The sequence below is a fragment of the Bradysia coprophila genome, assembly GCF_014529535.1.
Source record: "Bradysia coprophila strain Holo2 chromosome IV unlocalized genomic scaffold, BU_Bcop_v1 contig_5, whole genome shotgun sequence".
Lineage (NCBI taxonomy): Eukaryota > Metazoa > Arthropoda > Insecta > Diptera > Sciaridae > Bradysia > Bradysia coprophila.
In genome coordinates this window covers 6895885-7184242 of record NW_023503374.1, presented here as the reverse complement: position 1 = coordinate 7184242, position 288358 = coordinate 6895885, and the positions used below count along the sequence as shown (strand labels likewise).

The 288358-nt window shown below is 35.2% G+C and overlaps 14 protein-coding genes and 2 long non-coding RNA genes across 35 annotated transcripts in view; 9 read left to right on the top strand and 7 right to left on the bottom strand.

Moving 5' to 3' along the window:
• Window positions 1–16077: 16077 nt before the first annotated feature.
• Window positions 16078–17688, bottom strand: LOC119071917 (flavin-dependent monooxygenase-like). Of its 2 annotated transcripts, none has more exons than XM_037177039.1 (2): window positions 17587–17688; window positions 16078–17519 (listed from the first exon to the last, which is right to left on the bottom strand). In XM_037177039.1, exon 2 carries the CDS (start codon window positions 17504–17506, stop codon window positions 16094–16096), a length of 1413 nt encoding a protein of 470 aa, XP_037032934.1. In that variant the 5' UTR covers window positions 17507–17519; window positions 17587–17688; the 3' UTR covers window positions 16078–16093. The 2 variants fall into 2 exon arrangements, with proteins under 2 accessions (XP_037032934.1, XP_037032935.1); XM_037177040.1 differs by having other exon boundaries at window positions 17581–17625.
• Window positions 17689–70793: 53105 nt separating this feature from the next.
• Window positions 70794–89885, bottom strand: LOC119071984. Its single transcript, XR_005086760.1, has 3 exons — window positions 89875–89885; window positions 74774–74779; window positions 70794–70967 (listed from the first exon to the last, which is right to left on the bottom strand). It is a non-coding gene; the product is annotated as an uncharacterized LOC119071984 (long non-coding RNA).
• On the top strand, window positions 75505–81198 carry LOC119071916 (atlastin-like). 2 transcript variants are annotated; one of them, XM_037177038.1, is made up of 5 exons: window positions 75505–75728; window positions 79598–80135; window positions 80210–80439; window positions 80503–80655; window positions 80711–81198. In XM_037177038.1, the coding sequence occupies exons 1-5, from the start codon at window positions 75525–75527 to the stop codon at window positions 80993–80995; spliced, it is 1410 nt and encodes a 469-aa protein (XP_037032933.1). In that variant the 5' UTR covers window positions 75505–75524; the 3' UTR covers window positions 80996–81198. The 2 variants fall into 2 exon arrangements, with proteins under 2 accessions (XP_037032933.1, XP_037032932.1); XM_037177037.1 differs by lacking the exon at window positions 75505–75728 and adding an exon at window positions 79073–79515 and having other exon boundaries at window positions 80711–81197.
• On the top strand, window positions 75652–76956 carry LOC119071957 (atlastin-like). The gene is made up of 5 exons (XM_037177089.1): window positions 75652–75740; window positions 75834–76379; window positions 76453–76676; window positions 76736–76891; window positions 76945–76956. Exons 2-4 carry the CDS (start codon window positions 76061–76063, stop codon window positions 76802–76804), a joined length of 612 nt encoding a protein of 203 aa, XP_037032984.1. The 5' UTR covers window positions 75652–75740; window positions 75834–76060; the 3' UTR covers window positions 76805–76891; window positions 76945–76956.
• An 8873-nt stretch (window positions 89886–98758) lies between the features above and the next one.
• LOC119071931 (RYamide receptor-like) lies at window positions 98759–104242 on the bottom strand. Its single transcript, XM_037177054.1, has 3 exons — window positions 103495–104242; window positions 103209–103437; window positions 98759–98983 (listed from the first exon to the last, which is right to left on the bottom strand). Exons 1-3 carry the CDS (start codon window positions 104195–104197, stop codon window positions 98818–98820), a joined length of 1098 nt encoding a protein of 365 aa, XP_037032949.1. The 5' UTR covers window positions 104198–104242; the 3' UTR covers window positions 98759–98817.
• An 11558-nt stretch (window positions 104243–115800) lies between these two features.
• LOC119071901 (transcription factor collier) lies at window positions 115801–149829 on the top strand. 6 transcript variants are annotated; one of them, XM_037177010.1, is made up of 13 exons: window positions 115801–116558; window positions 123017–123185; window positions 123262–123325; window positions 124246–124301; window positions 130099–130172; window positions 132653–132721; window positions 144214–144295; window positions 144834–144951; window positions 147580–147734; window positions 147803–147929; window positions 148005–148232; window positions 148289–148456; window positions 148921–149829. In XM_037177010.1, the coding sequence occupies exons 1-13, from the start codon at window positions 116440–116442 to the stop codon at window positions 149016–149018; spliced, it is 1527 nt and encodes a 508-aa protein (XP_037032905.1). In that variant the 5' UTR covers window positions 115801–116439; the 3' UTR covers window positions 149019–149829. The 6 variants fall into 6 exon arrangements, with proteins under 6 accessions (XP_037032905.1, XP_037032903.1, XP_037032904.1 ...); XM_037177008.1 differs by having other exon boundaries at window positions 115802–116558; window positions 144834–145014; XM_037177009.1 differs by lacking the exon at window positions 148921–149829 and adding an exon at window positions 148572–148697 and having other exon boundaries at window positions 115804–116558.
• A 14334-nt stretch (window positions 149830–164163) lies between these two features.
• Window positions 164164–165743, bottom strand: LOC119071930 (SET and MYND domain-containing protein DDB_G0292454-like). Its single transcript, XM_037177053.1, has 3 exons — window positions 165306–165743; window positions 164945–165239; window positions 164164–164873 (listed from the first exon to the last, which is right to left on the bottom strand). The coding sequence occupies exons 1-3, from the start codon at window positions 165641–165643 to the stop codon at window positions 164385–164387; spliced, it is 1122 nt and encodes a 373-aa protein (XP_037032948.1). The 5' UTR covers window positions 165644–165743; the 3' UTR covers window positions 164164–164384.
• A 2599-nt stretch (window positions 165744–168342) lies between these two features.
• Window positions 168343–221510, top strand: LOC119071871 (patronin). Of its 9 annotated transcripts, XM_037176934.1 has the most exons (27): window positions 168343–168891; window positions 192072–192383; window positions 192476–192564; window positions 192661–192793; window positions 192857–193006; window positions 193067–193167; window positions 194349–194452; window positions 196241–196384; window positions 204887–204967; window positions 205482–205604; window positions 206349–206411; window positions 206588–206867; window positions 206927–207138; window positions 207207–207373; window positions 208586–208618; window positions 208918–209016; window positions 209199–209291; window positions 209352–210377; window positions 210435–210624; window positions 210695–210957; window positions 211026–211464; window positions 211629–211706; window positions 211880–211951; window positions 214852–214956; window positions 216302–216493; window positions 216714–216996; window positions 219078–221510. In XM_037176934.1, exons 1-27 carry the CDS (start codon window positions 168763–168765, stop codon window positions 219220–219222), a joined length of 5106 nt encoding a protein of 1701 aa, XP_037032829.1. In that variant the 5' UTR covers window positions 168343–168762; the 3' UTR covers window positions 219223–221510. The 9 variants fall into 9 exon arrangements, with proteins under 9 accessions (XP_037032829.1, XP_037032830.1, XP_037032833.1 ...); XM_037176935.1 differs by lacking the exon at window positions 196241–196384; XM_037176938.1 differs by lacking the exon at window positions 206349–206411.
• A 3074-nt stretch (window positions 221511–224584) lies between these two features.
• On the top strand, window positions 224585–232376 carry LOC119071874 (alsin homolog). Its single transcript, XM_037176949.1, has 8 exons — window positions 224585–224715; window positions 226876–228001; window positions 228278–230097; window positions 230205–230338; window positions 230405–231250; window positions 231316–231495; window positions 231555–231703; window positions 231916–232376. Exons 2-8 carry the CDS (start codon window positions 226879–226881, stop codon window positions 232131–232133), a joined length of 4470 nt encoding a protein of 1489 aa, XP_037032844.1. The 5' UTR covers window positions 224585–224715; window positions 226876–226878; the 3' UTR covers window positions 232134–232376.
• Window positions 232377–233633: 1257 nt separating this feature from the next.
• On the bottom strand, window positions 233634–234504 carry LOC119071978. The gene is made up of 2 exons (XR_005086754.1): window positions 234464–234504; window positions 233634–233729 (listed from the first exon to the last, which is right to left on the bottom strand). It is a non-coding gene; the product is annotated as an uncharacterized LOC119071978 (long non-coding RNA).
• A 1428-nt stretch (window positions 234505–235932) lies between these two features.
• LOC119071919 (zinc finger protein 37 homolog) lies at window positions 235933–237622 on the top strand. The gene is made up of 4 exons (XM_037177042.1): window positions 235933–236173; window positions 236244–236903; window positions 236965–237285; window positions 237345–237622. The coding sequence occupies exons 1-4, from the start codon at window positions 236033–236035 to the stop codon at window positions 237585–237587; spliced, it is 1365 nt and encodes a 454-aa protein (XP_037032937.1). The 5' UTR covers window positions 235933–236032; the 3' UTR covers window positions 237588–237622.
• Window positions 237623–239844: 2222 nt separating this feature from the next.
• Window positions 239845–241543, bottom strand: LOC119071928 (dynactin subunit 2). Its single transcript, XM_037177051.1, has 4 exons — window positions 241359–241543; window positions 241077–241288; window positions 240289–241007; window positions 239845–240213 (listed from the first exon to the last, which is right to left on the bottom strand). Exons 1-4 carry the CDS (start codon window positions 241392–241394, stop codon window positions 240029–240031), a joined length of 1152 nt encoding a protein of 383 aa, XP_037032946.1. The 5' UTR covers window positions 241395–241543; the 3' UTR covers window positions 239845–240028.
• Window positions 241544–242487: 944 nt separating this feature from the next.
• On the top strand, window positions 242488–264801 carry LOC119071873 (serine/threonine-protein kinase 10). 5 transcript variants are annotated; one of them, XM_037176943.1, is made up of 14 exons: window positions 242506–243131; window positions 255641–256469; window positions 256697–257206; window positions 257272–257415; window positions 257543–257584; window positions 258177–258252; window positions 258319–258491; window positions 258571–260367; window positions 260439–260684; window positions 260746–261069; window positions 261138–261244; window positions 261307–261439; window positions 261927–262967; window positions 264484–264801. In XM_037176943.1, the coding sequence occupies exons 2-13, from the start codon at window positions 256146–256148 to the stop codon at window positions 262782–262784; spliced, it is 4734 nt and encodes a 1577-aa protein (XP_037032838.1). In that variant the 5' UTR covers window positions 242506–243131; window positions 255641–256145; the 3' UTR covers window positions 262785–262967; window positions 264484–264801. The 5 variants fall into 5 exon arrangements, with proteins under 5 accessions (XP_037032839.1, XP_037032843.1, XP_037032838.1 ...); XM_037176944.1 differs by lacking the exon at window positions 257543–257584 and having other exon boundaries at window positions 242488–243131; XM_037176946.1 differs by lacking the exon at window positions 261927–262967 and having other exon boundaries at window positions 242507–243131.
• A 4565-nt stretch (window positions 264802–269366) lies between these two features.
• LOC119071952 (coagulation factor X-like) lies at window positions 269367–270588 on the bottom strand. Its single transcript, XM_037177081.1, has 5 exons — window positions 270399–270588; window positions 270181–270338; window positions 269962–270119; window positions 269609–269901; window positions 269367–269544 (listed from the first exon to the last, which is right to left on the bottom strand). The coding sequence occupies exons 1-5, from the start codon at window positions 270450–270452 to the stop codon at window positions 269431–269433; spliced, it is 777 nt and encodes a 258-aa protein (XP_037032976.1). The 5' UTR covers window positions 270453–270588; the 3' UTR covers window positions 269367–269430.
• A 6489-nt stretch (window positions 270589–277077) lies between these two features.
• Window positions 277078–279329, top strand: LOC119071902 (caspase-3-like). Its single transcript, XM_037177012.1, has 5 exons — window positions 277078–278220; window positions 278287–278489; window positions 278557–278862; window positions 278953–279094; window positions 279159–279329. Exons 1-5 carry the CDS (start codon window positions 277397–277399, stop codon window positions 279229–279231), a joined length of 1548 nt encoding a protein of 515 aa, XP_037032907.1. The 5' UTR covers window positions 277078–277396; the 3' UTR covers window positions 279232–279329.
• Window positions 279330–281215: 1886 nt separating this feature from the next.
• Window positions 281216–288358, top strand: part of LOC119071944 — a 12370-nt gene continuing 5227 nt past the window's right edge. Inside the window, exon 1 of the mRNA XM_037177068.1 lies at window positions 281216–281416. Coding sequence (XP_037032963.1) covers window positions 281273–281416 — 144 coding nt within the window. The 5' untranslated portion in view covers window positions 281216–281272. The remainder of the gene's footprint in view (window positions 281417–288358) is intronic.

The window sequence follows — 288358 nt, the reverse complement described above, 5'->3', positions numbered from 1 at the left end:
CATATGACAAAAGTTATAATGAAACTACACCTTTTTGCGAGTTGCACCTTTTTACCATATCAATAGTGAACTGCCCAAATTCACCGTGTTACATTTCTTATGAAGTCAATTTTGACGCTAATCATAAGTGTCTAAAAATTGGGAAATTGTAATGCCTTTCCTTCAAACTACTTACTACCACCGCCCATCGATTTTCTTTACTGTATATGAAAAGATTTGAATGGCGCCATCTATGTCCTCTTTCTCACATTTCCAAATTCAACGAAATATTTCATTTGGAAAACGTAACCATATAAAAAGCACTTCTACTTTAGCTAGTTATTAACAGATGGCGGTTGTTTAAATTGCATTTGGTCAGGATATGAAAATTCAAAATTTAACCGACAACATTGTATGTTGGATAAACACATTTAATGCTACAACTATATAAAGTCTCACAGGCGTACATATTGTAATAAATTATTCAAAAATTTTGGAATTTATTTTGAAAGAACAAATTTGTACGGCATAGATGAACTGAAACATAAAAAAATAGATTTATAGTCGATGAAATTGAATTTGCGAAGTATGTTTTTTTTGCATGTGAATTCATACGGTGTAAGAGTAACCCACAATTTTTTTTTGCGGAAAGACAAACGACGTGGTTATATTTAAGGCGACAGTTTTGTACATTTAATATTCATAGCATTTTGGATATAAATGTAAAGAAAGTCGCAATAGTAGACCGAAAAGCAATTTTTATCGTATCTAATAGCGCACATAGTCTGCTTCAATAATGCCTAGCATTTATTCGGTTACTTTATGGCTTTTATTGAACTGAATGTTTCTTGTAAATTGTGATATTATTGCTGCAGAACCATTTTTGAAATTTGATATGGAAGCAAAATAGTGGGACGTTAAGATAAGACATTCATTCAATGAATTTCTTAAACTAATAAAACTAACTAAAAATAAGGCGAGTAGTTGATAAAATCACGAAACACTGCAAGCACTGTACGATCATCTCTACAGAAGAAATCAGTTCATCGACCCTATCTGTTCTTGTGACTTGGCACCTGAGACTGATATGCATATCATTAGGAATTGACCGCTAAACAGATCTCAGGTCTCAATGGCAGAAGCCTCCCAAAACTCTTATCTAAACTAATCTAAGACATCCATCGTTCACCACATAACTTTATTTCTTTTCGTTCGTTAATTTTCTCTGGTCCTCATCTCTTCCTTATTATTGTCGTTCCTCGAAATTATATATTTACTTCTCGTTACTTTTCATCGGTTTCCGTGTAATGTCTGTTGACTTTATGCATATGATTTTTCCCTACTTCTCCAAGAATTACGTTGATGAAATATATCGTTCATGAATAATAAAATCAAATTTAAATTGTCTATTCCGCATAAAAAGATTCCCCTTGCGGGATGTGTAATACACACAAATTTCTACTTTTAACGGAACAGCATGGTTACATTTCAGCGAGTTTGATCAATTCGTAAGCTCAACCGTAGAAGTATATTAATTCTAAAGTTTGGATTATAAATCTGAAAATTATTGTTATTATAGGTGACCTTGAAAGGAAAATTCGGTAAGCCAATATATTATGGACAGCCATGATAAAAATAAGGGATAATGTACATTGCAACAAACGAAGTAATAGATTTTGTGTCAAAGTTTGACAGTCACACACTGTGGCCCAGTGACCGGCAAAACTTTTAACAAGAGAAGTAACAGATTAAATGAAAAATGTTTTTCAAACGTTTAATTGGTTTACATAAGGCTTTATGTTACAGTGTCTATCTAGAAGATTAGACCATCGTCGTAGAGGCATTGTGCTTTTTCTTCGTCTCAATTCTCTATTGTTCCTAGTAAGTCGTGTGACGGTGAGTTCTTTGAATTTTGCAACCAATTTATTAAAATCTGTTGGTTGGGCGGAACTTAGTTTAGAGTGCAGTACAATGACCAACAAGGTCGTTTACAAGGAAACAGACCATTACAATTGTTTTGCTTCTGTTCAAATTAATGAGCGTTAAATGATCTGGGAATGCTTTGGTTATTCTGTTATCGACAGTATAATAGATGAGCTTTAGTTAGTGTCCTTTTAAAAATATGAAATAAGCGTAATGTATGGTAAGACTACTGACGTTAGTGATTTCGTAGCTATGCTTTAAACAAATAAACGGTCTTTTTTGACGCCAAAAATAAATAAATTAATTAAACAATTGAATTCATAGATTTCAAGAGTATACCGTGATTCGTGATATGTCTGCTGTTTGTATAAAAGTTTGACAATTAATGTTGATAAATGATTTGTTTCAATTTTCAATAAAGATGGATTTAAAGGGTGGACGAAAGATTTCGCCAGATTGGTCTGTTAAAGTTACACCGACAGAATTAGCTCTCATATAACATAATCGATATCATCGACCAGTGAATCTATTTGAAATACAATTTCCGAAAATGTATCATTTTAATGCAGTGCAGTATAATGTTGTCGGGAATTCTTTTTTCAACATAAATTTCAATTCTGACTGTTATTTGTGAATATGTTTTTTATTTTCAATTTTCCATCGGAACACAAATAAAAGTAGCACGGATAAGGGTTCATGCAAGGTTTTTCAAGGCACGGTGTTCTATGTTATATACACAAAACAAAAGAGTGTGGATAATCATCTGGGAATACACTAATGTATGTGAATGTGATAGGAAAAATATATATTCAACTGAAGAGGATTATAAAAGATCCAGTGTAAAACGAACGATGATTACCACGTCGTAAATCATGCATAGTGTTTTTTCTTTGTCTCTTGCATACCAGCAATGATAATATTGGAGATTTGTGGTCGGTTGTCACTTTTTAAAGTTCAACATTATTTTCAAGTCTGAAGCTGGAATTTTTTTTAATCTTTTGTGTGTAAGAATGTGGAAGCTTTTTTTCCATTTTCACATAAACATGGAAGTAACTGAACTAACTGACTAACTCGGTCCCAATGGAGACGAATTTGTGTGTACTGCGGCGTAGAAGAATGTAAGTAGATGTGTGCGAGATAAAAAAAAAAACGTAAATTTAAGAAGCAAAAACATTCATAGAAACTGGTGTAAATTGAATTTTATGGTAATTCACTCAAAAGTAACAGAAAAATAAAATAAAATGAGAACATATGTATACTCTTGGTGAGTGGAATATGTTGTGTCTTATGGGCTGTATTATATTGTTGTTGCGAATTTAATATTCAGAGTTTTTTTCCTCATGTTTGCCAATGCCTAGAACTAACTTGTTTACATATATTGTGCAAATGGTCTTACTAGGCACGTCAAGGGTGGATAGAATTTCTTTATTTTATTTATATATCACACCTACTTCCGTATGAATGAAATTATTAAATTTGCAGCATGCGGTAAGCACGGTGTATAACAAGTGAATTTGTAAACTTAAAAATTCAAATTCAATACAGTGAATGAGTATGGTTCTGGTTCTGCATTTTATTGACGAAACACTGTTTTTTGTCTTTATGGTCAATCGCAAGCAGAAAGTTTAAAATTTAAAGGTTACATACGTTCCAATCGCATATTTTTCAAAGTTCGATTTTGTCGCATTCATTTGTCGTCTAACATATTTTTTTATAAATAAAATTGAACGTACTCGTCACCATATTATAGACGACGGCCGTTCTAACGGTAGCATGTATTGATCGGCATCACCATCATCATCAGTATCATTGTTAATGGTGTGATTTCTTAACAGTCGTCCATCGATTGCAATGTTTTCAAGCGCATGGAATCCTGCAAAGAAATGGCAAAATGAGAGAGACCGAAAATTACGTAGTGTCTAGCTTACCTTTATAGTCGATCAAACAGCATGCCGAAATATCCCAATGCCAGTTGGTTGGTAGACGGGGTGAGTGCTGTTTTGATGTATCGCCTAGTTTTGTCTCCGACATTGCCCGATTTACGCTGACGTTGGTAGACACGCTTTGGTGTCGTAATAATGACTGGTGCCTGTGGTATGGCCAGCTCAGCAGTCGGGCAGTTTTCACACCGTTTGTAACGCGCCTTTTTTGTCCAAGTTGGAAACCGAGATAGACGCAACCCACAGTGCTGAGAAGTATTATATTCATCGACGAACAGGTAATCGCAATTGTCGTACTTTATCAGAGCCTGTGTGAATTTGCGAATCCCAGGACAACGGACATGTCCCTTGATGGGAGAATTTGGACTGAATTCAGCTCCACCAATCAGAAATAGTGATGGTTGTTTGTTGGTGAGGAGTGTCACGATCGAATCAATTTTCTTTTGAGAATACACGTATTTGTCGAACGCCATCCTAGCGTAAGGTGCTCTTGTGTAGACGCGTATACTCTCAGTCCAAAACTGCAAGCAATGTCTCACGTAAATGCAATAGGATGGTCCGGTCGGAGTCGGCATAACTGCATAGGATTCACGATCAGTAGCTGCTCTTCGTTCATAATCGCCTACTAATCTCTGAAATTTCTTCTTCCGGTTGTTATTCCTTGTGCCACGATGGTAGTGCTTAGATTTCAGCTTCAAATTTACTTCTTTACCAGTTTCGATTGTGAGACGTTTCGCGGCAATGTAGGTATTGAAACCAACGTCGATGCTCGTTCGATATTTGTACTTGTCTTGTGCATAGTTTTTCTTGATTTTCCGAATTTTATTTTCGACATTCAGCACCGGTTTCAGTTCACTTTCATACAGAATCGTAACGGACTCACCATCACTGTGCAATTGTTGCGCAAATTTTCTTTTCTTTTTCGACTTCGAGGTACGTTTGGCCACTGTTTCGATCTGTGAGAAACTTAAATATGTCTTTCGACATGTTGCATTAATATGCATTAAGTGTCAATTCCACTCAGCAAAAAGTACTCAGTGAGAGAGCCGTGAGAGAGCAAACTGTCAAATAAATAAAGAAAAAATTGAAAAAATTCAATTTTGTCTCTCACACGGAGTACTTTTTTGGTAAGAGGAAACTAAGCATTAATATATATGTCGAAAGACATATTTAAGTTTCTCACAGATCGAAACAGCGGCCAAACGTACCTCGATTCCGTACGACATTATGCCTGTCTAATGGCATGGATTCGTTATTGATGTGTTGAATGCATTTAGCATTCTATGTTAACCAATTTAATGATGATCGGTTCATCTTTTGGTTTAAAAAATTCAACAAATGCATACACATTGCACATCGTGTCTGTGGAAGAATCAAACTACTCATGCATGAGCATTTGACTTGTTTACAGGTCTGTTGTGTATATGTTTACACATCGTTCTGATGTGCTTTTTCTTTCGCAGTATTTTTCGACTTGTTACAAATACCATCAATTTTGTCCATGTTGAAATAGGCCGGCCAGAAATCGTTTTGTCGACGACGAGATTCGTTACCGTCGATGTCTCTGCTTGTGTTATCGACTTGTTTTGGTAGTTCTCCTAAATTAGCTACGAGACGGTATAGTCCATCTGTATCAATGCGAATATGCTGTCGACGGTATTTACATAAGGGCACAATATTCATAGGGTTTAAATAGCCTCAATACAAACAACACACACTCTACGGATAATAGCGGCAGAGTCGAAATTTTGCTTGATTTTTGCAAGTGGTTCCAGGTGGTTCCGGGTGGTTCCCACAGTCCAATCGAAAAGTGATGTATGGAAGGTGCCCCTTATTTTTGATACTGAACAAATCGTCCATACATCATTTTGTCCAAAAACTTCAAATTTAGCCGATATAATTTTTGGTCATTTTGACTCTGCCGCTATTATCCGTAGAGTGTGTGTTGTTCGTATTGAGGCTATTTAATAGGGTTGACTTTTGGATGCTTTCGTTTTTGCCATTGTTTTTTCTTCAACTCTTTATTTTCTTCGTCTTCAGCGAGCCATTCTGCTGAATTTTGCATGTTGTAAGCGTAAACATGACGTTGTATCGCCACAAACAACGGGACGTACCAAAACCAGTCGTCTTCAAAGTTTTGCAAACAGCCAACAACGTCCCAATTTCCATATCGTGCATCCAAATTTGTGAGATCTGCTACCAAGGAAACGGTTGGACGACGATTTGATTCCATGGGTACAGATATTGGTCTTGAAATTTGCAGCATACTGTTGGCATAGGTACTTGTACATGTTGCTTATTCTACGGTTGTCCGGTCTAACGATATTCGCGGCGTCCAGTTCATTGGAAAATCGTTGAGATCGAAATTGTGGTATCGGCGATATGAATCTTCGTCCTCTTCCTTTGTCGGGACTTTGTACTTCGAAAAAGCAGTCGGTGATGACGACATTGGGATCCAGCTCGAAAAACGCGTTATTTGCCAGATTATCATTTACTTTTGTGTTTAACAGCAGACTCGCTAGTGATGCTGTCTTCGTAGCTGATATGTAAAGATCCGAAATTACTTCCCGTATACGATCGTCCGTGATTATTGCAATTTTCAATTTTACCGATGAAAAATTTCTTTGCGATTTTTGGTCAGCTGGTGCCACACCCTTTATCTGTTTGAATCGTGTAGTTATACCTCAAGGCTTCTTTCGATGCGCTTTATTTGATGCTGGTTTGGTTGGTTGTGCCTTTCTCTTTCGCTTCTTTCTCGGCTCGCCGGAATCGGAATCACTGTCCGACAACTGGTTTGGTCGGCTTCTTCTTTTTTTTCCGTTTCATCTGTGGTGGTTCGTCGGATTCACTGTTGCTGCTTACGGTAACTGATGAAGTGTGAAGAGCTTGAGTTTGCTGCATTGCCTGCGCACTCGTACAAGGTTCATTAGAATTAGCCGACGTAGATCTCTTGTTGCGCTTCCTTCTAACATCGAATCTATCACCAGATGATGATTCTGAATCATCATTCATTGTTCGCCCTAACGCTTGGAGGTTGCTAGTTACCTGTCGCTGCAAAAGCTCTACGTCTGTTTTCGTAGTCGGATAAATGTGATTCTGAGGACGAAGCAGTGGACCCTCGATAGGGTTAAGTGATAAAACAGAAGTGATCTTACCGCTTTCATTATCAGTTGGTGCCTTTCTTTTTCGTGTATTATTAACAACATTCTGTACACTCATCTGCAACTGACTACGTCGATCGGTGGCGTCGATCGGTGGCGTCGATCTAGGACCGAGTGGTGGCCAAGATGATGCGGGTAGCCATTCAGATATATCCGATTGTATGCTCTCAGATTCCAATTTATCTCGATATCTGAGCTGTTGTTTCTGAGGACGTTCTTGTTTCACCTCGGACTGAACGAATGGCGGCGATTGTTTATGTTGATGAGGTACAATAATTGACACTTCAGTGTGAATTTCTGATGGTCCCGCCGTTGCATTAAACACTGTACTTCGGGTGTTCGAAGCAGTGCAACCTGTGTGTAAAATTTCATTATTTGTTATCAAAAACTACGATTTCTACGCAATACTTACTTACCAGCTTCTTCTGGATTATCCGGATCGCGTGTGTCATTACTTATTATTGACGTGGCTTAGTACGTCGGGCAACGCACTTCTCACATGGACAGTTTGTGTTAGTCTGTTGTGTTTCATGCCTGTTGTGTTTCATCACCTAATAGAAACGAAACAATTATATTTTATTAGTTATATTTTAGTTTTATTATTAACATTGAACAAAAATTAAAGCTTTGGAAATTCTCCTACCGGGAAATTTCTTTCACATACATTGTCTCTAATTGATAAGTTATGCAAATAAATGTTTAAGAGTCAATTTGCCAAAACTTCGAACAACTTAAAAACGGCGATTTTTAAAAGCTATGCGTTAAATGATTCAGTGGACCTTCCTGAGTCATTTGCAACAAGAAAAAATCCTCGAAGAAATTATGTTTTCACGCTAGAAATCATGAAAAAATGGTCTACAGTAGGGTAGCCAAAATAGTTTTTGTTGCATATCACCGACAATACGTAACGCATTTATCTGAAATTATGGTCATTGGTAGGGCTGTTGAGGACGCATATGTTGGCCTTTTAAACATTTCGAAATTTTTCGTGTATGTGGTGCAGTAGCTATTTTAGGGGGAAAAAAATTCCAACTCATAGAGAGTGTTTAAAAAAAACTACAATGATAGACTTGGTCGATATGGGTGTCGTTGGGTAGGTAGTGACCTCTACTATCCATGACACCATACACCTACCGCGGCACGACTTTCGTTGAGCTTGATTGAAGTGTACTAACACAAAAATTTTCCAGAATTCCCCTTTTCTTCGCGTCTATTTTAATTTTTCTGACGTATGAGATAATTTTAAGTCAGGGCTGGAGTCACTGCCACCTTACGCGCTCCGTTTAAGGCCTATAATATTTGAAAAAAACCAACTAATTCAATTTTGTCATATAAAAATGTATACGTCCATCGGGTGTCTCCCGACTTCCCAGTATGGTCAGTGCGGCACTATATCAAGTGTGGCAGTACAGCAGAACGAATGACGGTATTGAGTTTCAAACATCGTTTAAATGAGTTTGAAATCTCATGTTAACATCGACGAACTAGATTATATTTTCATTCGTTACTTACATCTACCTTTTCAATTCAGTTCAACATCACATACAATTTTCGTTTGAGTGCAAGTTTCATTGCAAATATCATCATCTATTTCATCACATGCAATAGTAACACATACACAAGCTTATATGTTTGTTCCAAATCTAAATAAAAACGAAAAAAAATCAATGTTCGTGACATTTGGAACGTAAACAGTCTCGATTCTAGTGTACGTCTGGCTGAAGTGTGGTCAGACGATTATGCCAAGTATTATTACCAAAGAGTTGGCAATGAAAAGGGTGATTTTGGTGATATATCTAGTCGTGTCAATTTAATGAACAGTACCGACCATTCGTATGTTGTGAATGTCGCGATTTAATCATCAAAAAACTGGAAAACAGTGGAGTGCTACTGAAGATGAAAGTAAGTAAACCGTCCCTTTATCACCGAAGAACGATGACGAATTAAAATTCAGTTTCGAATAGGCTGCACTTCGGGCCCAAATATAACCACTGGACAAGGAGAACGCCAGCGATGACTCACAAGCCAGTTCGATTACCAACAACGACTAGAATAGAGCCCCTCGACAATACACTGAATGTTGCTCTTAGTTTGGTCCAAGATTTATTGGACTGTTTAAAACTCGATGTCACAAAATCCATTTTCAAGGCAGAGAGTGGCGAACATGCGAAATACACATTCCAGACGCGGACGAATCTGATGGAAACTTTACAGTTGAACGATGCCAGTGGTGATGAAAGCGATTAAAGGTTACATAATATAACTCACATACAGAACTCCCTTCATTTCATATCCCAGTTAAGTCTACTATCTGAGAGCAGACAGTCTGTGTAGGAACTTACCTCTTGTCTTTTTTATTTGACTGACTAAACAATCTACACAGTATGCCAACACAGTCAATTATTCAGTGAACTTTATCGAACTTTATGCAACTTTTACATGGTTAATGGTTCAATTACCACCGTCGATGCAAATCTGCTAGTGATTGCAAATTTAGTGGCATCTGAAATTGATTCCCGAATTGTGCATGTGAATATGAAAATTAATTAAAATTCAAATAAATTCATGATTGAGAAGATCAACACTCTATCAGTTTAACACCATACCAGTTTATCTGTACACTATTGGAATTAAATAAATTGTTGCACTGCTTGGATCGATTTAATTCTTAAGGGTGAACCATAAATCAACTGAAGACCTACAAACAGATATAATAACAGATTACTCAAAGATTGTAGTGACTCTTGTACAAGTTATTGAGTGATACGTATCGTCAGTAAAAGGACTGAATTTTCTAATCTATGCTCCATTTCACTGGGAAGTATATCAGAATTGTACAAATGTAATTTTGTATTTATCACATTTCCAGAAAAAAGTGGAAAAGTTGACTTGCCAAGGATACTAAATAAATGCACAGATAAAACAATTACAAAGTCCCACAGCAATTGTCGATGTTAAAATCAAATTTTCCATTTTCTTATAATAAAATCTGCATATCTGAAGCTAGCCGACTGGAGGGCAAAACATTTATAATAAATTTTCTGCCCAACGACATCATTATGTTGTGCAATTGTGTATATAATATACGTTTAAAACGTTGTTCGGCTACATCAAACATAATGGACTGCAAAGGTGTTTTGTATATATTTTCAAATATTACCACACTCGTTTTGCCTATAATATGCAAATTGGTAAAACCTCCACTGGGACTAAATTAATTACGGAATATTACATTTGCATACACCTGTGGGCCTATTATTTGTTTGTTGTCATTTTTAATGAAAATTGTGTCCTGTAAAATGATTTAGTTGTTTTCGTGTTTTGTTAATGTGTGGCATAAAATTATGAATTTTTGAAATTATTTGTCTCTTACTAGAGGTTCCCCATCTCTTCACTACGAAAGATGCAACTTGATTCATGAACAATTGGATAGTAAATGGAGGGCGATGTCCTGAAAGTATTAAACTGATGGAAGCCTTAAGTATGAGCTATACGGACATCATTTTGTAATAAACAAGTTTCTACCATTTAAAACATAGCTAACGCCGACCCGTACGAAACACCTATTCGTATCAAAAGCCTTTAATGTGAAACTCTTCATTTCTCTTACTTCATTTTCTTCTCTGCTGAAAAACTATTCTCCCTTTAAAATCACTTACATTATCCACTCTTTGCCTTGTTATCATATACAACTAAATTGCCGAAGGCAATATAGACAGCCCCGTACGAAGACAAATTTCATAAATTCCTATTTAAACAGCTATATACCGCTATATTTAACTATATTTCACTATAAATAAACATTTCACAGATAAGTATATGCTATTATATAGCTCTATATGCCTGTATATAGCTCAATATAGCTGTATATAGGTATATATAGATGTCCGTATATGGAATCCCTGAAACCCCACACACATAACAAATTATTTCCATGTTAACAGAAACTCTCTAAGTATCATTTTTCCCAAGATATTTCTATTTTACTAAAATCCAATATGGCCGCCGGCAGCCATTTTGTTAGGAGACCGGAAATAGTACCGACGCTTTACATTCGTTAATACCTTTCAAACAAAAAAAAATTCATGAAATTCGGTCAAAATTTACTCGAGATATTGTCAAAATACACCACGTTCACTGTACTTCCGAGTAGCCAGATAAGAGCTCACTCCAAGAGACCTAGCTCACGCTCCGGAGAACATAATTTCATAAACAAATTTTTCCCTGATTGGTACGGTCAATACCTATCTAATAAAGCTAAAACAGACGCAATATGTTCAAATGTGGCCGACCTACAAGCAAAAACTGCTTGCCGCCCTGTGCCTGTTCCACACCAAGGGGTCTAACTCACGAGTCGGTCATCCGATTTCCATAAACTTTTTTTTTGTCGATCGGTATTGTAAATACCTTTTATTTGACGTATCACTTACAAGTTTAACGTTTAAATGTCCGGAGATATCTTCGAAAAACCGTAAAGCACTTATTGGGCCACAGCTCGGGAGGGGTCGATCCAAAATCACTCATCTTCGAACTTAGCCTGTCTTTTGACATTACCAAACGGGAAAAAAAAGAATTTTCAAAATCGGATGCGTTTTACTCAAGTTATCGTGCAGACAGACGGACAGACGGACATTTTTTTTTTCGCGGATTTGGCATCTCTAGACAACCACAATAGGTTTCCCCTTACTCAGGGAGTCCAATTCGACGTGTCACAAACGTATGCGTAAACCCATAAGACCCCAGTACTTCGTACGGGTCTAAAAATGTCTTTACACATGGTTATTGCATGGTTATTATGTATTTTAAAACTCATTTTATAATCCGAAAGTCTCTTAGAACAATTTGCAAACGTGTGATAATCATCCATATAACGCCATATTACTCATACTTAAGGCTTCCATAAGTTTAATACTTCTACGACATCTATCTTTACTTTAACTTCTCTAACTTTACTGTTACCAAATTTTTGATACAAAATCTATTACTTCACACGTTGTGCTATAAAATGACTCCTTAAAGAAGACTATAATTTTACGTTGCTGCCGATAACTGATGATATAGCCCTATCTACCAATGTCCACTCTAATTCCACAATCAATATTTAAATGTAAATGGTGATGTCATCGAAATAATTCTGCTTGTTTAAACACATGCAACCTTATTCTATCATTATTGAGCTCGCTCTACTCATACAAAATTACAGTTGAAAAATCACTTTAAGCCCAAGTCATGAAGTGAAACTATTTATAACTGACTTAAAGAAATGACTACAGTCAAAGGCAGTCAATTTTCAGAATAAATTTGCTTCAGCTGTTTTTCAGCTGATCCACACATACAATCAAAACTGGTTTTCCTTGTTCATACGGTTGAAGCTGCTACACGCACACGCATGATAGTGGTAAAACCGTATAAAGACGTATAAACGGTTGTGATTGTTTGTATGGATCAGCTGAAGCTAATTTATGCTGAAAATTGACTGCCTTTGACTGTAACCGATTTAGTGACGTGCAAATCATTTTAAACTAATTAACGTTAGTCGAATGTATTTTAAGCTTTCGCAGTCATCAAGAAAATCACTAGAATAGATGTCGCTTTGAATTAAAATCGTTTACTTCATTTGTTTAAACATGTCTTTGGTTTTTAACACAATCTTGGGCAGATCTCTACGCTTAAATCTGTTACTGTTGTCGACAACAGATGGTTCTTCGTAAAATATAGATCCGTAAAATATAGATACGTTCATTACGGTCCTTTAGAGTTCCAGTAAAAATCTCGTAGAGCGCACATTTACCGAAAAAGTATATGGTATTTTGGTGATGCTGTCAGAGGGAGGTGCTTATAAGAAAAATAAGTTTCCTCGTTGTTAACATTAAAAGAAAACGTTTGCCATGTTTGTAAACATTCTTTATTTTGAACATAGTTGCGACGTAATTTTACTTGTATCTTCATACGATCGTATCGAGTTTATTCAAAGTGCCCAGCAAAAGTGGTCTAAAACATTCACCGCTAATTAGAAAGCAATTCATTAAGCGACAGCCCAAAACTTTCTGCCGCATGCAAACAGATTAATCAAAATGACATAAAATTTATCCGACATAATTAAATATATTCTAACTAACCACCAGGAAGGACGACTGGAACATATGTAAAGTGGAGATAATTACACAATTTAGTTCAACTTTACCTTTTGTTATGTGGAATATATATTTCATTTCGAATTAATTCCTTTCGATAAGGATCAACATTATCAACAGAAGCGGATAATGTGGTCATGTTATTAAGTCATTAATTTTCGGGCTTTCCAGTATCGTTAAGTTGAAAATTAGTTGCTGTATTGTTGTTTTACACATTTTCTCAATGATAAATTTTTATCTACATTTTTTTTATGTCGAGACTTGATGACTGTGTAACTGTAATGACCATTGTATTAATTATTGTAATATAACAAGCACAGTGTGTACATATGTACGCGTAGGAGGAGAAACGTATGCTAATTACGTATTTATTGTGATCGAAGGTAAATAGCTAATTCGGTTTTAATTGCACTTAACGTATTGAAAAACATCGCTAAGGAGTCGCTGATATATCAGTAAATGCTAAGTTCATTGGGATGATAAATAGAATTTTTCGAATCTAATACTAACAATGAAGTAGATAAATAAAGATGCACAAAGAAATTATTTAGTCACTGTAAGCACATTGACTCTAGCAATTTCTGCACAAACAATCAAAACTGTTTATACGTCTTTATACGGTTTTACCTCTTCCACGCGCGTTCGTCACTCCCTCTGACTGTATTCGTTATAGTTTTTGCCGGCTTCGAAGCTTCTGATGCATGTCGTTAACATCGCTGAACTTTTATGCTTAAGTGTGTGATAACCATTAATTGTGTCAAATTTCTCCATTTAGCTTTACTGACCTCATCGCATTCCTCTTCAAATTCCTTTAAGACTCTCAGACTTTCAGACCAAGAGAAGATTTATTAAGAAGCGTCAATACAGGATTTTCAACAGAAACGTGAAGGGTGCAGTCAGAGCTGCTAGGAATCTCGTGCCGGAGTGAATCACAATGATACACAAAATGACATATTTTGTATAAGAAAAATGTCACGCGGGAGATTCCTTATTACCGCAGTGTACTACTACACCATCGTGAAGTAGCCTTTTTAGATGCATTTTACACCAAGAATCCAATGGTATTTTATGATGTGTTTGTATTTCGATGGTGACCACACAATATTACACATTATACTTGCGCGTACTCGTCTGTTGGTGATGGAGTGATGACAAAATTAGCAACAAATTCTTGTTGGTGTTCTATTAGATAGCAAAATGTATTTTACAACAAATGAAGTACAAGATTTTGTACGAAACACCTATTAATATTCTGAACAATAAAAGGACCACATGTAACGATTTTACCGAATTATAGTGCTTGATGTTTGTTAAAGGCTTGAAACTATTATGTAAGTTGCAGTTGCTTCAAGTAATGAAAAGCGTTTTACTTTGCATTTCATCCTACGGATTATTGCACTGCAAGATAATTTTTTATCACTTCAAGGAGGTTGTCAGCTTCACAATGAAGGGGAGGTGTTTAAGAGCCTTTTGTTTCACCTCGACCCTTTAAAAAATTATTTTCGGGCCATATTTACAGAAAGTTCTCAATAATAATAAGAAGAAGCAGATGAAATGATTACAAATTATAATTGGGCCATTTGTATTCAAACGATACCTCGCCATAAAAAATTCAAATTTTCTTCCTACCGGAAAAGAAATTGTGAAGTCAACTAATAAAATCCAATCTGACGATTTTTCCTCACATGTATAAAATGCGATGCGATAAGATTTTACGATGATGCCGACTCATTCTTCTAAATTCTGCCAAATATTTTTGTGTGTAAACCACCATCAGGCAACATTATCTTCGTGATATTGTATCTCTAACCTCCAACCAAGGTATGTGTGTAATTGCAAATGTTTGCACCCATGAGACCAATGAACGAAAATGTAAAAGTTGTAAAAATCACTCCGTTGATAATTGCAATAAAAAAAAAAGAAACGTCGAGGAAGAACAATATTGTGTGTGAGCGAAAATTCTACACTTTGTTTAACCTGTGGTAAATATCGAGAAGAAAAAAAAACTGCTTTGTTATTTTCCATGAAACGCTTAGGGAGTGATTTCAAATAAAACTAATTGAGAGGAAAAATGCGTGGTGTAGAGCTGATGAAAATTATTTTCCAAAATATTTATTACCTTCAACGATATCGTTCCACAAATTCCATCATAAATCTTTGAGTTAATTTTACAGACGAAGAGAAGAAAAAAAAATAATTAACTCGAGATAACCCATCTCAAGTCAACCAAATAAAAAAAAACTTTTTTTTCTTGACAAATTCTTTCTTAATTGTAAATAACTTCAACTGCAATGCTCAATTTCAGATTAAGCCCATGGGCATTGCAGCAATAACGAGGTGAGAAAATTACTTTTTTATGGTTGAAAGGGGGAAATTACATGATGTGATTTTCCTCGTCTATATACGCATTTTTATCGGTAAAGGAGTAGGATAGTCTTCTTACATACTAATAAACATGAGAATTGAGTTGATATACTTTTGCTTATTTTATTGGAAGTCAGGGGTCTAGACGTAAATCTAGAGTAAGAAAGTTTCGATGATAATAACAAGATTCATTCATCTTAAAAATTAAATTCCACGTTCGTACAATGTAGAAGTTGCAATTAGATAAAATAAAAGGAATCTGGCATTCAACATCACCAAGGACTTTGAGAATATTCACCTAAAATACTCACTAAGAGACTGTGAGACTTTGAACCGATAAATCAGCTTATCTAACAGTGAACCGAGTTCAAAAGAATCCAAGATGCTCTAAAAGCCTAATAGATTGACAGTCTATTTTGGATTTAAATTTCGTTAGTCATTACAGGTCGTAAATTGCTTCATGCACACCATATAAAAATGAGATTTTTACAGGTCATAGCTACTGATAGCTACTGGAATGTGGCGATGATAAACCCAATACACAAAAATCACTCACAGGAGACCTATTGAAACAACAATCGAAGTTTTTTTCTTATTTATTGTTATTCCACAAAACAAGTCCAGTGATAAGACCAACTGGCACCAAAACGACAGTACACGCAACAGCGATGGAAGTTTTGGGACGGACCAGGAAGTTTCCAAGCAATTTGAATAATGTTATCATGCACCTGTGGTTCAATCCCTTGGAATGTAAGACTGAAATATTGAAGTGGCTCATGCCTCTCGTTCGATTACAACGCGCAATGGAATGTTTGTCGTACATTTTCACGGCAGCCACTAAATCTTTGCCATGTTTTACGCTCAACAATTGCTCGGCAAGTTCAAATCCATCCATTATTGCCATATTGGCACCGTTTCCCGCAAAAGGACTGACTGCATGTGCTGCATCACCAATTAAAATGATTTGTGGATTTGTTGTACTATTAGTGTGTGGTTTCATATCTTGAGCATTGATGACGCGAATAGTTTTTGGATCTGCGTTCGCTATAAATGACTTCAATTCTGATTGATATCCATACCCTTGTGTATGTTTGAGTGCTACGGTTCGGAAATGTTCCAATTCTTCATCAGTCAGTGGCTTCCTATCACCTCGAAATTCATTCTCGATTTTCTTCTCGCTTCTATAGCTCACACTGAACGACATTTTTGTCTCATCAACTGGTGCTACTAAGACTGCATGTCCTTCACCACTCATACCGAAAACCACTCCATCGGCAAAAGGTTTCGGAAGACCATCTGGATGAACTGTTGATGCAATATAGGCTACACAGCCTGCAAACTCAAGTCGTTCATGTGGAAATAAATAGCGACGAATCGAACTGTTTGCACCGTCAGCAACAATCAACAGATCACTTTCGAGCACCTCGCCACTGGCTAGAGTTACACTAACTTGTTCTTTTCCATTTTCATTCGAAAAAACGTTTGCCTCGATTGCATGAGCTCCCCATTGAACTGTACACCTGTCTGCTGGCAGCGAATCGAGTAGAGTATTTCTTAAAAATTTCCGAGCCACGCGAATATTGATTGGAAGTGGTGATTTGTTGGGATCATTTGATGGCACCGTACTACCCGGAGGTATTTCTAAATATGGAACAAACTGTTTGTTGGCCATTACAAATCGATGTCCTGGTGCAGCTCCTTTCCTAATGTCATCGAGTAAACCGATGCGTTCCAATGCCTGTATTCCACCACCGATTTTATCAGCACGAAGAGATAGAGAGTAGCCTTGAGCTTCTCTTTCGACACTGCTCGCATCGCGCTCTAATATTGTAATTGAAATTTCGGGCAATGATTGACCAGCTGACACCTGAGCATCACGTAGGAAGAACAACGAGCGCGCAAATGTTAGACCGCCTAATCCACCACCACAAACGATAATTTTTACGACGGAATTAGCATCGTTTGCATTCGATGCTAATGCGTGCAATGGAGTTAACGAATTCATTATGCTGTTAGTTCTGGAAAGACAAATTTTCGCTATGTAACGCCAGGCGAAATGGGAAGATAAATATTAAATACTCATACCGAACAGACCAACACACCAGACAGAGTCACGACTTAAACTAAAAACAAATTAATTCGTATCAAACAACTAGCCTCGGTGTATGATGAAATATTAGTTATCTTTTGAACAATTCTGCAACATTGAATCATTCAGGTTTATAATATCACAATCAATTGGACGATAAGATTAAGCAGATGATTTTCGTGCTTTAGATAGGTAATTTCGTCATTGTCATTGTTTTTGTAGTATTTTTTGCAGTACACTCACGGCATTTTGAAAACCGACACGTTTTCTGTTTTGTGGTTTACTAGTTTTTTTGATTTTGGCATGTATTTTTATATGAGAAATCAGAAACTCAAGTAAAACTCAGAAACAGAGAAATTCCGTGCTTGTGAGCCTGAAAATTTAAAGGTAAGTGCTTTTCACACATTGTATTGAGGGATTCTTTTGAAAAACAGCCTACCGAAATCGGGCGTGCTTTCTAGTGGAACTTTTTATAGGTACCTAGAAAGGACTTCGACCCTAGAAGCCAAAACCACTCTCAAAGAAATTCTTCGAAGCTTTTATGGCTGGTGAAAGGTGATTGAAAGCCGAAAATTTGCACTTTTCTTACCAACATTTCTCCAGGTACACGAGCCGTACAGGGTCGTGTGGGGTGTCATTAGAAAGGTAATCACATGTACTATTGAGCCGAATAGAGACTCATTGGTTTTAAAATTAATCCGCACTGAAATATGTGCAGGTGAAGTTTTCAACAGAAAACTTGCACTTTTCTTACCAATATTTCTCTAGTTACACGAGCCGTACATGGTGGTGTGGGGTATCATTTGAAAGGTAATTTTATGTGCTTTTGGGCCAAATATGGTCTTATGGGGTTTGGATGCATATGCGATGAAATATGGGCACTTAAACATTTCAACTTCTGCGAAAGCTCTACACTCAACTTTACTTGACTTAAGCAGATTCAAGCAGCTTTGTTTTGTTTATAGATCTGACAATCGATTGATATCTGTTTTAAGTTTGGAACTCTCACACTGGCAACCACTAAGATATTGAATTGCTAACCATATTGCCATATAATCATTAAGTTTTCTACTTCTTTTGTTCAACGTATCGTCGCCTTGTTGTTGATACGAAATCTTTTATCTCATTCGTTTTAACAGAAGTTTTGCTATTATAAAAGAATTATTTTTATCGCTTATATTTGTTGCTGTTGATAACAAATGGTTAGTCGCTTCTGAAAGGTCGTGTTATAGTGACAATTATGTCCTCTTGTAGTTGATGTTTCCTCACCTCATACAATGCACAACATCTCTATGAATGTGAACTAAATGTCGGTAAATATTTCTAGTAGATAAGCGTTTTCATCTAGCTCTCTATACATTCCATTGCAAGAAATTCAATTTTTGAAAATACACAGTCCGCATCCGATATTATATCAAACGGAATATCTATTAATCTACATCGTCATGTTATACAAAATGTACCAACCACTCCATATATAGTCGCACCATTACCCCAAGTAGTAATTGGTACGAAATGTAACAAATTGAATATATTGGATCATAACTCATATTGCATACATGAATATCGTTATTTGTTCAAATAAATATGTAAATGGGGTGGCTTTGGTTAACACACATAATATAATACGGCTTTCCTCGAACACATTGCATTGCAAAAGAGCATTTTGGCTACAAGTTCGGGTTAGTTCAATCGACTGTCAAAATTTAACGATATCAAATTATTGGCCAATTGCCGCCCCTCAAAAATATAATTCATTTGGATATGGACCGACGGAAAATACTATTACCCCGAGCATCATAATTTTCCGGAGAAAATTTTCCAACAAAATGTTCCAAATATGCATTTGTATCATTTTCGTTATATAATTGGGATGAAAATCGCTGTTTCAATTTGCTTAGCTTGATTTATGGGTACGCGGAATATTGTTAGCGTCTGCAAAAGTGGAAATAATTTGATCAAATGTCGTAATTAAATTGAATCAACGGCATAACACTGTGGTTTTGTAATTTGCGGTTGATTACCGATTGCCATCACGGGGTAAGAAAGAAATTTGGGATTGTGTGTAGGGCTGTCGGTGTAGCTAATATTTTTTACTTTTAGAAAAGTCTTTAATCATCCTTTAAAAATTACAAACGTGAAATTAATCAAATTGTTATAATCAATTACTTCTTTCGGTCTAATTATTTGTATAACAGATCTACTGCAAAATCTTTTACTTCATTAGTTCTAACACGCATTTTTGTATATAATAGAAACTTAAGAGGTTCCGAGCCTACGCTGAAATTGTAGCCTACATTTCTGCGTTTCGAAAATTTTGATCGCAGATATCTTTTTACGAGAGCCCTTTTTGAAAAGTGTACGACCACATTTTCGAGTAAAAATATGTCAGCTTTGAATAAAAAATAAAATTGTCTGTGAAAGTTTCATGTGCTTTGAGAAAACTGTACCGATGCCCCAAATTGGCAAAGAGTGGATAATGTAAGTGATTTTAAAGGGCGTATAGCTTCTCAGTAGAGAAGAGTATCAAGTAAGAGATATAAAGAGTTTCACGCTAAAGGCTTTTGATACGAATAGGTGTTAGCTATGTTTTTTGGTAACGTTTGTTCTTATGCTTTCATGTAATTAGAGAAAGGAATAAATAGATAATAAGAAATTTTTGTATAGATGCAATATGCAATAGATTTTCAGCATACACCATTTCTACACCACAGAAACAATATTAAAAGCGAATCAGCCGCGGAATCCGTTACTAAATAAAAACATTAAATTTCCATTTCCAATTCCAACCAACATCTTATTGTGTGTACCATTTCGCATTCCTTATTCGCATCAGATCCCATGACATCTAAACTCATTCATATTGTAATGAAATCATTTAAAATCCAAAGTGAATATGTAAATCACACACAGTCATATAATATAAAGCGAATCTCACTGTTTTTATCCGTTCGTTTTAGCATTTCCACCAATAAATCTTGAATACAACAGCCAAATATTTGTTAAATTTGCTTTTTAAGCAGAGCATAACAAGTGTTTCTTTTACATCGTTTTTTTCGCCCTTTTTTTAATATGGATGTGCGGTAAATTTAACGTACCCTGAAAGTATCTGTATGTGTGGAATATATTCTTCTACGTTTTTTTTTGTGATTCGTGAGGTGAGAGGTGGGTTAATATCAACGGAAGAGAAGTGTGTTGTGAATTGGATGGTTGTATATATAGATAGATACGTGATAATATATCGAGAGTTGTGTCTATTCATTGTTGTTCAATACAAGATGATGCTTTAACGAGAATTGACTTTGAAAACATTTTTTATTGTTCTTCTGGGAAATGATAGGTTAAGCAAAGGAAACATTTTTTTTCCTATCTATATGTTAAATAAATATCCAAAACAGCAAACACATCAATGGACGCGCCAAAGTAATTTTACATTTTATTTATTTAAGTGTATCGCACTTCGGGAAACATTATCCATATTCTAATCTGCTAGGCTTTATTCTGAATTGCTAAAATATGCAGCGAAAGTGTCTCACTCTAATATGTATACAAAGGAGGAAAACTTCTTCTTATTTTTTTTATCAAAAACAATGAACCATTCATTTTGATGACATTCTCTCACAAGGATCTTCGCTACTTCCGAGTTTTTATGCTTTTTCTGTATATATAGACATAAGAAGTCACCTTACATATGTACGTAAAACGCCAAAACGACTCCGTAAAAAAAGTGACATTAAATTTTACAGCCCAGCTAAAAGAAGTGCAAAAGAGCTATTCTTATTTAATAATTGAAACAAATGTTCGCTTTTATAGAGCTGTTATATCTTTAAGGGACGACAATTTGTCTCATTTACTTCATGTTTTCAAATACGATAAAATGTCTTGCACTTTGTTTGAATATTTAATTTTTATTGGACGAAAGTTTTGTGTTTGAATGGCTACGATATGATTTTTTGCTTCGTTTTACACGTTCGCGATTTTTTTTTCTCGGTTTAATTTGCAAATCTTTTGAAAGTAAATTAATTTTAATAATTCTCGATTGGAAAACTTTGATTTTTGTAAATAGCAATACAATCATTGCTTAGCCTAAATGACCTCTTTCATTAACCATTAATTCTGCTATTAACTTTCTGTTTCCACCATGCACAAAGTGCATGTTAAATTTAAGGAAGGACTAGATTATGTATAACAATAAAAGTAACAGATTTATTGTTGTATCGGGATACGTTTGCCATGCTTATAAAAGATAAATAAAATTAAAGTAAAATGTAAATTGGTATACCGTCACATTCCATTCAATGGAAATTAAAATGAGTTTCAAATCGTAACTCACATAAAACAGTCGCATAAATTCAATTAAAAGAATTGATATTCTCAACAAAACAATTCAACAATAGTTATGCTATTGCATCTCGTACAATACTCATAATCAATTTGCAATTCAACAAAATGTGACTTGGAGCGACTGTAAAGAAAATCTTATTATTAATAGACGCGTGGTTACATTTGGTCTTATAAGTTCAATCGAAAAAAAAAATCGTTCTGTGCCCATTGATACATTTTATTGAAAACGAGTGACTCTTTGGTGTTCTCTATCAACAAATGATTGGAAAGGCGATGACTAATCAATGTTTATACAAAAGTCGGTGCGACTGTGCTACCAAATTCGAAATGTTTTTGTTTTCAGCATCGATTGGTTTGTGTGTATGTGAGTGAAGCATACGTGCCAAGCATGATAAATCTTTACAAAATTTCTCGAATTATTTTGTAAGTATTAACGTATGCGACATATAGTAAGTATATAATGACAAATGCAATGTTCAGTTTTTGCGGTTATTTTTTAAATTATCAGCTGCTCCAGTTGGGCAAGTATCTTTGAAAACTATGGATATTGGTATACCAACGAAACAGATAGAGTTCATGATAATCTTTAACTTGGATCGACTCAATATTGTGGATCTAAGAATATTTACTGACACAATAGTCAAGATCTACAACAGTTCTAGGTCAAAATATTTGTACCCTTTAGCGTGATCTTGAACATGCAGAATAAGTTTAATGTTCCGCAATAATATAGCAATATAGGCTTGTAGTTTGTACTACAAGCGTACATTGCTATATTAATAAAATCTGCTACTTCTTTTGTTTAACATATAAAATCTTTTACTTCATTCGTTTTAACATACATTTTGCTATAATAATGGAACATGAATCAGAGCCCATCGCTTAATTGTGTTGTTGTTCTTGTCAATAACAAATGTTGATGTGTTTTCTTGTTTAAGTCGTGCTGAGACACGCTTTTCCAAGAAGATCTAGTCAGCCTATACTGACTATGAGACTACATGAAAATCGCGTTGGCGATTTTTAATTTTATTGTTTATTGTAATAGATCTTTGTTATCGACATCTTCAGTTTGTTCTGGTTTGATATGGAATTCAATATTCAATCTCTAATGTAATACCACAAAAATATGTCAGTATACTGAAACAACTGACCGAAGAATTTTTTTTGCGAAACAAGTGGTCAACGTTGGAGGTCCACATGTTTTATTTCTGTCAACTGAACTCCATTTTAATTGTATTTGTATTTTTGCTACATTTTATTAAGTTCGCTTCTCTCTTCAATTCTGTCATGTTTATTTCATGATACAAGCGAATGTGTTAATTTTAATGTTTCATCGGTTTAATTTGGTATTGTAAATGAAACGCAGACTATATACGCCGGGTAAACATCAGCCTGGTTATATATAAATGGTGATGCATGCAACCAGTTTTTCACCTTATTGTTGAAACAGTCATTAAACGTACGTTCAATTAAGGTAAAATGAATGAAGAAATATTAATTAAACGATAAACAAACTACGCAAAAAGTTGTCTCGCAAAGTAAGTGAATTCAGTCGAAGTTAATGAACCGCATCGACAAAATAGTCATTTGTAAATTGAGCTATCAATGCAGTTGGTTTAGCAATCAATTTCCATGCCAACTGTTTTTCCTTATCAATCCAATAAAATCAATTAAACACAAATACTGACAATGGATTTATCAATAAGTCAATCCATAAACATATGCACATAATCCCAATTTATTTCAGTAAAATTGATCCGCCTTTAATTCAGATACAACACAAAAATACTTCCTCAATGATCCATATCGGGACTGTATTTATCATCAGTCTCGCACACAGTCTGTGATATCATTAGATGTACGCCCTCATTTATTTGTGGGATTATTTGATTTTCCTTGTTGACAAAACGTTTAGAGGAATCGATGTCGTTTGTGCGACCGAAATAAAAAGAAACACAGGAAATTGCACATAAAGTCGCATGAGTTGGACACGTGTCTCTCGGGTGATAATGATCCGGGCAATAATTTTGTGTTTGAGACATTGTTCATTGTTCTATATTGCATTGTGTTGTTCGTAACGTACCGCAACTTAGTACGAGAGATGTCTTTATTGTTGGTGATAAATTAAAAGTCAAAATTTAAAAAAAATCGTCGAAAATGTTGAACATCACAAATCAAAATCGTTTAAATTGTCCACAAGAGTACAATATAACAGAACATATAAAAAAGCCGATGTATCGTTTGATTTTATAGATTGTAAAGCCATGTACCTTCTGTCACGTACGATCCAATTAGCCACAAAAGTGTCGTAAAATGTTTTATGTTACTAGGTAGAAAGGAACATATTACATTTTCAAGGACGGCAAAAGGTGTTTGAAGTATTTAAATCAAATCTATTATTTCTTTGGAACGATGCATTTTCGAGAGATTGATATAAGATCTATAACTTCATTAGTTTTAACATAATGTTAAAGTCACAGTTCCTCAATTTTTTGGTATTGCTGTCAATAACAGAACAGATGTCGTGAAAATAATTCGTTTATCTCTCTGTTTTCATCTTCATTTTTCTTTAATTTTGACCAATTGACTTCTAATCTTTTCAAAGTGACGTCTCCGAGGACGTCTCGCTGACCAATTTACTTATTAACGAATTACGATTCGTCTGCAAAGTAGTGTCCAAATCATCAGCATAACTTTTCACCAACACCTTGAGATGTATCGTCTGAGACTTTCGTACTATTACAGAAGTAGAAATTCCCGAAAGGCTACACGGACTAGCATAGACTAAGCCCAAGATACCAACCAAACAGGACCGATTCTTGGAAAACGAATGTAGTGAACGTTTAGTTATTTCGCAAAATTTTTGAAAAGGTGTCTGATCAACAACCCAAAACCTCTATCTCCTTTCTCCTTCAATTAGACATATTTCTGCATAGACTATGCAGCATAGTACAACAATTTTTCATATTTCTTGCACGCTGAAATTAAATTAATCGAACATCAGCAAAAGCTTTTACTTTTCGACTGTGGCATTTCACTCAGATAATGAAATGCCGATAAATCCAATCAATCAATTTGCACTCATCAAGAATTTGTCAATAATTCAATTTCAATGCATAAAAACACAATATCAATACGAACCAGCAGAACAGCAACAACATCCGTATACATTCTCTTCCACTCATTCTGGGTATATCAAACGGATCATTTTCCGATGTTGCTTTGCCTTGCCAGTCCAAATCTTATTTCCGAATTAATTTTTAAATGTATATTCCGAGTCAGCCACCCCCTTCGGTTTTTAACACACATTCGACGAGCACAAAAAAAGACGAGTTAGATTTAAACAAAAAAAATGTTTTTGCTTCTTCAAATGAAGGGGTAGATTACGATCTAAATGCATGAATAAATACCTATCCCAATTTCCATTTTGTGCCAACATAAAATGTATTATTCGAAAGTGCTCTTGACTTTTCTTGAAAATTATAATGTATTTTCCGTATAGCGAAAAAGATGAAAAGTATATTTCTGTGTTACAGTGTGTAAAAAAAGACATATACCGAGACACCAGACAACATTAAAATGAAACAAAAAAAAATGAAAGGAAAAAATGCATTAGAATATTGAATGTCAGCAGTATGCACGATATATGAGGCTTTGAATATATGGAAACTCGTTCGTGACTGGAATAATGAGTGAGTAACAAGTGGGTTATGTTATAACTTGGAATATTATAGTTACAGTTAGCTACGATCCGATAAATTGGATGGACGGACATGCAAATTATATACAACAGCCGGGGATGCAATATGTGTTTATAAATTGAATTATTAGTATTTTTGTTTCATGTAATTACTTTCTGTGTTTTTATGACTGATTATTATGTGTATTGAAAATGCCATAAACTTGATTAAAAATTGCTTTACGGTGATATTTAGATTGGCAGACAATTTTTTATCTTTTTACGAAATCATTTAATAGTTTAAATGGTCAAGCCCTTATTTCTACAGACACTTTGGTTTTTGCAGACTGTTACGGTGAAATAATGCACGACCTTTTAGAGAAGCAGGGCCGTAGCCAGACTTCAAAATCTGAGTGCGCTAGGGAAGCGCAAGGTCCAAAAAAAAAATTTTGTATGTGAAAAATTAAAAAAAATTGAAAAAATGACTTCGCTAGGAGGGGCGCTGCGCCGCCGCGCCCCCCCCCCCCCTGCGCCCCATCTAGATACGGCCCTGTAGAGAAGGCAAGCGATATACACTATAATCTTTAAATCTGTCACTGGTTTTGTTTAAATTATCGCCTAAGAGTATCATACAAATCTATTACTTCTTTAGTTTTACATTTTGCTATAAAAGGAGACGCAGGCATTGTTGGCGTATTCTCGTCGCTGTCGTCGAAAACAGATGATCTATTTTCCTGATAGGTTTGTGAATCGATCGGTTAATTTTTTAAAGTGTAGGCATCCTGTACGTTGTATTAACATTGTCTGCGATGAGAATGTAAATGAAACTTACATGTTAGGTTTTTCGATGATTTACATGCTATGCGCGATCATTTACATGCGCTGGTCGGAAATTTTTCGATGATTTTGTTTATGTTTTTAATGTGTAGGCATCCTGTACGTTGTATCTACATTGTCTGCGATGAGAATGTAAATGAAATTTACATGTTAGGTTTTTCGATGATTTACATGCTATGCGCGATCATTTACATTGTTTTGTTTATGTTTTTCTCACAAACCACGATATAAATTGGAATTTACGCAGGCAAAACTATTTTTTGATACACATGCCATTGATACAAATAAGAAAACACTAAAATCAGAACTGAATTTATAATTTGAAACAACAAAATCAAAAAAAATTCACTGAAACTGAGAATGACAACAATAAAGAAGTCAAATAAATATCGTCGAAATGGCAGGCACGACCGATGCCTACTAAATGAAAATGCAATTTTAGTGCAAAATGTTTAGAAGTGAAAAGGTTCCAAAAGCTGCTTTTATGCAAAATTGTTTCGTAGTTTTCATCTTAGACAATGTAAATACAACGCACAGGATGCCTACACATTAAAGAACAGTATAGAAGAGCCTATGTGAATGAGTAATACAAGTGTGCGAAATTGGGCGGTTCGCCTTCGGCTCACACGCCACAAACATCGCACACATGTATTACTCATTTACATAGGCGCTGCTGTAATCTACTATTAAAACAAATAACCACTTTTACGTGTTACGGCATGTTTCATTTTCATTTACATTGCCTAATCACGTAAAGCATTGTACTTACGAGGTTCCGAGTTGTTATTTGACAAGTGGGGAATATAGCCCTCCCCTTCGGGTCGGGCTGTAACACCCCACTTATCAAATACACAACTTGAAACCTCGGAAGTAATATACTATTACCACGAAGCCTTGATGTCTTTAATGAACAATCGTATGCAATGGTTAAAATTTTGTTGAGACTTTTACTTAATAATATTCGCTTCTAAATTTAGCTTAAAGTTAGGGCCTACCTCGCGCGTCATACAGAAATTTATTGAAATAATAAGTAATTATCGAAAGTTATGCGTCTAATTTCTGATATTGATATTCTTCAAGAGTCGTTCAATTTAATTTAAGTAAAAAAGTAATCCTCATTAATAGTGCAATGAAATTAGAACTTCAATGACATGAATTTCCACACACAGACAACGTTTCATTACATTTATATCTTCACCAAATAAAAAAAAAACTAATAAAATTACAGTCACGTATAACAATTTTGTTTTTTAATTTAAAAGAAAGAAATGGACTTTTGCGAGGGCAGTTTATTCCCTCGACAGTCGGGTCATATTTTATCTTACAGAATTATGGAAAAAAAATTTGTGCGGTTCAACTTTTTTTACAATTCATCGTGTGTATAACCGAACCCATAGAATGAAAGCGCAAGGGAATTTATAGTTTCATTTTGCACAACTTTTTTTTCAAATTTATTGTGTCGAAGAATAAAATTTTTGTGGACAGCGGTCGACAGTGAAAGACAAGTTGTTAACAAAAGTTTGTTCAATAACTCAAAATTACGTAAATGTGAACGTTTCAAAATTTATTGCATTGAAATATCCAATATATGGGTTTTTCTGGAGGGGTGGTGGTCTAGCATTTCAAAATTCTTTTTAATTCCTTTCCAATAAAAAATACTGTTGTCCTGCCATATCTTTTAAGAAAATCTGAGCTCTCATTTGTTTAAAATATCACCTAACGTTTGGCACGAAGTCTTTTACTTCATTTGTTTGAACACATGTTTTGTTATATAATTGTAGCACCAATCTGATCTATTCGCTTGTCGACGTTATCGATAACAAATGAGGTCGTAAACAGAAGTAAATTTGATGTGAAATCATTTCACAAATTTAAGTTACCTTTAGAACCTTCTCATAATTTCTCTTTCAATTCTAATCGTTCAAATCCAAGCAAGAAATGGTGCGTCACAATCTATCTGTGTAGATATAGAGTTACATAAAGACGCAATTGGGTCTCGAGCCGAAATAAAGAATACACTTGACTTGAGGTATTTAATTCCAAGTCCCCAAAACAATTTCGAAACAATTCATTTCACCTGTCACATAGGGCTATTCATCTGTTATCGATAACGACAACAAACATAATGCAAGCTCTGGGTAACATGGTCATTTACATAGTAAAATGCATGTTAAAAAAATTAAAGTACAAGATTTGAAATCAACAGATTTAAAATACTTTGAACGATTGAAGTAATAGAACCAATAATAATACTGCCCGTATGCTTGTCGCCTGTAACAGGTTAAAAGCACTTTCACCGTCCAAAACTATTTATTTATTTATTTAGCGTATAGTGTTTACTCTTGCAATTGCACAAGAAATAGAAGCGAAGTCAATAAGGTAAGTTCTAAAAATCAAATTAAGAGAAGAAAAAAAAAATAAAAAACACCAAAGAAAATGTACATCACAGATCCAGGTTAGCTAACCAAAGTAAAACTTGGTCGTTCAATGGATGAAAGTCTGTCACAGTGCCACCATATTTATGTATCGGACAATCCATTAATAAGTGTAACACTGTTTGTCGTTATTGACCAATTATATTATAGATTTCCACTTGTATAACATGTCGTTGCATCGACCATGCCCAGCTCTCAGTCAGTTTAGGTTACTCCACAACTTACGAGGAAGTATGAATTCTTTGGACTCGGCAAAGTGGATTCCGAAGTCAAACAAGATGCTATTGCCACCAGTATCGTGCCAAATTTCTTTCGATTGGTAGTCGATTGCGTTGAGTGATTTGGCTGTACTGACCGCTGGGTTACGGGATTTCAGTATCGTGGCCATAGGCATTTCTAAGTCCAAAACTAATATAATTTAGATGGCGTTGCGTGTCGTGCTACGTATTTCTACTAAAAATTTAACTAGATTTTTTTCATTTAAAAGAAATGACCGAAGCCCACGGATACTTTTACTCATTACTTCACTTATATATAGTAGTGTACTATTATTTTCTGAATTCAAGATTTCACTAACTCAACATTTGAGACATAAAACATTCAATCTCTGAACTTTTTCTATTATTTTTTAAGTTGCCTGTAAATTACATGCTATGTACAATTGTACAAGTTCGAAACAATCAAAATGATCGAGTTATCTCTATTCATAATGCATATCCCAATACGAAATTTTCCCTTTGAAACTAACTGAAATTTCCGAATTATCTGAATTATCCACTTTCATATCTCAGCATCTACCGAAATCTACCATTTGAATGAATTAAACCCTGTTGTAAACACGTTCTGCGAACTCTGTTTCAATGTTCCCATCACAAGGCGGAAGAGGTGAATGCAATGTCGAGCAATTAACAATATTATACAATACACAGAATATTCCGAGGGTAAGCAAATTAGATGAAAATTCAATAATGGATTCAGTGATTGTCAGTTGACTGGCGGTTTTTGGTATAATGTAACGAAGTTAGTTATGCGCTTCAATAATATTTTGTTACAGATTATAAATGGAGCTGAGTAAGTTGTAAAAGGCAGTCACTGGATGTAACTTTTTTTTTGTTCGCTTAACATTTTAATACGTATGTGCATTGGGTATGTAAGCTGTGGAGGATATTTGTAAATCATCAATTTTTTCGTAATTGTGAACAGTGTTAAATTTTTGCTAATGAAGGTTGATGTTTCAGTGATACCGAATCGAATTTAGAATGTGCTATCAGTGTCGAAGCAGCGAGTCATGAGTTTTTAGAGAGATCATAACAGATGGCGTTGATTCCGCCTCGCTGGGTAGAGTGAACATCTACATAGGTGGAAACTTAAAAAAATTGAACGATGTGCGACCAGTAGAAACTAATATAACCACACATTCGGAAAAGATCTCATTGCTTTCATTTCGAGCGATTTTAACAAAACAAACTGCCATCTGTTATCACATCTCTGTAAGTTATAAAACAGTTTTTATTGATTCTCAGACAATTTTTAAACTATAAATGGTATAACCGTCTTACTGATGTTACTGTCTAATAAGCTATACAGGTGTTATGTTGGCACGAAGTATTCTATCTTGAATAGACCTGGACGAATTGAAAGTCCAGCTGGTTAATTTTTGTCCTGCTTGCGCATTGCATCTCTTTTACGGATGATTATTGTGTCGCAAACGATAAACTTTTTTGGAAACGGAAAGTCATCTGTTAGCGACGACGACTGAAGTGAGCAATGCGTTTGGCTAGTTTTGTCTTATGTAATAAAATGTATGTTAAACTAATGAAGTAAAAGATTTTGTTGCACTAAAATAGTTTATGTTTAACATATGAAATACCAGATTTCCTAATTATTCTGTGATACGTTTGACGTTGTAAAAAATTACAATTCACCCTACGTTTTGTTGAATGGTTAGTTAGAATATCGAAATTAGTCGAAATCACAAAAAATATTTTTAATGGACTGTAACAATCATCAACCATTAAATCGTTTCAGTTAAACAAAAATGCTACGCACGCCTCGGTAATATTCAATTTTCATAAAGAAAAATTGTTATTAAGTTATATGCTGTGTAAGTATATACAAACCCCACAAATAAAAATCTACAAACGATTACACCAAGCACGAGCCACTTAATTCTCAGTAAAGAGGTGATGTTATATTGTAACAACGAACACTGACTTTGAAAATACATTTTATGTCACTCTTGGGAAATTTTTTGATTAAATAATAAATTAGTGGAAGTTCTTCTAACACGGTTGTTTGTTATTTTGTAGTATAAAGCGTATAACAAAAACATAAGGCGAGGGACGGAGTGAAGAAAAAAGAGTGACAAATTTGGCTAAGGTTTTGAAGGGCATGTCAAGACTATATTGTTTTATGACTGTCGAGCCGAACATATAAATGTAAAAAAATAAAACTAGCAACATGTTCATCTATTAAATCGAAATCAAATTTTCCTTTCAAATTCTGAACGAATTTCACTGTAAGCCAGGACGATTTTGCATATTTTCATTTACAAATCACAGCAAAATACCATTTTCAATAATATAACAATATTCATGCTGATCGAAATATAAAATCAAGGGACTGATGTTTCTTGTTCCGTCACAATCGGCATCGGCATCCCGTGGGACACCACATTCAAACCATCAGATATTGGACTTTTGCTACAATACGACTTTCAAACAAATTTTCTTTCTTATTCGGAAAAAATGTTCGCCCGACCATGCGGGCCCCCGGATAAAGGATTGTGGTCACGTAAATATTTTGTGATGGGGAATTGATTTGTATGGTCATTTTTCTGATTATTTGTGTGTACTTTTGTGAATGATTATTGGTATCGTAAAGAAACACCGTATACACACCCGTCTGTCTCTTAGGAATGCTTCGAGTTCAATCAAACTGAACTCTTGTCATAAATAATAAAATTGCGTTACACATTCGACACGTGTTTTTGTTATGGGATATTTTTGTGGGTGTTTCTGAGTCACTTTTTGCAGAGACATTTTTCGTTGGTGTTTCTTGTACACGAAATTCAGAAGGGTGAAGCGAAATCCTTATGAAAAATTAATATTTTAAATCGTTGAATTATTCAACATTACTGTTGGTCGAGTTGGTCTGAACGAAATTTATGCACGAATGTAATTTAAGGAGGTAAAGTTTAATAATTTCTTTTTAAATTGCTTAATTACTGTTTAACGGCTTAACAAGGGTTTAATTATAAGCGACAGATTTAAGACGAAAGAAGAAGAAAAAAATGTTGACACAACAAATCTGGCACCGTTTCGAGTTGATGGGGTGATCAAACAATAAAAACTTTTCGGTGGCGGCTAATTGCTGGATTGTTTTATAAATAAATTAGAAAGAAAAGATTGCAGGCAGGGACATTCCTGGTTTTATTTTGTAATTTATGTACTACATAAATGTACTCTGTGTGTATCCATGTTCTTCGTAATCATGATACCGAAAATGTTAAATAAGAAATGAAAATATTCATTCAACTCACTAGCTTCCCTCTAAAATTAAGACTGAGAATGTCAGTACAGGCCATATATTACATCCACTTAATTCAAACTGGCTGTAAGATAATGTAAACACATACTTATCAGAAGCCATCAGGGACACATTGTGTTGCTTAAAACGATGTGAATGACATAGCATATAGAGAGAAGAATATGTATGAGAGCATTTTGAAGAAATGTTATTACAAAACAGACGAGATTTTCCATTCAAAATAGGAGCTTTCACATTGCATACTATGAAATCTGATGTTACATTGCAATCTACTCAACCTCAAAATTAGACATTCTGGTGATGTACTTGTTATGTGTATATACATACTTACTGCTCTCTTATTGTGTGTAATTATCCACTGTAATTAACTTAATTATTCATATGAATGGAGAACATTAAATTTAAAAGCTTTTGTGTAGCATGGAGTCGAATGTGTTATGACATTCATACAATTACTTAATAACGAGCTAGCAGCAAAGTTGTGTATTTTAGAACCGCGTTACTCAGCATTTAAAGAAAATATGTTGCAGGGAAATTTAAGTGATCATTAAGGTCAGGATAATTTTCCATATAGGACGAAAAGAGTCAACTCCAGATCTTGGTGAGCATGTAAGATTGAGTAAATTATGTTTGCGGATTTCATTTATTTACTAACATTGACTTGCTCACAGTTTTCATTTAATCAAATTTGTTCAACTTGTTACAGACGAAAAGCGTATGACCAAGATTATTATCAGGTCTATTACTTCTCTATCGATCAAAGTATTTTTAATTTGTTGATTTCAAATCTTGTACTTCAATTTTTTAAACATGTATTTTACTATATAAAAGACCATATTACTCAGAGCTTGTCATTATTTGTGTCGTCGTTATTAATAACAAATGAATAGCCGTATGTGACAAGGCTAACTTGTCGCTTTTAATGTATGGCTGCCATTTTCTTGTTCGTTATGCAGCAGCAATCTTAATATGCTGTAACTAGATTTTGAGAGAATGTGTAGAATGAGCGAAATTTCAGACACAAGGTAGGAACAGGTTATGGACAGGAGTGGATTCCTCATTTTTACACACACAAAAAATAGCACGAGTGCGTAGAGAGTGAAACATTTATTTAATATTAATGCAAAACATAAGTTGCTTAAATTACACAGCATATTGATCGATCCAATGGACATCGTCGTTACAAGTAGAATTCAATTAATCTTTTTACAAAACTCAAAGATGGCTACGTCATGAGCCATAAACATGAATATTAATTAAATGGATAGTCTTTGCCAAAACACTGCTTGAGAAACGAATTGTCTAATTTCATTTCACGGAAAAATTCAATAACGATGTAACGAAAATGCATTTTTTTTTAAATTTATTTATTTTATCAACGGCTTTGGAGCTAACTGATAACACAAGAAAAAGAACATAGAAGGTATTGTTCAGTTCAAATCGTTAAATACAATCCTATCGAAGCCCATGGTCACGTGGCCAACACATTCACATTGTAGAACGATAGGAATTGTGGCGGAAGTTGCAATGAGCGCACCATCAGCAATAGCTTCATTTGGTACAATATTTGATTTTAGATTTCACTCTCTAAACTAAATTTGACTTAAATCATACAAATCTCTAGCACTTGCTTCTTTTGTGTCCTTTTTATTTAATATCCAAAGAGGCTTAAATCGGAGACCGGACCTTTATCTATATGTAAACTGAATGAGAACAACATATTAACCGAATAGAAACGGCATCACGGCTCGAAAGCTAAATCTATAAGCATCTCCTGATGAAATCTTCTACTTCTTTAATTTTAACATACATTTTGCTATTTAAAAAAGCATTATCAGCCTTAACTTTTGCCGTTGTTGTCGATAACAGATGAACTTGCGAGTATTAGTATTGAGGGATTTTTTTGAAAGTGGACCAGGCTCCGTCGGAGCTATTTTTTTGCGACGGTTTGTTCTTATGCCCAGATAGCCCTTGGTCCCAATAGTCCAAAACCGCAGTCGTTTAATTTTCATGTTTGCGTCTTGGCTGGTGGTGAAGGTACAAAAGTCGAAAAAGGGTGTTTTTTATACGTGATTTACTGCCGCTGCAGACGATGGACACCCATGTGTGGCGGCTCGTTGGATAGGTACTGTCCAGGAGACCCGGGGCAAAGACAGATATCAAATGTGTACTCAAGCACTATTCAAAAATAACAAAAAGTAAGTATCAGTCAAAGGCCGGGAATTTTGATGAGCTTTATTAGGTGATATTTTCTACCTGGTGACTGTTGTTATACAGATCAGTGGTTGCCCTGATAGAGGCTTAACCCAGCTCTACAATTATACCTCAATTGCCATAGAAGTGAAAGGTTTCAGGATACTTTGTTCGGTATAAAGCAAATGTCTTCCTTCACTCGAAAGCAAAACATTGATTTTAGAAAAATACACGAATTATGCTGTTTTTGATGTCTGCATCCAATGATCTAACCATAAACATTCTCCAGGTGCGAGATATCACCTTTTGAAGTTCATCAAAATTTACGGCTTTTGACTGACACAATATTTTTGTTATTTTCGAACAATGGCACAGAACATGTAAGATATCTATGCTTGCCCCGGTTCTCCTGGCCAGTACCTATCCAACGAGCCGCCACACATGTGTGACCATTGTCTGTAGCGGCAGTAAATCACGTATAAAAACACCCTTTTTTCGACTTTTGCACCTTCACCACCAGCCAAGACGCAAATATGAAAATTAAACGACAGCGGTTTTGGACTATTGGGGCCAAGGGCTATCTGGGCATATGAATAAACCGCCGTGAAAAAATAGCTCCGACGGAGCCTGGTCCACTTTCAAAAAAATCCCTCATTGCTAGTTAGTATGAATGAATGTTTCAAGGTTACCTAGTCTGTCATCCATAGAGCCATAACCACAAAAATTTGTTGAAAAATTGTTTGCAAAAGCGTTGAGATTATGGCTCTGTGGATGCTCTCGTTCGTTTTAACCTTGTCAAATTTCGTTTTTACCTTATGTAGCCATATCTCTTGATTTTCAGTAAGTAATAGACAGTTTGGACCAGTGGCGTATAAATTATAAGTCACATCAGTTTAGATATATATGTTTTGCATGAAAACCTTTCTGAAAACTCTGATGGAGCTGCCTCTGATCCAAAGATATCAAAGTTTGATTTAAAATAATGTAACGTGGATAGCAAACAGTTCACTCTACACTACCGTTAACAAAGACATGTAGACCTGTAAAACACTGTCATTATAAAACTCCAACTCATGTTCAAATCTCTCTTAATTTTTAATTTAAAAAAACCTTTTCAATTTGAAGGCAACAATGACAGAAATAGAAGAGCGATCAGAACAGTGTGGGCCTAGCTCAAATTATCCTATCGATTCCATAGATGGATCCTTTGATTATTATTGTTGACTTGAGGGGATAAAATTTTTGGAAAAGAATTGGATTTACATTAACAAAGAATTTTTATATGTTTCGTAAGACCAACCGAAGCACCACAGTTACCTCAAATCCGAGACGCTTATAAAGCTGGCCAAAGAGAAGAAAAAAAAACATTTTTCATGTTTTACAAAAAAGAAAAACAGCAACAAAAGTAAACGGAAAATCATTCGTTATGGTTGGAGCAAAACTTTTCTTTACAATATACCTCTCATCTCTCATGTCCTTAGGAAGGCGGAGCGTCATGCGCGCAAATATCAGGCAAAATGTTGATAAAAATATATATGAAAAAATAAATTCAAGCTAAGATATTAATAATACAAACGTACAATGGTAAACTTATGCACTACACCGTCGATGTATTATAATTCCAAAGTTATAGCATAGCAGCGTGCTGGAACTCAAATCAGGTTACTCCCACAGACACATCACAGCATGATATCCATGAAGGAATACAATTCAACCACAATCTATATATTCATATAGATACACGTCCATATAATATATACTATACATCCGTACCATTGTCCTGCAATGGTGTAGCGGACGTCAACTCTGACATCTTTAGCCACTAAATTATGCAAAGTTCACTAACTTCCAATTGTGTATTTATATGCAAATCGACAGATGACAGAAATATCGTTTATCAAAATGGCCATTCAATGCAATTTAGAAATGGATTGTAAATTTTGCATTGAAAATTCATAAGGGAACGATGTTGTTCAGTTACATACATATTGTGTCATTGCAAATGGTGAAGAAATTATGGGCTTTTAGAATGAAATTTCTTTACAATATTGTGACGACTGCATTGAACACAAATATTGGGTTGCTAACCAGGACCAGGAAAGTGTCACTAAAAACGTACTTTTTCATAAAATTACAGTCATTCATCATAGCTATAATATAAAACCGAAGCAGTAGCAACCGTTGGTTCACTTAGATCTGTAAAAAGTTTTTTTTTTTAAATTTTGCGCAGCGAAATTGAAGCCTGATAACGATTTTCTAAAGACTCATGATTTTTTTTCAAGTTCGAAGTGACTATTTGCCACCGGATGGAAATAAACTATTTTTTCCACGGGTGCAAATAGCATAGCCGCCGGATGCGAATTTCTTTTTAAAAAATTTTTTTGGGATGCAAAATCGTGTGAAAGATGCCTACAGGATGCAGCAAAGATGCAAAGGGATGCAAGCTGGGATAACAGGTATCCCAGTCGGTCTCATCGGACTGTTTGCAAATGGTATATTTCAGGCTATTAACACCTTTGCAACAGGTAGATAAGATGATTTTTCCTTCTCCTCATTGACTAAACATCGGTCTTACAATTAGAAGTTCCATCAGAGGCAATTGTTGTTTCGTTCTACAAATCGGTATAAGAATTAGATCATTCGTCGGCAAGTTGATTTTTCCTTCTACAAGTGGGGGTGTTGCATCAGAGTAAAGTATTGGAGACTATTTACCCCAGGGCTATTTGGAGACTATTTGCATTCGAGAGCAGACTATTCGCATCCGGTAGTAAATATTGAATTGGAGACTATTTGCACCCGGGAACAAAATTTAATAGTCCACGGTGTGGCTGAACAACTTTATTTTGCGAAGTTCGTGAACATGGGATTTCTCAACGGAAAATGAGCGATATAAAAAAAAACTAAAGAGGCGCACCGTAGAAGCATTTTTTGCTTAGAAAGATGGGACTTATCGATAAAAAACAAGAAAGTATATATCGGCCAATAGGCCTTATAACGTTTTCTCTTTGTCTTACCAAGCCGTCACAACGAAAAACAAATTTCTGATTTGTGTAAGCAAAAAATCCATTTTATGCAGTGGAGTGTGATTGATATCAAATTGGTTTTTGTTGGTGGGGGGCTCTGCCCCCTCGCCCCCGCGCCTGCGGCGGGCTTCTTTTTATTGCACTGCAGGCAGCCGTCACTTGCTTTATTTGACAATATTAACGATAGTTTATATATCGGCCAATAGGCCATATACGTTTTCTCATTGTCGTACCAAGCCGTCACAACGAAAAACAAACTTCTGATTTGTGTAAGCAAAAAATCCATTTTATACAGTGGAGTGTGATTGATATCTAATTGGCTTTTGTTGGTGGGGGGCTCTGCCCCCTCGCCCCCGCGCCTGCGGCGGGCTTTTCTTTAACACCTGCAAGCGGCCGTTACTTTCATGGGGCTCTGCCCCTTAGACCCCGCAAGGGGGGCTTTACCTCCCTCGACCCCCCACTGCGGGGGCTGCCGCCACTCGACCCCGCTTTTTTTTATTTCCACGGCCTGCGGCGCACACGTTGCAAATTCTCATAACGAAAAACAAACTTCTGATAGGGCGCCACTCGTGTCAACTTTTATGCGCTGACTGTATGACTCAATAGGTCGTACTTTTCGCTGATAGAAATTTTTTATATTTTAATTTTATTGCCGTGCAATTGTAATGGAAAGAATGGTCTGAATATATATTTAAAATAGCGAAAATGTTGTACTCTGAAGGAAGCATTTATAATAAAAGAATGGTTTTGAAGAGAGAAGGAGAAAGAGAAAATATTTGTAAAAGATTCGGAAAATCGTAAATAAAGTTTGTTGTTGTTTAAGGTTCCGGTAGTGTGTCATTGAATATAGTTCATTTATGGTCATGAAAAGTTGTACAAACGAAATCTGTTATGTACAAAATGAGTCCCTCACGTACAATATGGATTTTTTGTGTACAAATTCATGCAAAGAAATTCGATTTTCTTTGTACAAAATTGCAGTATGTACAAAGTAGTTTTTTGTGTACAAAGTCAATGGTGAAAGTGTTTTTTTTTTGTGTACAAAGTAAACTTTTTGTGTACAAAGTAAACTTTTTGTGTACAAAATAAACTTATTGTGTACAATATGGAAACGAATTGTACAAAAAGAAATTAACCGCTATTTGCACCCAGAAGCAAATATAGTTAGTTGTAGACAATTTGGTATTTTCCCTCGGGACAAGTATCATCTACCTCTAAAAAAGGCATCCTTTCGTTTAAGAGTCATATCAGCAAAAAAGTTTTAAAACAATCCATAGTCTGTTCCAAGGCTATACGAATTGTCAAATTACTGTCAAATTTCATCAAAATTTATATGAAAACCGATCTCTGTGGATGAAGTGTTCTCTGTTCGTTCGTCCAGTGAAATTCGTGTTTACAGTTACTTGGAATAAACCTATGCTATTTGTTCGAAGTTACTATACACAAACGTTCGTGTTGTAAGGTTGTTCTCTAGTGATAACACATGTGGAAATACATAATGAGCACAAATAATTTGACTGAAATTGGAGTTTCTTATAATTCTCTCACTGTAATTTCTTATCACTCAAATTCCATCAACAATGCCCGCAAAAATAATCATAATTGATTTAATTCGGCCCACCTTCGAAGAAATAACAATCATTTTTATGGGCTCCAATACAACAAAAAAATTCACTTTTAATATTTGGAATTTCCTCTACTTTAAAAAGAATTTGTGAAACTTTTTTTTCGTTAATTTTTTCTCTGCCATTTCCAGCACCATAACCATATCCTTTGGAATGGCACTCGATGGCAGTGGTGTTTACAATATTATAAAAAAAGATTGTAAGGCATTACCACATAAAACAACCCAAAAGACTCCATAGCAATTTGATAAGTTACACTGGTGGGATTAATGACAGGAAGCACAAGCTATACAACGATGGTACAGAATTTTCATTTCACCGACTTTTTTTCTATTTTTATTATTATTCCGTTTTTTCCGGAAGGCATGGAAAATATAAAATAATAAACTTTGCTCTCACACTTGATGGTTGACTTATGTTGTATACGATACGGAATAGGGGTGGAGAGTTGGAGGTGAACACAAAACAATGTGCCTGTCGTTGCGATATATATATTCAAAAAAAAAACTGTGGTTAATCCCAAACGTACTAAATGTATACTCGAGACGGGGCAAAGTTTTTTTTTTTATTGCACAGAGAAAATAATTTAATTTAGGTCTATGGTTTAACTAAGCCCAGACTTCATATTTTTTCTCATTATCAATGTTATTCATCAGGGAGAAATAAATGAATTATACATTACACTCCTGGTGGAAAAAATTTCATTTTTATTCGAAAGCATAATGTATGACGAAGGTGTGGTGTGTATGCATGGTTCCGTTTCGGAATTTTCTATTCTATGTCCTTAATAAATGGGGCACAGAGAGAAAAAAAAAGTTTACGAGAAACAAATATTCGGAAAAATTCCACGGATATTTCTGTGCGAAACAAATCAAAATAAATTGAATTAGTGATGTATAAAGTGGTTGGAACACTTCTAAATGGTTCGTTATACAGTCGATACACACCAACAAAAAAAAATTCGTGTTATGCAATGCAATCCGCCTTAATGTGAGGAACATATTCAACCCACATGTTAGACAATAAATGATTCAAATCATTTTCACATATCGAAACGAAAATGTTACCCCTACATATTACCTGACACGTATGTCAAATTCAGCTCACATACTTTCAGTAACTTTGATCCCTTAGCGAATTATCGTGCTAGTATGTAAGACAGAACTGTGGAAATCCGAAATCTGCACTGCAGGTGCGAATTTTTCGTTTCAATGTTTTTCTTTTCACGACATTCTGTATCAAAAATTGATATGCAAATAAGAATAAGTTTATATGTTGCGGCTTGTGTAGGCTTTTCGAATGTGTCGTCTGCGAATTTATTGATGATTGATTGAAAAATAGAAATTTGGATTACCGACGACAAACATTTCTGGCAAACATTTTCACTTTGTGAATATTGCGCTCCATGAATAAACTTCACATGCATATACAACCACAGAAACTAGGAAGCGGTACCGTCACGTAAACAGTCATTATGGGGTTGGCATCATTTTTCATTTTGAATTGACGTGAAACATGTTATGCAATTTAGAGCGACAACGACCTAGCCTTTGTACCGAAATTACTTTTTACACCTTAATAAGGTGTTAACATCGGGAATTAAATATTGTCGATAAACACGTAACTGTGGTATAGTATTTGCATAAAAATTCCATTTAATTTCAGTCACAAGTGGACGGTTTCTAGTTGTTGAAGAGTATTTGTTGGTGCGGGGACTTATTTCACTTTTTTCGAATGATTTTTAACTATTTTTATAACGACTAGAAAATGGGAAAATGGTTTGAAATAGCAGAGACTGGAGTAATTGGTTTCGAGGAACTAATACTCTCTGATAACTTCTGAATTGATTGAAATTTTGAGAGATATGTTTATAATATTAATCAGTGTCCAGTCCATTCACATTGTTTGATGTAAAAAAAATCTCTTGACACCATAGGTGTTGTAATGCCGATCGAAGTTTGCCATTGTGAAAGCAAGGCATCAAGTTTTCTTAGGAAAACCAGAATATAGAAAAATCATGGCAGAATAAATACGAACGTTGGAAGGGCAACGCGCCCGAATTGCGTGTTTATTTTATACCAACCCCAAATTTGCAATTCGCAGGCTAACTGGTAGTTAGTCAATGTTGAAGACTCAACAGGTTTTTAACACATAAATATAATAGATTAAGATTAAGGCTTGATTTCCACTTACCAAAGTACTTACAAAAGTACTCCGTGGGAGAGAAAATTAATTTTTGTAATTCTTCTTCTCACACGGAGTACTTTTTGTTGAGTAGACACTATACTTAAGAGATTTGAGTTTATCACGTCCCCTCTGCTTCTTTTAACATAGAGACACTCACAGCCACATTAATTCTTGCTTATGTCATCTGTTATCGATATCAACGCCAAACAATTCTGAATTCTGGATATTTCGTCCTTTATAACAAAATTAATGGTTAAACTACGGAAGTAGCAGATTTTAATGATGAAAATATGTAGATCGAAAGAAGTAAGAGATTCGATATGCAAACCATCTGTGAAATGTTATAAATACTTAATTTTCATTTCTGAGCTTAATTAACTGGGCAAAATTGTAGTTTAGGGGACAAGAACCAATGGGGGCGTGTGGGGGTGGGATCGATAGGGGGAGGTCACCTGATGACAAAACAGGAAGAATTGGGGCGTGGCAACCCCTCCCTGGGCTGCCAGGTCCCTCCAAAGTGTTTACCCTTTTTTGCGATTTTCGTATTTTTTCTTAATGGGATCGAGAGGGGGAGGTCACCTAATGACAAAACAACAGGAATCGGCGCGCTAAACACCTCCCTGGAGCGCCAGGGCCCTCCAAGTTTTTTTTGATTTTATATATTTTTGAACTTTTTTGATAACAAGCTTCAAATTGAATATAAACATTCAAACAATAATGCTTTCATTCTATCGAAAGGAAATCTAATGTTTCGATGTTTTGCCCACTTTCATTTTTATGTCAGTCAATACCAAACAAGAAAAAACATTTTTCGAAATCTACGTACTCTCGTGTAATTTGACCAAAAACAGAATAAACACGAAAAGAAATTGCTTCAGATTTTAACAACAACAAGTTGAATCGTCGTAACTTCGATTTTAATAACAATGCATTTGTCACATATTTGGATCCTATCCAACTCCTATCAAACAATTAAAATACATCTTGAAATAATTGCGCTACGGGAGGTGCGGGAATCGTGGTTTTACAGAAAATGAAAAGCATTTCTCTAAAACAATATATAATTGAGATAAAAAATGTCTTGCAGATTGTTCACATATTTCGAAACATGGTTTCTATTCGAACGAAAACATAACATCACTGCACTCACGAAACATTTATTCAGAAATGATCACATCAACGTTGATTTTTTAATACAAATCCTAGAAGTTGAAATCATGTGTGCATTGACTTTTCATACACACGAAATTATTCTGTGAGATCTTTTATTGTAAGCTGCCAACATTGCTTCGAAAAAGTGAAACAAAACAAAACAAATCAAAACAAAACATGTTTCGGCCACTTGGCAACAAATTACAAGATCTGTTTTAAGGATTAATATTTGGATTTCGTTAATTATTCTTTTATGGTAGCTTAATTATGATTGGACTTAGAGGTAAACAAAGTGAAACATAAAAATATTGTAAGTATTAGGTCGCGAAACAGCACAAATTAAATTTGTTTTCCGTAGATTTCCCACGGAAAAACAATTTGTTTTTAGCTGTTTCGAAGCAATTTAAATTAAAAAATTTAAAATTTTACTTTGTTTACCTCTAAGTTCAATCTCAATGATGCTACCTGGAAAGAGTGATAATCGAAATCCATGTATTAATCTTTAAAACAGATCTTGTAATTTGTTGCCAAGTGGCCGAAACATGATTTGTTTTGTTTTGTTTTGATTTGTTTCGTTTTGATTTGTTTTGTTTTATTTTGATTTGGTTCGTTTTGTTTCTGTTTTTGAAACAAGCATGGTTTACAAAAAAGTCATAGAACAATTCCATGTAATGTTTGCACAGTGTACTCTTGCGAACTCAAATGAAAATAAATCAATGTGATTGTTTTTGAATGAATAATTGGTATGGTAAGTGCAATATAGTGTACGTTTTTGATTCAAATAGAAATTCTTCTTCGAAAAGATTAATCGAATTGCGAAGACTTTTTTATCTCAAATTATTTTGTTACACAGAAATGCGTTTCATTTCGCTATCAAACCATGATTACCGCACCTCCCTTGATAATCGAGTTTAATTTTGTTGGAATTAACCTCTGTGACAGAAACAAAAATCGTATACAAATCCGATGTGAGCCTTGTAAACCATGCGAAATTCGACGACTATTTCATTTTGTTTTGTTTTGTTTCACTGCCAGGTCGACAGGCTGCAAATTGAGTTTTCAAGTTAAATACGAAGTGTTTCGAAATATGGTGAAAGATATCGATAGACGGTGGAATGGTGCCTCGCTTTGCCTACAAAAATTACCGGCTTTATGTCAGAAAAAATATTTAAAAAATGTTTGCAGACTAGTCGTTACCGCCGAGAAAAGCACTATAATGTTTGAGCGTAGCAAGGTGTCACTCTTTCTTTCAATGGTAAACGGCCCATTCCCAACCTTGATAAACCGCTTCCACTTGTTAAAAGTTAGATTTTTACTGAATTCCCGCACCTCCCCGTTAGAGCTACTTGTTTTAAACAAAGAAATGAATTTCATAAGTTACGTTAATCACACGAAAATATCACGAAAAATTAGCTTGTTTTGAGCTTAATTAAAACATTACCCGTTAAAAACCAAACCAAACAAAGATAACATTCTGTTGCTTAAATTTAGCTATAAATTAGGCCTGAACCTGCACCAATTTGACCTGAAACGTTTTTCAATCAGCTGACCCAGACCTGATGTCAATTTGAACATTTCGTCTTTTACTTGATACCCGTGTTATGGTCTAGGAATATATTTTCTTTTGGCCATAAACACATAGGGAACAAGAACACTTATTAGAGAGTTAGAAACTTGATTTCACCACGCGTGGTTCAGCTTCGTTCCAGATTCACGTGCCGTTGAATCTCTACAAGATAAAAAGCCACCAAAAGTTGCCAGAATTTATTCTGTCCTTATACAGGTTTTCGTTGACAGTATCTCGTTCTAAGTTTCGAATTATTGATTGAAGAATCCAGTGTAGATTCAAGTCGTTGCGTTCTTAACCAGAACGTTTTTTGACAAGTGGATCACAATGGTTGCCCAAAACTCATGGATTAACATATTAGAAACCCACCACCAACTAACGAGATGGCGAAGGCAATGGTGCCAGAGCACCGCATGACATTTCAGTCAATCAATAAACATTCAATATTCCGAAGGTAGAAAACTTTATTTTACCTGGAAAACACACTAATTCCAGGGGTGGCGTTATCTAATACGCAGAAAAAATCAAGTTCAAACGAATACACCAGAACAAACAAACAGCATAATTGCTCTTCCCTTTCCCATGGATCGCGTGAAGCGAAAGTGGAGATGAAATGCTGTTTCGACCTCCGGATACAGTGGCGGTCAAAGGTTAGCGTGGTCTAACCATCTTCAGTTGTTTCCACTGGTCCGTTACACGAGACAGCAGTAAATCAGGATAAATATACTCAATCTTCGTCGAAAAGTATGGCCTTACATAAACTTTCAAATAATTCAATTGTATTCATATTTAATCATACGTGGTTAACGCAACCATACTGACCGTGCAACCACAATATAATCTATTTTTCATGTTTATCTAATGGAATGTTAAACTTTCCATATAAGACTACAGAGTCAGACCGAAGCAATAACTGTACTTACACAAAGAGAACGAAATTCGGCTACCATATCTTTTATGAATAAGTCAGAGTGCAATGTATGAAAATTAATAATTTATCTGGATGTTCACATCGTGTATAACGTTAATATGTGAGTACATGGATATACACTTTCAACTTCTAACAGAGAAGAAAACTTATGCCTAACCTAATTTAATAAACTTATTAAGAAAACATAACTTGCTTATTCCGAAACTTATAACTTTACAGGCAAATATAGACGAAGAAGACGACTATAAGTAAGTGCACATCACTACGTATATCGTTATATATATATACAGCACAACACACAGATTCGAGAATATCCTTATGGTGATGGTTGGTAACCTATTTTACCGCATAGTGTTTTTGCAGTGTGTGTATAACTTTGTGGCTTACCCTCATAACTTCTGATGGAATTAATAATTGAAGGTACATTGAGTATAATCCCTTTGGTTATTTATCCCAGAAATATATCCTATTCCCTACTGAGCAATGGAAATTATTTTCAATATCAAAAGTCGGTGAAAAATTATCAAAATGTGATTAATTTCTGCCAACTTGTTTAATGAAAGTTTTGTATATTTATTCATTCAATTTATTATTTAGCTACTGAAATCAAATCCGTATTCCAAATGGAACCGCAAAAAAGTTTTGCACTTTTTTCGTCTTTACTTTTTTTTCGTTCTCTTTATTTCAAACGAAATTTCGTGTAAAAAAGAAATGAAAATTCAGACATGAATAAGTGAAGAAGTTTTGCTGCATAAAAAACTTGTTTTTATGACAAGTTGTAATGTTCTAAACGAGCAATTTTTCGTCAGTTTTAAGGTTGTTTCATAGCATAGTTGTTCGTATATATCTGTTGATGAATAAGTAAACACGTGAGATTGCATTAAAATTTAAATAACTTTTTATATCGTCCTTTTTTGGTGGTGTCTCCTCATGTTTCGCTTACATACATACAACCTACATTTACATATGTTAGTGCAAAAATGAGAATAAAGAAAGAAAAGAATGAGAAAAACCTTTCAACGACTCATAAATTACTTTAAATTTTCGGTTAATTAACCTTTCACGTATGGGAAAGCTCATCATAAGTATAATTCGTATCGAATCTACTACTTCATTTGTGTGACATATTTTTTAAAGGAACCGAAGTCTTTCACTTCATTGTTATTAGCATGCATTTTGTTATATAATATAAGACCATACTACACTAACCGAAACTCTATGTCTCTGTTGATAACAGATGAGATAGCCGTCATGAAAATATGTCATTGGAAACGACTTGTCGATACTCGCAAACTCAATGGTGCGTTTTTGAGCAACTTGATTCGGAAACTGTTCTTCGACAAGTGTAGTCCTATACCTCGCTTTGCTTTCGGCTTGATGGATATACAAATTCTACACTTGTCCAAAATTATCTGATCATTGCCTCAATCGTGAGCGTTGATTGACTTACTGAAACAAATGATGATATTTTTCAGTGAACATGCCTAGTCGCTTTCAAAGTTGTCCAGGAATGTGCAGACTTTGTAAAGTTTTTTGACACAAAAGCGACGACGCAGCCAGACCAAGCAAAAAGTTTATGAAACTCGATTCAGTGGATCGGAAGATATGGTCTTGAGTGAGCAATAGGTGGCCTAGACGTTAGTAAATCCGCGTTCAGTCTACCAGTGATTTTTTAGCATCAGGAAAGACACGGTTCTATACTTGTTACCTTTGAAGACATCGTTCCAACAACTTTAAACAATTTTCAGTTTTGCCATTGTCTTGTCTTGTGGCTATGACTAGTAAATAGTATTCTCTTAGTTCAGCTTTCAGAAACAGTTGTATAATCATCAAATCTGTTACATCCCTTAGTGTTTGATGAGAAATCCTTTATGAGAATTATGAGTTCATGTGAACTCTGGTAAAACCAACAAATTTTAATTTTTATTTAGCGAAACATACTAGACATCAAGTGAAAGCATTTTTGCTCATAATGTCCACAGCTGGGCTTGAACTAGCAACCTCTGGTTTATAAATCCAGCGCCTATCCAACTCGACCAACGAGATTTTTGCTCGTCTCGTTGGTCGAGTTGGATAGTCGCTGGATATTTCGCTCGAAATTTAATGATGGCGCAATAATATTTGCACTCCTTTAGAGCGAATGCACAATAAGTATAAAATAGCTTACATTAGAACCAATTAAGAAAAACATAATAGGGCTCTTCCTTTCATTTTTAAATATGCTGAGTATATCGAGTATATCGCGTATATTCTGAGTATGTCCAGTAGAATGTCCGAGGATATAGCATATTCCGTATATCGAGTATAAGTCGCATGAGTTTGATAACCGCCACATTCAGAAAAATGAAATTTTTTAAGCGATGGATTTCGATCAAACAAAATGCCGTCGTGTAGCTTGTGATCTCAGGAGTCTGGCAAGGTAATTAGTTTTTCAATAGGACCAATATCGGCTGAGCGAATCACATACAAAAACAAACATTTTCTAAAGTCAGCCGATATTGGTCCGATCGGAAAACTAATTACCTTGTTAGACTCCTGAGATCACAGGCTACACACTGGCATTTTGTTTGATTAAAATCCATCGTGTAAAAAATTTCATTTTTCTGAATGTGGCGGTTGTCAAACTAATACGACTTATACTCGATATACGAAGATATACTCGATATACTGGATATACTCAGAATATACGCGATATACTGTATCAAGAATAGTTTAAATAACATATGTAGCGTGTGTAATAGTAGGTGCAAAAGTGTTCATTATACATGAGGTCCAAATTTTTTTTAAATAAAAACAGACTCTCAAGCGTATTTTTGTGCAACAATCTGCGTTACTGAAGCAAATTGTTCGAAGATACATGAGGGGGTTTGCGAGCCACACAAAATTGGCTCCGAATTACTGAATTGCGTAGCAGCGTCCAACGTATTCTGTTTTATTACCTACACACGACAAAGTAGAATTTCACGAAAAATTAGAAATATTCCACATTTAATTGATCATTTTCGCAGGGGCAAATTGTTATGTAATGTTCAACTTTCGCACGGGTAGGCAGTAAATATTTTACCGTAATGCTTTTGATGTTTGTTAGGGTGGATTTAAAAATTGCATCGTACATCCGTTTGGAGCATGCACATATCCAAAATAAGAGCAACAAATATGAATCGAGTTCTACGTTTGTTAAATGAAATGTGTGGATTGGACATACAAACAACTATAAGTCTCAAATCATTAACAATTTTTAAAATTAAATTTTCCTCCACTGTAGAACTAACGAAGTTAAGATTCCAAAATTATATTGGTAGATCTTTGCAGTCTAAAAATGGGTATGAATTGGTAACATGACCTCTCTTAAGTTTGAAGTGGTCTCTGAAATCTTATTCGTCGACCAATTTTCCTTTTCTAGAATCAAGCAAAATTTTCATTCCTTTTCACCTCTATTCATTTTATTTACACATTGCCTAAGAAATCCTTTTTCAGGGGAAGACCAAATTTTCCTCGAAATGATGTCAATGTGGGCGTTCAATTTCACATGCTGTTAATGGCCTCACTTCTCCCCTTCAATACGGAGAGAAATTGCCAGAGTAAAAACGAGAAACTTTTTTGTTGCTATACCGTTGGAGATGAAGCCTACGTGATGTGTTCAGTGTGCTGAAAGCGTTTTTTTGAGAATGTGAGTGACGCTTTTTGTATTTTCATAGAGTTGTTTACATTTGGAATTCCTTGTTTGAAATGAGGTTTTTTACGTACTTAGTGTAAGTGATTTAGTGAAATATTTGATGGTTTCAAAAAGGTTTTATTGAAAATATCGGACCTATACTAACGTATTAAACGATATTTGGTAAAAAAAATGACTTGTGATTAATATTTAATTGATATAATTCTATGGTAGAAGACGCAAGAGTATGCTCTGAAAAACCGTTAAATTCTAGTTAAATATTGAGCCAATAACGTGTTTGAAAGTCGATTTTTTTAATTATGACTTTCCTTATAAATTTAATTCTTTCCTTGTAATCCAACTTTTTAGGAACCATACGTGTATTGAGATATAATGTTCCAATCTGCTACTTCATTAGTTTAAAATATTGCTTAGTGTTTGACATAACTTCTGTTACTTCATTAACTAACATCTATTTTCTAAAATGCTTGAGCCGAAGTATATTTGCTAGAACACCAGATCTCAAGACATATTTTTTGTCGTCTTTACTTGATACTTGAAGTTTAAGTAGAAAATATAAGTACGAACAGTAGACAGTCAGAATATTCTGTCACTGCTTCTTTGGTCATATATAATTTATGATTTAAGATGACTTACATTACATCAACACAGAGTTTTCCTAGGGAGATAAATAGGACATTATTTCATGTTGTCAAAATTTATTTTGTTTTGTTGAAATTATAATGGAAAGTTGATTTACTCGGGAAATTGAGAACCTCGCCCAATGTCACTGTTACACAATAACCCTCACATCCATTTTACATCCTTTTTACCATAGACACATAATCTACTATTACAGTCCTAGCAGCGTAAATAGTATTTACTGTGTTTAATTCATTATTTTACTGAATTTTGTTTACGTTTGCATATCGCATATAAAGCTAAACACTCATCATCCGGTGGGAAGGTTTATATCATCTGACTACATATATAAAGGTATATATGAAAAGTGTCATCATAAATTTGAAAATGAATCGTTTAATCGCATGAAAAAACATTAAAATAAAACTAAATTTAGTTTACGGATAAGAAAAATGGCACAGTCATTTCCATATATCAGACAAAATATGAATTTCACAATTCACATATTATAAATCCTTCACATCAAGCAAAGTTGCATAATCCAATAAAAATGAAATAAACCCGAAAAAAGAAAACGAAAATAAAAAAACGAAAAAAATTTCAAATTTTCCAAATGAAAAACGACACAACATCAAAATTTAGCAGGAACACAAAAAAAACCCGTAGACGAAAAGTTTGCAAAACAAACCGTTTTTTTCTGCTCTCATTCATGCAAAAAAATGCATTTTTCAAAGCAAAATACTTTTAATCTCTAGAGAGGAAATAAAAAATGGCATTCGTTTAATTGTTAACGAGGTGTCCGTTATGAATAATCCGCTAATTTGTGTCTATTTGCGAGTTGCATTTTTTTGTTTTTATTTTCTTTCGTGCTCTTTTTTTCGATTTCGGATATTTTATTCTTTTTACGATTTATTGTTTTCCGCTTTTAGGAAGTTCGCGTTTTTTATTCATTTTGTTTTTGTAGTTCCTGCTGTATATAGATGATCGTTTGTAGAAATTCCGCTAACAATGCAGAAGCACGAATTGTGTCGGTGTATTATAGGTATCATTTTTGATGTTACCGTGTGTTAAAATGAAATGGACGGATGGATGTAACACATCCCCGATATTTCCCAATAATCCCGAACCGTAAAAACAGACTATTTCACTTTCAAATAAATAAAAGAAGCGTCCGTATCAAAGAGTTGGAAATCATAACATTTTATCTTTTTATCTGTTATCCGATTTAGTGGAACAGGATATTTATTTGCGACGAAATAAAATGAACAGTCTGAAATGGGTGAGAAAGAAATAAATTTTGTGTCGAAATGTGTGTAGCTCAAACATATAAGTGTATACATATGCGAACATGCGTTCCATCTATCAGAACCTGATACCCATTCATTTTATTATTTCCACCAATTCGTTGGGTTGTTATACAGCGACGACCCTATACTATTATATCCCTTACACCCGTAATATAAAAAGCAACATGCATTTTATACCCACTATAAAACATTGAAATTTTCTTTCCAATTTTGATGTTCTACACATGAAGTGGAAATTGGAAGGGATCACATTGAAATCTAATCCGACTAGCAACTGTTCTTTTGTATTTAATTGGACTTAACTAGATTTTAATCGTAAATACAAAATGAATAAATGTTATTTCGAGATTAAATTCAAAGGTTGCATTATATCGATGATGAATTTTTGATGGGTGTCTGTATGGTTGGCCAGGGTTTTTGTCTGTGGGGTTGTAGATACAGTAGGTTTATTTTTACGTTGAGGTGGATCAGTGCGTTTTAGAATAATAATTACTCAAACTTGTATGTTCTTGGGTCAGAATAACTAAAAAGGCTGTTCGATTTCTCTATTTCAGATTCATCGCATGGGCGCAGTGCGTACATATGCGTCGAATGAAGTACGATTTATTTCTAATGATTTTCTTGATAGGTAGGTAGCCGCTATATGGACTGGAAACACAACATTCAGAATCTGTCTAGGGACTTTTTTCGCAATACTGTATTGCACACGTAAAAATCCCATTTTCGAGCTAATCTTCTTGATTCATCAGATGTCTTTTTTGTCATTTGAAACTAAATGAGAGAAACGGATAAGAGCAACAGTAACAGCTTAGATACACAAGTGGGGTTTCTACGTGGACAAAGCGGTATGTAAACGTATCTCAAATATAACGTGCATGTACTCCATTCCAAAGCTATACCAAAAATATTGCTTTTGGTGCATAATTTATTAATTTATAGAAATTCAACACAAAATATTCGAACATAAAATGTATACACCTTCAGCAGATCACATAAATTAATGGAACCTACTTTCTAGTTACTTCAAGTGCACCCTACTTTCTAGTGACTTCCACTGCAATGCTTCCATCCATCAGTTAAGCGCACGATTTCAATAGAATCAATGGAATGTGGAAAATACGAGGGGCACGTGTGGAAATTCACGCTATCCGCGGTATCCTGGATACCGGGAAGTTTTCAGAAAAATTCTTTAGATACCGGGAAATTGAAAAAATCTTGAAAAATATGTGCCGAAAAATTTAATTTACCATTTTAGATACCGGGAAATTTGACTCGGATACCGGGAAGAAAACAAAATTTCCACACGTTGACTCACTTCTAGATTAAATGGATTAAATGGTATTAAAGTGATTTAATGGATTAAATGGATTAAATGGATTTAATGGATTAAATGGATTAAATGGATTAAATGGATTAAATGGATTTAATGGATTAAATGGATTTAATGGATTAAATGGATTTAATGGATTAAATGGAATAAAAATAGAATTAAATGGATTAAATAGGAAAAAACTTAATTTTACCAAATACTTTAAAAGTCTTAAAAATGGTTGATTTTGATTGAACGACGTACTACAACTCATACTACAACGTTAAAAAGCGTAAAATTCCACTTTTAGAAGTTTTTGGTGTAAAGTGGAATAAATGGATTAAATGGATTAAATAAATTTAATACCATTTTTACCAAAAAAAAATTCTATACCTCACGAGTACTTAAACGCCCTGGAGATCGTGCAGATCTAATTTTCGTAATTATTTAACAAATTTTTTAGGTTGGTAGCCTAATTATTTCGGTAAAACTAAAAAAAATTGTTTGGAATAAATGGATTAAATGGAAGTGAGTCACCCCTCGGGAAAACATGACATCATGAACATTTCAGCACTGAGCGAATTCATATAGCAATCAAAAGCGCTATAACGCTATCTAGATACTAAAGAGAACATGTCTCTGCACACTTTACTCTCACCTTTCTGAGACGGTTCTATAATCATCCTGTTATCGATAACTTCTACAAACAAAACTTCAGAGCTCTGTGTGTTACTGAATCTACAATCGCTAAACCGAACTAGTGTGCATACGTTATTTTGCACCAGCTGGTCCCATTTGGAATTGTATGTGACCAGCTGGTGCAAAATAACGTATGCACACCAGTTCAGTTTAGCGATTGTATGCTAAAAGTAATGATGTCATAGATTTCGTATGAACGAAAGAAATGAGATTCTCGATATAATAGTACTGGCCTACCGTCAGTGAGAGGTTAACGCAAAGATTCTCAAAAAAATATTTCGACATCTTATCGAGCATTTCTACAAATATTCACTCGTACACTAAGATCCTGTATGTTAGAGCTAGTAATCTGTTATAGGAATAGAACGACAAGTAATGAACTCTGTCTATTGTTCTCTTATTCTAACGAAGCGAATGCTAAATTTAATGAAGTAAAAGATTTTGTTTCGATTTGAATTCAAAATATTGTTATTGTTAACGGGTTAGATGATAGAATGCGCTAATAAGACGTAAAAAACACTAAAGTCCCCTGTCATTGATCATATTATTTCCCTTCCAAAAGGTATCCCAATCCAAGGTATCCTACTCACCCTTTATCCATTTCGGTATATCAATCAAACTGCTTGAGTTTGATTCACGTAATTAAGCGTTCAATTATCCATGTTATCCATATTTTAAACGAATGTGAAACTCTCAAAAGTCACAATGTATAACTTCTAGTTCATCTTTCATTTTCTTCACTTTTCTCAATGAAAATCGAATGCCTTCTCCACCGAATCTATATAGCACAGCTATGCATTACTCTCCTTCCATACACACTCCAAAAAACGGAACGCACACATCCAAAACTTACATACATCTCATAACCATGGTAACAATGCTCAGAAACCCCCTTTTGACTTTTATATATACATATACAGCATGGAGGCATTGGGATTTACGCCATGCTGTTGGGATCTAGGGAAAGCTATCGTCATGTTTACAGCACATGAAATATGTATGCGTTAAAACGATTCATGTACCAGAAAGTCTTATGCGAGAACATTGTATCTATGCTTGTAAATAGAGGGAATCGAATCGTGGTACAGTCAAAGATGTCAATTAATTGAAGGATTATTTCAGCTAATATTCGAAGTGAACGTTTGTCACAATAGCAACACAATTTGATTGTGGGTTACAGCAAAATTGTTTCTGTCATATTATTGACCGTTGAAGTAGTTGTATTTAGATTAGCTGCCTTTTGAAGCGCTTTTTTATTTGACTGTACATGGATGGATAGCTTGTGCCCACCACATACACACAAAAAACGAAGATCTTTAGTCTTGTAGCAATCGCTACATAAATTGTTGGTTACGATTTTATATATTTCGTATGAATGTTAAAACACTATTGTACCGTTATGTACGTAAATATAACTCGTAACCGTACATAAGACAACATATATAAAAGTCGTAAAGTCACGAGAGAGGGTAGCCAATCATTCCAATGTCTCTGGGGATTTTACCCTCTTGAGAAAAGGCCCAACTCATGGGGATATTGACGTTTTGTAAGTAAGCTCGCTCATATTATATTTATAGGACGTAGTTATATTCATATAGGACAATGTACCAATATTGCTCTTCGTGTAGACTCGAAGAAATTATAAGCGGATTCTGTTTGGGTATATTATACGTTGTTTTTGCATGTATCAACAATCGTAGAATTGTGTACGATATTTATATTGGTTGGTTATCTATGTATCCATGAGCGGTGTGCTCTTTTTTATCAATTTTTTTCTTTCTTTCTTGTATTTAGTGTAATTAATACCTAATCGTCTTTGAGTTCAGCCATGTAATGCCGTAATTCATGGAAACCGAGCGAACAGAAGGAAGCATTGTGATGTTATAAACTTTCGTTACATATAGACTCAATTACATTGCAGATGGAAGCTTGATTTAGTAAAATCAATAGATGAATAAACGCACGTGAAGATCAGGGTGTATTATAGAATCTTTCGTGCTCCTGTTGTAACGCTTTACGTTGTTCTTTCTACTAAACTGTATTTCGAGGAAAACGTTCGTTCTTATGCTGGAATTCGAAGATTAATCACTGTCGCACCACCGTCAGCAGACGGTTATGCTATACCCTTACAGCTCGACTATTTCTACGCTAAATTGTGAAAGAGCTTTATATAATAGGTATCGCATTTCACATTCACAACAATGGAACCCATGTAATGTAACAGATTCAAATTCAAAGCATTCATCGTTGAAATCAAGGTCATGGCAACACAATTTATTAATGAAAGTAAGTTAACGCTTTTCAGATTAAATACTCTTGATTTGACTTTGCTTCGTCCGTTTTCGCTGGTTTTCAATTTTTGATGAACATGGATTTTATACACTGAGGTAAGTATAGCATGGCACTGTCCATTGGTTCGATATGTGTACGGATGGTAGCAGTCGCTATAAAAATAAAAAGGTACGCTGATATCGGATACTCGTATTATGAAGAATTGTGAGCGATATGCGAGTGCCGCGCCGTTAAGCAATAACAGAAAAACGAAACAGTAGATTACATATCTATTGGAGGCATGATGGAAAATGGATACGAGGTTGATTGTGTTACCGAGCCCTTGTGCGATGTACACATTCACCAGAGTAAAACGTTTTTCCATCATAATACCATTTTACGCTATTTTACTCAACAAAGCGAAACAAATTTGGGGGAGGCATGAAATAATGTCACATTTACGCACGCACCAAATTCGAAATTTCAGACCCCCTCCCCCCTTGCACGCGAAAATGTATGGAGAAAATTTCAAAAATGTATGAAGCGTACGCTTTTGTCAAACCCCTCTTCCCCCTTAAGAGCGTGCGTAATTTGTGAATGGCCCCTAACTAGGCAAACACTACGTTGAGTAGAAGCCAGTTATGCCCCGAATCACCGTGAATGCTTAAGAGGAATCTACACATGACTAAATTGTTGCCTACATTTCGGGGCAAAGTTTGGATCATAATTTTGGACTCAAAATCGTTTGGTGTTAAAATGTGTTAGCTTTCAGTAAAAATTTAAATATTTGTGGTGATGTAACCTCAGTCCGAGAAAACTCAATATTTCACGAAAATTGACACATATTTTGAATTTTCTCGGAGTCACCACAAACATTTAAATTTTTGCTGAAAACTAACATATTTTAACAGCAAACAATGGTCGTACTTTTTCGAAAAAGGATGCGAGTCCAAAATTATCAGCAAAATAATAATAATTTTGCCCCGAAATGTAGGCAAAAATTTAGCCATGTGTAGATTCGTCTTAATATCATCAAATTAATCATAAAATCTGTTACTTCCATTGTTTCAACATTTTGCTAATAGAACAGCGAATAAATCTTTTACTTCATTGGCTTTCAAAAAAAAATTCTTCTTTTGAGCGATTGTAAAAAATGTTGTCAAAATGCAAAACCTGATACTTCATCATCTGTCTCAAGCATCTCCAAGCCTTTCGTAGGAATGTCAGATGTGATGAAGAGGTGAACAAGCCTCGAAATATTGCGAAAATCCTCGTTTTCTTTCGTTTTTACGCTTCTAAGTCCCAGAAAATTTCAACATTTACATGAACGAACGTAAAAAAACAAAACCCACAATTCCGTAGGAATAAGAATCGCTACACACATTTCTTGGAAAATGTGAAATAAATACAAAGTAATATCAGATATGCTAATCAGAGAAAGGTATAATTTATTAAAATCACTTATTCGTGGATGCGATCTACGAACATTCGATAAAGTGATGACAATTTATTCGAACCAATCTGCTTATACTGTGTCAATCAAGACAAATTTAAGTTTATTTTGGGTTTCAGGAATCGAGTCTTTTTTATTAGTATAGGGAGCGAACCGACAATTTCAATCCAATTCATGCTAACCCATTCGTTTGTGACGTAATGTTTTTCTCATATGACAATAATATGTAGATGTAGGATTGACATTCAGCAATTTCAGCCGATTTTAATCAGTTTAGGTAAGTATATAATTGGGCCATCGATTTTTTTTGTGCATACGTTATACCATCTAAATCAACTAAACGAACAAGATATCACCGTTGCGACTATAATTCAAATGTTTAATACAACGAAATTTATTTCAAAATGCCGCTAGCAATGACACACTAAATAATCTTTCACCGATGTAATAACCTCCTTATGCATGGATAAATTAGTATTATATCGCCCTCTGTAGACTAATATATGCCTGTACATCCATTCATTGCGGAAATTCAATAATATTTGCTTGTTATGTTCGTTCGACGTATTATATATCGCATATCTAAGTTCTGTACAATTTTTATTTTATTGCTGCCTTCCGTGTTAAACATACCCCGATGGAAAATAGGATGGTTAAATTCATTGTCGTTTGAAATGCACACGGCCTTCGGGCAAACATCTGTTATGTTAAGTTACAAATTGGTACCGCATGCACAAATTCATAAATAAGTTAAATTCAATTTACAAGTTCAACCTACCCATCTTGTAAGAAGAGGGAATGTTTTAATACAAATTCTTTTAAGAGAGTTTAACATCTTCCACAGTTTCACTTGAGAGACGACATATACAGTATACGACATACAACGTTAATACGACATGAAACTTTTCTGTGATATTTATGTTCGGTTTTATACCAGGAAATCTTAGTCAAATAAAAGTCCCAAAATTACAACATCACTCGCGCCCTAAAATCATTCAAATTGTTTGAACAATAAAAGGTCAACAAAGCGACTGATGTTCAACAGTAACATCCGCATGTACCAAAGCAAACAGTTTTTTCCCCGTAATAAAGCGAACCTCAAATCCAATTCAATGGAAATTGCATATAACAAAATAATCAATTCGCACGTGGTTACTATGGCGCACCGTCTGACACGTGTGTGAGATAAAAATCATCAAAAAAAATGTTTTAACCGTTCACTCGATGTTATGTTCATCATAATAATTGGAATGTAATGTGTATATGCCCCGTCAGTGGAAAATCTGATTATTCCTACTTATGTTACAAACATCGTTCCGACTATGGAACATACATCGTTGTTCGTGTTGTATGAGAACTTTAGATTAGGATTAGGTAGATTTCGAATCATTTTTATTGGTTTTTCGAATTTGGAGTGACATAGTTTCCCATTGATGGAAGGAAGTGTAATTGCTCCAAAAGGGACAATTACAGGCCTGGTCTCGCTGGTAACATTTTACAAACGGCAAGCGTATTGCAACAAAACTATCAAATCTGGTACTTCATTTGTGTACTGTATCTTCTAATGTTTGACACAAAATCTATCACTTCAATAATTTGATCGCAAATTTCCCTATACATAAGAGCTGCCATCGCTTATTCTTGATGTCGTTCTTGATGGCGATAGCAGGTGACTAGCCGCTTCTCGATACATGACGTTTTAAGAAGAAATTCTGTAAAGAGTCCTTCGTTGCCCTTCATTCATACAAAAATCGAAAAGTCCTTAAGGCATCGCCTGAATTGCAATAGGGCAGGTCCAGCCTGGGATTGGACCCAGAAATGGTATCGAAGTGATAATAATACAAAACACTCGGATAACCACTCAAGGTTCGATCTGAAATAATATTCCATTCCAATTTCCATTCTTCTTGCAAATTTGCATTAGATGTTTCGTTCCCTATAATTCTTTCTCGATAGAATAGGGCTTATCATCGAATTGGATCGGATTTATTCGACTCTGTCATATATAAATATCAAGCCTATGTAAAATATGGTAGCGCACACTGCATGTACATACAACATCGATTGCTATAGGTATATGTTTCTGCCTGCTGTGTTACAAATCTATTTATTTATGAGGTGTGAAGTACATACACTACACAACCGCATACCTAAGAGCCAATCTACATGTATTTTACACCAGAAATATGACGTGAAAATGTAAATTCGAAAATTGTAAGATTATTTACTGTAGATAAAGAAGGTTCTCTCTATTAGGATCTTCACAATTCAAAGAGTGTTGTTGAATTGTGTACTCAGCATTCATCGGATTTATTTTCTTTTTATGTTGCGAATATTGCATAACATATGTGTACAGGTTTTTTACATCTGGCTGTGCTAACATGTTGGCTTTGCATTGTATTCCTAAAAATAGGACTGAATAGTGAATAACTTAACTGCACAGGAAATCGATTTTCACTTTTTTTGGTTGTGGTTTCGAAAGCAGGTTATTTTATAAGAAATTTTACTTTTGGCGCCTCATTAGCCGTAAAATAGTCCGCAAAGTTCAAAGGACAAATACTAGTTATGAGGTGATTTAAATAAGCCTTCGACTTAGGATCAACTTAGGACTAGTCAAAATAAATATTACATTGTTGAGATACATATACCTATACGAAACGTAACCTTTACCGACTGGCGTAAGATCTCGCCAAAGAATGTGTATCGTCGAAATTGTGAAATAAACCTAATCCTGACCTAAACCTGTTATTATTATTAATCGTATGGTTATACATTTTCCGTTACAAATAACAAACAAATCGTAAACTCTTATTCGAAATTTTTAAAACGACGCGACCAATACACATCTGGCTGTCTGTCCGATGACCGAATTTGAGCACACTGAGACCAATGTTTGACATCCGGTGAACTCTTATCCGAAATGTTTTGCAGACGATGTGACCAGCGCACATCTGGCTGTCTGTCCGATGACCGAATATAACACACTGAGACCAATGTTTGACATCCGGTGAACTCTCACCCAAATATTTTGAAAGCGATGTGACCAATGTACATCTGGCTGCCTGTCCGATAACCGAATTTGAGCACACTGAAACTAATGTTTGACAGACGATAAACTTCCAAGGCCAGCGGCTGACCGGCCGTATTTCTTGTGATTCCAAAAATTCATAATGATTTGACGTAATTTGTAGATGTTCGGAAATGCTATCGCTGTGAGGCTCAAAACGAGCAGGTACAGCGTCAAAGTGATGATATCTTGTGGCTCAAACCAATTTATTGTTTGAGGCGTTATCAGACCGGGCCACTGGCGGCTATCATCGTCCAGTCAAGCAGCTAATACGATGAACTGATAATTCGAAAATATCTTCCACGATGCTTTCTCTGTTGTGTGTTGATAGGTGTTAAGGAATCTCGCGCCGCGTCATTCACAATAATTCACAAAGTGACATCTTCCTTATACAAAATGTGTCAAAAAGTGAATTATTGTGAATAACGCGGCGCGAGATTCCTAGCAACCGTGTTGATATAGCTGCTTTTGTGTTGCTTTACATCAAGCATTCACCGAAAGTGAGGTTATGATGTGAATGGCGAATCTTGTTTTGGCCGAGGTGTCCAGAAAGCGGCATCAATTCGATTTTCATTACAAAATCCACATGTACGACATATTAAATGCTTCCAACATTCACTTTTCAATCGAAACAAATTACACGATATCGTCAAAAAATGAAATTTATTCGGACGAACCGCAAGCAACACTTTTTGTTTCGACAGTTGACAGTTGACCTAAACCTGTAATGAGAAACCTTGATTTAATTCAGGTCAGGTTCATGTTGGCAGCAAATGGCAACGGAAGACAAAAGGGGAGGCCTACATCCTGCAATGGATATCAACGGGTTGATTAAGAAGGTGAAGAAGAAGATGCACGTTGAACCTGAATAAGTCTGAGTCGATTAGCATAGCTTACGTTCCCACCGCTCTACTGTAGCTCATGAAACTATTGTTCCGTGATTGATACTTCCATACATAAGCAACAAAAAAAAACTTGATATAAAATCTTAAATAGCATATCTTTACACCCATTTCGGCGATTTTCAAGGACAAAAAAAGACTTTTTAATGTCGGTGTAGGTTTACTCAAGGAAAGCCTGACGTATAGGTTTTGCCCTGACTCTTCACATGATGTAATCATTAAAGCTGCTACTTCTGCTGGTTTTGTCTCATTAAAAATCTTGTACTTCATTAGTTTTTACGTAAATTTTACAATATAACAGAACATCAGCCAGAGTTAATCATTTATTTTGGTCGTTTTTGTCGATACCAAATGACTACCCGTTCGTAAGGGTTTCTAAGAAACCATCAGTTCGTTAAATAAACGAAATATTTTTACGCAGTCTTACTCCTTGATATTCGTAAAAATATATGAAAATGATGCACATAACCACGTTCATTCAACACTAAAATACTTACCGTATTGAACAACAAACTGTTGTGTTCAATTTTCCAGCTCACAAGAGGAAATGCTCTGAGCCTTTTTGTGTCCATAATTAGCTTTCAGATTTTCTCTCTTTTAAATCCCTTCTGCTATAAAAATTACTCAGCAACATGAACATATTCACCCGAAATAATAGCAATACCATTAAGCTCCACCCAGTCACAGCAGATGAATTTTTCCCCTGAATACGAAGAAAGTCACAGCTTGCATATGATAATAATATTAAATGAGGGTGTGTTTGTATAACCTGTTCCTGCTCGTACGTTAAGAAGTGACGGCTCGATGCATAATGAAATGCATCTCATGATCATTAGCTGTGAGTAAAGAAATGGGTGGAGATATGTAACGTTAATTGCTGACATAAAAAGAATGTCATAATAGAGCCAACCCTTCGGAGGATTGAACGTTGGATTGTTTATTAGTCAATCAATAAATTATAGTTTGAAAATTGCTTTAATTTTAAAACAAAACAAAAATCATTAAAATATTAAAAATGTTAAAACCATATTTTGTATGGCCTCAGTTTGTGTGACTGGTAATTATCAAACACCATCACGTAAACAACATCCACCCTTTCAATATACACACACAATGCATTTCGTTATCTGATGTAGGATTATAACTCCAGACCTACGCAAGCACAAAGATTCTACCCACTCATCTATCCGGCGAGCACATATTTTTTCCCAATAAAACCCATTATCTTGGCATTACAATCTTAATCTTCTGAAATGTATTTATAATAAAAGCATAATGCGATATGAAAAATGCAATGATCGAACAAAAAAGAAATGAGGGTATGTTTGGAAATGATTTCGTAATACAGAGAGGTAATGTACACATAGCAGAGAATATCAGCCCTCGATAATATTAGCTTTGTAGATTCATCACAGCCAGACAGATAATCCTGATAAATGTTTCAGTTGATTTTGTTTTGTTTACAGATTGATAAGGACGTTACAGGCGAGAATATTCCAATGGGTTAAGTAAGGAAAAATTTTAACTGACGAGATTTATCTACGTCAAAAATGTGTGCATTCACATGTAATTAGGATTATCAGGGACCGGGAATTGCATGAGATGTATACAGCTTCGGAATGTGCATCTCTTCAAAGCTTCTATAAGTCATTAAAACTAAAAATAAAAAAAATGGTCCACGCAGCTAATCTAAGTGGCAAATGTGATAACAATTGAGAAAAATGTAGTTTTCAGTCATCTGTTATTGACAATGAAAGTAAGCGATATTCCCTGTAAGAGTTCTCTTATATAACAAAATGTATGTTAAAACGAATGAAGTACAAGATTTGGTAACTAAAAGAGTAGAAATTTCTTTGAATAACTGAGCTAAGCGAGTTGCAGCTTCAAAACTGAGAAGAAGGTGAGAATTGAGATAACGATACTTTGATCGGCTTTGCCGTAGTAGTACACTGATAGTAATTAGGACTTTTAAAGTGGTTATTCCTAATAGTCAAAAATCAGAAACATATTTTTTTAAATCGTTTTTCTTCGTCCAAGCCACTCGGATGAAGTTGTAGTTTCATAGCGGATATAAAGTCATTTCCCACTTCCTTATAACAACTTCCCATTACAAATCGTATGCTAAGTAATCTAATGAGCCAAACACATGACTTATGAAAACATCGGATATGCAGAAAGGAACTAGTTGTTGAGCACATGGCCCGATTTTATCTTTTTGCTAATTGCGATAATAGTTTCAAATTTCCAGCAAAACATTTTTTACGCCAAACACAAAGAATTTATGTCTGGTCTGGTTTCTCTCAAAAATTATTATTTTTTTTAATGATTATACATTTGAAACGAATCCGATCACTGGCATCATGTTTGTATATTTGCAACTGCCTCGAAATAACATAGAAAAGTAATGCTGATATCGGATATATAAATGACATTCCGGTAATATAGACGATAATATTAATGTGTCGAAAAGCCACATTGACAAATTTTCATATTAATATGCTACAAGTGGCTATGAACCGATTTTTTGTGTGAAGTGTTTACCAATATTTATGACACGCTACACACAGTCTGACAAAAAATGTGTAAAGGAGAGGTGTTACATTAAAAATAAATTAATGGCAAAACTTGTTACCAAACTTGTTAACGGAAATCAATTATTGAAATTAATTGCTGGGGATTTTAAGTTGTTTCTCTTGTAAAATGTTTGACTTTTGTTGTCGAGAATCATTTTCTCATGTCACAGGCATTCTGAGAAATATGAGGAAAAAAAAAACTAAAAAAAAAGATCGTAGAAAAAATGGTTAGGAGTTGTGCATTAAAAATTACATGCCAAGGTTTTGATTTATTCTTTCACACAAGACTATTGAAATTATAAAAACAAATCTTAAGACATTTAGCTAGGCTAATGGAATTTACTGTACGTTTTTAGGAAAAAAAATGACAAATCAAAATCAATAGATTCGACAGTATACGAAAGTCGTTGTTGTCATATGAAAAGAATAACATCACTAAAGAGAAATTGGACTGGACCTATTACTAAAACAACAGATGAATGTTGGATCAATCCGTCATGAAATTTTGCACAAAATGAAGAGAACAGCAATGACAACAGGTCCTAAAAGGAAAAGAGAGTCTTCATCTAGCAGTTGTTATAAACAGCTCATTTAAGACGAAATCATACCAAAAATATAAATTTACCAAATCTTGTACTTCTTTTGATGTAAACAATGTTTGACCGCAAAATCTATTACCTCATTAGTTTTAATGTACATTTGGCTATCCGTCTGTTCCAAGGCCATATCAATAGACTGTTATGATCAGAGCGAGAAAACCGAAGACTACTTATTAAAACTTGCCTTGAGGTACGTTGAGAGCGAGAGGATAGAAGACAAGTTCATTTTAACTTGCCTTGGGGTACTTGTCAAAATATCTTCTTCTCTTTCATCATAACACTCTATTGTCAAATTTGATCCATAGACAACATAACCTAAACAACTGCTCATGAAAAATGAGCTGCCGAAATAGGCGCGAAGCAGCTTCAATACGTAAATTTTTTTGAAAGCTGTCACTATAAGTATACGGCGCCTCAAAATTTCAGCAAAAAACAAAGGTTATGTCGTCTATGGATCAAAACCGTCGGTGTTCGGGTTGTCAAAGTTCGTGTTTACAGTTACTTGGAACAAACCTATAAAGGACGGTATTAGCCAGAGTCTGTTAAAGCATTTGTGTTGGTATGATTTTGGGTTGGTGAGTAGTAGTGTATATCCGGGTATGCATTTATTTCTTCGAAGTATATGGCAAGTTCTTGGTAGACATTGGTGTGACGATTCGTTGTAGCGCTTCAATAATTTTTGTTCTGCTGTTGAATGTTGGTCGGTGGTACATGATTATGTCTGACGGCAATTTCCATAAAGATTCTTTGAGTGCCTGTTTTGCGAATATTGAGTGGTTTCCTTATGGAGTATCGTACGTTGCATGCGGACAATGTTATTAGGTTTCTTGCCGATATGACCTGTAATTGCAATGTGGAGAGTTGGTTGGGGAATGGTAAGTGAAAGGATCTGATTAACTTACGAAGTGGTTCATGTATCCCGGTGTGTGGAGAGCCATGTTGAGAATGGTTATGTTGTAGTCAATTCGAATTGGTATTAAGGGTATGGTGTAATTTGCCAATTGAGGTAGTGCGTTGGTATGTTCTAGTGTGGTGCGTGCTGCAAAAGTGCCACATTCATCGCACTGAATTTTTGTTGATGTGACATTGTTCAGTATCGGTTCGCTAAATCTTCGATATTGTGGCGTTAGTTTACCAATTTCCAATTCTTCGTCTTTGGATGTGAAGAGGGATGGCGATGGTGGACGGTTCATTTTTTTATTGGACACTGTTAATGTTGCAGAAGGTTTTTGTGTGTGAAGTGAAAAAGTGTCTGAAATTCAGAACTTTGTAATTGTTTGTTTGGATTGGTTTGGAAATGGAAATTTTGAAAATAATGCCAAAGCCGAGCTTGTAGTCGCTGTCGATAACAGATGGAATAACAGCCGTGAAACTTTCACTGCATTGAACCATTGAAGCCCTTGTCTTCGGCTCCCTCACACTTGGCAAAAAAGAAACATTCTGAAGGAGGAGGACGAATCTTCTATTAATGTAACGTATTTTAAAAATTGGGCCGAATATTTTGTGTAAGCGAGGTTGTATCCAATATGTGCATACCTCACATAATATAATATAATACCTCATATAATACAGTTGACTGATTCTCATGAGCTTTTCTAGACGACAAATTAGTTTTTTTTGGACATTTTAAAGAATTTTTTACTTTACTAAATAGATTACGAGATTATTCTTTTAGTCTCTTTATGTACGTTTCACACATTTCAATGTGGATTTTTTTATACGACAAATAATCGCATCTCTCCTCAAACTTAATACGGTGAAATACCATAAGAAGAAAAAACTCTTTTTAATGGAAGAAAAAGACGTAAAATGTATATTACAATTTCGTGCTCTATATAAAAATTCTATATTTATTCGTTGCTCATGATTGTTAAATCTCCCATAGGAATCCACCATTCATTTGCAAATGAACGAAGCACAAGCTTCACTCATTCTGTCATTATTTTTTATGTCAGATTTTTCATTTCATTTTTTACCGAAAAAGAAAAGAATGTAAATTTCCAGGACAGCTGTAAATAAAGGTGTAGACATTGGTGGGTTTTTCGTGTTCATAGACGTGAAAATTTATTGATGAAAATGAATAATAGGTAACTTAGTGGAGATGAATGACAACAAATTTTTCACTGAAATGACGAAAAAAAAATTCAATCAACTAATTGATATCGGGAACGAAAGTGATTGTTTGACGAAAAAAATGAAGGGATGCCGTGGAATGAGTGGTTGCCTTACGCTTTTCCCTTTACCTCAATTTATTTTAAGTAACTATTGTTATTGTGCGTTTAATTGGAGAAGTCTCTTCGACGGAGGGTGGTATTCCAAAGTTGTATTGACTCACTTCCTAAATATTTGTAATTTTTGAAATGAAAACTTTAAACAGTTTATGATGAATTTACTGAATGAAGGCTTTGGCCTTACTCCATTTTCGGGTCGACAAATAAAAAACTTTGTTTTTCGGGGATTTTTCGCGATTTTATTTTCAGACTCTGCATCAGTATGATCCGAAGAATTTACTTCTGTTCTTTGGTAATACGACAATGGACTTGATACACTTATAGTGACAAGTATTGTAGAAATTGCAGGATTCATCAAAAAATGAATTTGTCCTATTTTGTTTTCTTGCGAAACCACAATTTATTAATATGACCACAAAACAGGTACGTAACAGGTAGTTTGATTAAAACTGGGCAAAAATTAACGACGGAATTCATCATTGAATCCATGTGTGTCCTGATTGTACGTTTATTGGTTTATTGATACGTTTTATGAATCTGTCGCTTCTTTTGTTTAAAGTATATTGGATACAAAATCTTTTACTTCAATTGTTTTGCATATATTTCACAATAAGTAAGGGACCTCCACACAGTTTATCGCTTAATATTGTCGGATTAATCGATAACAGATGACATCTCTAATAGAGATTCTCTATGGCTTGGCCTTCATTCTAATCACTTCAACGTTTCTTAAAAGGTACACCAAAAATTAGAAAAATTAGAGAATTTCACGATTGCAACAAGGATCTTTAGTTAAAATCGATCCATAAAATACGCTGCGTTTCTTTAAGCAAAATTCTATTGTAATTTGATCCCTCAGAATGCTACACAAATACTTATTCCTTCCTGATTATACGAAAACATTTAAAAAAAAAATCGAAACTCCATTCTATTCCGTAATCTTTGCCATTAGATGCCATATATGCGGCTATCATTAAAAATCAACAGAAACCATTACATAACTCAGCAATCAGTCTTCGTTCGTATTTAAATATAAAGCACAAAATGTTAAACATATTCGAATCCATAAACCATAAAATTAAGATGATGTCCCTGAGGTGAAATTTAAATTAGAATGACCAAGACACCGTGATATTGGAATATATTTCCTCTCATTCGCTTGTTTTTTTAAATGTAAATCGCAAAATCATACATGATTTTCGTATATTTACTTTTCCCAGTTAGATCCTTACATACACTCATAAAGTACAGCGACGATGATGTAACATATTTGCGTTTGACTAAATGTTTGCCGTAGGTAAATGACAAAATACATCGGAAACGCATTGAATTGAATATAACCCATGCTCGTTTCGTTTTATATAATTTTGCAAACATTTAACTATGCAAATCTGATCGAGTGTGTACGTGGATATATGGAGCTGTTGCCGAAATGTTATTAATTATGCAGACAAAACATTTTAATGAAATAAACCAAAATTAATAATTGATTAGGGTAAGAGCCTCTGACCTATTATGGAGCATCATCATTCATATTATAATACAAATCTAAGCGTATACGTAAATATACAAACCATTTTCAATCCCCCTATACGAAATCCATACAAAACATTGTTTTTATTTGCACATACTCAAACAAGTGCCAATGTCTATCATAATACCAACGATAGATATATGGACCGGAGACCATCAACGACGAGAGGAACACCCTCAGAAACTCACTCAGTTGCATGTTCTATTTTATAAAAACAGAAATAAAATATTTATTTTTGTTGTATAGACTGCCACTATACATCATTTATCCCTTATTTGTTGTCTAAACCAACAAAATCTATATTATCCTATGCCGATGAATGGATTCTCTTCAGAACTAACGAACCAGCACGCAGTTTTTATTTTATAACAACAAGGATATTGTTCAAATGATTATGGGCACACATGTTATACTTTTAGCTGTATTTTGTATTAGATATCGTCATATGTAGTACCGTCGAGATATGTGGTGGAAGTCTACTGTTGCCGAAAATAGATTTCCATTTACAAAAAACAAAAAAAATGATAAATGCAAAGCTAGAATCAATTTGTTACAAATCGAAATCAAATCCATAATTTAATAGATTTCGAGAAATACTTTCGTTTTTCAGTTGATGTTCATATTAATTTATTATAGTTAAAACGTGAAGGTCTTTTAATATTCCATATTACATTGACTTCTATTTATCGCGTGTTGTATTGTTTTTCCCGTTCTACATTATAAAAACCATTCAATTACCGACATCGAAACATTAAAAATGTTACAATTTAATATTGATTCGTTTTACGTAATTTAATTTAGTAAATGTAAATGTATCCAATTATATCATTTGTAATGAAATGAAATGATTTTCCACAAATTTATTTGATAAAATAATAAAGGAAGTAATACATATACGTTGGATGGGTATAGTCGTCAGCTCACATATGCATACATTTTATACATGACATTGAGTAATTGATTTCGTGCATTTTATGCAATTATACTTACATAAAAAACTATAATACTTTTAAGAGTTTTTTTTTTTTTTTTTTTTAAAAAGATATTACAGGTTTTAGGTATTTAGGGTGATCAAATATATATCACTCTAAATACCTAAAACCTAAAATACCTTAAAAAAAATTCCACAAAAATCATTTGCGTTTTCAAAAATTTCACGCACAATAAAAATCCATATCACCCTCATTCATTTGTTGTCATTGAATAAACGGCGGATGTAAGGAACGAATCCGACGTTTAAAAATCGGTCAACTTTTGCCTGGTATAGAGCCTTTGGTAATATACTATTTCCGAATTTTAAGAAGTAAAATGCTTGAAATAAATCCTGAAGAGATTTGTTCAACAGTGAAATCAAAGTTTTGAGATTGGAAAACTTAATTAATTTATACATTGTCTTACACTCGCAGAATTTTGAAAACTAACACATTTTCTGTTTCTGTGTTTTACTTGTGTCGGTTTTCAAAATTCCGTGAGTGTACTTCTTCGCCTTATTGTAAAAAAAATGATTAAAAGTAATAACACGAATGTTTTAGTTGATTAAAATAGAAGAATTTGGCGTATTTCTTCTTTTTCATAAAAAATGAGTTTTTTCGTGATTCAGTGGTAAAGAGTGAGACCGAGTCAGTAGGTAGAAATTAAACGAATCTTCGTAGTTAGAAAACCCCGAAAAAATTATAACCTGGTCATAACTAATTTACAGAACATGCCTCGCTAAACTTTGTATACCTCGAAATAATTCGACTAAGTCATTTGCGCAGTCCTTCTGACAAAATCTTTAGTCTCCATGGTCTTAAGATCTTTATTCTTTTTAAAATATCCGATTTTTCCTTGTAAAACTTGTGACAAGACTTTCACATTGAAGAGGTGAAGGCAAGGTTTTTTAGTAGCAGTCTTTGTGCGAATGACTAGACTAGACTTTCATCACTGTCAAAAACATTAGTGTAATGACTGATATAAAAACGATAACTTATTTCACAGTTCTTTGGCTGCGCACGAAAGAACACATATATGGCCTATTTGCCATGAATCTGGTCAGCCCATCCATCATCCGTATTACCTCAAAAAAACATATCCAACAAATACTTAGAAAGTCTGGTTATACGTGAAAAGTTTGTGTGGCTACTTCAGGTTAGTAGTCTGAATAGATCAGATCATTCAGTTCAGATTTAAGATTGATCTGAAATCTATCAGATTTCAAGATCTGATCTGAAAATGATCTGAATGTGATCTGAAATCTGAAAGTAATTTTTTTGTTAAGGCATACTCCCGACGATATCAAATGTTTTGTAAGTGATAAAAGATTACTTGCGTTCATTTCCGTGCACGCTCGATCTGATCTGATCTGTAAAATTCAGATGTACCCACTTTCAAATTGTATATCAAATCAAACTCTTCCTAGACCTACTTCAGGTTATTTGATACTTGACCTGATAGGTTTGAGTGAAACCAAGTACTTAGGTACTTAGGTAATTCTTCAAGGATGCAATCCTATGGGACTCTACGATCACCAGAAATTGGAATTAATTGTTTTTGATAAATCCCTCTTCCATAATCCGTTGTGAGCCCATCTTCGAAGTTAACCACAGACAAACATCTCCACACATTTAAGGTTTTTGTGAACATTTTGTGACAAACACGTTCGAGTGATTTTGTTCTGTAATACCCTGAGGGATTCTTTTGAATTTCGACTGACCGAAATCGGCACTATTTATTCCGGGACTTTTTTATATATGCCGAGTTAGGCCTTGGTACCTAGGCCTTAAAAACCAGTCTCAGATATTTTTGATCATCCATACCTCGCTGGTTGTAAGTGGCCAAAAGTCGAAAAATGAGGTTTCGTAATCCGGATTTCAGTTCCGTATGGTGGTAAGGACAGGGTCGTGTATGGGTTCGTTGGAAAGCTGAGGTCAAGTACTCCTGGGGCAAATATTAACTTCAAAAAATTTGATGATTATCGGCCGAAAATATGACTTCCGAAAAATTTCACAGAATCTAGTGAATCTCTGTGAACTTTGTAGAGAGCTGTGACCTCACTTATGCAATTATTTGATTAAATTATGACTTATTATGAATGTTTAGGACCTCAGCTTTACAGCGATACGCATATTTAATAGTTTGGCAGAGCGAAACACACAGTTTTCATCTGTTACGTAGTCACGTGCCTAACTACTAAATATGGGTATCGATGTAAAGCTGAGGTCCTCCACATTCATAATAAGTAATAATTTAATCAAATAATTGCATTAGTGAGGTCACAGCACTCATCAAAGTTCACAGAGGTTATATCGATTTTCAGAAATTTTCTGGAAGTCATATTTTCGGCCGTTTATCATCAAATTTTATGAAGTTAATATTTGCCCCAGGAGTACTTGACCTCAGCTTTCCAACGAACCCATACATGCCCGTGTCCTCGCCACCTTACGAAAATGAAATCCGAACTACGAAACCCCATTTTTCAACTTTTGGCCACTTACAACCAGCCAGGTATGGAAGATCAAAAAAATCTGAGACTGGTTTTGGGGCCTAGACACCAAGGTCTAACCAGGCATATATAAACAAGTCCCGGAATAAATAGAGCCGATTTCGGTCAGTCGAAATTCAAAAGAATCCCTCCCTGACTTTCAGTCTACATGCGTCGAAAACCGTATGTTTAATAATTTATGCACTTCTTTCGACGCCTTCAGCATGTAAAAACCATTTCGAAACTCGGAATAAAAATTAACCATTGCTCTTTCGTTGGTTTATTGATCTCGGCTTAGCCTCGGATCAAGATAATTCACATGAAAATTTGATTTTTCAACATATTATCCTTGTTTTGTTTTACAAAATTTTATTATTTAAAAATGTTTAATGTTTTTTACATGCTTCATACGTCGAAAACCGTACTTGTCATGTTTCAAACACTACTTTCGACGCCGATAGCATCCATTACATAACTCCCCGAGTAAAAATTTAGTTCTCAGTGAGACTGTAAAATGAGCATGATCAACGGTCTCATTTCAGTCTCCTTACGTATTCAGTCTCATTTCATTCTCACTTTTTCTTTTCTTTGATGATTGTTGAACAAATAGTGAACGAGACCGGCCGAGTGGTCTCTTTTTCAATATTTTACGAGACTTTTGAGACCGACCGAGTGGTCTTTCTTGGAATATTTTTCGTTGGACTTTACGAGACTGGCCGAGTGGTCTCGTTTTGAATATTTTACGAGAATGTAAGAGACCGACCGAGTAGTCTTTCTTGGATTATTTTTCGTTGGACTTTACGAGACTGGCCGAGTGGTCTCGTTTTGAATATTTTACGAGAAAGTAAGAGACCGACCGAGTGGTCTTTCTTGGATTATTTTTTGTTGGATTTTACGAGACTGGCCGAGTGGTCTCGTTTTGAATATTTTACGAGAAAGTAAGAGACCGACCGAGTAGTCTTTCTTGGAATATTTTTCGTTGGACTTTACGAGACTAGCCGAGTGGTCTCGTTTTGAATATTTTAGGAGAATGTTAGAGACCGACCGAGTGGTCTTTCTTGGATTATTTTTCGTTGGACTTTACGAGACTGGCCGAGTGGTCTCGTTTTGAATATTTTACGAGAATGTAAGAGACCGACCGAGTAGTCTTTCTTGGATTATTTTTTGTTGGATTTTACGAGACTGGCCGAGTGGTCTCTTTTTGAATATTTTAGGAGAATGTTAGAGACCGACCGAGTGGTCTTTCTTGGAATATTTTTCGTTGGACTTTACGAGACTGCCCGAGTGGTCTCGTTTTGAATACTTTACGAGAATGTCAGAGACCGACCGAGTGGTCTTTCTTGGAATATTTTTCGTTGGACTTTACGAGACTGACCGAGTGGTCTCGTTTTGAATATTTTAGGAGAATGTAAGAGATCGACCGAGTGGTCTTTCTTGGATTATTTTTCGTTGGACTTTACGAGACTGTCCGAGTGGTCTCGTTGTAAGAAAATATTTTTTTAGATGATGAGACCAACTGAGAGGTCTCATTTCAGAAAAATGTTTTTTTGGACTTTAGATACCGTCCGAGAAGTCTCAATGCAAGAAAATATATTTTGTAAATCATGAGACCAACTGAGAGGTCTCATTTCAGAAAAATGTTTTTTTTTTTTACTTTAGATACCGTCCGATCAGTCTCAATGCAAGAAAATATATTTTGTAAATCATGAGACCAACTGAGAGGTCTCATTTCAGAAAAATGTTTTTTTGGAATTTAGATACCGTGAAAGAAGTCTCATTGCAAGAAAATATTTTTTTTAGATGATGAGACCAACTGAGAGGTCTCATTTCAGAAAAATGTTTTTTTGGACTTTAGATACCGTCCGATAAGTCTCAATGAAAGATTTTTTGTAAATCATGAGACCAACTGAGAGGTCTCATTCCAGAACAGGCTAAGAGGGTGATTTTTCTCGTCTTGCAATGAGACTTCTCTCACGGTATCTAAAGTCCAAAAAAAACATTTTTCTGGAATGAGACCTCTCAGTTGGTCTCATCATTTACAAAATATATTTTCTTGCATTGAGACTTCTCGTACGGTATCTAAAGTCCAAAAAAACATTTTTCTGAAATGAGACCTCTCAGTTGGTCTCATCATCTAAAAAAATATTTTCTTGCAATGAGACTTCTCTCACGGTATCTAAAGTCCAAAAAAAACATTTTTCTGGAATGAGACCTCTCAGTTGGTCTCATCATTTACAAAATATATTTTCTTGCATTGAGACTTCTCGTACGGTATCTAAAGTCCAAAAAAACATTTTTCTGAAATGAGACCTCTCAGTTGGTCTCATCATCTAAAAAAATATTTTCTTGCAATGAGACTTCTCTCACGGTATCTAAAGTCCAAAAAAACATTTTTCTGAAATGAGACCTCTCAGTTGGTCTCATCATCTAAAAAAATATTTTCTTGCAATGAGACTTCTCTCACGGTATCTAAAGTCCAAAAAAACATTTTTCTGAAATGAGACCTCTCAGTTGGTCTCATCATCTAAAAAAATATTTTCTTGCAATGAGACTTCTCTCACGGTATCTAAAGTCCAAAAAAACATTTTTCTGAAACCTCTCAGTTGGTCTCATCATCTAAAAGAAATATTTTCTTACAACGAGACCACTCGGCCAGTCTCGTAAAGTCCAACGAAAAATAATCCAAGAAAGACCACTCAGTCGGTCTCTTACATTCTCGTAAAATATTCAAAACGAGACCACTCGGTCAGTCTCGTAAAGTCCAACGAAAAATAATCCAAGAAAGACCACTCGGTCGGTCTCTTACATTCTCGTAAAATATTCAAAACGAGACCACTCGGCCAGTCTCGTAAAGTCCAACGAAAAATATTCCAAGAAAGACCACTCGGTCGGTCTCTTACATTCTCGTAAAATATTCAAAACGAGACCACTCGGCCAGTCTCGTAAAATCCAACGAAAAATAATCCAAGAAAGACCACTCGTTCGGTCTCAAAGTTTTTGTAACAACGGTTCGAAATAAGACCTACACGTAGATATATCCAATTTAGCAACACGCGTAAGGTGGCTGGCAGTCGAATCCCAAAGTTAAGCATCATTCGTCGCGGTTAGTACTTGGAGTGGTGACCGGAAAATACATCACGAAATAAAAAAAAAGGTAAAAAAAAAATCAAATAATACTCAAACTTCTATCATTTCAGCGAATTATAAGAAAAAATGAAAAACTGTGCCATCTGTGAATGCAGGAACAAACTAACAGCTTAAAGACAATGAAATATCTCACACTTGGAAAACAGAAATGAGAGTTCTCAGATGGTCATTAGAAGATGTCAAAAAGAAAGTGAGAGTTCTCAGATGGCCTCAAAAGGATATCGAAAAAAAACTACAAAGAGACTTCTCAAAGAATCTCAGAAAATATCGAAAAGAAAGTGAGAGTTCTCAGATGGCCTTAAAAGGATCTCGAAAAAGAAACTCAAAAGAGACTTCTCAAGGAGTCTCAAAAATATTTTGATAATCTAAAAGAGAGACCCCTCAGTCGGTCTCATAAATATTTTTGAAAAGAGACCACTCAGTCGGTCTCGCAAATTATTTAAAAAAGAGACCACTCGGTCAGTCTCGTAAAATACAGAAGAGAGACCACTCGGTCGGTCTTGCAAAATACAGAAGAAGAGACCACTCAGTCGGTCTCGCAAACTATTTAAAAAAGAGACCACTCGGTCAGTCTCGCAAATACAGAAGAAGAGACCACTCAGTCGGTCTCGCAAAATACAGAAGAAGAGACCACTCAGTCGGTCTCGCAAATTATTTAAAAAAGAGACCACTCGGTCAGTCTCGTAAAATACAGAAGATGAGAACACTCAGTCGGTCTTGTAAAATACAGAAGAAGAGACCACTCGGTCGTTCTCGCAAAATACAGAAGAAGAGACCACTCAGTTGGTCTCGTAAACTATGTAAAAAGAGACCACTCGCTCCGTCTCATACAGTCTATTAAATGATTTAAAACGAGACTTCTCATCGGTTTCGCAATCATCATCATCATCAATTCATCAGTATATGAGAAGAAACCAGTCTCAAACGGTCGAAAAGAGACATCTCACCTCCATACAAAAAAAACGGTCTCAAAAGGGGTCTCACTTTCACTTTTTTTTTTACTCGGGTCGTTTCGTTTTCGTGTTTTTATTGACCTCGGCTACGAGGATCAACAAAATTCACACGTAAAGTCTTTCATCTATTTATCCCTAGTCATATAAATAACTATTTTGCTAACTAGTTAGCAAATGGGTTCTTTTGCGCAAAAGATGTGAGATCGTATGCGTATTTTCTCTCTACGCTGAAACTTTTTATTTATTGATTTATTTAACTTCAGAAGTCTTTGTTGTGAATATAATCACCCTTTGCCCGCAAAAACGACTCGACAAGGTTCTGCATACATGACGTGTTTTATGAACACACCCAATGATATTCATACACACTTTCGTTATCGGTCGTCGTTGTCATATGATTTGACGTTACCGTACGTGATTGGCTTACACCCGGTTTATAGTTACAGCAAGCTCCGAGAACTGACATAATTATGACCTGCATTATTGTGAAGGAAGAAATATTTTCGCAGCACATAAGAGTTCTTTTACTATTTCTGTTCTTTGTTCATGTACAGATCTTTATCATCAGCAGGATTCCAATTTGGAATAATAGCCAAACTGCCTTGTTATCATGCATGATGTTTCTGGTCGCGCCGTTCAGTTTATCAATCCGACTAACAACAGATTATTTGAGGTCGACTTAGATCAACTGAAAAGTATCTTAGAAGTGGATGGTATAAAAGATCGAAATGTTGTGGTCGTTTCTGTAGCGGGAGCAGTGCAATGTGGCAAACGTTTTCTGTTAAATTTCTTCATAAGATATTTGCATGCCCAGGTTAGTAGCGAGGTTAGTAGTCAAAAGTGTTCTTTCAGTCACTTGAGTCATGGAAAAAGAAATTATTAAAAATCCGAGACTTTTGCTTTGTGTATTTACCCGTAGTATAAAAGGCATAATCTGACTGAGTGGATGGAAAACAACGTAACTCAAGGATTCCATTGCGAGAGCGGGCTAGAGCGTAACACCGTTGGGTTTTGGATGTGGTCTGAAATTTTTACGCACGACTACGAGACTACGACTACCGGGTGGCCATAATTTTACTAGACACTGAAGGAATTTTCGACGACAGCACCAGTTGCAAAGCGTCCTCATCCATTTTTACCTTAACCATGATGTTATCGTCAGTTCAGTGTTTCAATGTTATGTACAATATCCAGGCAGACCATTTGCAACATTTCCGATCCGTCACCGAATATGGAACACTCGCATCAAAACGTTTGGCCGGAAAGCCGTTCCAGAAGCTGATATTTTTGGTCAGAGATAGCTCGAACGCATTAGGTTATGGTTACCATGATGGAAGCAGACTAGTCGACGAAATGGTTGCAACAAATGCAACAAATGGTGATCAAACAGCCGATATGTTCGAAATGATCCGACGTATTGCGGAACGTTTCGATAAGATTGGAGTTTTCCTAATGCCACAACCAGGTAAGATTCCCCGTTATCATTGTTTTAAGTATTACATCGGACACCGCATTAACAACGTCCCATGCATGCCTAGGAATGACGGTGACACAAGGTCATGAATTCTCTGGCGCTGTACCTGATCCGGAATTTCAAGATTGTGTGAAGGAATTGTCTCATCATCTTTTTGCGCCGGAGAATTTAATATTTAAACAGATCAACGGCGAAAGAGTACGAGCCGGTGATTTGGTTCAATGCATACAAGCTTACGTACGCGTTTTCAACAGTAACAATTTGCCGGACATGGACGCCCTTCTCAAGGTGAAGTGCATTTTTGTCGCTGTTATTTCATTCCATTTAAACAATAATTTCCCCAACAGGCCACGTTGGAAGTTATAGATTCCATGCTGATCAATGAATGTGTGAAATTCTACCGTCTTGCTATCTGAAGAAAAATCTTCCGAAAACATGGTGGATACAGTCCAGAAATCGTCCTCAGCATGCATAACCATTTCATGGCTAGAGCCACGACAATGGTTAGAAAAATTCTCGCTTTTGTGTGCCCATCCATCTGATTGAATAATTTCAGTTTCAGGAAAAAGCAAAATTAGGAGGTCAGGACAAACTGGTTCAACTTAATGATGGCATTGAAAAGGAATTTCGATTTTTCTATCAAGAAAATCAAATGAAACTCAAATTGTACCCCGTGAAGAAAAAACTATTTGTTGCAAGTGTTCTTGGGGCAATAGTGTGTTCGGTGTTTGGTCCTCTTGGTAGCCTGGCTGGTTATTGCTTGAGTGGCTCTCTAGCACTTTTTTCGTCAACAAATGACCTAGAAGACATTGAAACGAAATACGACAAACAAAAATGATGACGTGATTGCAATGACTCTGTTTGAAAATTTGAGATTTTGTATGTTCGATATGTAATTGTGTAAATGTTTGAAACAATAAAATTATGGAAAAGAGAAACAGCAGCCAGTCTTTCAAGTCAGTAACAACATCAGATGGTTCAAATATAGTTCCAAAATGAAAACTCTGTTAACTGATCTACTAAATGCAAGAGGCTTCGGGTAGTATGCTATGTACTTTAAGGAAACGATGGGGCGCAACAACATTTTTCTTGATAGTTACTAGATCCGAAGATGTTACCAAGACACTGTGAACCATCAAGAGTAACTAATTCTACAGGAAGAAAACCAGTAATTTAAATGGAAAATGAAAAAAAAGTACAAAAAAAAACAGGTGGGCTGAATCTGCCAGGTCAGGTCAGGTCAGCTAACATAAGGTCCAATCAGACTATCTAGAACGATAATCTCGAGCTTATCTCCCTAGGGAGTTTTTACTTATCTCGATATATCTGTTCTCGACAGATAAAATATAGTATGCACCTGTTGCCAGACTGTTATTTTGACGTGTAGGCATTACTGCCCACGCCTTCGGCTCTGGCAATAATGTCCTACACGTCAAAATAACAATCTTGGCAACAGGTTACATGGTTGTGCTTACCCTAGGGTCGAAAGTGGCTTATTACACACCTAGGGAAAACAAGAAATTTGGTATGGTTTAGGTTTCAAAAGCATGTAAATTCCATTACAAAACTCGGTATAAAAGTTAAAAAGTCTCGTTATAGTGTGTTTATTGACCTCGGCGGGCATTCAAATTCAACTTTTCTCATCTTGATTGTTCTATTTTTGTCAAAAACGGACATTTATTCAAGGCACTTCAAGCATGAGCAATACTCTCAATAGAGCACTTAAAGTCGACAGTGTATCATATAAATTTTGGCACTGTAAAAAAATTTGGCAGGCTACAGCTGTCACTCGAAACACTTTTTCTTGAAGTGCGTTGATTTGATCAAAGAATTTTGCAATGGTGAAAGAGAATGTAGAAAATAGGGTGCCCTCATCGAGCTCACTTAAATGAACTGGTTTATTCCTAGTAAACTGGACAAATTTTGACATATCAAGACTTGTTGAATAACTTTCTATTTTCTCTCTTTTATCGCTCTTTAATAAAGTTCAGTGAACAGTGTTCACTATTTGTAGTTCAAGTAATCGTTTGAATAACATTTGTTATTTATTTCTTCCGCGTGCAACTCTTTTTTTATTCTCGAATGCAAGTCTTTTGCAACTCATTTTGAGCGTGCAACTCCGATGCAACTCTTTTTTTTCGCGTGCAACTCCGATGCAACTCTTTTTTTTCGCGTGCAACTCATTTGCAACTCTTTTAAGTGGTTTGCCCCTCTGAATCAACGCACTTCAATCAAAAGTACTTCGAATGACAGCTTCCAAATATAGTTCCATTTTGTATGAAAAATGTGTCCAGATTTTTTTACAGTGCCAAAATTTGTTTGATACACTGTCCAGTTTCAGTACTCTATTTAGAGTATGTCCCGTTTCAGTATTCTATTTAGATGAAATTCCACTCATGCTTGGAAGACTATTTCAGTGTATCGAAACTATTTGTACATGAAGTTAGAAAGACAGCTCATTAGTCTTGGTCCTGGGTAAAAGCTTGCTTTCGAAGCTAAATAAAATGTAAAAGTAGAGTTGAATGATTCCAAGTCTGGATTTTGTTCCCTAATTCCCTGCAATCACGACTTCATTACATTCCATGATTCCGTATATTTTCGACAAAATTTATGAACGGCCCCATACTGATATTCTCATACATATCGCCTGATCGGAATTTACCGTACGGGATTGGTGTACACGTACACACGATTTAGATATGACAGTCAGTTTGCTGTTTCGATATGTGCAATTAACATTGCATAGTCTGTCAAAAGTTTTATAAAACATGCCGGAAGCCATTATTGTTAGGGAAGAATTAGTTTTACAAAAAACGCGTGCTGTTGTTCAATTCATCTTAATTGCTAATTTACACATTCTGATCATAACCTATAGTTTGACTCCATTTTTGATGAATGGGAACCAACAGATTATTTTAAGATGGATATGGTTCCTGATGTCGGTGTTCAACCTACTGCTCGTTTATACCAAAGAAACTTTTTTGTCGTAGACTTGGATCAACTGAAAAGTATCTTAGCGGTGGACGGTATAAAAGATCGCAATGTTGCGGTCGTTTCGATAGCGGGATCAGTGCGATGTGGCAAACGGTTGCTGTTAAATTTTTTTCTAAGATATTTGTACGCACAGGTTAGAAGTCGACAAAATGTTCTTTCAATCGACGAAAACTGAAAATATTCAATTCCGAAACTTTTGCTTTTCGTATCCGCAGTACAAAAGACATGATATGACTGAGTGGATGGGAAACACCGTACCTGAAGGATACGATTGGCAGAACGAACGAAAACGTAAAATCGTTGAAATCTGGATGTGGTCCGAAATTTTTACGCACGACTACGAGAATGGTGACCAAGTGGCCATCATTTTACTGGGAACGCAAGGAATCTTTGACGATCGGACCGGCCTGAGATCGTCCTCATCCATTTTCAACTTAACCATGATGCTATCGTCAGTTCAGTGTTTCAATATAATGCAAAATATCCGAAAAGATCACTTGCGACATCTGCGACTTGTCACCGAATATGGAACCTTCGTTTCGAAACGTTTAGCCGGAAAGGCGTTCCAGAAGCTGATATTTTTGGTAAGAGATTGGCCAAACTCATGTGAAACGGGCTATGGTTACCATGACCAAAGGTTTGTTGACCAAATGTTGGCAACAAATTTTAATCGAACCGTTGATATGTTCGAAATGAGACGACACCTTGCGGAAAGCTTTGATAAAATTGGATTATTCTTTATGCCTCATCCAGGTAAGACTTCCCGTTGTCATTGTGTTCAGTATTGAATTGTAACCGTATTGACGCCGTTAAATTCATACACCTAGGAATGGCCGTGTTGCAAAAGAATATAATGCGTTGTAAACTACGGGATATTAATTCGGAATTTTTGGACTATGCAGCGGAACTGTCTCATCAACTGTTTGCACCGGAGAATCTAACAATGAAACTGATTAACGGCGAAAAAGTGCGAGCTGGTGACTTTGTAGAGTACTTCCAATCATACGTTGGAGTTTTCAAAGGTATCAATTTGCCGGAAATGGACACTCTTTACAAGGTCAATTGCAATTTTCTCTCTCTCTGATTTCTTTCTTTATTTAAATGAGACTGTCAACAACAGGCCACGGCAGAAGTAATGGATTCCACCCTGGTCAGTAAATGTTTGAGATTCTACATTGCAGCTATGGGCAAGGAGGCCGCCGTTAAAAATCCTTACTGTGCTGCAGTTTTTCGCGACATCCATAAACTTTTCAGGATCAGAGCAACGAAAATGGTTCGAAAAATTCTCTATTTCAAGTTCGTCATTTCACTTTATGGAATTATATTAGTTTCAGAAAAATGCAAAATTGGGATTTGGTGACAAATTGGCTCGACTTGAGAATGCGATAGAAAAGGAATTTCTATGTTTCAAGCGAGAAAATGAAAAGAAGATCAAAATGAAAGTGGTGAAGAGGACCATTTTTATAGCTGTAGTCACTGGTGGAATAATATGTTCGGTGTTTGGTCATCTCGGTACTCTCATTGGCAGTTGGTTGGGTGGATTTCTAGCACTTCACTCGTTGGACAAAGACGACAAAAGCGAGACGGAAGACGACAAGCAAAAACAAAGATGACGCGGTTACAAAAACAATTCGTTGCCGTGGATTGCTCGTTGTATTGTTTTTGTAAATTTTTTATTATTTTTATGTTGGATAACCAGTCATCATTGACCTCAGTTTTTAATTGTAAGTTTCTGCCAAGTAAAAATTTTAATTTTTACATTTGTACGTGTCACAGCATCCGATAATCTACTTAAAAAAATTAAATTATAAGAAAACAAGCCGGTAGTCTTTTAAGTCGGATTGATTGCGACGGCATTGCGGACTTACTAGATCAGATTAGACCTAAGTCTTGATTTCCACTTACGAGAAAAGCATTCCGTTTTCTCTCCGTTTACACTTTAAACATCAGAAAAGAGTAGTGGTTTAGCTAAACGGAGACAAAACGGAGTGGTTTTTTGTAAGTGGAAATCAAGCCTAAGAATCGTTTTACAATTATTTTATGATATGAACGACATGTAGCATTTATTTTTGATTGCTGCAGCAAATGATGTGTGGGCAGTCTAGAGATTTTTTCAAGTTGAAGCGAAGAGTGTTGACCGTTGTTCAAATTTAAGAAACTTGCGAGGGGACCGCACTGAATTCGCAACTATTTTGTAACTCTAATTCCTAGTGCAACTCTTTTTCCTCGTGCAAATCTTTTTGCGTGCAACCCTTTCTGCAACTCTTTTTATAAAATGCAACTCTTTTTCATCTTTTTCATGGACCGAAAATCGGTCACGGTTGGTTTGAAACGAGATTAAATAGGGAACGCCGACCACCAATAATTTTTTTTCATATTTTATTAATCAGTGATGGACAAGAACATCACACAGGAAAAAATCAAACCGATCGGCTGGGCCGTTTCTGAGAACCAGCAGCTGTGTCGTCCACGGCCTGTAGAGTAGCGGTTAGTTGTGACTTATATTGGGATCGGTAGCAGGACTAATTCTAAGACTTTTTATTAAAAAAAATCACCTTGGAACATCTGGTTGGGCAGCTGTAGCCCCAAGTAGTCGAAAAATCACGATTTTCAATCGACGATATCTTCGAAAGAAAGCAACCGTGGAAGTTTCGTATTGTTGATATGGATAGAGGGTTACAAGCCCTATCCACCACTAGTAACTGATTTTTTAGATGTTGTCTATAATGGCCCATTTTCGACCATCTTTTTTTGCTACCATCGGCGAACTTTGAACACTGCTGGAACGCTTCCAACGTACTTTTTTTAATCAAAATATGTACAGTTGCTTAGCCCTAAGCTTAAGCTTTGTAACAATACCAAGCATGATACTCATCGGTCGCGACGCGTACCGTTTTTGTTAGATTTTTTGTAGCGAAGTCGCTCTACGACGAAATTTACGAACGAATCTTAAATTTCGAAATTGTAACACAGCTACTTCGTGTCCTTTGTTCTTGAATGATTTTTTCGTGTTAATAGACAACAGGTGAGCGTCGAAGAAGTCAAATATGACTGATTTTGGTGTAGGTGTCACTATTGGGCTTATGAGGGAATTCTGATTTCTTCCATGGATTTCTTGGAGTGGATCAGATGGTAAAACAGCTGAAACAAACTTAAACACAAATTTACAAAGCATTATCTGTACAGTGGATGTCAGTTAAATTCAGACATGCATTTCCTGCAACACAGGTTCCTATCCTTTTTTGTACGGGTAAAATAGTTACACTCACCAGCTTAAAAATAGCTCAAGCAAATTCATGTCTAAATTTCACTGACGTCATATGTGTTTAAAAAAGTGGAAAGAAATATTCTTTATTAAAAGCGAAAAAAAGGCTGCGAAGTAACCAGTAAAAACCAGTAAAAACCAGTAAAAACATAGCTAACGCCGACCCGTACGAAACACCTATTCGTATCAAAAGCCTTTAATGTGAAACTCTTCATTTCTCTTACTTCATTTTCTTCTCTGCTGAAAAACTATTCTCCCTTTAAAATCACTTACATTATCCACTCTTTGCCTTGTTATCATATACAACTAAATTGCCGGAGGCAATATAGACAGCCCCGTACGAAGACAAATTTCATAAATTCCTATTTAAACAGCTATATACCGCTATATTTAACTATATTTCACTATAAATAAACATTTCACAGATAAATATATGCTATTATATAGCTCTATATGCCTGTATATAGCTCAATATAGCTGTATATAGGTATATATAGATGTCCGTATATGGAATCCCTGAAACCCCACACACATAACAAATTATTTCCATGTTAACAGAAACTCTCTAAGTACCATTTTCCCCAAGATACTTCAATTTTACTAAAATCCAATATGGCCGCCGGCAGCCATTTTGTTAGGAGACCGGAAATAGTACCGACGCTTTACATTCGTTAATATCTTTCAAACAAAAAAAAAATCATGAAATTCGGTCAAACTTTACTCGAGATATTGTCAAAATACACCACGTTCACTGTACTTCCGAGTAGCCAGATAAGAGCTCACTCTAAGAGACCTAGCTCACGCTCCGGAGAACATAATTTCATAAAAAAAAAAATTCCCTGATTGGTACGGTCCATACCTATCTAATAAAGCTAAAACAGACGAAATATGTTCAAATGTGGCCGACCTACAAGCAAAAACTGCTTGCCGCCCTGTGCCTGTTCCACACCAAGGGGTCTAACTCACGAGTCGGTCATCCGATTTCCATAAACTTTTTTTTTTGTCGATCGGTATTGTAAATACCTTTTATTTGACGTATCACTTACAAGTTTAACGTTTAAATGTCCGGAGATATCTTCGAAAAACCGTAAAGCTATTATTGGGCCACAGCTCGGGAGGGGTCGATCCAAAATCACTCATCTTCGAACTTAGCCTGTCTTTTGACATTACCAAACGGGAAAAAAAAAGAATTTTCAAAATCGGATGCGTTTTACTCAAGTTATCGTGCAGACAGACAGACGGACATTTTTTTTTTCGCGGATTTGGCATCTCTGGACAACCACAATAGGTTTCCCCTTACTCAGGGAGTCCAATTCGACGTGTTACAAACGTATGCGTAAACCTATAAGACCCCAGTACTTCGTACGGGTCTAAAAACGATCTTTTCAAAAAACAAATATTTACAATAAATAAAAATCATCAATTCTATTACGTCCCAAGGTCCCTAAAATGCAACTAGAATTTCTTCGTTGAATCGCAATGGAAACCTTCTGTAGCAGGTAGTCCATAGAGCGCGGTTCCCCAGAAGCCTTTTGCATTAATGATCAAAATTTCTTTATAAATGTCTTTGTCTCAGGACCCATGCTACCTAGTGATTCAAAAGCAATAGGTGTGAATAAATAATTATCTTTTAAACAAATGTAATGATTGTGCTTAGATCTTTCGGCATTATCAGCAATCGAACCAGCTTTTTTGGATGACTGATTAACATAAGAAGGGGCTAGGGTATCTATAATGGTTACATCCCACAAAATAGGTCTACCGTGACTCCATGGAATTAGAGTCATACCATCCGGTCTTTTCCCGTCATCTCTAGAAATTCCCGGAGGCTGTACTAAATTCGGAAACCCTGCAGAAGAAAATGCATGAGAAAAGATTTTGTTAACTTCATCATGTCCAGGAATGCATCCTCCGCTTTTATTGCAAGATAAACCATGTAAGCCATACTTCTTAACGTTTTTATCACAAATACATTTATGTTCTTCGCATAATTGACAACCTAGTCGAAGACCAACAGCAATTCGTGCAGAATTGTTATCTAATAATAAGCCTAACTGACTCGATGGAACTACTTGTAGCCACTTTGAAGATTCTTTAGTAGATGACGCAAGCAGTCGAGCACGAGCAGTTGGCTCACTAGAATCAAACATTTCCGAAAATTTACTTTTGATCCTCGGTAAAAAAGTGAAGACTGTAGCCTCTCCAATTTAAGCTTAGTATATTCCGACTAGACACTCAGTATACCTTAAGAAATTTTCAAATTTTAATAGCATTTGTACTGCGTCCATGAGACCGATTGCATCTAACTTTCATTTTTGCTAGAGCATAACTGTGGAAATATTTCCACTCGATTAAATAATAATGACCAACAAGTAATAATTGTTTCAGTACCTTTCAGTGCATTTTCGAATAAGAGAACTGTGTTATTGAAAACTATATCCTGCAGTAACAACCTATTATCGCCAACCGAAACAAAATAGAAAACGTGGAATAATAATAATTATTGAAAGCAATTTCTATGGCAATTGGGCAATAAAATGGAATTTTGAACGTTAGTTTCGTTATCGCCAGGTAAAACAAATGAAATTATTTACGTAAACAGAGACTTCATTGCTGCTCCATGGTGTGTAGTATTTTCCTGCACAGTATTCACATGTTCCGCACATAAACCACCCACATTCACACCAAAAACAATATCAGACACAGTCATTCCGGGCGCGCCTTTAAAATGTGTTCAAACAATCGGGTCATTCAGCAAATTCAATAAACAGACAATAAAATAACAATTTATCGTTTGAACAAGAATTTCAAATTTGAAATTCAAATTGATAAATGATTTTTCCGACCATATTCTGGATACCAGAAAACCAGCTAACGAACGAATATAGTATAAGCATAACATGTGTGCAAAACTGCAATGCAATGTATACAATACAATGGACCCATCAGTGAGGGTTTTTTTTTCCATCCGAGTTCGTTAGCCGTGCATAGAAAACTTTGTTTGTCTATTTAGGAGAGCGAAAAGTGTTTATATTGGTTAAAACGTGGAAAAATAAATTAAGGGATGAGTACTGTTCTGAATGAAGTGGTGTACTTGTTCAATATGTGATTATATCATATTCATAATAAATTATGCTTTTTTTCCTTACTGAGAGAGGGGTGGCAGGTTCATCATAATACATATACGAGTTATATTTTAATGGTACATTCTCGCTCGGCTATGCGTATATAATATGCACTGTTTCACTGTTTGGCTTTTTATAGTAGAAGATATCCTTTGGTATAATGTTAAATGTTTTCAGTTTCAACTCACATATGGTGAGGTTTTTCGTTTTTTTTTTAATTCGAAAGTTATGTTAATCTGGATGATTGAGAGGGTTTTCATGTAATTATTGTTATATAGTGAACGGATGTTACGATTTTTTATGTTGACATGTAATACTGACAAATAAAAAAAAACTGTGCCATTGAATAGATACGACTAATAACCGATATGATGCGTCCAAATGATTTTTCTGACTTTAACTACATAATAGATTTTTGTGACGAAACGTGACACATGTCTGAGTTTATGTCAGAAAAATGGCAAATCAGTTCAATAATTAATATTCTGAATGCATTAACAACGGACATTTGATATAAAGTTTATCAAATCAAAAAAGAGTCAGTTCCACCAAAAATAATTTCGAAATTTATCAACTTATCATTCAGACAGATAAATCAATTAACTTACATTTATATCACTGTCTCTGGTACGAGATCTCTTATTAAACGGTCCAGTGATTGATATCTCAATTTCGCTGGTTCCACTGCGTTCTCATTTTTACAAAATGTCAGAAAACACTCTTTTCATCGACTTAAGTCCTCCGTACTTTACTCATACATCAAAAGCATAGCCTTTCATGGTTTCAACTTTACTTGTTACTTGTTACTCTATTAAGCCAAAAACTTATTTTACAAAAAATTTACTCATATGTGAATCAATCGTTAGCTTTAAAGATTTTACAGCAAACGAACACGAACTTCATCTTAGAAAGTGTGCATGAAGGGGATTGGAACAAAAAAGATTTCATGGTAAGTCTAGAACATTTCGAAAATTTATTAAATCATGTGGACGGTGGACCCAACACAAAACGCTTGGTAGCGTGTGTTTTTCTCAATCTTTATAAAGGCCAACACAGGTTTCCTATTATCATGACAGCATTGAAAACAATATCGCTTTAAATGTTTTGGTGACAAGTGTATAGGTATTATTTTCTTTCTCTGCTTGTTGGGTTTTTTTAGCTTTTACCTTTCCTGATCTGAGAGGTTTATGGCATTTCTCCCTCAATCTGTATCATGAATTCAAAATTAAACTTTGAACAGATCTCTGCTAAAGATTCGAACTAAGTTGAAGAGCTTATTTTGCTAAATCCGTTAGCCTGAACCCTGGAGTAAGTAGATTTAATTGTATGAAAATTTGAGCAGAGCTGTAGAGTCCTAATTAAAGTGAATTTCACATTGATTAGTTCTTACTATCAAAACAGTCACTACGATCATAATGTATCTTTTAATTCAATAAGTATAACTCTTTTGCATTTTCGCTTCTCAACATCCACATTAGTGCGAGAAAAAACATAAAAGTAAGTGGCATTGAAAAAAGATGGTGTCGGTTTTCATCCTTTACTCGATCGACACGCAGACGTTCCAACTGCACGAAATGAGTCATGTAACCTGAAATGATCAAATTAGAATCCACACTATTAGGAAATGAAATTTCTAGAGAATTACATTTTTACATTCTTACCTTGTGGATCAGGCGAACAGGCTCTCGTCGGTGTGTTTGTAACGGGTGGTTGATTTAGTGGTTGTTGAATAACGGGTTGTTGAATTACCGGTTGTTGAACTATCAGTGGCTGATTAACTTGTGCCTGAACTACTGCTGGCTGATTAGCAGGTGCCTGATTCACATCTCCATCTGAGAGAATATATAAAAAAAATAATTGACACAGTAACAAAAAACAAATGTTCAACGAATTGTTGTCACAATATTTTAGGTTATGATAACTCCTTAATCTGACGAATTCCAATGACTTCGAAAGAGTGGAGTTACACTTTTTAAAATTCTTCAGAACATTTCAAACTTCAAGCAAATAAACGTAAAAGACCTACCTGCTATTACATATGATAGTAGCCTTCCCATTAATTCTTGCTTGGTGCCAGTTGTAACTAGCTTTCTTTTAGCCAGCTCGTCCTTCAATTTCTTTAGAGTCCACGTTTTAGCGTCCATGATGGGCAGGAAATGAATGATAAAGAATATAAGTACAAAGTACAATGTTTGCTCATCGGAGCTTTGATAGCAAAATGTAAGTTAAATTTAATGAAGTAAAAGATCTTGTATCAACATCTTGAAATAAATTAGATAAATGGAAGTAATAGATTTGGTGAGCACTAACGCTATACTTATGCTACGAAATGTTCAAGATTGAATACCGAATTATGAATTACAATAGCTTTTAAATTTGTTAAATGCATTACGACCTTTTAAGATACCGGTAAACGAGTAAACATAATAATAAAAGCGAACAAATAGAAAATCATACATCAATTTCCGAAAAAGATTTTATCTCATTCCTCAACGGACTCATTTTCCAGTTATATTTTACTTACATGAATATTTTGCTGATAAATAAAAATCATAAATAATTTACCAAAAAAAAAAAATTCTTTCCTTAAGCACACGTAATGCTAAACAATATTTGTTTATTCATTTTTTATTCCTTCGTACAATATTCTTGCCGAGATGCTTTTTGGTAACAACAAAACATATAATTCACAAATAATACACCTCCCCCAAAAACCCATCCTGTTTCGCAGTCTATGTCTGGGGTGACATTATTTTTTATTCAAAACTTTCAATACATTCCATTTCCTTTATCTTTTAGTTAAGAAAATATAAACGTGCTGCCGTGAGACGTATTTCGTGCATTTTTTTTAACATTGTTATATCATGATGGCATAACTTTGTATAAATATAAAGAAAATAAATAAACAGTTTAGTTAAAAACATAAATTTAAATACTTTGAAAAGTCTTTTATGGTTTAATGTTGTTTACGTTGGAAACGGTTGAACATTTTAATAACAAAAAAAATTGCAGATAAAGCTTTCGTTGAATGGGTAATCTTTAGTAGATGTTACGAGTAAAAAGAAAATATTTGTTCGCAAAGAGATTATGTCGATTAGGGACGTATTAAAAATGAATCAATGGAGTCATTTAGATGTAATGCACAGATTCAACGTAGGTGTCTAATTCGAAACTAAACGAATTTTCTTCAAGCTCAATTTATTTTCCTAATTCTGAAAACAAACGAGACATTGTCCTAGTTTTAGTTTTGGTCCTAATAGTTTTCTAGAAATTTTCGTAACTGTCACATAAAGTTAAAAAAATTTCTATCCAAAATCGAAATTATTGCATCTCTCAATGAAAACTAGGACAAAACACGTTTTCAATGTCTCGTGTGTTTCAAGCATAAGTCATCTGTTATCAACAATGACTAGACAAATAAACGACACATGAATGACTTGTGTGATCTTATAGCAAAAGTTATAATTTAACAAATTAAGTAAAAGATTTGAAGAGTTGAAAATTGGAACGGTTCAGGGATATTTTCCATGGTTATCAAGGACGATGTCGAGTGATTTTTTTAAATTTTATATTACATGTTACAGACGGCAAGCATATGACCTGACCAGTATTACTATCGGGTCTATTACTTCCATGCAGGGCCTATTTTCGATAATTTAAATTCTCGAAATTATCGAAAAATTCTCTAAATTTTACAAAAATTATCGAAATTCTTAAATTTATTTTTGGAGAATTTTGATAATTTTTCGATAATTTCAAGAATTTTTTGATAATTTGGAGAATTTAAATTATCGAAAATAGGCCCTGCTTTCATCGATCAAAGTAGTTTTAATCCTTTGTTTTCAAATCTTGTACTTCATTTTTTTTAACATGCATCACAGTGACCTTGAATTTTTTTTTATTTGAAAATGTTTTTGCTGGTTTATGGTAGAGGACTAATTAAAACCGCTTGTACGAGGGGTTTTTGAGATACAGAATTTTTTCATGCAATTTGGGACCCCCGTGAAATTAACCAATGGATAGTACTTTAAATAAAATAAAAATGACAAACAAAACGATGAAAGACTACTACGCCTTCCGCCGTATTCACTCTAGATACGACTCTGAACTCATTCACGATATAAATAGTATTCAAATCAGATATTTATGAGTAAAAAATAAAATTCATAAAACAAACAAACCAAAACAATTTCTTTTATCACCAAAAGTCAATTCATTTTGATGCACAATAAAATTCAGTATAATGCTCGATTAAAACGCCCATTTCTTTATTGCGTCAATATTTTCATTCATTCAGCGTATTCAATTGATTGACTCTTTTGAAGTTGATATTGGCTAATCAAGTGAAAAATTATTTAGGGCGCCAACAACGAATAACACTTCATCGGCTGAGTGTATTGTATTGGTTTGTTAGAATCTTTTTGTTTTTAATGTTTTCCACTTTAAATTTATTAATGATCAAATACTATTGAACGTGCTACCCCAATTATTCACCAAAAAATTAACTTTTAGTCATACCGTTTGTTTTATGTTTGTAGAAAACATAATCTCACATTTACATATGATCCATTCCAGCGGAACCAGATGTGTTTAGAATGAGATTATTTTACACAACGCGGTGTCCATCTAGGACGTTATACATTACAACTTCAACGTGCCAAATTTTATTTTATTATTTTTTGCTTTACCCATACATCCCTCCCCGCGAAGATAAACAAATTCTTCAACAGATTCATAATGTGAGCTTCTAGACGAAGACGTTACAGCGACATAATATTCTTATTTCTGTGGTATCGGGTTTGCATGGAATGACTCCAATATTTTCATCATCATAAATAGTAAAGGACATTAGTATTCAGCATTCAAACAGTTGACTAATATGATGCATTACTTACCTATCAAATCTACAATGTTTTGCTTATGCTATTGTCTGTAATCATGAGTATTCTACACAATAAAAATAAGAATGTAAGGGAGCACAGAGATCAAGTCTGCCGAATAAATAATTTATCATCAATTTCAATTTACCCGCAAAATGAGCCGAAATAAGAAGAAGAAAAAATCAAATAATTCACTGCACCACCTGGCTACATTCTTGTTATTACTTGTATACCTTTGATGTGTGTTATAGCTACACACAGTCCTTCTTTTACATCATATATGAATACATATCTCACTGTACCGAGAAGAAGAAAACAAAAAAAAAGTTTCATTGAAACCGAAACGTTGCCCACAATTTTCAACCTCAATTTTCTTGGTATGTTTGTTTTGGTTCAACTAAGGAGTGAATAATGCAATATACAGTAACTTATGATAAATATAAACCAAGTCCCTAATGAATTTCCATATAGGAGTGAACTGAAAAAAAAACATAAGAAAAGAAAATGTTATAAAGCCGACATAATTCAGGAATAAGTTGTCGGAAAAAATTCCAGTGGTTTGGGTGTAAGAAGATGAAATATTTACCGAGTTGCTCCTTTTCCACATTATATTGCGGATAGACAACAGCATTAATTACGCTATTCATTCGTCAGCTGGTATATCATCGTAAACTTTTTTTTCCATTTAATCAAAAATTTTACCGTCTCCTGGGGTAGTCATAAATTATTTCACATGGCAAACTAAAACCCAACAAATTAACTCTTTTCCATATAATCCCACAATGTCCTACTAATAACCGCAACTAATATAAAATGACCACGGCCAAAGCTTGTGACATATCGCACCACCACCAGATAGTAGATCAAAAAGATTTAGGTCACGCAGGTATACAACACAGCTGGGTAGATTTATAACGTTGAATGGAAAACCGAAACCAAATGACCCTTAATTGTAAAAGATTAGTCAATGATACACACTTAATTTGGGAAAGAGAGCATCAGTAATCCTATTATAAACCATTACCACACAAACAGTGTCGAGGGAATCGTAAATCCGTCACATGTTGTTGCTATAAACTATGCGGAAAAGGACGAAATATCGAATACCCATAGTGCCTTTTAATTTTACCGTATATGTACGCATACGGTGGACAATGAAGTTTTCCCGATTAATTTACGAAAAAGGATAGATGGAAATTCTTGATTTATATTCGGTAGTTTAGTAAAATGCACGGGAACGTTTTCTTGACTTTTATGAAGGCAAAAAACTCATTGGAATTATACAATTCTGTATACAGCTACTTCTCGTCCTCACACACCACTAACATTAAAATCTACTAACCTGACGACTATTCTTCCTGGAAGATAACATCACCCAACATTATTTTCAGACATAATGTCATTATTTCACACCCTTTCGTCAGAAAATATTGCGTGGCGTTATTGCTAAGTGGTTTGAATAAATTATATCGCTTTCTCGCGTTTTCTCGATATAAAACACCTTTTCAAGCATTCCGAGTGCATAGCTGGGAAATTTAAATAATTGAACGCGGAGTGGTTTCGAAAATAATCTGCTTTTAATTACATCTAAAAATGATGATGCGACGAGTTTTATGGTTTATATGCCGATCTAAATTACCTCAATGGTGTAATAAAACACTATACAAAAAACAGGAAAATTTATTTATGAAATTTTACCGAAAGTTCATTATGTCATTAACATGCTAATTAATTAGATTCTTGGATGAGCTATCTAATTCCATAAAGAATTCGGGTTCATGCTCACATGCTCTTTGCATTTTCGTATAATACTGTTTGTTGTTCATTTGCATATTCGTCAAATCATAAAATGATAATAGCAACATAAAATAACAATTTCTGAAAGGTTAACGATATAGATTATTCACACCCAGTTCGTCAACGCTTTTGAGGTGGGGTAAGTGAATAGAAGGTAGTCCTATAATTCATTCATTATCTATCTATACTATCGTATTTAGCTGACTAATTGTTATGTCGCTGATGGTTGCAATATATTGACTCTTCGTATAATTCGTAAAATTTTAGTATAGAAACACAATCAGCAAGAGACGTAGGTCGTAGGCGAGTAGCTAGTAGACCGTCTTATTAATTAGAACTCTTCACTTCATACTGCTTAACTGATGAAAGAACCAGCACACACTAAACTGGTTTTATATACATGTTCAAGAAAATGAAGTAAAAGATTTGAAATCAATCTCATGAAAAAACTTAAACCAAATGTTGATATGCTGGTCGTCTGTGAAAGGTTAATCGGATTGGAAAGTTAAACACAAATAATGGCAACGATGTTTGCGAGGAAAATATAACTTTATTACAGAGCGAAGTTTGTGACCAGACTGGTTTGGTTAATTTTGAAAATAGAAAGAGCAGTAAACTCTAGCTGTTACAATAACCTCTCTAGCAACCTAACTACATTTATTAGGGTAGTAAAAATGCAACGTAGCCTCTGTAAGATTAGAAATTAGTCAACAGTGTATGATTCTACAAACAAAGTAATAAAGTGGTATTTTGACAGCGTCGAAACGAAGTTTGTTTGCTAGAGAGGGTATTGGCTGTTATCATTCCACAGGGTACACTTAAATAATAACTTTCATTTTTAAATAATTGCGGAGTTCAGTTTAGTTAATTTCAGTTCGACCGTATCTTTTACTTCATTAACTTTTAGGGTCTATGAGAATCAGCAACTCAACTTAACTTAAAGATGTAAAAAAATGAAAAGGTAAATGGTTGCAAAGTTCATCTCAAGTTTAGCTATTTGCCTACTCTCATTTCAACAGAGATTGCTAATTTGAGTTTTTAGCTTAGCATTTCCTGGACCCTAATCAAGACATTGTCTCGGACATTGTGGCATTTTGAAAATAAAAGACCACATCACCATTGCTGTTGACGAATCTATTTACAGAACATGAAGAGACTAGCCTCCGACTGGACTCAATTGTATGCGATAAAAAAGAACTTAAATCTTTGAATAGGACAGAAGTCACAAAAAACATGTTTACCCATTTCAGTTGAATGGCATCCCTGCATAAATTTGCATCAAAAGGAATTTATGAAATCCATCATTAGAACCATAAATCAATTAGAATGCCATAAAAATATCAATAGAAAAATAATGTCTTTTTCTACCAACGCAAAAGTGCACAGTCATTGCCGATGTAAACACATTGTAAATAATTTAAAACGAGATAATAACCCTTAAGTTATGAGATAATGCATGTAAGAATGGGATAACAGACCTACAAAGGAAACAACCAGAATTTTTTTTTAAACAAATTTCGGGAACGCACCATGATATGTGGTTGACGTTGACATAACAAAAAAAATTGTTCTTTTTGACCAGTCCTATAATATTTTGTTCAATAGACATTTTAGCATAAAAAAACTGTTTCCCTTCATGCCATTCTTTTTCTAGCAAGAGTTAAAAAAACATAAAACATCATGTGCGTATGTAGTATACATAAATACATAGGATATCTGAGCTGGGTATCCTCCGCAATCATTTATCAAAAATAAAGAAAAATTTTATTTAAAATTATGACAACCGAATTCATAAATCATAATTCTTAAGATCCATAGAATTTTGTGCTTTAGTTGGAAAGAAAAATTTCTTATTATCTTCAGTTCTATATTTTGTGGTTTTTATATAAATATTTTGGTGTTTTGAGAATGGTTCTATATCACAACTATAAAAGGGGGCCCACCAGGTTAGCTTAATTGGTATAGTAATACGAATTTGTTCGAACAAATCTCTGGAGATGGTATAAAACTTCTGTAATTTATTTCTGTTTGTGGTGTCGTAAAAATTACTTTGGTTAGTTTGAACTAAAAGATGTTTTGTGATGCGAAAGTTATATTTTGCGGTGGTGTAGAAATTTTGCGGAAAAATGCTTCTTGTTTGATTTTTTTACAGAAAAAATGTTTAAAAAAAGCTTCTGAGGCTTGTCTCAGAGAGAGTTGAGAATTTTCTGCAGTTACTGCAGGTACAATTTATGTTATAAATGAAATGCACGAGAACTTCTATCCCCTACATGCATCATACACTGTAGAGACCCTGCTATTCTTTCAATATACTTTAATTTACCTTTACTCAATCCAACTCCGGAAAATGACTTATTACTTCATTGATTAGCGTTGAAACTTATTTCCCCGGGAATTGATGAGTAAAATAACTTGCATTCTTGTTTGAAACTTTTTATTTTACCTGATGTGATTACAGCCCATGCCTTCGGCTTGTACTGCGACCCTCACATTTCGCAAAATAAAAAAATTCCAAATAAGGACTCTACTAAATGACATATCTAGAAACGGGTTATGTATGTCACGTTGGTTTAATAAGATTTCTCAATGCTTGCAAACCAGTCGCCAATTCTGCTATTTTAAGTTTCAGAATCTTTCATAAAACATATTCTTTGACTTCGGGGCTGTGAATTTCAGTTTTAAGTCTCTATATTGTTTCCATTGGTTAACAGGATTCTTTTTTGTTTCAATTGCGTCAAATGCCCTGATTTATTTTTTAATTTTTAGAAATGGTGTTTAAACCAAAATCTATTACTTCATTTGTTTTGACATACATTTTGCTATAAAGAAAATAGCAGCGAAGGTTCATTACTTTTTTTTCTCGTCACTGTCGACACCAAATGGCTGTATTTACTATTTCTATTATACATTTCACGGTGGGGTTAAACAAAACTTAAATAGAGTCGCGATACCACCTCTGATTTTTTTCATGTTCTTATTGAGGCACTCGAGTACTATAAGTAACCACATTCAGTTCGCGGATCCACCCAGCCGTTTCGGAGAACCGGCACTCATGGCCGTGCGGGACCGACGAGTCAATTTGATTACTGATTACTTCCCTCGACAACCTGACCACGTAGCCACAGCCAGCTAAAGGCGAAATTTCGACATTTTTAAATAGTCATACGTCCAAGATGAAGAGAGTTTGAAACTCATTGAATGGCGATATTGGTAGAGGCATCCATGCTCTATTAAACGCCGTGAATGGATTTTACAAAATTACGGAGATTGGAATAGCAACAACAAACTAAACATAAATGTCGTAGTTAGTCGAACTGTACACCAGCTGAGGGTCAGTTCTTTGTGTGTTTGTCCTTTTTCCACATACCTGGTTGGCCTAGCGTAATCTAGGAGGCATAGCGAATGGAATACATCACTCGCTGGGTATAGTGAAGTCGGAGTCGGAGTCGGAGAATGGATTTTACAAAATTTGTCTGATTTGTACAATATTTGAAAAATCTTATTTTCACCATCCGCGACGAAACTTGGACTCCTCTGTAATACACAGGTAGACTGGTAGACCCATCTTGCAACAAAACAATAATGCCGGATCAGCCTGCTGTCTAAACTTTACAACGATACCACACTTGCCATACCAGCCACACACCAAGTATCTGTTACGACACTTTGTTTGCAGCAACGACGAGATTTTCAATTTATTATCTATCTTCAAGCGCTCGTTACTTTAGGATGAGTGGAATTGTTATACATTCATCATAAATAAGTGGTTTAAATTCTTACATTAATTACGTGTATCAGGAGTCGGTTAAAGCTGATTTCGCTAGCTGTTAGAGGAAATTTACCACAAAAATATGCGGAAATCAGATAAAATCAGTCTAAATAGAGTATCTAGCTTGAATTTTATGTAGAAAACGCTCACTGGGTGACTTGTCAGTGGGGGGGTTTCGTGATCGTAATATTAGGTCTACGACAATTATTTAAATTTACATTTCAAAAATGGAAATAATTAGGCAAACCAAAAAATCAGAGTGAAGGATTAGTGCCATGCCAGAACCTAGAACATTTTGTTCGAAGTAAAATACCTGAATTATCTGTGTATTAAGACAATTTCACACTTTCACACAAACAGTCTCAGGGCGGCATGTGACTTATTTTTCTCACTAATTCTGACTGTTTTTGAAAGAAGCGAAAGTGACTTACTTTTTCTTGATTTTTTACTTTTCTCACTATTTCCAACTGTTTTGGACAAAACTATAGATAATCGGAACAATTTCTTATTCTAACTTAATATTTATTAAAAAAAAGACGTCAACAAATTTGCTAAGATGTCGTGTTTGATATTATATGAATGTTAAGATGTTAAGGTGTAACGTCAAGTTTCGCCAAGGTCCGATTTTCGAGATTTTTTGAAAGGTAGTAAAATTCCTGTGCAGTAATAGAAAGCATTGGAAGCAGAAATTCAAATTATTATAAGTTTTTGTATTTGCAACGTCCAAAAACATAGCTTATTTGCTGGAATGGAGAAAATCATCTCCTGAAAACCACAAGATGCGATTTTTCGACATAAATTCAAAATTCAATTGTTAGTAAGGAAAAACACATTTAAAATCAAAACACATCAAAAATGAGCTTTTTGGACAGAGTATTTAAAAATTCTCGTAATGTCGCCTTATTTTTTTAGAACACGCCTTGGAACTGATTAGGCTCATAGAGAAGATTTTTTCGTTTCAAACAATCTGGAAAATCGGACCTTGGCGAAACTAGACGTCCCACCAAAACCACATCTTAACATTTTTTCAATTCTTTTATTGTTTGAATGTATACGTTTATGGCGACCTCTAGAGTGCGTGCAGAATAAAACCTTTGCAGAAGTATCTGCTGGATTTTTTCAACTTGTCCTAGAATACAGCTATACCTACGGTTACTTGCAAATTTTCATAATATTTGCCATCGCAAGCTTATATTCTACCAAAAAAATCTCTACGGATTTCAAATGCCCACAGGATGAGCAAACTAAAAGTGTAAAATGATGTTCCCTACTAAGAATCATAATTTGCAATCGTTCGAGGAATCATGTTCAAAAAAGACAGGGGAAAATAATCGTTGCTCGCTACATCCCCCAAACACTCGTTTTACGTCAATGACAGTTTCAAGGAGTAGTCATAAGTAAAAATATCGACATTACGTAATAACATTTTGTCATGGCTTTGTCTTTAAGTAATCGATAAATCACACACGAATTTCGTGTTCCTTTTTCAAGATTTTTAATTCTCCCTCACGTTTCCAAGTTTACGTTTCTTTTTCTTACTAGAAAGTGAAAGTGGGTGCTTCAAATTGACTATGTAGAGTGTTTTTTTTCTCTATTCGGTCACTTTTCTAAATCAATTTATAGTGAAAATACCAACTATATTTGGAAAAATTGATCATTTTTTTACTGTTTTCAAGAAAAATCACATGCCGCCCTGGTCATTACATCTTTATAATTCAGACAATTTTCTACAATTTCTCGATATTCTCTCAAGACAATGTAAAGAAATTCTCTTTGTGATGCTAATGACCAACCAAACTATAATTCAATTTTTTTCATTTGGCGAATAAATTAATTGATTAAATCAACCGGGGCGGCCAATTTCCTTGTCGTACCATATTTTCAATATAAATCGTAAATTGAAAAGTTTTCAGATTTAAATTGCGTGCATTATTCGCATGGCAAATCGCTAACTATAAATTCATTTTATTCTTCATACAAGTCTTCATAATATCAATTCAATTGATGGTGCGCTTGATTAATCCTACATAATAATATCTTTTGTCGTATGTTCTGATAAATGTTTCTCTTGCACCATAAACGATTTCATGTAAAATGTATGGGCACTTACCTTTATATACAACCGTGATCGTTTCGATAGATAAACAAATAACAAGACCAACAACTATTGTCTTACACAATGCCTAATTTGTACGATTTGTTTTGAAATGAGCTGAGCGGTATGGTTCATTTCATATTTGTTCCAGACACATCAAACCTATCTGCGGACATCTATTTGATTTGACTGGTTAGTTACACTTTTAATTAGATTTTCTGTGTCCATTTCAGCCCTATCGTAAGTATGTACGTTGTACAAGGAACTTTCGGGATGAATCTATATTTATGACTAACGAAACAGGTATTTCCATATGATGGTATGGTGCATTAAAAACGCTGTTATGACCATAAATTATACCTCCCTTTGCCTTCCACTAGTTCATCTAACGTACCTGCTCCGGTGAAACCCCAATTCCACAAACATAATGTCGATGAAATAACAATTTAATCAACAAATCAATTGCAAAGAATGAAGTGAATAAAATCTGACGAGATTCGCGCTTCATATGAGAGTAACAGATTTAATACGAGCTGAAGATGTTTTGGATGAATTGATGTCCAAAGATGACATGCTGCTTTTTTTACATGTAAGTAACTGTAAGACCATTACGATACCATTGCGATAGGTTTCGTTGTAAATCCAATATACCAAAGGGTTGGAGCAGCAACTGAAAGGAAAGTTTTTCTATTATCTTCTTTTCATCATAAAATGAATATGTAGCACTGTCGGTTGAACCCTTTAGGATATTTAGAGATTTTAAACTGTTGAATTAACTCTTGAAGAAGAACCTGGAAATCTATGCGTTGATACTACTGAGGATTGTAAGTCTTGAAAATTGTAGGTAGCCAAGCTCCACAACTTCCTAGAATTATCACTATAGGGCTACGACATTTGAGGATTACAACTTTCAGAAATATCTAGAAACACTCAAGTTTCAGACTCTTTTAACGATCCATAGACAGATGGTTTCCTTTGATCAGGCCCCGTAGCTAGGGGAGGGGCAAAGAGGGCATTGCCCCCCCCCCACCCGGACCATTTCCTTGCCTCCCTTGAGATTTTCGAACAAAATAAAAATTTTGAACTGAATAAGCAAAATATGAACGTAGGGTAAGTGCAAAAGCTTTTGATATTTTATTGCAAAAATTCTTTGCTCGCTTCGCTCGCATACATCCAACTCTTATCATTTCATTGACTGAAAGTCTGGATCTTATAACAGAAAATCACATGAAACGTTCGTAACGCTATGATATTTTGAAAATGTTCTACATTAGCGGAAACCTTAAATCCATTAAAGCTCCGTAACACCTGTTTATCGCGGTACTTTGGTAATTTGGAACCCATTTTCAAAATCTTTATTTCAATCATTGAAAGATTGAAATTCTTGAGGTTGAGTTCGTGGATGGATAAGGTTGGAAGAACGAGATAAGAGAAATTCTACACAGAAGTTTTTCATTATTACCACGATAACTTATAGTACTTTATTGGTAGGCGAGACAAATTCGAGAATTACTTCGTATGTACATATTGTATATAACAAGTGAGCGTAGCGAACGCGTGTGTATGCAATATGTACATAAGAAGTGATTCGAGAATTTTCCTCGCCTACCAATACAATGCTTTATCTTCCATGTGTGACTATTTCATACATTCAGCGTTTCTGTATATAAACTCGAAGACATACAAACACAAACACCACTGAAATATTTGGTGTATCTAGTACACAAGCATCATGTGTGACAATCAAGCAAAATCATGGCAACATCGAGACTTAATCGTAAGTCTCGGTGGCCGAATCGGCTAGAGCGCGTCAGTTTTATGCACATGATCGTGAGTTCTATTCTCACAACGAACTTTTTTTTTGTTTTTTTTTTTTCAATCTTCTATCAAAAAATTGTAAATAAACTGATCTCCGGTATCGTAGGTAGATTTTCAATCGAATGAATATCTGCTGTAAACCGAGACCTTAGCCTTTTTGTCATATTGATTTGCAATGACACATTTCTCGGCAGATATTTGTACAATTGAAACACTAATAACGTTACAGAAATCCTGATATAAAACACTAAACAACGTAATTTTGAATAACGAGAATCCGTTTAGTCAAAATTTGATTATTATTCGTTCTAAACATACACACGCGACATTTTGTCGTGCACTTTTTAAATTGATCGGACTACCTGCGACAGACTTACTAACACATCTATGCGAGCATCTATGTTCATTGCTTTTATGTTCTACATACATGTGGAGTTTCATGACAACAAAACTAAGTGGAATCATCAATCTCAGTGGCCGAATTGGCTAGAGCGTGAACTTTTTATGCATGAGGTCGTGAGTTCTCTTCCCGCACCAAACATTTTTTTATTTTTTTATATTCATTTTATCAAAATAAATTGCAAATAAACTATGCTCATCTCTTTATCGTAAGTTGATTTTCATTCGTACGAATTTCTGCTGAGCACTGAGACCCTACGCTTTTTTACACATTTTTACACCACATTTGCGATGGCATATTTCTCGGCAGATAAGTTCAATCGGAACGCTAAATAATTTACAGAAATCTTGAGGTAAAACAAAAAAAGAAGAAATTTTGAATGAAGAGTATCCGTTTCATCAAAATTTGATTATTTTTCGTTCTAAACGAATCCAAACATGGCATTCACACATACACGCGACACATTTTGCCGTACATGTTGCTTATATACTTTATAAATTGAGTCGCACAATGCGGCATAAGACAATCATGAGGGTATGTATATCTGATATACCCGAAGACTCTGTGGTCAAATGGTTAGCGTAGTTTGTTCATAAGTCGGAGGTTCCGTGTTCGAATCTCCGTCGGGTCACTGGTTTTTTTCTTCAAAATAAAAAAACGGAAATAAAATTTACCCTAGAAGAGTAATAATAGAATTATATCCCTAGAAAACCAGAATTAACGTATGTCTTAGAGTTTATATACAGAAACGAGTAATGTATGAAATAGTCACACATGGAAGATAAAGTAATTTTTACCTGATTTTCAAAATTTTTGTTCTATTTGACAGAGTATAAAATCACGACAGGAGCGCTTGTTTGACTAGGGACCTGAATAATCTAGTAGCCCTACATTTTTTGCGAACAAAATTTTTCAATTTATGTCAGTGTTCATTTGAGTTCATTTTCGTCCGGTGTATTAGGTCCCTTTTTTGACGTTTCGAAAATGAACCGCTCCTGCCTGGTTTATTTTACTCTGCCGTGATAAAATTCATGAGTCGTAGATTGATAATATTGGAATATTGCAATAATTGGAGTAGTTGTAAGCACAAACTGTTTTCCTTGTTACCAAGAAATTTTTGCGTTGGTTGATCGTAAATTTCTTGATAATTTCTGGAAACGTCCTAAGTGAATTGTTTACATGTAAGTTGATGAAGACTGGAAAGTTGAGAAAAGTTTGAGTAAATCCAGCCAAATTATTTCTTGATAACAGGACAACTTGAGTAATTCGAAATGTTTTTCCAGTAAAATGTCTTATCCAACGAGTAATGAAATTCTGGATTTCGAGTAATTCTCATAATTAAGTAAGGAAAATTAGGACTGCTGAAAAAATCACTTTCCTGTCGATGTACAAACAACGTTTTGTGCACAGGACAACTGAAATAGACAAAACACATCAATTTACTTGAAAAAATTCAACATATTTAAATAAATCATATAGTCATAAAAAAATTCATTCAAAACCGTTCTCACACGATTAATTGTAAAGAAATGAATTTTTCCCGCACGATGTCGGGAAAACCTGACATTTCATAACAATAAAGCAACAAAGCAAAATATGTCGTATTTAAGTTGTCCGGTTCACAAAATATTTTGTTATGATTTCATTGACATGACATAAGCTATTAAGTGTTCTCTGGACTAGTCAGCACACAAAACTTGGCATGCGATCACACTGCCAGTAGTGAAAATTTTGATGTATAGATAGATCTAGCGTTTTGTTTGTGAATCGCACCAAGTAGAAAATTTCGTTTTAAATATTCGTGAGTTGCAATAAATTTAATTTAATTTTCTGAACAAATAAAAGAGCTATGAGTTAAGGGTTCAGCGAGCGATGATTTACTCTTATATTGTTTACTAAAAAGCGCTTAAAGGTGGCGTATTCTTGCTTACCTCTTAAATTAATGAAACACTATTGAATTACGGCCCCCGCTTCGCTCTGTCCGTAAAGTTTAATTCGTAATATCCGTAAAATATTCTCTTTCATAACTTTTTAGCAAGAGAATATTCTTTTACGAATGGAATACTTACAACTTCACGAAACAATTGTCTAAGATTCCCGATTACTAGTAAAAAATGAAATCCAATCTTCAAAGCTACTAACTAACAGCAAACTTCACGAAACGGGGTAATTTTTGAATTCTTTTTTAAGAAAACGAATAAACAGAAAATTCTTACTAAAAAGATTGAACAACCTCAAGTAACCGGGAAACGTTTACATTCGAAGTTAAGCAAAATAAAATCACTAAATTGTTCCAAAAATGCTAAAATTTGTTGTTGATTTTTTCGGGAATTTAAAAAATATTCCGCTTTAGTGATGTTGGCTGTAATTAGTTACCACCGAGGTTACCACACAAAACAGTCAAAGTGAACTGGGTACTGTCATTAGTTTCGCCAACTGAAGAGATCTATCTGCAATTTCTAAAAATGAAAACTTTGGGTCAAGAAAGTAGTCGGCATGAGGAAAAATAACTCCACATAAGTGGATGTTCAAAAATTTTCGCCTTCGGCGAAGTTAGGCTCCTCTTAAAAACTCATTCATAATAATATTGTGTTGGGGCATTGCCCCCCCTGTCAGTTCATCCTGTCTACGGGCCTGATTTGATAGATATTTGGTTGAGAAAACTTTCAATATTTACCTGCTAAATGCTATCCATATAACTAGAAGGAATAATAAATTTTGATTGCAGGGACGTTTCTTCGATCCATCTGATTTGAATGTAATGAAATTATAGATGAAAAATGGGAGCCAACACGCTACAAATACCACTACAGTAGCTATGAGCATTTTTATTGTCTTCCATTTCTGAACAATAATTAGATGGAGTTGCGATTGTGTCAGATCATCGCCCAGTTTACGTTTCCACACTAAAGATTTGTTGTTCAGTAAATTTTTCATAAAATTAGTTATTAGTTCCACTATACCTCTTAATGCAATTGATCCATAAGCTCCAGTTATCACACCGAGTGGTAACCAGAAATGTGCGACATTTGCAATCATTAACTGAACTCTTTCACTTTCCAATGTTGATCCAGACACTTGAAACACCTTTGATATCTCACATTTAATGAGCGGTCCATTGAAATTAAAGTATCGTTGATAAGCCAACGAAGGTGATGTTCCTAAAATAATTACCAATGAGCCGATCCAAATTCCAACTATTACCTTCACTAAAGCCTGATTTTGTCGGCTGACTTTAGTGTGTCGAAAGGGAAAGAATACAGATAACCATCTGTCCAAGGCAATGACAGTCATTGTGAAAGAGGTGACTTGGAAGGTTAACAGCTGTATAGCCTTATTTGTTACGCAGAAACCGTTATGTCCTGCACTGTTGATGGTGGAGTCCGAGCAGAGTATCAGTCCAGTGAAAAAACTAAGCGCACACATGATATCAGATACAGCCATGTTGGCCAATAAAATATGGACAAAAGTTCGCATCTTCGGTAAACGAAAAACTACGTAAACAACTACGATATTTCCGAACAGAGCTAAGATTCCCGTCAGAGAATAAGCACACATATAGACTATATTGTGGAGTAAAAGACTGTCTTCGTCGTCCACTGTTTCATTTTTATATATAGAGAGAGGTTTGACCGTCGTCTTTACAACGTTCGCGGTTTCGTTCATTTCGAAATTTAACTACATTTAAATGTCTGACTTTATTCGCGTACTGTTAACTTAACACTAACTTACGATTCAGGTATATTTCAAATTAGCAATGTGAATTACATTCCATTTTACCACAGACATACCACAACAAACAAATTTGATTTCAATTTGCATACAGTGCTTCCAGGAAGATGCGGGAAAAGGCAATAAGAACGCATAAGATTCTATTCAGTACAATTAGGCCGTGTGTCACCGCACATTCTTTAAAAGAATTAAAAAATTCTCAAATAAGTTGACATTTTTAGTCCGAACATTTCTGACAACAAACTTGATGTAAGCCTACACGCCAAATTTTCCAATTTTCAACAAACTAATCCTCGCCGAGTTAATACTGCAAAATACGAATACGACACACAATTTGTGACTTGGACTTTGCCAAACAAAAACAAATTGACAATATAATAGCATTTCAGTTGATCGCTAACAAAAATCGAATACACACAACATTGTCCTACAAGTTCACCACACTAATTTTAACTGAAAGCCAGACTTCCACTTCCAAGGTCTTTAGGCAATATATACCTTGCGCTTTGCGTATTTGTGGGGAACATGCAAAAGTTCATCACAGTAGGCTATTGAACCCACTAAAATCTAATTTTAAATCGCTAGAATAATTCCATAAATCTAAATGTGATACTAAGAAACCACGTGTTTCAATGAGTCCTGGGAGCGATCCTGAAGACATGGACCTAATCTTTTTGGGCTGAACGGCGTACTTTCGTTCACTTTTCCAAGCCCTCTCAAGAAATATCACTAAATAACTAAAGAAATCCAACATTACATCTACATTACACATTACATTACACATTGCACATTACATTACATTACATTGTAATGTAATGTAATGTAATGTAGCGTTACAAACTGCATCTTTGATTTCTGAAGCCAATCGGCGAGATAAAATTTTTTGGTTTGCGAACTTTTAAAGTACTCACAAAAGTTCACCAAAGTGCGCTGCTGAACCCAGAAAAAGTTGGGTATTAGTAGCTAGATTCGCTCACTGAACCTTGCAATATTACGTAATATTACGTAATATTGCAAGGTTCAGGGAGCGAATCTAGACAGTCGGGCTTAACTTTTTCTGGGTTCAGCAGCGCACTTTGGTGAACTTTTGTGAGTACTTTAAAAGTTCGCAAACCAAAAAATTTTATCTCGCCGATTGGCTTCAGAAATCAAAGATGCAGTTTGTAACGCTACATTACATTACATTACATTACAATGTAATGTAATGTAATGTGCAATGTGTAATGTAATGTGTAATGTAGATGTAATGTTGGATTTCTTTAGTTATTTAGTGAAATTTCTTGAGAGGGCTTGGAAAAGTGAACGAAAGTACGCCGTTCAGCCCAAAAAGATTAGGTCCATGTCTTCAGGATCGCTCCCAGGACTCATTGAAACACGTGGTTTCTTAGTATCACATTTAGATTTATGGAATTATTCTAGCGATTTAAAATTAGATTTTAGTGGGTTCAATAGCCTACTGTGATGAACTTTTGCATGTTCCCCACAAATACGCAAAGCGCAAGGTATATATTGCCTAAAGACCTTGGAAGTGGAAGTCTGGCTTTCAGTTAAAATTAGTGTGGTGAACTTGTAGGACAATGTTGTGTGTATTCGATTTTTGTTAGCGATCAACTGAAATGCTATTATATTGTCAATTTGTTTTTGTTTGGCAAAGTCCAAGTCACAAATTGTGTGTCGTATTCGTATTTTGCAGTATTAACTCGGCGAGGATTAGTTTGTTGAAAATTGGAAAATTTGGCGTGTAGGCTTACATCAAGTTTGTTGTCAGAAATGTTCGGACTAAAAATGTCAACTTATTTGAGAATTTTTTAATTCTTTTAAAGAATGTGCGGTGACACACGGCCTAATTGTACTGAATAGAATCTTATGCGTTCTTATTGCCTTTTCCCGCATCTTCCAGTTCACAGGAGATTAGATTAGATAAGATAATTAATAATGTATTGTTATGAGGATAGATTGCCGTACGTATGGGAAAAAAACCTAACGCCACATGGTATGTTCTAATAATAAGTCTCACTATTCTGATATTGCGTTGGAAAACCATTAATTACACTTACTCGGAATTGTTCTAGAAAATAAATAGTTTTTATCAGCAGAGGTCATATGTTATTGATTGTTGTCTACAAATCAGCACTAAGCGAAACATCACAATAGAAAGGTAAGTTCGGATATCATTGTCAACCTTATTAGTCACCTCTTTTATTGATTACAAACATAGACAGTTAGGTTTGAGTTGAGTTACCTTATATTTCGAAGTGTATTATCTACAGGCTAACGAAGTAATAGATTTTAGTGTGAATAAAATAGCGCAAGAACAATTTTTTTTTTCAAATTTTCAAATTGAGAAACACTTACCAAATTTAACCAGGTGGGTCAGGTCAGAACCCTTGACGTACAAGGCAAATTGTCGAATTTAATTTTAATGATTTAGTGACTCACTCTTTCATGCCATTTATTGTCCTGTTCGAACTATCTTTTTTTTACCATGTAAAAGAAACCAGATCACAGCGGCTCATTTGAGATGTCAAAGAAGGTACCAAGATAGGAGGATCTAACTTAAAATTACACTGCCGTCTTTATTGCGCACATGCCTCTGTTTTTAATATTCGATAAACAAATGGTATTGCCATTGTTCGAAATCTGACTTTTGGACCATCTGTGGCAATCCATCTGATGTTTTGACCACTTAGGTCTCTGAGTCCTACTTATTTGTGAGTCTATATTAACCTCCAGCAGGATCAACAGGATCGGCAAGGCCACCTCGGAGGCTCTGTCCTGCCCAAACATACTAGAACTGAACTAACCTTCAAAGCCTAGATATTTTTGAAGGATAAACCTTTCACAATCGGATGTTCTTATTTGCCACCCATATTCAACTTTAAACAAAAGAAGTATCAGATTTTATTGACTATTTCGTCATAAGTCTGCTCTTGGTAAGGGTTAGGTAAAAAAGTAATTCAAAATAAATCTATTTATTGAGTCGACCGTTATGGCTATTAGACATATAAAACAAATAATCATCCAATATCAATTTTTTGATACAAAGATATACAAATCTAACAAAATTAAAACAACTAAAAGAATTGCGTAGACAAAAAAAAATGTTGTGGGCGTCACCAATGTTCCACCCAACCTTTTTTCCAATTCTTATTCAGTGTCTCCAAACACTCCACCCGATGCTGCGCCAAAGCTATTATTTTATTTAGTCTGGTAAATATTTCAGAATGTTTCGTTCCGGGGCAACGTATCACATTAAGATTGTTTCAGCATCGTAGAGTAAAAGTAAACCTTTTTACTGCCATAATGTACAAATAAAAATTAATTCTTTCACATAGAAGAAAGCAAATGTTAGCAATTGTACGATTCGGTGCCTTACGTATTCAACGTCATTTTCTAGAATCTTTTTATTCCATATTAAATACCACTTGTAAATTTAAAAAATACAGTTAATGTCAATCAAGTTTATGTCTATGTTTGCCTCATCGGTTTTACCAGCCGGTTCTCTCATCATGCAATCACACTGCGTGCTTACTTATCCGATTTCACCACTACCACGGGTGTGAGTGTGACTATGAAACCCATGTAATGACAAACATTTGGCATGTATTTGGCATACATTCAATGTCAGAAGCAAACTGATTCAAATTTGGTTACTCCTCATTTGGTGTGTGCAATACAAAATTAAAAATTCAAATGAAAACAATAAGCGTAAGTTACTCTAAGCAGGAGCTCAGAGACTACCTTGATGGTTAGTGTGTGTACATTCCCAAGATTTTTTTTGATTCGTTAGGATTGACCCGTTCTAAAAGGATGGTAATAAAATTATTGTCCTTAGAATGTGATAATCTGTGATAATTTTTACTGAACTAATGCTCGGAACAGGTCTGATCCGAACCTGAAACGAGAAAACCTGATTGAACCCAGGTCAGGTTAAACGTGAACTAAAGCATCAACTCTGTCATCATCATCATCACCTTTATCATCATTTCCATATAGCCACATGTCTTTCCATTTCATCGTTTGCAGTCCGTAGGCTGACGATGCAATTTCATATCACATACCTTCCGTTTCAATGACATTGGTTTCGCCGCATTCTCTGAACAGTTGAAACTGTCAATTACCGTCAAATTGTCCAATGTTTTGTCAACACCAATTGGCCCATCTGGTCGCCGGCCCAAGTCGTTCTTCGCACGCAACTCAGAATTGTCACGTTCCAGTGCCGCTTTCATCAACTTCACTTCGCCCATAGCCACCATTGACTGCAATTGTTCCGTTTCCAGCGCCCAACGCAACACCATCTCCTAAAATTGATAACGAATTTTTGCCAATTTTTGGTTTAATAAACAAACGAAAAAAAACCTCCCCCACTTACTCGTTGCAATTCACATCGACTCAATTGTTCACTCTTGTCCACGCTTTGACGTGACACTTGTTCGGTGAGTAGCTTCACATTCCGGCTAGTAGTAATTTCGCGCCGTTATACACAGTCGTATAACACATAAAAGCCTTAAGAGGCATCGGTGCTTTGCTGAAAAGCATACTATAGGGCGATTTTAATATACTGTACTTTACTTTTAACGATATCTTTCAATCCGAATCCTTTTTGGAAAATGTACGACCGCAATTCCGACCACGAATGTGGTATCTTTCAATAGAAAATATATTTGGTTGTAGCAGTTTGACCGGATCTGAGAAACGTGAGCAGTTTATGAAAATTTCGGTGTGAAATGTAGGCTTCAATTTTAGCTAGGTACCAGTGCCTCTTAAGAGGCATCAATGCTTTGCTGAAAAGCATACATTTGGGCGTTTTTAAAATACTGGATTTCAGTTTACTTTTGATGATATCTCTCCACCAGAATTCATTTTCAAAAATGTACGACCGCAATAACGACCACGAATGTGTTAGCTTTGGAAGGAAAATAGATTTGAATTGCTCTAACAAAACTGATCAGTTTATTAAAATTGCGTTAAACTGCTTGAGTTTCTCAGAGCCAGTCAAACGACTACAACAAAATCTATTTTCTGTTGAAAGCTAGCACTTTCGTGGTCGGAATTGCGGTCGTACATTTTTCGAAAAGGATTCTGATGAAAAGATATCTTCAAAAATGAATTACGAGACACGCAAATGTAGGCTACAATTTTGGAAAACTGGTCTGTTTGGAGTCTTAACTTTAAACGCGTTCCGTGCAGTATCATTTACATGTACAACTTATATCCACTGATACTGATCACACTATTGTCGATATCTACAAGACATTCTTCATTAATTGATCAAACTACCTTTTCGATCTATACGGCTATATTCATTAAAGGAACATTTTCGATGTGATGACCTATTCGCTTGTGTACAGTAAACAATCAAGGGTTGTTTGTTGTTTACGAAATCCTTAATATTCACTTTTATGTTTATTTTATTTAAATGAATGAACGACATGATCGCATGAAAATGTTATAATTAGAAGGGTGTGATATTGGCATATTTTAAGTAAGAATATAAAAATAAGAATAAATTGATGCTCAGCATGCTCGCTCGGTCTGATAGGGACCCAGCAGGTGGTAGAGAAAAGTTACGAAAAAAAAATTATTGTACAAAACATTTGAGTTTTCTATTTCATGTTAACTTGTCGTCAAAAAGAGCAAAAATGATTTGTTAAAACGGGAGAATATGTGTGAGGGTTAATTGGCTTCTCCATGAGGACAATAAAACGTCAGTTGTATGATTTATGTTTCACAATTATTTTTTAAGAACTCCACTTCGAAATTGTTACATTTGAGTTTGTGTATAGTGTTAGGCAGGGAGAAGGTGAGTAAATATATGAGTAGCTTCAACACTTGAAATTATGGTCGTCATTTGCATATGAATTGCGAATAGTTTGTTGTTCATTAATTGGAAGGTTTATATAGGGAACACACTTTGACAAACAGTCAGGGGAGAAACATGTTTTGCATAATTTTGATTTCTTTGCATATTGTTTTGATCTGAGTTCCGTAATAGTTGTACACGAAACAATGTCAGTCAGTTCAGTTATAGTTCTATTTGTGTTCATCATTGTGGAATTGAATCGTTTTGTTATTTGATACAAATGGTCGGATTTTCGGCTATCATTTCTCGTACTCTCTTTTTTCGGAAAAAAAAACCTTAAATCCTTATTTTAGGGTTACCCCACGATTTAACGACCGAAAATCTCATATTTCTTTTATGACAGTAAAGCGAAATATTTCTAATTAGCTTATTTATAAGGGTCTGCCACGTTGTAATGAAATTTTCAAATAAATTCGAGGACATGTAGAAACTCTTACGTTCTCGTGTTAAATTCTACCTCACATATGTCTGCACATTAACATCCATATCATCATAATAAGCATATTTACATGCACTGTAATGGCTCTTATACAATGTGAAATAATACAGAATGTCTCCACCTCATATTCGGGTCCCAGAGTAATTAACCCATAAGAGTAAGAGTGTATGTATATACGGTGTTTTACAGTGGCGAGTGGCGACGTTCATCGTTTCAAAACCATATTATATCCCCAACAGGTTTCCTACTTGACTAATCAAAAGTTAATAAATGCATATGTCATATTCATCCATAATGTACAGATGAAATGCTGGAATATGTACGCTGTTACGGCCACCATAAGTATGAATATGTGCGAGGTTATTCCAAACGTTATGTATGCTAAAATAATGTCCTACATTGGGTCCCCGGGGAGACATCGCATTGAGCTAGTGCATTATGGATGCGTATCGGCGTAGTTATGGAAAGGATCTGTATCAATTTTCCTTGAAATAATTTTATAAAACGGTCTTGGGTATGTTTTATGTGTACGGTGGATTTAAGGTTCATAAATTTTTAAGTGATGAGGCTTGTCTGCTGAACGTTGTTACATTTTATGTAAATTCGAAAGAGCTGTTTATTATACGTGGATATGTTAGTGCTTCCATCGAAGATTTATAGCTGACCTCGTTAAAAAAATAGTTTAATACTTTTATTACGATGGGATTGGTGACTGTGGGATATTAATCCAAGGCCCGTCATAGGGAAATGACAGGACAGTTTCCCGAAAATGTATGGAAAATTTTATCACAAAAATTCACCGAAAAAAATCAAAGAAACTCACCTCTTTAAGAAGTGTTTTAGTGTTTAAATATGTCTTGGTGACCAAAAGAGACTATGCCCGAATACAATGGAAAGTAAAGGTGAGTTTTATTGAATTTTTGAGATAAAATTTATCATAAATTTTCGGGAAACTGTCCTGTCAATTCACTATGACGGGCCTTAAAGAAAATCTAAAAATATTCCTATTTGAGCATTCGAATCGATTCACTAATCAAAATTCACTGAGTGATTTTGAAGTAGGTAATGGAAAGTGATGGCACGGATTCATTCTTATGACCTTAGATCCTGCAGTACTAGCCGGAACTAATAGCTCGTTTTTCCCAAGGGGTTTCTTCCGTTTTTGTGGCAATGTAGATAGAGCTTGAAACACCTTTCCGAACGTAATATATTAAATCACTGGAGACTGGTTCGTCATGAAGTTAAGCTTTGCTCAGAGACTATTTTTGATGAAGCATTTTCTAACATTTGCCTGAAAAATTCTTGGAAAATACATGAAAATTTAGGAAAATTACAAATTTTTTTGACGTCGTATTGAATGGTTGAAATACAAGCGAACTTAATCAGTCTCCAATTGTGACACTCTATAAATTCTACGGTGGTGCTAGAATATTTCTTATCGTGGATGGAATTTCAAACGTGTTCTTTGATGATCTATGGATATCATATGGATTAAACGTTAAAAAAACGATGAAACAAACGTATCATCTTATAGACGGCTAATTCATCTGTTACCGTCAGCGACAGCTAACGTAACGGATGAACTCTGGCTAATTTGGTCATTATATATAGCAAAATGTTTAAACTTATGAAGTAAAAGATTTAGCATGAAGCTCAAATGAAGTAAAAGATTTAAACAGAAATTTTGATGATGTGTTTGTCACAATCATTGAACGGTTAATGAGAGTCCACTACTAGCTGCATAGGTGACTAACGTCCACTTAAATAACGTTCATTCAGAGAGATGTTTTAAAACTGTATTTTCAGACTTTTCGATTCATTTAAAGAAAAATCACATATGAACTAATTTAACTTGTCAATAAATATCACAAACATATAGCCGGTATATATGATAGATGTAGCTGGTGAATTTTCAAAATAACCAACCCTCCAGCAGCAGAAGCTATTGTTTATGCGAAATATATTCTAAACAAAAATCTATATATGCTCCTTATATTTCTATTGTCTTGGCAGACGTCACCGTTCGGGGAATTGAAAATCTCAACAGGTTCGTGCACTTTAGAGTAATGCTAAAACCACATAAGGGGTTGGAATGTGGTTTTGTCACTAACATTTTAGATTATTCAACATCAGCATATATATACGTACATTTCGTTCGTTTATAGCGATATGGAATGGAGAATATTTGTTGTTGTGCAAAGTGCTTGTTTAGATATATTTTTCGACACTGTGAGAGATCTATCTTCATAAAAGATTTTGCCGAAAATAACAAAACTTATTTACATGTTCACTGTTCACGTATTTTATATCACTCTGTGCGATGATATATATTTTCCCATGTAACATGCAGTGATGTTGGCAAATTTCGTATATTTTATAATTATTTTCATTTCATTATTATTTCGGTCGCTGTGGTGTTCTTGGAAAATGTATCTCTCGGAATGATGTAGGTTTGAGCTTCGTACATATGTATTGTATATGCATGTTCAGCAAACTTTTAAATGGTGAAACCTCTACTGAACAACAAATTTACATTTTGCCAACAAAAAAAAATTCTTTTAACTATGGCAGCTTCCTAAAACTACCCTCATCATTGTTTGTTTGTGACAAACAAATGTTTCTCGGGAGAATAAAAATTGTGTGTCCTTTTTCGGGAGTAAAGAGGATACATGTAAGTTAGATCCAACAAAAACGTTAAACTTTTACCATTTTATCCATTTAAAACATGTTGATATTATTTTATATGAGTTGACTTTTGGGGTTTTTTTTCTATAGAATTTAGTTGCCTTTGATATATCTCATGATTGTGCTAACACTGTCTAACGATGTGAAAATTAGGTGCGACGGGACACGTTTTTCATTACAAATCGTCCGAACAAATTCGCTTTAACGTAAATTGTAGATTTTATCGAGCTCTTGACTTTTAGAACAATGCATCTGAACTGCACCTCCACAACTATGATTTACCAAAATATGGGAACCATTTCTCTGTGAGAAAATGATACAGATCGAGGGTCTGCAAAAACAGACCTCTGTGCTCTTTCTGTATTTCTTCATACGGTTTTTATACAAAGGTGGTAACCAATAAAAGTCTTTGATGATATCAAACCTAATTCTACTCATTTCTAACTTGACCTGGTTGATCACATTCGTTTCTGAGTGCCCTCCACTTACTCTTAGAAATCCTTTTACACACATTACTCGACAGATTACTTGAAAGTTGATTGAGGCGATCAACAAAAATAATTATGAGACATCATACTTAGTCATCTGTAACAGATGATCTGTTATTGACAACAATGACAAAAACAAGCAATAACCAACAATTATTGTAGCTTTTTACGATTAAACGAATGGTTAAACAAATGAAGGAAAAGATAATTTATCAAATGCTTAATGGCAATCCTTTAAGCAAAAGAAGTAACAGATTCAATGAATATTATGACATAATCGTCTTGATACGTTTCTAAAAGGTTAATGCTTGAACTACTAAAGTTCAATGGCTAAGCCGTTTATTTTTGTTTTAAACAGATAAGATGAACTGTGGCAGTCAGGCTTTCAGACATGTTACAAGTATTCTCTCAGAGAAAAGGATTTGACGGATACTCTACATCCTTTTTTGTAATTATAAATGACTTCCATAGTGATTCGAACCGTTCTATTATTGGAAACATTTCCCCCTTATTTACCAGTATTCAGTTGTTTTACCAGGTTATAGCGCAAAAAATTTGAGGCCAACGGAGGTTTTCTAATATCCTTCGAAAATAGTGAAATTTTGATTTTACGCTGTTATTGCTCCACGACTAAATGACCGAAAGCAGTAATTTTTACACGACAAATTTTAGAATTGGTCCCTCTACCGATCCACATCAAAATTTCTGCTAAGACTGTACCAACTGATGTGGTGATCGTTCCCATTTGTCCTGTGGAACGCCCCTGATTGTACCATGTGTGATTTCGATGTCCAGCACTAATCGATATAATATAAAATTTTGGTGGAGACTAATCACCCTAAAGAAAACGCTATCATGCAGACAGTTCGCTTTCATCTGTTATCGACAACGACGTCAAAAATAATGAGCCCTAGTTAAGGTAGTCTTATTATATATAGCAAAATGCATCACATAAACAAATGAAGCGAAAGGCAAAAATAATCATATCAAATGAAGTATTAGATTTGACAACTGTCCTAGTGATATGCTTGCAACCATGCGGTCAATTAAAGATCAACTAATTTTAAATTATTCTAGTGCAACTTTAAATCAATAAATGTTGAAGTTATTTCATTTTTTATTGTTGTAGTGTGATATATTGAAACATAATCGCGCAACAGAATCTCACAAGCATAAAACTAATTTGATGCAATAGGTTCGTGCTCTAAATCTATTGATCGTTTTATTAATTGAAGATGTCCTTTGAGTTTTTGTTTTCTATTTTTATGGATTAATTAACGTGGTAACGTCCTGCATAACTTCAATTTACATTAAAACTTTTTTTGTTTTTTAAAGAAAACTTTACAACAAAATAACATCAAAAATATGAAGGCGTTACTGATATAGAAATTCCCCTCCAATCAAACCCAAGCAAATGGTAGCGCATACTCCCTGAATAAGAATTGTTTTTCTAACATTCCTCTGCATTAACTTCTTGCAAAATAATGTCCATCGAGTGAAAAGGTTTTTTTTAGCACTTTCGTTTCCTTTGGTTTTTCTTACTTTTGCAAAAAAAATGTTTTGTATTTTACACATGGTATACAATGCATAATAAGATAAGAAAAATACATCTCGATTAGTCTACAACGTAAAATCATTGGCTATTGTTTATAGAACCGGTAATGAATGAATGTCTACGAAAAGTCATGAATGATTAACAAAATTTCACTATCAATTCACGCCAAATATATACCAACCAATTCAATATTAACAAACAAAAAACTAATACTCCAAACGAAACCCACACCAACAAACTTTATTGTTCATTCGCTAACGACCATATAATACCGAAATAGAGTAGGGAATCAAAGAAAACACAAAAGAGATTTTGTCAATGTACAAAATGCTGTCACTGGGGCGGAGTCTATGTGAAAATATCTACTCTTGAGATACCGTTCAGTTGGGAGTTGTATTTCGTGAAGAGGGAATAGACCGTAAGTTGCGCTGAGAGTAACATTACAGAGACTTTCTAATCACCGCGTTTCTGTTTTTACCCATGGAAAAAGCTTTATATTATATGTGTTTATCCGTACACACGTTGTGACTTTATGCTGTGTTGGAAATGTATTTTGTGACCAGTGTTAGGTTACAGTCGTTGTAACGTGTCGCGGGATTCAGTTGGGGTTTAACTGTCTCGGGACGAACATAGTGTTCTCTAGAGATATTTAGCGTTGCGTTTCGAATGTTTCGGTATTTTTTAAAAAATTGAAGAAAATGAAATGGTTTTGTTGAAGTGATTGGGAATTTTGTGTGTTCAATTTTGTTTCGGGAAATCAAAAAAATATCTTTTTTTTGTGAATTTTTCGTCTTAAAATATAATATTTATTCGGAAATAAAAAATTCAAAGTATTTTTGTTGGAAATATTAAAAGAAAATAAAACACCGTTTGTCAACATCACTTTACTATTTTATATTCATGGTGATTCACTGACAAAAAATATAGTGTGCAAGTGACTAGAATATAAAACATAAAAAAAGAAAAAATTAGAAAAACAAAATATTTGTAAAAAAAATAGTTTTGTGAAAATCGTTAAAAATCAGCCCAAACCTGAGGTCCGACGAACCCGTGTCGAGCTTCAGCTCGGCATCACCATGGCCCACATTGGAGCTGGAATGGGGACGGAAATTGTATCCATCATCTGGTCCACGCAGTGGTGCTCTAATGTTTGGTCTGCCACCGGGCGGTGGTGGAGATTTAAATCAACCCAGAGGACCAATTACGTCGTTGAAAGAGGAGCCATTAGGTGCTAGAGCATGGATGCAACCAATAGACCAATCTAAGTGAGTTTTATTTTTTGGTGAAAAATATTAAATTTTTTATTTCCATCCATTCAGATGGTATTTTTCACCGAGTTATTTCCGAGAAAAATAAATAAAATTGCATTCCCTTTAACTTTTCACAACAAAATTTTGTTGCGTCAACACCGCACATATACACTGTACACACATCATCTTCCCACTATATATAATATTAATCCTGAAAGAAGACTAATTCGACGATCTTGGTAAAATGTTTTGAAATAAGGAAGCATTTTCCTTTTGATTTTCTCGCCGGAGTGTACCGTTTTTCTCTGTATTATCTATATACCTTTTTCGTAATGCTTTATGTACAAAACGTGAAACTTACGTATAAAGTCAGAAAATTTCGTTCATGTATGAAATTGTTTGAACATAATTTAATTTCTGTATACTGTGTTGTTATCACGTCGTTTTTTTACTTTATTTCGATGATTTATGCTGTTTATGAAAAATGATACGTTGTGAATTAATTTAGTTTTAACAGCTCAATTAAAAATTGTTTAACAGAAAAATAAATTTTTGCAGTTGGTTCTGTGATAAATTTTGTTAAATATTTTTTTGTCACAAATTCTGCTGAACAGAGAATGAACAGAAGTGATTCTATGACCTCTAGCACGATAATCAATGGACAGTTTTCCCGTGTATTCGTGTATTTCTTCAATAAATTAATAAATTCGAATCACACCAAAAAAGTTTTTTTTTATGTTCAAGCATCATCTGAATAGCATTCGTAATCTTAAATTTAATATGAAATTAACTCAAGATGCGTTGGAAAATTCATTTTATTCATACTTCATTCACTAAAATATTTGCCAGTTATATGTCAATATTTGAAACAAAATTGTGTGCATAAAACGCTTATATATTTCTTGAGGGTGGCGGGTGGAATATTTTACAAGTAAATCGACATTTCGTACTTATGAAGTACTTTTTTGGACAATTTAGTCTTGCCGAATATTCTTTTAAAAATATTTTCTCACATACCAAATCAACCATACAATGAAGCGTCTAGTTTTCCAAAAGAAAGAAATTTATTAGATTCAAAAGACTAGATAAAAGTAAAGATTAAGACTTTTACTACTTTTACTTTTCTATTAGCCGTCTAAGTTATTAGATTTTGTTGTCGATAACACCGACATGAAGTAAAAGATTTTAGATCAATCTTTTTGAAATATGCTGATAATACAAAGCAACAGATTCGGTGATTAATTCTAGATAGCCGTTTTTAATAGATGAACAATTAAACTGAAAGTTGTTTCAAGCAAACGGAAATACTTTGTGTATAAAAATATCAAAAATTTCAATATTACAATCACTTGTACTCATTAAAAAATTTGAGAAATCGCAAGCGATTGTTAATAACTTCAAGAATTGAGTAGTTGATCTACACTTGTAACTGTAGTAAATATAAAGGGGGGAGATGCATTGTTTTACCTCAATCGATCTGATTAAAGTTTTGAAGCACAAAAACCCCGTTGAATACTTTTTCCGAAAAACAGACCTAACGGATTAACTTTCGTCTTTATTTAGCAACTTTTTTCATCTAAATGTATTATTCACCTGATTAAGGATGAATCTTTGTCTCATCGTCAATACGTAACGTTAACGCTTGAATCATTTGTAATTTTGCTTCTATTCAAAATTTGATTTCATCGAGCGTTTCACAACTAAAAACCACGGAAAAATTGTACTTAATTTTTATCTTCAGTTCAGAAACAGAAATCATACCAGAACCTTGTGATAATATGTTTGTAATTAGCCGATTCAAAATCAGTCTCATTCAGTGTTAGGTTGAGCAAAGCTGTCAATCACAAGTATATGATGACACAATCATCTGTGATCGACTGCAACCAAAAAATTAAGCGATGATTTCCTGATAATACGTTTTTATATAGTTGAATGTAAGTCAAAACGATTGAAGTAAGAGATTTACGAAACACTATACTATGCGATACGTTGAACAGAGGAGGTAATAGATCTGATAATCAAATTGCGACACACTTAGCGTGTGTAAATCTTTTAAAGATTACTGTATTCAGTTCAACAAAAGCTTTGTATCAACAGTTCACCTACGTTGTGAGAATCGTAGCCTTCGAAGCTCAGCATTTTTACTCTAGCTTTTTTTTTCTGTAAAACATGACGCTGGGAAATGTGAGACTGTTCACCTTAAAAGCTCACATCACCATTGACTTATCTAATAGCTGCTCTCCTATTCAAAACCTGAGCGTTGTGATTGAATAAGACCAATGCTGAGCTTAAATAAATAAATATTTTAAACATCTCAAAATTTGATACTCCTTATTGTTCGTAAAATGTACAATGAGCAACAAAAAAATGTGTTTTTTTTTTCGAATATACCGGATCGTATATCGGATCGCTCAGAATCTAACCCGATTCTCTATTGTCAGTATAAATAATATTCACCAGCCCGTGAGAGAACAATGGTAGCTAAAACTTGCAGAAGTAGCTTAAATAAATCTTCTAAAATAGCGCTGAAATAATAATTCAAATATTTAAACTCAGCAATAGACAATACAGTCTCACATACCAGCGTGTTACAATATCAACTTATATAAATATCTATAGACAGTTTAAGCGCCATATTTATATCCTCATGTTTAAACATTGTCATCACTTACAATAAATATCCGACCGTGAATATGCAATATTTGTACAGATACCCATGTAAAGTGTGTGTATTACATTATAGACATATCATTAAAATATCAGGGACATTATTTTAACTAGAACATAATTACTCGAAAATTATAATTTTATCTTGCACTGTTGTGTCAATTCATTCAGAAACATTTGCCATATTTTATGGCCGTTAACAGTTTTGTGGTTGGGCTATCGAACTTTTACTCTGGTACTTGCTTCTCTGGCATAAAATATAGAATTTCCAGATGATTTTTGGATATCGAATTGTGTGTGTGGCAAAATTGTTGCTTGTTGTTGTAAACCGTATTCGTGCACAAATATGTGGAATTTTGTTCTCTATACGAACTTAGTTGGGTTGTAGTTCTGTATGGTGAAAATAAAGAGCAATTGAGGTGGTGTATTCGGTACGAGTACATTGAATACATGTATAACTGGAATCATTTTGTTCGGCGAATTTACCAACTCAGTTGTATAATGTTAAACACAATTCGTAAACACTTTGTTGGCATATCAAAATCTGTTATCGAGGAAATTTTCAGCTTATTATATGAAACAATAATTTGACGCTGTTTGGTGTTTTTGCTATGAACTGTAGCAAGTGTTTTTTTTTCCGTTAGTAGTGGAGTTGTAACAATATTATAAAAAAAGCAAATTGGAGAAAACTTTGATTCAATGAGAATGAGATTAAGAAATGAATAGAATTTGGATGACTTGAATTGGCCTTTTAACACTTTAAGCTATTTCACGATTAATGTTTTTTGACCTGTCGACCTATTCTTTTCATAACACTTCAGGACCAGACCAAGAGGCTCCGAAATAACAGTATTTCAGCACTGTGTTCTCTTGTCTTTCTTTTTGGAAGTACAGAATTTTTCAAGACTTTATCAAGTCAGGATTTCACGTTCAATTTTCCACGCTTACTACCTAAATAAGGCTTGTAGTATACAGCGTTTTGAGGCAACTGCCAACTAAATTTTTACTTTCTCTAACTTTCTCAGCTTTTTTATGCAGCTCATTGCCGTTACATCCTCTGTTATTGACGGCGACGACAAAATAAGCAAAAAGTTCTGGATCATACGGTCTCATATAACAAATGTTTTTTAAACCAACGAAGTAACAGATTTTGTTGAAAAAAAACTTAGCTAAAACGTAGTAGTAGAATCGATATTGAAAGATGAGTGTGAAATTAAATCTGAATTGATAATAACCCGGCAGATAATTTCCTTTACACCGGCAAAGCTTGTGTTAATGGTAGGGTGTCAATGTTTAGCTATACCAATCGTTGTCTAGAAAATAGACTAGCTGGTATGTTCTCACTATCGTCATCATCGACCTCTAATTTCCAGTTTACTCACAAATTAAAATTTCATATCAAATTTAAATGATTTTTAATAATTTAAATCCGTTTACTCGACCCGCTTGTGCACCAATTTCAAATCGATGGAAAAAGTTGACTTCGTTTAAAATTTATAAAAAAAACAATTTTTTTGGGAGATCGTAAAAAAGTGCTACGTTTTCTCTGTAAATACAAACGCCACTTTTAATTCATTGAAATATTTATCGGAAACAAAAAATCTTTCATAAATATACAAAAACCCTCATCCATATATACCAGAAAAAGCTTACACACAATATACATTATACATGCCCGCTGATAATATACAATTTTTTTTATGTTTATTTGCTTTTGTATTTATTTGTTATGAGTTTACATAATAACACATATCATACAAAAAAAGTACACTTCAAACAAACTTTTTATGGTCGCTAAAGGTATCGAGAGACGAATGGACAGAAAATCACCCTCCCATTACATTGGAACTAAAATATTCTACTTGATATGTCAATCGTGTTTTGTTTTTTATGACTCTCTCTGCCAGCTATACCCTGTATTATATATGTTATGATATAACTTGTACTTACGTACGTTGATCTCAGCTTCAAATTGAAGTTGAAGTTAAAATTGAAGTTTAGCTATCTTTGTAGTATATTACCATGCATGGAGATACATTACGACTTTTTCCAAAAAAAAATACGAGTGTCCGTATTATGTGTAAAATGTGAGCATTGAATGAAACCTCCCACTATTCAAACAGAGAATAAAGTGTACAAACATTGACAAAGCTTCTGATTTTTATCTCACGAAGCGTAAAAAATGATTGCGTATAATTTTATGTGTCTGTCAAATATGAAAATAATTATTTGAAAAAGTAGGTAAACTTTGTAGTTTAGGCCCGTACGAAGGTATTGGAAGGCTAGTAACTATGTAATATCATATAGGATTGAGAAGTGATTTTTAAATGTTTCCTCCTTCATTGTTTCAATCAATAACTTGAGAAGTAGTGCCTCAAATGATCTGCAATAGGTGAATGATGTTTAGAAACTAAGAAGAAATGCAATCGAGTTTTCCCATATTTTAGATACATTCTGTCATAAAATTACTGCTGTCACTGCGCTTATTTTCTTGAGAACCAACTTCATATGGTGACATTTGTTTTCTAGTGACAAATGTGAAGTTGGTTCACATGAAAATAAGTCGCAGAGAATGAAATACTATCAAAAAAAATGTAACGCCTCTACAGGCCAACCCACTTGTCCCATCGATGTGCTTCTTTAGTATTACTGTCAAGATTCTAAAAATCGAACATACGATTTTGGAATGAAATGTACGAAGATCAATTTTCACCTGCGATTCTTGTCTTACAGCAAGATTATCACAGTAGAATGAATAAATCTGGTACTTCAATTCTTAAAACCTAGCTTAAAACAATTTTTCTGGACTTTTTTTTGGACTATTCTGGGTGTACAGCAACCATATCGAGTGCTCATTTATTACTTTTGCAGTCGCTATCGACAAGAAATGGCTTGCATTTATAAAAATCTTAAGAGTGGCCTATCTGTTGCATTTTCACACACTTTTTGTTGTCACAGTTCTTGTCGTACGGTTATGTGTGTAGTCCAATAATTTTTTAAAGGCATTTGGGAATATTTTGTAGTGTAATAATACAGATATCAATTCCGAGATTTTTTCATTTTGTTAGTTGAATTTTGGTGTCTTGTGTTTGGAAAATTATATACATGAACTGAAGCAACACGTTGTCGTATCATAATTTTGTCGGATTTTGTTTTTAACATTGATCAAGAGATTGCTTGTTAGCTATGTGTTACTAATGTTAAACACTCATAGGGCATAGCTTGCGGCAGAGTTTCAAATTCAATAATTTTTTCAAATAAAATTTTTCTATACTTTATGAACGGTGAGTGTCTTACAATGAGTACATTTGCTACTTCTGTTGTTTAAACTAATCCTGAATCGTTACTATAAAATCTTTTACTTCGATTTATTTAACATTTGTATGTATAAGGAAAAACAAGATTAAGGAAGAGCAGATTTGTTATTATCGATAACAGATGACTAACAGTAGTTTTCAATTGATAGATTTTTTATATAAAAATTAACAGCCCCGCATTATATTCCTATTTATCCTATTTAAAAAAAAAATCTGTTTATGAATCTATTACTTGATTTGGTTTGATCTTAACTTTTCCAAAGACTGAAACACAAATTTTGAATTCATTTGCTTGACCACAACATTTGCTATAAGACGATGTTAGCTCATAGTACTCATAGTATCATCCAAATTTCACTAGAGTTCATTATTGCGTTTGTCGTCGTTGTCGATAACAGATGCCGTTCGTAAAATGTTTATTTCCTTATCTGTCCACTTTTTTTTATTTTAGTCTTATCGACAATCAACACAACAACAAATTTATATTAGTCATTTCATTTACAGCCTCGGAATCGGCAGAGCAAATTTCGAGAAGCAACCGCCCAGCAATCTTAGGAAATCAAATTTCTTTCATTTCGTTATCGCACTGTACGACCGATCTGGTCAGCCCATCGAAATCGAAAGAACAGCATTTATTGGCTTTATCGAAAAGGATCAAGTGCGTACTACAGTTTCGCTTCGACGCCACTCGAACAGTATACTAATCGTAAATTTTTTGTTTTTTCTTTCAATAGGAAAGTGATAGCACAAAGACAAATAATGGAATTCAATATCGGCTACAATTACTGTATTCAAACGGTAAGCTATGTTATAATTATTCGCTAAACCACTAAATAAATATTTTGACCAATTTACGGCACCATACCTGGGAATGTACGTACATACTAATCCGATGTAACTAAACATTCTATAACCGAAATACTCAGAGCGGCCACACAAATGACCATAAATATCAAACTTTATAATTCCGTTTTGTTTAAAACACCTAATTTATGGCCAGTGTCACATTATAAATGTTCCGCAACCGCGCTTATTGTCCACTCCGATACTTATATTGTAGTCGTGTGTATTTAGACTGGACTTTTAATGTAATCTATGAGTGAGGATTATAATATATCACAGCCCGTACGTCCCTCCTGTACTATATAGTGATACCGTATGTCCGTATATATGGGCAAAGACATTATGTAAATTATGTGTGGTATCTAAAATCCCAAAGTGTTTACAACCAAATTTAAAATAATTCAACTACGCTTTACCTAGTTATAGTTTATACGTCTCACTCACCGAATAAATTTCTTCCAATGGAAACAGCAAAACATTTAAAATAAATTTTCTCCTGACTGTGGGAGTGTATTATTCGTACGACCGACGAAACTATGGTATATTTATACAAAATTCTGTAAGCAATGCCATACCACACACCGTCACATATAATATGAGCAATATGAGTCATCTGCATCAGGTGTGTTTTGGTGCATTAAATCAAATGATAACATTTCAAGATTAACTGGAATTTGCTCATCTTAAATAGACTTAACCGCAAAGTAATGCTGAATCTCACAGATTGTTTGTTCTTTTGTGCAGAAGGCAAACAATGTGACTGCATCCACTCGTATAGGAGTTGTAAAACAACCCTTCATCCATTCGTACACAAACTCAATTTCAATTTTGTTAATCAATTTAAGAAAATTCATCATTTTAAAATGGTTTTGCAGGCGCACGCCAAGAACAGGACATCTTTGTTCGGCTGATTGATTCAGTTACCAAACAGGTTAGTATCATGCACGATTTGGTATTAATAGAATTTAAAAAAACAATTAAATCAATTTGATTGGAGTGGCTGGCCAACTCTTTGGACATAAAATACGACAAAGAGCCATTAAAAGAATTGCGTCCACATCGAAATTTTGATATTTTTTTGTTGTTATTGCTCGGTTGTCCTTTTCATTTTCATTTCACATCGGTACAACCAATGTGCAACCCTCTATTCGCACATGACTTGACATATGGCGATCGCATTAACTATATTATACATTTTTCCAGGGCGGTGAATTTAATGTACTACCGACTGTTGTATATATATTGTAATTGAATGTGTTCATTTTGTGTATAATTTTTGTTATTGTAACGGGTAATTGATTAAGACATTCAATTCAAAGTAATTCCATTTTGATGTTTATTGCGGAGGATCACGATTTGTTCAGTTCGGTTTAAATTGATTGTACTGGTACAAGTAACATTTTATTTATGGGTGACAAAGTGTATAATGTGGATGACATATGGAATCGTCAAAAAAAAAATAGCGTACAAGTGGAAGTAATCGATTTGTGAAGGTGTTATTTAATGTGATTGAGTTACACTTAAATATATCGTTCGTTTTTTATGCGTCTGGTAATGTCGGGTGTATGAGGATGAACGGTATAGGTTCATTAGTTTTATGGAGCCAGCAAATCGAAATGACGAATGTAAAAAACTTTTTGCTATAGGGTTAAAAATCAAAGAGTTACGTGAGGCTTCCAACGGACACTGTAAATCGTTCATGAGAAACTCTTGATTCAAATCATCCAAATACTAAGATACACAAACACAACCTCTTAGTACCTTCAAAATAAAAGACTTCCCATTAGGAAAAAATAAAGATATAAACTGAGTTGGTCATATAGAGGCCATATAAGACAGCCGAGGTAGCCGAAGTTCTTCAAGACTTTTTAACGTACACATTTTGAATGTTCATTAATTTGTGAGCCTTTGAACCTTTGAACCTTTGTGATTAATTCTGACCACACCGCTTTAGAAAATCGTCCACTTTGCACTTTGATTCTCCTGCCTATTTTCATTGACAGCTTATTCTAAATTTGAATAGAAATGGGCGAGAACAAAAGTATAGCTCTATTCTATATATAACCTAAAGAATAACATATCACCATAAGACTCGTGTGTGTTTAGTAATGTTTTAAAAACGGCCGGCACATAATTTGTTTTTAATCTGTTACGTTCAAAGTATAGTTATTTATTTTGTTTCAGATTTAAATTCCTTGATTCAATTTCTCCTATAATTTCACTTCAAATCTCTAAGTTCTAGATTATTCAGTAACTATTACTGATAACATATTCAATTATAGTTATTTATCTACAAAGGTAGGTATGAAGGTACTTCGCACTAGATGTCGATTGTCGATGCGAGGCGAAGCCGAGGTCGACAAGACGTCGTGTGCGAAAAAATACCGGCATACCTACCATGGTAGATACAATGTTTTTAGCAATTTCGGGCCATAATCACCTTTCCAATGCAAAATATTACCAAAATTTCTACCAAACTTTCAAATGCAAACATGAATTCATTTGAACGATCAAGCAACCTGTTCTATATACACATTGCAATGTGATGTATAGAGACGCGCTAAATAAAATCAAGTAGTCAATGCTTTGTAGGTACGCTTCAACAATACGTTCTGAATAATTGTGTGACTCTGTAGCCGAATGGCTATGGTCGTTGCTTGGTGTTTGGAAGAATTTTGGTGTTGGATGTTCAAATCCTGGTCTGTGCGAAGTTTTTATTTATAAAATTTAGTCTTTCTTAAAGGTACTGAGCTATGAAGCGTGCGAAAAAAATGTGAAAAAGCCCAAGTGCGAAAAAATAATCAAAAACGCACTGTGCAATAAATACCTTCAAAACGACATTAAATGGATGCATGGAAAGGTGATGATTATGGACCGGAATTGCGAAAAAATCTTTTGTGCCACCGAGAATTGAAATACGACTCTTTTCAACATTCATTTTAGTGTTGTAAAGTGACTTATTTCAGCACCCGTTTGATGTGATATTACAACACTCAAAGCAGTGTTGAAATGGAATTTGTATGAGTTGTTACAGCATTCGTTTGAGAAAATGCAAAGCAATGTGATCGATCAAATTTGAAGAGTGATTGTTTACAATGAAAATTATGATTTTTTGTGCTCTTGTCTATTTCAATTCTCGGTTGGCACAAAGCATGATGTGTTACACGTATTGTAATGAGATTTTTTCAGCACACGACCCAATTTTCCTTACTCGCTCCGCTCGTAAGGAAAACTTGGGTTTAGTGCTGAAAAAATCAACATTACAATACTTGTAACACAACATACTATTACTTCATTAATTTTAACATACATTTTTCCACATAAAGGAACTCTAGACGAAGCTCATGGCTTATTTTAGTCGTTTTTCTAGATAACAGATGAATAGGTGAGACTGATGTTTTTTTTTTTTGAGAGAGTCATTGGCATATAACAGACATTCCAACTACCTCAAATAAACTTATGATGCTTGGGTGAGCCTTAAGACATGTTGACTAGCAAAATTCCTTTTGAATGTTTGTCACATAGAAAACAAAGTCCGGATAAAATAGCTACTAAAACCGCTGAAAACTATTTGCAAAAACCGAAAAAGTCAAAACTCATTTATAGACAACAGCAACAAAACGAAATGCAGGACTCAGGTGCTTCTTGTAATAATAAAACATTTTGGCCATAATGACTGGGATCAACATAGATCCAATTGTGGGAAAACATATCATATATATTGTCTAAACTAAAATTAATCATTTTGGCTTTATACTTTCCCATACAAAATACTTAAGCTCTCACATTAGCCATTCCCCCAAAAATTTCCGTATGATGTGGAAAATATTATACGTTGTACACGTACACATTCACCATGTGTCGGTCGCCCTGCATTTTACTCATTATAAAAATGATAGCAAATGCACATTCTTGCATAAATGTATGTTATTTTAATGCATATATACTGGTTAAATTATAGCAAATCCCGATTCGTTCCCCCATTTTTATTACTGAATTACAAACGAGTAGCTAATCGGAATGGTACTAATCATACTCGAAGATATGATTGACTTTGTGGAGGGGAAGTGAATTGAAAAGTTATTTTTTCCGTTCAGTCGGATAAACAATTGGCGTGTTTAACAACAAGAGCCATGCCAAGGAAGCAGCTAACCTTTTTTCGGTTTATCTTCAAAAATTTGCTATTTGTTTTTAAATTTAATTAAAACCAACGGCAAACAAATTGAATCGTTTAAGTAATCACAGTGGTTGTATAAAATGTTCGTGCAATCGGTGCAATCACCTGTACACACGTTGAAAGCATCGTTCAAAACGTTTATTGTACAGCGAAATCAACTGAACTTCGAATTAGTCTGTCCCACTGTATTATTTTAATATTTAAATGCAATTAGTGAGACCACGTGCCTGAGCACGTGTATCACGTTTAACGCTTGCGAGTAGTTGTGTTGATAAACATAATAATGTGCATTACGTATATTGAAAGGTATCTCAATCGTTTCCTATTACGAGAAACAGATTAACAACATCTGTACAAGAGAAGCAGTACGGTATCTTCTGTGGTATAATATTGATTGATCACTTCGGTGACTCTATGCTTAACTGTTTGAGTGAAACACACACAAAACGTTGTTAACTTCGTTGTAATTCTCAGAATCAGACACAATCTTTCGAAACCACATAACACTTTCGTTTAGTGATATTAAATGGTACTTATTCACTGATACAATGGCTAAAAATGTTTTGAAAAGGACGGGAAACGGCGAAATCACACCAAAAAAAACCAATGCACTGCACATATCTTGAAAACATCAGAACGGATGTTCGTTTGTGAATTTTAGAGACAAGATTTGTAAAATGACATTGTTTTAGTTTAGTGAGGATAAAAAGTGCACAGAGCAGCAGCATTATGCACTTAGAATATACAGTTTCTCAAATTATATTGTTGAAATTGATGTTGTTCGCTTGACATGGTTTTTTTTTGTCATTATACTGCTTCGATACGGTATAGTATTTTTCGTTACGAGTGATGAAAAGGGGCATTTTCCAGGACTAGTCGTAAGCTTTACGACGTGACCAGAAAAATTCTGTTTTTTTTGTTTTATACACCTTTATTGGTATGCATAGTACAATCTTAACTATTCGTTAATTTATTACTAGTGTTGAATTGTACATCTCCCTTTTACTTGCGTAATTAGAAGACGTAAGACGTGTGCAGAATTGACGACTCAATGGTCGAGGCCCAAATTAATGTGCTGTAAGCATCCTTCTTCAGGTCAGATCGTGTGATTTAACTCGTTTTAGTCTCCTTACTTCATTTGTAATGTCTAGTAATATGATGGCTTCTACGTTGGTATGGTTTAGAAGTCTCTTCTCGTGTCTTATGGCGTTTTCCCGAATTACGTCGACTACCCATTGAATTTTTAAATCTCTGTGTATTTCCTTATTTGTCACGTAACGATAAGCATTAGTGATCATGCGTAGGAAGTTGTTTTGACTTGTTTGTATTATATCTGTGTTCGATTTCTTAGCACAGCCCCAAAGCGCTGAGCCGTACATGCAGATTGGTGCGAATATCGATATGTAAATCAATCTTTTGCAATACAGATTTAGTTTAGAATTATATCCAACCAACATTTGTCATTTGTCTCGTTTTGTGTTTCATTTGTTGATATTTTTTGTTTCACATGATGTTTCCAGTTAAGTCTGCTATCTAGATTTAGACCTAGATATTTTGCTGATTCTGCCTGTGGAACAGGAATTTCATTTAGGTAGATGCGGAGATTGCTATTTATAGGTCGCAATGCAAAAGTGACATGATTGGATTTTCCGTTTTTATCACGAGTTACGTACTATGTTTTTTGTGCCGTAATGATAATTATGAGACGGAACACACGAAGAATTCACTCTACAACAATTTCACTTTTACTTGGCCCTATCGATTGCGGCCGAAAAAATATGTATAAAATTCCATTGTTGGCTGTTGGCTTTGTTTACCGGCCGACAAACGTCGAATTATGAACACAAGGCACAAAATGGTATATTTCGTACCTAGGACTAAAAGTCTTGTTTAGTGTATTCGATTCCAGACCTCGCCTTCGGCTCTGCCCGGAAACCTCTCACACGCTAAAAAAGACTTTTAGTCATGGGTACGAAATATACTATTAATTCAGTGGCAGCTATTTTTATTGGTCTGAAAATCGCGTTATCGTTTTCGGATTACAGTTGGCTTCCTTTTTAGACACAGTAACATTATAAGGTTTTTATTTCAGTATGTTGTTCTTTTACACGTTTGCTAACGGAGAGAAGGAAGAGACGTATAGAGGAAGATGAACAAACGTTGTAAGATGGATATATGGATGGGTTCAGTTAATCTGTTATTGCCATCGAAGTCAAAATAAATGAATAAACACCCGGCTAGTGTTCTTTGATATACCAAAATTTATGTTAAAACTAATGAAGTACAAGATTTTGAATTAAACATTAGGTGAGAATTTAAACGAAAGAAGTCGCAGATTTCTTCAAAATTCTGTTAATTTGGTTAAATTTAATTGATAGTACCTGTACCTGAAGTGCTAAATTACCACGCCAAATCTATTAACCGATTTACTGGAAATTAATTTGTTGACAACATGATTTGATAATCACTTGACCGAAATATATTACAATTGGAATTGATTGCGTAACCTGTTACTCGTAAATAAGCTAATTCACTATTTTCCCATTTCCAGGCTATTGTATACGAAGGCCAAGATAAGAATCCTGAAATGTGTCGTGTATTGTTAACCCACGAAGTTATGTGCAGGTAAGTCTATCAATAAAATGAATACAGTTGAATGTTGTTTATGTCCTCCCCCGCACACATGGAACCGGTGTATCATTTAAATAAATATACAATTTTATCATTCATATCCATCTCCATATATAGACTCTTTACTTAGTAATCCAGAATACACTTTACTCCACCACCATAATAATATTGACTTTCTCCTTTTTGTCGTCCAAAAAAAAAAACCTCCGTACGTACGTACATACACGTATGCTCCAACAAATTTATAGTTTTCGAACTTGTTTGAGTCGTTTACCTCTTCGACGCTTATCAATTATTCATACGCAATGACATGGTATGAAACCATTTACATTTTCCGTATGTGAATGTATTGGAATTCGTCCCTTTTTCCACAATTTCTCTTACCTTCTAATACCATTGCTAATACAATCGTGTATTTATGTCCCTTTACACATACCGTGTAATATTGAGTTTTTGAAATCAATGAGAGACATTTTCTTCCGTCGAGTCTATCTTTTTATATAAATTTCATGCATATCAGGTATATACATTGGCAGTACTAGCGTACGACTGTATACATAATATGTATGTTACAACATGGAGGTAATTCTATAAACAACATCGAACACAGCGTAATTTGTATCCTTACCGTCATGACTTCGAGAATGAGTAAATATTTGAAAATGTTCTTTCGTGTAGTAATACCATCACAACATTTATCTCCATGCTATCTGCGAATGGTGGGTATAGTAGCAAAGAATAAACGGAAAAGTGGTATTCTCATTTTCCGTCGATGAGAAATGTTTTTTTCGGAATATTACAACATAAACATGTCAGTTCGGGAAGCGTAAATAGAATCACAGATTTTTATTTTTTTATTTTTTTTTTGTTGGAAAATAAAAAACGAAACATAAAATGATATCCGATGTCCACCATTATTGATGCGCTCCATACACATATATATATCAAACAGTTTTCCGTACATATTGTTCCGTTTTGTATGTAATATTTCCTTTTGTACGAAAATTATTTTCTATACAAGGAATCGAGTATATCTAACATAGATTCCCCGTCCATATATATTCAAAGTTGTACTCAAAAACGAAAGAATATTCTCAAGAGCACGCCCTTTCCTCAAGAGGGTAAATTCCCTTGAGACATTTTTCGGAATGGGGGATTTATATTTTTGCTATACCCTAGCCGCTCGCTATGTTTGTCTTTACGACTTTATTTTTGTCTTATGTATGTGAAGATATTGTGTTTTTCATGGGTTGTTATAGCTATCTATACAAATGTGTACATAAAATAGCGAGATGACATGGAATGGAAAATGTTATGGTGGTTCTACTATGCGTGCTTGTGTATAGTTTGTAGTATATGTTCGGTTCGAAGAAAGTAATAGCATCTCTGACTCTGGGATGTGATATATATACACATCCTTCGTTTTATAGGGGAGAGTATGGATCAATGTTTTCTTTTTCATTTCTTAGATATGCGTATATGTTTGATATTGTATAATAAGTAGGATGGAAGTATACCTAACTGTGTATAACACGTACATATACGTATATATATATTGATCTAATGGAGTTCTTTGTTATTTTTAAAAGATGGAAGTATACAGTGTGATATGAATGAGAAACCAATAATCGTTATCCATAAACATAATGTAAAATCTATAATTTTTATCGCACGACATTATTGCTTTTCTCACTCCAGCATCGAATACCAAAGTTTTTTTTTCGGAGACGACCAAGAGATGTTTTTTATAGTTGCGTTTATACGTTACATGCTAAATCAATAAAAAATTTCGGTAGGCGGTAAAATTGAGTAGCTATACTGTTGAGTTCATTTCCATAGACTAAGATTGGCGTTTTGGCGGTTTACTGTTTTCCGTAGATTGGTCTCTCTTTGTTTCAATAATCTGAACGTATAATACATGATCTTTAAGAATCGTCAATTCAGGATGTTCACACGAGTTCGGTCATTGATAACCCGCTTTCTCGTGTGTGTCAACGATCTTTATCAATCCTCCTTATCTTCGCAGCAACAACTATTGAAGAGGTGTTGCTTCATCCTCATTTAAATATTCATATGAATTGCTGTAAAATATTTGTTGGTTAACTTTGGTTTGGTTTCTTCCAACCAATTATAATTTTTACTATCCATTTCATACAATAATCCTATTACTCTGAGATTGGACAAGAACGACCAGGTGTACCATCCTATCATCCTACCAACCTCAATACAATTTTAATTGAACTCAAAAACATTTCCCTGACCCTGACCTTCAGAAACTTTAGAAGCGAAATGTATTTGGGTTGAAGATTAAAGCCTTCGCAGCCTCGTATTTGTTGAGAGTCTCGTGGGAGTTCGTTTAAGACATTTTTTTTTTCATAGTATTTATGTTCCGTAAAAATATCTAATACACCGTGGATGTCTGCTGATATGGTAGTGATGAGTATAATAACCAATTTCCTTTTTTTAAATTTCAGCCGCTGTTGTGACAAAAAGAGTTGTGGTAATCGAAACGAAACTCCATCAGATCCAGTTATTATTGATAGGTAAGTGCTAGCCAATTAGGTAACAGGGACCTGATGTCACATTGATTGAATAATCGTTTCACTTTTCGAATATTTTCTTCATTTTTTTGAGAATACAATTTTATTTAAAAACATACAGTCTGAGGCATACGATCTTTTAACATAGTAATACAGTGGTCGAAACATTTATATTGGGTTGTCTCAAAATTAAAAGTAAAAGAATTCGTCTCTAAATATTTGTTTCTTAAACTCGGTTAATCTACTCTTAACTAGCTTTAACAACTATTTGAAAGTAGATTATTACTCGGTTATCATCATAGTTAGTCCAAAAAAGTGCGAAACACCGCGGCGACGATCTACAATATATCTACGCCTGACTAAGACAATGCGTGACTATACGTTATCTGTTATCAATAGAAATGGGGGAAGTAAGCGACCTTATATAGAAAAGAATTTGTGAACGCTATTGAAGTAAAAGATTTTGCATCAAGGATATTTTCGCCAGGAAGAAGTAACAGATCTACACAAAAACCTGAGTCATCTTCGAGGTCATCATATAATTTTTTGAGTAATTGAGTGAGAAAACTGCTCTGTGACCAAAATTTTGTCTTTGAATGTGAAATTCATGAGGTGACTGGCATTTGCTTATTTTTTATTGGTAAACGCAGATCAGCGACTATTATTTTTAGAAAACATTTTCCCACATTTTCCTGAATTTTCTTTAAAATTTTCCAAAAAAAAGGAAAATGTGGGAAACTTCAAGAAAATATGGGAAAATGGTTTCCCATTTATAGTACCTGTCGGAGAACCCTGCTGATATTTTCCAGATTTGAATTTTAACAAGCTTAAACCATAGGTTAACAATACAAGTAAAGAAACGAAAGTCCACCTAATTAATGTTTCAAGTGTACGTTTCAATGAATATTTTTTTTTATTTATTGTGTTGTCTATTGTATCGTTCTCACTATGGTAGAATATAGCCAGGATTTATGTTTCATAAAAGTTATGATTTACTTTACGATAGTACGTACAGCACATAATCTACAACAATGGATTCGTCTTTTGCTTTTGAATAGTAAACAAGTTCAGGTCAAACATTTACCCTACTTTCCTCTTGAAATACTTTTTTGCTATAAAAAATTTAGTGTCTCAAGATTGTGTTAAAATCCAAAACAATGTCTGTCGTGAATGGTGATTTATTAGTGTACTGATAGTTGTTGTATGCAAACATTTAGCAAAACAACAATACGACAAGAGTAACAATAAAAATAAAAATCATTTTTCTGCAGCTTTAACTCCACTGTAATCACCCACTCCATTGTGTCAAAGCACCACAGAAACGTGTAAGAGCCCATCAAATTACCGGTTACGAATATAAACAAATATTACACATTCGACTTAAAGCGAAAACATTTTACTAATCAAATCATTTCATCGAAGGAATAAAATCAAACTTAAACTTTTCAATACCTACTTCAAAGGTGCTACAATTCCAAACAAACTTTTTACCTCTCCACTTCATAAACAAACATTTTTGATGCACACTCCTATAAACAAGTGAAAAGTTTTCTTGTAAAGTTTTCCACAATTTTTTTTGTATTTTATTTTTTAACTTTATTTTGTGCTAGCAAAACACAACTTTAATCCAATTAACGATAAATAAATAAGAAATGTTAAGCTTCTCAGTGAATTTTTACCACAGACTGTACATTCGTCTTTAACTATATAACACAATATGTTGGATAGATGTTCAAGCCTTCATGATATGATACCCACAATATAAAGCTTATAGAACCACGTACATATACGTATATTCACACCGAGCATGATTATGTACATGAGAATTGTACAGAATATTTTCCATATAGCCGCTTATATACCAGTCAAACAACATGACGATATCTTTCCCCAGGTCCCAACAGCATGGCTGGAATCCCAAAGCCACCCTCGTTTTTCCTCCCTTTTCATTTTGTTGTCATGGATATATAGCTATGCTGGTAGCGATGTTATTGTGCTTTATGGTGGAAATATTCGCATGTACACACTGTTTACACACCGAAATGGAGTTGGATGTGTTGGAGGCCGATTGTATACATTTTTCGGTGCGGATGTATGGTCGTGTCTTAAAATAAACTAACATCGACGAAACTTTAAGATGTGTCGGTGAAGTGGTTTTCTTGAACTGAATGTATATATCAAGTGGAGAGAAAAACCATTTAAAATTCATTGATGTGACCATGCAGACTACAATACAATATTAGGTTTATAATACTCGGTAGTAGCATGATATAACACCATATTACCGAATAGAAGAAAATATGCTATATAGAGAATGGAACTTTTTTCCCTTTTGCCGTTTTTATTCATTTTTCTTCTTATTGTGTAAAACGAAAAGCAAAAAGGAAAAGAATTATGTTCCGAAGATCAAAAATAATTTTGTTGAAGTTATTTTCTTCTTTTCTTTTCCATTCTTTTTGTGTTCGTTGAAAGAATAAGTTTTTTTGTGAAATTTTTCTGATTGGCTTAAACCTTTTCCCAATTTAATAATTGATTTCAATTTTTGGTTTCGGTAGAAATTTCGAAATTTATTCCGAAGTTCTGTTATGAGCATCGACTATTTCGTTAAATACTTTGTGAAGACTTTTTTCTCGAACAAATCCCTTTTTTCTCACGAAAGGCAGACCGCGTGGGCAGTACGACAGAAATGGATTCTTTGCTTACCCACCGGTGAAAATGTCATTATGACTTTGACCTAGAGCAACGGAGATTCGAAGTAAAGTTCTTCAACTTAGGTTTTTTTTTGAGCAACATAAACGCTAATTTTGAAAAACAATGTAGTTGCTCAAGAAAATAGTTAGAAAAACCAAATTTTATCATCTATTGAAAACATCTGTTATCGAGTGAAACAGAGGAAATAAGCGATAAAATATGGGTAATGTACTAATGTAGTATTATATAGTAAAGTGAATGTGAACAAATGAAGGACTAGATTTTAAATCTAAGAATTGGCAATAAGTTACACTAATGGATGTTGGAAATGACTGACACTACTGTTCAGTGTTGACGCATCAATAGTTGCCCGATTTATTAATTTGTGACAAAAGAGTTAATTTGTCATCACGTCTGGACTTTTTTTTAAATGAGAGCAGAATTTGACGAGGAACGACCTCAACTGAGTGAATTTTTAAGTTCTTCATGTTCAATATTTTTGTTTCTTTGAACGTTGTAAATATTAAGGTTTTCTGTTGTACCTGAAATACTAAAGTCAGCGAAGATCGGCAGAACTTATATGTTGTTTAAGGCTAACGATTTCGTTTCTATTTCCATTGTTACAGAACTTTAAAGCTCATTTTGCGGAAACGATTTTTTTTTCTGCAATAAAGACAACTTCGAACTGTTTATTTGCGGAATTTTCTATCTGACGATCAAGCTATCAGAAATTGGTTTATCCTGGTCCAATATTAAACGCCGTTTACAACAATGGATGTAAAAGATTCACTGAAAATATCGCGATACGCTTGTTGTTTCTTAAAAGCTAGTGTTGTCGATATTGCCATTTAAGTGAAAGACCGACTATCGCATTTTTTTAATTGTCATCATCTTTACGTTACAGCATTTGGATTTGGTTAATTTTCGTCGATTTTTGAACGATCTGCGAATGCATCTGATATGACCGGAGGGAAGGAAACTCACTTCCCTCGATCAAGAGAATGAATTCTTATTGTTGCTCAAATGTTTAATTTAAGGTTATTGTGACAGCATTTATTTTCTCGATATTCAAATTACTTCGCGTAATATTCAATTGATGTAGTTTGTCGTTTGTGAGAAAAATGTTAGAAATCTAACCTATTACTAACACCTACCATCTGTTAATGATAAAACGGCAAGCTATGTCTATTAGACATTGTCTAATACGGTATTTTATAGAAAAAGTATGTTCAAAAATATGAAGTAAAAGATTTGAGATCAATATATAGTAATAGATCCGATATATCAGCGTCGTATGTAAAAGATGTTGATCCATATGCATAAATTTATGTGTAGAGTGATGTAATCATGCCTGAAAATAAATGAAAAATGGTATAACGCTCGGAAGCTAAGAAAATTATGACGGTTATTATTTACAACAGTCATAACTTTCTTAACGTCCAAGCGCGCTTCCACTATTTATGTCATAAAATGTTCTTTTAGTCCACACACAATGTGTCTACATATAAATAAGCACTTATTGATCAATATCTTCCAGCTTCGGCCCTGTGATATGCTTACCGTCCGTAGTACAGCTCTGGTTCTCAAAAGTAATTACGGCTTCGAAATCGTCGTCTACTTTTTTATCAACGATGTGGCTCTTACGGCTATTACCCTTTTTCGTTTAGAATAACATTGAAAGCAATGTCCTACAGGTGGATCTTCTCCAGAGCATTATCCATAATATTTACAAATGATTTTATAGTAACGTCCAATATTTTCTAAAGAAAAATACCACATTTTTATTAGCAATACTTAGTTGCATTGCAATATAAAAATCTCTTTCCATATTTCTTACTTTAATCCGAAAATGAAAAGTTGTGGTCAGTCTCTTTCAATACATGGCTAACATAAATCCCTAAAAGATTTGGAACAATTTATGACCATCATCTTGTTCGATTTTTCTTTTGCTTTTCAATTTCATCTGTGATAAACTGATTATTGGTTTATGTGGCAGACTTTTGCTATTCCATTCTCAAATTTATGGATCGTATGGATATTGTTGTTGTTGTTGTCGGGTTTTTTTTTGTACACGAAATCTTTCAACTTGGCGCTAAAATCTATCTACCTAATTTGGATGTTAAGCTTCCGTACAAAAGTAATGACACAAAAATGAATGCATTGACAGAATTATTGCGTATAGAACTTCTATCTTCCAAGAAATTTTTATTTGTTTTTATAGTCGAAGGCGTCAACATAAAATTAGTTTGCATATCGAATTACACTTAAAGAACAGTTTTCCAGAAAGAAAAAAACAATTTTCGGAAATATTTAAATTTAACAAATTTTTTAACATCCCTTCTTGCTTAACAGAAATATCCTCTCTTATGCGTACGACATATATACACGCATTCCCAATCCAGATAAAACAGATTATGTCACCATATGAGATCATAATTTGAGCTGACACAACAAACCAATTATATTTCCTTTTTAATATCAAATTTAATGTTATTTTTCATATTTTTTGAATGTGTACTATGACACCGACTACCTTACTAACGGTACACCACCAGCAATATGCACATACACTAACGTTATAGTTTTCTAGTTAGTACACTTTTAGTTTTGGCTAAATACACACAGAACACCCCATGCTGTGTGTGTTGTTACTGCAATGCCTACCAAAATGCTAGTGTTTTTTTTTGGTACCGTATACCCCGAGGGGAAACATCTGTCAATATAAATCTCGACCACATAAATGCACCCGCCTCAAATTTATAAATGAAAAAAAATATATGAAAACCTCGATTTAGTGATGTTTTGTATTGCATTGTTCTGTTGAATATTTGTGAGATATTGCGTATTTTGTAGTTGGTGTTTTGAGGGTGGATTAATATTTTTTGAGTTATTGTAAGGGATAAGTATCAATAACATATTACAAGGACTAATTAAGAGGTGTTCTGTTGAACTAACTAAATTGGAGATACTTGATTAATGGTAGATTCGTTTCGGTTGAGTTTGTATGCAATACCCTCAAATGCGTTCGGTGAACGTGCTTTCTATTGAGAGAAATTTGTTTGCTAAGAAGTAACGTTTCTTTTTGGCATTTCTAAAACCTTTGAAAATAGTTTTTCGTAGTAAAGAAGGAGAGCTCAAAGCTCAAATAGTCGAGAAGTAGAATTCAAATTATTCATTCAGAGATTGTTCATGTTTTCGAAATGTATTGTAGCTATTGCAGAAACTACCCCCACCCGCAAACGGTTGTAAAATTTGTTCAAAACTTTTGTGAAGTTATACAGTATACACAAACTGATACTAGAATGACCACTAAACCTTTCACAGACGGCAAAAATGTCACCAGTACAATTGTCGAATCTATTACTTCTATTGAGTTTTTTCAAAAGATTGACGGAAAATCTTTTACTTCATTTGGTTTATCACATATGTGGCTATATAAGCTCACAATAGCCTGAGCCCAAAGTTTACTTTTGGAATTTCTATCGATAACAGATGACAAAGTGATAGATTAACAGATATTGAAGAGTTTCTGCCAGTTAGCATGAATAATATTGAAAAATTACTTTTATTAGTGCATTACGATCAAAATAAAACTCATGTACGTTGCGTGCTTCTGGTCCGTAAATGGAAAATGGCCACACACCTTCGTAATATTGACACTAAGTTCTATAGATCTTGAGACAAGTGGTAACCGTCACTGGTCGACTTTCTTCTGTCTTTTAAGCGTTGTTGTTTCGTTCGAATGGCAAGTTAAAGACTGATCTAAGGATGCCTGCGCCCTAACTAACATACATTTAATTATCCTTCTTTTACCACAACAAAAAGAACAAACATTTTCATTAGAAAATGCATTAATTAACTTTTGAAATGAGATTGTAAAAATGTCATTTGAATTCAGAATGTTGCGTGTATGCATCTAATGATTATCCTCTAAAGAGTATAAAGAATGTAACACGTTTACCTCAGCCGAAGTAAAACGCAACATACAACATAATAAAAGTCAATTTGGTTTATTGGCTTCGTTTCACTTATTTACGAGGTGAATTTCTATATTTGACTTCTTCGTGTGTTTTTTTCTCTACTTGATGCATTAAAATGTTGATAAAAATCATATTATAAAGGGAAAACAGTGAGGAAAAACAATTAAAAAAATATATATTTTCTTTTGGTTACCGTTTAACAAGATTTCTCTTTTTTTGCTGTCATTTCCAAGCGTAATATAAATTAGTCGACACCACATGTCACATTGAGTGTTTACAAATATCAACATCTTTTCACACTTTTCGGGAATTCTGTTTAATGCAATAAATTAATTAAAAAATTAGGTGAAAAATTCAAATAAAAATCGTAAAGTCAAGCAGAACGGAACTCTGATGAAGCAAGAAATTAAAATGGAATGGGTGATTACAATGGAGACTTTATGAACTTTACTTCAAGGTCTCTCCACTACATCAGAAAACTCAATTCAAAACTATACTATACTATACTCAAGAGTGGAAAACACTTCGAATTACTCTCTACATAAAGCTGTGTGTATATTTCCTAAAATATGCAAACAAACAAAAAGCAAATCACAATCTCACCATAAAGACAAGAAAAAATTATTTTAAATTTTCTTACCAATGTCATGATATCTTGACTTTAAAAAGATACAAATTTATACGAATTATAGTCATTTGTATATCCAAAGTAAACGATATCCCCTTCAACACACAACAACAAAATCGTTTTCCTTGTTTCGTTTATACAATTTTTTTTTTCTGTATCAACTTCAACTCCGTTTTGTGTACCGACATCAATTCTTGTGAACGTTGTATAGTATATATATAACATGTTACTTATATTGATATATTGAAGTATTTTTCTAGACTTTGTAGAATGCTACATATGTGCGAATGAAATGAGAGTCTTTTCGGAATATATTCAGTTCCGAAAATTCGTTTGTATAAAATACACGAAAACATTCATTTACTCCACAGCATACCACCCTTTTTCGGGGGTACACTCAACGACAAAAAGCCATTTTGAACTGGGAATAATGTAACCTTAAATTGTTGAATTATATTTCGATGGTGTACTGTGCGTGTGTATTGAAATGATGGTTTTTCTCATTTATTTTGACGAATAAATCGAATGATACATGACTTGATTGAGAAAAGAAAAAAGGAGAGACAAAAATAATTGGTCGACAAAGCTATTAAGAACGTCTCATCATTAGAGGCATTTGCAAACGGCATGTGTTTCACAACAGTTCATCTGTTACTTCCACTGCAGAGTAAAATAAACCAGGCAGTAGCGGCTCATTTTCGAAACGTCAAATAAGGGACCTAATACACTGGATGAAAATGAACTCAAATGAACACTGACATAAATGGAAAAATTTTATTCGCAAAAAATATAGGGCTACTAGATTACTCAGGTCCCTAGTCAAACAGGCACTACTGCCTGGTTAACTTTACTCTGTCGTGGTCACTTCTGTTCTGTAGTCATTTTCTAATATTTGTTGTGAAATCTTTTACTTCATTTGTTTCAGCATAAATTTTACGATAATAAGTGAAATCTTGTCAAGCTCATTGCTTATTTCGATTACTGTTGTCAATAACAGATGGATAGTGCTTTTTTAGTCCCTTCGAAAGATTCCCGGTGTGCGGTTGTTTGACGAGTGTTACACTGGTACGAAATTTTACATTACGAAATTCCTGGACACAAACCTAAATGGTGGAATTTCGTAATGAAGAATTTCGTAATGAAGAATTTCGTATTACGGGATTTCGTCAGATCTCGTATACGAGAGATAGGAAATTTTCAAATTGAGGCGCATTCCGTAGAATTTGCTTTTAATTTATTTAGTTTTCACACAGAATTTTCACTGTGAATTCTATTTCATTTTATGTTGGAGCAGTTTCATTAGCCGAATTCAATGTTAAATTTCGCACTATCGCCCCGCAAAAGCATTTGAATGAACTTTCGCCAACCTGGCATTCCCTTTGGAATGCAAAGTAATGTTCATAACTTGGGGAAAGTGTTTTTGGCGAGTATACACTGTGAAAACTGTGAGCCAAAAAAATCACTTTCTCCTAGTTATGTAAATAACTATTTTAACAATTCAATCGGCATTTAACTGAGAAGGGAATAGGGATAAAAAGTTGAAAAGTCCAGTTGCCGTATATATCCTTTGTTGTTCAGAGGTGAAGCCGAGGTCAATAATCACACGTAACTTTTTATTTCTATCTCGAGTTATGTAGTAAGTTATATACCATCCAATGGAAAACCAAAGCTTCTAATGTAGTACGTACACGTACATCTATTTCCCTACCACGTGTCGAGACCGCTGATAATAATTATTGATAAGTTACAATAAGGCTTGCCGTTACTTTTTTAATGCAATAAATTTCCACAAGATAATAGACTTGAACTTGATTCCAGTATAATTGCTATTTCTATCCCAAACATGATCCATTCAACTATGTCATTGATTCGTTTCTCAAGCTATAACTTGTCATTTTTACAGTTGAGCCGACACACAACAAAGATTAGTTGGCAATTTCATTGTTCCTTGTACAATTTTTTAACGATGGGTGTGAAGACGGTTTGTAAGTTTTTGCCCCATGTGCAAAGTGTAAAAAGTTAAAAAATGCGACAACAAATCGTTAAGTCAGCGGCCGCAATATAATCATTATTTTCCAAAAGTGGTACGCCATAATCACACATTTCCTAGCTAAATTATTTTCGAATACCATATTCGATCGATCCGATAAAAGCGTCCTAATTGCTCAACACTATCTCGCATTTAATACGTTTGTAAATATCCACTTCCTATAGACACACTTTATAATTCAAGCAAAAATAACAAACACCATTATCGCACACAATGATCTTCGTCGGAGATGTGAGAACCAAAGAAAATTATGCGTGTCACGCACTGTCATATTTTTGCAATAATATCGCGCCTCACCGGTCTCACACTCCTCGGGATTGTTAACCGAGAACAATGTTTATATATCGTATACGAAAAAGCATCGGTTGGAAAATATTTTTGTTCTTCATAATATTATACATATTACCCGCCCTCCCCTGGTTGCTACCATTCAGCATGTACTAACTGGGAAAATCTCTGAATATTTTCTGGATACATTTTAATACTGGATACGGTCTATAAATTGTTAAAAGTTTGAAAATTTTGTGCGACTGAAATTTTAAACAAAGTAATTTTGATTCGATTAAATGCAGACAGAAAACACACAAATTCATAGAAACGAATAAGTGTACAAAGCACGGAGAGTCTTCATCGTGGTGTATCTCTATATACTCGGGGATAGGTAACAAGAAAATATAAGTACACGCTGTCGAAACGCACAGCAATAATATATCGCTTGAATAAATTTAAATTGCTTGCTAGCTGGAGAGAGCTACACATGGTATACATGCGAATTTTATCTGTAAACCGCTGGAACAAAAAAGAATAATACATCGGCGCGTGGTAACATCTTGAGCTTATGTTCAATTTCCTTAATTGTGTTTTTGTTCGTTTGATTGTTAATTGGATAAGCAAGACGGTACATGATTGTGATGCCGATTTTGTCATCTTATTGTCAAACTATAAGACACGTGATATGTATCAGAAATACAATATCTTTAGATACATTTTATTGTTGATGGGTATAACTGAAATAATGCTGAATTTGAATCATTCGTCTCCCATATATATTGGAATTTTATTATTTTTATTGCATACTCATACACCGAATGCTATAAATTCTTTTGTTTTCTGTGAAGCTCGGCTGTGACATATGGACGGTTAATTTATGAATTTGTTATAATTCCGAGTTGTTTATTTGGTCGGAGATTATGTGTGTGGAAAATAAATCGGAAACTTTCCGGATTCCATGATGATTTTATACATGGACTGCGGTGGCTACTGAAAGTTTTTTTTCCAGATTTACGATTAAGGACAAGTCGAATATGGCAATATCGGAATGATTTGTTAATGTTGATGCATCCACATCTTTTAAATTTTTCTTTGACCAGTCTCGCATTTTGCTTTATAGGCCTACATTAGCAATAGGTAATATCGCTACTAACTAAGTAGCAGATTGTAGGATTGTGGCTCATAAGAGTTTTGCTTTAACAATTACTGTGGATGAGTGGAAAACAATTAGCCAGTTTAAGGATGCTTGTGAGGTAACTGCGCAGACGCATCTTTACTTGGGAAGCAATGTTTTAGTTGTAGCCTTCGCTAACGCTAAAATCAAAAAATAGTAGCTTTACTAAATTCACTAATGAAAAGTGCTAATAGCGGCATTGAAAACAGCTTTCAACTAGTTTGCTAATTGTGAACTACCAATTTACAACTATTAAGATAATTCAGCTCAATCAGAGACTAGTTGGTCGTGAGTAGCGTCGTTCATCTACTAACTATGACGTAATGAACGTATTATACGAAAATGTATGTCAAAACTAATGAAGTAATAGATTGCGACATGTCAGCGAGTGGTAAAATACACTTCATTCCCTCCGGTAGCATGTGAAATGTGTTAAGTCACTGTTTGTATATATACTTTCAGAAAACGTCAAAAACTTTCCAAAACAAATGTTTACAAACAGTGTCGTAAACTATGGGTCTGTCAAAAAGACGTCCTAGTTGTAATGAAGTACAAGATTTGGTGTAAAACTTCCTATCTTTTATTTTAGACTTGACGAGTAGATATCTACTTGTGTGTCGTTTACGCTTGGATGTATATTCATTGTACTAAGAAAATGTATCTGAAAATTGGACTAATATTTTTTCTCTATTCTCTTTCCAGGTTTTTCCTTAAATTTTTCCTGAAATGTAATCAAAATTGTCTAAAGAACGCCGGTAATCCACGAGACATGCGACGATTCCAAGTGAGTACAATAAAATTCCTCCTTTTTTAAACGATAGTCTTTGTCTAATGAATAAATTTTTTTGTTTCGAACGAGTCGGTGGGTATTAATAAAGGTTGTTCGAATTTAAAATTAATCTTAAACGTCAACGGAATTTATCGGAAAATTTCTAAATTTCCTGCTGACCATTTTTCCAACATAATTTATAGTTGTACGTTTTTTTCTCTCCGTTCGTCTTCGTCTGCTTCTCCAATGAGTCAATTCAGCAAACTACCTATTTCCACACAAAGCAAAATTAATTGCAACCATTACACATCCATTTTTCCAAACGTACAAAAGGGGGCGGGTATATAATTACGTATACGTTTGAATTCAAAAGTTTTTAACGAAAATAAATTAACCTTCTCTTTAGCTATTAAATGTACTTACCTCATGTATGAACCATTGATGCCATTGCTCGTATTACATTATAAAATGGGAAAAGCCAATAGAACGGACGAGCAAAAAAGAAACCATGAGGAAAATCGAGGATATATTTTCCAATTTTCTTTAATTGCAGGTTGTGATCAGTACCCAAGTGGCCGTAGACGGACCATTGATGGCAATATCCGATAATATGTTTGTGCATAATAATTCGAAGCACGGTCGGCGAGCTAAGCGATTGGACACTACGGAAGGTACAGGCTCGTCCCCATTATCCATTTCGGGTCATCCTCTTGGTCCAGACAGTACGTACGACGGTCTGTAGTCATGTTTTTCTTTCTTTATCAAAATTTAAATTAAAAACAAAAATTTGATTCAATAAGTCAAAGAATATTTTCCATATTTTTCACAATGTTTGAGAGCAATTCATTTTGCATTGAGATGATTTGTGAACAATTTGGAAATTGGAGTAAAATTAGATGTAAAATAAAAATTACGTGAAATTACCGTGCAAATGGATATTTGCTGTCGTTCGTACTAAGTTAAGTTTCGTATTTTGTATTCTTTCTCTCTTTTATTAACCCTTCGCCAGCACAATTCATAACTCAAACAAAACACTGACTTTGCGACACCATCACTTATCATTTCAACTAACATCCACCATGTCCATTTTCAATACCGTTCGCCACAGAAAATTTCCACATCAACATGAGGAACCAAAGAAACAAAACATCCAACCGTTTGTGATGCTTGTAAACTTTTGCAATCGAATGTACCTCAGGTCTTTTGTATGCAGGATCGCGTTAGAATCAAAAGTTTGTAAAATTGACTCCGATTCAGTTGAGCGCCCTACAAGACAGAAAAGGTAATAATATAGGGAAAGGGGTGTCAGTCATTGTAGCATTTACCCATGTATAAGCAGACGTGTTATACACATGAATCTTAAACGTACAAAAAGTATAGGACGCGAGGAGAAGGAAAAAAATAAATTGAGAGAAGAAAATATTCGAGATGGAAGTAGGATGAAGTCAAAATGTATAAAGACATTATTGAAGCCTTTATGCTACCCTGGTTTTTCTTTAGTTTCTGTTCTTTTTTTTCCTGGTATAATGTCTTCGAATATGTTGATGCCATTATTATATGTACATCGAGAGCTGTTGTTCTCTATAAATTTTTATTGCTTCAAAGTCGTTTGAGAAGGAAGCATTTATTTGTTTGTTTGTTTGTACTGTGAGCCGTTTGCGGATTAATTTTGATTGGTCCTGTAATCAATGTACGCATTGTATAGTAATAATATAGCAAGAAAGTCCGTTGCTAATTGATATCACTGCGGAAATATAGGTAATCTTCGCAGACATTCAGGAAAATCCGTCAGACTAGTATGCACTTGACTAACGCATATTCATGCTAGCCTATTAGTTACTACACACACGGAATTTTGAAAAACGACACATTTTCTGTTTACGTGTTTTACTTGAGTTTCTGATTTCTCCATATAAATCACATGCAAAATTCACAAAAAATAAGTAAACCACGAAACAGAAAATGTGTCGGTTTTCAAAATTCCGTGAGTGTAAGACGAAAGATGTTTGATTACAAAAAAATAATTCATTCAAAGGTCCAGAAGTATCCTGGGGTCTCAGTATACGAGTAGGTTTATGTGGTTTTGTGGTATCTAGTGTACTAGTTTACACACACTGAGCTTTACACCAGCTCCACCTTTGAGCTTCGAACATCCAGTAGTCAAACTATTAGATTCATGGAAATCAACAGTAAATATGAACATGTTCAATCACCACAAATTACAGATTGTGGTTGATCAACTTGCTTCGTAACTGTTTTTGACAAGTGTAGTTGTTTACCTCGCCTTCGGCTCGTAATGTACAATGTACATTTTTCGGAAACACAGTAACAGAAGCTTGCTACTCAAAAAACACACTTGAGAGTTTGTTTTTATCACAAATGCCTCATGTAAACGAGATATCAAACCAGCACCTTGTTGTCGAAACTGCCCAAAAAAGCTTTTTACTCCGAAATATTTCTGCCTGTAGTCTTGCGAGCTTTTTGGTTGATTGCCTCGCCCTGACTACATCGATACACAAAATATTTATTTCCATTCAGCATTTCTGATCTTTCTTCTCATTAGTGACGTATTTTAGATGTAGCAGAAACGATTCGACATAAATAAATGTGTAGTTCTTGGAAAATCACATAGATTTAGCTTGACTTGGAGATAGGACACAGAAGAGATTAAAAGCAATGACAGCATTTTTTCCAGGTTTATCTTTCGTTTCCCAGAAAAAAGCATTTACATTTGTGATGTTCTCATTCTCTCCGAAAAAAAAAAAACAAAGTTAAAGCCTCGCTGCCATATCTGTTCGGTAATATTTTATACGCATTATACCAACGTTTTTCCCTTGTGTTATGTAGATTCTTTCGCAAAAAATTAGATCATTTATCTGACCCTTGAATATTTGTTTTGGAAAACTTTTTTTTTCTCTTTCTCCTCTGTCGCTTGTGATAATCAAAGTCACAGAGCAAGAACATTCTTTTCTGTCTATGCTGTGGCGATTATTCCGGCAAACGGACAAACGGAAAAAATAAAATAAAAATAAATAAATAGCTCCGGTCACCCCGTTTTCCGTCTTTATGTGTTATTTGTACCAGCAAAAAAAACGAAACTGGTTGATTTTGTTGATGGTGTCTCATCTAATTTCCCACATTTAAACAATTTATTTTTTGGTTGTTTTATTTCCACTTCAAATCCCTTTTTTCCGTTCTCGTTTTACATTATCAACCCAACAACAGTTCGTTCCATTTTCGTCAAGGCTAATAACGTACAAGTGAAGAAAAATCTTATTCATTTTGGAATTGTTTTGTAGGCCTTTATCCACCATTGCCTGTAGCGACACCATGTATAAAGGCTATATCGCCGAGCGAAGGATGGACAAGCGGTGGAGCACAAGTTATCATCGTTGGCGATAATTTTTTCGATGGACTACAAGTGGTGTTCGGTACGATGCTAGTGTGGAGTGAAGTGAGTTTATTCAAAAGCTTTGGATTCGGATTGATTTTACGGAACAAGTTTTCCTTTCAATTTTCCAGCTGATTACATCACATGCAATACGTGTTCAAACACCACCCAGACATATACCGGGCGTCGTAGAAGTTACACTATCATACAAAAGTAAACAATTCTGTAAAGGGTCACCTGGCCGATTCGTTTATGTTTGTAAGTACCATTCAAGAGTGATGTGAACATACACTAGTGAAAACACATTGTCTGATGGTTTCCTTTTCGTTAAAGCTTTAAGCGAACCGACAATCGACTACGGGTTTCAACGACTTCAAAAACTAATTCCTCGGCATCCCGGCGATCCGGAAAAACTATCCAAAGAGATAATATTAAAAAGGGCAGCAGATCTAGCTGAAGCATTGTACTCGATGCCACGCTCTCCAGGCGGCTCGACGGGCTTTAACTCGTATACGGGACAATTGAACGTTAGTGTACAGGAAGGTACAACATGGGTCGAAGGTAATGAATCAATGTCTATTACTAAATCAAATATTAAGTAAGTCCATTGCCTACAGACGACTATCAACGAGCACAAAGTAGTAGCGTCAGTCCTAGAGGTTATTGTAGTAGTGCGTCAACGCCACATTCATCTGGCGGTGGATCTTATGGTGGTGGAAACGGTGGATACGGGCCGAATATGGGACTATCATCCTCGCCGGCTAGTGTCTTCAATTCAACATCTAGTAAGTATTGTTGTACTCCGAAATAAATTTAACGAAAAATTCGATTTCATAATTTCTTTGTTTTGATTTGTTCGCCAATATTTATTTGACCTTTTTTTTCGTTATATTCATGCAGCCAGTGCCTTTGCACCTTTAGTTGCAACATCAACTGCTTGGCATCAAGCACTTGTCCCTGTGCATGCTACATCACATCAAACTTCCTGGCATAATCCTTCAGCTGCAACGGCTGTTTAGATGCAAACACAAAAATTGAATGAAAATAAATTTAACTTTCGAGCTGCCGTTTAGTTTTTATTTAATTTTGTTCGTTGACATGGCTATTAGTGTACACCCTCCTCTGTTAGTATATATTGCAAAATTATTTTCATTTTTTTACTTACGTTTTGTCGTTTAATTTCTATATCGAATTTTTGGTCACATTTTGCCAACAGAGAGTCTAATAAATAAATAAATTTCTGTTGTAGGAGTCGGAAATTTGGTCAGTGGTTTTAACCCGTTCGCATTGCCAACATGTGGATCGCAAGGTTATGCTACTAGTCCGTTAGTGTCGTCGACCAAATAATATTAGCTGAATTTTTAATTTTGTAAAATTGAGTTTCCTTATCGTATTTGTGTCGTTTTTTTTTGTTCGTTTTTATTTATTGTCGTCATCGTCACCATTCAGGAAGGTCAGAAAAAATTCAAATTAATTTTCCTCTAATTCTTTACATTTATAAAAATTTCAGTTAACCGATTTACTCAAAGATGTTGCAGTTTTCCTAATTTTACTTCAATTTTCCAATAATTCAAAATTGTTTCCAATTTCCTGGGCGGAAACGGATGAACGTAGCAAATCCATTGTGACTCGAAAAAAAGACCTTTGCAAAACCTCAGAAATTCCTTTAAAAAAAAGAGGAAAGTATTCCTCAGATTCACTAAAATTTCATAAAAAGATCATGAAATGACCAGGAAACCCTTGGAAATAACGAAAATTCTTTAGCATCCCACGAATATCCTGTAACAGAGAGGATATTTCGAAAAAATTTCGTAATTTTTCTTAAATGTCATTGAGTTCACTAAGTTCACTAGTTTCCACTGAACTTAAAAAATTAAGGAATTTCTGCGAAATATTATTCCAGTTGGTGAAACCGACGTTGTACCTTTCACAGCCGAGTATTTATGTCACCCATTATAGTCAGTAATGACAAAAGTAAGCTTAAACATTTGTACTCTCTGGCTATAATGTTCTTTCATACAGCAAAATTAATGTTAAAACAAGTGAAGTAAAAGATTTGGTATCGATCCGTTGACAATGCTTTCGGATCAAAAAAAGGAACAGATTTGAAATATTTACTGGTGATGCCGTCTGTGAAAGATTTATCAATTCAATCAAACTGTGCAATATATAAATATTTATTGATAATTTATAATTGAAAATTCGAAATTAAAAAAAAACTTGTTTTGTTGATTAGTTAGTTCATTTAACAAATAAATGAAATTAAAAAAAATCTAAATTGTAAATACAGCAAGGGAATATACCAACTAAAATTATAACTTCTGTTACGAATTAAATCAAAGAAGTGAAAATTATCTAGAATTAATTACCAACATAGCAACATAAGTCATATCAAAAAAAGTGAGGAACAAATCCAAAAATAAAATTTAAATATCGTAACAATTTTTACATATCTTTCGTATAAATTATGAACAAATTGTGAAAAAAAAAAATCTTTTTTTTGGGAATTTTACGGAGAGAAATTCGTTAATCATATCATGTCTTTTGTACTGTTAATCTACTGTTAATTTCACAATATTTCGGCTAAGATTAACAGAAAGAATAAATTATAAACGCAACACATCCTGTTCTTCCTTCTTATTAGATTGATTCCACATTTTATTTTTACTAATTAGATCTCGTTCCATATGAAAAATCACTTAAAGGGCTGGAATGGGTCTCAATGGACGCTACGAAAAACTCGTAATCGGTCGAATCATGAGACTTTTTAATCAAACCCAACTACAATTTCATATGAAAAATTGCACACAGGCCACATTCGGACCATAAGATCTTTCGCCCAAACTCAAACTGTCGAAGGTATTGCAGATCTCACCGACACCTACCAGTTCTGTTTATTTTTTGAAACATTCCACACAATAATAACACATTTAATGGTAACAAAACGCTGTATTTCTGTCAATTTTTTGTATTTTTGGTAAATGCGGAGGATATCCTTGCAGAAACAATTATTAATCTGTTATCGACACTGATGTTAACAATTAACGATGGTCTCTAGCTAATGTTCTCTTATATTGCGCAGAGCAAAACTAACTGAAATGAAGTAATAGATCATGTTGAGAAACTTCATTTAAAGTGTCTAGAAGTATCGGATTTGATGATGCATTGAGATACGCTTTTGGCTTCCAAAAGGTTAATGTTCTAACACGTACCAGACGCGTCCTTTCGAAATCTATCGAAACATGGAAGCAACGTCGAGCGAGTGAGTTAGGGGGACGATTAAGGGGTAGCGTACCGTTTACAACTTCGAATTATGCTGCGTTTTTATCCATTTACTCATCATTTCGATGATTTTGTGTCAATTAATCATTTGGTAATGGTACTCATGGGGAAAGAAAAGGATAAAACAAGGTCGTGAAGTTTAGGATTTTCATTACCACGAAATTAGTTTGAAATAATAGAAAGGTTGTGTCGCTTTAAAGAATGAAGAGTTTTCTAACTAGCAAGACACAAGACAACAGTATTTTTGATTTAAATTTAACGTCGGAATTATTAAAAAAAAATATAAAATCAAAATCCGAAGCAGGTTTCTTCAAATATCTTCGAATTTTATTCTACAAAACAACCGTAAATTAATACAAAATCATATTGATGCACACATAATATGGTGAATAACAACCAGTGAAATGAAATTAATTAAATCAAAGAGTTTCATTAAACTAGAAACTCGTTGAAAATGTGAAATTCTAACATAAAATAATGAAAATATATTCAAAAACCCTTTTAAATAAATGAATTTTTTCCTTTCTAACAAAACAAATGAGTAAATTCGATATTTATTAAACGAGAATGAATTCGATAAAATATCAATTCATATTAGATATTTTAAGACAACAAAACACATAAACATTACAAATCATTAGGCTCTAAGGCAACCTATACCTAACAATACACCTTATAAATATAATGAATTTGTGAAATATTGTAAAAAAAGCAAACAAATTAAATAATTTATATGTAATATTTATTGTGTAATGTTAAATTTCAAATATAAAAAATTAATTAATTAAATTACCAGCAAGAAGTTTCGATTAATTATCCTCATACTTATTACCCCTTTCATTTATAATGTTGCGGGAAATGCTAAATTTTCACCAAGAAAACCCAGAAAAGTAGACTTGTTCCTCAGTTTAAAATAATTTCATCATTTGGGGGCCTTGGTATAAGGAGACTACAAGACATTTCTTTACCTGATTTTCTTAGCTCTTCATTTGGAGTTCAAAGTCACGTCTCTCATATTATCAATTTTCAAGATACGAATTTTATTGTTCATTTAGATGAAGCTTTGGAAAAATGGAAAAGTTTACATGATCTTCAAGCACCTTCTATCAAACATTTGCAAAAGAATTGGGATTTAATTAATGTTCAACGAATAATGAAAGTCAACTTCAAGTTTACATCGAAAACGGACATAGCACGTTTCAAATCTTTGCAACGCAAAGAATCAAATGGAACAGTCATGGACAACAATACAATCCGAATTTGCATTGGCTTACGCTTAGGCTGCAATATTTGTTCAACACACACATGCATATGCGGTTCTTTGGTGTTGTCTAATGGTTTACGTGGATTGAGCTGCTCATTTTGCAAAATATCAACGACAACGACATATTGGAATGAATGACATCATCTACCGATCATTATCATCAATGCATATTCCTGCTAATTTAGAACCCAGGGGTTTATCAAGAAATGACGGAAAAAGACCGGATGGTGTCACACTGACCACATGGTTGAAAGGAAAACCACTCGTTTGGGATGCAACCTGTGTTGACACTTTCGCAGACTCATATTTATCAAAAACATCTACAAAGGCTAGACGACTTGCAGATTATGCAGCATCTCAGAAGCACAAACATTATTCAGAAATTTTGTCTTCTAACAATTATATTCTGTATGCAGATGATTTGGTTGCCACTTGTGACGCAAATTTCTTTTTGTAAAATTTTCTTTCACAAACTTTTTGGGTCAATTTTTTGTTGATAAAACTTTTGCGTACTGCGCACAATGCGTCAGCCTCGGCGACATCAGTTATTTTGTAAGTAAGATAAAGGACTTGCGTCACATTTACCCTTTAAGGGTTTTTTGACTGATATCACTATCACCACTTTTGTAAGTATGCCATTTCGACAACATCAAAAAACCTTATGGAAGTTAAAAAATTGTAGAGGAATCAGTCTCAATCTCAAAATTTAGGAACCAACCTTGGAACACCTCACTTATATCGAAAATAATCCAAATCCATCAAAAAAAAAGACGGAAGTTAGAAAGTGCCAGAGGAATCATCTGTCATTTCAAAATTTAGGAACCAACCTTGGAACATCTCACTCATGTCGAAAATAACCCAAATCCATCAAAAAATCCGATGGAAGTTAGGTAGTGTCAGAGGAATCATCCGTCATCCCAAAATTTAGGAACCAACCTACGGCCTCGTGTCATAATTACACATCGTGAGCCTAATAAAGTACTTCGCACTCGATGTCATTAATAACTAAAAATATTTTGATTTGGAAATGTTTATCAAATGAGGTAAATAAACTACACACGGAACATGCAGCCTTCCACTGTTTTATTTTTGATAAATTCGTTTGGTACACTGAAGTTGAACACTCGATTAACACGAAACCGAACTCCATTAAACGTTAGGCGTTTGTGAAGCACAGAAAACGTAAACATAATTTTCAATCCGCTAAATTATCAATTTAACAGTAAAATGCAAACCTTACTCGATAAAGTTCGTTGGAATTCTGGATGCAAATATCGCTTTAATGATTTCGACTTGGTCACACTTTTAGAATTTCAATTAAAAATTCAGAACGATATTCGGGACAATTTCATTCAAGTAAAATGGCATTGATCGAATAACAACAACAAACAAAAAACTTAAATTTTTTATGCATAGCTGCATGTCCACAACCGAACTAGTACAAAGTTAAAGGAGGAATCAGTCAAAAACACTCAAAGAGTAAAAGTGACGCAAGTCCCTGGGCATACTTCGAAAATAACTGATATCGCTGTAGGTGACGCATTCTGCGCTTGTACGCAAAAATTGTCAAAGCAAAAATTAAGCCAAAAAAATTCTAGAAGAAAAATTTTACCAAAAAAAGTTTGCGACATAAAGTGGCAGATGATTCGGCTACTTTTCATTTGTACATTCTTTCAGGACGTATTTTTCCCTATTTTAACAATTTTCTTAATAGTACTTTCCTCAACATCTGCCACTTGTGACGCAAAATTTTTTTGGTAAAATTTTTCTTCTAGAATTTTTTTGGCGTAATTTTTGCTTTGACAATTTTTGCGTACAAGCGCAGAATGCGTCACCTACAGCGATATCAGTTGTTTTGGAAGTATGCCCAGGGACTTCCGTCACTTTTACTCTTTGACTGATATCACTTGTTTTGGAAGTTTGGTTTGATTTTCTGTTATTTGGTCGCAATTTTTATCCTCTATATCTTCCATCCGGAAAAGCAATAACCGTTGCACACTTTATTAATTAAGGTCGAAGCATTATAATTTGATCGATTCTATTCATTTTTAAATAATTGTAGTTTTTCAAGAAATCATTTCGAAAACATTACAGTATAAAAGCTTACACATGCGCATTAGAGCTGTTTACTCGCGGTATACCTGCGGGTAATCCGTTCAAATGCACGCTTCTAAGCTTTTATACTGTAATGTTTTCGAAATGATTTCTTCGAAAACTGCAATTATTTCAAAATGAATTAAATGAGTAGAATCGATCAAACTATAATGCTCCGACTTTACAAAAGTGTAATTTGAAAAATTTAAAAAATTTGAAAAATTTGAAAAATTTAAAAAATTAGAAAAATTTTGAAAAATTAGAAAATTTTTTGCAAAATTAGAAAATTTTTGAAAAATTTAAAAAAAAAAAATTAAAAATTTAAAAATTTTTAAAAATTTGAAAAATTTGAAAAATTTAGAAAAATTTGAAAAAATTTAAAAAAACTTGAAAAATTTTTGGAATTTTTGAAAAGTTAAAAAATTTTAAGTCGAAGCATTATAATTTGATCGATTCTATTCATTTTTAAATAATTGTAGTTTTTCAAGAAATCATTTCGAAAACATTACAGTATAAAAGCTTACACATGCGCATTAGAGCTGTTTACTCGCGGTATACCTGCGGGTAATCCGTTCAAATGCTCGTGTCAAAGCTTTTATACTGTAATATTTTCGAAATAATTTCTTCGAAAACTAAAGCCGGAGCATTATAATTTGATCGATTCCACTCATTTAATTCATTTTTAAATAATTGTAGTTTTCGAATAAATCATTTCGAAAACATTACAGTATAAAAGCTTAGAAGCGTGCATTTGAACGGATTACCCGCAGGTATACCGCGAGTAAACAGATCTAATGCGCATGTGTAAGCTTTTTTACTGTAATATTTTCGAAATGATTTCTTCGAAAACTACAATTATTTAAAAATGAATAGAATCGATCAAATTATAATGCTTTGACTTTACAATTATTTAGAAATGAATTAAACGAGTAGAATCGATCAAATTATAATGCTCCGACTTTAGAAAAATTTGAAAAATGTTGAAAACTTTTTGAAAAATTTGAAAATTTTGAAAAAATTTGAAAAAAAATTGAAAAATTTGAAAATAATGAAAAAATTTAAAAAAATTTAAAAAATTTAAAAAATAATAAATTTAGGAAAAAAATTTGAGGTGAGCAGAGCTTACCAAAAGCACACATCCACACACACACACTTGAAGGTGTTCTTATATGGGGCTTATATGGGAACTTCGAGGAGCCCTAGCTCCCAAACGAGGCCCGTTCCCCCATTTTTTTTTCTGGAATGTCTTAGAATGACGACTAGAATCTACTCCCAAAATTTCAAGAAATTCTAAAGAAGACTTTAGAAGATAGGAAACACGGACGGACGGACGGACGGACTAACAAAGTAACGTAGGATTTTTTCATTTCGTTTAAAGTACTGAAATTGATCAAAATGTATGGAAATGGGGCTTCCTGGAAGATTTATTGCGTGGCCAAATTTTAAGCTACAGGAACGTGTGATAGCTCGTTGAACTCGTACGGACGCCTAGTTTTTTTAAGCTAATTTGGAGTCATTTGGATTTGAATTGTAGAACTTCAACATTTGCTGTATATATGGTTCTGCAGTCTACGACAAAATTTTTTTTTTTTAATTTTTTCTAGTAATAGGACTTGCGTCACGGGCGCTATGCTAACGCGCGCCCATGATTATCATCGGAGTGTAGGTTACTCTTAATTTTTCTTAGATATATATATCGATAGCGACTGACGCTCTACAATTTTTTTGGGTATTTCTAGTGATCGGTTTAAAAGTACAAAGTAAAATTAAATTTGCCTTGGGGTCAGCTGTCAAATTCATGAATAATTTTTTTTTAGAGTTAGGCTCAGAGGGTTTAGTTTGTTTTGTGCTAGATACGATGCAATGTACTTGTGCATACATGATGCATTGCTTTTTATCACGGCGGAGTAAAATAAACTATGCTCTGCTGTGTTTTCATTTACTTTTTCAGAAACTAATAAAATCTCCGAACGAAAGAATTTTCAATTAATTTTAGGCAGCAAATATGTTATTTGACTATTACTTACTGTAATATTTTACTCTTTTTTAAACTTTACCATAGCACCATATGGTGCTATGCCTCAGGGGCGCCGTTTACGGTCTTGCCTCGAGGTTCGGGCAACACTACGAATAAATTTGTCGAGGCTGGGCAATAGTGCGACTCGTCGAAATTTTCTTTTCAATATCAAACGAGATCGCTCCACTGAATGTTCAAGAAGAACTAGTTGACGAAATAAACATTTCCAATATTATGGACTACGATGAATATATCACAAGAGAGAGATATTTTAGTAATTACGTTGATTTTGGAAACCTCAATCTTGGGATTTAAATGACTGTACCAATGATTCCTGTCTGATCATTTCGATCTATCCAGAGTTAGTAAAGATACGACTGTGCCAGGTACACAGGTGGCAAGAACATTAGCAGAATATTTGAATCTATTATTATTAGTACTTCTATACCTTTCTGACATTTGTCGGTCCTAGGCAAGGGTAAATTCAGTCAATTATTTACAGCAACCCCTTCCTAGGAAAGCTGCAAGCATTGTAATTAAATGAATTTTTACCCGTTCCATTTTAGTGACAAATTTTTGCAAAATTATTAGAAAGAATCGGTGGATAGATTTCACAATCAAACTTGGCACTTTTTTGTGAAATATTTCTAAAATCTGCCTGGTCAAATTACCAAAAAAAAAATTATAGCGTGGACTTACTGCTTATCTGTCCCTTTGACGTCCCGGCATTCGCAGCTCCGGGAAGCGCAAAATATTGTGGTTTGATTCCTAAAAATGCTGATACTCCAGGAAGTAGCGGTTGAGCTGAAACATTAAAAAATTGGGTCAGGCTTTGAAAAAACCTCAGCCCGCTCACCTCTACAAACAGAGCAATTTTTGCATTTAAAATATTTACCGTACGTGTTAGCCAATTGCCTTCGTTTTAATAGATCGGAATTAATTTCTTTTAACATCTCTAGTTCCGCAAGACTGTCGACTTTTTTGTGGAATCGGCATGAGATTCGTAAACTGGATTCCGCTATCAGAAATCTTCCAGCATCAAAATTGGCCCTTGAATAGATCCGATAAGCTTTCGCCATAGTCTCCTTGTTTGCGAATTTTTCGAATTCTAGCCCTTTGATTTCGTGCCACAGCACGTCGCTCTGTTCCAACTTTTTGTCGCGGATCAGCTCGCAACAAATTTTGGTCATGCCCAGAAGGGTCTTCATTCAACTGAAATGTAAACAAGCTGGATATTGGGAATTTTTAGACCCGTACGAAGTACTGGGGTCTTATGGGTTTACGCATACGTTTGTAACACGTCGAATTGGACTCCCTGAGTAAGGGGAAACCTATTGTGGTTGTCTAGAGATGCCAAAGCCGCGAAAAAAAAATGTCCGTCTGTCCGTCTGTCCGTCTGTCTGCACGATAACTTGAGTAAAACGCATCCGATTTTGAAAATTCTTTTTTTTCCCGTTTGGTAATGTCAAAAGACAGGCTAAGTTCGAAGATGAGTGATTTTGGATCGACCCCTCCCGAGCTGTGGCCCAATAAGTGCTTTACGGTTTTTCGAAGATATCTCCGGACATTTAAACGTTAAACTTGTAAGTGATACGTCAAATAAAAGGTATTTACAATACCGATCGACAAAAAAAAGTTTATGGAAATCGGATGACCGACTCGTGAGTTAGACCCCTTGGTGTGGAACAGGCACAGGGCGGCAAGCAGTTTTTGCTTGTAGGTCGGCCACATTTGAACATATTTCGTCTGTTTTAGCTTTATTAGATAGGTATCGACCGTACCAATCAGGGAAATTTTTTTTTATGAAATTATGTTCTCCGGAGCGTGAGCTAGGTCTCTTGGAGTGAGCTCTTATCTGGCTACTCGGAAGTACAGTGAACGTGGTGTATTTTGACAATATCTCGAGTAAATTTTGACCGAATTTCATGCATTTTTTTTTGTTTGAAAGGTATTAACGAATGTAAAGCGTCGGTACTATTTCCGGTCTCCTAACAAAATGGCTGCCGGCGGCCATATTGGATTTTAGTAAAATAGAAATATCTTGGGAAAAATGATACTTAGAGAGTTTCTGTTAACATGGAAATAATTTGTTATGTGTGTGGGGTTTCAGGGATTCCATATACGGACATCTATATATACCTATATACAGCTATATTGAGCTATATACAGGCATATAGAGCTATATAATAGCATATATTTATCTGTGAAATGTTTATTTATAGTGAAATATAGTTAAATATAGCGGTATATAGCTGTTTAAATAGGAATTTATGAAATTTGTCTTCGTACGGGGCTGTCTATATTGCCTCCGGCAATTTAGTTGTATATGATAACAAGGCAAAGAGTGGATAATGTAAGTGATTTTAAAGGGAGAATAGTTTTTCAGCAGAGAAGAAAATGAAGTAAGAGAAATGAAGAGTTTCACATTAAAGGCTTTTGCTACGAATAGGTGTTTCGTACGGGTCGGCGTTAGCTATGTTTTTATTAAATTTTGTGAATCTTACCGATGGACCAATAATTTCTTTTGTGCACATGTCCTTTCCGTTAGAGAAAGATTGCTTGATCTCGTTTAACAAGTTTTTGTGTTTCTGTAGCTGGAATAATAACAAAGTTTGAGACAAATTTCGCAAAAAAAAATGGTTTTTAAAATTTTGACTTACAAGGTCATTAGTCGTACCGACATCGTCGATCGCCTCTAAGCCCTCGATTTGGTCCGGCTTGTTAAGGCCGGGATGATTGTTAAACAGATTCGCGACGAAGGCCAAATTCAATTTGTAGACACCATTGACCACATCTTGGGGAGTCAGAAAACTTCTGCAATTCAACTACTACTATCCATCCACTCCATGTCACACTTTTATTATACGCTTTTAAGGGTGCTGAAAAAATTGCAGAAACGAAAAGGAAAAACTAGAAGAGTGCAACTTTTAGTTAGCCATATAATAGAGTGTTCCATTTCGGAGAACGTTTACCCTTTATGTAGTTAAAGTGTTACCTGTCGCAATTTTTCATATAACATGCTGCGAGTACAAAGACCTCTACTAGGGTGTTTCTCAGATTTCTCCCTAAAGAATAACGAAACATTTTTGTTGGAAGAATCCGATGGGTCTATGAGGGTACGACTGCATTTGAGAAGCACATAACCTTTACCCCTCAACTAGAGACGTGTTCAGTAAAGAGAGAACCGAAAGTGGTGAGTGTGGTCACAGTTAAACAAGTTTTGCATTGAATGCACGATTCGTTTCGTTCAGTGGCATAGAAAAAAACTCGTTGCCAAAAATTGTTTTCTTTTGTGACTCATAAACTTTTATGTTTTCTGTGAAATTATTGGTTCTCTTCTAAAAACTAGATTAAAAACTTTCGAGTCACAATAAAAAAAAGTTTAAGAAATTTGGTTGACCGGAGCGTGAGCGGAGCGTGAAAAATTTCTAAAATTAGGTCCTTGGACTGAGGCCGCTAATCGATCCTAAGTGGTTCTTGCACATAAGTCGAATAAATCTCATCTGATTTTGCTAGTTAGACTCGCACGATACGAAGTAAATCGTGAGAGTCTTTATGTTTTGCCCACCATCGTGTAAGTAAGTGAAATAATCGAAAACGGCCTATATCGTAGTGGGCAATTATTATCAGTATGATATTATAAGACGATTGAGCCATGTCCGTCCGTCCGTCCGTCCGTCCGTCCGTCTGTCCGTCCGTCCGTCCGTCCGTCCGTCCGACCGTCCGTCCGTCCGTCCGTCCGTCCGTCCGTCCGTCCGACCGTCCGTCCGTCCGTCCGTCCGTCCGTCCGTCCGTCCGTCCGTCCGTCCGTCCGTCCGTCTGTCTGTCCGTGTGTCGTAACTTTAGAAAAATATGAAAGGACGGTTGAAGCGACACGCTCAAACTATCCAAACTTTTGATCCCGATCTTTTTGACTCTGCCCATCTACAATTATCACTTGAGTCTGGTATATTGATGAAGGGTGAGCCTTTTCGATCAGACCTCAAAAATTTATAGGTCACAGCGTCTCGCGCAACGACACACATCACTCCATTAAGATTTTTAGTCCCAATCGAATTCACTCTGCCCAACTACCATTCTCACGTATGTCTGATATGTGATAGAGGGTGAGCCTTTTCGATGAGAACTCAAATATTTAAGATGCTTCAACAAAGATGTTCACCGAACGAGCGCTGCGCATAGACTAGTGCTGCTGTAAATTTTTGTAATATTATGTAATAAATTCAATTACGCAATATATGGAAATATTGCGAAATCACATAATGGTGTGATAGTTAAACTATCAATCGTTGACTATCAAATGTCGAACAATGTAGAGGCTAGCGGATCATACATTTTAATCAGTCTATTCATGACGCTCGTCCAGTTAACATCACCGTTAAAACATTCTACCTATCAACCATACCTAGAATTTGACTGTTAACAAATAAAATGTATTTTTGTGTGAATAATTTATTGAGCAACATTTTTGCTTGATTGTTTACATTTAAAATACATAATTTTTGTAAAATTATAGAATATTTACAATGTCGCAGTTCAAGCAATCTGCTTCGGAGTCCCATTTAAAATTGGCAACACCACACTTATCGCACCATAGTGATCGAATTCTTTATGGCTTCGTTTGAAGGTTTTTAGCATTAAAACACCACGCTTGCTACTGCGGGTTGGTGAGTATGAAAGCTTTACTTTGCTCGCCCCCGGTAATCCTCGAGCTCTGACCCGCACATTTCTGCACGTTCCGGGACCACCGTGCCTATCAAAGTGCACAGTGCCCGACGGGGTAGTGTTACTCTTTTTGAACATTCTTTTCCATAAAGCTTTGCCCATTCTTTTGAACCTATCTGAGCAAAAGGTTATTCGTCCTTTAAAAGCTTAACCTAGTAGCTAATAAGAATTCTGGGATCGTTCTATCCTTTGGCTTCCTGATCGTGTTGTTGCACCTCAACGTTGGTCCCTTAACCCCAATTCTTTTGGCTTCCAGCTCACGATTCATTCAACCTTAAGATTGATCTATCTAATCCTATCTTATTTACTGCTACGTCCTCGTTAAACTTCATTCCCTCCACTCTTTTTCAAACTGGCTTGGGACAGTCTTTGGCGGTGTTCAAACGGAATTAAGAATATTGCAGGTACAAACTGGCAGCAAATGGCAATGGATCGTACGAAATGGAAAGAAGTTGGAGAGGCCTACATCCAGCAGTGGATAGAAACAGGCTGAAAAAGAAGAAGAAGAAGAAGAAGTGATCGAATGTACAGAAGGTTCAAAACCATTAGTTTTGGAAATATGAAGTGCTCATTACCACGTATGATGATATGATGTTTCTCGCAGGAAGCTCAATACTAAGACTGCAATTAATGCATAAGCATATAAATTAGTGTCCGCCAGTTCCAACCACAACAACACTTTTTGTAGTAAAATGGTTGTTTGCGTCATAAATATCGAGACTCGTTATGTCGTGAGATATCCTCCAGAAAGACTTTTTGGTTAGCTTTCGTATGGAAAAATCCAAGTACTTAGGAGTCATTGTATTGTTGTAGTGGTTAATAAGCTTTTGTGTTATGGCTAACGAAGGCGTCCACCATTGTCTGCTAGTGGAAGATCCAAAATCTTAGGCTGGATTTGGAACCATTATAGCAAGGAATCTACCCTACGAGCTGATAACTTATACTGATAGCTGATAGTTGGTAGATGATAGCTGGTAGATGATGGTTGAATTAGCAATACGTTTCAATAAGTTGCTTTCATGTCGACAGCTTTATATTAAATGAAAGACGATCTGTCTCTGCTCATCTATTTATAACCCAAAGCTCTGATAATTCAACTATCAAATGTTAACTATCAGATTCGGGTTATAAATAGGTGAGCAGACACAGATCATCTCTCATTAGACTCGCACGATACGAAGTAAATCGTGAGAGTCTATATGTTTTGCCCACCATCGTGTAAGTAAGTGAAATAATCGAAAACGGTCTATATCGTAGTGGGCAATTATTATCAGTATGATATTATAAGACGATTGAGCCATGTCCGTCCGTCCGTCCGTCCGTCCGACCGTCCGTCTGTCTGTCTGTCTGTCTGTCTGTCCGTGTGTCGTTACTTTAGAAAAATATGATGAAAGGACGGTTGAAGCGACACACTCAAACTATCCAAACTTTTGGTCCCGATCTAATTGACTCTGCCCATCTACAATTATCACTTGAGTCTGGTAAATTGATAGAGGGTGAGCATTTTCGATCAGAACTGAAAGTTTTATAGGTCTCGCGCAACGACACACATCACTCCATTCAGATTTTTAGTCCAGATCGAATTCACTCTGCCCAACTACCATTCTCACGTATGTCTGATATGTGATAGAGGGTGAGCCTTTTCGATGAGAACTCAAATATTAGTATCTGAAAGTGGCCAGCAGTATGCTTCAACGAAGATGTTCACCAGACGAGGGCTGCGTAAATTGCTGTAAATTTCTGTAATAAATTCAATTACGCAATGTGTGGAAATATTGCGAAATCATGCGAAATATTGCGAAATCATGCGAAATATTGCGAAATTGGTGTGATAGTTAACTTTCAATAGTTGACCATCAAATGTCGAACAATCTAGTAGCTAGCGGATCATACATTTTAATCAGTCAATTCATGACGCTCGTCCAGTTAACATCTCCGCTAAAACATTCTCCCTCAAATTGATAGTCAACTATCAATAGTTGATAGTTGAGAGAGAATGTTTTAACGGTGATGTTAACTAGACAAGAGTCACGACTTGACTGATTAAAATGTGTGATCCGCTCGTCCAGTTAACATCTCCACTAAAACATTCTCCCTCAACTATTGATAGTCAACTATCAATAGTTGATAGTTGAGAGAGAATGTTTTAGCGGAGATGTTAACTAGACGAGCGTCACGACTTGACTGATTAAAATGTATGATCCGCTAACCCTACATTGTTCGACATTTGACAGTTGACTATTATGTGATTTCACAATTTTACCATAAATTTCGTAATTGAATTTATGTAATAAGGACTACTGCGATTGTGGCAATTGTAATAGCAATTACACTCAACTACGAAATGAGTGGAAATATTGCGAAAAATGTAGTTTAGGAACGTGCGAGTCTATTGCTAACGCGCCTGCCGCGTCAATCTCCTCTTGTTTTTGTTTTATTTGAGAGGTAATTGAATACCGAATAGTAAGTTGGCAAAAAATTTTGGGTTCTTAAAATAATGTTGTAAATTGTTGGTTTTATTTCAGAGGTACTTCGTACGGGCTTTCGTAATTGCGCTATGCAATGTTACTTTAAAAATGAACACTTTCAGTAAATCTGACTATGCCCAATACAACTTCGGCTAGGTGGACAATAATGTCAAGGACGCAAGCGGGTTACGGAAGCATTTTGGTAACAGACGCATAAGAGGGGTGAAGACGTATTAGGGTTACAGGCGTATTAGGGCTACGGACGTATTATGGTTACGGACGCAATAGGTTTACGGGATTGTACGGGGCTCAGTCGCAGCAAACGCTCCGACTGTTCTGATGCCTTGTTTTTCTGAAATTGGCTTTCATTTGGTGAACATATTTCGAAAAGTCTCAAATTAGCTCGGATTATCCATATAAATAAAAATGTGAAAGGCTGATGACATGACGTTACTAACATGAAACGGTTATGATATCGCGTTCTTAAATATGACGTAAAGACATATCCTTTCAACGCACTTCAAGCATGAGTGGTACTCTAATAATATAATACTGAAACTGGATCACCTCGATGATCACTAATGCTTGAAGTGCGTTGATCCTTTACAAACTTCTTTTCACAACACTTTCCTGAATGTTTGGGTAAAAAATGCGCATTTTATTTAGAGTGTCTGTATAATCGTTTTATCATTCAAATTACAATATTGCGGCTAACTCAAAATGGATGAAAATTGCATTCATTTAACATAGAAATTGTCAGGATGTATAAATAACAATGATGGTTTTACAGATAAATGATTTAAAATTCAGCAACGGTTTTTACAAGAAAAAAATTGTCACCAAGTGCACGAAACAAACCAAACCTACAACATCCGTTCAAGTCTAGGAGCAATTGTTTCACTGAAATATTTGTAGTCTCTGTGATCCGTCCCGAACGTAATACGCAATCTCTCTTCAACCTGCTCGGCGAATCTCTTCACATCCGCAACCGTCGGCTTAGGATTGTATGGCCCCCATAATGTAGCCAACAGACGTGATAGTGCGTCATAATAGAAGTTCGTTATCCGTTCGTCGTACGGCCAAAAGAGCTTTGCCATTTCTTTCAAGATATTCTTAGCCTCATTCAGCTCAGCATCAGAGTGAATGTCCTTTCTTCTGAACGCATCGCACCTCGCGGCCAATGCACGATAATCGACATCCGAGTATCGTTTTTCTAGCTCGCACGACACACATCCACAATCGAAGTGGTAACGTTCCTTTAGCTCCTTTTGCCGTTTTTTTCTGTCACGCATACCTGCTAAGTATGTGATCCTCGGTGCATCTCCATCATTAATGGCGTAAATGCAACGAATCTGTGGATGATGCAAAGGCGGAATGCTTTACAAAATGAGTTACTTCTTGATCAAGACAGTAATTACGGTACCTGCATGCGAAACGATTCGTCCATTACGCGGATGGCATTCGGCCGACATGAATGATCAATTGTTGAGCTAAGCACGTACAGAGCAGAGCCAATAATTTCCGTATCATCCTCATTGGCAATGGAGAATGCGTTTACTTTCCAGACGCCGTACATTCGCATCATTCCATCATAGCTGCATTCCACTGTCGAGAACAATCCGGAGGCGCTTAATTTCGCAGCCAATGATTTCATAGACTTTGAAATTTCCGAATTATTTTTTAAGTCGTTGAAATGATCTTGCAGGTCATTGAAGCACCTGGAAGAGGTTTAGGATATGGATAAAAAAAGGTCATTGAAAATAGCGTTTCAAAGACAAAATTACCGTTGCGACCCGTTGTACAGTTGAGATTTTTTCTTGGCAACCGTTTGGTCCAGTCTAAGGTAGCACATCAGTCTTATAATTTGGTCCGTGCTGTCATTAACACACAACAATTGAGGATACTTATCATTCAGTTTACACTCGAGTGAATGGCCTCGTTTCCTGTCGGTTTCACTGCATTCATCGCTGCAGTAGTAGACCTTTTTGCATTTTTGACACTGTTGTAAATACTCATCCTGCTTAAAACAGTTATTGCATCGAGAACTTTTGCATGAAGCTATCAAATATTTGAGAAATGGCTCCTCGTAGTCTTGGATAATATCACCCGGTGCGAATGGCATTTTAACGAAATTTGGAAATTTGAGTTTTGATGTTAAAAATGTGAAATGGCGCGTTAATCGTGCTCGAGTTCGAAATCGTATCCTATGGTTTCAATGATCCGTATACTATTATATTCTGAATGTGTCAAGAAAACAAAAGATTTTGATTTCGAGATTTCGCAATTTCATTGTAATATGGTATGCCATGAGCCGCCCGAATGTACTCCTTACAGCGCTGCAAGTCAAACAATTCAAAGAATGTTTTTTGACTCGGCCCATTACCAATCATGTCTACAAATTCCATATTTTTAGTTTGGGTTTCATCTCCTGGCTACGAGCCATAAAAGTTGTATGCATCGAAGTTATTGCTAATAGTCAAAATCAATATGTATGCAGCGGAAGTAATTCATTACAAGAGGACTCATAGTGGTAAAGACCTTTCCCTTAAGATGGTTCTTGTATGCACTTTCTTAACTCATACAACGACAACGACACTGATAAAAAAATTTCGTCAACATACGTCCAGTATGCAATAAATGGCTGGCAGACAGCTTAATTTCTGCCTTACTTCGGATATGTATATTCCAACGTCTGACATGTTTATCGTACATGATCGACGTATAAACATACGAGTGACACGAGCAGTATGTATGATTATACATCGGACATGTACGATATACATGTCAGACGTTGGAATATACATATCCGAAGTAATGCTTAGTTTCCTCTTACCAAAGAAGTACTCCGTGTGAGAGACAAAATGAAATTTTTTCAATTTTTTCTTCGTTTATATTTGTTTACTGGACGTATGTTGACGAAATTTTTTACCATAGAAATCTTTACCATAGAAGCCTAGAACCTAATTTGATGTTGTCATAAGCCTTCTTATATTTTCTATGTTAATATTAGGAACTATGACTTTTAGTGATATGACTTAATTAAAAGAAAGACAGCCGCGGTAATTTCGTTTCAATTTTGTTTATTACTTCATTTAGTGGTTTATAGTCTTAGTCAATGGATATTCTCTAATTGTAGTTTGAGCGTTCTAATTTTGCGTTTATTGGTTAAAATTTTATTTTCCTTAGTAACAATTGGTACTCTGTATTTTCGGTTGACTTCTGCTTTTCGTATAATCAATTTTGCTATTTCCATGTCTAAAACAGCTTTTTTACGATCTATGCGAGCTACTTCGCAATTTAGATCGAGCCGCTCTAGTTCGCAATCATCGCAAAGTAATTTATTGGCCATTTCTAGGTGGAAAATTTGATTTTCGATTTGCTTTTTGACAGCTGAGGTACTCCTTACTGGCTCAATTACTCGCTCCTTTCCGACCACGTCTTCCGAAGTAGATGACACATCTACCACCTGAGTGTCGCTTTCATCATAAATACACACATACGCTGCCACATCAGCTTGGCCATCGCAACCGTAATCATTTACGTCAAAGTGTTGCGTGTCCATTTGTGGATTATATTTTTCGCTTTGCTTTTGATGTCACCTCCTTACGACCCGGACCTTACATCCATAGAATTTGATTTTTGTTTCCTTCAAGTCCCTGATTTCGTTCAGCATTCGTTTTTTAGCGAAATGGTTGCTACAAAAAAGTACGAGTTGAATGTGTAGTGTATGAACCTGATGATAAAAAGGACAGAATAGAAAATTTTGCAAAATGAAATTAACAACACTAAACAAACATCCTAGTGTGTTAATGTTGCTTTTACCTGACTAATAATAAGTCATTTTGTTGCTTTCGAATAATGTTTCAACTCAACGAAAGAACATAATGAGCAACAGTTCGATATGTTCTTTATTCAGCAAAATGCAGCGAATGAAACAGTTCTTTCTTGGTGTCTCCGAATAGGATTTATTTACGGTCGGTGAGACAAAGAACACAGGCTTGGTTTCATTTGGCCTTAAAAAACGTTCCTTGATGAAATCACCCGACTACAAGCAATACGCTTAGCTAGATTCTACCCCTCGATTCGCCTAGTTGGTTGGCCTGTAGAGGCGCCACGTTTTTTTTATAGTACTTCAATCTCACTGGACTTTTTTTTGTGTAACAACTTCACGTTGATTCATTCCCATGAAATGTCACAGCAGTGAAGTTTGTTCATGAAAAAATAATTCGGGGACAGCAGTTTTTTTATGAAGAAAAGTACTAAATTGTATTAGATTTTACCCTTAGTTTCCAAACTTCATTATCCTATTAGCAAACAATTTCTCAAAACATCGAATTATATTATTGAGCAAAACAAGTAGGACAAACTCTGCTTCTTAATAAGGCTTATAAAACAAAATAGCAGTGCCTTGATTCACAAACAGCTTTACCACTAATCGTTAGGGAGAGGATATTTTTCAAGCATATTTTAGACTTTTGATTGTAAAGGCCCAAACGCAGTTCACCCTTTAAGGTCCCCGTTTAGAATTCTCTCTCTCTCTGAACGGTTCTAGGGACTATTTTCTATGAGGGAGTCATTAATGTGAGCGTTGTCGGACCACTCTACTCTTTATACTTATCTTATATTCCTAAAGTCGATTGGACATACTTTTTTTTCACCTGTTTCTATATCACTGTCATCACTGTTTCGCGGTCTTTCTTGAATATAAAAATGTTGCTCAGATTCGTTGAGTTGATTGCGAATGACATCTGGCGAAACTACAGCAAAACTATTCGAAAACAACCAGAATGACACTTATAATTCGAAGTTCGAAAACAAAATATTTTTTGTAATGGCCGCTAACAACTGGTATAAAACTAAATCGTGAAAAGAAGTTGCCGTAATTAAACAGAATTGCAAACAATTTCAATCCATTATTATTGGACCATCTGAACAAATAGTGGTATATCGTCCTTGTAATTGTGAATCCATTACAGGCAGCATAGTTTTTAGTGTAGAAATTAGAGTTTTCTTTGCGTAGGACGTTTTTTTTGTGCAAATTTTAATTTGTATTGTGGTGAATTTGTCGTTGATCTCGTTTGCCTTCCTGTGTAAAAGGGTAAAACGATATTTTTTACTGAAATTGAATGTTTCATTCGAAAACACAAATCGATGATGATGACTGTGCTGGTGAATTGAATAAAATTTCTTTCTTTCTTCGGTGGTGTGCTCTGTGACAGAAAGTTGTTTGTGTGAATATTAATGTGGGGCGCACTTTCACGCCTCTTTGTGAAAAACGAGAATCCCTCACTATCCGTTCAGGGTGAAATTAACGAAACAATGGATAAACAAGCATCACATCAAGATATGGATACAATGGAGTCAAAACAGGTACGTTACCATTGATAAAAGTTAAGCCCCATCCATACAACGCAACAGTGAATACATTTTTCTGTTGACGATTTTGTCACCTACTTAAAATACCACCTACAGTTCCCATGCAAATATTTCGTTTTTGTTGTAATGTTTTTGTTCTCTGTTGTTGTTCGGACCAAACTTGTGGTACCCAGCGATTTGTGATGTTTCCACCTAAATTGAGTAGAATTTTATAATATCATAGGAGACGTTTCAGTTGCGCGATGGTGACGTAATCTCAAATCTGCCGATATTTTTTGTACAGTAAACATCATCGAGACTGTGTGTACAACGCACATATCTTTGTGGTTAGATGGTCGTTATGATAAATGTCTTGGCTACAAATGATACCCACTGCATTTTTCATATTAGTTAACGCAAAATGATCTCAATCAAAACATTCAAAACACTAGTCGACTGAACGAGTATCTACACGACACGAACAACTTTCCATGAAATTTTCAGTTGCTCTCTTTTTGGTATATCAATTTTATACGGTGGATTGGCAATGTGATTACCATTTATTAAAAACGTTTATTGAGCGGCTATGTTATACATTTTCAAACGACTTGACATGATGTACGAATGTTATATGGTCGCTTCTCGGATAAAACTATTTACTGTATGACATCACGCATATTTTCTCGCATGTTGTCTGTTTTTGGCAATTGAAATGGAGAGACAAGAAATTCTTTTTGCAATTTGCTTTAAATGTTGTCTCATCTCGGAATTGATATCGGTCGGATTTATGGTGCAACTGAAGGTCAAAGGGTGATCGAAGGAATTTACTATCGATCAAGTCCGTTTTATGTCAAATCATTTGTATTAAGAGTTAAATAACCGCCCATGACATCCAGACTGCATTCATAAAACAAACATTTCTCTTGCCTCTTAATTCCGAAAATTCATGATCATTTTTGAAGTCTTTCAAAACGATTACAGGGACCGATAAGTGACGATGATAATTAAAGTGACGAATGACTAACGCTTCTCAAACGACACTGGACGAAATCTTTCAATTTTTTATTGTTCTCCTTTCGTAAACGGCAAAAGTTACGATTGAATCTTCTACTTCGTCTGTTGAAATTTAAAACTTTCGAAAAACAGATTTTTTCACCGTGCAGCAGACACATGCTGTTTTCATTCTAACGTTTACACATCGATCTATAAAAAGGAATGTTATCTTACGTATCAAACGTAGAAACTCTGTGTGAACAATGTTATGACATTGTTACAAAATTACAACGACCAACGCCTTATAACCGCCAGAAATAATTCCGAATTTTCAATTTCTTGATGTTCAAATCAAAGCAAACAATTTTATGGTTGGTGGTTATTATTGTACACACACATTTCAGAAATATTTACTCGATCTGGTTGTAAAGTTGATTTATAAATCCTTTATTGAATGAGTAAGAGCATAAATTCAACGATAATTGAAAGTGATAATGGAAAATACAAAATTCGATAAGAATTATAAGTATCTGCGGTTGTGATAACAACATTTTCGAGAATGCATTACGAATGAATCCAAATATCTAAAAAAAAAATTAAACGAAAATTTTCTTTGATTCCCAACAGTATCCCGGTCTGTTATCACCTTTATCGTCTATTCGGTTAATTTTTTATTAAATTTTGGTTATGTGGATTGTGAATCTTTTTCTGTTGATTTCGATTAGAGGAAATTTGATTATATCAAAAAATAATATGGAAAAAGAGAAATCATTGAGCTGACGTCAACGAGATTAATGTTCTGAGTTAATGTACGAATAACTATTCGTTTTTAATGGTTTCGTCTTTCTTTTTTTCAAATTGTAAACTAACGGCACGTAATATTATTCTTGATCTGTTCAGTAATTGGTTTAACGTTCCTCGGTTTGACATAAATGTTCATTTATAGCATACGTTTTGTAGGCTGCAGACGGTTCGTACGTGGCTAGTTAGATTCGAATTTCACATACTCCAATATTCTTGAAATCATGAAAATTCATGTCACTCACCTCATGCCCCGTTCCAAAGTGTTTCTTAAGGAAATGTCCAAAACAATGCTGGAAGGGTGTACTTTACTTTTGGGAAGTTTTGACGGTTGATTATCGTTAAAAAATCTCTTAAATTACTATTACGTCCTTTAGATTTCCCTAGAATCGAAAGTGGCTTATTACATTACCAGTCCTAACAAGAAATCACAGGTGGTAATAGTACATAACTTAACAATGAGGCAAATGATGGAAATGGTTCTTCTTGTGTGGCGATCAAGGCGTAGCCGAGGTAGGTAAACACGCAAGAAGTACTATTTTCATCATTTACCCCATTGTCAAGTAAGGTATCACGGTGCGGCTGAATGAATTTTAACTGAGTATTTCGATGCACTTTTGGTATTTTTGGATGTTATTAGTCAGCTCGGAGCCCTGAACAAGGTTCCACAAAATTTTTTTGATTTTAATCCGTACCGTCGGTGACCGTGGTGCATAGCCCATTATGTCTGCAGAGAGAGTGGTGGACAACTTGTTCTGGTTGTACAATTGCACAAAAATTCGGTACCATAATTGCAAGGGAAGCGGGACGCTAAAGTTTAAAAAACGTGATTTTCAAACAGTCATAGAGGCGTACATACTTGAGGGATGAAACTAATAAATAGTTCTAGCAGTAGAGTAACATTTCCTCTATTAATGACAAAAAAATTTTTTTTGGAGACCGTCTACGTAGAGGCTGACTGTAGCTCAAAGTTTTCCCCTCATATTAGATAAAGTTTGCGAGTTTCAGAGGCACCCGAAGCACCTAAAACACACTTATTAATTTAAAAAAAATTAAAATGGTTTATTCTGAAATGCAGGAAGTCTCAGCTGTCCATCGAAACCACACTTGCAATGACTCATGTCAACAGTGCCGATATGTTGCGTGAATAAGTGAAACCTCTCCTTCTACGACGAAATTTTGTGCTGGCTAATTCAGTTTCAAATTCTTTCGTTACCGAGAGAATTTTGTGCATCATATGTCTATTCCAAGGTTATTTGAGTTGTCAAAACGTCATCCATGGACGACATAGCCGACCAATATTTTTCGGCTTCGTCCCGGACCATCGAAATTTCACACGTAACCTTGACTTTTCACTTTCCTTTCCAACTTATGTAAGTACGTTTCTACAAAATTCTTCAAAAATATCGAAATCTCAATTGATTCACAAATATTAGAACCAGCCATAGGGATCGGCGTTTCAACTGTTAAAAATGAGTCTGAAAATTGTCAAATTGTTACGTGCTGAAATCAACAACCTAAGTATTAAAACTGCTGCAGATTACAGCTAAAACCGTCCAACTTCTTTTGTGTTTTTGTTACCGAATTTTTAGGGTAGAAGATCGATTCAAATTATGTGCCATGGTCTTTTGATTTGATCTAGTAACTTTCTAGGGACTGATTTTGTCGCAACTGTGACCTTGTAATTCTATAATTAATTTAAAAAAATGTTTGCGCCGAACATTGGTAATTTACTGACTTCGTAAATGCTCTTATCAATTGCCAAAAGAAAACGTTAATGAGGCTAGACGCAAATGATTGAGTAGATTCGCATATATACATAACCAAATATCATTTTCATTTCGCTATCGATTTTCCGTTTCTTTTTTTATTTATACGTACGCAAAATGGCCTTTCTCCGTAAAAAAAACCATCTACATTTAGAAATCATTTCTACAAACTGCTTGCCTGTTTAACCTTACGTGTTTTTATAACGTCGTCTTCCTATAGCAGCACATTATATAGGTGAATGTATCACCAGTATATCATCCAAAATTATTCTACGTGGTTGTTTCTCTAACAAAACTAGAGCTGACTGATGTATTACCCTTTCTTACACAATAAAAAAATCCATTCAACAAATTCAGTTTTATATTATGTTGTTCCTGTTTCATCTGTATAATGGTGGCAATGGTGGTAGTTTCGTTGAAGATTGATGGTGCATTCTGTGGAAAAAAGTTGTTTATTAGAACAATCAAAAGTCTCTGCAAACAACACAAGTTTTTTCTTGCAAAAAAGTTGTCGTTTCACCAGAAAAAAGACTAAAAACTTTTCGTGTAAAATAATTTTTTCGTTGAGCCGTATTGTGATAATGCAAATGAGATCTATTCCTTTCACTAACTGAGTTATTTGCCAATTTTTTGTCACCTCAACTTTATTGATTTCGATATTTTATTCATGTCTCTTGTAAATTAATCGGAAAAAAGTCAATCAATTTGCATTTTATGCTAAAAAGCACTTTTGACATCCGTTCCTCGATTCAGACAACGATTCATCATCTCTTTATGTTTGAATATACTTGTGATGTTTATGTGTCTCGTCTCTTTTCGATGTTAAACAGGCTATAACGAATCATCATATAGGAATAGAGATTGCTCAATACAACTGTACGATTGTATAATAGTGCCGATAATAGATTAAGAAGTCAGCGGATGGAGGTTTAGTTCATTAGAGAGCTAATAGAATACTGACAGTTTATAATATCCTTCACAAAGTAACATCACATCACATTAAATGGAGACTAATTTTGGATTATCATTTAACTTGATGACGTCAGTACGAAGAGAAGTTTCACCCCTGGGAACTATTTGACCTGGATAAGTTTGTCATGTTGATATCATTGTGATTGTCCTGAAGAGAGGTTGCGCTATTTGTTTAGATTAGATTAGTTCGTTTAGTAAGTGTTTATTTCGTAGGTGGAAGTTCAAGGTATAATGTTTATAAAAGTTAAGAATCAAGCGAGTCGAACGAGTAATGCGAGAACAAGTTACTTCCTCTATTACTCCTGATCTTACTGAATTTTAACTAGAAAGAAACAGAATTAATCCGATCTCCCTCGTCATAAAATTGTCCCAGTGCCACTTTTTCAATTATCTTCAACTAGAACTTGATAAAATACTCATTTTCACAAATTCCTTTATTGATATGTACCTGCTATCGCATATCTTGTTTATACAAATTGAAAATGAGCAGAAAGCGAGGGAAAATAAAAGATTTAGATATATTTTCGAATGTAAGTAGATCATATTAAGGGCCATTTGAAATGCCATCCACTTCAAGAAATGTGATACACGTTAAGATTGAATGAACGAAACATTTAACGAAACTTAAGTGAGGTCAGAGGTGAGCCGGTTCAAACCAAACCGAAATCTTCAATTTTCCAGTAAACAATTGGAAATGAAGCTACTCTCGTCAAAATTGATTGATTATAAACTAAGCGAAAATAAGTAAATGGAGCAATCGTAAACGAACTGTGTCAGAAAGCATGTTCAATAAGAACAAGTAAGATTTTATTGAGCGCGCAGCGCGAAGCGCTGCGCTCTTAATACATGACTTTACAACAATCTAAAAAACGATGCCCGAAGGGCATCGTCGTTTTTAAAAATCTAAAAAGTAGGTAGGAGTGTTTTTTAGGTTGGAGAGATGGGAAAAAGTCGAGTTCGGACCTAGGTTAGGACTGAGGCCGTACCTCGGACCTAATGATATTATCATTGATTTCGGTAGTGCTTTTGATGCTGATTCAGGAAATGTGGGTCAAAAGTTTTTTTTATGTGTCGCTTGGCCGCTAGGTGGCTTCAAAGTCGGAATTTTTGAAAGTTAAAATAGCTGTCATTTCGCGTAAAATCAATGGATTGGCGTGATAGTTGCGTCGTAAGGGTTTTTGAGGTCGGCGCTTCCAATAGAACACATTTGAGAGCCGCCAGAAGCCTGTGAGCTGCCGCAAATAGCAAAAGACTGCTTTTTCTGACAGTTTTTCTCGATTTTCTCCAAAATTTGTCGATGGATGCCACTGGAAATACCTATCGATTGATGTGCATATCAAAAAAATCGTCGGAAGCGTTTTTGAGAAATGTCGAAAAATGTGCCAAAACATAGCAACAACTTCGACGTTGGTACGGCGACAAGATGGCGTCGTAGAGTTTTGGTTTCTTTGGAGAAAAGGTTCACACAAGAAAGTTGAGGGGGGTCCCAGAACAAATTTTTGATGGCCGAGGTCAGTAGACCGATTTGAGATTTTAAGTCACTCGATGTTCCAAGAGTCTCAATGTGCGGCACCAAAATTTCATTTTACAGTAGAGATCTTTATGTCACTTGGATTTTTTATACAACAATAAATATCATCATAACGCATCGATTCTAAGACAAAAATCTATTTCCCAAAGTTTGGACCGTCAATCTAATCTAATGTAAACAGTTGATGCTGGATCATTTTCCTAAAAGAATTCGAAAATTTCAATCAGTGCATCTTTCGATGCATGTTTATGAATTAAATTACCTGCTTAAAGATAAAGCCCATCAATTCCACAACATTTCGTCATCAAACACTAAATATTTTATATTAAAATATTTGAGTTTTGATTCCAACTCTTACTTACAGAATTCCATTAATACAACGAACCATTTTGTAAACATCAACAATGTTTTTCATTTCGCTTTCTCAATACGTCAAAATGGCAGTACTGAACGTACTAGATCAAGACGTGTAACAAATCGTTTGTTTTTTGTGAGCGCTAAAATTCGAAAAAGTTTATAAGTTCACATGCAACGGGATACTGATTGATTGCTTCACTGTTTTGCCATTCAATACGTTTAAGTTGACGTACACAAAATTAAAATTTCTAATTTTTAAATCTAATGTAAAAAACATCAAATTTTTACGGTAATTTGCTGTACATCGATTACATGGGATCGCTATGACGATTGCAAATTGTTTGACACCATCTATTTTACTACACTTTCAATATTTTTAAAAAGAAATATTTGCTTTGGTTCAACTGAATTCATCCTTTTACGAATTGTTATAGGAAAACAGTTTTGCCTTTAAAAATTTGGAACAAATAGATGGTTTCGTGAATTGATCTAAATTTTAAATAATCTTTTGCGACGTTCGAACGGATCTTAAATAAATGGCCACGTTACCCCGTTACATGGCGAAGGAATCGCATCGGCTATTAGTGTAAAACTTCTTGAACCAATTTTCCGAAGATTAAGAATTTTCAGTCAATTTTTTAAAAGAAAGAATCATGGCCTTCGTGTGTCCATTTTCTCTTTCATTTTCAATCTTCAACGGAGTCACTATGTAAAACGTCGTTAATGGTTAGGACTCTAAATTATGGAGCGGTTATCCAAAGAAAGAAACGGTGGGTGACACACTAGATCTAATGATAATTATTGCTGATTTCAATACAAATAATTTACCTACCGAGATGATTAGCGTCGCCGTGATGATGGATTGAATTTTATTTTTATGTAAAATCGCCAAAGGTCCTACCCAAAAGTAGATTATAAGTATTGAAGGATTAATTTAAACAGATTATGCAAACTGTAGTTTCTGCACTGGGTCAGTAATGCAAGAGTGTCTGCATTAAAGTTTTTCACAAACGATTTATCTAACTCATGAAGAAAACCTAGGATGATGGTTAAGCAGCTTTAGCTGCTTAAGATGTGCCTCCTTTTGAGGTTACAACTTTGTTTGGATCATCAGCAGCGAATGAGATATATAAGAGACTAGTGATTTAATACAATTCGCATAAAATCGCTCCATTTACTTATTTTGGCTCAGTTTATAATCAAATCAATCAATTTTCACGATTTCCAATTGTTTACGGGAAAATTGAAGTTTTCGGTTTGGTTTGAACCGAACCGAAATACTCAGTTTGGTCCAAACCGAACCGAATGTTTTGGTTCGGTTTGAATCGAACCGAAAATTCCGGTTTTTCGGATAACCGCATCTTGAAGATGATCTACACACTGTAAAATCTCAACATTGCTAAGCCGAGACACACAATGACTAGAAGTAAATCAGTCCGAACGAAGCTGTATGATTAGTTCACAATTTTGTCTTCGTCAATTTTCTCCTTCATCTGCAAATTCCTAAAGTACACCTCCTAAGCCACCATTTCTGTCCGAATACACCTAATTTCAATAGATTTAATAAGCTTTTAATAGTGAATCCCTTTTACAAATTATTGAATCTATTACTTCTAATGTTTAAATATTTGCATTCTGTTTGATAAAAATCTTTTACTTCATTTGTTTTAACACTTTTTTTGTATATAGGAGAACACAAGCCAAAGCTAATCGATTATTTTTGGCACTGTTGTCGATAATAGATGTCTAGTCATTTCTAAGATCGTTACCATTTTGATTTTGTTTTATTAACATTTCACTAAATAAAAAATCGAAAATTGTCGCGTGCTATAGTTGATGATGATATCATGAAAACTTTGCTTTTTTGTGTGTGTACTTCTTTTCATTGTAAAACCTTGACCTCAACCTCAGCTAACAATTTAATTAACAGTAAATGATGATAAAATCACACAATTGTTCAAACGAAATATTCTCGGGAATATTCTCATGCTAAACATTCATGAAACTATAACTGAAAGTTTTGCTGGCTGTAAGAATGCAAAAATTATTTTGTAGACATAAGAACCCGTCCGTTGCATTGCATTTTATGTACGTACGTAAACACAATGTTTTCTATTTTTAGGTCACAATATTTCGTTAAAGAAAAACATTTATTGTCTCTGTCATTTTATTTTTACATTGCAATTCAACGGACGGACATATGTACGCTGTTCAATCCTCATACATTATAATGGTGGCTGTACTACTTGAATTCTTGTTGTTTATGATAAATATGAAACCACAGACATGTATGTATGCGGTACACGAATGTGGTATGTAAAGATGTAAAAGAGGAAAGTGTATCCCAAGAAGTCAATTAATGTCGATTCATCTGAATGTGATTAGCTGTAGTGCATTAAGACATTTTTTGTTTGCTTGAATACAAAGCTCATCGATGTTAAATCAAATGGAGAAAATGTACAATGGGATTACGGTTGACTGAAAGTTGAGTGTTGAAATGATTGAACAGAGACAATAGAGTCGTTATATGGTGGCTTTGATATAAAAATATGTTTTAGGGACGGCGGGTATCATTAACTCCGAATAAGTTTGTCTTATTAAATGTTCAAATTTCATCGAAATTTTGTCACTATACCGAGAGAAAAAAAGTAAACGTTAGTCGTAACAAACATTTTCTTTTCTCACCTTTGATTCCACTAAATGGGTTAATGAATGGATTTAAATACAACAATTAACGACCATTCCAAAATAATTTATTTTTCTTGGCTTTGTTGTTTCTTTTAATCATTATCGTACCTACCGCTAGGCAATGTCTACCTTCCAAGCTAACTTACACAATGTCATTTATGTGTTCGCTCAATATAAGCGGTATGGTCTTTCGTAAACGCACATGTTCTCTTCGCACGTTCGTGTGAAAAATAAATATGCGGTCATTGGGCGTTGTTTTGGTGCGCTCTATCATACACAATGAAAATATACGGAAAGAATGAAATAATTTGTCGTCTGTTGAATGTAATTGTATGGAAATGGTTTTATTAGAGTTAATATCGCGGTTGTTAGCAGATATTTCGGCTTTTTGTTTACTAAAAAGCTCGTCAAGGAAAATCTTTTTTTTTCTTTCTTTGTGTATTGGTTGGGGAAATGGAAGCGCGCAAGTATTGAGAATTTGTATTAATAGAATTGTGACAAATAGATTTGAAAAGTTTACTCGAAGTCACAAGGGAATATATAGAGCGCGGGGGTATATAAACACATCGAGAAAAAAATGCTTTGGGGAGCCGTGAATAGTTTTGGCACTTTTTATTGTTGTTTGCATGCCAATAAATTGGGATTTCGAGAAAATTTTATGGCGTGTTGTTGATCAAGGTAGATTTTTATTACTTCTGCTACTTTTACTAAGTAGCGGTAGCTAATACATGGAATTTATGTCTTGTCTCTCTATGCATGGTCTCTTCGAGAGTCCAGACCTGTGAAGAGTAATCATCACTCAATACATATGATTCCTCCATGGATATACTTCCTCCTCTGCTTTGATTCGTCCAGAGTAACTCCAGAACTAGTTTCTTGTAGAAATTCACGTCGTCACTACTAAGAACCATTACAAAATGGTTGATTACTTACTCTCTTGCTCAATGCGGACATGGCAATATTTTTTTTCTTCCTGGCAATCGAGTCAAAAGTTCACGGTAACCAAAAAATTAGTACCCGGTCCATACATTTTACGAAGGTTTTTTCAGCGAAGACTCGACTTCCAAATCCCAGGACATCTCATTGTTTCCATGCCCAGTTCCATGGTGCGAATTTTCGGACAGTGTAACGAAATGATTCTTTTGACGAACCTTCGAACCTAATATATCGCATTCTTCTCGAGTCTTCGAGATTTATTACAGTCAATCTGTGATAAAATAGGAAAAATTAATTTCGATTGATCGCTTTATTATTAGGTCAGATGCGGCAACATAGAAAACACTCTTATCCAATTCTAATATTTTTCTGTGCCAACAATAGACTATCTGCAAGCTGCAGTGTTTGAATGTTTTTTTATAGTTTCTAATATTCAACTGGAAAAAGTTGAATGAATTTAATTTTAGTGCTCCAAATAGTTTAGCCTGCTGCCCGATAAACGAAAAGTGCACACGAAAGTCTCATTTCCCATTGAAAATTCGTTCAAAAATGTTGCACAGCGTTAATACAATTGCTTGAATAAAGAAAGAAAAGTTCGAGAGAAAAGTTTCGAAAACGTAATGTAAATATAGGATGGGCAATCAATAAACCATCAACACTTACGACTGAAAATAACATACAGCTGTATTCAGCTGAGAAAACTTTTAAAAATGGGTCGACCATGTTGCAACTAGTTACATTTTTCTATTCAAGAGTTGTTGAAGCATCTTCTAATACAAAAATCGATTGCCAGAATTTTTTTTTCGTTTAAAATGCTATTTAATGGGCGAATGCAATGGCCTAAAGAGCATAATATATTGAATTTCACCAATTTTTAACAACGAAAAAAAGTAATAACCAAATTGCCTGCAGCACATTCAAACAGCAAGACCTCATATACCAATAACGTAGCACATACATTTATAAACGTGCACTGGTGAAAGTTTTATTTACCTATGGCACATTACTTTAGCTTTTTCGGTCTCGATTTTATGTTTTCTTTGCTTCAATAAAAAGCGTTAAATAAAAGTGGTCAATAGTCTTGAACTTGACCAAAATCAATCACAGCGCAGATTTTATATCGTACAAAAAAAAAAAACATTTATTAAGTCCAGCATCAATCATACACATTTTAGTGATGATTGAAATGTTTATCGTACCATAGAATGTGTACCGGTGATTGAATAAGACGTTCAAAATTTTTACGAATCATTTTCATGAATGATATCTGAGTTTTGTTAATCAATTACCTCGTCTAATTACGCTGTTAATTTGTATGGTTACATCGCCACATTTCGTTTTTAATTGGTCGACAAAATTATTTTCATTGCTAATTGATGGTGGGGTTTCTTTTAATGTCAATGCGCTTAGCACACTTTTTTTTTTAACTCGAACTGTAATTACAACGTCAGGTGAATAGCACCTTACAATGTAAAGGTATGTCTGAATGAATTACCCAGTGATTTGTGAGACAACATAGGAATTATCTTCCATTCGTGGCATGGAATATACGTGGAAGGTAGAACTTATCTCTGCGACATCGGTTGTATAAACACAAAGTTATCTCAAATGACCTCAAGAATCGCAAACTACGATTCTTAATTCAATATTCCAAAATCAAACAATGAAGGACAGATGGAAGTACCTCGAATTACCTTAAAAAAAATGATTATCAGACGTCCCACACGTCCCATACCTTTTATATCGATTAGAGATGAGATTTATGAATAATTGATCCTTGTAAAGTTAGAAATGGTTTGATACTAACTGGATTATTAGCAATCGTAGAATCCAATTCAACATTGGGTACAAACGTTGCAAAAGAAACGGAAATGTTGAATTACGAATTTTCTTGTTTGACTGAGCATAGGCACGTGGGTCTGTTTATGTCAAAATTTCAATCTTTTAAGAACTCCTTGCTGACTCTTCCAAGAGTTGAGGTCTTGATTCCTGTAAATCGCCGACTAATTCACTGACAAAAAAGAAATGCAAATCTTACATGTAGCAGGTCACTTTGTCTCCAGGTAATCTACAATAGCTGTCACAGCTGTAGTGTCTCATCCAAATAACGCAGTCAGTGTTTTTTATTTGCGTTTTTTACAGTCTCCGAAAACCAATTCTTTCATCAATGAAGAATTTTTTGATGTTTTGTTGAAGAATCATTTCTCGTTCTGCTAATTCCTCGCCTTCTTGTGCTATTTTTATATTATGACATCGTCGATTTGTTATCTAAATTAATTCACTTCTAGGTGTACATACCATGTTGCATTGTTCCACAAAAAAAACTTATTCAAAATCCTTCATCTGCACTTCCACAAACCAATTTACTTTTCGTTAAATTATCTGTCAATTTCCTATTTACCAAAACATTAAGTAATAATTTTGTAAATATAACTCATTGAAATACATTTATCCACTTATGAAGCTATACACCTTATATATATGCACAATGCCAGGCCTCAACCATATGTCCGCCGTCCATAACATTAACTTTTATGAAATTATTAAATAAGAAAAAAAATGTTTTTAACATGAACCTGTGGGTGTGTTCGTTGCTCATATTTTAATTTAAAAACGCAGAAATAAATATTTTCGTCGGAGAAACTTTGCTTTTGCTATTTACATTTATCAGACACGATCAGATTATTCTTTGAATTTTGTCGTTACTTTTGTACACTATAATACAAACTCGGTACCTACCATCACATCACAAGTGTTTCGCGATCACTGATGATGTTTAGTCGGTCGGTATACATCTATCTATATATGTTTACGTACTCGTCGGTTTGCTGAAAATTGTTTACGATGTTAATTCTTAAGTTAAACGCAAAAATGTTTGCCCAACATTTTTGCTATTTTATTAATTCTTTTGTAGATCGACCGTGAATACGATTTTTCTCTTATGTTGCGTTTCAATGATTGATGATGTGGATGGAACAGTATACACACTAATGTTAATTATATTTGTTATTACCATGTTCAGTTTTCGTAAATTACAGAAGTTCAACCATTTTTTTTACCTAATTGTGGAAGATTGTTAACCTTGAAACGATGAGCTTTATATAACAGAGGAAAGAATTCTTGACCGACGAGAGTACAGCTCGAACAGATTAAATGATCTCAATATATAAACTCCACTGCGTTCACCAAGCCACAACTAATCGATTCGTTACGATTTAATTCCTGAACAATTGTACTCGACTGCGTCTCTGTAAAACAACCGTGATGATAATTTCAAAAGTCTACCTACTGATGCATTCGGTTCCAATAAAAAGCAATTAATCCGATGGTATTCGTTTTGATCTGGTTTCGATTATGCTATGAAATGTCTGTATGATTCGGGCGATTTTGTGCAGTAAAGAATTATTGCCTATACACGTCGCGCTAATGAAGACGGACTATAAATCGTCAGATTGATCTTTAGAAACTTTCTAATTTATTTCTTTTTACTTACTCTTTTAATGATAGGATGAAACTATATCCAATAACTTAAAGAGGTAGCTGCTGATGATACTACGGCCTAGGGGTCTTCCAGTCTTAACCATTTTCTTAATTGCCAATTCAACCACTAATACCACTCAAACACAAAATTCTCATCGTCACTTGTAATTCACAGGTACTGTAATTAATACCTTTGTTACCTCTTCAGTAGCGGATAGCAAAATGATTAATGTGAGAGATGATCGAGAATGTATGATATATAGTATAACGATTTCAGTAGGTGATAATAAGTCTTCGAACTGAGTAAAGTGAATAGTGAAACGAACATCATGTTTAATCGTTGGCGTATAATGCTTAGCACTTCTCTATAATCAAGTAGATAATTTACGGCGATATAATTTATAGCGACATGTAACGAGTGACAAAACCTCTTCGGCTTAATTGAGGTAGATTGCACAGGGAGATATGTAGTGTCTTTGACTTTAAGTAATGAACATGAGTGATGTTCAGGAAGTTTTAAACGTTTTCTAGGTTTGAAAATCTAAGTTCAATGAATACTTCATGGTGAATCAATTTATCAGTAACGTTTAACAAATGCGAAGAAGCTTTAACGACAATATTTTTGCATGATTTTTCCCATAAATGCTCTCTCACGGTTGCGAAGACCTGATCGTTAATAAATAGAATTATCCAATCTAGTACTTCATTTGATCTAAATATATTCAAGAGATGTTACTTCATTAGTTTTAACAAACTTTTTACTTTAAAACCGAACACTTGGTTGTGCTCAATTATTGTTTTGTCGTATCTGTTGATAACAAATTATATTTGCTTCAAACACAGATTTATTTAGAAAATGTTCCCTAAAAAACCTTGTAAAATCGCCTTGACCATCAAACCATCACAACCATTCATTCCTTTTGATGTACTCATTCAAAAAATACTTTCCATCATGAACTAATAGTCAAAAGTCAATTTCTTTTCACTCGGATTCATTACCATTGCCTGATTAATGAAATTTAATAACAAAACAGATCACGCACGGTTCAAATTCTCAGACCTTTTTCGGATATTGAATCGACCATAAATTTCATTTATCTCATATACCTGCTCTCGTGCCGTGCGCTGAATCAACATTTTGACTTCGCATGCTTTAACTGACGGCTTCGTATCTAACAGAAAACTGTAGCTTTCCGATTAATCTTTTTCTTTGCAAATAATAATACGTTCACATCGTGGTTCATATATTCTGAGATATTCCATCAATACGATTCATCATTTCTTACAAACCTCTTGCAGCTATAGCTCTAGAAAACCATCCATCCATGGAAAAATCATCGATGCAAATTTTTATTTTTATCTTAATAACAATTTCATTCAGATAAAATTTTTTTCTCTTCATATCATGAAAACGGCTGTAATTAAATCACTCACATAACAACAACCATCTTACAGCGAACTGAAAAACTTCTCTTTTCTTCGTTTAATATTACACTGATGGTTGTATGGCTGTGCAGCATTCTGAATAAAATGTAAAAATTTAAGATTCATCTCTTGGCTTATGTTTATATAAGTACGTTAATAAGTTAAACTGTTACATTCCACAATAATATAATAGTTTTAGCCACAATACTGTAACGTATAATAGTCAATCAAGTCTCTATACTCCATTTGAAAATAATAATAAAAAGAAAAAAATAATTTATTTCGATTACAATTCAAGTACACAAGTTCGTATTTTAAAGTTTTTATTTTCCTTTACTATAAATTCATATACGATTCTCTTGTTCGTTATATTAAATATACTCAATTCCAATCCAACCATATACTTTGAAGACAGATTAACCAACCTTCTCAAGTGTATGCACGACCGTTTTTTCAGATAATATTGCTGAGTGTTGTTTAACATTAGTATGTATCTGCACTCCTAACCAGATAGTTGGAGGTAAAATAGCGCGCGCCATACGATTTAAATACGAAAAAAAACCTACCAATCGGTCGGTTATAACAACATAGAGTCGAAGCTTTGAGCAATCTATTTGAAAAACAGTTTGTAAAATATTGACTTTCCGTGTCTTTCCATTATAGGGAAATTCGATTGAAAGTGAAATTTGTTTTTTTTTCGGTTAAACTTGATTTATGTGAATTGTGTTGCAGTTCAAACAGAATTAACTTTTTCAACTGTCTCTGGGATTACAGTGCAAAGTAAATTGTAAGACTACAAATTACTTGGAAAGGGAAAAGTGTTTTTCAAAAATCAAGTGGTGTGAAATTTCTTACTGGTTATTGACCTGCAATGGCAAATGCTACGGTTATACCAGCAAAATTTATGTAAAACGACTTCAACGCGTGTTCTTCGTAATAAATTTTGTGTTCCGAAAGGTTACAGTTCACGTTGAAAATGATATGCTGCGTTAATGTTGTATTTTAAGTAAATGAGAGAGTTGCCCCGTTCTTAATGAACTAACAAAAATTGAATTAAATTCAAAATAGAATTCAAAACGAAAAATCAAATCTCGTTTTTGAAACGCATAGTGCATTATAGTGTTTGGAAATTATAAATGAGTTGATTCGGATAACCTTAAAATAAATTTAAATTATACGACGCCTACGATCATGTATCTGTTGGAAACGTATTTCAATTTTAATCAGGTTTAATGTGCGACTGCGTTAATTAACTGATCAAATTAAAACTAAACTTTTTTTTTCACTCGTTTCTTATTTACGTGTCCGACCAAAATATTGTGAAATCTAACGTCTTTCAATAATTACATAAAATCCTATCTTTGATCTAAAACGAACGTTCTTCAATTAGCTCTAATTTCTGTGCGGCACGAATAGATTCATACATTCAGATTTAATCACTCCAGTTAGATCAAAGCCAAGCAAAAAATGGGTCACCGTACAGCAGTTTACATACGAGCATATCTTGCGTATTACCTTAATGTCTGACAATTATTTATATTTCTTATGTATCAAGTAAATTGCAAGTAATTTTTGAGATAATGCGTTTTTTAGAAATAATAAATGACATGCTGCGAGTATGCTTGACATTGTCAATTACTTGAGATTACGAGGTGATAAAAAGAGTTTGCTTCGCAAATATTTGCATCCTTCACCGAAGTACTAGAAGAGAAAGTGACGGATCTCATATCATTACCTTTGAAAAACACGAAAGCACGGTCTCGCTGGAATATTTTTTGTGTGAGACTACAGATCCCTTGGCGAGCTACCTATTTCTGGGAGACTTAGTATTTTTCTAAGAAAAATCTAACTTGACAAGAACAAAACATTTGTGTCGAGTTAGATCCTCTTACCAAGTGTCCCAAGTTGACAGTTCAGCGAATTGCCCTATAACCGACACTTTGAACACGTACAGAGAGACAGTACAGTGCTTTTTATGTTTGCCATCGGAAAATGCGAAAATCTGGTTCTGTTTTTAGCAAGCCCGAAAATAAAACATTTTCTGGCCACAAGTATGAAAAACTCGTTATGGCAACCCTTGCATTCGGCTCGAAATGAACCAAAGAATTGATTTTCTTCTAGTGACGTCAACAGGTATAAGCTCACTCAATGATAATTGAATACAAAAACCAACAAAGAATTTCATGAAAATTCCTTGTCTTTTTCGTCTCAAATTATTGAGCTTACTGTGTACGTTGCGTTGCACGCACGAATCTCAATTCATGATTTCATATTTTTCCATAATTTATTCTTTTTCGCTGTTTTTTTGCATAAAACATTCAAAAATTCCATTCGTTCTTGCTGTATGTACCGGTAAGGTCTGAATAATAAAACTATTCAAATAAATCCGACTTTTTTCCTATAAATTCTGCCATATGCTCAAGCTCAAGCATTATCTCAAAATCCAATTACCTCCACTTAACTCGAAACACCATTATACATTATCTAGTGGTATGATGTAACACATTTGCTTAGACATTTGAATTTTAGCTGAATAAATATTCTTCACTGAATAATAATCTGGCAGGCATATTTTTGCCATTTTTTGCGAAACAAAACTTCACATTTTAACTTGAGAATCTAATAGATATGAGTGTGTAATGAACGTTGGAAGTTATGCGGTTATAAATCCAATTTATTGCACTGTACTTGAAATGTACAAAAGAGGAAATCAATACAGTAATAATAATTCAACAAAATTCAATGATTTAGCCAGGCGTCTTATAGCGTTCAGGGAAGACGTACGTCGTACATGAATTCCGCGTTTTAAACTTTTATTGAAGATAAAGGACCGAAAATATTCAAATTATTTGTGAATAATGCGAAATGAACTGCGAGACAAGAAGTTATTTCCATCGAAATTGTTTTGAATGAAATGTTTTACGACAACGGTGATAGTTTTTTGATGTAAAAAAGCCATTCGTTTTTTCTTCTTGTGTATTCATCAAAGCGAAAATAAAACTGACCAAAATATGGTTTTAAATTCGGTTTTGAGCATTGGCAGTATACCAAATTTGGGATGGAGTATGAAAACAGTCTATGAAATGCCGACAGTGGCAGTTAACAATACTCATCAAGTAAGATTATCATTTTTTATGTTTTTTTATGTTGGTAAGCAACTGTGAAACGATTTTTTTTTCACTTGTAAAATCCAAATAATTTATAATTCGCCGTATCGACCATATGGTCGGTTGACATTATTTGAAGGAAAAAAATGTTTGTGGCTTTGTACACAAATTCAATTTTATTAATGAAATATTTCTGCAGAATTTCCATATTGGTTTCGCGATATTAATATTGTATTATTCGTCAGCCCAGATGGAATACGAAATTATCTCTGCAAAAAGTAATTAATCGATTCGTTTTCGTTACAGTCGTTGAAGTCGTTTGTTTTACTATATTTTACAAACAGAAATCGTATCAGAATCAGTAAATCTAGTACTTCTTCTGTTAAAGTAAGGCCTTGTGCTTGATACAAAATCTTTTACTTCAATTGTTTTGCGAAACATGTTGTTATAATAAGAGAACACTAGCCAGACCTCAACACTTTTTTGTTGTCGTAGTTGTTGATAACACATGGGTAACCGCTTTATTAATGGCCTTAATTGTGAAGAACCAATTGGAATTCGATTAACGAAAAAGAAAGTCAAAAGAACAAAAATTCCAGTTTCTGAGCTCGATGGTATGCTAATTTCATGGTCATTCGAGTAAGAACATTTATTAAATAATAAAGTGAAACGAACCTGTTTACGAATTTCATATGACAGTCCCGAGAGTTGCAAAAAATAAAAAGAAGACACAAAGCGAATAGGATGTCTGGCTTAAATTACCCATTTATTATTGGATTGGGTTATACGGTTAAGTTTTCAGTCATATCTGTAATCGACAGTACGACTAAAATAAGCGATGATCTGTTTGTGGTTTTATACAGTAAATCATTTTGCATCAAACAATAAACCAAATTCTTAGCATAAATGAAGATGTGCATGCTCTCCGTCTCTGAAAGGTTGAGAAATCATTGACTACTCTTAAGACAAATTATCGTCTCCTGTCTTTTTTTATATTCTGTCCCTGGTACACTAAACATAAATGTTTTTTTTTCTTAAATCGACTCCATAAATAGATAGAACATTAAAACGAATACCAGAGCCTAACTTCCGGTATTTAAAGATCGAATCAATTACAGAGTAAATCAAAAACGAAATTCTGTATATACAACATTTTTCATCACCTAATCAGACTCGGAATGTTACTTCACATTTTAAAAACATAATCTCGAATGTATCTGAGTGAGAAATTAGAATCAATTTTACAAATTGATAATTGATATTTTTAACGAGCATTCTAAGTGTTATTTGCACGTTGTAATGCTTATGATTATGAATTTCTCGTTCAATAAATTAGTGAAAGCCTAATTACATAAATTTTATAACTGAAAAGTGTTAAAATTGTGGTAATTCTAAAAACAGACAGCATCTGTGAGGTTCTGACTGGTTGTGCTAAAAAACACTAAACCGTCAAACTGAAACCAAAGTTAAATTTAAACAAAACTCTTAATGCGAGTGAGGCTATTTCCGTTTCATCTTTTTTGATTGCATGGAAGAAAATTGTACATTTCGTTAGTCATCATCTGAAGTGGAATATAATTTCCATTTGGAATGAAACGACTGTGCTGTATTCGGTAAATAAGAAAATTATTTAGAAATAAATTTTACTCCGTCAATTTAGGTACAATTTGCCATTTCTTTACTCGAGTGCAGGTTAATTGGAGGTTAAGCTGAGTAATTTATTTAGCTCGTAGTATAGTCAATAACGAATGTATTGCGTGGTTGATCGTTGAATATATTACGTTGGTTTTCTTTTTTTATTGAAACACTTAGGGATTTAGTGTCAATCATTTAAAACTCAATCCATTTTGATTAAGGATTCTGTGACACTCTATTCTCATTATCGTATGAATGGTATATTATATGCAGGTTAAGGTTGAGGCATGTCATTAATTTTTATTAATTTAATGAAATTTTGTGAATTAAATCAATACCAATTAAGATCGGTGCATATATTTAAGCGCAAATGAAATTTAAATTTCGGTTTATTGTTTTCCATTCCAGATCACACGTAAAAGTAAAAGGTTCATAAGATAAATATACACAATGAAAACACCACATTCGTTTCTTATTTTAAATTTTACTGTAGGCATACCAGTTTCAAATTCATTTGTCTAAAAAAAGGTGAAAATTCCACAATAACTGCAGTGGTGTTCGCTTACAAAAACTCACAAACATCTTAGAGTGCTACCGACTAACAAAAATATTATTTTTCCGTTGAATGCTGAGTGTTGCAACAGCGACCAACAATGTATGTTTTATATGAGCACCTGGTTGTTGTGTGCGTGGGTGCATCGTATAGATTTTTAAATTCTCATCTCTTCATAGAGTAAATTTTTTTTATGAATGAACTAGGCCACACCGCGACGCAATAGCACCACAAACAACGTACATCCAGCAAACATAAACCATATGTGTGTTTGCATTATAATATGTCATAAATATTCACGATTAAGGCGACGGTTATTATAATGAAAATGACATAACTTTATATTGCTCAGCTAAACGACTTCTTGTGTGCTTCAGATAAAAGCAGCATTAGGAAAAACAAAACAGATTAGTGTTATTGTGTGTCGAACATGTGTGGTAAATGATGGGATTCCTGATTTAGAGGAATGAAAAAACTGAATTATTAAAATTGACTTTTTTATAACTGAAATTCATATCTAATTGGTCGATTTAGTAAAAGATTATTTGAGCGTTAAATAGTGAACATTTTCGCAGCGTCAAAGTTAACGATCAAAAAGTGGTTGACCATGAGAACTTGTTAAGTGATTTTTTTTCACGCTCATTAGATGTTTGCAGATGAAGATGCGAAAAAAAGTCAATATTGGAATTTATGTCTGTTGTCATAAACCTGACTGCGAAGATGTTTTCAGATTTTGCTATTCAACAAAATCTAATAAAAAAAAAATTGGAATTAATTTCATAGAAACGAGAATTCCGAAATGAGGCTAGTGATTTCAAGAAATTATCATTTTCGAATCAAAATCAAATTAAGTGGAAATTCAATTCACGTTTTTTTTAATGATAGTAGTCTGTCCCCAAGTTTATCTCGACGATTTGGAGAAGTTTGATAAGAATAGTATGTTCGTTTCGATTGGGTGCGATAGGTGTAGTTTCGTGATACTTTATGCTTTCGAGTCAATGAACTTTCGTATATTATATTTGTGGAACATGAAAGTTTTATCTTTTTAATTATTTCTTTTGAGGTCTATTTATGTATTTACGTATCAAAGTACACTTTTAATGTGCCGTGGCAGTGCAGTGTCTCTTTAATTGCAGTAAATGTAAATTTCATGTTGTCTGATTAAGATTTTTCGAAATTAATTCCATTTTATAATCTTAAAACTAAGTGAAATACATGATATTACTGTGTCAACCTTGCGAAGTCGCGAGGCTTGTCACAGTGTAATTAATAAGTAAATCTACTACTGCTCTTGTTTAAAACATTTGATCCAAAATCTGCTACTTCATCTTTTTAAACTTAAACTTGGCTATAAAATGGAAACACTGCTAGGGTTCATCTTTTATTTTCTATCGTTGTCGTGTGCATCTGTTATGAATCCTCATGTTGAATGCTCGCGTTTTAAATTATTTGCCAAATTTCCAAATGTTTTCCTATTTTTTTCAATTTTTTCAATTTTTCTCAATTTTTTCAAATTTTCTCAATTTTTTCAATTTTTCTCAATTTTTCCAATTTTTCTCAATTTTTTCTATTTTCTCAAAAAATTTTATCAAAATTAGTGCCTGCTAATTAGTGATAACGTTTTCTTCGCCAGTTCAATTTTCAATATTTTTTCTGAATCAGAGCGTCAGGTAATAACTAACTGGAATAATTCGTGCAGGCGTGCAGAGGTTGCTTTCGATAGATCGTACACTGACAAAAAAGTTTCGAAAAACTCATCTGAAGCAGGGAACTTTGTCTCCAGGTAATCTATATTATCTGTCGCAGCTGTATTTTTTGTATGGGGCGCTACGTCTGTGGCAGCTATTGTAGATTACCTGGAGACAAAGTTACCTGCAACAGCTGAGTTTTTCGAAACTTTTTTGTCAGTGTAACTCTCACGGAAATGGTTGTTATATAAACTGTTGCAATTGAACTGTTCCTATTGAAAATAATTGCTAAGCGCAAACAGTTCAACATCTCTACTGTTTACTACTGCTATCGCTACTAAATAAGTTCTTCATGCAATGTGATTAAACCATAAAAAATGGAAACGAAGAGATTGGACTCTTGTAATTCTAACACTTTCTTGTAGTCAAAGAAAATTTATGAAAACTAATTTGAATAATTAATCACGTATAAGTCCGATGGATGTTCGAATGCATCGTAACGTAACGAATGTATTTTGTCAAACTTTAGCAAAGAAGATGCTGCTGAAAGTGACAATTAGATTTTCGCTATTTAGCAGTTATTTTAAGTGTTTGCGGTGCTACGCACAGCCTATATGTTTTAGATATTTTTTAAATTTATTTTCAGAAGAAATGTGCGTTGTAGAAGATTGTGCGTTTGTTTTGAAATCTTTGCTGGAAAGCACTTTTCAATAATAATTACTGGGTACGAGCATTTCAAATATCTCCACCAAAGAAAATAAATAAATCGCCGGAATGTTACACGCATGGAATACGTAAAACACTTAGAATTTCGAAAAAAGAATTTTCGGAAAACAAATTTTATGTTAATCCCAGAGTGAGCACCATGCAATCAATCAACCGCATAGAGAAAAAATTTCTTTTCAACATTAATCAAATTAAAAAATTTCTTGCATATTTACTTTTTCCTTTCATTGCCGTCACCGTTCAACAATTTTCTTTCTGCGTCCGAATGAAATCAACGACACATTACTTTTTAAAACGAAATCATGTGTATGGCTGTCCAGTTGACTCTCAAAGAGTTAACATAGAAACAGTCAAGTACCTTCAAATGAGCCTAGCCTCACTTCATTGTTTAGTTTACTGTTCGTAAAGACATAATGACTCCATTTACATTTGTATAATTCATGTTTTACAAATAAACACAACATTGTGTATTGCTTGCCGGTTAACCAATTTTACACAAATAAATAAACAACAAAAAACATTTATCTCTTGCAGGCACGACAGCGAGCTTCAGTCAAATGGATCTTATCGAAAGCATTCAACAATCGTGTGCCCGATAATCTTAAAGAACCATTTTATCGTGATCACGAAGGCCAGGAACATTTGAAACCGCAAATTGTTGTCGGCTTAGGAAATGCATCGCTCTACTGCCAAACACTATCGAATCTGTATTCGGATCCAAATTACCAAAGTCTTAATCACTGGTCAATATTGCAAACACTTACGAGGAAAGGTGTTCCGCTTGGCGAAGCAACCGAGCAGCCGCTGACTGAGACGGTGTTAATTCAAACGAATCCATTAAGAATTGTACGTGCTGTGTTGAATTTACCATTTTTTTACGATTTTTTTGATTTCTCAAACAATTTATAAATCTGATTCGGTCTTTCCATTCTACGTAGAATGCCCATATGTCTGTGATAGAAGCGCTTATGATTTTATACGCGAAAGAAGTGGCTGCCAGCGAACGTGTGTCTTCAGCAATTGGACGGTAATTAATTTCGTTTTGATTCAAATTTTGCGTTCTTACCGGACCGGATGGAGGAAATGAATTAATTTCAATTTCATTAAAAAAAACTTTTTACAGAATATCGGGCGGTGCATTACCGAAAGACAGTCAGCATCATGAGTCATCGTTGCTCTATTGGGTTTCGCATGCATGTGCCGCATTAAAAAAGCGTATTGACCAGGAAATCGAATCTGGAGCGACGGATGAAAATGTAGGTTTTGGGCAAATTCTCTTTGCTATCTCTTTGAATCATTCGTAAATTTATCTTCCTCAGGGTGTACGTCTTCAATCGCCGGATGTTCCACCTGTGCGTGATTATCGTGATTTGTGCGATGGTGTTTGTCTAGCATTCTTAATTGCATATTATTGCCCCAAAGTTGTTCCTTGGACTACAGTTAGAGTTAATTATTTGCCAACCGTGGAGGTAATTCGTTCGATTCGTTTTTACACTCAATAACCCAATAACAATTAATTCGTTCAATAGGATTCCATTTACAATGTACTACTAGTTAGTAATTTTTCTCAAAAACATTTGCCATATTCAGTGTTTCATATGACCCCGCAAGACATCACATACATGAGAGGGTAAGTTGATTTTTGGAATTGTCTTTTAAATTTTGATTTTATGAATGCCCGGCCATAAATCTGCTACTTCTTTTGTTTATGGTATCGTCGAGTGTGTGAAAAGAATTCTTTGACTTCGTTAGTTTGAATTTGCAATATAAGCGAACGCAAGGCAAGACATGTATGACTGTAGGTTCAATGGAATGCTAAGTTCGAGTACTTTACGAGCGTATATTGTTTCGGAACAATTTCATGTTAGATGTAAAAAACATGGCAAAAAAATTGAAAAATTTAAAAATTTTGGTCAAGCTTGAATGAGGTTTTAGACATTATTAATGATAACTACTATTCGGTTTTACATAAGATTAAGGGTGGTTTCTTTACGAGAGTACCCTTGTGACCAGTTAGTTATTATAGCTCAGAACATTAGTGCTCAAATCGTCAACTTACAACTATTGGAGCTCAATGAAGAAGTATCTTTTTTAAATTTTTAAGATTGCAGTACACACTACGGTGGGCTACACCTAGTAACCTACACCTAGCTTTATAGACAAATAATCGTCATCATTAGTAATTCATTTACGACTTGCAAATAAATTGAAAGAAGCTTTTTTGAACAGAACAGCACAAGGATTTGATCATTAGTAATATCTCGCACCTCATCAAAATTTTCAACCAAATTCCCAAAAGACATACGGTTTCTCTTATTGCCCCATGACATTCCGGGCTTCACGTATCCCGATTAATTTATATGAATGTTCTCACCACAGATCATTTACGTACTAATGACCTTCTGCAGTATGAGTACAGTCAAGTCTTCCTAATCCCCAACGACATAAATTAGATATTCGCTGAAAGTACAGTTCCGATTCTCTGTTTGTACATTTGTTCTTCTAAATTCTGACGAGAAAAAAGTTTCACAAAGATGTGAGAAATCGATCGCTATTTAAAATGTGTGTCACTCATCAATATTCAGCGTGGATTATGTGACAATATACGATGACAATACTATACGCCGTGTATTGTGTAATGAGTAAACACAACGTCTTTTTTTCTAGAATAAATATTTTGAAATGAATTTCAAGTCAAAATAATATGTTTCACACGGCCTATCGGTCACACAGTCACATACACATTTTCTTCTAATTTATTTTGACTTAATTTTTTGTTTAATTTTCTATTCTTTCCTTTCTCATTATCAGGTCTATGAAGCAAAATCTCGTAGTGCTGTTAGCAGATTTTTTTAATTTATTCGAAATTCATCCAACAAAGTGTGTTTGTTATCCCGGGATGGACCAATCGACAGGTAAATATAAATCTTTCGTTTTTAGAGGCATTTCCTAAAAATACTCTTACATTTATACTCAAAATATTCAACTTAGACGTGAAAACGTGTAATTATTTTCATAATTTATAAAATAATCGAAATATGGTGATGGTTATGATGACACGAATAAGAACGACCGTTTAGGTTTATAATTTCCGATTTTATGAAAAAAAGCTGTAATTGTACTGAGCCTTAAGAATTCTTTATTTTTAGTTTGCTTTTAACTTAAGTTGACCGATTATTATATTGAATGTTTGGTGTATGGAGTACAGTACTTTATTTCGTTAAAATTTGTATTTCTATTTTGTTTTCATTACAAAAGGAAACATGACTATGCTATTTTCATCTTGGTGTCTATTTCGAATAATCTAAACGAATTTTTGTTGATGAAATTGACTTGTACACACGTTTATATATACATTGACTCCGATTCGTTAATGAATAATTTTAATTTTCGGTTTTTGTTATTTTCGTTTCTTTTTTTTCATTTCCAAATCAAACAAACCAGAAAAAAGAAAAGAAATTTTATTTAATTATGAAGAAGACCTAGCAATATTGTGTGTAACATAAATCGTTTTTAAGATCTTCCAAGTGATATTGGGAATGATAATGTTTCAGGTGAGTTTCTGGTGACATTATCACTATAGTAGTCTTTTGCGCTTCATTATCGACATATCAAAAATATAATATTACTCTCGTCACAAACGTAATATTGGTGTGCTTGTGGATATTCTTATCATTTGTATCGGTTGTTCTGAATCATCCCTGACTTTTAGAAAATTATTGATGATCGGCACATCGATAGAAATCATTCAATAAATTCATTGGCAATTTTAACAGACCGATGGTGCATATAATTTCCTTCATATTATTACACTAACCAATACGAACTGAATGTCTAGCCCATCACATCGTATAAAATCCAAATTGGTATTAAAATGAAGGCTACGTCAGCCGATCTTTTTTTTATATGTAAAGCGAGACCGGCTCTGAATGCATTTACCCTAATTTTAGAATGAAATTTCGATGGAAAGGGCTGTCGTAGCCGACAATTTTAATTTCTAAAGTTTGAGCCTTCTGGGAAAACTGTATCTTCAAATTACATTCTTCATCTAGCTCCTGCACCAATGGCTTCATTTTCACACCAATTTGGATTTTCTACAGTGTATGACGGCTGAGGTACAAGCCTCGTTAGAGCTAACCTCCTTTTTATCAGGCTTCGAACCGTGTTCTTTTGAGGAAAGTATGTCTATCACTCGGTCCACATCATAGACGAGCAATAATTGCACCATTTCCATTTTAAATTAAAAACATTTTTATGCTCCCATTCGTTTCCGCAAATTTTTCTCAGTTTTCGATAAAATTACATTTGTTTTACAGTCCATAAGCACACTTCTTACAACCGAAATTCGCTTAAAATTCACAGCATTTTTGATTCTTTCATCCGAATAGTTAGTCCCAATTTTACCTACTCCAATGAGAATTCATCTCACGTTTATGTCTCCACTGTTTTAGAGGGCATTTCGCATAATCATCACGTTCATAAATTCAATATTTCGCTACAAAAATCATGTTTCTATTTCGTAGAATAGGCAAAGCATTATTACGACGAGATTGCGTGTAGCATTGACTGCGCGATAACATTACTTTTATTTATTCGTTCATTTTTAAGTCGTCACAATTTTTTAAACTTAAATTTACGTTACAACCAAATTGAAAACGAAGACGAAAATAAATTTACCAAAAAAAACCAAACCCAAACCTCAGATTCAGACAAAAATAATGGCACAAATGAGCACGGCATAGCACATCGAAGGGGTCTGACCTGTCAACCGGTCACACCGATACCAGATCTAAGAAGTGGTTTAGATTCGCCGACACAATTGCCATCAACTAAACCACCATTTCAAGGTTTATATCGATTTTTCAAATTTGTCATTTTTTTATTATTACAAGTGAAAGAAATAGAATTGTTTGTGAAACAAAAAAAAGATGCTTCGTCATAATTGCTCGTTTTTTGAATTCAGATTTTTTTTTGTTTATTTTTTTCTATTCCATTTTGTTAGTTTGTTTTTACAATTGAGAAGATTTTTGGATTAAAAATCAGTTCATTTCCTTCATTAACTTTTCTTCTTTTTTTTGTTTTCTTGTGTGGTTTCATTGATGAATATTGGTTGATTGTGAAATTATCTGTTCTTACACTAACACAAATTATTTGTTGAAACAAAATTTGAAATCATCTCTGGCTTGGACAGTTACACGGAAACACTTCACATCACTAGAAAAATGTCTGAGTAAAACACAATGTGACTTGTCATCAAAATTCGATTTTCTTTTATTAATTGGAAAGTTTAGCGGATATTTTGCATAAAGTAGAAGGCATTTACACCACAATTAAGTTGATAGATTGCTGGTTTTACAATTTATTTACTTTTTACTTTTATTGATAATGACAATCGTTAGTGCCAAGATGAGTTATGCGAAATCATTTGAAGTAAAGAAATCGAGTGAGAAATAACTGGACATAATCGTGTCCACTACTTATTCATATTCGCACACTAATCTGTCAATATTTTTCTGTAGATTGTCCCATGTCCCAACCATTTACCCAATAATTTTCCACTTGTTCGTATTACCTGCTCCACAAGCAGTAAACACATATTTCCTTCCTGCCAAAACTTTCCGTTCCCCATGATAGTACAGCTTTCTGATAAATTTTTCTGTGGAATCTAAAGAATTGGAGTAGTACATTTATCAGGGTGGGATGATCCATGATCAACTACGGATATTGAAACACAGATCTCTTGATCCTTTGATAGAAACATCCCGAATGTATAATCATTTTAGACTGATGTTTGTAAGCGCACATACCAGTTAAAGTGGAAATTAAAGGTGGTGCTTTTAGAAAGAACTGGAGAGAGAGAGAGAGAGGGGGTGTGATGTATCTAAAATTGACCTGATTCGATGGATTTAAATTTTTTTTTAATTGAATCATTTTTTTCTGAGCATCATGATACTTGAGCATGAACAACGTCGGATCTTGCTCATTACTGATATGTGCCTTGCATATTTTCACTCTTTAACAAATTTAAGTGGAATAATAGAACAGTTCTAGATTGCGTCTGTTTTATTATTTGGAAGTTATTCCCTGATGTGCGTTGAAGTCCTATAAAAGTAACGAAGATCGCTTTAGAATACCAGATTTTTATTTTAGATTTTTTTTTGCTTCTCAGTCTCTTGATTTCGTTGATCTAAGTATCTTTTTTTAAAGATATATGCAAACCTCTGTCGATACGATCACGTGATCACGTGATCACGATTAGCACCCAAATATGCTGAGTTAATTACCCAGACCCGGTTTCTCCACTGTCATTTCTAGAGCTAGTGCTCCAAAACTCATGTAAACTGTACCACTACTTGGACACAGAACAAATACAACCGATTCCACGACCTGATCTGAGAACGTCACCCGAATCGGCTTTGGTCGACGTACAAAGTGAAGAAGATGGTAGGATGAAATATTTGATTCGGTTTTAGTACACGCAATCAAACATTATCATGAGCAGGTTCAGGTTTAGCATCAGGAGGATCAAAAGATTCTAATGAAGGCGATCGCTACTACAATCCATCTCAACATCGGGATTTGGAACATCCGACCTCAAATCTGGACACGCTAATCCATCTACTTAAAGGTACAACTCTTTCTTGCAATTCAGTTCGGTCGGGATGTGAACGGACCTTTGTTGATCTTTTTTAAAGGTAACATCGGGACAGGTATATTAGCCATGCCAGATGCTTTTAAAAATGCTGGCTTATATGTGGGTCTCTTTAGCACAATGCTTCTCGGTGCAATATGCACGCATTGTATGATAAATTGAACGAAAAATCAGTTGAAATCAGTTTTGTGAAACAATAATTATTTTCAAATTTGTAAAAAAAAGTAACGACATTTGTTTCTCAGTGTTTTTTGTTATTTAGAATATTCGTCGGTCATTTACGTAGTTTTTTAATCCTTTTCGTTGTCGCTCTGGCATTTCCATTCGTTGCAATTTTTTTGTAATGCGGTCTACGTACGGTGCGAAGATCGTTTCGGCATTTAGTGCTTTATGATGGGCCGGCGTGTCTAGGATGTTTCTGACTAAATTGCGAAGTTTTTGCGTCGTGTTAAGATCACCGCCCAGTAACGGCAATTCGATTGCGTGGTCTGGGTACGGCGTCCAACGTTTCGTTTCGTTCTTGGGGTACAGCAATTTCGATAGTGAAGGGCATCCGACAGTTTCTCCGGTTCGTTTCATGTTACCCTTTGCATGAGCATATCGGCATCGTTTTATTGCATTTTCCGCATTCGTTTTTGCGTCGCGCGTTCCCGTTCCGCACCACCACACGTCTTCGCCAGTTTCGTTTGAACGTAAGGGTAACACGAAAAGTTTATATTTTGGATGGCCGGTCGTTATTTCCACGTTTGTATTTGTCACTTTGAATATTTTTCCTTTAGCGTGACATACGTGTTTTCCCAAAGATACAAACGAAAAAAAAACAATCGGACATTTTGGGCATTTTGACCCACCCTTGTGCGATGCTTCATGCATTTTTTGTCGTTGCGTTGGGACATTTGCTTCACAAAATAAACACTTGCGGTAGTAGTTGATTCCGCGTTTAAGTGATGGTCCCCATCGCATTCGCTTTCCGGGTGGCAGTTGAATGTGCCATTTCTGGGCGTTAGAGCCTTTTGGTTTCATTTCTTTTAAGCCGTTGCGATTGATACGTTCTAGCATTGCGACTGTCGGGTCTTCTTCGCCATCCATTTCGTCACTATCGTCCATTTCGTCACTATCGTCCATTTCGTCGCTTGACGAGTCGTTGTCGTTCATTGACGAGGATGAATTCGTTGACGAGGATGAGTCCGCTGCGTCCGCGACCATTTGCTTGTAATTGTCGACGTAGCCATTCCCGGCGTTACCATCCATTTCGTCAATTTCTTCGTCAATGTCCGATTCATCGTTGTCATTGTCGTCAATATCCAGTCCTTGTTCCGATTTGGCGAGCGGTGTCTTGTGGTGGAGACTTGTCAGTGATATTTCGGCAAACTGATCGGTAATTCGACCGTTCCGTCCAACTCTCTTTTTCGTGTTGGTCGGTGTTTGTCGCCACTTTGACTTTCTGTTGAATCGTTGGCAATCCTCATCACTGTCGTCGGACTGTACGTCGTACGTACGATTGGCAGTGACCGGAAGTGGGACGTTGTCGTCAGGATCGGCGGGGCGCCTGTAAAACGAGAAATTGAGAAATGGAGCAAAAAACTGTTGTCTGAAAAAATTTGCTAGGAATTGTTTCCATTAGACTTACTTGTTCACTTGATACGCCGTAACATTCGACATTTGCGATGGCAATGGACTTTTAATGTCATCGAACTCATCAAACAAATCGGGTGACGCACATGGCTCCACAACGTTCGAAGCATGTTCAACAGGTCGATTGGCAGTGACCGGAATTGGAACTTTGTGGGCAGCCGAATCACATCCTGGATCGGCGGGGCGCCTGTAAAACGAGAAACTCGAAAAATTGTTAATAATTTCGCGGTGCTGTCATTGAGAAATGGAGCAAAAAAGCCGTTGTCTAAAAAATGCTAGGACTGAAATGTTAAATTACACATTACTTGTAGGCAACACCTAATAGAAAATTACGTGATACCGTTGCTTTGGAATTAAGTTTTGTGAATTCAAATCTGTCAATTTTTATATTTTTTCTATGCTAAAATTTAGCGTACAAAGTTGTCGTGATTTGTTTATAAATTGCACATTTTTTTTCATATTCCGGAATGGTCCATTGAAAAAGTTTGAAACTTGCTACGGGCTGAAGCAATTTTACTAAATCTTACTTTTCCTACCACAAAAAATGTGACGTCACCTCACACACACCGCTCAAATTGATCGAGACCGAGTTTCGTGAAAACTGGGATTTTCGTCCACAAATTATATAGTGCAGTGCATGCAAACAATTAAACTTTAATATTTACCGTTCATGTAGTAATTTTTGTTGTTTTTCGATGATTCGTTTCTGTTCATCCACAGCCAGATTGAGACGTCCATATGCGTCCTTCATTTTCGGCATATGCTCGGCGAATATTTTGATCATCGCTTTATCACTAATATTTTCAGTGTCTCTTCGATCACAAACCGAATTGTCATTAACATTAGTTAATGGATTTGCAATCGGTTCGATTTGAGCTTCCAACACATCATTGTTGGATGAAATTTCATAATTGCGATTCACAAATTGTTCTTCCAGCCGAAGAATTTTATCTTTCATAAATTGATAAGATCGCGCCAAGCGTTCTATTAACGTCATGGAATGGGTCATTGATTCGCCTTCGTTTCGCTTTGCGTCTGCCATATTTTCGATGTACCAAGGTGTCCTTTAATTGATCTTTATGCGGTCAACGCCGATTCTGCGATTCAATCCAATGCGAGCCAAAAATTCAATCCAATGCATCTGCGACCCACGTTTTAAATTTCGTATTAGCGACACCTTTTGCTGTTTCGATCGTTTTATTTTATATACACCTGCGTACAGTTAGAAAGAAAAAACACGGAAAAAAACTTTGTACTTCTTGTACAACTACTTTGACCGACAATTTAATTTGAACAAATTGATTTGGCGGTTGTTGGCAGACTGAAGCTAGATAATGAAAGTCACAGTTGGTTTAGGCGGTTGTGGAGCTAGACAATGAAAAACAAAATATAACAAACGGTGACAAAGGGTGCCACACACATCCTATAATTCTTCTTATCGTTGTCCGTGATTGTGAAATAATTTTACGAAAAGCGTTAAGCGTTCACCCTGTGATTCTGATGTGGTGTTTCGGAGGGCCTTTGTATTGACTGTTTAATTGTTATCGGCCCTTTGTATTGAGTTCGTCATTGCATACAAACTTAGTTTTTAAATTGTAAGTTTTTGTGAGACAATGGTGCAGAATTAACAGTGTAAAAGTCATCTCCTTCATTTTGTTTTCTTCATTCTGGTAGTTTTGTTCCGATAAGTAACATTAAAAAAATGTCTGTGACACACAAAGTGATAGAAGAAGTGCTTCGAGATTTTAGTAACGTGGCGAATGTGTCGTGGAATTCGGAGGAATTCAATGCAGCGCTTGAAGAAGCAACGGCTGCCAAAGAACCGATCGAAATCGGAAAAACATTGCCACCACAACAGGACGATGAATCGGAAAATGTAGAGCCGCATAGTAACTCATATTCAGTCGGTTCCGAAGGTGGCGAAGGTATGTGCCACTTCTCATTTTCATTTTTGTGGATGTTTTGCAACTAAATCACTCATCCAATTTGCGAACAATTTTTCTGAAAATAGATGGAGATGATTGCATTAGCCCGAGTCCGCAGGCAGTAAAGCTACGGAAATCGAAACGCACGGACAAAGATACTCTGAAACGTAAAAGTTTGGTGGTGGAAGTGGCATCGAAACGTAAGTCGAACATAGACGAAGTAGCCAATTTTGCTTCGAACTACGAAGTAAGCGCTGGATCATCACTATCATTCAAAATTCCCGAGCGAGTCAATTGCAAGTCGTTCATGAAATATGCAGAGTTTCCAAAGGATAAATTTGTGAATGTACCAGCAAATGTTCCCGAACAAACATATCGACGCGTACCGGTTGATCGATTCCCTGGTCCAATATTGGTGAACGGACGCGAAGAATTTTACGTGGAAGCGATCTTTCTGAAATTGAAGTGCGTGGACGAACGAGACGGTGAATGGTACGTAGTGATTTGGCTTGGCTGGCCGACCGAATATGCAACGATCGAACCGCTATCGAGTGTGGCTCATTGTGTGGCACTGGACCTGTATGAGGCTGCTACGAAGGGATTATTGGTCGGAAGTGGCAATAGTGATCGTTTCGATACAGCAATAAAAACGACGAAAATTGGAATGCACCGGAGTGTGGCATGTGGCATGACGATAGCGGAACGATGTCCATTGAATGATTTCGATCTGCTTTTTGAGCGTCGAATCAAAGACGGCATTTACACAAAAAAGATTGGATTCGTTTCTCCGGAGCACGATCGCATGAAACTGTTCAATATGGAATGGGATTTGTGGAGCGACGTGAAAACGCTGTTGTCAAGCCAAAACTGCAGCCAATTTTCCGTTTTCGACGCAATGCACGGTAGCTACTTTGGAAGAAGCAAGAAGTCCGTTGACGTTGCCTCCTCGAAATTGCAGGATTCTTGGAGTGCGATACTGAAAAGCATATCGGGAAAGTTGAACGCAAACGAATGGAAAGAAGACACGAAACACTGCATTCTGCTTTTTGCGTCGCAAGTAGGCGATTTCAGTGTGAACATGAACGCAGTGACGCCAACTGGAAAACGTTACGAAACGCATTTCGGCGTACTCGTTGTTCGGCAACGAATGATTGACGGATCGAAGCAACGGGAGTATTTCTGGTTTGAGCCACGAATGCATACAGCTACGATGCCGTATACTCCTATGCAGTTTTTGCATAAAGGAAAGTTTGGAGAGAAAAACGTCATAAATGTGATTTTCGGTACGCAAGTAGAAAGCCACGATTGCGTGTACAAATCAATGCGTTGGATATTGGATGTGATGGAGGGTAACGTGTCATTTGACAATGGACCGTATCGTCAATACAACTTTAACAAGCGGAACACGCGACAGTGATTACAGGCCTCTCGGTGCAAATCAAGACTACACTACTTCTCCGAACCAGTTTGGGCACCGACCAACAGATCAGCATACGGAAACATTACCAGCGGAACGTTCTTTCAATTTATTAAAAGCTGCGCAGACGCTCAGCGACTATACGAAGAAATAAAAAAGAAATTATTTTGAATAAGAAAAGTGGTATTAATTTTATAAGTATCCCTGGAATTACGGGGGGAGCCAATAAATTTTCGCAAATCACAAATAAACGGGTCCATTAGCATCCCAGCTGAACGTCCGTACGGACATTTGGGGTGGACGGTGCATATTACGGACTTCACAAAATTTTCGATTTCACTGGACGAGAATTTTCACGAAATTTCTGCCATTATTTAGCTTGCGATTTTTCATCTTCCGTAGAATCATGGGGAGCCAATAAATTTTCGCAAATCACAAATAAACGGGTCCATTAGCATCCCAGCTGAACGTCCGTACGGACATTTGGGGTGGACGGTGCATATTACGGACTTCACAAAATTTTCGATTTCACTGGACGAGAATTTTCACGAAATTTCTGCCATTATTTAGCTTGCGATTTTTCATCTTCCGTAGAATCATGGGGAGCCAATAAATTTTCGCAAATCACAAATAAACGGGTCCATTAGCATCCCAGCTGAACGTCCGTACGGACATTTGGGGTGGACGGTGCATATTACGGACTTCACAAAATTTTCGATTTCACTGGACGAGAATTTTCACGAAATTTCTGCCATTATTTAGCTTGCGATTTTTCATCTTCCGTAGAATCATGGGGAGCCAATAAATTTTCGCAAATCACAAATAAACGGGTCCATTAGCATCCCAGCTGAACGTCCGTACGGACATTTGGGGTGGACGGTGCATATTACGGACTTCACTAGACGTATACCAGTGAAACGAGAAACTCCAGAAGACTTCAGAGGACCATTTGGCGTTTTCAATACCGGCATGGTTATAGTTGCTTGCCTTTACACAGCTGTCGGATTTTTCAATGTTTTGACAATCGACAGAGACTTGACCAAACGGCGATACGTTTCTCTATTGGCTCGTGGGTCAACTAAACGAGCGAAATTGTTAGAAATCCTTGACAAATTGCAAACCGGTTCAAAAAAGCCGTAAAACGTGCGATGAGTAGGAACGATACTATTATGACAAGCTGTGATACACGAGGCGTTTCTGAAACTTCCCTACCCCTTCGCACATAATGAAGGAATGACCCCTAACACTTGATATATAGTCGGCAAAAGGTTGACTACACGAAATTACATTTTCGGCTATTTGAATCGCATTAAAATTTACATATTGAAACACTGGTCACAAATGACTTTTATATACAGTACAGAACTGACTCATTATGTTACTTAATACTCAATACATGCATGAATTGTTGGTTTTATTTTTTTTAGTGTTTTCTTCTTTTTATTTCTTATTTATTCTGCTGTTTGCTTGCTGGAATGTTACATTATTTATGTGCATTTTGATTATTTTATTGTCAATGTCAATGTTTCTATAGTCAGGACGCATTTTTTGGTTGAAAATTGACTTCCGTAAAAAATAATCAGTAAACTGTGGTATAATGCGCCCTGACTCCAATGTTAATGTCACACATTGTATATATTTACAAGCAAGACGCATAGCACATTTACCAATGAACTCCTTTTACTAAGACATTTGATTTTCCCTGTAAACACCAATATAGTAACACGATCAACATCTGCTACGACAATGCGTAAACCAACGCCACCACGTGAAGTGCCAGAACAGTGTGGACAGGAAGAAGGTAATTTATGAAGCTTTCCACTTAATTTCTTATTTAAATATCTACTTGAGGCTTAACCAAATTTTCAAAGATTGGTCATGCACTTTGTAAATTTTGACTTTGAGCAGCCACTGTCATAGTCATTTATACGTTACATGCATCGCTGCATGCATCATACACTCAGGATACGAGTTAAAAATTTCGTTTTCGTTTAACTAAAACTTTTCAACTTTAAATCTCTAGCGAGAGATGAGAGATTACCTCTCAAATTGATGCACTTTTTTACTGGCTGCGTCATTATTGTGAGCAGTCTTTTTTTGCGCATTTAATTATGAACTAAATTTTCTTTAAAAGTCGCGCTTTCAATGTGTGATACGAAAACACATTTGTGAAAAGTTGGTTACGCTTCAATCTACTCACTTAATAGGCTTTGTTTGTTGTCGATATTTTCATTAACGTTTTCTCCGTTTTCTTTTATTCCTTTGCAATCTCGGCTTTGTTAATTGCACCCGTTTTCATTTTGTTCGGTGCATAGGCTTTGTTGTGCACCGCGGTCGTACTATACCGACATTAGCCTCGATGCAGGAGCCACTTGTACCAGCTCGACTTAGACAAGCCAAAGAGAAGAGTAATCATGATTCGAAGAACGATGAACGAGGTAAGTTGTTTGATCGATTTTTGTTGTTTCATTTTCACTTCATTACTTAGAAAGGCATGTCCATTCACCCAGTGAGGATAGTGTGACTATAGATGATGTAGTGGAGTGAAAATAGGAGTGGTAGAGATTTGAATTAGAACAATGTAGAGTTGTCAACAATACTACTTTGGCGAGGTACTTAACTTATTTCTCCTTCGAATTTTCCTGACAATGTCTTTCGTCATTAGCAACTTGTGATCTTTTTTATAATTATTTGTTCACCATGACCGTTTCCATTCGGTCAAAAGAAGTTGAAGGAATATTCTTCCGATGACTTGTTTTATTCGAGAACTCTTCTAAAACGGCAGATTCACTTGAATTTCTTAACTGCTTGCGAGACTCATTAATGAATTAATGATAAAGAGATTGTGCTTGGCGAGCCCATTTACAAAGACTTTTTTTTAGTCCTTACTACTTTGAAGATTGGTATGCAGTCCAAATAGGTTTCAATGCATAAAAAGATACAGCGGACATCAGTGAAATTTAGGCATGCATTTGCTTCAGCTGTTTTTCAGCTAGTGCACTCATACTGTAGAATTCAAGTGAAAAAATGTTTCAAATTCCATTCAGTGGACTGATGGTATTCCATCATTTTCATTTAACTTTTACGACCTAATGCTCATCATCATGTTGTTGTCTTGAATTAGTGGCTAGCGTGTTCATTTTTTGTTTTTGTTTTTCTTTTCTTTTTCGTGGCACTTGTAGGTGATAATATGGCAGCAGGCCGTCCAAGTAATTGGGAAGATGCTCGTCGTACCAGTTATGCAGGTAATTGATTTTGTACATTTTGTTATGAGCTCGTAAAGACAATATAGCGTAGATGAAATGCGATATTCTTCTGGCATAGACAACTGAACACAATGCTCTGCATTTAACACTGTTCTTAGGATATTAAACCCGATAAACGCGAATAAGACAGCAACTGTTCTCTTCTTTCTAATCAGGTCGCCGATCCAGAAGAAACTCATTAAGTGAAGACTCTCAATTGACCATCGAAAATTTTGGCGGTTCTCAAGATCAACTGAATATGATTGGACGACCGGTTGAAAGGGAACGAAAATTCTCCAACTCCACGGTGAACAATCACACCGAACCGGCTGTAGCTGTTCGATCATCAATTGCTGACGCACGCGGCACATTGCAAATCGGTTACGATAATGATTCGGAGCCGGAAAAGCAAGATCGTGAAACGGAAAAAACGGGAACAATGAGACGTCATCCAAGGTATGTTCCGTGGTCAGTTATTAAAATTGCTTTTGATTGCATTCTCATTTCATCATTAGCATGGACAACGTAACACAACGCAACGTAACACATTCCAAAGAAAAAGACACAACAGATGGTGATGTTACACAATTCAATCGTCAGCAAATACAGTCCGTTGAGGATGACACTTCGAAGCGGAAAAAATCGTTCGTGAACATACCACCCGCAAATCCGAAAACAACTACATGGCAACAGCAATCAATGAATTTCCAACAAATTGACAATGATGGTAAGTTGGTCTTGATCATCCACTTCATAAACCTTTGAGCAAAACAATTCAAAATTAAAAAATTTCAGTCGACGAAGATCGTTCCCAGATTGATGACTCGAAATTGTCAGCTATTCGTATGAAATTGGAGGAGCATCGTCGACACATTTTACAAGAAAAGAGAAAAATGGAATTCGCTTTGAGTCGCCAGCAACAAAAGGTTGGAAAAGCGGCATTTTTTCAAGCTATTAACAAGGTGAGCAGTCTATGTTCGGGGAATCTCACTATCACTGTTCATTAGTCGACTTTCTTCATTGTTTTTCAATTTGTTTTCGTTTTGATTTAATTTAATTATTTTGGTAAAATTGGTAAAACTGTTTTGTGGTGCGTAAGAAATTTGTCGGTCGATGTTTTGTGTGGAGGTGGAAAGTTGTTAGAGGAGAAGGTGTTCACATGGTCTGCAAAATCTTTTTTTTTTGTAAAAATATTTAGAAATTATTCGAACCGGGTAAGCGACAGACTCATAAAAAAAAGAACCGGGGGTGGGGGATATTTACATTTTAATTAAATTTTTATGTTCAACTCAAACCACATTTGTTGCTAAAATGGTCGCCTATGTACAACCAGATGGATGGAGGATGGGGTGCAGGAACTTTTTAGGAACGGCTTATCATCTGTTATTGGCAAAAGAGTTAATAAGTTACGATTTGAAGCTTATATACAGCAACGTTTAAAGTAAAACCGGAGAAGTACAAGATTTGCTAACGCGATACTTTTAACAAAAGAAGTAACAGAAGTAACGACTGCTGTTTCTAAACCTACTTAAAATGTCCGAAAATGCGGCTAATGTTTTTGTCTTAGGACCATGCCGGATTACAGGTGATCTAAATAAAGATTCCCTGAAATAAAGGCCTCCGAGAAGCGTTTTTATTTGTTCGATTTTTCGGTGACAAACTGTCGTATAAAGTCAAATTTTATGCGATTGTTGCAAACAGATCTGTTATTCAACGTTTTACTTAACGTTTTTGGTGCAAAATCTTTTACTTCATTTGGTTTACCGTACGTTTTGCTATATGAGAAAACTGGTCAGAGCTCAGCGTTTCATTTCGTCATAGTTGTTGATAACAGATGACTAGCCGTTTCTAATAATGTACTGACTTGTCCACTTATTCGAGCATTGATAATCAATTATTGTGTACAAGCATTCGCGCAATTTTTGTGATCAACTTTAAAATTTTGTGCATAAAGAGCTTTCGTTTTACAAAAAATACGAGTTACGTTTAGCACTATTGGTTGCATTCATTCATTAATTATCCTCGTCAGCAAGGCAACTGACGCAAATCGATTATCATAAATTTTGCCGTAGCATTTCCATTTATTTGGATCATCAGATCACCATCATCTCAATTACACTCTTCGTCTTTGATAAGAATACAAAAACTTTCACAAATTCAATTTTGAAAATTAGCAAATCGATGAAAGAGTTATGGATAATGAATCGGTAAGGTATCAATTCGGTAAACAATTCACCGACGATTTACAAACCAATAGACTAGTCTCGAATATATTTTTTAAATGAATCTTTTGGCACAATCACCTCACGTAGAATAAATAAACGAAAAATCCACGACAGACCATAGTGTCCATTACCATTCAAAGGAAGACCTTCCTTCTTTCTGCATGATTATTTAATGATTTTTATTGTTTTTTGTTATGAATTTATGAGTAAGTTAAGCACCAGTAACAATTACGACACGTAAATTAAATTTTAATTATCGTTTGTGGTGGTGGTTCATATAGGGCAAAGCACACAATCAAACTGATAATGAGAATAAGGATTGTAGCTCCTCTACCTCGTCCAATGATGTTGAAAAATCCGATAAACCTTGTAGTTTACAGGTGAATACAGTGATTAATTTGTCATTTGTGTTGCTTAACTTTTGTTTTGTTGATTTTATTTAACATTTTTTTTGTATCATTGATGCTTGTTTGTATTAATGGCTAGTACTTAGAGGCTTTTTAACCGTTCGATGTGAATAACTACAACGTGACATTAACATAATATTCTAACAAAATCACAGGATTTGCCAGATATTACCGACACAAGATGGGAGCAACATTCTGATTCGAAGAAGACTCCAGATCTAGATCCATCAGAAATCGATCAATATCAGGTTGTTAAACGGAAATTTTGATCAATTTTACTCAATAACTAAACCGCAAAAATCTTACAGCAAAGCATTGCCATAATGAACTCAAATTTGAAAGACATCCAGCAAGATATCCATCGATTAACAAATCAACAAAGCCAAATGCAAGCTCAGGCAATACAAGCTCAACAGCTGTTACAAGCCCAACAAATCGCCAACATGATACAGTATCATGGTTCCTCACAAAACATTCCCCAACAATACCGAAATATGCCGCCTTCGAATTTCGGTTCGACTCCACATCTAAGCCAGCCATACAACCAGCAACCGATGATCATGCGACCGCCCAGCCGAGATCCTCAACATCAGTACATCAACGATCAAGGTCAATACATCACGAACTCACGCGAATGTTCCCCGTTCATGAATGACAATGGCCAATACTACGGCAACCAATATGTCAATGCGTATCCCGAAGTCAATCAGTATCAAACGTATCGCGTCGAACAGCCACAATATCGGGAATACGAATCACCTCCGCCTGCGCAGCCATCACAAAACCAATTCTACCTACATGACAATCCGCCACAACCGCCTCCACGTCGAACATGGGCTCAGGCACCGACAAACAACCAACAAATACCATTGGATGTCAATGCCTGGCAACAGAATTCGCCGAAAATTGATACAAGAACGTGGAAGTCACCGAGTCAGCCATCGAGTCAAGGTTTCATGTTGCATCAAAATGGCAATGACTACGACAGAAACGAACAGTCGTACGAAAGTCCGCAACATTCTCGCGTACATCGACAAATTTCGCAAATCATTAGCGGCGATCCGAAATCTCACATCGACAGCAATCGGCAGCCAATCAGTCCGCCCATAGATGATATGGCTCCTCAAAGTATTTCATTTATCGGCGATGATGACTCTGTCGATCCGATTGGGAATGGTCAGTCGAAGCCTCCATCAATGTTTCAACGTCCGAATATCACATCAGTCGAACAGGAACAGGACTTGGATTTGGGTCGGTTGAACATCACCAGTGGTAAATTGACTTATAGAATACCGTCACCGACACGGCCATCGTTAAATATGAATAGTTTTCAAGTAAGACTTTGAGCGACACCAAATTCAGCAGCCAAAATTAATTCACATTTTTCACAGGATCCGAACGAAGAAGCGGTTAACGAACAAAAGGGCTTCTATATCGCCTTCGATAATGTTCAACCGAAAAGGCCAAAACCTCCGTTGCGAACGAAACGTTCGCCGAAGAAAGAACGTAGCATTGATAGTGATAAGCAGGATCAAAGTGAGCAACTGGGTCGTGAACTGAATCAAGAGCGACGAAATCAAGGTAAAATTTGTGGATAACAAACGAAATTCGGTCAAATATCTCAAACGACAAAATTCTGTTCGATCATCAGATGCTAAACGCAATTCATCTTTCTCTGCCTTCGATAACGACTCAACGATCAATAATCATCGATATGCCGACGAGTCCATCAGTAATAATACCTACAAGAAACCCGAACCGGTTGCACGACGTCAACATGTCAGCGACAACCAAGTATCGGCAATTTTGGACCGTCGACATTTGGAAGATGTCACAAATCACCGGCAATCGTTCGGTGGCAACACCGAATCGAAAGCATTGATAATCGACGATGAGCTGAAGAATTTGGACCCGGTACGGTTGATCTTATTACTGGCTCGTTGTTCATCAGTTAACTAAACTCTGAATTTTCTTCATTCCAGGAGTCAGTTGACGAAATGGAGCGCAAGAAAGAGAAAATCATGCTACTCTCCCTACAGCGACGACAGCAACAAGAAGAAGCTAAAGCGCGAAAAGAAATCGATGCGATGCAACGTCGTGAAAAAGAACGTGAAAAGGAGGACGAACGTGCCAGAAAACGCGAAGAGCAGGCGGCTCGACGAGCACTGATCTTGGAACAACATAAATATAAGAAAGCCGTCGAAGAAGCGGAGCAGAAGGGCATCACGATCGATCGAAATGATTTTGCGTTGATCAAACAGCAAATGTCATCTCCAGCAGCGCCACCGAAAATGAGGCAACAGAAAGCGGTTTCGCGACCGAGACCGAAGACGATATGCGTGGAAAGGGGATCGATCGATCAAAGCGAAGCATCGAGTTTATCTAGTCGGGACAAGAAGGGCTCTAATACGAATTTAACAGGTACGTTGGGCGCAATATTTTGTGAATTGACAAAACGATTTCTTTTCCTGCATGAATCGTCTCACCGATCACATTTTTGTAAAAATGCAATTTCGATTGACTCATTCATCACCTTTTTGTGTTGTTTTTCGTTTTTTATTTTTTTTTACTTTGATTTCGCATAGGCTTAGGAAGACAGTTAAGCTCGAATTCGATCAGACGCGATTACTATAGAGGTTCAACCGATTCGTTGGCGATACGAGGTGAGTAGACTTCTTAGCTTTTTTTTCTGGGTTCCTTTTTTTCGTTTTATTTTTCTACCTACTGTCCGTCCATACATTTATGTGTTGTACACAAATGAAAATGTGAAAACATTAACCAATCGTCCGTCCAGAGATTACTTTTAATGTTAAATGAAAAAAACAATTTTACGCAGAATCACCCGATGAATATCCGAGCACAAGTTCAACGCCTATTGGTCGAAGGGGTTCCTATAAAGCGTCAAGAGGTTGGTGGTGGTGCTATATGTTTAACTTTTACGTTTTACTCAACACTTAACATTCGACTAAAAACATTTAACAGTTTTCAAGCTTTTGGCAGCTAGACATAACACTAAAAACACTTAGACATGATAGTTGTAGGCGAATTGTTAGATTGATCAAAAGGTTATGAGGGACGGATAAATGAGAATTCTCCACGATTCTACGAGCCAACTTTTAATAATATTTTCAATTGGTGTTCGTACAGCTATGCACTCTCAAAATAAAGAGTTTTCTAGATTTATCCTCTCCTCGATTGACGTTTGGCTTACTATGAAAATGACTTTGATATTGGTAGACATAGCTAAGCTACCTTTTGGTCATTCTTCAATTTTACCCTTACTTTTAACACACCATGAATTAACCTTTTATAAACGGGAATCGTTTCGCCACATAAAGATTCAATCTATTACTTCTTCTGTTGAAACGTTTTGTTACCAAATCTTGTACTTCATTGGTTGTACTCTACGTTAATAATATACACAGCTGGAGTCAATAATTTATTGTTGATTTCGTTATTCGTTGTCAATAGCAGATGATTAGCCGTTTCTAAAAGGTTTGCGAATGTTGAATTTGTTGGACTAACAATATCTGGTGCCTTGTATATTATGATCCTCAGCAGTATCGTTGACGGAAGGAAACGTTTTTATGGAAACAATGTTTTCGACACTGCTCTACGCTTAAGGGTCAAGTTGTATTGTCCATCTTTGACAATCCGTATGATTTGATTATGGACTTGATATAATGGTGGACGTTAACAATACGAAATTTCGACCCGAATGCTATTGTGCTCGAAGCTACGTTACAATAAAATGTATTGCCTGTACAGTCAACTGTTTCTACGGGGGGAACATACAGCACCTGGCCCGTTCATTTACACACTAACATATTTGCATGCACTTTATATTCTGGTATTATCAACACCACAAGCTGAAAAACTAAAGTTCGGAACAGGTCCGGGAATAAGCGGAAAATCAGGCTACTGGAAGTGAATGAATTACATTTGACCTGGTATGAATTTTACCTAAAATCTGAAAATTGTGACTAATTCATGTAAAAGAGATCACGTCCAGCCGAATCGTTTACAATTTTCAGATTCAGGCTCAGATCATTTGCAGATGAAATCGTGTCAGATGGATCTGATTTCCGGTTTGACTTAAGGCCTGTTTCGAGCCTTAACAAAAACTTCCACATTATTTGACCATACATATGATCAATAGTTTTAGGCATTTTGAGATTATTAAATTGAAAGTGACTGAAAACCATCGAACTTTCATTGTAGTAATCTCTCGATTCTGTCATTGAAAATCGACGTAAAAAACATCGCTTTGTTGGTGGTCAATTACTGTTGGGTTGTTTTCAGCCATTACTAACGTTTGTTATTTGTTAAGTTGAACTAACAATTTTTTGTTGTTATTATTATACAGAGTCTCATAAATCTTTCGTTTTGCACTCATCATTCATCCAGTTGATTCTTAGGCAAAATTGTTTATTTTACTGAATCTTTTTTGGTTTTATTTGTAATTTTGAGTTCGATTTAGTTATCGGTCGGCGTGACTTTAAGCCAAAAGGAAACTTTTTGTTCCGAATGCGCGTTTTTTTTCTTTATGATTTTTTATTTACTTTGTGCCGTTACCTAGAACAAGTCGCAGTTTGTTGTTAATCACAATGCGCTTTATTTCAATTCGTACTTCTCTTAGTCACTACAAATTTGATTTTATATTTTGTGGGCGTAAATTTCAGAGATCGAAAGAGACTGCTAAAATTCTCTGTTATGTCACCAATCCATTCCGTTTAGGAGACAAAAAATTATTCATTTTCACAGACTTTGTGACTTTTGCGTCTCAATTGTCTCTCTCATAATGGTGGTCACATCTAAATGACTAGTAAAATGGAAAATTATTTTTTCTTTGAATAGAGCGTCACACATGAAAAATGTTTAAATGTTTGTAAGGTCAGTCATTCTAATTTTTTGAAAATCTCATTAGTCACGAAACATAAAAAGTCTTCAGAAATTGAGAAACGAGTTGATTGACTAAGTTACAATTCGGGAAAGTTTGAAAAATTTATTCAAATAAAACTTTTGTTAGACCCAGACTCTACGTGTATCTCAGGCACTCAAAGGACCATGGTATGAGACCTATGCCGTATTGTTAAACAAACCGATACGAATAACATTTGTCGTACTTTTGAGGCTAGGAAGGCACCTCAGCCATCACACATGTAGAAAATTCAAATTGGTGTCAAATTGATGCCAAATGAAGAATTGCACCTAAAAGCAATCCTTTATTAACCGACCTGTTTTGCTACGTGAGTCAAATTTTGAACTTGAATAGCCTCTGGTACAACAGTCCTTTTTAAATAGGAATTTTATTTTGAAATTCGATCTTGCATTTGGCATTAATGGCTCATTTTGTCACCAATTTAAATTTTCTACAAAGTTTGATTTCTGAGGTATGGACTAAGAGTATTATCGTAGTCCCAGTGGCTCCAAAATCGTTGAACAAATGCTGTTCCTATCAGTAAGCGTAATGATATGGACATTGGTCTCAAACGGTTGATTTGTGAGGTACACAGTCTCGGTCTGTTGCGATATTTGAAAACTCCTCTTCGTCGAAACTAATTCTTATTCTTGCGACATAAATTTGGTTTTTCTTTAGTTTTCTTTTAATTTTACATTATCCTCTTCGATGCGCACCAAATCAAAAACTGGACGATCTTTATATTTACAATTTTTTGTCTACTTTTTAGTTCTTTTTCTTCATTTTTCTTTTATTAAGTCTACCTTTACTGTACTTTGTAATTAACAAAATTTGCTGGGGAATTTTTTTATTTCAATTCCAACAATATGATTGGGCTGTTTTTACAGAACCAACTGTCGAACGAGGTCGTACATTATCACGTATATCCGTAGCGAAGGGCAGCAACTTGAATTTTAGGGGCAGAAAATCGAACTCTCTTATGAATCTATGCGGTAAGGCCCCAGAAGAAAACACAAAAAGAAATTTCTATTCTTTTTACAGTCAAAATGATCATTTTTTATAAAAAAAAAATAATTTGGACATTTGGGGCTTATGTATCTTGTTACGTTTGTTTCTTTTCTTCCTTATTATATGATTTTATCCATCCATTGGTGGTTCGATTTATATTCATAGGGTGGCATATTTCCTTCAATTTTGTCATTTGGAAGCTTTTAAGTTTGGTGCTACTTTCACTTGTCGCTTTACGTTTTATTTTTCTCCTTTATTTTGCTTCTGTTGAGTCGATTAAATCTTGATTTAATTTTTTTCTTTCTAAACTTCGATTCAAAGCTCTTGTGTTATAATTCCCAGCTTGGAGTTGGGCGTGAAATTTTGTGGATGTTTTTTTGTAGATTCGAAACGCAATTCAATGTCTTCTATCTTTTACCAAAGATACAACACTTCAATGTTTATTTCACGAATTAAATCTATTACTTCAATTGTTTAAATTGTCTTTCAAACACTTCAAAATCTTGTACTTCAATAGTTTCAACATATACTTTAATATAGAAGACTGCGCTAACTCTACTGCTCATCACTTATTTTCGTTATCGTTGCCACTAACAGATGACATTTATGTTATTGGTAAAAATCTGATAATTGGCATCCACATTTATCAAAATATTTGGTTCAGTGAATATCAGCTATGGAAGATAAAAGTTTTTTAAAAAGGCTCGAAAAATTCTTCTTTTTATCACTTGAATTTGCAAATGTTTCGAAAAAAACGAAAAATTGATACACTACAATTTCTGCTGAAAAAACAAATGAAATAAATCTTGTGGAACCTGTCAAGAGCTTCGGATTATCAATTCATTTATTAAATTATGGTAAAAGTAAAATTGAAAATGTTTATTTCCAAAATTTGCTCATCAAATCTAACATTTCTTATTTAATTTAATCAACTTAACCAAGTCGTCACATTAAAAAAAAAAATAGTTATTGAGTGATTCTTCAGAGACACAAGCGGAGTTTACTTAAAATTTACTTGTAGTTGTTTGTACGGTTAGATAGATTGAATCTGTCAGCAAATGTATAAAACATTTTAAATATGAAGCCGCTTGAAGTTTTTAAAGAATCACTCCGTGTAACACAATTCTAACAAAGTAAGAAAAATATATAAAACTCACAGATCACATGAAAGTTTTACTTGCTTTTTCGATCAAAATATACTTCGGTTTCATGCACATATAATAACTATAATTTCAATAATATCATACTTTAACCACACCCATTTTGTCTTATGATAAATTTTAACGAAAACGAAACTATTCCCGTCTCCTCTCCCCCCAAAAAAAACAGACACAGATTCAGGTTTAGGTCGAGCAACGCCACCACGTCGTGCTCCATCGCCCGGAATGGGTCCATCCAGTCGCCATTTACCGTCTCCATCGGGTCCTGGTTCATTACCGCCCGGCTTTATGAACAAACGGCGAATATTCGATGATGGATCTAGTGATATATCAGCAGCTAGTTCAATGATGGAATATTCGGGTTGGTAAACTTCACTATAAAAATTGGTCAAACCTTATTTTCAATCGATAATTGATAAGGATTTTTTTAGTTGTTTAAGTGGAATGTCTACATCTTGTTTTTGTTTGGTTTGGTTTTGTATGGCTTTAGAGCTGCTCCTATTAATTTCATTATTAATTTACTCATACTCCGTGAACCGACTATTAAAATTGAAATGTATAAAAATTATCATTCCACTTAGGTCCCAAACTCTACAAGCAACCGGCTACGAAATCCAATCGTGGCATCATATTGAATGCTGTCGAATTTTGCGTTTTTCCGGGAATCGTCAATCGTGAAGCCAAACAAAAGGTCCTGGAAAAGATCGAAAAAAGCGAAGCAAAACATTTTCTCGTATTGTTCCGCGATGCTGGCTGTCAATTCCGTGCACTGTACAGCTACTGGCCGGAAAATGAGACCGTCATTAAGCTACATGGAACCGGCCCAACACAAGTGGACGAGTATATGTTCGATAAGTTTTTTAAGTGAGTATTACCGTCCAGTCATACCATTCTGTAATTGTCTTGTATCCACTGCAACGGAAGAAATTAGAGATGTCACACGGTTGATGTGGTCAGTGGTCTTATATAGTAAAATGAATGCCGTTTCTAAAAGCTTGACCCTAGTTGTTCTAGCAGAATCATGGTGGACTCCGCTTGTCCGTTAGAATTGCAAAAGAACATTATAGAAACGGCTATGTATCTGCTATCTGACAAGGACGACAAGGAAGATAACATCTGGCTACATATCCCAATTTACGATGAAGTTATTGAAGTGATAGATTTTACATCAATTACTATGAAAGTTCGGTAGATTGTGTACACTAGGAATGACTTTACACAGATGAAGTAACAGATTTAGTGATTTTGTTGCGGTAAGCTTGCCGTATCTAAGAGGAATTTATCGATTACCAAAATCTCCCATTTTTTGAGAATTCCTTTTTGTCCCTAAAATCGACACCTTCTCCATGTTTAGCTTTTAGACAGATCCAGGGATTCCACGCACTCACTTTTCTCACTTTTTCCAACTATTTTCAAGATCTGAAAAAGTGAGGAACTATTTGCTCTATTTCTCACTTCTTTCAACTATTTTCAGATCCTTTACTCGTCGTATAAATTTATACGTCAGAGAGAGCTTTTTTCTCCTTTGTTACGATCTGTCAGTTTTTCTATTTTGCGATTTAGTATGGAAATGTTTTAAGTGGTTTTTCATATTTTTTTGGACCAAAATGTTTTAAAATGTGATTGGAATCGATTGGCATTAACAGATTGTGTGAAAATATTTTTTTCTATTTTAATATTTAGGACGTATCGAATGTAGCCATTACACTCGCAGCATTATTTCTTTGAATGGCTAAACTTAGCCGTTGTTTTGGATACGCCTTTGATTAATTTTATTAATGTTAATCGATTCCAAACACACTTTAAAACATTTTGGACCAAAAAAATATGAAAAACCACTTAAAACAGCAAAGATATCTCAATTTTAATTTTCATTTCCATACTAAATCGCAAAATAGAAAAACTGACAGATAAGAAATGTCTAAAATAAAAATAAAACAAATAACTTCCACCTGAGTCACTTGAGTAATATTTCTATTTCACTTGAAGAACCTTAGGGTTCATTATATTGCAGTCAGTATTTTGTGGATGGATGTTAAATTGACATAAAAATTACAGGAACAAAACTTTACCCTAGAAGTATGATCCTAATAAATTTCCTAACATTCATCCTGCATTAAATTTCCTTAGCGCGATGCTTAAGCGAAAATTCCGTCGACCTAACCTCTCCTGTTGTACATAATTCTTCTACCAATTTCAGATTGAAATTTTTACCTTTTTTAAAGCAATCAATCAATCAAACCTTCTACGTATTTTTGAGCCAGTTGCTGTTAGGACTGTCACAAAACTGCAAGGAGAATCAGGCATCTTCTATACACTGATTTCTCTTTAATGTTTTGGCACTTTCTGCAAGCAAATCTAAAGTCTTGAAGTAATGAACGAAGTAACGCTTCAGGTTTTTGTAAATGCTGATTCGTCGGCATTCGATTCGGACGTATTCCTGTCTCCCAGAGAAATGATAAGTTGGTACGCCTGTGGCGAGATAGAATGCACATGAGGATGACAGCTGGGCGCTAGGGTAGAGCAGGCCCCAAAATCATATGAAATTCTCTCCCATTCAGCTGTCATCCTCATGCGCATTCCATCTTACCACAGGCGTACCAACTTATCATTTCTCTGCTGTCTCCCTGTCTATGAAATTCATTGGTTGCAGTATATTCTTCATTTAATTTTTTTTTGCTATATCGCTAAACGATTATAATGACCTGTAGCTTCATGCAGGGGAAACATAGGCGTGGTAAAACCCTTGACTTCACGTAGAACAGGGTACAAAAGTTCCTAAAAACTCACTTTTTTACCAACTTTTTCGTCAGAAAATCAACTATTTTAGCAACTATTTTCGTTATTTTTACTCACTTTTCCACTTTGTTACTTTAAATTTTCCGTGGAATCCCTGCAGATCAATTGGAAGCAATGTTCTTATTTTGATACGATTTCCATTTCAGATACAACTCCGGCGGCAAATGCTTTTCACAAATCCATACGAAACATCTAACAGTGACGATCGACGCATTCACAATACACAATTCACTGTGGCAGGGTAAAAAAGTCAATATGCCCAGTAAAAAGGACATGGCGCTTGTTATTTAAAGTATTACACAAAGTAGCCGAAAAAACAGTCTCAGAATTTACGAACTAAGCTTCCAACGGCAAATGAAAACGAGAAACAGGCGAGAGAAAACTTTTTTCTTTCTTTCTTTTTTTGTGTTAGCCGGTTTTATCAATTCCCCCATGTAATCAGTTTGTGGAGTGTGTCACTAGCATAATATATTTTTCGTTTTCTTTTTGCCTCGATTCCCTTTCGATAGACTTAATGGAATTGATTGACATTTTATATTTATATATTTTGATAAAAAACAAACATTAATGATCTAATCGAGTCCGTTTAATTTTCACCATTAGCAAAAATGGGTGTAAAATAATTAAAATAAATTTGGAAAAGAACAGAAAAATCGTATTCTTGGCTCCAACAATTTTGAAATGTGAATAAACAAAATTTAATTTAAAGACAAAAAAAGGACGGAATTTATCGATAACCTTTTATAAACGGCTACTCATCGGTTATTGACAACAACGACAACAATGAATGATGATCTCTAGCTAAGGTGAACCGACAGATTCAACATTTATGTGTCGATCCGCCTGCCTGCCGTTTATAAAAGGTTAACAGAGAATAAATTACTGATAAATCATCCAAACCTATCCACTCAAAAATGTGATCAAAATGAATTATTTTAGAAATGAAATGAAGAAACAAAGTGTAACTTTTCGGAATGAAGTCCAACACCATTTTACGTAAGTTCGATGAATCTTTCTTTTAAAATGACAATTATATGACAACAACATTTAAAAATGACTTCTTCTGCTAATTTTCCTCGAATGTCGTGTTGTCTGGAAACTGAAACACTTCAGAACTGTAGTCAAAACTTAAACCTATTAAGATTTATGCACAGGTGTAAAAAGCACTCGATCTTTTCAAAATCCCTTTAATCATATACACTGTTAGCAACGAAGAATGTAATAGACCAAAACAGTAAAATAATTTTGAAAAATGTGGAGCGCTATGTCTCAGCTAGACGAAGAATGTATACGTACGGTGCAATGCAATTTATTTCTTACACTTTTACTCAAAACACCCACGCATACAACAACAGTTTAATACCGTGTCGACACTTGTGTATCGTTTGCAACGACATTTTCTCTTCAGCGGCTGAAGTTCAGCTGCATTTTAGACTTTGCCGAGTTAGTGCCACGTTTAGTTCATGTTTGGTATACAATTGTACCTACTTTTTGAAACTGTGAGCACCTCACATTCTGCTTCAAAATAAGCCTTTTCAACTAAAAGAACAACTGCCGTAATTGCAACATTTCTAGAATGTACCAAGGTTCTTCAGATTCGAGAGCTTCTTGAACTTGAAATTCAGAAATTCATATAGACAACTTCATGAAGTTCTGAGAAAGAATTCCATTTCCACCGAAAGGTAGACTCCGGCTCTCCCATTGAATCGTATTGTGATTGACTTTCGGAATTCTTGTAAATTGGTGTTGGGAGGAAATTTTTTTTTCTTATTACATCAACTTCCCTGAGTCACAAAACGAACTAATTAACTAGAAAGTCCAATTAATGGGCCACAATTCGTAGATTGTAATTGTGTTTCCATTAATTGATAATCTTTTAGAAACGGTTAATCATCTGCTATTGACAACGACGGCATAAATGAGCGATGAGCTCTGGCTAGTCTTTTATTTCATAGCAGACTTAATGTTGAAACTTTGATTTTGTGTGAAACTTTAAGCAGATGAAGTTGGAAAGATTAAAATTGCGTGCCGTTTCTAAAAGGTTTCCATATAAAAGGAAAATATATTTTTAATTAATTTTTAGCAAAGAATTAAAACAACAGTCATAATGTATAGAGAATTAATTTAAATTAATCTTAAAAAGGTTTAAAAAACTAAACAAAAAATAAGAAGAAGAGAAACGCTAAAAAACAATTAATTATTAATATTTGTTAACTCTCCTATTGAAATAATAAAAAAATTGAAATGAAAAAAAAATATTTTAATAATCAAAGGGCTTGTTAGGTGAAACCAAATTAATAATTAAAAACAAAAAAAAAACAGAAGAAAAAACCTTAAAAATATTTATTTAATAAAAAAAATCGACGACTAAAACAACAGAAGAAGATCAAAATCTACTTTTAATACCCCTCCCCCCTCTAATTATTTTTTTTATTAATTAATTGTAAGTGTAATTACGTTTTTTTGTATAACTTTTGTTTTTAAATGTTAAAAAAAGGATATTGCATCAATTGCATCAAGATATGCATTGGTTCCGGAGAAATTCTGTGAAAAATAAAAATTAATAAATTATGAAAAAAATTAACACGAAACGTTTTTTCGTTAGCTCGATACTCCACGATATGCCACGTATTCGATTAATGTTTTTAAAAGAGACGAAGAAATGAAAAATTAGGTCATTGTATACGAGGACAACAGAATCCTACGAGTCTGCTTTGAACTACTCCTAAGAATCATTTTCATGGTCTGTTTATGGAAAGATCAGTCTTGCTATCATTGAAGTAGATACTTAGCTAAATTAATTGAAATACAATCGGAATTGTATGTGACCAGCTGGTGTAAAATAACGTATGCACACCAGTTCGGTTTAGCGATTGACTGAACTACAGTCAAGGTTTCTCATCTGCTCTATATGCATGCAGTTACAATTCTTTTATGTATTCATAATTCGTGTGTACGTGTGCAACTTAAATACCAATTTTCTGAGATCCACTGTGTCAAAGACTTTACAGCAGGTGAAAACAAATTTCTCAACCAAAATTTTGTTTATCCAGCCGCTCAAATTTTATGTACTTCCTAAAAGGTTCCTACCAGGGACGGTTTTGATAGATCTGTCTCTCAAAATATCATTCATTTTTCATGAATTTCCTAAATTTCGCGATGAATATTCTCTAGATTCTGTAACTATTTATATTCAATCCTCCGCAGAATGAATACGAAATTATTGAAAATTACAAACTCGTTTGATCCAAAAATCCTCATCTAAGAAAATTCTTAAAAGATCAACAGAAAACTTTAACAAAAATCCCTTGAAATCCTCAAAATACCATCGAAAGCGACTAGTTAAGAAAATCCTCTTAAAACCATAGGAAAATCTTAAAAAAATCATTGAAATTCTCAGAACGTCATAGCTTTTCCGAGAAAATCCTCGATGGATCTTTTTTTTAGAAAATCCCTTGTCATCGAAATTCACAAATATCCACCCCTCTATTCAATAGGTACTTTGTTGTTTTCCTCACTGTTTCGATAGATAGTGTCTGAATCTGGTGTAAGTACGTTTGCATTGAGACTACTTATATGGACAAATCCGATGATTTTAAAGGTGACTTAGTGAAGACAGCAGACCTCTACAACAAAAAGGAAAGGAAAGTTGAAGGTTTCCAAAAGATGAAGACAATTTTGTAATTCAAGAAATTAGACCGTTCAAATCATCAAGGTTGTTGAGATTAGCCAGCGAATTTTACAACTTTTTTTTGTTCATCATTCATGTTTGAGAGATAACTCTAAAACTGAATATTAAAATACTTCGGTTTCCTAAACTAAATGTCTCTATATTCGACAGACGATCGAGAAAAAAAAACTCATTTTCAAATCCACAAAAACAATTTTTATTGCATTCTGCCCCGGTTATTCACTTGACTCTGTAAATAACATTATTTTCGGCACAAATTTTTCCTTCAGCAACCAATTTGTTGAATTGAACATCATCAAAATTGTGGGTGAACCCAATTGCCTGCCGTGAACTCAATTTATCATTTTCAACACGTAATCTATGATTTTCTTCGATTAATGTTTCCATTTGGTGCTTGGTCTGGATGTGCACAGTCATTGAAGTAAGTAACACTTTCGAGTTGCAGTATTTGCATGAATTGCAGTGCTTATTCAGAATGTGCGGTTGTAAAGAAGTCTCTGGCATACGATTTGAACAATGCTTACACAGAACATATCGAACGTCATCGGAAGCATCGCTACTAGCATAGTTAGACTCGCTGTTTGCCTGCCATGAACTCAATTTGTCATTTTCAACACATAATCTTTGAACTTCTTCGGTTAATGTTTCAACTTGGTGCTTGGTTCGGATGTGCACAGTCATTGAAGTAGGTAACACTTTCGCGTTGCAGTATTTGCATGGAATGCAGTGCTTATTCAGTATGTGCGGTTGTAAAGAAGTCTCTGGCATACGATTCGAGCAATGCTTACACAAAACATATCCATCGTCATCAGAAGCATCGCTACTATCATAGCTAGACTCGCTGTAATTGTTTGACATCCTTTACAGGAACGTTCAAACTGATTGCTTCGGACGAAATAAAGTATTTAGCCGATTATTGTTTATAAATCGATTGTTTCAACCATTCACTTTGAAGTTAAATATATTAAACTCTCGATAAATAGCTAGAATTCCTTAAATTTTCAATCTTATAAGGAAATAATGAGAAACTAAACTGATTCACACAAAGTGTATTATAAAAGTGAATAGAAAATTGGTTGTTGTCGAACAATATGTGAAAGGGGACCATTCACAAATTACCCAGACTTCTAAGGAAAGAGGAGGTGTGGGTTAAAAAAGATTGCGCTTCATACATTTTCGATATTTTGTCCATACTTTTGTGATGACTAATCTGTACGCAGCCGTTGGGCGTGTGAAATTCGTCGTTTTTCACTTGTGTAGTCTGTGAATTTCCCCTTACACATACTATGTAAATGTATTTCTTATTCGGGGAATCACTGTCCACTGAACGGATGGTTATTCGAACTTCAAACTTTTTAATATTGATGTGGTTCTGCCGCATTTGGTTGGATATATGGATATGGATATGAATACAAATGAAACAATTGGAAATAATTGTCAACAACGATAACAAATGAGAATGTTAAATAATGAAAGTGATTGGTAGCCGACCGTAACAAGGTGGTAGACACTTGTAGTGTTGTAGATGTACGTACACCCTCCGTTCCGTTCAACTATAAAATTAATAGGTTCTGTTTCTACTTTAGTGAGTGAGCATGGTATCCAGGTATGTCGTTGTTACACCTGGATACAGAGAATCAGATAGATTTAATGGTTGTCTTGTATTTATTGCCAATTCTACAACTATGTTCCATTAATGAAATCGACCAAATACGATACGGTACGATACAAAAATAAAAATAGATTTCTGTTTATTCAGCGAACACTGCCATATGACACCTTCTGCCACTGTAACCTACAGACACTTCAAACAGTAGTAAGTTATCCCTTGTCGAACTGATTTGTGTTGTATTGCCCGCCAGTTTTTAAATTTTTCGAAGTAATTCAGTGACAACACGAACTCAACGATAGTCGTTCTGTCTCGTTTTATCTTATTTTCGAAAATATTTTTTGCTCTTTGTGTTTGTCAAGATTAAATGTCAAAATATTTATTAAATGAAAGACATCAGAAAAGTGTAAATTGATATTTATTGTGTTAAGAAACAATTTCCAGTGAAATGTTTTGCTGTGGGAACAATTAAATTTAAATTTAGGTAAATATACAATACAGTGGTTGATGAATACCATCAAGTGCATTAAACCATATCACGACGATAAGAAATATTTTCCCACACATATCCGTATGTAGACCATTCAAACATTCTGTTCAGCTGACTTGTTTTTAGGTATTAACTTTAGCTCCAAATATTTGGTAGATGATTCAGCCTAATTCAACATAAATAACTATTCTAATAAGGTGATGTGACTTTATATATGCGAAAAGTCTGCATATTAAACAAGTGGAAAATATGTGAGACAATTGAAAAGAAATTGATATTAAATTATCGCTTTGGTGTTCTGACCTTGAAATAAGAAAGCAAAGAAAGTGGACAGAAGAACATAGTGCAACAATATAAGTGCAACGCAGCAGGTTGTTAATAATTTTCGTGCATCAGTACTAGGGTGTGAGATTATTTTAGATTTTAATTCTTATTAGATCTGAATGAAATTAAGCAAGCACCGAAGTGTCGATCGTTTCACTTATAAGAATGTAAACAAAAACAACTTAACAATAACAAAAACAACATTTTGACGATTTAGAATGATGCGAAGATATTTTTTTAAGATGATTATTTACTAGTGCGTACCGATTTTGCCGACTAGTCAATTTACAAAGAACAAACCATCGAATATGATTGTCGAATGGGATTTATCGGTATTAAGTAGTATCATTTGGTATCATTTGCGTCGTCGTCGAAACTCGTGAGATATACAAGTAATTTCTTAGAGCAAAGTTCTAGTAAATTGTAGAGAAACGACGTATCTACAACAATTTTTTGAAAAGGTTCGACAGCTCACCAGTTGTTTGTACAAAAATTAGCATTTATGAACGGCTAGCGTATCACTTTATAATCTTCTGTTTAAAGTATATTGCTTAGTGGTTTGTTGCTTCATAAGAAGACACTAGCTCTAGAGCTCATCGTATACTTGTATCGTTGTTTTAGATAACAAATAGCTAGAAATGACGATAACCGTTTCTTGTAATACTGTACCAGTCGAGGGGGAAACAACACGAGCGAATGGTGGGACAGTGTTAGGCGAATAATGAGCGAATGAAGGCTAACAATGGGGAAATATTAGGCGAGTAATGGACGAATGGCTGAACAGTGGGACAAAATTTTCCATTGTTGTTTCCCCCTCGGTACCAGTAGCAAACTTCAAAGTTATATTAATGTTTAACCACTTTATGTGTAGGAAATGCGTCGGAAATTGTTTAAGTTTTCAAGACGGAAAGATAGTGTTTCCCATTACCAATCTTTCTCACACACAGATGTGGTCCCCCGGGTGAAAATTAAGGTCTCAGTGAGACTGTAAAATGAGCATGATCAAAGGTCTCATTTCATTCTCAACATTTTATTTTTTTGATGATTGTTGAACTTTGGCTGAACGAGACTGACCGAGTGGTCTCTTTTTCACTATTTTACGAGATTTTTGAGACCGACCGAGTGGTATTTCCTGGATTATTTTTCGTTGGACTTTGGGAGACTGACCGAGTGGTCTCGTTTTGAATATTTTACGAGAATGTAAGAGACCGACCGAGTGGTCTTTCTTGGATTATTTTTCGTTTAAATCATTTAAAACGAGACTTCTCATCGGTTTCGCAATCATCATCATCATCAATTCATCAGTATATGAGAAGAAACCAGTCTCAAAGGTTCGAAAAGAGACGTCTCACCTCCATACAAAAAAAACGGTCTCAAAAGGGGTCTCACATTCACTTTTTTTTACCCGGGCCGGGTTGCATAATTCATGCATTCTATACGCTGTGGAGAGTAGCGTTTTTTTTAATTAGTGAAATTTTAATGAGGATCTGCCACATTCCTAATATTTTCATTCCAACGACGCAACGTCTGTACTACCACAACAGATGAAGCCCATTACCGAAATTTGCAAGGTAAACCGTCCATACAACAATTGCATTAATGAGGCAATTAGTCAAAAATTGATGTCGTTCTGAGAGGATAATTTTCCGAGCGAACAATGGAAGAAAATACCCGAAGTGTATAATGACGCAATTAGCTACACACACAGAATATTATACAAATGATGGCTGTGTAAATAGACTAGACAAATAAAAAAAACATTCAATTCAGTTGAAGACGAAAATGTACCTACCGACACACCAATTTAAATAATTTTTTTTCTTCTTTCAGAAAATGCAAAACTTCACCCTATATCACGACCCAGGAAGCATCGACATCGAACTGTACACGAACAACAATCTTCATCACATCAAGAAAGTTCGCAGCATACAAGAGCAAGCCTATTTACTGAATACCCGCTACGAATTATTTACGGGCTTAGTTAACCCAACCGCTGGTTATGTGGAACTGAAAGTACTTCGGTCTGGCGTTGTTGACTTTGACATTGACATTAAAGACAAGTGTCTGTATGTCGTGGATGATAGGGGATCTGTCCATCGATTGAATCCGTTCGGCAACAATGAGTCCACGGAAATCGTTGTTCCCAATCCGAAATCATGTGTGCACGGTTGCAATAGGCCTAACTTAAGAGTTGCGAAAGTGTGTGTCAATGAAGACGGAATTTTGTTTGTTACCGTTCAGCATGAGCTCTTTGCAATGGGCAATTTCGAGGATGTTGTTACCTCCGACATTCCGGTGCCGGTGGAGTGCTTTGCTGGATTCAAAATTTTGCAAGTAGTTGCTGGCTCTAATTTTGTTGTGGTTTTAACGTACAAAAAGCCACACATCGGTTTCGATGACATCAGCGACGAGGAAAGTGAAACGAGTAATCATTTCAACAGCAACTGTTCCCAATGTTCGCCGAATGCAAAGCCAGAAGGATTCTTCAATGACGAATCAATGAAAGACGCACCGGTAGCTGAATCTTCTTCGTACCAAAATGGAAGCACCCAACCACTTGCGGAACTAAGTTCATCCGAAATGAACAACCAATCAAAACGTGATGCAGTAGAGGTGCCTACAGTTACAAATCATCGCGATGATGAAGAGACGGATGGCAATTCAATAAACGATTCCTCCATGATGTCAAATTCACTCGACCAATATACCAGTGATGTTGGAAGTGTGGCTGATTTGATTGAAAACGATGTGGAATCGGATATCATTAAGATTTGTCGTATCGGGGCCAATATGTTAGGCACTGGTGTGTGGTGTTTCGGAAGTGTTAATATAGGTCATTTGGGTACCGGAGATCATATTAAACGAACACGAATAAATCAAGTGCTCGGTTTGACTGGACAGGGAGTGGTGAAAGTTTGTTGTGGCAACGATCATTCAGTGGCCATTACATTAGATGGTGAGTGAAATTTTAGGTTTGACTAGATTTTTACATTAGAGTGATGATAATAGATGGCATTGTTAACACCCGTCGTAAGCAACGACATCTGATGTCAACTCTATGTAAAAAATGCATGTTCCTGAGGAGCACACAGCTCTGTCTAGACCCGTGCGAATCAGTGTCGTCTCAGTTAAGTCGTTTAAAATTGTGAATTACGCTTCTGGAATAGAAGTCCGACATCCTGCGTGCTCGCATTTATAAGCACTAAAACAGAATCGCTTTCTCTCCTTACAGGCCGTTTGTTCCTCTGGGGAAATAACAGCGAGCAACAAATTTCCACCGAAGAAATCGAAGATGTATCATCACCACGTCGCTACCGGCACGCCCAGAATGTTCTCGATGTGGCGTGTGGCAGTCATTCAACAATTATCTTACACAATGACCTTCAAATAAAGGAGATTTGTAGACAACAGTCAGATAGTTCGGCGCACCAGAAGACATTCAAATACTTGGAAAATGACGAAAGTAAATCCAAAGAGAGCACATCGTACATTTTGGCCTCACAGAGCCTAACGATTCAAAATCATTCCACATTTTCACCGATCGAGAAGCACTTGAACAGTGAACAAAAGTTCCTGCAAGAGACATTGACCACGTACCAAAGCATTTTGAAACCATTCCGCAAAAAGTTGTATTTTATCAACAAGAATCCGACGATAGACCATTTGTGCCAGCAGTATCTGAACATATTGAACATGACTGCCGTGAATTTAAAGTCCATGATCGACTACTACAATGGGATTATCAGCTATCACGATATCCTTTTCCTAGTTAATTCGACCGAAATGACCGCATTGTATCGTGCGTATACGACATGCTTTTGTGATGTGGTTGTTATGCAAGGATTTTCCAACGAAAACCTGGTTCTGGGCAAAGTGAAAGATCCGCGGAAAGTTTTTATGGCTCCATTTCAACGGGTTTGGTGTTACGTTGACTTTATATGCCATTTACTGGAGACGACTTCTCAGAACAATACTTTTCTGGACGAGAAACGGAGTGTGTGGGAAAAGTATAAAATCGAAAAAGACTTAGCCATCGAATTAGCAGATAAAACGGTGAAATTTTGGGAGAGCAACGGGAAGAGCTTGGCACTGAGACTTCAGGCGTCCGAGCGTAGATTAATCATTGAATCGAAAGACGTGACGCTGAAATTGATGGCCAGCAATCGTTTTTCTAGTCATTGGTTCATACTATTTTCGGACGTCTTTTGTCATCACACCAGTAGTACATTACAACTTCTTCCATTGACCACGCTATGGATATCAGCACTGCTCGACATAGAAAATAGGAAAAATTCATTCAAAATTACGTCGCCGGAAGAATGTCTGATCTTAATGGCACAAGATCACGACAGCAAAATGAAATGGATCGAAGCCACCGAATTGGGCATAAAAAGTTGCTTGGAATTGACGGCCTCGAGTATTGTTCCGAAATTCCGGAATGCAGCCTACACATTCAGCGAAAAGCATCTGAAGTATCCGCGAGCCAAATACATCGGGCAATGGTGGTGCGGTCAGATGCAAGGAATCGGACATTTTGAATTTCCTGATGGACGGGTATACAATGGCCAATTGTCTAACAATGAGATCAGCGGAATCGGTAGAATGTATGGCAGTTCAATGGCTGGTATTTACGAAGGTGAATTTTTGAATGGGAAATACCACGGCCATGGAATCTTGGATTTGAAAAATAAGGAGACTTATGAAGGCAATTTCAAGGACGGAGCTTACCACGGCCATGGCGTGCTACGGACGAATAAGTTCACCTACATCGGAGAATTTATCAACAATTCGAAGAATGGATACGGAGTTTTGGACGATGCAGTTACCGGAGACAAGTACATGGGAATGTTCATTGAGAACAAGAAGTGCGGTTTTGGCTTATTGATCACCATGGATGGCAGTTATTTTGAGGGTACATTTGTGAACGATTATTTGGCTGGATTTGGTATTGCTTATCTGCAGAATGGATCGTACTTTGAAGGGGAGTTGACACTCAATGGGCCCAGTGGGAAAGGAATGATTTGTCTACCGAATTCTGAGCTGAAAAGTGAGGTGAGTTTTCTGGGTAATTTTTTGTCTTAAGACAGGTTATTTCCAGTGTTAGATTCAAGTGACATAGTCCATGACATCGAAAGATAAATTAAATAAAACATTTCCAGACAATCGAACTGGAGGATCGAAACATAGAAATGTTCGGAAATGTATCATCGGGAACATTCGCGGGAAGCTGGGATGAAATTAAGGTCAACCATGGAAGTATATTGATGAGCCAGACGTTCCCAAAATATCCAAAGTAATTGAAAAGAATGATTTACCGAGGCGAACCCTGAACTTACAAACTATTTTGCGAACTTTACAGATCACTCGGGCAATTATCCACCGATTTCAACCTGAAATGGCGTTCACTGTTTCACGATTGGGAAAGCAATGTGTTCGGTTCAACGATGGGGCTGAGCAATAAACAAATTTGGAATAAAGTGGCCATTTACACCAACAATTCGAAGCGAAAGGAAAAAATGAAATCCGAAGAATTTTCGCATGAAAACGTCTCGTTTTGTGATGCTCGTCGCGACAGTATAGACAAATTTGATCGTTCGTCGTTGAAAAGTAACAATTCTGTGTACAGTCAATATTCATTGCGTAGCAATCGCGAACTGCACACAAAATTGCACAATTTTGCGGAGGCTGTCGACTTGATTAAGGAGAAAACAAATTCCTTGAAAAGCGACAAAATGCTCAGCCAACAGGAGACGTGCTCCAATAAAGAAGTTCTGTTCGACAATTTGAAAAATCAAGAATCAAATTTGATGGAAATCTTCACAATCAAGCAAAATCCGTCGCAGAGTGTGCTCAACAAAATCGCGTACGATTTTACAAACGACATCGAAAAGCGACGCCGAAGTGTAGCCGGTGCAAGTCTGGAGTATGTACCATGTTTTGGCATAACGCAATTGGAGCAATCGGATCTGGTTTCGATCAGAGATTATTTGACTGACGCCTTCAAAGATCCACACCATCCGTTGGGTGTGCTGAACAGCAAAATATCTTTTTGCTTCTACACTTCGTACGGATGTTGGAAGGTTAAACCGACGTCGATACTATCTAGTCAAGCGATGCGAGAATGGGAAATGATATCGAAACGAATTTACAATTTCATACGGAAATTGTTTCCTGCGCTGCCATTGGAAAGTGATAACTGTGATGGGTAGGTGCCCCATTTACAGTCGTTTACGGTGCTTTGATAATCATAAATTTGGTCAATCTTTCCAGAGAAATTATATCTCACCAAAGCCTACTCTATCCGATATTGCTGTCTGAAGGCATTTACTCAACGTTGTTCGTTCTTTATGCCAGTAAATGCAGTCAAAACGACGAAATTTACCGTCAGAGAACACACACATGTGATAAAAAGTCGGACAAAGATCTTATTGCATTTTTGCGCATAGAAAGGTGAGTGGTCCTTTGCCTACCAAAAACGTCATTGTCCTAATGAGCATTATCCGTCCCAGTAATTTACTACCCATGATACGGAGCAATCAATTTGAAAATGCGATCGCCTGTCTGAAACAAGTGAAGGAGCAGTACTGTCCACGAAAAATGTTAAATCAAATCGAAGATACGTTCAAGCTGATGGATGAAGCTAAATGTGAAGTTTTGGGTGAGTAACAGTTGCCTACACCGTCTAAGTAAAGCCTTTTCTTTGTTGAAGTTTGAGATTCCTTTGACAAATCAATTTTCGAGTTGAAATTCGAAGGAATCTCAAAGCTTTTTCAAAAGTTCTCTTAAGTCACTGCTGGACGATGCTTAGAGCAATTGAGCAATTGAGCATAGATTCAGTTAGAAATTTATTACTCGTCACCACCTTCACAGGCAAGTCTTACATACTCAATGCCGACAATATTATGCCGCTGACGATTTTCCTGATAATTCGAGCTGGTATTCCGCATCTGGGCGCCGAGCTATTGTTGCTTGAAGATCTGATGGGAAGTGACTTTGAACCGGTGATGTTGGGCTTTGCCGGATATTGTTTTGCAACTGTTAAGGCTACGTATCAACACATCTTAAGCGAGAAATTCTTTCAAGATTAGTTGCTGCTAGTAGGATTATAGTTTACTTATTGTCTGTGTGTATACAATCGAGGCATAGTTCTTTTTTGTTTATTGTTGTTAGTATATTCGTTTGATCATTTTTATTGGACAAAATTAATGTAAAATTTAGATAAATGAATCGTCCCATAAATTATGTCATGCAATATCAGTCTCTTCTTTTGCATAATTTATGGTCATTTTAACAAAGAAGTAGAAATATTCGATCACAAAAAGGGAACAAAAAAAGTTATATTTTCGTTAACTCATGAAAGTTAAGGTCAGCTGCAAATTTTAACCAGACGAAACGTAATTTCTGTGAAATTGCAATCAATCAATCTCACATTTCGGACGGCTGTGTACATAAGTTATATCGATCAAGAGCGTGGTCTTATGCGAGAAAATAAAATCTCTCGAAATTGCTCAAAACCAAATCCAAATTGCAACAGATTACGAACGGTATTTTCGATGTGTTTTATTCATGGAAACTTCGTACTCTCATTGTCTCTCTTTTTGTGAGTAATTTTTGCACTATTTTTGTATGCAAATTTTTAAAGCCAACAAAATGGGTTCCATTCTTCATGATCACAAATCCTAGCCTATTCTCTGAAAAGTTTTTCAATTTCTATGAATTTTCTTAACTTTATAAAATTTTAGTACAGAGGACGTCAGTGATATTTGTGTAGGAATTTGTTTCAGCGGTTTTCCAGCTGCCTCTCTCTCTAACAAACAAAACTGAATATACGTCTTTATACGGTTTTGGCACTGCCACTCGCATGTGTGTAACTATTCCACAGTTATAAAAGTATCAGCAGTTCTATTTGCATGAGCTAGTAAATAGCTGAATACTCTGACATCAACTGTATTCAAAATTTACAGACAATTTCACCAAATTAGGAGGAAATTATTGTGATAGAAATGGTTCCGCCACTAATGAAGTTGTGTCCTTTCATTTCCTCTCACTCCATTCAATTCCACATGATGCTCACACGAGATACTAACTCTTGCAGTGGATGTAGATGTTTGGATATTGGAGAAGGAATGAGAAGACGAAGCTTTATTTGTGGTCCAATCGCTAACGCCATGTAGTAAAGGTTTTCAAATTGAAATCAATCTGAATATTACGAAAAGTTCAAATTTTACTTTCAGTTTATCATCAATTTAAATTTAACTATTATTTACATTGTAACATTATTATGTTGTTAAAAGCATTCTAACTAAGGTTAGGTAAAAATGTTAAAAATAAAATTATTTTAAACAGACCAGGAGACGAATTTTTCTTTCCTAATTTTGCCAGTGCAAGTTTTTATATCTGAATGTTCAGAATGTTCAGGTTAACTTGTGTGAGTGGCCGTGTATGTCTTTTCTAGCTATAGATCATTAATTCCAAGAGAGATGCTAATATCCAGACGTTTGTGTCATTCTGTGGGATTCGAGGTTTTAAGATTTTTTGTGAATGGATTCTGATAGAGTATCAAAAGTTGTAGGACTAAATTTTTTTCGTGATGTCGATGAACCGGTATTACCGGTAAAATTACCGTTTTAGTGTAAAACTAAGAATCGCTATAACTGGAGATAGAAGTGACTTTGTTCGGATTTCTTTTTTCTTGTACATTAATTACCTAAGTTTTGTGGAAGAACTTTTTTTTGGAAAAGCAAAATGGCGGAAATATGATTAGTTTCCGTAGACACTACACAAAAAAACCGCTAACTTTGACGCCATTTTTGGTCGGTGTCTTACGAACGGATTTCGTGTAAGTAGGCTCATTCGACAGTCTCAGGTCTGAACGAAAAGTGAGGTTAATACACAATCGGATTTTTCTTGCGCCAAATTACACTCCTTCCTTTCGATTTTCGATACATTTAAATTTGAAATGAGCCGGAAAACGACAGAAAATTGTAGTATTAACGATAATACATCTGAAACAATGCATAAATTTTTTTCTATATGGGACAGACGCGTCAAAAATGGGCAAAAATGTTAAAAAATTGGTCAAAACTTACGAAATTTTAACTTTTTATATTGGCTAAGATACATCAACAGCAGCAATTAAAAAAATATATTTATCTGGAGAGTCAATTTCGATAAAAAAAATTCAGAAATTTCCAAAGATTTAACGAATGGAGTATGTCTTCAATTAAACTTAAACTCATTAATTTTTGTTCTGTTTTTGTTAACTTCTATATCTCCAGTTATAGCGATTCTCAATTTTACACTAAAACGGTAATTTTACCGGTAATACCGGTTCATCGACATCAAGAAAAAAATTTAGTTTTACAACTTTTGATACTCTATCAGAATCCATTCACAAAAAATCTTAAAACCTCGAAACCAACAGAGACACTTTTCGTGATACAAGCGTCTGGGCTAATATGACGATTGGGTCGTTTCGACGGTTTGTCGAATGATTTTGAATTCGGTCGAGAGAAAATGTATAGGTTTCTCCCAAGGCCGTTCAAAATCGTCATCCACAGGAGAAGCCAACACAACCTCACTTTGAAGTTTTAACGAACAAATTTGTTTAATCACGGCAGAGTAAAAGTAACCCAGGCAGGAGCGCTTGTTTGACTAGGGACCTGAATAATCTAGTAGCCCTATGTTTTTTGCGAATTAAATTTTTCAACTTATGTCAGTGTTCATTTGAGTTCATTTTCATACAGTGTATTAGGTCCCTCATTTGACGTTTCAATAATGAACCGCTCCTGCCAGGTTTACTTTTACTCTGCCGTGGTTTAATTTGTGGTTTTGTTTGCTTCTGTGGATGACGGTCGGTTGTTTTCGGCCTGTCAAAATTCGTTTTTACCGTACGATGAAAGAAACCTAGTGAATTCTCTCAAAAATCTGCTGTCATTCGACATATTCCCTCAAATCGTTGAAACGACATCCCAGTCGTCGTATTACACGACAGAGTAAAGTTAACCAGGAGCGCTGATTTGACTAGGAACCTGAATAATCTAGTAGCCCCATATTTTTTGCGAATAAACTTTTTCAATTTATGTCACTGTTCATTTGAGTTCATTTTCATACAGTGTATTAGGTCCCTTATTTGACGTTTCGAAAATGAGCCGCTCCTGCCTGGTTTATTTTACTCTGCCGTGCGTATTAGCATCTCTCTGTTAATTCCTTATTTAACATTAGGGGTATACTATTATGGTGCGTAAAGTTCATAAGTACGAAATTTCTGTGAATTTTTGACATTTACCACATATATTTTATGTCAAAGTCAAACGTCTACGAAATCACCATACTGACGAACTTTACGAACTTTAATGGTTTACCGCTATTGTCATAAAAAATGATAATCAGTTTCTTCGCTAGAAGCAGTGCTTTGGCCGTTTACAAAAGGTTTCGTTGCGAGAGCGAACTGAACTATTGGTCTGTTCCAAGGCCATACGAATTGTCAAATTTCATCCATATAGACATAACATCATCAATATTTATAAGAAAACCGATCTCTGTGTATGAAATCGTATTCGTTCGGCCAGTGAAAATTCGTGTTTACAGTTACTTGGAACAAACCTATACCTCTTACAAAAGCTTGTCTCGCTTTAACGTCTTTGTTGATAAATCAGGAACTCGTTCAGGAACTAAAAATTCGTTACCTAAAGTGCCTAAAGTCAAGATTTTGACATATTTTACATGAAAGAAGTGTCAAAATCCTCACCAGTGAAACTTAACGAAGAGTTGCTGAACAAGCTCCAGCAATACCAACCAAAAAATACGTTTGCCGTTTATGATTATGTCCTTCGTTAAATATTTTCATGCACAGACCATATGACCCGATTGTTCAGTGAAGTTTCACTTCAGTTGAAAAAGAAGAGTTGAGCGATTGAAACGACAAGATACACACAGTTTGTTTGTTTTGTTTTTAGTGAAAAGAAATATTTTTATTGTTTGAGCCATGAAGTATGAACTATTTTCGAAAACGATCGGAAGAAGAGATCCGACAGGCATATGTAGATTTTGCCTAACAGCAAATGGATTACGACGCCTTCAGACCAAAGAAATAGCGCAGCTATTCAACCAGATTACACATCAGAATGTTTGTATTTTCGCATAAACATTGAACCAGCCGTTGGAGCCAATTGTTAATTACAGAATTTCTATTCCAGCTGTATGTTACAGCTGATCATCCAGCCTTTATCTGCACAATATGCGAAGCAAATTTACGACTAGCCGCCAAAATTAGCAACGACATCCAGGCAATCGAAAAATGTTGGAACAAGTACATCGAAGAAATGCATACGCTGAAAGAAGTGAAGGTCGAATACGTGGACGATGAAGAAGTCAATTTCGAGACCGTGGAAATGATCATTGAACCCGTCGATCAAATGTACCATGTTGACTACTTGGACGTCGATTCGAAACCTGAATACGAGCCACACAGTTACGTTGCTGACGGTAGCGTCGAGAATTATGACGATTCGATCAGTGATTCGAATGAAAACGATGAGAACGACAGTCCAAAGTTGTCATCATCCCCGAAATCAAAAGGTTGTGATCGTTGTAATATGACTGGTTTGTTGCCGGACGAACTGAAAACACATCAGCAACGTTGTCATAAAGAAACTCCACAATTCGCATGCGACATTTGTCAGGCTCGCTATTCAAGTCGTTATGGGATACACACGCATATGAAACGACACATGCAGGGTTCCACTAACAAAGCTGGATCGAAGCTAATCAAACGGTATGAATGTGACCACTGTGGGGATCGTTTTAGTAAGAAGCAGAACTTGATGGAACACGCACTACGGCATGCAGGGGGTGATGTATGTAACTGAATCTACCGATTGTTGATTTGTGTCGACTAAAATTCTCATTTACATTTAGGCTGCACTGCATGTTTGCCACATTTGTGGAATCGCTAAAAGGACGAAGGTTCTGATGACCAATCACCTGAAGTCGCATGATACGAACTATGTTTCCAAGAAAAATTCAACAGCCAGGGCGAGAAGTACGAAGAGATACTACACATGCTGGATGTGTCCGACCAGAATTGATTTTAACACCCTCGACGAACTGAAATCGCACCGCAAAAATCTGCACCACGATTTCCAGTGTAATATTTGTAAAAATGGTTTCATGACCAATGAAGCGCTGCAGAGTCACATTCTCATCCACGGTAACCAAGATCGTCCGCATCTGTGCAAGGTAAATATGTCATTTCATTTATCGTTCGACCATCAATTTCAAACGATTTCTTGGGTTAGTTCTGTGGTGGCACATTCGCTAAAATTGGACATTTGAAATCGCACATCCAAGGCAAACATGCCCAACAGAAACCGTTCCCGTGTGACAAATGCACCAAGGGATTCGTTCATCGCTACCAATTGCAGGCACATATTCGCATTTTTCACGATAAAATCAAAGCTTTCCAATGTACCGAGTGTCCGACATCTTTCGGTCATGCTAAATCGCGAGTTTGGCACATGAGGACTGTACATAAGATGTAGCTTCTGCAAGCTAGAATATAAAAATTGAAAAATTACAGTTGGTGGTTTGATGTCTCGTTTCTCATCTAATACTGTCTGTGGCAAGAAGGGATGTTTCGCAGAGGATTCCCATGGGCGACATTATATTCAGTTGAACGATTTGATTTTCAGTGAAAATTTTTCTTCGCGTGTTCAGAGAAGAATTTGTGTAAAGAATTTGCTTCAGCTGTTTTACAACTGATCCAGTGATCCACACAAACAATCACAACTGTTTATACGTGCGTGCGTGTAGCACCTTCAACCGTATAAACAGTTTTGATTGTGTGTGTGGATCAGCTTAAAAACAGCTGTAGCAAATTCATGCTGAAATTTCAATGCCTTTAACTATACAATTAACTGCAGTTTTCCTTCCTTATTTTTGCTTTGGGAAGTAGGAGTTCGTTGGAACCTCTAAGTGCTTCACTTGATAGTTACATCTTTCAGCCGAATCTTGGAGAACGATGGGGACGTTTTAGTGTGCTTAATTTCAAGCAAAAACATAGCTAACGCCGACCCGTACGAAACACCTATTCGTATCAAAAGCCTTTAATGTGAAACTCTTCATTTGTTTTACTTACATTATCCACTCTTTGCCTTGTTATCATACACAAATAAATTTCCGGAGGCAATATAGACAGCCCCGTACGAAGTCAACTTTCATAAATTCCTATTTAAACAGCTATATACCGCTATATTTACCTATAAATAAACATTTCACAGATGAATATGCTATTATATAACTCTATCTGCCTGTATATAGCTCAATATAGCTGTGTATAGGTATATATAGATGTCCATATATGGAATGCCTGAAGCACCCCACACACATAACAAATTATTTCCATGTTAACAGAAACTCTCTAAGTACCATTTTTCCCAAGATATATCACTTTTAATAAAATCCAATATGGCCGCCGGCAGCCATTTTGTTAGTAGACCGGAAATAGTACCGACGCTTTACATTCGTTAATACCTTTCAAACAAAAAAAAAAATCATGAAATTCGGTCAAAATTTACTCGAGATATTGTCAAAATACACCACGTTCACTGTACTTCCGAGTAGCCAGATAAGAGCTCACTCTAAGAGACCTAGCTCACGCTCCGGAGAACATAATTTCATAAACTGTTTTCTCCTGGTACAGTCAATACCTATCTAATAAAGACGAAATTAGACGAAATATGTTCAAATTTGGGCGCCCTACAAGCAAAAACTGCTTGGCGCCCTGTACCTAGTTCACACCAAGGGGTCTAACTCACAAGTCGGTCCCTTGAAAATTTCGAATTTCATGATTTTCGGAAGTTTGACGAAACAGAGCTTATTTACGAAATTAAATGAGAATAATACTTCAAAATAATACACCTTGAAAGTGTTTTAGAAAATAAATTTCATCTTTCGTATTTTTTTATATTGAAATTTTCGAGAAATGCGACATGGGCACACATTAGGTCTCTTCGATGTCGACTTAGTTTGTACCTTATGACAAATTTGGTTTATTTTGAATGGCCACATGGTAAGCTATCAAGAAATGATAAAACAAGATTGGAACAATTGGCTGGACATCCAGTACAACTCATCAAAGTTCGCCGAGGGTACCCAGTATTAAGTTTTATCTGAAAATTGTCAAACAAATCTGAAATAATTAAACTTTTTTTGCATTATCTTGAAGCCCTCGCTTCTCTGAACATTTCCACACAATAATTTTTTGAGTGTCGCTCGTCACCAATACGGACTCGCTCTCAGAATATACGCTATGAATCTGATCTTTGACAAGCGCTGCCTGGACAGAGTAGGTGTCGATACATGGGAAAAGTTGAAAAATGTTTTCTCGTGATGATTTTACACTAATATAAACGAAGATGTCCTAACATCACTCTTCGTCATCAGTCCGAAATAATTTTTTTTCTAAAAACCTGGTTTGCAAGTGATTTTGGATATTTTTCACATACTTCGTCATTGAGCGACCCCTAAATCGATTCGGATCGAGTCGGTCCCATAGACACTTTTTATCAGGGGACCATATAGATTGATTTTCTGCCCAAACATTTTGGCACTTTAATTTTTCCATACAATTTTGGACACCCCTACTAAACATATCTAGATTGTTTTTCACCCAATCCGCAATTTGAAAAAAGGCTGAAAAGGCTCTGTGGGCATGCTGTTCCTTTCTCACTATTTACCAAATTTTTGTCACATCGTTAGACGACTTTCGTTGTCAAAGTTGCAGAATGAAACCAGCAATTTATACGAGGCGATTTAATCAGTTGATAATTTTGACAGGATTCAATTGCACCAAAAGACATTAAGCCGACCCAGAAAAACTTTCATTTCTTCTGTGTAATCATAGCGTGTTAATTGCGTTATTTGAGTGTTCCCATACAAAGTCTTTTAGCTTAAATAAATTAGAGTTTTATTCCCCGGCCGACTACTTCTTGTCGACGACCTTCTTCATTCGCTCCTCTAACTTGGTAACTTCTTTGTTAACATTTTCCAAATTGACAGCGAACGCTTCCTGAACTCCTTGCAACAATGCCTTATTATTGCCGATGCTCAATGTTAACGTTTGTTGCGTGGCCTCCAGCTCAGCGATTATCTTACTGAAGTTCGTAGCTACAAGAGAAAACCGGGTTGCGGAATGAATTTGGATTCAGATTCAATCGAAAGTGACAATCAATCGGAACTCACCATAATTGTGCAGCGACTCCAAAGCTTTCATTCGATTCAACATATCGGGTAGGATCTGAGTGATCGGCTCAGTTCGCTTAGCAATTTCGTACAGTTCCATTGTTTTCTGGTCTCGAGTCGAATCCTGATTTGTTGCGGTCGACTTTTCAGCAATGGCATCCATTTTCGTTGCCAAATTGTTTAATCTCGCTTCGATCAGATCCAATTGCGTTGGTTGCAACAGAGCTGCCTTAGTCGCTAACTGTTGTACAGCATCCAATAATGTGTTTGTTCCCAACGACGATGCCAAGCGGCTTAACTTCTCCGGTCTAGCACCGACAGCACTTTCTAATTGATGTAGACTGTGCTCTAGCTGAGCAATTCGTGTTGACTGGGCCAGTTCGTTGCCTTGTGCTGGGAGCTGGATAGCAGCCATTCCACCGGATTTTTTGTATTCTTCCACTTGACTCACCAGCTTTTTGATTTCAGAGTCAGCTGCCGAGGCAACGGCCTCTTTTCCTAGCACTTGCTCCAAACGAAGACTATCTAATACTTTCTTAGCACTGGTAACCACCGTTCCGACGGCTTCATAGGATTCCTTTTCCTCCTTCGATATTGTCTGATCCGTTTGCAGAGCAACTATTTCCTGCATTAATTCGTCCATTTCGCATTGAAGCCGACGGCACTTCTGAATTGGCGACTCTTTCTCACCTTCACCAGCCAATTCCCATTCACCGGACCTGTTTGTTGATTAAGTATTTTTTTTGTGAGTGTAAACAACAAACATTCGAAACAAAAATGGTTCATACCGTGCATCGTAGCCAGTCCGTAGACGTTTACTCAAACTATCGGAGAAATCAACGTGACCAGTCAGATACTTTCCTTTGAATTTATTGAAAGAATCCTTGGTAGAAATATGCAGTCTCTCAATGGACTCATTTTCCGGTTCCTCGTCATAATAGTCCGACGTCTCTTGATCCACAACGTCGGCCGTTTCGTAAATATCAGGCTGATCGTATGCCTGCAAACAAGGTAAATCGGGAAGTTTAATGTTTGACATTCGAGAGTAGCAGACGAAAATGATGTCTTACGATGCCCGGTAAATTTGCAAACTTTGGATCGGCCATAGCGCGGTGTAATAATTCACTATCGAATGATCAAAATTACTTTGTACAGTATGTGAAAACCACCCAAAATTTACTAACTTAGATCTAATGCAAAGTGAGTAAGGTGTAAAAATTGTTGACGAATTTTCTTCTTTTGACACACAATGCTTTGGATGACATCATGGATTCGTTCGATTTTTTAACGAAAACACGAAAAGTCTGCAACGTCTAGTCATTTGCTATCGACAACAACGACAAGAATAAGATGGGGTTCTCTGATATAGTGGAATGTATGATCAACATATTGAAGTGATAGATTTGGTATAAAACTGTAGGAGATAGGAGATTCTTTTGAAAATATTTTTGCCTGTCGTTTCTGAATGGTTCGAACAACATCAACAAGAATAGTAAGAATGAAGTTGAAATGTAGACCAAAAATGTGACCTACGACAAACACTTTCACGGAACGGAGTCAATTTTTGTTAAGCTATTAATTTACTAAGAGTTATTTGAAAGGAAAATTTTGAAATCTATATGAACATTCCGAAAGACATATTAAGTATGTATAGTTTTAAGAGAGAAAAAGAGTGTTCACCCATCGAGCTCTGTTAAATTAACTATTTGTTCCTAGTTAACTGGACTTTTCCATAAAAATTTTGACGTATCACCATCACCCATCGAAACCAGTTAACCAACTGGTCATTTTTCTCTCTTATACGCTCCTTTAACACTGTATAGAGAGCATAATAAACTTAGCTGCGTTCCAGGGTTACAGAGCTTTTTTGTTTGAGAAAGAAAGTTCGAAAGAAACAAGAAAATACGCGAAAATTTAACAAATAATTTTGTTAAAAATGGGCGCTATTAGGCCTTCTGTACACAGTGTTAAAAGAGAATGTCAAACTAAGTTTTAGTTTTTAGTTTTTGCAACAATATAGTTATCGAGCTTTTTTGCCATTTAAAGCTTCTAATAAATTTTAGCGGGTCAATTCATTAAGATTTGAATTTTGGATCCGTGCGCTTTTATTCATAACAAACTTTTTAGATGAAAACACTGCAAAGTTTACCATCAAAATTACACTTAATGTTGATGATGGGAGAAAAAACGTAATGAACTGTCAAAATTCAGTTCTATGTCTGTTTTTGACGTCACATCCAGGCGTGGTGATGAGTTTAGTGAATTTGTATAATTTTTCTATTTTTTATTGAATTTTCATTGAAATAACCATTTGTTTGTGTAGTTAATTTGTTAACCAATTGTTTACTGTGCACTAATGAAACATAAAATCGAACATTTTCCATTCCTGTGCCGATTAAAAATGAAAGAAAGCGGTCAGTAATTGGGTGACACTAATCGTTAATGATGAATGAATAGAAGAGTCGCGCATTTTGTACACACTCTCTTGTTATATTGGCTGGTGAATATTAAAAAAATTTCTTTAAGTTTTTAAAATGGCTATTTCCACTGCGACCGAAGAATTGTGTTATAATTTTTCGATGAAATTGTTTTCGAATTGATTTGTGGATCAATTTTATCGATTGTGCAAAAGTGGTTTTTTGGTTAATCGGACAAAATTAACATTTCTGAGCGAAATTATTAGTGGACTTTCGAATTATAAACACAAATAAATAAATTAAGGTGTGTGTTGAAGTGTGTGGAAGAAGACGGAGAAAAGATTTGCTCATTCATTGCTTACACATTTATTTTTCTGTTTCTATTGGATTATTACGTGGTAGCTGATAATGCTAGAACCAATAAAGGTAAGTTATTCAAATTAAGTGTGTACTAGGATATCTAGTATATAATTCCAGAGAGTCCGTTCGACTACTTGGCACTTTTTTTCTTCATATATTTCCATTTTCGAGTCACATTCAACGAGTCTGACTAACCGTAGCTTATTTACTCTTTTTTTTGTTATTTTTGGCATTCATTCATCATCTATAAGACTGATGTTGCGATGTTGATTGCGTAACCATCTTTCCTACAATATTTTCGTAGAATTTTTATGTATTCAACTGCGAAATTGTTCTCCGTCATTTGGCGGTACATCAATCAGTGTAAATTAGATGAAGATAAATTTCGACTGTGATTTTACATTGCATTATTGTGGCACTTCCTTCAACATTTTTATTATTAAAATGATGCGGCGCCACTTGTATATATTTATCGTGCATTTTAATCGAAATTTGTTTCAGTTTTCATTATTTTTTGGATTGGATTTTTTGTTGCTTCGTGCGTTGTTTATTAAATCGCATAGGATATTTCCATAATAATAAACATTTCGATTCAAATGAATTGTGACGCAGTCTTTAAGCCGATATTTTCTAATCTATAAAAATTGTTGATGTAATTACCCCGGACATGTTCGAGACTGATATAAATGTTATCCGTTAAAAGGCACAAAATACTCGCTCTTATCGGTATGGATTTATCGTCGAATTGTATTTATTATCTGTTTGTATATTTTGTATGTGCGACATCATTACAAATAACTTCGTGACACGGACAACTGAAAAAAAAACCGTTTCCAGGAACAGTACAGCAAAGAAAACGAATTTTAGCTAACGATATTGTTTGTAACTTACGATCAATGCGTTAATCAGTTTTGATCTCAGTTTTCTTGTTAACCGAAATTTTACGCTCTGTAAGAAAACCGTTCTTGTGCAATGAGACGATTTATGTGTTAAAAAAACGTCACATGTCTAGACAGAGACAGACGTTATCTACCCTTAAAGAAACCACTGTCAGGAAGCATAGAAACGAAGGATATTACAATTTTTTCGTTTTCGTAAGAAATTTTAAAATTTTACTAATACGAACTAATACTAAGCACAGTTCTTACTTCATATCACCTGATTGATAATAAGAATTTGATGTACGTCATGTCGGCCAATTTTTAGGTATTTTTAGACCTGTACCAAGTACTGGGGTCTTATAGGTTTACGCATAAGTTTGTAACGCGTCGAATTGGACTCCCTGAGTAATGGGAAACCTATTGTGGTTGTCTACAGATGCCAAATCAGTGGAAAAAAAAGTCCGTCTGTCTGTCTGTCTGTTCTCTAACTTGAGTAAAACACATCCGATTTCGTCTGTTTTAGCTTTATTAGATAGGTATTGACCGTACCAATCAGGGAAAAAAAAGTTTATGAAATTATGTTCTTCTGAGTGTGAGCTAGGTCTCTTGGAGTGAGCTCTTATCTGGCTACTCGGCCGTACAGTGAACGTGGAGTATTTTGTCAATATCTCGAGTAAATTTTGTCGAGAATGTAAAGCGTCGGTACTATTTCCGGTCTCCTAACAAAATGGCTGCCGGCGGCCATATTGGATTTTAGTAAAAGTGAAATATATTGGGGAAAATGGTACTAAGAAAGTTTCTGTTAACATGGAAATAATTTGTTATGTGTGTGGGGTTTCAGGGATTCCATATGTGGACATCTATATATAACTATATTCAGCTATATTGAGCTATATACAGGTATATAGAGCTATACAATAGCATATTCCTCTGTGAAATGTTTATTTATAGTGAAATATAGGTAAATATAGCGGTATATAGCTGTTCAAATAGGAATTTATGAAAGTTGACTTCGTACGGGGCTGTCTATATTGCCTCCGGCAATTTATTTGTATATGATAACAAGGCAAAGAGTGGATAATGTAAGTGATTGTAAAGGGAGAATAGTTTTTCAGCAGAGAAGAAAATGAAGTAAGAGAAATGAAGAGTTTCACATTAAAGGCTTTTGATACGAATAGGTGTTTCGTACGGGTCGGCGTTAGCTATGTTTTGCTTTAGAAAACGGCACCTTATACGTTAGTCATTAAATCTGTTACTTCTTTTGTTTGAAGTATCATTTAGTGGTTGAAATGGATTCTTTTACTTTATTTAATTTGACATACATTTAGCTATATAATAGAACAGTATACAGAACTCATCGCTTAGAGGCGACGTGTCGACAGCATATGACTGTTTCTTACAGGGAATTTAATCATCTAGAATTTGAAGCGTCTCCCATACAAGCTGAATCCGATGGTCTATTCACTTGTCCTAATTTAAAATAATTTATTTACTTCCAATCCTCTCAATCGCAGTTCAATCGATAAATAATTCAAATAAAATTTCAGAGAACAGGGAAATCTCCAAATATTTTACTGGTGAAGCCTTCCATTTTATAAAATACTGGTAAAATCGGAACATAGATCATATAACGAATGGAAAATTTAGTTTCGTGCACGTATTTTAGAGAACTCCAAAATTGACGAATTCCTTTACGTTTGACTATATTGGACGTCAGTGAAATTCAGTTAGAAATTCGCTTCAGCTGGTTGACTCAAACAAACAAAACTTCTTACTCATACACCTTTATACTGGTAAAATAGTTACCCGCACGCGCGTGGTAATAGTACGACAGTTTAACTTCGCATAGAAAGTTTTGTTTGTATTAGTGGACCAGCTGAAGCAAATTTGTTATTAAGTTTCACTGATGTCCACTGTAAGAAATATGTGTATCAGTTAATGTCGTACACGGACTCATACCTTCCCTGGCTATCTATACTTTCTATATACTCATCTACATAGAGTATAGAAAGGTACTGAGAATTTTCTAATGTTAAGAACGTTGCCTAACTTATAAATTGGAAACAATGAGTCATCTATACGTGAGTTTAACGTAACTGAATAGCAGTCTTTTGTTCTCTTATTTATGTTACAATGCACGTATCACGTAACATAAAGTCTGGAATGAGAGCACTTAAGTGGTTCTTTTTCGTAAAACTATTCAATTCATATTACCAGTGAAAGAACGAGTAAGGGGTTGTAAACTAAGCACTGAATTTAAATTGAATTTCTCATGAAAGACTATTAGAGCAAAACACAAATGTAGTGCATCTGATGTAAGAACATCCACAGGAAATCCTGAACAAAATCACCACGTATTCAATATGCAAATTCAAATATTGAAACGTTTCTATTTCCGCTAAACTCCCTTTTGATGTTTTATTTTATGTCACTTGTACTATTGATACAACATTGTGGCCATTGTGTCTTGCCAATTCGGCACAAATTGTGTTTTTATATTACCATAGCTGAATTTCGGTTGTTAAATTCGTCGATTAAAATTCATCGATTCAATTTTTGGTTGTTGTACGATAGGACATTCGTTAATTGAATCAACAGCGACTAATTTGGCTGTTCATTCTTTGTTTTTTTTTCTTCTCTCGACTACATCCAATCGAACTAAATAGCCACCAACACAGGTATTATACAATTATTTTCCGATGCTAATTCAATTAGTAACTCAACTCCAACGTGCCATTCAAAAAGAATTCGTAAAGCACACATTACATTTCAAATATATACGTAAATGTTGTGTACGACTATTGGTATAATGGTATATAGTTTGGTATTGATTTATGAAATAGATATAACTGATCATTCAGTGGTTACCTACATACTACATCGCTAATTCAACCAAATGACCGATATCACATTCAGCTTTTTTCTATTAGAGTTTTTCATCTTAAATAGTTTCGCTCTCTTTGTCTCCCTGTCTCTCTTTAACAGATCTATTGGAAGTATATTTTAATGTGTCGGTTGTCGGTTTAATGTTTTCGTTAGATTACACAAATTTATTATTTGTTTTCGTTTTGTCTGTCGTGTAAAACGTTTGAGATTTTGCCAATCTATTCATTTTGATTTTGATTCGATGGAAATTTCAATTATTACTTTTTTTTATAACATTCATTTTGATTTATAATGTAAAAATTTGTTTATATATTCAACACAGATTGATGTTGTTGGTTTGACGAGGAAAAAAAATACTTTTGTATTGGTTGTTACACGGCTCAATGTTGTCTATTATGTTGGGAATAACAACTAAACAACTCGCAATATTTATTTATTATATATTACGAAGAAGTGATAGGATAGCCGTTTAGTGTATAGCTTTTATGTAAGACATGGTCATCCACTTTTTTGAATAACAAGAATGTCGATGGAATTGACTTCAATTTATTTATTTATTTCGATTGTTTTACATATTTTTTTCTCGAACCACGATGATATATCATGATAGATTGTGTGTGATTATGATGCGTTAATTAAATACAATTTTTTCTTAAAACGATGAACCGTGTCTGACTTATGAACACATACTTTCATTGTATTTACAATTGGGTTCACTGAGAGTCGTCAAGAGGTGTAGATTTTAACTTTCAATTATGTTAGTTACGCAACCTTTTTTGTTGTGCAACATTTTATAAACTCTGTACGAACGGTGGCTTTACAAATGCGATTATTAAATTGAATTTGTTCATATTTTCAAATTACACATCTGCCTAACATTATTATTTGCACACGCTCGTATTTACACCTGAAATTCAATGCAGATATTGGTGCATTGCATAGTTATATATAGGAAGTTTGGAAGGTTGTTGTAACCATTATAAATTGAAATTTTATTTGATATTTCGCTATTTCTTTATCGTTGCATTTTTAAACAAACTTCAATCGTTCGAATGGAATTTTGGTTGTCATTTGTCACCGAATCAATCCGTTCGTTTGTAACTACAAAAATAGAAAATTTTAATGATGAACAAACACACTGCATTTCATTGAATAGAGGTCTAGATGTTCTAAGTTTTATCGTCCACTTTATATGGATAATTTAAACATATTACCCACATCACATTAAAGAAGGAATTTAAATTGTCAGCTTTTCCGAATGTTAATTGGGGACGTACATGAGACACATAACTATATATTTCAATTAAGATTAATTCCTTGTAGAAGTGGGGTGTCCGAGCCACTCTAGGACCTCAAGGCACTGGAAAATTGAGACTGACGTAAATCTTGAAGTAGTTTAATTTGTATCGATGTCAATTAAAGAAATTGAAAGAAATTTTGTCTCAGACGCAAGGTTCACAAACGTCTTTCCAATATTTTTCTACATTTCCATTGAACTATTTTAATTGCCGAATCGTGACTGCCGCTACGACTTAGAGTAGTGCTAATCAATGTGTCAATGAAAATGAATGTAACGACTTCATCTTGAACTATTTATTTAAATTCTCAAGATAATTACTTAGGTGCGATGACAGAGGAACTTGCCATTCACTTCAATTCTGATGAGATCCATCAATATGATTAATCTTTTAGAAACGGCAAGCGAATGACAACAAAATCTGTTACTTCACTTGTGTAAAATCTATCACTTCAATTTCTTATAGCATTTTTGGCTATAATATAAGAGATTACTGGCCAGAGGTTATGACTTCTTCTTATCTTGTCATCAGGAGATGCTAGCCGTTTCTAGAATGATTCTTTTTTTCGTATTGCAGCTAGTTCTCCAATCTACCTTAATGATGACGTAGAGTGTCCGGATTAAAGTGATTCTAATTTTTTTTTTTTTGCAAAATGAATTTTCTTTCTGCTGAAGAATTAATCTTTTAAAAACGGCTGTCGTATAAAGTTTGTAACTCATGCAGAATGAATTGAATTGAAAGAATTGGATTGAAATTATCTGCTCTAATTTTAAGACTGCAAACAATACATCTGTTAATTACGTTGCTCAAGCTAGTGTTGAGTTTTGGAAAAATCCTTTACTTCGTTAGGTTTAACAAACATTTTATTATCAGCGAATAGAATGAAAAATTAGCGATGCTAGCCCAACCGTAGTTACATATTTTCATAAAATGTGGAAGTGCCCATTATAATATAGTGTCTAAGATGGCACTGGAATTAACTAGAGCAATTCATTCACCTTGGTGTTTCATTTTATTTCAAGAAGTCCTCGTTACAATCTAACAACATGTCTTGAATATAATACCCAACCATAAACTTTCATCTCGATATCTGAAACAGTAAATAAACGAAAATAGACGCACAAAATCATCTGCACAATCTTCAATCATTAAATGTGTACGCAAAGTTTGATATTCCCATCATATTTTTGCATTGAAATTCCGTTTCGAATTCCGTTATTGCAAAATATAAAAATCAATAGCGCTGCATTGAAGAACACTTGCCTACAATGTCGTTCAGAAAGGCAAGTGAATTAACCATGGCACGGTACAAGAGGTGTATACGAACAGAAGTGATATTAAAATCGAAACAGGTAGATTCGGAGTGGACGGACACACTACTGTGTGTTTACAAACTAAATTGAAAACAGGAAAATTTTTACTGAATTTATTTTTATATTCCGATTGTTCCAATAGTAATTCCAATAGCATTGACATAAAATATGTGAACCGAAGAGTACGGATAAATTATCTAACAGCCGTTTTGTCCACGTACAAACGTCTTCGAATCAGTTTTCATTTCAGGAAATTTTTAACATTTTGAATATAACACGATACACCTCAAACCTCAATTATCGGATGGTCGCTTTGTTAATCATACGCGAGTAGTATTGTATATGGAATAACCAGTTATTTTTATTAGATGATAATATAAACGACACGATATTATCCAATATTTGGTATGTGCATTTGCATATATAAACGACACTATATATGATGGTCAACCATGTATATTAATAGCCATAAAAAATAGCTAGGAGTTCAGGTGTTTAATTTTTTTTAATCATTATAGTCATCTTTTAATTTGTTCTTTCGTAAATTAAATTGATTGTTGTCGCTGTTGTAGTCATGTTTTGTTCATTATGATCTAACCATGAAAGTTTGTATTTTAATTCATTCTTTTCGGCTCTCATATCTCAGGAATGTAATGGTTATATTCATTGCTGACGCCACAATAAGCTGCCCTAAAAAAATATTCGTATCTCTGGTTCATAGATACCGAATTAAATACACAACAGGAAAAAAATGCAAATGTTTCATAAAACTACGATTAGATCATAAATCTGTTGATAAAAATTATCTTCGAATGAAGTCATCAGAATTTACTGCTTTTCAGTTAATGAAAACTGTGAGTGGCAAAGCTTCATGTACTCTAAATGAACGCTTCAAATCATTTTTTATGTTGGTGATGATTTGCAAAATTGAGCTTGTTGGACTATGACTTTGAAAGGGAGTGTAATAAACGACAATCGTTACCTAAAACGTTCAACCATTTTTGTTGAAATGTTAGCTCTCTGAGAAAGTGCTTAATGCCGAATGAAACAGACAAACTAATGTCTTGCCTATATTCCGAGTTGTATGCAAGTCATCTTCGTCTTTATCACATACCCCAAAAAAATAATCGAAAATTGAGGAAAATTATCGCCAAGGATCATCATTTTCGGAAACAAGCAAATTGTTTCGTTGTTTAAACATCTTCGATTAGTTGGACAGTTGTCAAGTGGTTGGTGTTCCATTGTCGATAAGATCTAAATGTGCGCCAGTGTTATTTTTCTTGGCATATTGCCAGAGGTTATTGATGCAGAAAGGCGCTATACACTCGGTGTGTTTTTCATAATTTCACATGTTCACGATAATACAGTTCAATATTTGCAATTTTCATTTATTAAGTTTCCGGTTTAAAATTTTCTTCCACACCGAAATGATATATTTGTTGCAAGACAAATGTTTAAACGAAAACTGTAAACAGTGTATACAAGCGATACAAGCAGAAACCGGAAAGTATTTGAAACGTATTTCGACTGAATGTTTATAAAATGATTTTTTCGCAAACCCCGAACGAGTCTTGAACCTATACGTAGCGTTGTAATGCGTAGATAGGTCGTGTACACATAGTACGTCATCATTTCTTATGCATGAATCTTGAAGATACACATAAAAACACAAAGGGAAGAGAAGGATATTCGCCTTTGTTGTTCGTTTTATTGTGTGTGTAGCAACCTCGGGCTATGGTGAAGCATATAGTTGTCGAACTAGATCTGTATTAGCATTAAGAAGACCTTTCCCCTAGCATTAAAGTCATGCTATAAGACTGCATTGTAAAACTAATTGTTCATTAGATACTTTGTGCGGGGATTGAGTTTGAATAACCATGATTTCCTGAGTGAAGATGTATCTATTTCTGTAACAAAACTGAATTGTAAAAAAAAACAAGATGCTTCGTATTGTTGTCAATGCCAGAGTTGAACAAACGTTCATCAAAGTACACCACACACAACAGCACTTACAAAACCCGAAAATAACAAAATCTTTCCTATACTCATTAACACAGATAGACAGAAAGTCTGTAAAATTTTCAGTTGAGATTTTTAACCACAAAAGTTTATATTTAAATTTCAATGAAACGAAAACAAAAAAAAAATCCATACCACAGTCTCTCCTGCATGCATATCTTATTTTAAAATAAAGAAAAAGAAAAATACTGAAACCAAAATTCGTCTTCGATTTATCAAAGAAATTTCTTATTTGGCATAAATTTACTATATCTAAATTGTAATACATAAAAGAGCAAAAACTTTGCTTCAATTTTCTTTTTCTTTCGATTTAACACCGTTTCAGCGCTCAATGTGTATGCTTATGGAATACATTCTTTTTTTTATGATTTTGTTTATTTTTGTCATAGAATGCAAATTATAGACCATCGCATCTCTTTTACATATTTTATATTTAATGAAGGAGAAATTTTTATCAGCAATGTGGAATGTTTGTGCTGCACAGCACCGTGTATTTATTTAACTTCACTTAAATTACACATTACACGAACAGACGAGTGTATGTTCCTCAAAGTATTTAAGTGTAAAATAATTTCTCTCTCACTACAGAATTATTTGATGTAGCGCCGGTCATTTGGCATTTTTTTCGCCTTACATTTTCTTACATGAACAATGAACACCAATTTATACGTCAGAAACGTAGAAAAAGATCGTTAGTACCAAATCGTTTATTGCATTCTAGTCAGAAATTCCTTGCTTGAATTACAATTATGGATGTATCGCATTCTTGGCTTCTGATTCATTTCAATTGAATTGTTCATTTTAACCGAAGTTTGCAATGACTTCTACACGAATATTATTTATACTCGAAGGTGAGGCTGCTCAAAGTTTCGTTTCCTTCTGTCCACCTAGGAGTATACCAATCCAACGTAATCTCAATTTGTTTGATTCCGACCCGAATATTTTCAGGTTGTACACAATCAAACAGACCACAATCTAAGATGTTGATGTGATATGCACGCCCATGTCAAATATTTGACCATATGCTGAATCGATCTGGTGTAAATCTTGTTATTTTTCGTTTTGTTACAATTTCTTATAAATTAAAATAGTTGTCACAGATAACAGTGTGATAAGGCAAATTTAGAACCAAGTAGAACAGATGTAAGTCTAGAGAAACACGTAACACTCTCAACATTCAACATAACGAGAATCATAACCAAAAATGTATAACCAAACTGTGAATTCTTCTACAGCAACAGTCAATTTTTGATATAATAGTAGATTATTCACCTCTGTCCACATGTTTATTTAGACACTTGGGGAGTTGTTGCATGAGCCGAAGGCGAATGTTTTAACCCCAAGTGTCTCAATAAACATTTGGACAGAGGTGAATACGCTATTTTATCTACAGACGGCGAAATAATAGCACTTTTTCAATGCTTTTATTTCACCTAGGTAGATAAAATCTATTACTTCATTTGTTTTGATATATAAATACAAATCAACCAGAGTCCCTTTATTTTTTTCGTTGGACTTGTATTCATGTAATTAGTCGAAAATGTGCTACGGAAGTCTTAAAGTAACACAGTTTTGGCAGAAGCAGTCTACCAATTGTTCTTCCCAACTCTTCTTTATTATTGAAAACAAAACTTCGTGTCATAAAATCAAAATGAGTTAACTGAAGTAGCAGATTTATTGATACGCTTGTCGATTACAGAAGTTAAACAAATATGTTCAATGCAAACCATATAGTTGTTCTCCAAGTATGTAGTCGATGTTTACCGATTTCATAAAAATTTATTGAGAAATTGTTTATTAATTTCGCTGAAACAATCTGTTTAATTTATCAGTTTCAAACATTTTGTACAGCTTTCTTCGATGATATGGTTTGCATGTTTCCACCTTTTTTTTCTTCACTTTTATAATTGTTAAATCACGATGTTTGCTGTAATATCAAGTCGGTATGTACGATTTGTAATATCAAAGTATCGTTTCTAAAGTGATATTTTATCAATTAGCATTCTTTTGTTGTTATCAATTTAGCGATAACTTTTTTTTTTTCGTTATTTTGAACATTTATTGTACTTGTGGCATAACATGAAGCTTTTAATAATTTTTTTTTTGCGAATTTCCTCCCATTTTACGTAATATTGGTTTCCAATTTTATTAACGGAAAATTTAGGTGTAGCAAAATCCAATTGGGATGAATAATTTACTCGAAAATGAGATCATTTCACTGCGGTAAAGTGACATCATTATAATTTTTCATTAAATTGAATACACATATTGAAAATTGAACTAAAAGTCAAAGAGTTTCTCGACAAGTCTACAAAAAAATACTTCTCTGTTTATTGTAACCTGCATCGGTATGATATCTTCTCTTTTGAATATTTTCGACTTATGAGTCAACTCTTCTTTAAATCATTTCCGAACGAAATCGTTCAAATTTTTTCGTATACAACAGAATTTTTACGTAATGCACATGCTATTCGCAGTCAACTGCGAATAGTCAATATTAATGCTATTCGCAGACTAATTGTGCCTTCACATTGATGAGAAATGATTTTGCGCAGAGCAAAATCATTTCTCATCAACGTGAAGGCACAATTAGTCTGCGAATAGCATTAATATTAACTGTTTTTAGAATTTGTGATTAAAGCTTTGTAACGGGCAGCAAAAATCTGTAATGTTACAGTTTGTAAAAGGGATCAACACTCGGTAATAATACAGTTTGTAAAAGGGAAGTATGTACTGTCACAGTTTGTAAAAGGGATCAGCAGTCTGCAATGTTACAGTTTGTAAATAGGAGGAACACTCTGTTATGTCAAAGTTTGTAAAAGGTATCTGCACTTTGTAATGTCACAGTTTGTAAAAGGTAGTAACAGTCTGTAATGTCAAAGTTTGTAAAAGGGATCAACACTCTGTAATTTCACAGTTTGTAAAAGGGATATACACTATGTAATGTTCCCGTTTGTTATAGGTAGCAACACTTTATAATGTCACAGCTTGAGAAAGGGGTCAACAGATGACTGCGAATAGTCACTTCGTTTACGTAAGGCGTCCTCTTTTAAAGAAGTGAAGGGTATGCATCGAAAGGATGGCTCATTACATATAAGAAAATCGCAAATAGACGAGAAAAACACTGTAAATCTGATTGAGTTCTAATTGGACAGTTTAGCTAGCAACTGTTCTAAACAATCTGATCGAATAATAAAAAAACAGTTAGTTGAACTGTCGCTTGGATAAGAAAACAATGGGCGACTAAGGCCGAAAACACACTATCGATTCGGCGCTGCTTAGATCTACAATTATGATGTCTCTTCCTTCGAAATCCGACTTGTATCATACATTATACAATGGAAAACGCGGCATAATTGTCCTAAAGAACTAAAAATGAAGAGCAACACTTTGAATTCGATAATTCAGTGTTTTCGCCAGCGGCAAGCACATTCTCGTATCAGCATTGAATCTGTTACTTCTTTTGTTGAATATAATCTAAATGATATTGTTCGACGCAAAACCTTTAACTTCATTAATTTAAACATAGATTTCACTATATAAGACCACACTACCCGTTGGTTCTCGCTTATTTTTGTCTTTTCCGTCAAGTCAATAACGTATGATTAACTTCACTGCCTTATACGTGTTTATGGTTATATGATTTTAAATGCCATAAGTGAGCGTATAAACACAAATTAGACGGTGAGGTCGTATAAGTGGAACAGCTGAAAAATATCTGAGGCAAGTTGAGTCCCAAATTTGGTTAGGGTTAGGGTTAACTGTACGGTTAAATCTACTTCATAATTCAATATCGATGTTGGTTTTGTTGAAATGAAAGTTCAGATTCAATAGTAGGTTTCTCTGAGTAACTGATGCTAATTTGCAGCAACATTGTAAGATTTTAGGTAGTCTTTGTCTATCTAATGTTCCATGATTATAAAATGGAATTTACTCTTCATTCGAATTGAATGAAGAAACTGAAAATATCTCATCGTATGGGCACTCTGTAACTAAGTCATAATTCAATAATCGTAAGTCAATCCAGTTTTACAAACACTATTCACTGCTACACTTTCCAGCGAACGCATAACTCGGGTTACATTATTACGATAATAAATACTTGAATGCTGAAATAGATTGCTTCATTTGTACGTTTCGATTGGTTTTTAACCTTTTCATTTCTGTTCCTTTTTCAGACTGATAGAACATCATGCAGAACCGACTATTACAATTTGATTGAATAAACGGATCGTTATACACCAGGCGGAGTGAACTGAACAATAAATTAATGAGAAAGCGAAGGAAAATTCTATAAATAAACAAAACAAAAAAATAATTTCCACAAAATATTACATGCAACAAGCACACACACACACATACAGTTTGTGCGAATAGCAACAAGAGGGATAAATAAATAAACATTCAAGTTCCATCAATTGATGATAAACGAACGAGAACATATCACACATAAATTTAAATTCAAACGCTTAAAAATTGTAGATACTTATTATGTAGCAACGTAAATTGAAGAATGAAGAACAAACAACGAAATTAAATATGAAACAAAGAAATTGAGAAATTGATTAACTGTAGAAACTGTTTCGGAACGAAATTCAAGGCTAAAGAATAATCGTCTTTGCAAACGATTTCCAGAAGACACAGACAACCAACAACAGCTAAAACACAAAACCAGAACCGAAAATGTCGTTTTTAAACAATTTGAAAAAAGTGTTCCACCTCGGTGGTGGCGAAGCCAAAAAGAAACGGCTGTACAACAACATTCGCATGGACTGCGATCCGGCCGAATTTTGGGACATGGTCGGTGAGTTGGGCGACGGTGCGTTCGGCAAAGTTTACAAGGCACATCATCGGGAGACACGTCGGTATGCTGCGGCAAAGATGTGCACGCTGGAAGATGAGGAAAATCTAAGCGATCATATGGTCGAAATTGATATTTTATCGGAGATTCGACATCCCAACATTGTTGAACTGTATGAAGCATTTTCGTTAGACGACAAATTGTGGGTAAGTGAGTCTCAAGTTCAATTGTAAATTTATTGCACTAGGTCATGCAATATTGTTTTCCATTACCTCGATTAACAAATGCGGCACATCAAGTTCGCATATTTATTTTTCAATTTTATTAATTACTTGACATTCATTCGATCGTCATATATATCTCTCTCGATACCTGTCGTTAATGTTAATATTTCTGCGTAACGTTTTTCCTTCTATTCTTTATTTACTTTTAGATGTTAATTGAATACTGTGACGGTGGTGCCTTAGATAGTATTATGGTGGAACTGGAAAAACCTCTTACAGAACCACAAATTGCATATGTATGCAAACATATGACTGAAGGTTTAAGTTTTCTGCATAAAAATAAGATAATTCATAGAGATTTAAAGGCTGGCAATGTTCTGTTAACAATGGAGGGTGGCGTTAAATTGGCCGACTTTGGAGTGTCGGCCAAAAATAAGCATACATTACAGAAGCATGACACATTCATTGGTACTCCATATTGGATGGCACCGGAACTGGTGCTGTGCGAAACATTTCGTGATAATCCATACGATTATAAAGTGGATATCTGGTCGTTAGGTATATCGTTGATTGAATTTGCTCAAATGGAACCGCCAAATAGTGAAATGTCACCGATGAGGGTTTTGCTGAAAATCCAAAAGAGTGAACCACCCAAATTGGATCAACCGTCGAAATGGTCAAAGGATTTTAACGATTTTCTGGCAAAATCGTTGATTAAGGTTCGGCGTACAAAAGAGATATTTAAACCAACGCAATTTTAACGAGATTTGAATTCGATTTTCAGGATCCTCAACACCGGCCGACGACTGACGATTTGCTGATAATGCCATTCATTCGTGGTGATTTAGATTCAAAGCCAATAAAAGACTTGCTGTTAGAGTACAAGGCTGAGGTCGTCGAAGAAGAAGTGGTCGATGAGGAAGCTGAGGTAATTTCTATCATTTTTTAAATTATTTTCGTCTGTGCCATTTCTAATCGTAAACAATGTGCTGAACTTTTGTCAAATTTTGTTTCATGCTGCACATTTTTGCTAAAAAAAAATTATTTAAAATCAGAAAGCGAAAAGACAAGCGAAGCGTAAATCACTTTATCAGAGGGTTGGTAAGTTGGCGGACTAGTTGATTTGTGTGCAACTTGTCTGACCATTTTTCTTTTGTTAATTTCGTGCGATTTTTGTTTTCGTTTGTTTATGATTTTGAGATCGAGTCGTTTGCCTTACACTAGACCGAGTTGATGATTTTGTTTTGTCCGTTGTTTTTAGTGAAAATTTTAAATTCCTTTAAATGATCCTCAAGATAATTCTGTTAATTTTGAATCAAATGGTTTTCTTTTGCTACCTTCTACGGCTGTCGACTTTGTAGTACATTCCTTACCTTGTTTGCGATGAAGACGAATGATGTCACAAGTTCTTCAGATTATTACAAACCAAATCAACGATCGGGTTTAGAAGACCTATTGAGAATACTTCGAACTCACCGTCATTTCAGCGACGAAACCTTATGCCCAAAACCAGAAACTTGTACTTTCAGGATGTGGAGGAACCTTTTCATTTGCATTTTACCGAAAGTGAAAATAATCTCTGCGAATGCACTACAGAGTCGACAAAGTTGTTGATATAACATGATTTTTATTTTATTAAAACCAGTCCCATCCGACAATGGTTTAAATTTCGAAATTATGCATTTACAGGAAACTCGCAACTCTGCCCTTCCACTCGACTTGGATGATGATACATCGTCACTTCGAAGCCAAGATATTGATAAACGTAAGACAGTTCATACTAGCATCGAGTCACAAAATTCACTTAAACCATTTTGCCCCGATATTCTAGATACACCCACATCCTTGTCGAAATTATCCAGAGACTCGAAAGAGTCCACTCCTATTGCTGATGATGTCAAACGAACAGCCGATGCCCCAGCTGCCGAACGCAAAACATTGGTTAAAGAGAATTCACAAGAATCGGACAACAGTTTGGAAATTGAGAAACGGCCAACATCTGTCGTAAGTATTCGTTTCGGATGCAGAGAGAGGACCGAAAGCTCAATGTTCAATTACTGATCAAACTTCGATCATTTTTCAGATTGTAAAGAAAGAAAAGGGTCCAGCTCCGCCTCCTCCAATGAACGTTGTAACTCTAACACCACCAACAACTCCGAAGGATAATGATGCGGTCGAAACAGTGAACGATCTGTCACCGATTCGTGAAACGTCTGCGCCTAGCTCACTAGAAGAAATTGAACCAATGAAATTACCCGCCAAAAAGGATACTGCTCCCAGTCCACCAGTCGCCAAACCGGATAAGCGAAAATCGGTTTCCGATGAGACCAAAATCTTGCAGAAAGTTAAATCCATCGATGAAACAATCGACGAACGTGTGTCCAAAGAAACAACTCAGATCATCGAAGAATTGGAAACCAAGTCAACAGACAGCGGTGAAATTACCGTCGAATTCAAGAATCAAGAGGTTTCGAATGTCATATCCGTTGTCAGCCCGTCGACGCCACAAAGTTCATCATTGGACGATATGTCTCGTATGTCACCGGTTGGCATTTCAGTCACTTCGACACCAAGTAAACAAAACACATCGACCATAACCATCAATTCCGATCCACCAGATCCGTCCAACAGTCTTGCTAGCAATATAAGTCAAGTGACTGTAGTCACCAGCCATCCACCAGTTCTTGTCGACAATTCATTGAAAATCGTTGAAAAGTCTAATGACGTTGTCATAGTCGCCAACGAAACCAATAAGACCCACATTAACGAATCATCAACCGACGAGGAATTCCCGTCACTGGACAGCTTGGAAAGTACACCCAAGCACGGACAGAATATGCACGGCAAAATACGACTACCCGATGGACCACAATCCAGTCACAAAGCCCATCCACGAGCTAGAAAATTGGACGAAAGTGAGGTGTTTATTGTGAACGTCGAAGACGATTCAATAACGTTTGATGGATCAAGCGTTGACGGAAATAAGACTTTGGATATGGATACTAGTCATGTATCGGTAGTGACGGTTGGTGAAGAAATTCTCGTTAAAGACTCATCGAATGCAAAGGAAAAATTGTCACAAAATAGCGTTATGTCGGAGGGTAGCGATGAGACATCCACGGATGATGTTAAGAAATTAGTCCTAGCTAAGAATAAAATGAACGGCCAAATAAAGAAATCAAAGAACGATGACGACGATGTCAGTATAATTGTGAATAAGAAGAAAACGAAACCGGAAAAGCGAATATCTCCAGATAGTTCCGTTGGCTCAATGGATTCACGCACGCATAGTGAATGTGGTTCAACGCGATCTAGCGGTGGTGTATCATCAGCAATAACAAATAAAATTGACCGCAGTGATGCGGAAAGTATTGCCACAACAGCTAGTCATGATAGTCGCGAGCCCGAAGAAGAAGTGACTATTCGACGAACCAAACCGGCCATGTCACCCAGAACGAAGGAAGAAATCGAGCTGCGAAATTTGAAAAAGAAAACGCGCAAGCGGACAAGAAAGTTCGAAATTGATGGCGTGCAAGTGACAACAACGACTAGCAAAGTCATTTATGGTGACGATGAGAACGGTCGGATGTACGACGATCACATATTCCGTAAGCAGGAATTACGCGAGCTGAAAATGTTGCAAAAGCAGGAGAAGAAACAGTTTAGAGAAATGGAAATCAAAGAGAATGCTGCAAGGGAACAACAGGAAAGGAGATTCGAGCAGGAACGCATTGCCTTGGAGCGTACTTATGATGCGGACATGGAAACATTAGCTAGACAACACAGACAATTGGTCGAAAAAACGGAACAACAACAGGAATCCGATCTACGGGCAACATCAAAGAAAATACGAGCTGAGCAAGAGCGAGAACTGAAATTGGTAAATTTTCTTTGCTGGACCTAATGTCCTGGGCGATCATTTTATTCATTTCATTTTTCGTTTGCTTTTAGTTCCGCGATAGTTTGAAACAAGAAATCCGATTACTGAAACAGGAAATCGATTTGCAGCCCAAGGAGAAGCGTAAAGAGGAATTCCGACAACGACGAGCAGCTATGGAAGTGCAGCACGAAGACAAGGAACGATCGTTTTTGTCATCGCTATCAGAAAATCATGATATCGCACTGCGACGACTCAGTGAGAAACATCGCGACCGATTAGCAACAATCGACAAAAATTATCTCCAACAAAAACAAACTGTAAGCCGAGATAGGGTAGGAAATTTGCATTTTTCTCACCATTTTTCTTCCACCATTTAAGGCCATGAGAACCCGTGAAGCAATGCTCTGGGAACTGGAAGAGAAACAAATCCATGAAAAGCATCAACTGTCCAAGCGTCACGTGAAGGACATTTGCTTTATGCAACGACATCAGATGATCGTTCGACACGAAAAGGAACTGGAACAGGTCAAACGAATGTTACAACGAAAGGAAGAGGAGCTCATCAAGCGACAAGCCGTTGAACGGCGAGCATTGCCCAAACGCATTCGAAATGAGCGAAAGGCACGCGATTTAATGTTCCGCGAGTCTCTGAGAATATCGACCAATATTGAACCGGATGCTGAACGCGAAAAGTTGAAGAAGGTAAGAAGGAAATTGAACAATCGAAGTTGTTGTGCGTCCGCTAACGTTCCACTTAAAATGCGTTTCAGTTCCAAGAGCAGGAGAAGAAGAGATATACACAGGAGCAGCAACGATTCGAAACGAAGCATGTGAAGCAATTGGAGGAATTGCGAGCGACAGCCGAAGGAACTGTGCGGTATGTTGAACCATTCGGTTGAGACCCGATTGTTGTAATTTTACGGTGAATTTAATTTCCAGTGAATTGGAACAAATTCAAAACGAGAAACGTAAATCGCTGCTGGAACACGAAACGGTCAAATTACGGGAATGTGACGATGCATTGCAGAGGGATTTGCGCGAATGGAAAAGTAAACTAATGCCACGCAAACAGGTAATTTCCATTTGTTTTTTTTGGTTTTCGTTTGTTTCTCTTATATTTTCCGTTGACACCTGAATACTGAGCACAGAAAATCGGAAGATCTTCAAAAATATGTAAAATGAAAATTTTGTATTTCGGTGTTGGTAAACATATGCCAGTGCTATCACTCTAATGTGAATGATATTAACAAACAAACAGACGTTCGCTGAACCGGATTGTAGAGTTCAGAAACAATTAGAATTCTGTAGCTGTTGCACCACTTTAACTGATATGACGCCGTTGCAGCAAGCAGATCCAATGAAAATAGTTTGCCATCATAACATTTGCTCTGCTCGTTACGACGGTCGGTTGCATTTCCATAAATTTACATTTTACGTACTAACACAACCACATCGACATCGACAGACAAACATTTAATTTTTTTTTAATTTCTTAAATACTCAAAATCTTGCATGTTAACTAGCTTTATCTAACCAAAAACAAACCAACAAATTTGCAGAAATTGAATAGCATTTTAAGTGAAATGGTTGATGATTACGGACGCAAGCATGGCGAAGTCGAAGATCGGTCGATATTCGACGGGGAAATTGTCGTGCCACCGCATCTACGAAATATGACCCATACGCTTGGATCCCGTCCACGTTTGCATGGTGGTCTACTCGGTAACCTATCCCGATCCCGTACCTTCCTCACCCTATCATCCAATTCGCGTGAGAATCTGCACAGTTCTGTACCGGATTTAAGTCGCAGCGTTCCGAGTACGCCCAGTCAAAAGTCCCGTTTGACGCTGGCTAATTCGGTGGAATCGGTGCTGGAAGAGAGCGAAAATCCGAAGAAAGTCCAAACCAAGACCGGTGTCAAGTACATCTTTTCCAATAACGGCGTTGAATTACGCCGCAAAAGCGAACAGGACAATCTGCAAATATTGCGCAATCGGAACAATGTGAATTCGACTCATGTCGCTAGCAGCAAGAAATCGTCTGTCGTTTATACGACAACACCTAGTCACCATAGACACACATTGGAGCCCATGGCACGCTTGTTCCCAATGCGGGCTCAATTGAAAAAACCGAACACAATAATCGAAGGCATTACGAACCGCAGTTCGCTTTTTTCGAACAATCTTCCAAATAAAAACGAATCACAGTTGTCTTCCGCATCGATGCATAACATTAGCACGCTGGACAATCCGCCAAGCAAATGGGGAAACGTTCGAAACTCGAGCAGCTTTTCATCCGATCTAAGCGTCGGTTCATTGGCCAAATATTCGATTCCTAGAGTGTCGTTGACTAACAACAGTACGCAAGGTGTGGTGCTGAAGAACAATAACGAGTCGAACAACGATTCTGCGGCTTAAATCTACTACAGTTCACGCATTTTTCTCACGTCGTCATCGAGTTTATCATTTTGATTTGCAATGAAAGAAATTCTATTTTTATTTCGTCATTTTCTCCTTCCGACGAAACGTTAAATTGTTGTTGGTAATTTCGGCATATAAAAAGGTGATTTGGAGCTTCCCTTACTTTGATTTTCGACTGAGGTTTGTAAAATGTATTTCTCTATTTATCTGTGTTTCTGTTACATTTTGTTTTTTGTTCTCAAGTTGTGTTTGTCCCATATTTTTCGTTCAGTACACTGGGTCTCACTACACTACATGTTCATGATTTTGTTCTGTCATTAAACAGCGAATTATTGGTAGAAAAATGTTTTAATTAAAATTGCACATTCGACAAACTCTGCCACAGGAAGTTTCGCAGTGTTCGTATAGTTCGAAATGCAAAGAACCGTATTTTGTCCGTGTCTAGATTTAGGTAGAATCGATGTAGGATGCTTGAATCGCTGAACAATATATTGTGGGTGTCTGAGGATAATTTTTAACCGCTCGCTTCGACGAATCATTTACTGTGTTATGAGGCGAAAATCGTCGACAAAATGCTTCTAACGAAAATTGCAATGTCATCACCTCGATCTATTCAGTTTTTTGATCAAAACATCATTTTATCTTTGTACAAATGGCAAGCGTACCACAGTGGCTATTTTAGAAAATTCAATTCCCGGAACTTCCAAAATTTCAGAGAATTCCTGAATTCTCTTAAATACGATACCGATTACATTCGGCTCAAACACATAAAAAAAGGATATGAAAACAACGGAGACACTTCGATCTATTGTTATTTTAGAGTTAATTCCCCTAATTAATTATAAAATCTGTTACTTCAATGAACATTTTACTATATATTACGACACTAGCAAGTGTTCATCCCTTATTTTTGTCGTCTTTGTCGATGACAGATGACTAGTCATTTACAAAAAAATCTTCTTTAGTAGTTTCTCTATCGCATGCTAAAAATCTTTTTTCGCGAATGAGTGGTTTGCAGCACGAGCCGGAGGCGAGTTCAAGTTCTGGAATCGAGGTCGCTAAAAAATCCTTCTCGCTAAAGTTAGGTTTTTTCCCAAACGTCCGTGGAAATACGCGACGAAGTCGCGATATTTTAACACTAGGTTAGGTAAACTTTTTGACAAAATTTGTTTAAACTCATACTAGTGTGGGGAGATGAAGAAGACTAGTGTGGGAGTTATAATCAGTGTTCAGTGAAATCAGTTTGAATATTTCTGGAAAGATTGTGGCTGCAGCTGGGAAATAAATTGATTTTGATCGTCTGTTAAAGGTTAAAAAATATCAAAAATCTATGGTTTCCCTTTCACTCAACATATTTATTTGATCAGACCTATATTTCAATTTGATTTTACTTTCAGTTTATTTCATTTCTGGTGGCTTCCTTATTATTTATTTACGTGTGGAATATATTTGCTTGCATGTGGTGCATTTTAATCGATTCTATGACTAATAAAACTACTAACGAAATTCTCCATTTTATTGCTGTTGTCGTCGGTTCATTCTGTACATAAAAACCAATTTTAATTTAAGATTTTAGTCGTTACGTTTTATTCCGTAGAAAATCAATGTTCAAATTGTCAATAAATTAATGTTGATCGCACTCAAAATAAATGCCAAACGAGATTCAAACGAAAAAACATTTAAAACATTTTTATAGCGTCTCGAAGAAACATTCAGTCATCAGTTGGACGAAATGGAAGCGCTATACGGTGGCACATTGATTGTATCGATGCCATTAGGTTCATCACCGCGTGAATTTGCTGGTTCAACACGTAGCAGCTTATCGTCGTATTCGGAGGGATGATTTTATGCATAATTCATTTGAGGAAAATAAATTTAATTCTTAAGATAAATAAATTAATTAAAATTTAAAATCAAATACGAAGAGGAAAAAAAGTGTTAATACAAATACGGCTAACATATGTACGATACAAAATGAGATGAAATATATTTGAACGGAAAATTGTTTGCATCTGAAAATGAATAGTTTAAAAAGGAATCGATCGATCTAAAGACGATAAAGAATTTTATGAAAGGGACACCATTTTGTGACAGAGAATGTGAGATAATTAAATTATTTTTTTAAATTTATAAATTTTTAGAATCCAAATAAACAAAAGAGCATGTTATATTCGAGAGAGAGAAAGATAGAGAGAGATGAAGAAAATAGTATTTTCTTGGACGTCAAGGAAATGAGTTAAACAAAAAACAAAGGAAAAAAAATTGAAATGAAGAAAATTACTTAATCTTAGGTGATGTAAATATTAAATTAAATAAAAAAGAAAAATCTAAATAAAAATTATTCACAAAACAATTATTTTATATAATAAATTAACTACCTACTTTAAATAAATATATCAAAAACAAACAAAACACAACAAAAAAAAATGGAAAAAGAGACACAGATTCAAATTATTTTAGTAAAAAGAAAATGAAAATTCAGCGCTGCTAAAAAACAAATTTGCTACTCCAGTCATGATAGTCAAAGTGTACAGTGTATTCGGCTTTTCTCAAACAGAGATACGGGGTGACCTTCTTGGACACAAGGAGAAAACCACTATTTTGTGATTAACAGTCACCAATTCATCATCATGTTAATCACTGGTTAATCATGTTAATCACATCAATAAAAAAGAGTTGTTTCCCCCTCGCTTGGACATCATAAAGGTCTCAAAAAATCAAGTCAATGATAGTCCCTGAGTAACCGACATTTTTGCAAGATAAATCGATGGATCGACTAGTTACAGGAAGAGTATAAAAACTGGCAATTTCAATCCGATTTATTCACATGCGATGTCAACTTCCGCATTTGGGTGAGTCGAATTTACTACCCCGAAAATCCGTCCTTAGACATGGGAAAAACGATTTTTTACTTTTTAATTTCTTATCTAAAACTAGTTTCTTCTGGTAGAAAAAAAAGGTTCTCTGGGTCAACCAGGGGTTTTGCTTTAAAGAATATAATCAAAGTTAAAATTCGACCCACCCTTTTCTGCATGTATGGTTATCATAATATTCCCAAACTTTTCAGCCTTGAATATAATATTGCTCTTGTGTCGCGACATGTCGTATACGAGGAATTAATAGTAGAAAAAAATCGATATTTTGGATCCTATAATTTTCTAACTGTATGGACTAAAATGTGCATTATCTAAACGTTCCTACTACACTTTGGTATTCCAGATGATCATTTCTGGTGTTTTAGACAATTCGAACACACTACATTAGGTCGGCTGTCATGTCTGTGCTACTTTAGCAAATCTATAGATAAAAATTAATTTTTGTTAAATGCAAGATGTTAGCAGAGAGGAGGATAATCAAAGGCATTCTTCCGGTTATCCGCCTTTCGATGTTAACAGTAAGAAAAAATCGACTTTTTTTGTTCGCTTAAAAAATCTTTTACAAATAAAAATCGAATGAAATTAAGAAAGAGAGAGAAAGAGAAAATATTTATTTATTGCGATAAATTTTTGTTGTTAAAAAATTCAGAAAAAAAGCAAAAAAAAAATCATACCACACAGACAGACACACTTGTATATTTATGTTATGTATTACTACTCTGTAAATTAAAGAGAATTGACTAGATCGGAAAAAGGAAATTATACTTTAAAAGAATTTTTTTTCTTTAATTAACACAACAAAAAGAAGAAGAAAGAAATTATTTTACGAGACTTGCCTCCTTCTTACTGTTTTCTGTTCTTTTTTTAAGTTTTTTTTTTCTTTAAGTTAAAGGTATGTCATTCCAATATATAAACAAATATATAAGAATTTTTAAAAAATTACTTTTATTTTTGTTTTTATTTATTTGAGTTTAAAATTTCATTTGAGCGAGCGTATGTCTGGTAGAAGACTTTGTTGAAAGGTATGAAGGCGTTATGATTTAATAGAGCTGATGTTTATATTAAAGCGTCAAAGTTTCCAAAGCCATTGAGGAGATTCTCATTTTTCACAGTTTTTAAATAGTAAGAGTAGCAGTTGTAGTCACCTAATATTTCAACGATTTCATGATGTTTTAGGTAGCCGCCCGTTTCAAAAAAATAGAGAGAACGAAATACGCTCATTCAAGTTCTAAAATAACTGTAAGTTTCTCATCTAAATAGCTGTTCTCCAAACATCACAGGGAACGTGAGTCTTTTGCCATTGATAATTAGAAACGACAACGTTATGACGAAAATAGTTCCTGTTTGATAAGACTTTTAAAAGTATTCCATTAGTACCACACCTAGAAAGGGCTAAATCTGCCCTAACATTAACATATAATTGACGTGGCAATTAATGGGTCTCTTTTATGTTAAAAGCAGCAATCTTAGACACAGATAAATGGGGCAGAAAATCTATCTTTGAGGGATTTTTTTGAAAAACAGCCTACCGAAATCGGACGCATTTTCTAGTGGAACTTTTTATATTTGCCTAGAAAGGACTTCGACCCTAGAAGCCGGAAACCATTTTTTTTTTCATGAGTTCGAAAGTAAGTCAACAAAATGAATCTGGAAAAATTTGATCAAATTTGAAATGAATGAAGTAGGGATTGCAAACCGGAAATTATACTTTAAAAGAATTTTTTTTTTCTTTAATTAACACAACAAAAAGAAGAAGAAACAAATTATTTTACGAGAAACCGCGGTTAACCGCGGTTTTCGGTGAAAAAAAAACCGAAACCGCGGTTTTTGAATTCGAGTTCGGTTTGCAATCCCTAGACTGAAGAGAAGTTTTATCTCTACTTGGTTCTTATTCTTATTCTTTGGCTCATGAAAAGTCCAGAATTGATAATATTGTTACTTGAATTATAGTTTTTTTTTAATATAAGCTAGCCGTTTTACTGTGGTAAAACACGCAAGAAGGCCTCTGTGTGGGTTGCTGTAAAATGTGATTTTGTCAAGAATAAAATGTAGATTCTTTTTCAGATGTAGAACACGTCAAGAATTATATATCAATGTCAGTTGGTGCTTTTCTATTTAAAGCAGTTTCTTACCTAAAACACTGCGACTCTTTTAATTTTTCTTTTTCCCAGACTATCGAATCTGTTACTTCTTTTGGTAAATTTTTTTAAAAATAAAATCTTTTACTTCGCTATATAAGACCACAAGGGACAGAGATCATTGATTATTTTTGTCATCGTTGTAGACAACAGACGGCATAAGGTGTTCGACACAAAATTTTGTTTCGACTTTATTTCCTTCCTCGAAGTCCTTCGTACATTGTTCAAAGTCAGAAATAAAGAATTCGTTGAATTGGTGTTTGCATTGCTGATGAATATCAAAGTTCATCAAAGTTTATTTTTATTGACGGTAATTCTACAGTTACATGACATCTAGCAGCTCCGTTTCATTTTACTTTATTTTTTATTTAAATCAAAAACTCAAGGACACACCAAATTTTAAAATAAAGCTCGAAGCGAAAGAAGAAGATAAAGTAGTAGACGTGGAAGAAATTGTATAAAATAACGAATCAGAAATCAATTTTTAATTTTTAAATTGATAACTTTTGCACTAATTAATTCATATCATAGATTTTGATAAAGAACACGACATTCGAGTAGAAAATTGAGAATAAGAGAGATGTTAAGATTGAGATTGAAAGGCTGTATAAGAAAAGAATTGTGATTGTGTTACGTAAAACTCTTTTGATTTAAATATTTACACTTCCGCTATTTGCCAAGTTTTAGGTACGTATAATGAACATACACCAAACAAAATGGTGAATACATAAACATTTTGATTTAACGTTTTTAAACCTTTCGCAGACGGCAAGCATAACTTCAGTACCTTCGATTCTTACTCGCATCTAACCACTTCCAAGAAATTGTTGCAAAATTTCTCATTTCAATTGTTCTAACATGCATTTTGATATGAAGGACCGCATTTAGCAGGGCTCTTCCATCACTTTCCTCGTTGATAACAAATAAATAGCGCTTCTTTGGAGGTTAACGCGGTTGCAGCAGCAAATATAGCTGATTAAAACTTGCTGCTTATTCGTACATATTTGAGAAACACAGGAAGAACCAACGTCAACAAGAGCCAAGAGTCGACCCGCTGGTCAGAATACCTCATATGATCATCCTCGGGATCTAGACTTCAGAAATTATAGGATTTTTGCTGAGAGGTAGTCAGTCTTTGTAGATACCTACCATTTTAGGGTAGTAACAGCTCATGGGGAGGGGAACCATCCGATATCTGATTAACCTCTAAAGTCCGTTTAAGACACATGAGAATATTCGAACGTACGAAGTTTTTTTAAAAATAGGTAAATGTACTTCATACTAAACTAATGAAGTGATAGATTTTGTGTCAATAATCTCTTGAAATACTTAGACAAAAGGAAGTAACATACTAGCTACTGACATGCTTGCCGGCTGCGAAAGAAACTGTTAGAGAATCACTAGTTGGAAGTGAAACGAATGATGGATCGTCACAACAGATATGATTAGATTTTAATACAGAAATCATAAGTAGATTTTTATAGAAATTTTGATATAAGTTAGCAACTGTAAGATTATGTAGAATCCACACACAAATTACAGTCCAAGTTTAAAAAAAATAAATAAATTACAATCAAGCAACGTTATTGGTCTTTCAAGTTGTTTATAAATGCATTGAGTCAAATAAATTTACAGATCATCTCCAATAACAGCACGAATCCATGGCAAGAAAAATTGTATGTTAATGTAGGTTGTTACGTCAGAGCTGCGACACAACGGATTGAATGTATTCAATATGCCAACCTAATCGCATAAATTCACATGATACAACAATGATGCATAAATGTTTGCTCAATTTAATAATTACCAACAACTCTTCACCACGAGTGCGAACCACAAAACCACTACCTACATTTCCGCTGCAGCTGTTCGAATTGAACCATTGATCGAAAGCACAGAATGTATTTTGCAATGGATTTACGATGTGGGTGGAGCTGCATCGGTTCATAGCAATTGTTTGCAGATAAACTCCCTGCAAGACCGAATTTTCAGTTGGTTCACCGGTCTGACTGGTGTTGCTGAATCCAACCACTAAGCCTTCTTCATTATCACGAGGTAATGGGACTACAGTGATTGGTAGAGTGACTGGCTCTACAAGTGCTGGTAGAAGTAAATTGTAAATTAAAAAAATTTTGAGTCACATTTTGGATATGTCTCTACCGGAAGTGACATCGTTAGGTAAAAGAATGATTCCGATATCGTTGCGGTTCGGCCAAAACTGAGTCTGAACGTTATTGTGTATTAGGGCAACAAAGCTTGTCAACCTTGTGAGCTGAGTGAAATTCACACTTCCATATCCAATCACCCAGCGTGCGTAGCTAAACGGCAAACCCATATTGTCTCAATCAATTTATACTTTTGTCCTAAACGAAAACTTACCCTCGAATCATAGAAGCGGATGTTAAAACATGTCGTCGTGTAATAAACGTTCCAGAGCCTGAAGTCACGTTCGAGCCTTGCGCTTCAACGTAAGCATAATAATTTTTGTATTCGATTGGGCTGCCATTCACCACTCTGGTAATCGGATTTTGAGAGCACTGCAAATAATTTAAAGGAAAATGAACTCAACTTAAACTAACTATCAGGCTTCATCTTACTACAACTCCCACTAAGAAAGCGCAGATAAATCCGAAGAAAATATTTTTCATCATTTTGATGAGTCTCAAATTTAAAATAATTCACAGAAAGCTTATCGAGAGACTGTGTGAGTTACTTAATGCTGTTCGACTGAATACACCTTATAAAAACACTCGGTATCTTTCAGCCATTGATAATATTGGATTAGTCAGAATGGGAGATGTATTTCTTATCAAATCACTTTGGATTCGTTCCTAGTATTGAGTATTAGACTAATCTAGCTGATGCGTTTGATTTGATCGATGGCTGACCGCTCATGATACGTTTGAACGGCGCTCGTGCTAAAATCTTTAAATTTATCGCTAATTTCTAGCGCTCTATTGTTCAATTTAAAATTATCTGGATTTCAGAATGGATTTTTGAAACATTTTAACATTCATCATCATGGCGCTACGTTAGTGAAGGGCCGTGACGCAAGTCTGTTCACACTGAAAAATTTGACAAAAAAATTTTCCGCAGGACTGAGGAACATATATACACAACTTTTTTGAATTTTTCCCCTCCGCTCCTACTACCCCCCACTTATTTTATTCGTAATCCATACGAGTTCAACGAGATATCACACGCCTCATAAGGTTAAGATTTGGCCGAGATATTAAATTTCAAAAATTGGAAATTTGTAGGTATGAAGAAATGGATTTTCATACATTTTGAAATTGATGAATTTTACCAACCTTTGTTACTTTGTCACTTTGTTACAACGAAACTTTTGAATTTACCAGCGGATTTGGCTGAAATTTTTAGGGTATGTTAAGGACGTAATTCAAAGAAACTAATTTGAAGGATTTATAAAAAGCTTATAATCTCGGAGCTATGAGCGTGTTAAGCTATGAAGCTATACGACCCATAACTCAGAAAATATGGCAGATAGAAAGTTCGTTCAAAAGACAAATTTATAGAGTTTCAGATTTCAGTCGACGCGTGTTTCATGGTTTCCCTAAAAAGTCGCTTATTTAGGAGCTATAAGCGTTTTAAGTGCGAGCTATGTCAGCCATAACTCGGAAAATACGGCAGATAGAAACCTAGTGTAAAAGACAAAGTTGTATAGTTTTACATTCTAGTCGATGCGTCTTTTATTGTTTACCTAAAAAGTCTCTTATTTGGGAGCTATGAGTATTTTAAGTGCGAGCTATGTCAGCCATAACTCGGAAAATACGGCAGATAAAAACCTCGTATAAAAGACAAAGTTATAGAGTTTTAGATTCTAGTCGATTCGTGTTTCATGGCTTCCCTAAAAAGTCGCTTATTTGGGAGCTATGAGCGTTTTAATTGCGTCAAATTTTCGATTTTTATCAAAGTTTTGATTTTCGTCAAATTTTTTATTTTCGTCAAATTTTCGATTTTCATCAAATTTTCGAATTCCGTCAAATTTTCGAATTTCGTCAAATTTTTGAATTTTGTCAAATGAAAGCTGGAAGATTCAGATCAAAGAGAAAGTTATATAGTTTTGTAAGATTTTTTTTTCGTTCATACTGTACAATTTGATTGTCTATTATCTGCGACCAAATTCTAAAAAATGACAACTTACAAAAGAACTGATATCACCCAAAACCACTTACAGTGGAGGTGTGACTCAAGTCCTGTTATCCACTTACAAAAGAACTGATATCGGTGTAGGTGACGCTTACAGATTCCACACGCAAAAAGGTATGCTTGTTGACGCAAACTTTCTTATTACAATTTTCTTCCTAAAATTTTTCTGGTAAGATTTTTGTTGATAAAACTTTCGCGTACTTTCCTTATCAGCTGCCATTTGTGACGCATACCTTCTTGCGTGTCGAATCTGTAAGCGTCACCTACACTGATATCAGTTCTTTTGTAAGTGGATAACAGGACTTGCATCACACCTCCACTGTAAGTGGTTTTGGGCGATCAACTTTACTGAACTTTGATTTTTTATACAATCTCACGTATAAAGATCAGGAGTATGAGCTTTTGGTCCTTGTCAAGCTATTGTAAAATTTTGGGAGTTTTTAATGATTAAATCGTGTCATCAGCAGAGTTCTGAGAAACACTGACATGATACCAACGACCAACATAAGTCTCTATAAACTAATAGTTTACGTTCTCAGAAAATGTTTAAAAAGTGTTAGCCAGATAAATGACAATGTTTATGATGAGACATCGGGCCAAGAAGGCCAACGTTCATGATGTAAGTTATGAAACTTCAACCAATACTCTCTCTAGTAACCAAACTACTTTTATTGCCTATCCACCCGGAATATTGTTGTTACACGTACATTTCCCACCCGCGGAAAGCGGTCGTTACATATGGGAACTTTTTCATTACATCACAAGTGAAGGAATATTCATATGAAAACTCATTACATATCAACAGATTTTCATTACTTATCAGAAAAAATGTATCACATGAAATATTCTTTAACACTGAAATCGAAACAATGTTATTTTAGTTTTGATATCACAAACTTTGTCACTTGAATTAAGTGCACACCAATCTAAGCAAATTCATTAAAAACTTTCGAAAAAAATGAAATAAAAAACACAAAAATAAAAGGGACGGCCATTTTGTCTATAGCCATAATTTCAATTTTTTCAACTTCGACGAACACCAATGGCCGCACAATTTTATTTTTGCATTTTTCACTTATTTTCAAAAACACTTAACACTTTTACTTTTATTATCATATATTCACTTCACTTCACAGTAAAATTTATTGAAACACCACCAAAATCGACAAATATTACTCAAAATATGAATCTAGCACTTCACAAAAACAAAACAGTCGAAGTAGTTTGTCAACATGTCACCAAAACAGTAGTGTTGCCAGTGATGCTTTTGGGATTAATATAATGAAGAAGTGTGAGCCGATTTTATCAGCAGACTAGATTCGTTTTTAAACGTTTCAATGCAACAACAGATATTTTTGTTGGTTTTGTTGTATCGGTAGTTTTTATGTTTAGTATTAGTCTGGCAGTGAATGAAATAGCGCGACATAAATGTTAATCTTTTGGTATTCAAGAGTCTGCCAGTTGTATCCTGGAACAGTGTTCTAGGAACACTTTTGGTTTTGAACTCTCAGGTCCTTGGGTGGGAAAATGTACTCGTAACAACAATATTCCGGGTGGATAGGCAATAAAACAGCATACATTGGATGCTGCTTGGTAGTTCATTACACTCGGAATCAATTTTGTGAACTCGCGAACTCACTCGTGTGGTTTTAAGCAACTCGCTTTGGAAACGGTTATTTTGACTCGTGTAGTTGCATACCTCGCCTTCGGCTCGGATATGCAAACTCTACACTTGTCAAAATAACCGTTTCCAAAGCTTGTTGCTTATAACCACACTTGTGAGTTCGGCTCGTATCACAAAATTGATCCCTCATGTAATGAACTACCTCCGCAGCATCCAATGTAATCTACTATTATTAAGGTGGTGAAAGAATCAGGTAATCTTTGAAATTTACATGTAACATTACAGCGTAGTCAGTCAAAATGTAGAATATTGTTTGTAGAATACAAAAAAATAAGACGTGAATTTGACACAGAGAAAACCGATAGAAGTATAAGAGAAACGCGATATATTTAAAATAAAACGGGAATTTAAAACGTTAGAGATAGTTAAGCTGTAATCGCACTTACGCCGTTTAGCTCTGAGTTTACTTATTAACAATGGAAAGTGGAAGTCTTATATTGTTTCATCGTCTACGTAGAGCTAAACGGCTCGAGTGTGTGGAGACCTTGAGGACCCTATTTTTACATAAAAAGATATTCTCTCGACTATTTCATATAATGAGTGGGCATCTCAAATCAAGTCAAGAAAAAGAAATTGTGAAATCTTACACAATTTAAGCACTTTTTCACAACCAGATATCAAAATTATTCAGCCAATCGATGGCATCGTCGTCAGTTTGATTTCTTCAATGTCCCCATTGAACTAACGATACGTGCAGTCTTTTACGATGTGGTGAATTGTCTGGACGAAATGGCCACAATCAGCATGTTCAGCATGTAGTTACACTTGCCATGATTTGTTATTATCCGGTTCAGTTGCGTCCAGGTTTTTCGATCGAGATCAAATCCATTGAGTTTTTCATTCGGGTTGTTAACCAGCTCAGAATTCACCAGTTGTTCCTCCATCCAAACGTCTCTCCAAGCTTCATCAGACTCAAAGCCGGTTACATTTTCCATTTTAACCCACAGTGGTTTCCATGAAATCAGCCGAGAACCTGTTCTTCCTCCAATGTCGTTATGACACGGGACCTCAACGTTTTCTTTGATTTTCTCAATTTTTCGGACCAGTGCAATTTTTCTTCTAATAACCGGTGGCCTGAAAGCCAAGGTAACGAGGTCGACTTAATGGTGCCAGTGACCATTCTCAAACAAGTGTTCAATGTGGTGTCAACTTTCTTTACATGTGCACTGTCACACCATGCTGGGCAGCAATATTCGGCTGTCGAATACACTAATGCCAGAGAAGACGTTCTAAGCGTTGCTGCTGACGAGCCCCAATCTGAGCCGATTAGTCCACAACTAAATCTACTCTTCAGCAGATTGAATGAAAATATTTTACTTCATTGTGTGTGGTAGTTTATTTGGTTAGAGTATCGCCACTGAACTGTAAAAATTCTGTGTTCGTGTCCCGACTGTGCACCAAATTTTTTTCTCAAATAGACTTCCCATTTAACACTACCTCAACATCTGCGGAGTTAATTTCAATAACACAACATGGCATGTTGAACATGCCGAGCAAAGGAAAGCATAGTTTCCTGACATGCATTAGCACTGTGCACAGTACAGACAATCGCATTGAGAGAATCATAGCCGATGTTGTACATGTATCATTAAATTACACTCCCAATTTCGAAAACTATACGTGATCTAGGTATAATAATTTAATGAATGAATTTCTTTTGTAAAAAACCGTCATAATATTCTAGATCAGACTTATAGTTATTATTTATAACAATGACATGCCTGCTCACCACAACACATACAATGTAGTTTCAGATTACAACGTAATCTACGTATAAACGGTTTAACGTTCTTGGAATGGCCTTCATAATTGATAATAGTGAGTCACATTTGATAAGAGGACTAAAAATAGGTGGAAATCAATTCTAACATATTGTGAGAACGTATTCTCGGCGAATAATAATATTGCACAATGAAAATAGGAATTGCTAGACCTGTCTTTACAGCTATGAGTTCATAATTGATTCAGCTAAAATCACAAAAAGTTACGGGACTCGAATCGCTATCTGATGAATAATTTATTATAATTTGTTAAACAGCTTCCGTTACTGATTGAATTGGTAGCATTTTTCAAATAATTTCCCCATTAATGTTAAATGCCTCCATTTATGATGCAAAGCGATATCTGAAATTTATTTGGATATATGTGTAGTATATATAATGTGCACGCAAAAAAGTAAAATAAAAAAATGGCCCAAATTCTTATGCAATTTTATCTGCTAGCGAAAGCGACGACAGAAATTAAGGATAAATATCTAGTCTTACATAGCAAATTGTATTATAATGGTTAACACGAATGAAGTAATAGATTTGGTAAAAAAAACCAACGAAATAAAATAATTGATAACTTAACGCACATCAAGCATGAAATTGGACAATGTTTAAAACAAATTTTGGCATTGTAAAAATATTTGGAAAAAATGTTCATACAAAATGCTATTTGACAGCTGTCACTACGATCACTTGGATCACTCAGCGCGTGCGTCACGCAGTGCGTTGGACAACTGAATAAATCGTACACCAGGCGTCTTTTGTTGTTACGTGTTACAGCCATGCACTTCAAGCAAAAGTGATCATATTCAACAACTGTCAAATAGAGTACTATTTTAAATGAAATGGTTTTTAACAGTGTTTAACAGTTGTGTGACACAGTGTCAAGTTTCAGTACATATTCAGTTTCTATTTAGAGTACCACTCATGCTTGAAGTGCGTTGGTTACAGCAATATAAATGACACTTTGCTAATAAGAAAGATAAATTTATGTTGCTTACTCTGATGGCATTTTGAAGGCTGATGGCATCAGAACACCCTTTGCATTCCTTTGGTTAAGGGTATTAGTTAAATAACAACACATGCAAATGTACACACATGCATATATCAAAGTTTGGAGGCTTGTTGACGTCTGACATGTGAGTGTTGATCCTAGGAGCAGTGCTATGCTTAATCACTTACACGTGTACTTACATACCTTAGGGGCTGTTCACATATGACGTCACACTCGAATGGGGTGAGGGGTGTTACAGCAAAACGTGACTGTTCTAACAAATTTTTTGCGTGACGAGGGGGAGGAGGTGTCGAAAATTAAATAAAATAGCGTGACGTCATTTGTGAACATCCCCTTAGTAAAATGATTATAGTGCAAAAATACATTATTGTATGCTGCCAACCATTGTTTTGCTTTGATGAGTAAAATAGCGTATTGAAGAAATTACAGGAAGCTAATATGCGAAAAATAATGAAGTACAAGATTTTTCATCAATTAAGCAACACTTGAAATGAAAGACGTCACAGATTTGGTGATAAAAATGACAATGTGCTTCCCATCTCTATGAATAATTTCCATTTCAAGTTCAACGGAATAATTAACACGTCCTACAAACTCATTAAATTTCAACAGATTTTTTTCTCATGTTTTTTCCACTTACAACCAAACACATGTTCTATAATACCGACCTCAAGAGAGTCTGAAACGAATTTAAATTTTAAGACAAATAACAAGCGGTTATGCGTAACACACTTACTCGAGTGCGGCATGTTCTGGATGGACCCCCAACTGCATTTGTTGCGTCTTTGAAAAAAAATATTTTGAAATAAATGGAAATTCTTATTGGAGATTATTAAACTGCAAACTATATTTATCCAGGCCAAACAAAACAAAGATAACACACAACAGCAGTCGTCTTGTCACAGTCGTTTGTTGTGTTAGTACGGTTAGTACACGCTTAGTAATGTGTAATGATTAATGTGCGACATTGAAGCAAGAAAAATTGACTTTGTGAACACGGAAAAACGAGAAAAAAAAATTAAAATGAATTCGAAAGACAATAAATACTTGGTGACCGATGCCAAAGTGATCAGTAAAAGTACAGCTCAAGCCACTAATGTGAACAAATATCCATTGAGTTCTGTGTCGAAGACGGTAAACGGTTCCAGTTCGACAAAAGACGCAAGACAAACATTTTTTTCATCATCGACGTCGTCGTCGTCCAGTACAAAATATAAAGAGAGCAGCCAGAAAAGCTACACAACAACCACATCGAAAGTAACATCATCAGCATGGACGACAAGTGCAGCAGTTGCAGCCGAATCCAAAACGTTCCTCAAAAGCACGACACCTACGTCGAAGTATCCACCGGTTGAGAACAAATACAACTCCTACTCGTCAATCAATAAAGACGCATCACTGACACCGGCCAATTCCATATTTTATTCGTTCGACAAAGTGGGACAACGTCCGTTCGGTGGCGATGTACCGTCGAGTAAATATGTCAGTCCTTACCGAGGACAACCTACACAGTTAAGCCCATATACGGCTAAGTCATCGTCAGAGACCGCTAAGTGGACAGAGGTTAAAACGAATCCAGCGTTGTATAAGAAACCGACTGCTACAATCAATTCCATTCAAAAACCATTAGGATCGTTACTTTTAACAACAGCAGCTGGTGCAGCTATTTTGAAAAACGAAAGAGAACCTCAAATCAAAGCGAACAACAATATTACAGTAACCCACTCATATGCACAGCCTTCGCTTGTGCAACCTTCACAGACTACATCTTCGACAAAGAGGTAAAACAACCTGTAGATCGCCGAGATTCGACGTTCTAATATTTTTTCTATTTTTTTCTAACTCAGTTCCTACGCCTCCATATTGAGCAAAGCGAAGAAAGGATATTTGGTGATCTACAATCAGGAAGAGTTCAAAGACAAAACGATGAACCGACAGGGAAGCAGACGTGATGAGGAAGCACTGTGTCGTACATTTTACAACTATGGAATGGATCCGAATGTTGAGCGTAATCTAAAGTACAGTGATTTTCAAAGTCGCGTGTTGAAATGTTAGTTTTGGGACGATAGACTCCAGCAACTTAGGCGAGACCCTCAAAGTTTGTTCTTTTGTTTCAGTGAGCAAAAAGGATTTTAAGAATTACGGTGTGTTCGTGGCCGTTTTTCTATCCCACGGCGACAAAGACGAAATTGTATATTCCTATGACAAACCATTCAACATCAATCACAGCTTCATTCATCCAATTGCACGCAATCCTACACTAAATGGCAAACCGAAAATTTTCATCATCGCTGCATGCAGAGGCGATCAGAGAAACGTACACCCGGAGGAGAAAATCTACGAAACGGATAGTGTTCCGTTTTACGATGAAGGGAAAAAACCGTACATGTCCGAGCTGTTAAAGTGTTACAGTACGTACGAAGGTACGTTGTGTATATAAGTGCTTTGTAATGTGGAAGATGTGCCTTTGTTTGGTAAACTAGAAATTAACGCGATTGTTCTGTTGTTCATAGGATATGTGTCATATCGTGATCCCACTAGAGGAACGGTTTTCATTCAAACACTGTGCGATGTTTTGGGCAAACAAGGAGACAAGTTATCGATTGAGGATGTTTTGAAAGAAGTGAATAAAACACTGACCGACGGACCTCATACGTAAGTGCAACTGATGGTGTTGTTGACCATTACGAAATAATGTTTGAATTCTTTTATATTTCAGAAACAAACAAGTACCGACTGTCGTGTCTACGATGTCCGAACATTTTTTCTTCGGAGATTTAAAGAAAAAGTAGCGATGCCAATAAAGGGACGAAGGGACAATTATCTATTCAGATTTGTCGATTTTTTACAATGCATTTTTCGTATGCATAACATGGAGAAATTTGTGAACTATTTTTTTTGTCTTTTTGTGCTTATCAGAATTTTTACTTGATGTGCAACGGTTGTCTCGATCAGTGAAAAACACTTACAAGAGTGAAAGTGACGCACGTCCCTGAACAACTGAACGTTGAAAGAACAACTGATATCGTTGCATGTGACGCATTTTGCACTACAAAGGGGCCATGATTCGGCTTTTTTCCGTTTGTCCATTCTTTCAGTACGCATTTTTCCCTATTTTAACAATTTTCTTAACAGTGCTATCCTCAACATCTGCCACTTGTGACGCAAATTTTTTTCTAGAATTTTTTCGGTCAAATTTTTGCTGTTACAGAATGCGTCACCTACAACGATATTTCAATTTCAATTTCAATTTGGTTTATTAATACAGAACAAAAAGGATCACTCCTTATACAAATGCTCACAGATAATTTAAATCAGCAATTTATACAAAAAATACAAAGAAAAGAAGTAAATTAATTAAACAAACGAACTAATAAAGTACAAGAGCCTCAATCATCGAAAAATAAAATAAAATAATAAAGCGAAAGAAGAAAGATAAATAAATAAAGCGAAAAATATTACGAAAACGATGGACTGTACGTACGCAGGAACGACTAAAAGACAACATATGAATTCCACAACAAAACAGTTATATCAGTTGTTTTCGAAGTATGCACAGCGACTTGCGTCACTTTTACTATTTTGAGTATTTTTAACTGATATCAGCTGTTATCACAGGGACTTTTGTCACTTTTTACAAAGTTCTTCCAAAAAGTGTTTTCTCTATGTTTCAGAAGGTCCTCTATCCGAATATGCAATAAAAATAATTTTGACAGCGAAAATCGCGAAATTCCGCGAACACACTTTTTACTAAAAAGTCAACAAACTGATTTTTCTTGTGAAATACATTGAGTGTGGTATCGTTATAAAGGTATGACGTCTGACTATAAGTTAAATCTTAAATCCGATCAAAATATTTCCACTCACTGAACTTTAGTGACAAAACGGTTTCAGAAGGATGAAAGAATGGGGAAGGAACCGAGGGGTGACTCACTTCTAGATTAAATGGATTAAATGGAATAAAAATTGGATTAAATGGATTAAATAGGAAAAAACTTAATTTTACCAAATACTTTAAAAGTCTTAAAAATGGTTGATTTTGATTAAATGACGTACTACAACTCATACTACAACGTTAAAAAGCGTAAAATTCCACTTTTAGAAGTTTTTGGTGTAAAGTGGAATAAATGGATTAAATGGATTTAATAAATTTAATACCATTTTTAACAAAAAAAAAATTCTATACCTCACGAGTACTTAAACGCCCTGGAGATCGTGCAGATCTAATTTTCGTAATTAGTTTACAAATTTTTTAGGTGGGTAGCCTAGTTATTTCGGTAAAACTAAAAATTTTTTTTTGGATTAAATGGATTAAATGGAAGTGAGTCACCCCTCGGAAGGAACCCTACCGATTTTATTGAATGCTGTTCTGAGATAAGTCCCTGAATCGATGTGCATTCTTAGTTTTGGGTGCATTTCGGAAAAATTTCTTTTTTGTTGAGGGGTGTGTGCACTATAGCTTTTCCTTTAATTAGTGTAATTAGTTTGTAATTAGTAATGAAAGTTTCGAGCGAAATAAGCGAATGACATGCTACGGAGGAAAACTCAACGAGGTGGCATGGTTAAAAATGGCATGTCGACCATTTCGTTGAAAGAGTCTCGAATAGCAAGCTAACAACCGATGCTTGCTTGTAGCTTGGAGCATAAATAACTATTTTCTTACATCACTGCAATCAATTTCTGTGCGGCACATATAACTTTAACCTTTGTGGTTATCAGACTGATTTCGTTTTGGTCCTCAGCATCTCAGCATATTGGTATGCTGAGAATATTATTTTAAGTTAGTTGTAATTCTATTTGGGATGGGAGAAGTTCTTCAATTTACAAATCAAAATGAAATTCAAATTGTATTGTGTGGTGATAGTACTGGCAATTTCTTGCCTTAACGCAACTGCGAACGTTGACGATGATGAGACGAATGGCTGCCTGGAGCGCTACCTGATGCAGAAGGGAAAATTGCCTAGTCATTATCCTGCAAAACAATCAGCATCAATCACCGTCTGCCATTTAGTCACGACCTCCATTTTATCAGATTTAACGGAACTTTTTGATTCATGCACAAACAGTTACAAAAATCAAAAATTTCAAGAATGTTTAAAAAGAGAATTTCGAAATGAACAACTGGTGGATTTAATAATTAAGTTTAAAGTCATTCAAGAAAGCCAGTTAAGTGAAAGTGAACAGGAAATTCAAAAAAATGAGACCAGAAATGAAACCGTACAAAGCTTTGCAAAAATTTCCGTACAATGTGAAACAAAAGAGAATGAATTCGTCGAACAATTAGGATTAAAAAATGAGACCGCTATGAGAATTGGTTATTGCTTCGCAAAATATGCAGCTGACAACGAGCTGTTACCATTAAAAAACGTTAATCTGAATCCAAATGGCATTGTAACCGCAAATATTGACTGTGAAGCCATTGTTAGAGAAGAAAAGCTGGAGCGAGAGAAAGTTTTGTACCTCGTAAACGGAAGAACACAGGACAATTGTGTCTTGAAAGCTTACGAAGAACGCAATGCTTACAATATGACAATTATACTAGACGTTTTGGAATACATTGAATTGTCAAAGGAAACTGAAGCTATAGAAACGGATAAGGCGGAAAAAAGACTTGTAGATTTTGTTGCAGATTTTATCATGTGCAGTAATATAGATGGAAGGAATAAACTTTTTCCATCGTTAAATGGAAATATTGTAACGAATAGTACACACGAGCAATAAATCTGCGAATTTATTTAAACCCAAATATGACGTTGTAATTCGAGTAAAAGAAAAATTTAAATGACCCGTCCATTGTTCAAATCACAAATCGTCCAAAGCGATTTGTAGTATAGATTCTTTGACATCAGCATATCAGCTACGAAAACCTGTCCCATTTCCTTCGTTTGAACGTCTCAAAAAATCATCCTAATTCATTGGGAAATATAAAATATGAAACATGGACTAGGATTGCTAAGACATTTTGTTGGAGACGTAACAGTTTCTATTATAGAACAAGTCAGTAATCTTACGTGTGCCTATAAGAAAATTCTAAATTTCATATTCAATAATAAACGGGTCCTTTCTCAAATCAACATCAAATTGTGTTTCCAACCTTTAACATATTTTTGATATTAGGATCCCATTTCGTGTGTCTGTAATTAAAAAAAAAAATTGTCGCTATTTTCCAATTCATTTCCGGTTTTCATTCCCTGGTTAGATACCCTCTTTCGATTTAGCATAAGCATCTACTAGTCTCTTATATATCTTACTCGCTGCTCATGATCAAAACACTGTGGTAAACTCAAAAGGAGATACATCCGAAGCAGCTAAAGCTGCTTAACCATCCTCCTAGGTTTTCTTTATGGGACAGATAAATGGCTTTAGAAAACTTTTATTCAGACTACAGATATTCCTGTATTACTCACTCAGTGCAAAAACTGCAGTCTGTATAATCTGTTGGAATCAAAGATTGACTTTGAACATTTATTCAAAATTAATACTCCTATATAATCTAATTTTTGTATAGGACCTTTAATGATTCTACATAATAACAAAATTCATCCCGACGACGATCATCTCGGTAGGTGAATTATTTGTATTAGAATAAGCAATAATTATCATCAGATGTGTCACTCGCGTATCTTTCGTTGGATAATCTCTCCATAATTTACACCTCTAACGAAAATGGACAAAGAATTACAAAGATCATAGCTCTTTCTTCGGAAGAAGTTCTACACTAATAGCCGAAGCCTATTTAAATTTTCAATGAATAACGGGAAACGTTTATTTAGTAATCATTTATTTAAGATCCGTTCGAAAGTAGCAAAAGATTTTTAAAGGCGTAAATTAAATAAATTCGGTGAAACCGTTTCACTGTAACAATTTGTAAAAGGATGAATTCACTTTTCCCAAAGAAAAAAACAATCACAATCGTCACGTGACAATAATCCCACGACATCGATGTTCGGCAAATTAGCGAAAAAAATGATATTTTTTACATATCAAAGTTTGCAACGTTCGATGTTCGTTCGTTGTTACTGCAACTTAAATTTATTGATTCAATGACAAAATATAACAATCAGTTTCCCTTTGCACGTGAAGTTACGAACATGAACTTTTAAAAATTTTAGCGCTCACAAAAAAGCGTACCATTTTTGAAACCTTTTGATCTAGTACGTTTAGCAATACCATTTTGACGCTTATCAATCAGAAACATTGTTGATGTTTACAAGCTACAAAATGGTTCTTTGATGCAATTGGAATTTTGTAAAGTTTGAAACGAAACTCGAATATTTTAATATAAATGTTTAGTGTTTGATGACCAAATTTTGTACTATTGATAGCCTTATCTTTTCGCAGGTAATTTAATTCATAAACATGCACTGATTCAAATGTTTATTTTCGAAAAATTGTTTTAGGAAAATGATCCAGCATCAACTGCTTACATTAGATAAGATTATTGCCGGTCCGAACTTTAGAAAACAGTTTCCTTTTTATCGAATCGATGCGTTATGATGTGTCTGCGTAAACACGAAATTTAAGCGACACAAAGATCTCAACTCCAAAATGACATTTTGATGCCGCCCCTCCAGGCTCTTGGAACATCGTGTGACTCAAAATCTTAAATCGGTTTGCAGATCTCATGCATAAAAATTTTGTTCTAGGACACCCCTCAACTTTCATTTTTGAACATTTGTTCCGAAGAGACCAAAGCTCTACGACGCCATCTTGTGGGCGTACCAACATCAAAGTTGGTCCCCTTTTTTGGCACTTTCTTTCACTTTTCTCGGAAACTAAACCATGGAATTTATTGATATGCACCTTAATCGATAGGTATTTTCAGTGGCTATCTACGATTTCAGTTTCATCTAATCCTATAGACACGTTTTCGAGAAAATTGAGAAAAACCACCCAAAAAACCACTTTTTGGTAATTTGCGGTGGCTCACATGCATGTGGCCGCTCTCAAATGTTTTTATTCGGAAGCGCCGACCTCGAAAACCCTTTAGACACAAATTTCACGCCAATCCATTAATTTTACGCGAAATGGCAGCCAGTTTTCGTTTCAAAAATTCCGACTTTGAAGCCACCTAGCGGCCAAGCGACGCATAAAAAAATTTTGTGACCCACATTTCCTGAATCAGCATCAAAAGCTCTACCGAAATCAACCGTAAAATCATTAGGTCCGAGGTACGGCCTCAGTCCTAACCCAGGTCCGAACTCGACTTTTTCCCATCTCGCCACCCTAAGAAACGCTCCTATCTACTTTTTAGATTTTTAGAAAGTACGATGCCCTGCGGGCATCGTGTAATAGATGCCGGGACAGTTATGAATTAAGGCGCAGCGCTGCGCGCTGCGCTTGCAATGAATTTGGATTATAAACCACGTCGAATAAGTCAACGCCTTGACTTTTACGTGAAATATATTTTCCTCTACTAGGGAGGGAAAATGGACTTTCCGTCCCTAGGTAAAAGTCTTTCACTCCTTCGTAAAGCAAAACATTATACTACACTCGGGAAATAATTTGATATTTCGTATCACGATGAGTAAAAGTACCTCGGGCTAAAGCCATCGGACACTTCTACTCATCTGGATACGAAATGTCAAATTTAATATATAATGCAACAGCTCGGAGAGGAAGTTTGGGTTTATCTTTGCATCGACACATAAAAAATGATATGTACTGCACCTATGTCCAAATGTTTATTTTGACGAGTTAGATTATTTATTTTATCTACCTAGGTAAAATAATAGCAGTGAAAAAGTGCTATTATTTCGCCGTCTGTAGATAAAATAGCGTATTCACCTCTGTCCACATGTTTATTTAGACACTTGGGGAGTTATTGCATGAGCCGAAGGTGAGTAATCTACTATTATTTATTTATTTATTTATCAACGGCTTTGGAGCTAACTGATAACAGAAGAAAAAACATAGAAGGTATTGTTCAGTTCACGTCATTAAATTCAATCATATCGAAGCCCACGGTCACGTGGCCAACAAGTGCATAATATTTATTATGCAATTCAGTGATGATATTTGTAACTTACGCCGCCTGTGATCAATGTCGTATGCCACGTGTTCATAGAGTCACACTAAGATTATCTTCGGTATTTATTCGATTTTCTTCATTGCATAAAACGTTGTATGCAACACGAATCGTTTGCTGGTATATTATCGCACACGACGTCTTGCCAACCTCGGCTTCGCCTCGGATTGGCAATCTGACATCTAGTGCGATAATATACCTCCACTCCATATGATTCTTGTTACATAAATAACTATTACTGCACAATATTTGCTCAATTTTTGTCTCATATGAGTGACACACACACATTTTTGACCACCATGATGCGCAATATTGAATTTAACGACTATTATTACGCATTATTCTAACCATTGGGTTATCAAATTGGTCTGGAATATGATTCTTGTAATCGTAATAATCGAAATGAATAAAAAATTCTGGGTATTGATAGTAGCAGCTACATATTTCTGAAATTATATTGATACTCTCAAATGACGATAATGCTTGTTTAGGGCAGATTATTATTATTATTATTCTTTTATTAAAAACTCATTGGTTACAGATTTTTTTGCAACTTAGACACAATTTTAAGTGGTCAGCTAGTTTCAAGCTTTTCAAACTTTGAAATAAAATAAAATAATTTATTTATTTGGTTACAATATGATATAAATGTCGATTAAAGATGAAATAGAAACTAGGCCGAAGAAAATTTTCAAAAAACTTCGAATAAATTAGGGCAGATATCTAGTCTCGGTCAGTAGTAATGGTAAGTAGTCTTAATAACGAATCCACCTTAGTTATGGGTGAGTATTCTTCTTTTTGAAGAACGCACGTACTGTTTTTGGAAGCCTATTGGAATCGATCAGTGAATGTTGATGTACATACGCTGTAGTGTAGTATTTAAGGACTAAAAAAAGGTCGGACGTTTACACCTTCGGAATTCGCGATTTGATGATTGAAAGTTGTTCAGGGATCGAAAATAAGACATCCTGGGGAGGAAGCCAAAAATTTCCTCTCCGCCCCGCGCCTCGGGGCCTCATTGAATGTCATTTGCAGAGTCTTTTTCTACGATTTATGGAAGACGTTCGTCTGATGATAAAATTCTCCTAGATCACGCAAATGATCGGTGAAAGTTCAAACTTTATTTAGCGATTTAAGTTTTTCCAGAATGTTCACTTTTCCGACACATTTTCACAATTTTCCTTAAAATCACCTAAAATTAGGCGAAAAATTAGAGTTTAAAGTTTAATAACTCGCGCAACACATTTCATAGAGAAACATTTTGTTAAAGTGAGATGTTCTCTGTTCAATTCTACGCACCATCCTCGTTTTCTTTTTGTGTGTGTCATCGGGTGGTATTTGGCCCAATTTTCCCCACACCTGTCAAATATAAAAAAAAAACTTTCTGTTGTATGACAGTCACAGATAGATAGTTGGTTTCAATGTGTAAGTTATAGAGCTTTGTGAGTAGAATATTTTGGGAGTCCAACCAAATGGCTGACAGCCGCCATCTTGTGCACAAACAACACTCTCTTCACTCTGCAGTGAAATCCTGTACTGTAAATTAATACCTTTAACCTTTTCGTTATCAGACTGATTTGGTTTTGTTCTCAGCGTATTGGTATGCTGAGAATATTATTTCAAGTTAGTTGTGATTCTGTTTGCAATAGGAGAAGTTGTTTAATTTATAAATGAAAATGAAATTCAAATTTTATTGTGTGGTGATAGTACTGGCAATTTTTTGTCTCAAAGCAATTGCGAACGTTTACGATGGTGAGACGAATGGCTGCCTGGAGCGCTACCTAATGCAGAAGGGAAAGTTGCCTAGTGATTATCCTGCAAGACAATCAGCATCAATTGCCGTCTGCCATTTAGTCACGACCTCCATGTTATCAGATATAACGGCCCGTTTTGAGTTGCATCACAAAGAGACCAGCAGTGAAAGCAAAGCAGAGTGTCATAAAAGAGAATTCCGAAATGAAGAAATTGCGGATTTGTATATTAAGTTAAGAGTCACTAATGAGAGTCTTTTACCGGTAAATGAACAGAAAATTCAAATAACTGAAACCCTATACGATTTAGGACAAAAATTTGCTAAAATGGAATTACGATGTAATACATACCAGAATAAGTTCAACGAACAATTCGGACTAAAAAATGAAACCGCTATGGAACTAAATTATTGCTACGCAAAATATGCAGCCGAAAACGAGTTGCTACCATTAAACAACATTAACTTGAATCCAAATGACATTGTAATCACAAATATTGATTGCGAAGCCATTATTGTTAAGGAAAGATTAAGGCGAGAGAACAATTTACGCAAAACTTTGTCAGAAAACGGAGCACAGATAGGTACAGTCGATTGTACTTTGAACGTTGACAAAGAGAAGGGTATTTTCAATACGGAAATAGTTGTGAAAGTCTTGACATACGTTGAACTTCCAAAGGAAACCAAAGATATAGAATCGGAGAAAGCTGAGAAAAAGTTTGCAGATGCTGTTGCTAATATGAGGACGTGTATTAGTGGCATTTAGAGTTATGAAGTGTAACGTCATGGTTTTTGGGCAAATAGAGTTATAAAGTGTAACCATATTTGGAAATAAATACTAATTTTTGTTTCTTTCAATCTAAAACTATTATAATATAAAAATATTTAAACACCCTCTATGTCGTCTTTGATCTTGATGTCGTACATTCGAATAGGACACTGTGGTCTTTCCAGATCGTCATTTTATTAGATACGCGGGAACACACCATTTCTGATGATTTTACATGTAAAATATGTATCTGCGTGGCCTCCCCACAGTTTACAGCCTTGGTCTGCTCCAAGGCCATACGAATTGTCAAATTACTGTCAAATTTCATTGTCCTGAAATTTCGACGACATGAGTATCGGTGACTTCCTGAAG

Excerpts from the sequence above, each read along its gene's own strand:
- LOC119071901 (XM_037177006.1), top strand. The coding sequence starts at position 116,440 with ATGTTTGGTCTGCCACCGGGCGGTGGTGGAGATTTAAATCAACCCAGA. Across the intron at positions 124,302-130,098 it reads TTGATTCAGTTACCAAACAG|GCTATTGTATACGAAGGCCA; the intron begins GTTAGTATCATG and ends TCCCATTTCCAG. Across the intron at positions 132,722-144,213 it reads GATCCAGTTATTATTGATAG|GTTTTTCCTTAAATTTTTCC; the intron begins GTAAGTGCTAGC and ends TTCTCTTTCCAG.
- LOC119071957 (XM_037177089.1), top strand. The coding sequence starts at position 76,061 with ATGATGTTATCGTCAGTTCAGTGTTTCAATGTTATGTACAATATCCAG. Across the intron at positions 76,380-76,452 it reads TTTCCTAATGCCACAACCAG|GAATGACGGTGACACAAGGT; the intron begins GTAAGATTCCCC and ends ATGCATGCCTAG. Across the intron at positions 76,677-76,735 it reads ACATGGACGCCCTTCTCAAG|GCCACGTTGGAAGTTATAGA; the intron begins GTGAAGTGCATT and ends TTTCCCCAACAG.
- LOC119071931 (XM_037177054.1), bottom strand. The coding sequence starts at position 104,197 with ATGAACGAAACCGCGAACGTTGTAAAGACGACGGTCAAACCTCTCTCT. Across the intron at positions 103,438-103,494 it reads TGGATCAATTGCATTAAGAG|TGTGGAAACGTAAACTGGGC; the intron begins GTATAGTGGAAC and ends ACAAATCTTTAG. Across the intron at positions 98,984-103,208 it reads ATATGGATAGCATTTAGCAG|TTGCTGCTCCAACCCTTTGG; the intron begins GTAAATATTGAA and ends CTTTCCTTTCAG.
- LOC119071928 (XM_037177051.1), bottom strand. The coding sequence starts at position 241,394 with ATGGCCGATCCAAAGTTTGCAAATTTACCGGGCATC. Across the intron at positions 241,008-241,076 it reads CGGACTGGCTACGATGCACG|GTCCGGTGAATGGGAATTGG; the intron begins GTATGAACCATT and ends ATCAACAAACAG. Across the intron at positions 240,214-240,288 it reads GGAGTCGCTGCACAATTATG|CTACGAACTTCAGTAAGATA; the intron begins GTGAGTTCCGAT and ends TTTCTCTTGTAG.
- LOC119071952 (XM_037177081.1), bottom strand. The coding sequence starts at position 270,452 with ATGATGAAAAATATTTTCTTCGGATTTATCTGCGCTTTCTTAGTGGGA. Across the intron at positions 270,339-270,398 it reads CTTTCTTAGTGGGAGTTGTA|TGCTCTCAAAATCCGATTAC; the intron begins GTAAGATGAAGC and ends AATTATTTGCAG. Across the intron at positions 269,545-269,608 it reads CTCGTGGTGAAGAGTTGTTG|GTTGGCATATTGAATACATT; the intron begins GTAATTATTAAA and ends TTATGCGATTAG.
- LOC119071919 (XM_037177042.1), top strand. The coding sequence starts at position 236,033 with ATGAAGTATGAACTATTTTCGAAAACGATCGGAAGAAGAGATCCGACA. Across the intron at positions 236,174-236,243 it reads ACCAGATTACACATCAGAAT|CTGTATGTTACAGCTGATCA; the intron begins GTTTGTATTTTC and ends TTTCTATTCCAG. Across the intron at positions 236,904-236,964 it reads TACGGCATGCAGGGGGTGAT|GCTGCACTGCATGTTTGCCA; the intron begins GTATGTAACTGA and ends ATTTACATTTAG.
- LOC119071871 (XM_037176934.1), top strand. The coding sequence starts at position 168,763 with ATGTGGGGCGCACTTTCACGCCTCTTTGTGAAAAACGAGAATCCCTCA. Across the intron at positions 205,605-206,348 it reads TTCGAAGAACGATGAACGAG|GTGATAATATGGCAGCAGGC; the intron begins GTAAGTTGTTTG and ends TGGCACTTGTAG. Across the intron at positions 216,997-219,077 it reads ATGTTCGATAAGTTTTTTAA|ATACAACTCCGGCGGCAAAT; the intron begins GTGAGTATTACC and ends TTTCCATTTCAG.
- LOC119071874 (XM_037176949.1), top strand. The coding sequence starts at position 226,879 with ATGCAAAACTTCACCCTATATCACGACCCAGGAAGCATCGACATCGAA. Across the intron at positions 230,098-230,204 it reads ATTCTGAGCTGAAAAGTGAG|ACAATCGAACTGGAGGATCG; the intron begins GTGAGTTTTCTG and ends AAACATTTCCAG. Across the intron at positions 231,704-231,915 it reads AGCTAAATGTGAAGTTTTGG|GCAAGTCTTACATACTCAAT; the intron begins GTGAGTAACAGT and ends CCACCTTCACAG.
- LOC119071902 (XM_037177012.1), top strand. The coding sequence starts at position 277,397 with ATGTGCGACATTGAAGCAAGAAAAATTGACTTTGTGAACACGGAAAAA. Across the intron at positions 278,863-278,952 it reads GTGTTACAGTACGTACGAAG|GATATGTGTCATATCGTGAT; the intron begins GTACGTTGTGTA and ends TGTTGTTCATAG. Across the intron at positions 279,095-279,158 it reads CTGACCGACGGACCTCATAC|AAACAAACAAGTACCGACTG; the intron begins GTAAGTGCAACT and ends TTTATATTTCAG.
- LOC119071916 (XM_037177037.1), top strand. The coding sequence starts at position 79,309 with ATGGATATGGTTCCTGATGTCGGTGTTCAACCTACTGCTCGTTTATAC. Across the intron at positions 79,516-79,597 it reads TAAGATATTTGTACGCACAG|TACAAAAGACATGATATGAC; the intron begins GTTAGAAGTCGA and ends TCGTATCCGCAG. Across the intron at positions 80,440-80,502 it reads AAATGGACACTCTTTACAAG|GCCACGGCAGAAGTAATGGA; the intron begins GTCAATTGCAAT and ends TGTCAACAACAG.
- LOC119071873 (XM_037176943.1), top strand. The coding sequence starts at position 256,146 with ATGTCGTTTTTAAACAATTTGAAAAAAGTGTTCCACCTCGGTGGTGGC. Across the intron at positions 258,253-258,318 it reads AAGCCAAGATATTGATAAAC|ATACACCCACATCCTTGTCG; the intron begins GTAAGACAGTTC and ends CCGATATTCTAG. Across the intron at positions 260,368-260,438 it reads AAGAGCGAGAACTGAAATTG|TTCCGCGATAGTTTGAAACA; the intron begins GTAAATTTTCTT and ends GTTTGCTTTTAG.
- LOC119071917 (XM_037177039.1), bottom strand. The coding sequence starts at position 17,506 with ATGAATTCGTTAACTCCATTGCACGCATTAGCATCGAATGCAAACGAT.
- LOC119071930 (XM_037177053.1), bottom strand. The coding sequence starts at position 165,643 with ATGCCATTCGCACCGGGTGATATTATCCAAGACTACGAGGAGCCATTT. Across the intron at positions 165,240-165,305 it reads CTGTACAACGGGTCGCAACG|GTGCTTCAATGACCTGCAAG; the intron begins GTAATTTTGTCT and ends AACCTCTTCCAG. Across the intron at positions 164,874-164,944 it reads ACGAATCGTTTCGCATGCAG|ATTCGTTGCATTTACGCCAT; the intron begins GTACCGTAATTA and ends CATCATCCACAG.